General features: G+C 44.5%; 2 protein-coding genes across 4 annotated transcripts; one reads left to right on the plus strand and one right to left on the minus strand.

The window, feature by feature from the left end:
* Nucleotides 1–39,183: 39,183 nt before the first annotated feature.
* Nucleotides 39,184–173,777, minus strand: ECE2 (endothelin converting enzyme 2). 3 transcript variants are annotated; one of them, XM_040426801.1, is made up of 20 exons: nt 173,672–173,777; nt 173,476–173,566; nt 131,186–131,272; nt 119,797–119,941; nt 106,042–106,257; nt 104,649–104,773; nt 101,104–101,250; nt 97,979–98,044; nt 97,555–97,743; nt 96,659–96,801; nt 67,648–67,762; nt 62,851–62,961; nt 62,653–62,751; nt 60,243–60,320; nt 59,034–59,137; nt 58,664–58,774; nt 55,151–55,218; nt 46,643–46,833; nt 39,988–40,083; nt 39,184–39,880 (listed from the first exon to the last, which is right to left on the minus strand). In XM_040426801.1, exons 3-20 carry the CDS (start codon nt 131,270–131,272, stop codon nt 39,704–39,706), a joined length of 2,268 nt encoding a protein of 755 aa, XP_040282735.1. In that variant the 5' UTR covers nt 173,476–173,566; nt 173,672–173,777; the 3' UTR covers nt 39,184–39,703. The 3 variants fall into 3 exon arrangements, with proteins under 3 accessions (XP_040282735.1, XP_040282734.1, XP_040282736.1); XM_040426800.1 differs by lacking the exons at nt 173,476–173,566; nt 173,672–173,777 and adding an exon at nt 149,751–149,871; XM_040426802.1 differs by lacking the exons at nt 119,797–119,941; nt 173,476–173,566; nt 173,672–173,777 and having other exon boundaries at nt 131,186–131,261.
* A 21,318-nt stretch (nt 173,778–195,095) lies between these two features.
* PSMD2 (proteasome 26S subunit ubiquitin receptor, non-ATPase 2) lies at nt 195,096–238,903 on the plus strand. The gene is made up of 21 exons (XM_040428514.1): nt 195,096–195,273; nt 199,400–199,456; nt 200,027–200,191; nt 200,890–201,011; nt 209,062–209,286; nt 210,245–210,403; nt 216,623–216,767; nt 216,865–216,925; nt 217,285–217,431; nt 217,528–217,634; nt 223,526–223,653; nt 226,022–226,109; nt 226,243–226,405; nt 226,513–226,614; nt 227,209–227,345; nt 232,176–232,259; nt 233,717–233,885; nt 233,968–234,062; nt 234,279–234,405; nt 234,490–234,608; nt 238,143–238,903. Exons 1-21 carry the CDS (start codon nt 195,166–195,168, stop codon nt 238,323–238,325), a joined length of 2,691 nt encoding a protein of 896 aa, XP_040284448.1. The 5' UTR covers nt 195,096–195,165; the 3' UTR covers nt 238,326–238,903.
* The last annotated feature ends 49,455 nt before the right edge of the window (nt 238,904–288,358 follow it).

Raw genomic sequence — 288,358 nt, forward strand, 5'->3', positions numbered from 1 at the left:
GGAAGCAGGGCTAGATGTCCTACGCAAGAACCAACAGTTGAACAAGTGCGCACTAGAGAACTCGAGGAAGGATCTGAAGAAACAGGAGAGCAGAGCAACCGAAAGGCGTCTGCTGGTAATGACCCTAGCGCTCTGCATGTAGAAGGATGCTCCAGGAGGAGATCTATAAGAGGACAGACCCAATAAGAAAAATTTGACTATGAGGGAACCTGGCAGGAGAGAAAATGCCTGGGAAAAGGACAGGAGCAGCCCTGAACCAAGGAAAAAACTTCCTGGAGACAAGCTAAAGGAAGACCCCTGTGGACCGACCCTTCAGCAAAAGGAAGGCGACTCCATAAGGCGTGGAAGCAAGGGAACCCGACCAGTAAGAGGACCCGGCAAGGAAAAAGCTCTAAATTGTCTCAGACCAAAAACATGGCCTGTCTGTGGCAAACACCATGTGAAGGCCAGGGAAGAGAGGAAACAAGTAAGCACTGGAGGCTGAACGATTGAGAGAAAGAATAGCAAAGACTCATCATGGGAAGGGAGCAAGGCAGGTGGCAAAAGAGAAACACCCTAGAGAGAAGGGTGGAAACCCCATCCTGCCAGAGAAAGCAGCTAACCTCTAGGGTAGAAGGGGGGCCAAGACAAGGGAACGTAAAGACATGCTTCCCATACAAAGGAGGAGAGAATCGGGCCTTAAAAAAAACTGGAACAAAATATCACTGTGAAATGTAAGACCAGAGAAATCCCCTGGCCACATGAAGTCTCAGGCAAAAAGGAACCACTCGCAGGCCCTGGTAATACAAGTGGAGACACACTCGCCTGAGAGATATTGGAGTAGAAGAGAGAGGACTCAACCAGCCTAAGAAGGAACAGTTCTCAAATTGAAGGAAAGCTCCATGCCAGAAGTGGCCAATACGAATGTAAAATTGCAAACCGGAGCAACAAACTCCCAGGTACCAGGACCTGAACCTGGCGAGATGGAAGAGAGGTTAGAATCTCAAGAAGGGAAACATGGCTGTATAACAATGTATGTTCACCGTAGAACAGCTAATAAGAAGTACGTATATATCCTATTAATACACCCGACAATGGCTGTATAACAATGTAAATTCACTGCAGAATGGCTAATAAGACGTACGTATATTTACTAATAATACACCCAGTAAATGGCTGTATCACCCAGCACTTGCACCCCAATAACAAGCAAGGTTTGCTGGACTTACTGAGCTATCATATAGTGCAAACCAAAAAGCAGCAGTATAACAGCATTTGGATCCCTATTAGTGCAGCAAGCTGTTTATCCCCAATTGCTCTATTACCCAGGCTGTATACTCCCCTATTGGTTCCTGCTCTCTCCCTACAGTGTGGATAACGCCTCCCTATCCTTTCACTACACTATGAATGATCTTTCCCTGAACTTGTAAATCTTTTTTTCAGCAAAATAAAGTCTTTCCAAACACTGTCCCTAGCACCATCACATCTCTCTCTGCACTAAGTACACTGAAAAATGGCAGCAACCAAGATGGCCGAGGCTACTTATAGGGCTGTGACATCACAGGGCTGGCTGGCTGCTGATTGGCTGCATGCATGGCATTGTGGGTGATCCCTCGGTTCCCAGAGTTCTTTGCTCCATCTCCTAACATGTGCAGCAGCCATTTTAGGAACAAATTAGATTTTTCCTGAAATTCAGATCGAATTCCACTTCGTCAACTTCGATTCGCTCATCTCTAATCCTAAGCATACAGCAGCGTCACGTGGGTTTCTGTCGGCCAACGGGTATGCCGTTAGGACATTTTACATTAAAACAAGCTAAAGAAACATCCCCTGTTCAGGACACATGACCACTCTCATCATACGGGTACGCTTTTAACAGTACCCTGAATGGGAATTCAGAGTGTAGATGTACTTTTTACGGCATTGTCAGGTAATGTTCCCACCATGTTTTGAACAGTTTAGTCATACAGTGGCATTCAACAGCCATTGGCCACAATCCAAGAAAAAAAAAATCTAAAGCTGTGTGGTATATATTTTTTTAAAGGTGGCCTGCTGTATAGGAAAGCATAGTCTGCGCTACAGTAAAGTAAAAGGTCAGTCCGATGTAACGGCCTGTGGCTGGGAAACACAATATGCAGTAGTACTTGGTATGTTAATATACTGACTGTTAGAGATATGAAATGCGCTTCTGCATAACAAGAGTCCGATTCAGGCGATGTGATTTTCTTTTAGATCCAAAATCATATTACCAAAAAGGCTTTACTAATTCCACATATTTGTCTGCATGTCCCTGTTCATATGTTGCAGAATCTTTGTTATGTCTATGAGCTTTGATCCATCAGAAAAAATAACAGATGTGAATGAGCCCTAAGGCCTCATGCACACGACTGTATTTTGCATCTGTGTCTGATCCACAGTTTTTGCAAATTGCACATGGACCTATTCATTTCTAGGAGTCCGCAAGAAAAATGGACAAGCAGACAGATGTCAAATATTAGAACATGTCCCATTCTGGTTCCTACTGCGGAGGAGCAAAGTCATGTCTAGTGATGGGAGCGGGAAAACGCGGAGTGCACACAGGTGGTATCTGTACTGTGCGGCTCTGTGGTTTGCATGAGGCCTAAGGAAAATCATTGGGAAGTTAGGGTGACACGGTTATCAGCTATTTAGATATTTGATGTGGTGGCAAAGTGATGTGGACGCTTATCCGTTTTTGTAAGTTAGTCTTTGTAACATACATTTCTATAGAGAGAGCAGTGGAAGGCCAGATTTCCACATTAACAGCTGCGGGACAGTAGTGTGACGCACGGCCATGAACTGCACGGTGCGGTGGTGTTTGTCACCACTGCAGTCAGGAGAACGGAGTGAGGATCTACTAGGTAGGTACTGCTCATTTTTTACTCTAGGTCATTTCCCAGTGTTGTCCAGTTCTCTGCTGACACCAGGTACCTGCACAGGTGAGTATTATGGGGGTCTTTACTATTTCTAAAATACGCCTAATAAGGCATAATTTCAGGCACAGATGTTGGCGCAAACAGTTAGTTGTGGAGCCATCTGTGACTTCGCCCTGCTCACACCAGGTCTAAAATTGTGGGGGAGGTGTGGGCATAGCAGGGGACGGGCCAGGAGGCCCGTCTCAGCCATCATTTTTCTGTTTTAGGCATAGAAAATGGTCTAGATGTAAGACAGCTAGGAAGCGGTCTTACATTTAGAACTGGTGCTGGATGCGCTGAAGGTATGGAGAGGTCGGCGCCTCTTCATAACTTCGGGGGATCCACCGCCAGCGATGCAGCATTATTAAGACCGACGTCTAAAACGCTGGTCTTAATAAATGTGACGCTATGTGTGGATTTATCATGCAGATTTTTTGGTGACAAATCCACGGCATAATACAGTACCAACTAAGAAGATGAGATTTTGAAAATGTCATCTAAACGGGGCTGACATTTTCTGAATGTAAATTGACCTCGGGTGCAGGTTTTGAAATCCCTAGCTTTCCAATTCTTTGCGGATTGCAATGCAAAGGGTGAAATCTGAGGTAAAATCCGCAAACTAGATCAACTCATGCAGATTCTTGTTGTGGATTCGCTGGGGGAAATGCAGTGAAATCGCCATGAAATACATCACCGTATGCACGTGACCTCAATGTCCTATTAGCAAATGGACCATGCTGAAATTCACACCACACAGCGTGGCTTTTGATTGGCTTTTTTTGTAGCTGGAATTACTGCCACCTCCCTTGCAGAGCCAATCTAACCACCTCCAATGGAAAACTGTTTAGACGCCGCCTCATGATACCCATAGGGTTGTCATCTGGTAATTTTTGGGGCCATAAATTGTGCTGTAGTTTGACTTCTAGATATGTAAAGGGACCCCCTTACAATATATGGAATGGCACCCCCCGTTTCAAATGGTCTGTTAGTGCATGCTAAGTTCAAGGAGGGGTCCCCAAAGGCAAGGCCTCTTCTATCAGACAAAATGAAAAGGCTGCTACAAGACAGTGGCCCTTGCTTGTTAGGACCACGCTCTGGGGTGTTGACTGACTACTCCAGACCACTTTTGGTGCAATAGTTTTTGATGTTCCAGTTAGACCATTAGGTCCCGTTCACACGGGCGAGTATTCCGCGCGGTTGCGATGCGTGAGTTCAACGCATTGCACCTGCAACTGAATACCGACCCATTCATTTCTATGGGGCTGTTCACATGAGCGCGTGATTTTTACGCAATCACTTGTGCGTTGCGTGAAAATCGCAGATGCTTTATATTCTGCGTTTTTCACACAACGCAGGCCCCATAGAAGTGAATGGGGTTGTCGTGAAAATCGCAAGCATCCGCAAGCAAGTGCGGATGCGGTGCGATTTTCACGCACGGTTGCTAGGAGACGATCGGGATGGAGACCCGATCATTAATATTTTCCCTTATAACATGGTTATAAGGAAAATAATAGCATTCTGAATACAGAATGCATAGTAAACTAGCGCTGGAGGGGTTAAAAAAAATAAAAAATAATTTAACTCACCTAGTCCACTTGATCGCGTAGCCCGGCATCTCCTTCTGTCTCCTTTGCTGAACAGGACCTGTGGTGAGGCATTAATTATAGGTCAAGGACCTGTGGTGACGTCACTCCGGTCATCACATGATCCTTCACCATGGTAAAAGATCATGTGATGACCGGAGTGACGTCACCAAGGTCCTTTACCTGTAATTAATGCTCACCACAGGTCCTGTTCAGCAAAGGAGACAGAAGAGATTCCGGGCCGCGATCAAGTGGACTAAGGTGAGTTAAATTTTTTTATTTTCTTTTTTTAACCCCTCCAGCGCTAGTTTACTATGCATTCTGTATTCAGAATGCTATTATTTTCCCTTATAACTATGTTATAAGGGGAAATAATACAATCTACAGAACACCGATCCCAAGCCCGAACTGGGTAACAAACATGCGCGATTTTTCTCACGCGAGTGCCAAACGCATTACAATGTTTTGCACTCGCGGGTGTTCCCGCAACGCACCCGCACATTTTCCCCGCCACGCCCGTGTGAAACCCAGCCTTAGGAAAACTTCCAATTGTCAATGACCCCTGGAACTGTATCTCACCAGCTATTTGTCAGGCTGTTCCAGAAAAAGACGATGCTCCACCATCTGGTTCTTTTTGGATTACAGCCAGGAGATGTGGATGGTTCTGGCTGCACAGAGGCGTACCAGCAGCTTCAACCCTTCCTGTGATAGAAGCACAGAGATTAGATACGTGCATACCGTGGTCATGTAGGTTTACTACCATACCCAATAGTTTAAATGAGGATTTCAGCCTCAGGATGTTTCTATTCATTGACAGAGATTAGAGGTAGATACGAGAGATCTTGACAATAGTGAAGAATTCAAAGACAAATACGATAGATTAGAAAGTTGTGGGTCATTATAAAATGATGGTGAAAATTTGAGGCTTTGGACCCGAGTCTATACAGGTGCAGAGTATATCTGGGCTGAGGAAAGGATCTGCTGATGGCACCTGAAGGCCCCCATTCACACCACTGTATTTTTGCTCGGTATCCAATCCGCATTTTTTGTGGATCGGATGCGGACTCATTCATGTAAATGGGTCCGCAAAAAATGCGTTATGTCCATTCCGCAGTCCCGCAAAAAATATAGAACATGTCATATTCTTGTCCGTTTTGCAGTCAAGGCATAGGTACTGTTACAATGGGTCCGCAAAAAAAACAAAACAAAAAAAACGGATGCAAATCACCTGTATTTTTTGCAGATCCACATTTTGCGGGCCACAAAAAACATACGGTCGTGTGAATGCAAAATTACTGGGGGGGGGGGTTACTTGCAAGCATGCGTGTTTTATTTATGCATGCACATTCACCGACCGTAGTTATGGGTCCGCATCCGTTCCACAATTTTGCAGAACGGATGTAGACCCATTTATTTCTATAGGGCTGCAAAAAATGTGGACAGCACACCGCGTGCTGTCCGCATCCGTACTTCCATTCCGTGGCCCTACAAAAAAGATAGAACATGTCCTATTCTTGTCTGCAATTGTGGACAAGAAGAGGTATTTCAATTGCAGGACCGGCCACGTGTGGTCCGCAAAATGCAGAAAGCACACAGATTGGTATCCGTGGTTTGTGGATCCGCAATTTGCGGACCGCAAAACTCATTCGGTCGTGTGAATGCAGTTATTGTTCTCCATTGTGTAGATTTCCTAAAAATACTTAGTATTGCAGTGTGTCAGGTGTCACCCGGTGAGGTGGACCTTCGAAGCCACTTCGAATCACAGGTCTTGAGCCTCACAGGAAGGCAGTGCTGGTGCAGCAGGATAAAGACCTATGCAGTGGAGTGGATGGGTTGTAAGGATTGCATCATTGCAGTCATCTAGATATAGCAGAGCCAGAGTAAAGGAGCAAAACTGATGCAGTAGGGCTGGAGTAGTGGAAGTGAATTGAAGTAACTGCACTGAAGCTTGTATAGCAAGGTTGATGTAGCAGAGTCAATGTAACAGAGCTGGACCTCATATAGCAGAGCTGATGCAACAGAACAGAACTTGGAGTGTGGAGCACAACTTGATATAGCAGGGTGTCACATTGGAAACAGAACTTGATGCAGTATTGTGAACAGACCAGCAGGCAGGAACATGAGAACACTTCATGAATACTCAGGCGGCATTTAAAAAATCCTGGGGGTGTAATGACATCAGAAAGTACTAGGTAGCTGAGCAACCCAAAATGCAGAAGAGAGGGCAGAGCTGGTCAGAGGAGCGTAAAGGTGCAGCCTTCTGCGCTGGTTCCGGGGGAGGTGACTCTTTTCTTCCTTTTTATTTTTGTCCCACTAAGGGACATTTCAGGGTCTGATCCCTGTTTCAATGCAGTACAATACATGCTATATCGTACTGCATTTTAAACTGGCAATATTACACTGACAGTTCACCAATGAGACCCAGCCTGGCCTCTGTAGCTGACGGGCCCCAAGAGTTGCCATGCCAGCCACTGACTCCCCATTATCACAGCACGAAGAGGCCTCATTCCGCTGCAAAACCCTCAGATACCGTGGTCAGCATTGACTGCGGCATTTGAGGGGTTAATCCACGGGCATCGCTGTTTTCAGCAATGCTAGCAGATTTAGCAGGGGCCCGGCTGTAACAGCTGGGCCCTGGTACTGATCGGGTACGCACAGCTTTTGTGCAAACCTTATGTACAACATTCGTCCTCTACGGGTTAAAGGGCATCTGTCAGCAGATTTCTACCTATGACACTGTCTGACCCTGTTACATGTGCACTTGGCAGCTGAAGGCGTCTGTGTTGGTCCCATGTTCATATGTGCCCGCATTGCGGAGAAAAATTAAGCTTTAATATGAAAAATCTTTTTTCTCAGCAATGCGGTGCACATATGAAACATGGGACCCAACACAGATTGTCTTCAGCTGCCCAAGCGCACATGTAACAGGTCAGACAGTTCATAGGAACAAATCCGCGGACAGATGCCCTTTAAGCCTAGGATGTTGGTGTCATAATGTCATTTTCTGACACTTTCCATCTGAATCCATACACTATTTGCTCACAATTCTGTCTTCCACTGTTTTAATGGAAATCCATGCCATAGTCTACACAATGTGTCAACTTGGGTCCTGGCCTAAGAGGCGCATTTTACCATGTGAACATATCCTAAGTTCATACTGCTTCTCCCACAGGCCATCTATCACTGAACAGACCCCCACAGTTTCCATACAGGGGGCCTTTCACAGGTCCCACCCGCCCTGCAGGCACAGATCACCCGTGTGTGTCAATGGCTGGCTCCACTGCTGGTAATCCAGGTGTGTGCACTCACCCTGCAGCACCACATAGCTCAGCTCCTGGCAGGAGTCCAGCAGGGTCTCCAGGTCTGCGCCCCACCTGGAGTTTTAGGAAGCTGTCTGCAGAATAGAAAAGCAGGGTCAGGGACAGAAGAGCGGACACTGCTGACAGACTGTGGTGGCACAGACACACGGGTCACCTGTATCCTCCTCACAGCCGCCTGCTGCTGCCGGTACATGTAGTAGCAGAGGCCCGGCCAGGGCTAAGCTGGAGCCCACACACACAGTCCCCAGAGCGGAGAACTCCATGCCGCCCGGGCTGTGTCTGACAACTTCCACTCAGCAGCACCACCACAGTCAGCTGACATCTGCCGAGGACTACATTACCCGTCAGGCGCCGGGGCGCAGTACTACATTTCCCGGCATGCCTCCGCTACATTTATCACAGCCTCCAAGTAAATGTCGGGGAGTCCCGACTAGTGGTCTGGTCCTGTGCTAGTAGCAGGCACTACATATCCCAGCTTACCCCACGAGGCATGGAGGGGCAAGCTCCTTCCTCCCAGTAGGTCACTTGGTGACAGTTTTCCCCATACCTGACACTCCATGTAGACATAGAGGTAGAGGCGCACTTTGGGGCTTGTTCACACAGTGGATTCTCTGTGGTGGAATCCGCCTGCCGTTTTCATAACAGCTGCAGATTTCTTCCTTGCAGACTAACCAAACTCATTAAGAAATGACATGTCAGGTGCAGTGGGGAAACTAAAAATGACTGGGCCCCCCTCCAACAAACTTCTTCACAACCCTTTCTCCCTGCAGATAGTCAGGTGGCTGTTACGGAGACATGGTTTAATGAAAGAAATGACTGGGACATAACCATACCAGGGTACTCTTTATACAGAAGAGACAGAGAAGGCAAGAAAGGAGGAGGAGTGGCCCTGTATGTGAAAGATAGCATTAAATCTAACCTAATACAAGTTGGTGAGGCCAACATAGAGTCAGTTTGGGTTACGTTGCAGTTTGCTAACCATGCAGTAACTCGTGTAGGTGTGATACTATAGACCACCTGGTCAAGTTAAAGAACTAGATGATCTACTAGTTGAAGAAATAGCTAAAATGACAATGAAAGGAGAAGTTATCATATGGGAGATTTCAATCTTCCAGATATTAAACCTGGAAAACCAAAATAGCAAGTTCTACCAGGAGTACAGATATTCTAAATTCCCTACTGGGGTTATCTCTACAACAAGTGGTTGAGGAGCCAACCCGGAGGGAGGCCATTTTGGATTTGGTATTCACAAATGGGGATTCGGTATATGATGTCATTGTAGGGCGAAACCTTGGGATCTAGTGATCACCAGTCAGTGTGGTTTACTATAAGAACTGTGAAAGAGACCCACCACACAAAAACAAAAGTTTTAGATTTTAGAAAAACAGACTTTTCAAAAATGAAATTAGTCATAAATGAGTCCTTATCAGACTGGAACGGATTACATGGAGTCCAGGAGAAATGGGACTACTTAAAAGGTGCATTATTGAAGGCAACAGAAAATTGCATTAGACTTGTCAGTAAAAGCAAAAAAAAGGAGGAGACCACTGTGGTACTCAGCAGACAGTGGCCCAAATCATTAAAAATAAAAAGCTAGCATTTTGTAATTATAAAAAAAACCAGAGCAATGAAGATAAGGAAATCTACAAGATTAGGCAGAGAGAGGCCAAGCAAGTTATAAGAACTTCTAAAGCGCAGGCAGAAGAAAAACTAGCTCAGTCTATGAAAAAAGGGGATAAGACATTCTTCAGATATATAAATGAAAAAAAGGAAATTTAAAACAAGGAATAACTAAATTAAAAACAAAGGACGGAAGGTATGTAGAAGAGAATAAAGGGCTAGCCGACTGCCTTAAATGAATACTTCTGTTCAGTTTTTACAAAAGAAAAAGGAGAAGGACCTCCACTAGAAAGAATGACTAATAAATCGTTTGATGCATGTATCTTTACAGAGGAAGATGTTCTAAGTTTGCTGTCTAAGGTGAAGACAAATAAGTCACAGGGGCCTGATGAGATACACCCAAAATTATTAAAAGAGCTTAGTGGTGAGCTGGCAAAAACCGTTAACAGATTTATTTAACCAATCATTAGTAAACAGGAGTCGTCCCGGAAAGATTGGAAATTGGCAAATGTCGTGCCCATTCACAAGAAAGGTAGTAGGAGGAATCGAGCAACTATAGACCAGTGAGTCTGACATCAATAGTAGGCAAATTAATGGAACCCTATTAAAGGATAGGATTGTGAAACATCTAAAATCCCATGGATTGCAAGATGAAAAACAACATGGGTTTACTTCAGGGAGATCATGTCAAACAAATCTTATAGATTTTTTTGACTGGGTGAATAAAATAATAGACGGTGGAGGTGCAAGTAGACATCGCATATCTAGATTTTAGTAAGGCTTTTGACACTGTCCCACATAGAAGACTTATCAATAAACTGCAGTCATTGAGCATGGACTCCCATATTGTTGAGTGGATTAGGCAGTGGCTGAGTGACAGACAACAGAGGGTTGTAGTCAATGGAGAACATTCAAAACAAGGTAATGTTACCAGTGGGGTTCCACAGGGATCTGTACTGGGACCGATTTTGTTTAATATCTTCATAAGTGATATTGCAAAAAGGCCCTCGCTGGTAAGGTTTGTCTTTTTGCTGATGACACAAAGATATGTAACAGGGGTTGATGTTCCTGGAGGGAAACGCAAATGGAAAAGGATTTAGGAAAACTAGAAGAATGGTCAGAACACTGGAAACTGACATTTTATGTGGATAAGTGCAAGATAATGCACCTGGGGCGTAAAAACCAAGGGCAGAATATAGAATATTTGACACAGTCCTGACCTCAGTATCTGAGGAAAGGGATTTAGGAGTAATTATTTCAGAAGACTTAAAGGTGGGAAGTAGGGGTGCACCGAAATTCCGGCAGCCGAAAATATCGGCCGAAAATGCACCTAATCCACTTCGGCCGATATTGTTACATATCGGCCGAAAATATGGGGTGTGGGATTTGTCACCCACCATCTGCGGGCGGGCGGTTTATTTTGTCACTGCTTCTTTATTTTACCTTACAATCGTGAGGCTCCAGTAACTAACAACTCTGCAGGCAGAGCGGAGGCCGGCGTAACGTCACTTACTCACGTGACGCGCCTGCTCCGCCTCCTTCATTCATAAAGTGGGCGGAGCAGGTGCGTCACGTGAGTAAGTGACGTTACGCCGCCCTCCGCTCTGCCTGCAGAGTTGTTACTGGAGCGTCACCATTGTAAGGTAAAATAAAGATGCAGTGAGTGATTAGTCTGCTGTGAGCAGCAGGGCCGGGGCTGTTATGGGTAGGGGGATCGGTCTATGGCACTGCTATGGGGAGGGGGGATCTGTGCACTGTTATGGGGAAAGGGATCTGTGCACTGTTATGGGGAAAGGGATCTGTGCACTGTTATGCCCATAACAGTGCACATATCCCCTTTCCATAACAGTGCACAGATCCCCCTCTCCATAACAGCGCCACCCACAGATCCCCCTCTCCACAACAGCGCCACCCACAGATCCCCCTCTCCATAACAGAACCACCCACAGATCCCCCTCTCCATAACAGCGCCACCCACAGATCCCCCTCTCCATAACAGAGCCACCCACAGATCCCCCTCTCCATAACAGCGCCACCCACAGATCCCCCTCTCCATAACAGCGCCACCCACAGATCCCCCTCTCCATAACAGCGCCACCCACAGATCCCCTCTCCATAACAGCGCCACCCACAGATCCCTCTCTCCATAACAGCGCCACCCACAGATCCCCCTCTCCATAACAGCGCCACCCACAGATCCCCCTCTCCATAACAGCACCACCCACAGATCCCCCTCTCCATAACAGCGCCACCCACAGATCCCCCTCTCCATAACAGCGCCACCCACAGATCCCCCTCTCCATAACAGCGCCACCCACAGATGAATTTCATTCATGAAAAAGAATTATTAATAAAATCATTAAAAAAAAAGTATTTTAAAAGTATTTGGGCAAAAAGGCAGTTTCGGTTTCGGTTTTCGGTCAAGGGCATCCTGAATTTTCGGTTTCGGTTTCGGACCAGAATTTTCATTTCGGTGCACCCCTAGTGGGAAGACAATGTAATAGGGCAGCATGAAATTCCAGCAGAATGCTTGGATGTATAGGGAGAGGTATAAGCAGTAGAAAGAGTGAAGTGCTTATGCCGCTGTACAGAACACTGGTGAGACCTCACTTGGAGTATTGTGCGCAGTACTGGAGGCCATATCTCCAGAAGGATATAGATACTCTAGAGAGAGTTCAGAGAAGAGCTACTAAACTAGTACATGGATTGCAGGATAAAAATTACCAGGAAAGATTAAAGGACCTTAATATGTATAGCTTGGAAGAAAGAAGAGACAGAGGGGATATGATAGAAACTTTTAAATACATAAAGGGAATCAACTCGGTAAAGGAGGAGAGCATATTTAAAAGAAGAAAAACTACCACAAGAGGACACAGTTTTAAATTAGAGGGGCAAAGGTTTAAAAGTAATATAAGGAAGTATTACTTTACTGAGAGAGTAGTGGATGCATGGAATAGCCTTCCTGCAGAAGTGGTAGCTGCAAATACAGTGAAGGTGTTTAAGCATGCATGGGATAGGCATAAGGCCATCCTTCATATAAGATAAGGGCCGGGGGCTATCCATAGTATTCAGTATATTGGGCAGACTAGATGGGTCAAATGGTTCTTATCTGCCGACACATTCTATGTTTCTATAGCTCTCTCAGACCAGGCCTGGCAGCCGCTCCATCCGTTTCCTACACGTACATACTGTATGTCATCTCACTGTATATAGTGTCTTTGTATAATACTGTTGGGGGGGCCCTGACAATAAAATCTTATATTCCTCCTCCCAGGTGGGCTCCTTGTGAGTTTGGGTCAGGTGTCAGTACGTAGATTGGCCCCATCGAATACGGTTAAATCCGCAGAGTGATCCATGCGGTGAGGGGTCAGCGACATGTTATCACATGAACGTCTCATCATTACATGTCAGTCAGTCAAGAAAAAAAAATATTTCAGCATATTAGTTTTTATATATATATAAAATCCAGTATACCAGCAGCTCACTTATGTGTTTCTATAGATGCAAAAGTTCCTATAGTTAGCAAAAGTTTTGACTGGTAAAAATTCAATTTTCCAACTTGTGCTCACCCCTCTCCACAAGAAGATGACTGGATCAACTGGGAATAGTCAAATGTCAAATTAGATTATGGCAGGGATGGCCAACCTGAGGCTCTCCAGATGTTACAAAACTACAACTCCCAGCATGCCCAGACTGCCAACTGCTATCAGCCTACAGCAGGGCATGGTGGGAATTGTAGTTTTACAACAGCTGGAGAGCCACAGGTTAGCCATGCCTTGCTGTTCATCAGTCCACGGTAAGACAAATTGTCTATAAATGGAGAAAGTTCAGCACTGCTGCTACTCTCCCTAGGAGTGGCCATCCTGTAAAGATGACTGCAAGAGCACAGCACAGACTGCTCAATGAGGTGAAGAAGAATCCTAGAGTGTCAGCTAAAGACTTACAAAAGTCTCTGGCATATGCTAACATCCCTGTTAGCAAATCTATGATACGTAAGAGATGCTGTGGCATGACCTCAAGAAAGCGATTCACACCAGACATCCCAAAAATATTGCTGAACTGAAACAGTTCTGTAAAGAGGAATGGTCAAGAATTACTCCTGACCGTTGTGCACGTCCGATCTGCAACTACAGGAAACGTTTGGTTGAAGTTATTGCTGCCAAAGAAGGTTCAACCAGTTATTAAATCCAAGGGTTCACATACTTTTTCCACCTGCACTGTGAATGTTTACATGGTGTGTTCAATAAAAACATGGCAACATTTAATATTTGTGTGTTATTAGTTTAAGCAGACTGTGATTGTCTATTGTTGTGACTTAGATGAAGATCAGATCACATTTTATGACCAATTTGTACGGAAATCCATATCATTCCAAAGGGTTCACATACTTCTTCTTGCAACTGTATAATATATACAGTACAGACCAAAAGTTTGGACACACCTTCTCATTCAAAGAGTTTTCTTTATTTTCATGACTATGAAAATTGTAGATTCACACTGAAGGCATCAAAACTATGAATTAACACATGTGGAATTATGTACATAACAAACAAGTGTGAAACAACTGAAAATATGTCATATTCTAGGTTCTTCAAAGTAGCCACCTTTTGCTTTGATTACTGCTTTGCACACTCTTGGCATTCTCTTGATGAGCTTCAAGAGGTAGTCCCCTGAAATGGTTTTCACTTCACAGGTGTGCCCTGTCAGGTTTAATAAGTGGGATTTCTTGCCTTATAAATGGGGTTGGGACCATCAGTTGCGTTGAGAAGAAGTCAGGTGGATACACAGCTGATAGTCATACTAAATAGACTGTTAGAATTTGTATTATGGCAAGAAAAAAGCAGCTAAGTAAAGAAAAACGAGTGGCCATCATTACTTTAAGAAATGAAGGTCAGTCAGTCAGCCGAAAAATTGGGGAAAACTTTGAAAGTAAGGGCTATTTGACCATGTAGGAGAGTGATGGGGTGCTGCGCCAGATGACCTGGCCTCCACAGTCACCGGACCTGAACCCAATCGAGCTGGTTTGGGGTGAGCTGGACCGCAGAGTGAAGGCAAAAGGGGCAACAAGTGCTAAGCATCTCTGGGAACTCCTTCAAGACTGTTGGAAGACCATTTCAGGGGACTACCTCTTGAAGCTCGTCAAGAGAATGCCAAGAGTGTGCAAAGCAGTAATCAAAGCAAAAGGTGGCTACTTTGAAGAACCTAGAATATGACATATTTTCAGTTGTTTCACACTTGTTTGTTATGTATATAATTCCACATGTGTTAATTCATAGTTTTGATGCCTTCATAGTCATGAAAATAAAGAAAACTCTTTGAATGAGAAGGTGTGTCCAATTTTTTGGTCTGTACTGTATATATATATATATATATATATATATATATATATAGTTTTACATGAGTAAAGGTGCTGGGTGGCTGGAGAAGAGGGGGGTGTAGAAGTGGGAGGGAGCTACAGGTGGTAAATAGGTCAAGCTAGGGACTTATTTGTGAACCAGTTCTTTATGTTTACATTATTAAAGTTTACTACTCTACCAGGTGTGTGGATTTTTATTTCTGTGTGTGTTGTGGTGGAGGGCGTGATTGCCTGCTAAGGTGTGGGAAGGCGGGATCCAGGGGGCCCAAGTAAATTCTTGCCCAGGCTTCAATCAATATTAAAGATGGCCCTGGTCCCCATTGAAGTAAATGGTTCCGCATAGGGACAAAGATACGGAACAGACGCGGACAAAAAATACATTTGTTATCTGGAAAAAAACGTAAATAATCTGCAGCTGCATGAACAACAGTATAGACCATTGAAAACAATGAGAGGCGGTTCCATATATAAAAAGATCAACAGAATTGATATTGTCTCATCAGCAACAACACAATGTACCGGTATTAAAATATCACATATTTAACCCGCATGGTGAACACCGTAAAAAGAAAAAAAAAAACATGCCAGGATTGTTGTTTATTTGTCACCTTGCCTCCCCAAAAAACTGAATAAAAATTATCAAAAACTCCCTTGTATGCCCTAATAGTAGGATTAAAAACTATAGCTCTCCCTGCAAAAAAATTAGCTCTCACACAGTTCTGTCAGCAGACCAAAAAAATGATGGGTGTCAAAATATGGTGACACAAAGCAATCTAAAAAAAACATTTTACATTTTTTAAAAGTAGTAAAACATTACAAAAACAATTTAAATTTGGTATCTCCATAATCGTACTGAGATGTCACTGGCCTGGAAAGGGGCTGCAGCACTTCCCAGAGAGCCCTGGCCTCTTCAAACAGCTGAAGACAGGTCATCAATATTCTACTCCCGAAAAATCTCTTTGACCACTTAAATACCGGGCCATTTACCCCTCTCATGACCAGGTGCATTTTTGTGTTTTTATAGCACAAGCAATAACCCTTTTTCCCTTTGGTTATGTAAATAATTTTTGCGCTTTTTTTGGGTGATACATGGGGCTTTAAAATGTAAAAGAAAAAGGGCGAAAACATTTTTTTTCTACTTTTGTTTTGTCAGTAGCACAATATGAAACAATTATTTTAAAATTATGCTCCCTTTTTCTTGTGGTCACTTTCTTATATGGGATGTATTGTTATGGTTGCCGGGGGCAAGGCTAGAAGCTGCGGTGTGGCATACAGTGGCTTTCCTATTATTGTTTTATTTATTTAGTCTATTTTTTTTACATTATTTTTTTTTATATTTATTTATTTTACACTTTGTGCCCTCCCATAAGGTCATACAAGACCTTTGGGGGGAGGGCATTTAATATTATATATATATTTTATTTTTTTCATTTCTGATTTCATCTGTAACTGAGGCTGACGTAGTAGCCCCAGTTAGGGCTCATGCACACGACAGTATTTTGCGTTCAGTATACTGGCCGTTTTTTGAGTTCAGTATGCGGTACATATACTGAACCATTCATTTCAATGGTTCAGCAAAAAAAAACTGGCGTCTCCGTGTGCATTCTGTTTCAGTATTTCCGTATTTCCGTACCGTGAAAAGATAGAACATGTCCTATTCTTGTCCGTAAATCACGGTGCTTGGCTCCATTCAAGTCAATGGGTCCGCAAAAAAAACTGAACACATACAGAAATGCATCCGTATGTCTTCCGTATCCGTTCCGTTTTTGCTGAACCATCTATTGAAAATGTTATGCCCAGCCCACTTTTTTCTATGTAATTACTGTATACTGTACATGGCATACGGAAAAACGGAGCGGAAAAATGGAAAGGAAACGGAAACAAAAAACGGAACAACGGATCCATAAAAAACGGACTGCAAAACACTGAAAAAGGCCTCATGCACACGACCGTTCTTTTATTCCGTGTCCGTTGTTCCGCTTTTCGTGATTTTCTGCGGACCCATTGACTTTCAATGGGTCCGTTGAAAACTCGGCTAATGCACCGTTTGTCATCCGCGTCCGTGATCCGTGGTTCCAGTCCGTCAAAAAAAAAATACCTGTCCTATTATTTTTGCGGAAAACGGTTCGCGGACCCATTCAAGTCAATGGGACCGCTAAAAAACACGGAGGCACACAAGATTGTCATCCGCGTCCGCGCGTCCGTTTTTTTTCCTATCATTTGCATTGCAAACCTGTCTTAGATTATTTTTTGTTTTCCTTTTTGTCTGGTGATCCTCCAAAAATAAAGGAAGAGACATGGAAACAAAAACGGAAACGGATCACGGAACAACGGAACCCCTTTTTGCGGAACGGAACACAACAACGGTCGTGTGCATGAGGCCAAAGCCATACGGTCGTGTGCATGAGCCCTTACAGGGGGTATATGACGCCCAGAGACAGCAGATGCCCCGCTTCCGCCGCTGGACTATTAGCTTGCAGCTGCTGTCTCTGTGAGGACGTTTTAAAATATCCGTGCTTGGCGACCATCCGGATATATATAGTCAACAGGCAGTCATTTATCATATAGAGAAAGTTAATATTGGCCACTTACTAATGTATTGTGATTGTCCATATTGCCTCCTTTGCGGGCCGGATTCAATTTTCCTGCCTGTATCCAGAGGTTATGACCACCCTGCAATCCAGCAGTGGTAGTCATGCTTGCACACTATTAGAAAAGGCGCCAGCATCTCTGGTGGCCGGAATAGTGGGAGTGTGCATATGCCAGCACTTTTTCCTATATTGTGCAAGCACGGCCACTGCTGCTGGATTTCAGGGTGGTTGTAACCCCTGGATACGAGCAGTGTATAATGCAATGTAAAAATGAATCCAGCCAGTAAAGAAGGCAATATGAAACAATCACAATACATTAGTAAGTGCCTGGTATTAACTGTGTCTAGATGATAAATGGCATTTGCTAAAGTGAGACAACCCCTTTAACCCCTTAAGGACCGGGCTCATTTTCACCTTCAGGACCAGGCCATTTTTTGCAAATCTGACCAGGGTCACTTTATGTGGTGATAACTTTAAAACGCTTTGACTTATCCAGGCCATTCTGAGATAGTTTTTTCGTCACATATTGTACTTCATGAAACTGGTAAAATGGAGTAAAAAAAAATTCATTTTTATTTATAAAAAAATACCAAATTTGCAAAAAAATTGGAAAAATTTGCAAATTTCCAAGTTTCAATTTCTCTACTTCTATAATACATATTAATACCTACAAAAATAGCTATTACTTTAATTCTTGTGGAACACCTTTACTTTACATTTCCCATATGTCTACTTCATGTTAGGATCATTTTGGGAATGACATTTTATTTTTGGGGGACGTTACAAGGCTTAGAAGTTTAGAAGTAAATCTTGAAATTTCTCTGAAATTTTCAAAAACCAACTTTTTAAGGACCAGTTCAGGTCTGAAGTCACTTTGTGAAGCTTACATAATAGAAACCACCCAAAAATGACCCCATTCTAGAAACTACACCTCTCAAGGTATTCAAAACTGATTTTACAAACGTCGTAAACCCTTTAGGTGTTCCACAAGAATTAATGGAAAATAGAGATACAATTTGAAAATTACACTTTTTTGGCAGATTTTCTATTTTAATATTTTTTTTCCAGTTGCAAAGCAAGGGTTAACAGCCAAACAAAACTCAATATTTATGACCCTGATTCTGTAGTTTACAGAAACACCCCATATGTGGTCATAAACTGCTGTACGGGCACACGGCAGGGCGCAGAAGAAAAGGAATGCCGTACGGTTATTGGAAGGCAGATCTTGCTGGACTGTTTTTTTTGACACCATGTCCCATTTGAAGCCCCCATGATGCACCCATAGAGTAGAAACTCCAAAAAAGTGACCCCTTCTAAGAAACTACACCCCTCAAGGTATTCAAAACAGATTTTACAAATATCGTTAACCCTTTAGATGTTCCACAAAAATTAATGGAAAATAGAGATACAATTTCAAAATTTCACTTTTTTAGCAGATTTTCCATTTTAATATTTTTTTTCCAGTTACAAAGCAAGGGTTAACAGCCAAACAAAGCTCAATATTTATGGCCCTGATTCTTTAGTTTACAGAAACACCCCATATGTGGTCGTAAACTGCTGTACGGGCACACGGCAGGGCGCAGAAAGAAAGGAATGCCATATGCTTTTTGGAAGGTAGATTTTGCTGGACTGTTTTTTTTTTACACCATGTCCCATTTGAAGCCCCCCTGATGCACCCCTATAGTAGAAACTCCATAAAAGTGAACCCATCTAAGAAACTACACCCCTCAAGGTATTCAAAACTGATTTTACAAATGTCGTTAACCCTTTAGGTGTTCCACAAGAGTTATTGGCAAATGGAGATGAAATTTCCGAATTTTACATTTTTGGCAAATTTTCCATTTTAATCAATTTTTTCCAGTAACAAAGCAAGGGTTAACAGTCAAACAAAACTCAATATTTATGTCCCTGATTCTGTAGTTTACAGAAACACCCCATATGTGCTCGTAAACTGCTGTACGGGCACACGGCAGGGCGCAGAAGGAAAGGTATGCCATATGGTTTTTGGAAGGTAGATTTTGCTGGACTGTTTTTTTTTACACCATGTCCCATTTGAAGCCCCCCTGATGCACCCCTAGAGTAGAAACTCCAAAAAAGTGACCCCATTTTAGAAACTACGGGATAGGGTGGAAGTTTTGTTGGTACTAGTTTAGGGTACATATGATTTTTGGTTGCTCTATATTACACTTTTTGTGAGGCAAGGTAACAAGAAATAGCTGTTTTGGCACAGTTTTTTTTTTGTTATTTACAACATTCATCTGACAGGTTAGATCATGTGGTATTTTTATAGCGCAGGTTGTCACAGATGCGGCGATACCTAATATGTATACTTTTTTTTGTTTATGTAAGTTTTACACAATAATATCATTTTTGAAACAAAAAAAAATCATGTTTTAGTTTCTCCATATTCTGAGAGCCATAGTTTTTTCAGTTTTTGGGCGATTATCTTAGGTAGGGTCTTATTTTTTGCGGGATAAGATGACGGTTTGATTGGCACTATTTTGGGATGCATATGACTTTTTGATCGCTTGCTATTACACCTTTTGTGATGTAAGGTGACAAAAATGGTTTATTTAGCACAGTTTTTATTTTTTATTTTTTACGGTGTTCATCTGATGGGTTAGGTCATGTGATATTTTTATAGAGCCGGTTGATACGGATGCGGAGATACCTAATATGTATACTTTTTTTTATTTATGTAAGTTTTACACAATAATATCATTTTAGAAACAAAAAAAAAACAACATGTTTTAGTGTCTCCATATTCTGAGCCATAGTTTTTTTTTTTTTGGGGCGATTGTCTCAGGTAGGGGCTCATTTTTTGCGGGATGAGGTGACGGTTAGATTAGTACTATTTTGGTGGGCGTATGCCTTTTTGATCGCTTGCTGTTGTACTTTTTGTGATGTAAGGTGACAAATTTTATTTTTATTTAGCACAGTTTTTATTTTTTATTTTTTACGGTGTTCATCTGAGGAGTTAGGTCATGTGATATGTTTATAGAGCTGGTCGATACGAACGCGATGATACCTAATATGTCTATATGTCTTTTCCCTATTTTTTACAATTCTTTTTTACTTTATTTTTGGAAAAGGACGCTTTTTTTTTTTTTACTTGAAACTTAAAAATTTTAACTTTCATTTTATTAACTTTTTTTCCCCCACTTTATTATTTGTCCCACTCTGGGACTTCAACATTACAGGGTCTGATCTCTGTTTCAATGCAGCACGATACATCTGTATTCTGCTGTATTGAACTGTTAGAGTCTTAGGCCTCATGCACACGACCGTTGTGTGCACCCGTGGCCGTTGTGCCGTTTTCCGTTTTTTTTCGCTGACCCATGGGTCCGTGGAAAAATCGGAAAATGCCCCGTTTTGCAGCCGCATCCGTGATCCGTGTTTCCTGGCCGTGAAAAAAATATGACCTGTCCTTTTTTTTTCACGGCCAACGGTTCACGGACCCATTCAAGTCAATGGGTCCGTGAAAGAACACGGATGCACACAAGATTGGCATCCGTGTCCGTGATCCGTGGCCGTAGGTTAGTTTTTATACAGACGGATCCGAAGATCCGTCTGCATAAAAGCTTTTTCATAGCTGAGTTTTCACTTCGTGAAAACTCAGAACCGACAGTATATTCTAACACAGAGGCGTTCCCATGGTGATGGGGACGCTTCAGGTTAGAATATACTAACAGAACTGTGTACATGACTGCCCCCTGCTGCCTGGAAGGTGCTGCCAGGCAGCAGGGGGCAGCCCCCCCTGTAGTTAACACATTGGTGGCCAGTGTGGCCGGCCCCCCCTCCCTCCCCTGTAGTTAACTCATTGGTGGCCAGTGCGGCCGCCCCCCCCTCCCCTGTAGTTAACTCATTGGTGGCCAGTGGGCCCCCCCCTCCCCTGTAGTTAACTCGTTGGTGGCCAGGGGAGGGAGGGGGGCCGGCCGCACTGGCCACCAATGAGTTAACTACAGGGGGGGGGGGGGCGGCCACACTGGCCACCAATGTGTTAACTACAGGGGGGGGGGGGGCTGCCCCCTGCTGCCTGGCAGCACCTGCCAGGCAGCAGGGGGCAGTCATGTACACAGTTCTTTTAGTATATTCTAACCTGAAGCGTCCCCATCACCATGGGAACGCCTCTGTGTTAGAATATACTGTCGGATTTGAGTTTCACGATGTAACTCAAATCCGACGGTATATTCTAACATAGAGGCGTTCCCATGGTGATGGGGACGCTTCAAGTTAAAATATACCATCGGATTGGAGAAAACTCCGATCCGATGGTATAAAAGGGACTCCAGACTTTACATTGAAAGTCAATGGGGACGGATCCGTTTGAAATGGCACCATATTGTGTCAACGTCAAACGGATCCGTCCCCATTGACTTGCATTGTAATTCAGGACGGATCCGTTTGGCTCCGCACGGCCAGGCGGACACCAAAATGACTTTTTTTTCATGTCCGTGGATCCTCCAAAAATCAAGGAAGACCCACGGACGAAAAAACGATCATGGATCACGGCAAAACGGAACCCGTTTTTGCGGACCGCAAAAAAATACGGTTGTGTGCATGAGGCCTTACACTGTAAGACGCTAACAGTTGCCTAGGAGACCCAGCCTGGGGGCTGGGCCTCCTAGGCCTCCATACATGCCAGGCCCCAAGCCTTGGAATGGCTTGGGGCTGCCATGGCAACCATCGAGTCCCCGCCACAGCAGCTCGGGGACCCGATGTATGAGGTGAGGGAGCGCAAACCTCCCATATGCCGCGTTCAGCGCTGACCGCGGCATATGAGGGGTTAATCCACCGGCATCGGCGTTATCGCAGATGCTGGTGGATGCAGCAGGGATCCGGCTGTCAGTAACAGCTGGATCTCTGCCACTGATCGCAGGACCGCACGCAGGGGGAGGAACGATTGCAGGACGAGAACGCTCGTCCTTTAGCGCTAAGTGCCGGCGATTTAGGACGAGGCAAATTCATAAGGTGCAGTTGCCCATGGGCCAGATGTGGATCTGCAGTTGCCCATGGGCCAGATGTGGCCATCATACTGCCATCTGATGTGGAATGCAGATCTATATGGCACAACAGCATTCATGCTACAGTCCTCTGCACTGAATCCTCTCTCTAAGGCCTCATGCACACGACCGTTGTTGTGTTACGTGTTACGTGATTTTCTGCGGACCTATTGACTTTCAATGTGTCCGTTCAAAAACTCGGATAATGCACCGTTTGTCATCCGCGTCTGTGATCCGTGTTTCCAGTCCGTCAAAAAAAATATGACCTGTCCTATTTTTTTCACGGACAACGGTTCGCGGACCCATTCAAGTCAATGGGTCCGTGAAAAAACATGGAGGCACACAAGATTGTCATCCGCGTCCGCGCGTCCGTTTTTTTCCTATCATTTGCAAGGCAAACTTGACTTAGATTTTTTTTCACTTTCCTTCATGTCTGGTGATCCTCCAAAAATCAAGGAAGACACACGGAAACAAAAACAGAAACGGATCACCGTTTTGCGGACTGTGAAAAAATACTGCCGTGTGCATGAGGCCTAACTGTAGAAACAGAAGTGATACCCTTTTTTTCTCCTTTGTTATGAAGCACTATTGTATCTTTGTCAAGAACATTGTGCTGTGAGTATGCACATGTATCTACAGTGCATTCGGAAAGTCTTCAGACCCTTTCACTTTTTTCACATTTTGTTATAATGTGGCCTTGTGCTAAAATTCCCCCCATAATTCTGCTCTTAACACCCCATAATGAGAAAACAGAATGTTTGAAATCTTTGGTAATTTATTGAAAAGGAAAAACTAAAATCTTGCAAGTATTCAGACCTTTTAGGCTAGGTCTACACGACGACATTTGTCGTGCAACATTTTGTTGCACCAATGTCGCGCAACAATTTTTATACTGGTAGTCTATGGTGTCGCACTGCAACATGCAACAGACTGCGACGCAACAGTCGCAGAAAATCCATTCGTGATGGATTTTTCTGCAACTGTCGCGTCGCAGTCGCAGCATGTCGCATGTTGCAGTGTAGTTGTGTCCTATCTGTCGCGCGACTAATGTCATCGTGTAGACCTAGTCTTACTCAGTACTTATTTGATGCACCTTTGGCAGTGGTTACAGCCTCCAGTCTTCTTGGGTATGATGACACAAGGTTTGCACACCTGGATTTGGGGATTTTCTGCCATTCTTCTCTGCCGATCCTCTCAAGCTCTGTCAGGTTGGATGGGGATCGTTGGTAGACAGACATTTCTAGGTCTCTCCAGAAATATACGATTAGATTAAAGTCAGGGCTCTGGCTGAGCCACTCAAGGACATTCACAGAGTTGTCCCTAAGCCACTTCTGCGTTGTCTTGACTGTGTGCTTAGGGTTATTGTCTTGTTAGAAGGTGAACCTTCGGCCCAGTCTAAGGTCCAGAGCACTCTGGATCGTGTTTTCATTAAAGGGGCTCTCCGGGCTTTGAATATTGATGACCTATCCTCGGCCTCCCCTGTCGAACAGCTGTATGAGGAGATGGCATGCGCAGTGTGCACGTGCCATCTCCCTTCTCTCTTCCTGCTCGCTGCTGCTTTGCCATAGACATAGCAGCAGAAAGAGAGACAGGAGATGGCACGTACATACTGCGCGTGCCATCCCTTCATACAGTTGATCGGCGGGGATGCCGGGTGTCAGACTCCCACCGATCTGATATTGATGACCTAACCTTTAAGAATATCTCTGTTCTTTGCTTCATTTAGCCTATGTATCAAATCGTTTTTTTTTACACAATAAAAGCACACAGAGCTATGGGACTGGGTATTGCGGATGTGCTAGTGGCCATCTAGCAACCCATGTCCTCAGCTCTATACACAAAATCCTGTATGTCTTGTTTTCCCCTAATAGGTGTTTGGGGTTCACAAGATCCTTGTGGCCTTATTTCAGCTTTATATTCTCATTTAATTTCTTCGAAGATAACTCATAACCTTCTCCCTGCTTTGAATTGGTGGAAAGTCCTGGTACCTCAGTTAACAGATGACACATTTGAAGAAGTTCTTGACCCCTCTCTGTCTTCTGCTACTAACAAATTGATACAGATCTTTATTATTCATGAATGCCGTTCGTTCACACAGAATGGGGAGAATCTGGCTATCCGCTGACCGTATAAGATGTTAACATTCGGACCCTGATTTTTGGAGCATGATTTGGGAATGTACTATTACTCATACTTTCTGGTCAGATAGTTGGGGCACCTGTTCTGTTACCTCCAGAGGTATGCTTATTTGGACTCCTAGATGAGCTGTATGGCAACATCACCTGTGGATTATTCTTTACAAATCATTATTTTTGGCTTGGAACGCCATTGCTCTCTCAATATATGGCCGAATTTGGTAAATTGTGTAGTCCCATATAACCGTATAGTATAGAGGTAGGGGTTGTCCAGATAAATTTTGTAAATTCTGCTCATCATCCTCTATCTTGTGCACAGCTGACCCTCTTATGGCTTCCATAAAATCGTTTAAAGGGTAACTATCGTACAATTTTGGCTAAGACGCAGAGATTTGTGTCCTCTATAATCTATTTAATACAATTGCAGTAAGACGTTGAGACTACTGTATTTGTGTTATGTAGAGCATGTATTTTAATTTTATGTTGTAGAACAAATGGGAGGTTTTCCCTAAACTTCTGCTTATTTCTTTGTATGTGATCTTTGAACCATGTGATTACTTTATTGCTGATTGTGTATCCGGATTTTTGTTGTTCTTCTTTATGTGTTATTCATTCTGCAATAAACCAACTTAAAAAAAAAAAAAATTGATATATTTTGACCTATTCATTTCTATGAGGCTGCAGAAAATGCAGACAGCACATGCATGTGTCTGCACCCGTGTGGCCATTCCGCAAATTATATCGCATGTCCTATTCATGTTTTAAGGACAAGAATAGCCATTTCTATAATAGGGACTGAGGAAAGTGCGGGATGCACATGGCCGTTATCCATATTTTGCAGATCCATGGTGTGCAGACCACAAACTACATACAGTCGTGTGCATGTGGCCTAACTTTTAGGCTGCTTTCTCACATAGGTTTTTTTCTGGTATTTTTCTGCACTTTAGCATTTTAAGGCCTCTTTCACACTTGCGTTGTCCGGATCCGGCGTGTACTCCACTTGCCGGAATTACACTCCGGATCCGGAAAAACGCAAGTGTACTGAAAGCATTTGAAGACGGAACCGTCTTCCAAATGCTTTCAGTGTTACTATGGCACCCAGGACGCTATTAAAGTCCTGGTTGCCATAGTAGGAGCGGGGAGCGGGGGAGCGGTATACTTACAGTCCGTGCGGCTCCCGGGGCGCTCCAGAATGACGTCAGAGCGCCCCATGCGCATGGATGACGTGATCCATGCGATCACGTGATCCATGCGCTTGGGGCGCCCTGACGTCACTCTGGAGCGCCCGGGGAGCCGCACGGACGGTAAGTACACTGCTCCCCCGCTCCCCGCTACACTTACCATGGCTGTCAGGACTTTAGCGTCCCGGCAGCCATGGTAACCACTCTGAAAAAGCTAAATGTCGGCTCCGGCAATGCGCCGAAACGACGTTTAGCTTAAGGCCGGATCCGGATCAATGCCTTCCAATGGGCATTAATTCCGGATCCGGCCTTGCGGCAAGTGTTCCGGATTTTTGGCCGGAGCAAAAAGCGCAGCATGCTGCAGTATTTTCTCCGGCCAACAAACGTTCCGTACCGGAACTGAAGACATCCTGATGCATCCTGAACGGATTACTCTCCATTCAGAATGCATTAGGATAATCCTGATCAGGATTCTTCCGGCATAGAGCCCCGACGACGGAACTCTATGCCGGAAGACAATAACGCAGGTGTGAAAGAGCCCTTAGCAGGGCTTTGGAGTCAGAGAGCTAAATAATTTAGCCAATAATTTAGTAATAACAAGTTTACTGTAGTAAAATGGTCTTGGTTTTTTTCTTAACTAGCATGTAAGTAATACGGCTACTTAGAACTTGAACCATATTTATTGGAATACAGTTTCTGAAATTCCTGACATTTTCTAAATTGTAAATATGCAATGCACTATGCATTTATTAACTGAAAAACACTGTTAGAAGCGTAATAATTGCAATAAATCTATGAATTTGTCCTCAGAAAAAGATAGAAAAGCTATATGTGTATGTGTCCTGGAAGTGCAGAAATGCATCTGCAAGTCCAAATGGGAATAAAATAAACATGTAAAACGTGTAGCTGCTATATTCAGTACTCGCTACAAAAGTGTTGTCCAGGAATAAATAACTTTTCACAGGTGCCTGCAGCCTGCCTCCACTATGGAAAAATTAATACTTGTTTTTTTTTCTGGTCCGCGGCTTGTTTATTTCCTCTTGCCATGGGTATGAGCATTAGTACCACTGCAGTCAATGACTGGATTCAGCGTTAACGTGTCCAGAAGAGAGATATCACCACTGTAGCCAGTTATTGGTGATTATGCCCATACTGGGGACGAATTAAACAAGCCACAGACTGGAAGATGGACACATAAGAGCAGGATGCAGCACCAAAGCAGCGGATAGTAGGTAAGTATGATTATTTCCATGGCAGAGGCAAACGGCAGGCACCTGTCTTCCTGTTCTGTCTAGTATTTCTGAGATGATTGCAGGCATGCCTGGTGAACTTCCTTCTCTGGTCTTTAGAGGAGGAATTACTACTGTGCATGTGCAACACAGTTTCAGGCATTGTAACTAAGGACCTTGTAGCAGCATGAAGATACCTAGTATAAGGACAGGAGAGGTAAGAACTGATTTTCTATCACCACCAGAACAACCTGCTTATCACTGTTTATAGTCTGACAGGAGAGAACACAGTAAAGGCAATAACTGATTATCTATCACCACTAGAACACTCTGCTTATCACTGTTTGGCTACATTCACATGACCATGGTGTAGCCGTGCCCGTGTTGTGGGTCCACAATACACAAGATACGGCAAAAGATATAACATGCCCTATCTTTTGTAGTGCAGAGGCACGGATTCAACGCCCACGGAAAGACTCAGGGGCTTCCTGGTCTCTACCTCCACACTGCAAAACATAGGACATGTCCTATATTTTGCCGTATCTTGCAGATCGTGGACCCATTCAAGTCACTTGGTCTGCACACAGAATGGAGTTCATGCGGCTAGTGCCAGTGTTTTGTGTACCCGCGGTTTGTGGTCTTCAACACAGGTTCGGCTACACCACGGTTGTGTGTAGCCTTTATAATATAAGTACATGAGAGAACACATGTGAAGTGAGAACTGATTATCATCACTAAAACACCCTGCTTATCACTGTTTATAATATAAATACAGGAGAGGTGAGAACAGATTTTCTATCACCACTAGAACACGCTGCTTATCACTGATTATAGCATAAGGGATAGCAGAGAACACAGGAGAGGTGAGAACTAATTTTCTATCACCACTAAAACACCATGCTTATCACGGATTACAGTATAACGACAGGAAAGAACACAGAGATGAGTACTGATTATCTATCACCACTAGAACAACCTGCTTATTACTGTTTATAGTATGAAGACAGGAGAGAACACAGTAAAGATGAGAACTGATTATCTATCACCACTAGAACACTCTGCTTATCACTGTTTTGCTACATTCACACGACCATGGTGTAGCCGTGCCCGTGTTGGGGGTCCACAATCCACAAGATACGGCAAAAGATAGGACATGCCCTATCTTTTGCAGTGCGGAGGCATAGATCGGAAGCCCACAGAAAGACTCGGGGTGGGGGGGGGGGGGCTTACGAGTCTCTGCCTCCACATTGCAAACATAAGATATGTCCTATCTTTTGCTGTATCTTGTGGATCATGGACCCATTCAAGTCAGTAGGTCCGCACGCACCCTGCTTATCACTGATTATAGAATAAGGGATAGGAGAGAACACAGGAGAGATGAGAACTGATTATATATCACCACTAGGACACCCTGTTTATTACTGTTTATAGTATAAGGGAAAGGGGAGAACACAGATGTGAGAACTGATTTTCTTTCACCACTAGAACACCCTGATTATCACTGTTTTTGATAAATACAGGCCTTAGATTGATAAAACATAAAATATATTTATGAATAACCTTTCTAAACTTTTCTATATTTATACGAGTTAATACATTAATTACATAATGTTAATAACAGAAATTTTTTAAGCTGGATTTGGGGTCTTTAAATTTTTACTGACTTTAACTCCATCCAAAACTAGCTTTGACTCCACAGCCCTGGAATTTAATGTTCTTTTTTGCAGCTGTATGTTTTGTGGTAAAAACACCAGCTTTTGATGTTAGTTGAAGGTCTTTGGTCAATATGAAACACTGGACACACAAGCATTTTTGCAACTGGTATTTTTGTTAATTGGTGGCATTTGTTTTTGTTTGTTTGTCTTTCTGGTGTCTTTTGAAAAATGGAACATACTATAGCTAGTGCCTTTTTTTTTGTCATTTTGACAACACCTTCTCTGTAGGGCAAAAACACTATGAAAAAAAATGCTAGTGGTAAACACACTGGCCCAGTTTTACAAATATGTCTGTGCATAGAATCAATATAAAAAGTGGCGCAGTTTTGGTGCAACTATGGTATCTACACTATTTTTATACTTGATTGAAAAGGGTGGAGCTTATTGGAAAGGGGGTGTGGTTTCATAGTTTGTATAGAGTTAGACAAAAGCGTCTATCTCTGCACCAGATTTATAATCCAGCCTGAGCCTCTGTGATAAATCTGGTGCAGGTCTAGACAGCCGGTCTAATTTTATGCCAACTACAGGATTAGTAAATCTGGGCCACTCGGTGTGACAAACGCTAGAAAAGCCACCACAAACACTTGCACTTATTCTGGAATTTTTTTTACTGCCAGAGCCAAATTCATGTGTGTAAGGACCCCAAAACAAATTTATGCACACCAGTCAACCACTGTATGCTATGTATGCATTCGATATATAACAATTATAAAATAATTTTGCACACAAAGCAAGATTCTGCTGGGTTTAATAGACATGAAAAAATAAAACATTTTCTTCACAAATACACAGTAATGGAGAAGCCACAAGCATACAGTAACATCGTATAATGAGGTGATGTGCAGTTCCTGTCTACCCACTGGGCCAAGAAATAGTAACAGTGACTTCATATGAAAAGTAGCATCTTTGTGCACTATCCTACTGCATGACGTTGAGTAGAATAATGCGAGACCCCATATAGCCGTGGTCTACCTATGCTATATATGAGACCACTAAGAAACAACCCACGTGCTCCACTGAGACCTATATAGGAATCTCATGTCTTACAGAGGAGCTTATGCTATTGGTGCTCAAATAAGAAACACAAGGACTATAATTACCACAATGCATTGCATTATAGGAGGAGTGGTAGTGATGAAGGGTAGACATTTCATTGGGTCCAATGTGAAGCCTTCAGTGGTTTTAACCTGTTTAGCTGAATACTCAAGCTGATCATACTTCCCAGTAAGTCACTTTAGGAAATCTGCCTCCTGAGTAAGTTCCTTTTATCTCTCATATCTGCACACAGTTTGTATATGATGGGAAAGCAGCAGATGTCACAGTGTGAGGTAGGTATAGAGGGAATGGACAAAAGGTTTACCATATAACAGCATATTGCCGCATCCCTCCCATTGATTGGCTTGTACTGGCTACTTTTTTAAGGACATTCTACAAGATCTGTTTTGTACATCCTAAACTACAACTTTGGCAAGTTTCACATATTCATTCTGGGAAACACGCTCCGCCTCCATGTGTGAGCTGAACACTGCTCCTGTGACACAAACTCATGCCATTAAAATGCTGTGTGTTCCTGTCCAATATCGACTGTACTGAATTGGACTCACATAATGCCTTCAGTGCAATTCAGTACAGCGTCGGTCAGACTGGAATTCACAGCATTATAAATCATTATATTGCTATGAGTTCATATCACAGGAGCAGTGTTCAGCCCGGGAAATACTGATCTCAGACCGAGCGTGTTTCTCAGACTGAATACATTAGTGCGAAACTGGCCTTATTTCAAGCCCCTAACGATGGAGCATGCAGGAAGTAGTAATTTAAGAACAGATGGCGAGCCACAGGTAGACTAAGCATGTTCTCGAAACTCCGTCCCCTGTGTTGAGTCTCAGTGAACTGTTAAAGGAGTATTCCCATTTTAGGTTTTTATTAGACGTGCGGATTTTACAGGCCATTGTCGGGAAGGAAATCACCTGCTCGCTAGCGGAGGAGACTGCTGCATTTACATCCAACAATCTCTTCCTCAGTATGAGGATGAGCGTTCGCTAATGCCATCGCTTGTCCCCATACTGAATGATTGTTTGCGGGCAGCAAAGCGCTGATTACACAGCACGTTCTGCTGCCAGCAAACGAGGATTTTTAAACCTGCTGAAAGACTCGAATTACCGGATGAATGAACGTTTGCTCGTTCATCAGGTAATCGGTGGCAGTGTTACACTGCTAGATCATCGCTCACAAGCGTCCACGGGATATGCCATAGATGTCTGCTAGGTGTGTGTCCCACCTCTGGTACTCTGGCATCCATCTCAGCTAGCTCCCATAGGAGTGAATGGAGAGAGTTGCTCACATGATCCTCACCAGACGGAACAAGGAAAGGCAATAGGTTTTGAATCCAGAGGTGGGACCTGCATCTATCCTGTGGATATGCTATAAACCTTAGATGGAAAACCTTTTTAACACCTTGTAAAAGATATCTTTTTCCTCTTGGCTGAAGTGACACTCCTCTGCTTGGAGGAAAAGGAGTAAGCTTTCATGTTGCTACAACTATACAATGCATACTTCAGAAAAAACATTAAAGAGGTTGTCCGGGCTTTTACTATTGATGACCTATAAAGACCATAGACAGCGGCAACAGACAGGAAAAGAGAAGGGAGACGGCACGTGCCATCTCCTCATACAGCTGATTGGCGGGGATGCCGGGTGTCGGAATCCCGCCGATCTCATATTGATGACCTATCCTGAGGATAGGTCATCAATAGAAAAAGCCCAGACAACCCCTTTAAGAATACAACCACATGGAGGAGCCATGCTGCACTTGGGATGTGCCCACATGTGTCCGAGAACCACGTGGCCATACGAGCAGTAGCTGTATAGGCTATTAAAGGGAGTCTGTCACCAGGAAATTCACTATTAAATCAGGCACAATCCATTGCTTCATTCTGGAGGAAAAGGACTTTTAATCCATATGCAAATGAGCAGTTAAGGGTACATTCACACTAGCGGCAAGGAACTCCGGCAGGCTGTTTCGGCGGGTGAACAGCCTGTCGGATCTGTGCTGCCGCCAGTGCACGCGTGCCCCCAGACTACTGCTCCGGCCCCATTGACATGTCGTAGTTTTATTCCGGCCGCCTCTTGGCACGTCTGCCGTGCTGCCGGGGGCATGTGTGCACTAGCGGCAACACAGATCTGACAGGCTGTTTACTCGCCGGAACAGCCTGCCAGAGTTCCTTGCCAGTAGTGTGAAACTAGCCTAAGTTCACCAAGGGTAGGTCCAAGCCATTCGGAGCATCCCTGTTCCTCCAGCTTCCTATGCCAGCCTCTCCCTCTCCTTCTTGATTGACATGGCCAGGCAAGATGAGTATGCAGGAACCAATCAAGGAGAGGGAGGGTCTGGCAGAGGAAGCAAGAGGAATAAGGGTGCACAGAGTGGCTTGGACCCACCCACTTTTTCTGTAGAATGAAGCAACAAATCGCTAAATAAAAGGTATCATTGCATTCAGCTTAGCTAGATCTACAAGGCATTGTGCCTGTTTCAACAATGACTTTCTTGGTGACAGATTCCCGTTAACCATGAAGACAGAAGAAACAATGCGCAATACACTGCCACATCCTAAGGGCTCATTCAGACGGCTGTACGCTGTCTGCAAAAATGCGGATCCGTTTTTTTTTGCGGATTAGATGCTGACTCATTCACTTCTCTGGGGCCCTTTTCTACCATTCCACGGCTCCGCAAAACAAATGAAACATGTCCTATACTTGTCAGTGAAAAATCAGGATGTGGCCCCATTGAAGTCTATGGGTCCGCAAAAATACAGAATTCTATCAGTTTTTTTTGCAGACAGCATACGGCCATCTGAATGAGCCCTAAGGGTCCATTCAGATGAATGTAAGTGCTCCGTGCCCGTGCTGCAGACCGCAAATTGCAGTCTGCAATGCACAGGCACGAGGTGTGTGCACTCTGTTTGCAGATGCGGAGCCACTGACTTGAATGGATCAGCGATCCACAAGATATGGCAAATGATAGGACAGAGACATGGACCCGAAAGCCCATGGAAGCGCTTCAGTGGGCTTCCGGTCCATGCCTCCGTTCCGCAAAAGATGGGACGCATCCTATCTGTTTCCGTATCTTGCAGATCATGGGCCCATTCAAGTCAGCGGGCCACAATACAATCAAGGAGCCCTTACGGTCGTCTGAATGGACCCTAAGAGTAGCACGGCCGTTCCATGTGATCTTTGAGATCAAAGGGGATTCTTGTTCAACATTTATTTATATACAACTCTATATTACTTGTGCTGGCAATTAAGGCATTCTTTTAAATATTTTTTATTATCCTTTAGTGCCCCCTATTTTACTTGTATGGATCTCCTGATGTCTCTTTGGGAGGTTGAGGTCCATCATAGCTGGATCATCTAAAATGTCACAATAAAAGTACTTCATGCATGAACTGTGAAATTCTACATAAACCCTGTTTCTTGTCATACATATAACAGAGTTACAACAGAGAGTGACTTTCATAAAAAGATTGTACTGTGTGTAGGTGTAGCATTTCAGAACGCCATGTGAGGTTAGCACTTCCTAATCTCAGAAGCATGATGCCAGCATGATATGTGTTCCAAACAGTGCAAAGGAGGAGGATTGTTGGGGCAAGTAGACCCCTCCCAATACAGGGACCCCCGCGACAGCAGACGGTCAGGTGTGTTATAAAGTAAAGCTGACACTGTAGTAGACCTACAGCATCAGCAATTTCAGCACACAACATAGTTTATCAGTTTACACATATGCAGCATTGTTTTAAGCTCTAGGCACGCATTCAGCAACTTTCATCAAATTGCAAAAATCAAGAAATGTCGCAATTTTCTAACATTAGGAGCGTTAGAGCTCTTCTTGGTGTCTGCTCACACCCATGATACTAACACTTCTGTAGCAGTTAGACACATACAGCTTGCTCTTTCACACACAGGGTATGCCAACATTCTACATGCATACAATATTATAGGGATTTGGAAACCAATACACTGAGGAGATGAAAGGCACCAGCACGACCAAAGATTTTCTATCCATATAAAGCAATATCATTGATATTTTAAAGACGGTATACGCAAAATGAAAGGAACAAATATATTTCTACAAATATATAGACTGTGTATTCCTGTATGTATTTAAATGACAGGGATGGGGGGGAGTCTTGACACACAACTGTATCCTCCTTCAAATAAATGTCACTAAAGACACCATGGGTGAGGTGTATCAAAACTGGTGTAAAGGCAAATTGGCTTTAATTTTTAAGAGCTCCTTTGAAAAATGAAAGGTGGAATCTTATTGGTTGCTATAAGCCAGTTCAACTTCACACCAGTTTTGATAAATCTCCCCCTATATGTTTACAGCTCAGTTCATCCACGTATCTGAATATATACAAGCGAGGATGGTTCGTTATCGTGTAGCATTAAATGAGTCTCATCTTACTCTGCACCGTTGTCCAGTTCCAATAGACATAAGGATGTTTGTGAACTACATGCCAACAAAGGTGATTGTGAATTGTTACTGTTATGTGTGTAAGAGAAAAAATAGACTCTACAACATGGATAATAGCTGTAACACATACATATTTTTCTTGGATATTAGTTGACATACATATTTTTCTTGGATATTAGTTGTTACACATACATATTTTTCTTGGATATTAGGCCGAGTTCACACGAATAGCGGGCCGCAATGCACGATCGCCGGCCGTAGGTCAGCCGCATCGGATCGCGGACCCGATCACTTTAATGGGTCCGCGATCCGCCTGTTCCGCTAAAAGATAGGACATGTTCTATCTTTTTGCGGAATGGAAGTATGGGACGTAACCCCACAGAAGCACTCCGTAGTGCTTCTGAGGGGTTCCGTCCCGTGCGGCCGTTCCGCAATTCCGGATTTGCGGACCCATTGAAGTGAATGGGTCCGCATCCGTGATTCGGAATGCACACGGAACTGTGGCCGTGTATTGCGGCCCGCGATTTGCGGGCCGCAATACGGCCACGGATCACACACGTTCGTGTGAACTTAGCCTTAGTTGTTACACATACATATTTTTCTTGGTCATTAAAGTGGTTGGCCAGTTTCCTATATTGACAACCTATTCTTAGGATAGGTCATCAATATCAGATCACCGGGGGTCCGACTCCTGGCGCCTCCTGGCCGATCAGCTTTTTGAAGAGAATGTGAGCGCTGTGTTCTCCTCACTGTTTACCTGCCTGCAGTTGACATTGCAGCGACGAGCAGGAATAATTACATCTCCTCTGTCCCTATTCACTTAACGGGGTTATCCTATCTTAGACATTGGGGGCATATCGCTAGGATATGCCCCCATTGTCTGATAGGTGCGGGTCCCACCTCTAGGACCCGCACCGACAAGGAAAACGGAGTCGGGGAGAGTTGTGGCTGGAGGACCCCGGGTTTCCCGTAGTACGTCCACCACCAGGCGCAGCTCTCCGACTCTCCTATCGAAGTGAAGGGCCCTTTCACACGGGCGAGTATTCCGCGCGGATGCGATGCGTGAGGTGAACGCATTGCACCCGCACTGAATACCGACCCATTCATTTCTATGGGGCTGTTCACATGAGCGGTGATTTTCACGCATCACTTGTGCGTTGCGTGAAAATCGCAGCATGCTCTATATTCTGCGTTTTCACGCAACGCAGGCCCCATAGAAGTGAATGGGGTTGCGTGAAAATCGCAAGCATCCGCAAGCAAGTGCGGATGTGGTGCGATTTTCACTCACGGTTGCTAGGAGACGATCGGGATGGAGACCCGATCATTATTATTTTCCCTTATAACATGGTTATAAGGGAAAATAATAGCATTCTGAATACAGAATGCATAGTAAAACAGCGCTGGAGGGGTTAAAAAAATAATAAAAAATAATTTAACTCACCTTAGTCCACTTGATCACGGCCCGGCATCTCCTTCTGTCTCCTTTGCTGAACAGGACCTGTGGTGAGCATTAATTACAGGAACAGGACCTGTGATGATGTCACTCCGGTCATCACATGATCCATCACATGATCTTTTACCATGGTGATGGATCATGTGATGACAGGAGTGACGTCACCAAAGGTCCTGTTCCTGTAATTAATGCTCACCACAGGTCCTGTTCAACAAAGGAGACAGAAGGAGATGCCGGGCCGTCATCAAGTGGACTAAGGTGAGTTAAATTTTTTTTTATTTTCTTTTAACCCCTCCAGCGCTGTTTTACTATGCATTCTGTATTTAGAATGCTATTATTTTCCCTTATAACCATGTCATAAGGGAAAATAATACAATCTACAGAACACAGATTCCAAGCCCGAACTTCTGTGAAGAAGTTCGGGTTTGGGTACCAAACATGCGCGATTTTTCTCACGCGAGTGCAAAACGCATTACAATATTTTGCACTCGCGCTGAAAAATCGCTGGTGTTCCCGTAACGCACCCGCACATTTTCCCGCTACGCCCGTGTGAAAGAGGCCTAAGGCGGGGGCTACACACGGGAGAATTTATCATGAAGAGAATATATGAAGTCAGTTTTGCTTGAGTCTGTGTTAGGCTGGGTTCACACGGGCGTCACGTTTTGGCTCCGGATGCGTTCCGGGTGCATTGCGGCAAACCCACGCGAGTAGGTACGCAATTGCGTGTTCACTTATAGCACTGTTTTATGAAATTTTTTCATGCATTTTGCTATCCCAGTATAGATATGGTTTACATGTGTGTTTTTTTTTTGTTTTGTTTTTCTGACATTCATAGTCATTTTTAGCCAATGAAGTAAAGGGCTGTGTGTGCAATACACATTGGAGGAGATTTATTAAAACCAGTGTAAAGGAAAAGTGGTTTAGGTTCCTATAGCAACCAATCAGATTCCACCTTTCATTTTTCAGAGCTCCTTTGCAAAATGAAAGGTGGAATCTAATTGGTTGAGATGGGCAACTAAGCCAGTTTTCGTTTATACCAGTTTTGATAAATCTCCCCTATTGTTTCTTTCTTCTCTCAGTTCCTTTCCTTTGGTTTATACCATCTTTAGAGTACTAAGTATAATACAGCATTATATGGATCATGAGTATACTTTTAGCAAGGCAGCATGCACTCATCAAGCAAATTCTAACAATTAAATGGCATAACTTCCATACTATAAGCTTTTTCCTGTCGTGTTAAGCAGCTCACAAACTACATGCTACTTTTCACACACTAAGCATTTTGAGGCAATTCGAATTTGACTATTCTGTGAGTAATTAGTGTTCTAGTGGTTTGTATACACATACTCAAACACAATGGCCCAGTTTTACTAATCCTATAGATGGAGTAAGCTTAGCCCGGCTGTCTAGACTTCACCAGATTTATCACTGGGGCTCAGGATGGATGAGATATGTGGTGCAGGGATAGGCACTGTTCTCTTACTTAGCAACTTTTTTACATCAGAATTGTGGCTCAATTTTGGTGCAAAATGGTGCATTTTAGGACCCACCTCCTTTCCAACAAACCTCGCCACATTCTACTAAGACCTTCCCCCTTGCGAGCATGTCAGAAAAGTGTAGAAACCCTAGATGCCACAATTTTTGACACTTTTTAGTGGTACAGACAAATTAGTAAATCTGGGCCAATGAGTGCTATTTAACCCCTTCATGAATGAAAACTGTTTAGTACCACAATTCTAGGAAGTGCACCGTGCCAGGAGGTCATTATGTTCTGAGTTTGATAGCAGACCATAACCCTGCAGGCTCATTTCACACAGGCAATTTACCCATCTGGATGTTATACAAGTTTACAACGTACGGCACCCAGACCGATGACTGAACTATTATGTGGACTGGGTAACTTTACATGAGTGATTTTCCATTTGGACCATCTGTCCATGCTGAGAAGACCACAGCATGTTCTATTCTTGTCCATTTTGCCCCACAAGACTGATTCTTCTATTACAATGAATGGGTCTACAGGAAAAATGGATCGCACACAAACTTATTCTTTGTATGGACCATGTAAAAACTCATCCATGTTTGTCAAGTTTACAACCGTCTGTCTGAAAGAGGCCTTAGAATATAACCCTAGAAGCAAGCTAGTTTAAAACTCAAAAGTGTTTCCTTGCTAGAAAGGACTCTTAAAGGGGTTAATTGCACCCACTAACATTTAGTCACCATAGTCAAGATATTGATTAAGTTATTCATTATTGGGCTATAACACATTCTTTCTATGGGATTTTGATATGTTCTATAATCCACATCAATGGAAATATTCCTTAGACATCATATTCTGATGACTATACAAAGACGATTTGGGAGATACTGCAACTCCTTATGGTGTAAGCCAGTACTCTCTGCTTTGCACTGATGAGGGGAAATCCCCCCAAAACAGCAGTCATGTCAGACAAGTCATGTCTCAAGGCCTAACTTGTCATGTCAGACAAGTCATGTCTCATGCCTCAAGTTTAACAAGTTGAACATTGACTTATAGGATACCTGTCTTAATTCTGGTAGCATTAGAGTCAGAGCTTGCTAAAAGCTCATTTGCCTACCCACAAAACTACACACCTTAGATGCTGCAGACCTTTATGAAAAGGATGAGGGCGTTTCATATCATTCAGTGAATGTATGGTGAACAGAAAGCTCTTTTTTTTTTCTCTTGCAGCAGCCGAGGTTTGTGTTATAGAGAATATTGTAAATCCTATTAGAAATTAGTAGAGTTCTATGACCTGTATAAATGTCTTGCAATTTGTTATGTTCTAGGAAATTTCCCAGTGATGGCTATTATGCTAATCATTTATATTAGGGTACATTATCCAGTGACAAAGTACTAATCCTCTCCTGTTGATTTATCACACATAATAAAATGAAGATTTACTTGTGGCAAGACTGAAGGCAAGGCAAAAGTGGGGTAAACATATAATCCATCTGTCAGACAAATGTACATATTATTATAGTATAGTAGGTAGAGGTTACGACAAACATGGTGCCACTTACTCCCAGAGAAAGAAAAGGATCAGACAGGTGAAATCTCCCCTGTCCACACTGAGTTTTCCCTGACAGCAGTGCTTGAAGGATTGTCTGGTAGCTCTCGTAGACATTAGACTGATGCTAACCTTAACTGTAATTATGTAGGATTAGTATTTTACATACATATATATATATATATATATATATATATTCCAACCAGAGGCAGACATAACATACTGTATGTGCAACCTGTACAGCTGCACACGGGCCCAAAATTGGGTGGCCCATTGTCAGCTCAAAGGGGTTGCCCAGGATTTAGATATTGATGGCCTATCCTCAGGATAGGTCATCAATATCTGACCTCCTGTGAGTGCTGTGGCCTCCTCACAACTTACCAAGCATAATGCTGTACCTTGTATAGCGGTTGTGCTCGGTATTGCAGCTCAAGCCAAATGACTGTGCCTAGGCCAAGTAACCAATTAACTTGATGTCACTGGCCTAGGAAGAGGCAGCAGCACCAGTCACTCCACTCCTGGAAGCACCAGGATTTGGATCCTACTGAGCAGATATTGATGACTTATCCTGAGGTTAGGCCATCAACATAAAAATCCTGGATAGCCCCTTTTAAAGCTGAGTTCTGATGACTTTTAAATTGTATGTAATGGAGTGAATTAAATTTCATTCTCAGGTATTTGTAGATTGCTAGAGAGACATTATGAGGTGCTTTATACTGAGCAGTTTAAGCTGAAGGGGCCATATGCCGGTCTTGCACGGGGGCCCTCTTCTGTCCTTGTCCACCCCTGGTTACAACATGTTCCATGTTACAACAGTTTGGGGTGCAATCTAGTTATCTACGTGTAGTTGAATAGAAGGTAATTTCCATTTATACTGTTGAGAACTAGGACTTTCATCCCTGGCCACCTAGTGCTGCTTCTGTCTTTGGCAGTGCTGTGGTAATATTCTTTGCTACGTTATCACAATGAGGACAAGGTAGGTAATAAGCTAAGTTCTCTTGCACACATTGCCTGCCAGTCTCACCACACATACATATTGTTTACCTGTCAAACACACTCTCATACACACGTCATCATTCCACACAGACTGAGTGCCATACACCCTCTCACCACACATCACAGTATTTTCCTGGGTTCATCAGGGTCCCTTTGGGACAGTTGAAATGTTCGGTAAAGTCCCTTGAATTTGACAGGGTCCCAATAACTCGAAATTTGGCTGGACTATGAGGATCTGTAACTAGCCCTTCATGGCTACTCTCGGGGGTTCGCACAGAACACCACACCTGCAAGAGAGTAAAGTAGCTTAGTTATCGGAAAATATTCTGCTTTAGAGTGGTAGGGTTGATAAGACGTTGTGCTATCAAAACTGCTCAGTTTATGTGGACGTCACCTGTGCAAATCCAACAAAGAAAAGCTGATGGTTGGTCAGTCCCACTGCAGGCAATCGTTTTTCTTCACCATGTTTCTGTAACCAGGATTTGTATGCCTGAAACAATGGAAATAAGAACTAGTTTGCTAATTTGCATACCGTTTTTCCAGAAGATCATTGCATGGCCTATAAGACTCCTTACGACTACTAGATGCTCACCATAAGGAGAAACAGCATCCCCAAATCCTGACCTAGGCCTCTCAAAACAACTCAAAACAGCTGTCTGCAGATGAGGTACTGGCTTAGGCCTGTTTCACACTTCTGGCAGAGGACAGCCTGCCGGAGCTCTCTGGATCTGGCTTTGCTGGATGTTACTGGAATGCCCGCCGACCCCATTATAATTGGGTCCAGTGGAGATCTGGCTGCTATCCAGAAAATATGCCGGGATTCGGCTAGACAAATACTGCTGCACACAGTCTGATGGAACCACTGCTGGTGGTGTGAAACAGACCTCAGCTATAATCCTCAGTTATGTTTCAATGTTTTGGCGTATATCTGCTGCAGAATTTTATGCAAAGTTTAATTGCGCCACTTTTAACTTGCTCACACCAGGTTTAAAAAAGGAGGCGTGGTGTGGGCAGGGAAAAGGGCGGGCTGGCCTGTCTTATTTATCATTTTCTACACCTGTTTTAGACGTAGAAAATGGACTAAATCTACACCAGCAAGGGAGCTGGCGTACATTTAGACAGGCAGTGGATATGCCGAAGTTATGTAAAGGCCAGCGCCTCTACATAACTTAGGCGCAGCCACAGCCAGAGCAAAGAGATATTCTGTTCTTAATAAATGACCCCCAATCTTTCTATGCTCCCTTTAAAGATCAGATAGAGTGCACATAAATTGAAGTAATTATGCTGCTGTTCAATCACAGCCTATCGGTAAGAAACCTTTCTTCATAGTGTATCAGGGGCGGACTGGGAACTTAAAGAGGACCTTTCACCACTCCTGACATGTCTGTTTTAATAGCTTCAGGCATTCCCTGCGTACTAACAATTCTGGAGCATCTATTCTTATGTCTGTATGTTGTGCCATTCCCTCTATTATTTCTACCAGAAGTTATGAATAGCTAGCAGTCTGCAGTAAGGGTACAGAGGGGAGGTAACTAGTTGGGGGGGTGTACCTGCACAGTCTGAAAATGTCAGCACTGATTGGATAGAGTGGGTCTGAGCAGGTACACCCCCCCCCCCCCCAACTTGTTACCTCCCCTCTGTACCCTTACTGAAAGCTAATAGCAATTTATTCATAACTTCTAGCAGGAATAATAAAGGAATGGCACAACATACAGACATAAGAATAGATGTTCCAGAATTGTTATTACATGGGAAATGCATGAAGCTATTAAAACAGACATGTCAGAAGCGCTGAAAGGTCCTCTTTAACCCTTTCATGACCAAGGGTCATTGATGCCCTAATGTCCAGGTCAAAATTTACAAATCTGACATGCGTCACTTTATGTGGTAATAGCTTTGGAACACTTTTACTTATCCAAACCATTCTGAGATTGTTTTCTCGTGACATATTGTACTTCATGATAGTCATATATTTGAGTCAATATATCTCACCTTTATTTATGAAAAAATCCAAAATGTACCCAAAATTTTTAAAAATTCACAATTTTCCAAATTTCTATTTCTCTGCTTTTAAAACAGAAAGTGATACCTCATAAAATATTTATTATTTAACATTCCCCATATGTCTACTTTATGTTGGCATCATTTTGGAAATGTCATTTTATTTTTTTAGGACGTTAGAAGGCTTAGAAGTAGGGGTGCACCGAAATGAAAATTCTGGTCCGAAACCGAAACCGAAAATTCAGGATGCCCTTGACCGAAAACCGAAACCGAAACCGAAACTGCCTTTTTGCCCAAATACTTTTAAAATACTTTTTTTTTAATGATTTTATTAATAATTCTTTTTCATGAATGAAATTCATCTGTGGGTGGCGCTGTTATGGAGAGGGGGATCTGTGGGTGGCGCTGTTATGGAGAAGGGGATCTGTGGGTGGCGCTGTTATGGAGAGGGGGATCTGTGGGTGGCGCTGTTATGGAGAGGGGGATCTGTGGGTGGCGCTGTTATGGAAAGGGGGATCTGTGGGTGGCGCTATGGAGAGGGGGATCTGTGGGTGGCGCTATGGAGAGGGGGATCTGTGGGTGGCGCTGTTATGGAGAGGGGGATCTGTGGGTGGCGCTGTTATGGAGAGGGGGATCTGTGGGTGGCGCTGTTATGGAGAGGGGGATCTGTGGGTGGCGCTGTTATGGAGAGGGGGATCTGTGGGTGGCGCTGTTATGGAGAGGGGGATCTGTGGGTGGCGCTGTTATGGAGAGGGGGATCTGTGGGTGGCGCTGTTATGGAGAGGGGGATCTGTGGGTGGCGCTGTTATGGAGAGGGGGATCTGTGGGTGGCGCTGTTATGGAGAGGGGGATCTGTGGGTGGCGCTGTTATGGAGAGGGGGATCTGTGGGTGGCGCTGTTATGGAAAGGGGGATCTGTGGGTGGCGCTATGGAGAGGGGGATCTGTGGGTGGCGCTATGGAGAGGGGGATCTGTGGGTGGCGCTGTTATGGAGAGGGGGATCTGTGGGTGGCGCTGTTATGGAGAGGGGGATCTGTGGGTGGCGCTGTTATGGAGAGGGGGATCTGTGGGTGGCGCTGTTATGGAGAGGGGGATCTGTGGGTGGCGCTGTTATGGAGAGGGGGATCTGTGGGTGGCGCTGTTATGGAGAGGGGGATCTGTGGGTGGCGCTGTTATGGAGAGGGTAATCTGTGGGTGGCGCTGTTATGGAGAGGGGGATCTGTGGGTGGCGCTGTTATGGAGAGGGGGATCTGTGGGTGGCGCTGTTATGGAGAGGGGGATCTGTGGGTGGCGCTGTTATGGAGAGGGGGATCTGTGGGTGGCGCTGTTATGGAGAGGGGGATCTGTGGGTGGCGCTGTTATGGAAAGGGGGATCTGTGGGTGGCGCTATGGAGAGGGGGATCTGTGGGTGGCGCTATGGAGAGGGGGATCTGTGGGTGGCGCTGTTATGGAGAGGGGGATCTGTGGGTGGCGCTGTTATGGAGAGGGGGATCTGTGGGTGGCGCTGTTATGGAGAGGGGGATCTGTGGGTGGCGCTGTTATGGAGAGGGGGATCTGTGGGTGGCGCTGTTATGGAGAGGGGGATCTGTGGGTGGCGCTGTTATGGAGAGGGGGATCTGTGGGTGGCGCTGTTATGGAGAGGGTAATCTGTGGGTGGCGCTGTTATGGAGAGGGGGATCTGTGGGTGGCGCTGTTATGGAGAGGGGGATCTGTGGGTGGCGCTGTTATGGAGAGGGGGATCTGTGGGTGGCGCTGTTATGGAGAGGGGGATCTGTGGGTGGCGCTGTTATGGAGAGGGGGATCTGTGCACTGTTATGGGCATAACAGTGCACAGATCCCTTTCCCCATAACAGTGCACAGATCCCTTTCCCCATAACAGTGCACAGATCCCCCCTCCCCATAGCAGTGCACAGATCCCCCCTCCCCATAGCAGTGCCATAGACCGATCCCCCTACCCATAACAGCCCCGGCCCTGCTGCTCACAGCATCACTCACTGCATCTTTATTTTACCTTACAATCGTGAGGCTCCAGTAACTAACAACTCTGCAGGCAGAGCGGAGGGCGGCGTAACGTCACTTACTCACGTGACGCACCTGCTCCGCCCACTTTATGAATGAAGGAGGCGGAGCAGGCGCGTCACGTGAGTAAGTGACGTTACGCCGGCCTCCGCTCTGCCTGCAGAGTTGTTAGTTACTGGAGCCTCACGATTGTAAGGTAAAATAAAGATGCAGTGACAAAGTAAACCGCCCGCCTGGCGCCCGCCCGCAGATGGTGGGTGACAAATCCCACACCCCATATTTTCGGCCGATATGTAACAATATCGGCCGAAGTGGATTAGGTGCATTTTCGGCCGATATTTTCGGCTGCCGAAATTTCGGTGCACCCCTACTTAGAAGTTTAGAAGCAATTCTTCAAATTTTTAAGAAAATTTCCAAAACCCACTTTATAAGGACCAGTTCAGGTCTGAAGTCACTTTGTGGGGCCTACATAGTGGATACCCCCATAAATGACCCCATTGCAGAAACTACACCCCTCAAGTTACTCAAAACTGATTTTACAAACTTTTTTTAACCCTTTAGGTGTTCCACAAGAATTAAAGGAAAATGGAGATGAAATTTCTAAATTTCACATTTTTGGCAGATTTTCCATTTTATTGCATTTTTTTATTTAACACATTGAGGGTTAACAGCCAAACAAAACTCTATATTTATTACCCTGATTCCGCGGTTTACAGAAACACCCCACATGTGGTCGTAAACTGCTGTACGGGCACACGGCAGGGTGCAGAAGGAAAAGAGAGCCATACGGTTTTTGGAAGGCAGATTTTGCTGGATTGGTTTTCTGAACGCCATATGTTTTTTATTTTTCTGCCGATCGTCTTGTGCAAGGGCTCGTTTTTTGCAGAAAGTGTTGAGGTTTTAATTGGTACCATTTTTGGGTACATAGGATTTTTTGATCATTCATTATTACACTTTATGTGGCAAGGTGACCAAAAAATTGGCTGTTTTGGAACAGCTTTCATTTATTTATTTTTACAGCGTTCATCTGAGGAGTTAGGTCATGTGATAGTTTTATAGAGAAGATCGTTACGGACGTGGCAATACCTAATATGTATACTTTTTCTTATTTATTTAAGTTTTACACAATAATAGCATTTCTGAAACCAAAAATATTATGTTTTAGTGTCTCCATAGTCTGAGAGCCATAGCTTTTATATTTTTTGGGCGATTGTCTTAAATAGGGTATCATGTTTTGCGGGATGAGGTGACGGTTTAATTGGTACTATTTTGGGGGTCATAAGCCTTTTTTATCGCTTGCTGTTGCACTATTTGTGATGTAAGGTGACAAAAATAACTTTTTTTGGCACAGTTTTTTTTTTATTTTTTTTAATAGTGTTTATCGGACGGGGTCTATCATGTGATATATTTATAGAGACGGTCGTTACGGACGCGGTGACACCTAATATGTGTATTTTATTTTTTCATTTTTTTATAGGAAAAGGCAATTTCTTTTTTTAATTTACATTTTTATTTATTTATTTATTTTTCATTTTTATTATTTTCACTTTCCTTTTTTATCAAGTCCCTCTTGGATCATGAAGATCCAATGGGGCTGATGGCTGTACTATACTTTGCAATGCTCTTGCATTGCAAAGTATAATACTATTAGATGCCCTGTAGGTGGCAGCACCGGATGCCTTTGCCATGGCAACCGGACGCCTTAGCAAAGCGTCCGGTTGCCATGACAACCATCGGGCGCTGCTATCAGCGCTGCAGCCCCGATGGTTCAGAGAGGGAGCTCCCTCCCTCTATTAACCCCATGGATGCTGCAACCGCGGCATCTATGGGGTTACAGCAGAGTGTCAGCATAGAGCTGACAATCGCTGCTGATGGCGGCGGCTCAGGAATGGAGCCGCCGCCATCACACACAGCGGGGGCACAGGATCGGGGGCAGCGCTGGATGGGGGGGGGGTTTGGGGTACGGCGGCTAACCTTGAGGGTGAGGGAGGCTGGGGCAGGAGGGGCGGGGAGACAGCATGGGGCGGACCGCATCAGGGAGGGACTACATGAATATGGATCGGGCGGGGGAACTACTTCATCAGGGGCAGGCGCGCACAGGGGAGTGTTGGAGGAGCACAGATCGGGGGGCACAGGAAGGGGGCACAGATTGGGGGCCACAGAGACACTACCTGATTTCAGGCTGTGATCTGCAGAGCGCAGATCAGAGCCTGAAACCGGCATTTTTTCCACTGCCGCGATCCGATTGGTTAGTCTGCACAGACTAACCAATCGGATCGATTGTCGGCAAGGGGCCACTCTGATTGGCCCCTTGCCGACATTACTGAACTGTATGCTGTCCGTGACAGCAGCAGGACAGGGGCAGAAGCTTTAATCCAAGCGCTTTGCAGCGCTTGGATTAAAGAACTGTCTTGACGTTTATAGACGTGATAGCTGCACGGGGCATGTGCAGCTATCACGTATATATACAGATTGCAGTCTGGAAAAGGTTAAAGTGGCCCTGGAAAAAAAAAAAACTAGAAGTGTCCCCAATGTTGTAGGCAGGTCCAAATTAACAGAAGGTGGGGCAACACAAATAGGCAGAACCAACACAGGCCACAAGTAGGCAGAGACAACAGAAGTAGGCGGTGCAAGCAATACTGTAGTTCAGCACAAAATACCACCGTACAGCAAAACCAAATACCACAATGCAACATAAAATACTGCCCAATCACTATTATGTACCTGGCCAGTGGCAATGAGGAGGGCTTGGGTGGGCCCCTAGCATGGGTCACTCTATGGCAATATTATTCAGTCATTATTTGAAGCCATTATTCATTCCCTGTATGACGGTATTACTTTATGTATGTCTAATGTATGAATTATATATTGAGGTATTATTTGTGCCCTTTACGGGGGTATTTTTGGGGTATTGTATGGCAGTACCACTTGGTAATGGGGGGATAGACAGGGCCTTTTAATTCTTACCTTAAAATAAGTAAAATCTGCAGCACTCAACCTAGCACAAATATTTTACATTCTAGCACTTACATGGTATGCTGCCTTTAAGCCACCGTTGTCAGCGATGTTCTCCCCAAGTGTTTGGCGTCCATTGACCTTTTCTCCGTTCACACTGTAAGCATTATATTGACTAACCATGCACTCAGTACGATTTTTAAATGCCTCCAGAGATGTGTTTTGCCACCAAGGACGTAGATTACCATCCTCATCATATTCCCGGCCTGTAATACACAGCATATTTAAGCACACAGCAAAGGCCTGTGTAACCTTTTGTTCCATATAACTCAGGCATGAACAAGGTTGGGTAAAAAATGTCACCATATAATAATGACCAATACATAATGCACATTTTTATCAGCCAGATGATTTGAGGGTACATCCACAAAGGTCGGACATGCTGCAGATTTGCAGTACCAGCAAAGTGGATGAGAGTCTAAGAAAAAGAATCCCAGATTGACCTGCAGTGCGGATTTTAAATCCACAGCATGTCAATTTTTAGTGCGTATTTCGACCTAGGATTTTACCCTTTGCAACAGATTTGCAGTGGAAATTCTACTGAGGAATTGCAACACCATCTGCCCCGTGTGGCTGTACCCTTAGGCCTTCAATCTGACATTCAGACCAGAATAAGGCCCCTTGCAGATGAGCGTGAGTGGAATAGGTCTGGATGCGTTGCGGATGTGTTCAGTGAAAAATGCGCAATTTCGCAAGCAAGTTCATTGAGTTTTGTCTGCGATCACGTTCAGCTCAGTTTTTATCGCGCAGGTGCAATGCGATTTAATGCGTTTTGCACATGCATGATAAAAAAACCTGAATGTTTACAAACAACATCTCTTAGCAACCATCAGTGAAAAACGCATCACATCTGCACTTGCTTGCGGATGCAATGCAATTTTCACGCAGTCCCATTCACTTCTATGGGGGCAGCGTTGCGTGAAAATCGCAGAATATAGAACATGCTGCGATTTTCACGCAACGCACAAGCGATGAGTAAAAACCAACGCTCATGTACACAGACCCATTTAAACGAATGGGTCCGGATTCCATGCGGGCACAATGCGTTTGCAGACTGGCCCACAGGGTACAGGTGAATCCCCGGTGGGCCTCTGACCAAGGTGGGCCCCTACTCCCCCACCCCCTGCACAAGTGGCACATAAAAAAGCAGACTTACTGCACTACATACATATATTTAATGTACAGCACCTCAACCAGCCTATGTTCATATAAAAAAATGTGATAGATTATTAAAGAAACTCCCCAGTTTATTATTATAGACACAATCAGATAGCTGAGATGACTTCTAGGTATAGAGGAAATCTGCCAGTATCCTTTTTTCCCCAGGACCTACCTTCTCAAAGGTGCTGCAGGGACCCCCATATTCAATCATCTGGAAGCATCTTGCTGCTGTTTGGGCAGGTAATTTTTGAATGTATCTGTACGGTGGACCGCCTAAATACATTTTACTGGTTGGCCCTAGGCACCCCAGTCCGACACTGTTTAGTACACAGCCAATGCTATAAAACTGAAAAATGGCCCTGGTATGCCTTTAAAGTAAATCTCCAGTTATGTTCTCAGCTGCAGGGATGTTTCTCAGGGTGTACATTTAAGTAGCAGATATTACTGTAGTCTGTGTCTATTTTCTGTCTCAATTAGAAGCTAGCCATAGCCATAAGGTTCATGCTGTTGAATAATGTGAATTGATTTAGAATCAAGTGACATTTGCCACTGGGCAAACCAGGATCGGACATGTTGGATTTCAACCTGTCCTAGCATATTGTTTTCTTCAATATGCTTTTAGCCTGGCATGTAGAGAAGTGCCTTCTATGTGAGTGCAAAGAAATTAAGCATACAGACTAAAGTGTGTAACAAAAGACCGTTCTATATTGCTTCCAAAATAGCCAAAGGTAAGTTTCTCTATGCAAGTCTATGGGACTCACATTGAGGCTTTCATAGACTTGCAGAGAGAGATTTACTTCATGCTGACACAACAGATGCTGTAGGACTCCGGTGGTCAGACTGAACGTTATGTGATGCAGCAGCGGCCCGTAGCGGTCTTTGTTGTCTTTCAATAAAGTGGCAGTAATGTGTTTCACTAGAGTACGCCATCCCTCGTCTAGTTTATAAATAAGATTCCTCAGTGGTTGATACCTTTTAATGGCTAACTGAAAAGATGATGACAAAATTGCAAGCTTTCGAGGCTACATTGTCTGTATCTGAGATGCCTGAATAACAGGCCTGAGTCGTCCCGAAAGCTTGCAATTTTGTCATCATCTTTTCAGTTAGCCATTAAAAGGTATCAACCACAGGAATCTACCCCGGTCCAAATATATTTTTTTACTGCTGCCACCAGAGGGATCAATCATCTTACATCAATTAGGGATCCATTAAAACCATATATTATATAAAGACCTGGTCCATAGTAAAAAAAATATGTTTAGAAACTGGTTCATGCATACTGTAGTATACATTAATAATGTGATTCTTGTCAGAGGTGCACTTTAACCACTTCAGCCCCCAGTGCTTAAACACCCTGAAAGACCAGGCCACTTTTTACACTTCTGACCTACACTACTTTCACCGTTTATTGCTCGGTCATGCAACTTACCACCCAAATGAATTTTACCTCCTTTTCTTCTCACTAATAGAGCTTTCATTTGGTGGTATTTCATTGCTGCTGACATTTTTACTTTTTTTGTTATTAATCGAAATTTAACGATTTTTTTGCAAAAAAATGACATTTTTCACTTTCAGTTGTAAAATTTTGCAAAAAAAACGACATCCATATAGAAATTTTGCTCTAAATTTATAGTTCTACATGTCTTTGATAAAAAAAAAATGTTTGGGTAAAAAAAAAATGGTTTGGGTAAAAGTTATAGCGTTTACAAACTATGGTACAAAAATGTGAATTTCCGCTTTTTGAAGCAGCTCTGACTTTCTGAGCACCTGTCATGTTTCCTGAGGTTCTACAATGCCCAGACAGTACAAACACCCCACAAATGACCCCATTTCTGAAAGTACACACCCTAAGGTATTCGCTGATGGGCATAGTGAGTTCATAGAACTTTTTATTTTTTGTCACAAGTTAGCGGAAAATTATGATTTTTTTTTTTTTTTTTTCTTACAAAGTCTCATATTCCACTAACTTGTGACAAAAAATAAAAACTTCCATGAACTCACTATGCCCATCAGCGAATACCTTGGGGTCTCTTCTTTCCAAAATGGGGTCACTTGTGGGGTAGTTATACTGCCCTGGCATTCTAGGGGCCCAAATGTGTGGTAAGGAGTTTGAAATCAAATTCTGTAAAAAATGACCTGTGAAATCCGAAAGGTGCTCTTTGGAATATGGGCCCCTTTGCCCACCTAGGCTGCAAAAAAGTGTCACACATCTGATATCTCCGTACTCAGGAGAAGGTGGGGAATGTGTTTTGGGGTGTCATTTTATATATACCCATGCTGGGTGAGAGAAATATCTTGGCAAAAGACAACTTTTCCCATTTTTTTATACAAAGTTGTCATTTGACCAAGATATTTATCTCACCCAGCATGGGTATATGTAAAAAGACACCCCAAAACACATTCCTCAACTTCTCCTGAGTACGGGGATACCAGATGTGTGACACTTTTTTGCAGCCTAGGTGGGCAAAGGGGCCCATATTCCAAAGAGCACCTTTCGGATTTCACTCCTCATTTTTTCCTGAATTTGATTTCAAACTCCTTACCACACATTTGGGCCCCTAGAATACCAGGGCAGTATAACTACCCCACAAGTGACCCCATTTTGGAAAGAAGACACCCCAAGGTATTCCGTGAGGGGCATGGCGAGTTCCTAGAATTTTTTATTTTTTGTCACAAGTTAGTGGAAAATGATGATTTTTTTTTTTTTTTTTTTCATACAAAGTCTCATATTCCACAAACTTGTGACAAAAAATAAAAACTTCCATGAACTCACTATGCCCATCAGCGAATACCTTGGGGTCTCTTCTTTCCAAAATGGGGTCACTTGTGGGGTAGTTATACTGCCCTGGCATTCTAGGGGCCCAAATGTGTGGTAAGTAGGTAAATGACCTGTGAAATCCGAAAGGTGCTCTTTGGAATGTGGGCCCCTTTGCCCACCTAGGCTGCAAAAAAGTGTCACACATCTGGTATCTCTGTATTCAGGAGAAGTTGAGGAATGTGTTTTGGGGTGTCTTTTTACATATACCCATGCTGGGTAAGATAAATATCTTGGTCAAATGCCAACTTTGTATAAAAAAATGGGAAAAGTTGTCTTTTGCCAAGATATTTCTCTCACCCAGCATGGGTATATGTAAAATGACACCCCAAAACACATTCCCCAACTTCTCCCGATTACGGAGATACCAGATGTGTGACACTTTTTTGCAGCCTAGGTGGGCAAAGGGGCCCATATTCAAAAGAGCACCTTTCGGATTTCACAGGTCATTTTTTACAGAATTTGATTTCAAACTCCTTACCACACATTTGGGCCCCTAGAATGCCAGGGCAGTATAACTACCCCACAAGTGACCCCATTTTGGAAAGAAGAGACCCCAAGGTATTCGCTGATGGGCATAGTGAGTTCATGGAAGTTTTTATTTTTTGTCACAAGTTTGTGGAATATGAGACTTTGTATGAAAAAAAAAAAAAAAAAAATCATCATTTTCCACTAACTTGTGACAAAAAATAAAAAATTCTAGGAACTCGCCATGCCCCTCACGGAATACCTTGGGGTGTCTTCTTTCCAAAATGGGGTCACTTGTGGGGTAGTTATACTGCCCTGGCATTTTCCAGGGGCCCTAATGTGTGGTAAGTAGGTAAATGACTTGTGAAATCCTAAAGGTGCTCTTTGGAATATGGGCCCCTTTGCCCACCTAGGCTGCAAAAAAGTGTCACACATGTGGTATCGCCGTATTCAGGAGAAGTTGGGGAATGTGTTTTGGGGTGTCATTTTACATATACCCATGCTGGGTGAGAGAAATATCTTGGCAAAAGACAACTTTTCCCATTTTTTTTATACAAAGTTGGCATTTGACCAAGATATTTCTCTCACCCAGCATGGGTAAATGTAAAATGACACCCCAAAACACATTCCCCAACTTCTCCTGAGTACGGCGATACCAGATGTGTGACACTTTTTTGCAGCCTAGATGCGCAAAGGTGCCCAAATTCCTTTTAGGAGGGCATTTTTAGACATTTGGATACCAGACTTCTTCTCACGCTTTGGGGCCCCTAGAATGCCAGGGCAGTATAAATACCCCACATGTGACCCCATTTTGGAAAGAAGACACCCCAAGGTATTCAATGAGGGGCATGGCGAGTTCATAGAAATTTTTTTTTTTTGGCACAAGTTAGCGGAAATTGATATTTTTAATTTTTTTCTCACAAAGTCTCCCGTTCCGCTAACTTGGGACAAAAATTTCAATCTTTCATGGACTCAATATGCCCCTCACGGAATACCTGGGGGTGTCTTCTTTCCGAAATGGGGTCACATGTGGGGTATTTATACTGCCCTGGCATTCTAGGGGCCCTAAAGCGTGAGAAGAAGTCTGGAATATAAATGTCTAAAAAATTTTACGCATTTGGATTCCGTGAGGGGTATGGTGAGTTCATGTGAGATTTTATTTTTTGACACAAGTTAGTGGAATATGAGACTTTGTAAGAAAAAAAAAAAAAAATTCCGCTAACTTGGGCCAAAAAAATGTCTGAATGGAGCCTTACAGGGGGGTGATCAATGACAGGGGGGTTGATCAATGACAGGGGGGTTGATCATCGACAGGGGGGTTGATCATCGACAGGGGGGTTGATCAATGACAGGGGGGTGATCAGGGAGTCTATATGGGGTGATCACCACAGTCATTGATCACGCCCCTGTAAGGCTTCATTCAGACATCCGGATGCGTTTTGCGGATCCGATCCATCTATCAGTGGATCCGTAAAAATCATGCGGACGTCTGAATGGAGCTTTACAGGGGGGTAATCAATGACAGGGGGGTAATCAATGACAGGGGGGTGATCAGGGAGTCTATATGGGGTGATCACCACAGTCATTGATCACGCCCCTGTAAGGCTTCATTCAGACGTCCAGATGCGTTTTGCGGATCCGATCCATCTATCAGTGCATCCGTAAAAATCATGCGGACATCTGAATGGAGCTTTACAGGGGGGTAATCAATGACAGGGGGGTGATCAGGGAGTCTATATGGGGTGATCACCACAGTCATTGATCATGCCCCTGTAAGGCTTCATTCAGACGTCCGGATGCGTTTTGCGGATCGGATCCATCTATCAGTGCATCCGTAAAAATCATGCGGACATCTGAATGGAGCTTTACAGGGGGGTGATCAGGGAGTCTATATGGGGTGATCACCACAGTCATTGATCATGCCCCTGTAAGGCTTCATTCAGACGTCCGGATGCGTTTTGCGGATCGGATCCATCTATCAGTGCATCCGTAAAAATCATGCGGACATCTGAATGGAGCTTTACAGGGGGGTGATCAGGGAGTCTATATGGGGTGATCACCACAGTCATTGATCATGCCCCTGTAAGGCTTCATTCAGACGTCCGGATGCGTTTTGCGGATCGGATCCATCTATCAGTGCATCCGTAAAAATCATGCGGACATCTGAATGGAGCTTTACAGGGGGGTGATCAGGGAGTCTATATGGGGTGATCACCACAGTCATTGATCACGCCCCTGTAAGGCTTCATTCAGACGTCCGGATGCGTTTTGCGGATCCGATCCATCTATCAGTGGATCCGTAAAAATCATGCAGACGTCTGAATGGAGCTTTACAGGGGGTTGATCAATGACAGGGGTGTAATCAATGACAGGGGGGGTGATCAGGGAGTCTATATGGGGTGATAACCACAGTCATTGATCACGCCCCTGTAAGGCTTCATTCAGACGTCCGGATGCGTTTTGCGGATCCGATCCATCTATCAGTGGATCCGTAAAAATCATGCGGACATCTGAATGGAGCTTTACAGGGGGGTAATCAATGACAGGGGGGTGATCAATGACAGGGGGGTGATCAGGGAGTCTATATGGGGTGATCAGGGGTGATCAGGGGCTAATAAGGGGTTAATAAGTGACGGGGGGGGGGGGGTGTAGTGTAGTGTAGTGGTGCTTGGTGGGACTTTACTGAGCTACCTGTGTCCTCTGGTGGTCGATCCAAACAAATGGGACCACCAGAGGACCAGGTAGCAGGTATATTAGACGCTGTTATCAAAACAGCGTCTAATATACCTGTTAGGGGTTAAAAAAAACACATCTCCAGCCTGCCAGCGAACGATCGCCGCTGGCAGGCTGGAGATCAACTCTCTTACCTTCCGTTCCTGTGAGCGCGCGCGCCTGTGTGCGCGCGTTCACAGGAAATCTCGGCCATCGCGAGATGACGCATATATGCGTGACTCTGCGCAGGGCTGCCACCTCCGGAACGCGATCCTGCGTTAGGCGGTCCGGAGGTGGTTAAAGGGGTACTCCATTTTATTTATATCAGATCGGTGGGCGTCTGACTCCCGGCACCCCCACTGATCAGCTGTTTAAATAGAAGGCCATTTCACCTACAAACGCTGCCTTCTCTTCAATGTTAACCTGCTCGCCGTCGCAACCGCAGTAGAGAGCGGGTGTAATTACATCTCATCCGTCCCATTCACCTTTATGGGACTGCTCCTTCCTATACACTTGAATAGGAAGGAGCCATCCCAAAGAAGTGAATGGGATAGCTTACTTGTAATTACACCCGCTCACTGCTGAGGTTGGGACAGCGAGAATGTAAACAATGAAAAATTGGTAGCTGATTGGTGGGCGTGTCGGGAGTCAGACCCTGCCGATCTGATATTGATGACGTATCCCGAGAATAGGTCATCAATATTAAAAAAGTGGAGAACCCCTTTAAAGGGAATTTGTCACCGACAACCTCCCTATCCAACGGTTTTTATAAACACATGATTCACATAATTAAAAACGCTGTTTTTCTTTTGTTGATCCAAGGCTCCGTTCCCAAGTTATGACACTTTTTCTTAATATGCAAATTAGGCATTTGGTGCAACGAAGATGCCACCATTGCTCTTGTTGCACCCAAGCTGCATGGAGGTTCTGTGGCCAGCCCCTCACTCACTGCTTTGCCACTGCCTGGTCCTGTCAATTAAAGCAGTGAGGCAGCAAGGGATGGCCACAGAAAAGAGTGGCACTTGGGTGCAACAAGAGTAATAGTGTCGCCCTCATTGCACCAAAGACCTAATTTGCATATTAAGAAAAAGTGTCATAAATTGTGAATGCAGCCTCGGATCAGCTAAAGAAAAACAGCATTTTAATCAGGTGACCCACAGCTATGTGTCTATGCAAACAGCTTGAGACCGCTTGCTGGTGACAGATTCCCTTTAATACTATGCAGAACAGCATTGGCTTTCCCAATCTACGGTCTTGCCTTTTTTATATCTTGAAACATATTAAACAATAAAGAACATTTTCATACAACTTAACTAAACCTCTACTCAGATATATAAAGCTTTTGACCAAGTAACTATGTAACAAACCTTGATCATCAAATGCATGCGTCAGTTCATGTCCCATGACTACCCCAATACCCCCGAAATTTAAAGCCCTGAAGAAAAAAGAGAAGAAAAGTAAGAGTGAGAGAAGACATTGAGGGAAGATGTCATTATTTTTAAAGAATGACTGATGAATGCAGAATTGACACATAATGATTACATAGGTGCTATACCTACTTATATTACTTTATTTTAGGAGGACCTGAAAAAATTTGGTTTCGCAGTATACACTGCGTGCAGAATTATTAGGCAAATGAGTATTTTGACCACATCATCCTCTTTATGCATGTTGTCTTACTCCAAGCTGTATAGGCTCGAAAGCCTACTACCAATTAAGCATATTAGGTGATGTGCATCTCTGTAATGAGAAGGGGTGTGGTCTAATGACATCAACACCCTATATTAGGTGTGCATAATTATTAGGCAACTTCCTTTCCTTTGGCAAAATGGGTCAAAAGAAGGACTTGACAGGCTCAGAAAAGTCAAAAATAGTGAGATATCTTGCAGAGGGATGCAGCACTTTTAAAATTGCAAAGCTTCTGAAGCATGATCATCGAACAATCAAGTGTTTCATTCAAAATAGTCAACAGGGTCGCAAGAAGCGTGTGGAAAAACCAAGGCGCAAAATAACTGCCCATGAACGGAGAAAAGTCAAGCGTGCAGCTGCCAAGATGCCACTTGCCACCAGTTTGGCCATATTTCAGAGTTGCAAAATCACTGGAGTGCCCAAAAGCACAAGGTGTGCAATACTCAGAGACATGGCCAAGGTAAGAAAGGCTGAAAGACGACCACCACTGAACAAGACACACAAGCTGAAACGTCAAGACTGGGCCAAGAAATATCTCAAGACTGATTTTTCTAAGGTTTTATGGACTGATGAAATGACACCTTCTTCAAGCAGTGGTACAGGAAGAAGTCTGCATCCTTCAAGAAAAACATGATTTTCATGCAGGACAATGCTCCATCACACGCGTCCAAGTACTCCACAGCGTGGCTGGCAAGAAAGGGTATAAAATAAGAAAATCTAATGACATGGCCTCCTTGTTCACCTGATCTGAACCCCATTGAGAACCTGTGGTCCATCATCAAATGTGAGATTTACAAGGAGGGAAAACAGTACACCTCTCTGAACAGTGTCTGGGAGGCTGTGGTTGCTGCTGCACGCAATGTTGATGGTGAACAGATCAAAACACTGACAGAATCCATGGATGGCAGGCTTTTGAGTGTCCTTCCAAAGAAAGGTGACTATATTGGTCACTGATTTGTTTTTGTTTTGTTTTTGAATGTCAGAAATGTATATTTGTGAATGTTGAGATGTTATATTGGTTTGACTGGTAAAAATAAATAATTGAAATGGGTATATATTTGTTTTTTGCTAAGTTGCCTAATAATTATGCACAGTAATAGTCACCTGCACACACAGATATCCCCCTAAAATAGCTAAAACTAAAAACAAACTAAAAACTACTTCCAAAAATATTCAGCTTTGATATAAATGAGTTTTTTGGGTTCATTGAGAACATGGTTGTTGTTCAATAATAAAATTAATCCTCAAAAATACAACTTGCCTAATAATTCTGCACTCCCTGTATACTTCATATACTGTGTATTTCATTGATGGTCTGCATGCATGATCCCTGTAAGGCCTCTTTCACACGACCGTATGGCTTTTTCAGTGTTTTGCGGTCCGTTTTAAACGGATCCGTTGTTCCATTCTTTGTTTCCGTTGTGTTTCCGTTTCCATTCCGTTTTTCCGTTCCGTTTTTCTGTATGGCATATACAGTATACAGTAATTTCATAGAAAAAATTGGGCTGGGCATAACATTTTCAATAGATGGTTCCGCAAAAAACGGAACGGATACGGAAGACATACGGATGCATTTCCGTATGCATTTGTTTTTTTTTGCGGACCCATAGACTTTAAGGGTCCATTCACACGTCCGCATTTTTTAACCGCATCCGATCCGTTTTTTTTTGCGGATTGGATGCGGAACCATTCATTTCAATGGATCCGCAAAAAAAGCGGACAGCACACCGTGTGCTGTCCGCTTCCGTATGCCCGTTCCGATGCTCCGCATAAAAATAGATCAGGTCCTATTCTAGTCCGTTAAATGCGCCCCGTTGTCTTATTGATTTCTATGGTTCCGCAAAAAAAACGGATGTCACACGGATGCTATCCGTATGTCACCCGTTTTTGCGGATCCGTTGTTATACTTTTATTATTTTTTTTTTTAAACCATTACAACTTTATTAGCATTTTTAAATGTACATCATGTTATCCGTTTTTGCGGATCCGCAAAAACGGATCACATACGGATGATATACGGAAACATTTTTGTGGAACAACGGATCCGCAAAAAACGGATCGCAATCCCGGATATAAAAATGCGGACGTGTGAATGGACCCTAATGGAGCCACGGAATGTGATTTGCGGCCAAATATAGGACATGTTCTATCTTTCAACGAAACGGAAATACGGAAACGGAATGCATACGGAGTACATTCCGTTTTTTTTGCGGAACCATTGAAATGAATGGTTCCGTATACGGAACGCAAAAAGCGGCCCGCAAAACGGAAAAAAAAAACGGTCGTGTGAAAGAGGCCTAATCCTGTGAAAATGTACACCTGTATGTCAGCTTCTGATTCCATAAACGAGTTGTCCTGAAGCGAATTTTTTTTGGCAAAGGGCTCAGAGTGGGTTAAGCTCACCAATCACCTACCAGGTCTGGACTTTCTCACCCTATCTGGATAGGAAATGCCAGGAGCTGCCCACTCAGACAATCACTAGGGCGGGTGACTGCTACTGCCATTGATAGGCTAAGCAGGTATTTTCTGTGTGTGTAGAGGGGACCAGGATGTAGAGACCAGAGGGGACCTAGTAAACGTCCGAATGGGAGAAATGGAGGATCAGTGGGGTAAGTACTGTTTTTTTTTTTTTTTTATCCACTCTGAGCTCTTTGATAAAAATGTTTCCCTGCTAGACAACCTGTGTCACGTGATGCATTTCACCACTGCGGCCAGTCATTGGCTGCAGCAGCAGCAACATGACCCACGTCAAACAGGTTGTTGACATGCGGAGAGTGGAGCGAGGCAACAGTGGCAGGGGAGCATAGGAGCCAGAACCCAGCGGCAGGGAACGGGTAAGTATGCTTCCCTCTGCACGTCTGGCCAAGTAGGGGGTCTGCTGGAAAGACCCTCGACGTTGAACAACCCTTTAAATTCATTTTGGCATATATTGTACAAAGAAAGGTCTTTTTTAAATATTTTACAATGGAGATCATAAAAACTGGTTCATGCAACCACACTACTCCATTCTGTTGCAGGAGAGCCCAGTCCACACTGAAGAGGGACGGGACTGTCTTCTCTTGGCTCAGGCGCTGCCTCTATGATATCTATGCCTTTGTTTCTTTACACAGATTTGAACCGCTTAAAAGCAAACATTTGGGTAGCATTTCCCTGCTCTGGCTAGGAGAAGCATGAAAGCTGAGCACACATACTTTGGGTGTGTGGGAGCATAGAACGGAGCCTGAAGGATGCCTGCTGGGAAGACAATCTCATTCTTGTTTGGCAAATAATAAGCGTTGACTGTCTGTGGTGTCATACTCCATCTGCAGAGAAAATCAGACACAGGGAAAAATCTCATTAGCTCGTTAGATGATTTCATACAGGTCACTGATCTATTAAATCATGGCTAATGCTTTTTAGATCCAGCAAGGGTTTATATTGTCATATTTCTTCCTTATACAATATAGTTTCAGATGAGCCAAAGCAAGCTGTTAATATTGGCTGACTATATGTCACGGGCACTGCCGCCTGTACTAGCGGCTGCTGATTCTCCTCTACAGAACAATTATACTGTTTACTTACTGCTCTCTGTTTGGAGGTTTCCTTAATTGTTCAGCCATAAGTTTAGCTGAAAAATTGTAGAAATTCAACATGTTCTGAAAGAAGGAATCCTCGGACACCTCAAACTAAAGAAAAGACACCATTTAAAAGTGATGTAGATAATAGAGAAGCAGATACAACATATACTATCTATCTATCCATCTAATATCTATCTATCTATCTATAGATTTAAAAAATGAACAGCACCCCCCAAAATTGTGAAAGTCCTTTTATTCACCCAGAATGGTTGCAGTCTATCCCATACTGCACATACGGACAGATACTATCTGCTGTTTCGTGTTATCTCTGGTTCTCCACTGTAAAAGTAAATTCCATTCTGAGTAAATGAAATGGCAACAGATCTAAGAAATCAGAGGAGTACATTAATATAATCCCCTTTTTGTAGAAATTAGAAAACCAAATTGGCTGACTACACTTAAAACATGCATGTTGTAACAGATAATCAAAACGTAACCCTTCCTCACTGAAATGCCTTTTATTTGATGTACTTTTATTCTTATATTACAATTGAAACTGAGAGATATATAAAGAAATCTTCTCTGTTTGTTCCAGCAGATCAGCCATTTTCCCCTACTTCTTTTCACTATCCTGTGTCTGGCTGTAAGGCTCCATTCACACGTCCGCAAATGGGTCCGCATGGGTGCGGACCCATTCATTTTCTATGGGGACGGAATGGATGCGGACAGCACACAGTGTGCTGTTAGCATCCGCATTTGCGGAGCGCGGCCCCGATCTTCAGGTCCGCAGCTCCGCAAAAGATAGAACATGTCCTATTCTTGTCCGCAGCTTGCGGACAAGAATAGGCATTTCTATAGGGTTGCCGGGCCGGTGTGTTGCGGATCCGCAATTTGCGGGTCCGCAACACACCACGGACGTGTGAATGGAGCCTAAGACAGCTAGCTGCAGAAGGAGCCTCTGCCTCTGTTCTGTCTGCAGTAGAGCACAAGTATTGTGAAAGGGGTTTCCAGGATTTTGATATTGATAGCCTATCCTCAGGAGAGGCCATCAGTATAAAGGAGATTAAACAGCAGTAGTAAGACATTTACTAGAGCCAGCAGCAGTATCTGTGTGTGCATCTCTCTGCTGCTGTGCCTCCAGATCAGTGTCTATTTCACTTTTCATTAACCCTCATCATAGCCATTCTGTGTTTGTTATTTAATTGCCTCTTACCCCATCATACACTTCGTCCAGTTCCTTTGTATCAAGGATAAAGTCAGGAAATCCTATCATGTCATATATAGCATCTGCCTGAAAAGAAAAATAAAGATGCATCCCTGTGCTTATATACATAACAGTCTTCACGGATGCTATGTTCACATCGACCTATATGATCCTCTCCAGAGCAAAATACTGGCATACCCGGACACTGCTGAAGCCTGCTGGATAACCATTCACTATAATAAAATCGTTGGGTTTCCGGCATAAATTCCTTCTTTCTGGCAGAAAAATACCAGTGCGTGTTTCCGGTGAGTTAGGCCTCATGCACACGACCGTTGTGTGCATTCGCTGTTCCGTTTTCCATTTTTTTTCGCGGACCCATTGACTTTCAATGGGTCCGTGAAAAAATCGGAAAATGCACCGTTTGGCTTCCGCGTCCGTGATCCGTTTTTCCAGTCCGTGAAAAAAATATGACCTGTCCTATTTTTTTCACGGACAACGGTTCACGGACCCATTCAAGTCAATGGGTCAGTGAAAAATCACGGATGCACACAAGATAGTCATCCGCGTCCGTGATCCGTGTCCGTGATCCGTGTCCGTTTTTCCTATCATTTTCAATTCAAACTTGACTTTTCACTTTTCATGTCCGTGGATCCTCCAAAATTCAAGGAAGACCCACGGATGAAAAAATGGACACGGATCATGGAACTACGGAACCCGTTTTTGCGGACCGCAAAAAAAAACGGTCGTGTGCATGAGCCCTTAAAGGGAACCTGTCACTGGGATTTTGTGTATAGAGCTGAGGACATAGGCTGCTAGATGGCCGCTAGCACATCTGCAATGTCCAGTCCCCATAGCTCTGTGTGCTTTTATTGTGTAAAAAAGAAAAATTGATTTGATACATATGCAAATTAACCTGAGATGAGTCCTGTCCCTGATTCGTCTCACGTACAGGACTCATCTCAGGTTAATTTGCATATGTATCAAATAGTTCTTTTTACACAATAAAAGCACACAGAGCTATGGGGACTGGGTATTGCGGATGTGGTAGCGGCCATCTAGCAACCCATGGCCTCAGCTCTATACACAAAATCCCGGTGACAGGTTCCATTTAAAGGGAATCTGTCACCAAGATTTCGGATTATCTGCAGTAATACATGAGTACTACTGCAGATAAGAATTCCAGATCACAAGGTTTGATTTTCCTACTGCCCCTGTTCCTCCACTGTCAGCAGATGTCCAGAAATACATTGTCAGGACTGCCATGCGTGGGCACATGTGTCTTCTCTATTATGTTAGCCTGGCACAGCAGTCTGGACTGTGTATTTCAACGCAGCTTTGAGCATTGAGCAATGGGACAAGCAGGAAGTGTCTTGGACGGCCGATGCACAGTGTGCATCAGATAGCCTGGGAAGCGGGGTGGCTCTGCTTGACAGAAGAGGTGTCCAGGAATCGGCAGATCTGCAGGAGGGCACCATTAAAGTCATCTGTTTTTCTCCTATATTATGTGAGGTTCACTTTAAGAGACACACGCCTCTTAGTAATTTGGGTTCCTCTCGTGAGAAACCTATGTCAACTAGGAGCTAGTGTAAATTTCTGTTGTGATTTCTGACAGTTTTCTGGTGTAAGTATTGTTAAATTTGTAGGCCAGCATAAGCCCCCTCTGTCTACACCCCGCCCACTTTATGAATATTTGGTAAGCGTGCTATAAAGGGAAGAAAAGTTGCACATTTGTGCACAAAAGGGGCTTAAAGAGGACCTTTCATCTGGCAAAACATTGTGAACTAAGTGTCATGATCTGTACAGCGGCGCCCAGGGATCTCACTGCACTTACTATTATCCCTGGGCGCCGCTCCGTTCTCCCGTTATGTCCTCCGGTATGTTTGGTCACTGGGTTATAGTAGGCGGAGACTTCGGGGACTTGGTTATAGTAGGCAGAGTCTGCCCTTGTTCTCCTGGGCGTCTCCTTCTCCCAGGCTGTAGCGCTGGCCAATCGCAGGAGGGCATAGCAGGAGAACGGAGCGGCGCCCAGGGATAATAGTAAGTGCAGTGAGATCCCTGGGCGCCGCTGTACAGATCATGACACTTAGTTCACAATGTTTTGCCAGATGAAAGGTCCTCTGTAAGCAAAAATCGTGACTTTTCTACACCAGAAAACTGCAGTAGAAATATTAATAGATTTCCCATGTCACTGCCCAATCAGTGCTGACATAGCCCATTTGACAAGAGGAATGGTAACACCCAATTGTCAGTTTATTCATAAATTTCTAGAAGGAATGACAGAGGAACAGCACAATGCAGAGTTCCAGGAAAAGATGTTCCAGCATTGCTAATTTATGGGGAATGCAAGTGTTTATTAAACCAGACATGTCAGGAAAGGTGACAAGTCATCTTTAATTGGATATCTTTTAAAGTAAAACACCTTCTCTTTTGCTGTTCTCTTTGTCTTTTCATCCATCCATGTTAGACCTCCTAACGTGTACTCAAAAGCTGCTCGAATCTCGGAGATCATCTGTTCTGCCTGAAAAATTGTGAAATTCAAAATACAATCAGTTTTTCACTATTTTTATGACTTGGGAATAGTTTTTTTTTATAGCGGATTATACATTATGGTACTTACAATTGTTTTACTGTTCTTATCAAACATAGATTTAACAAACAGAGATCCCAGGGCAAAACCAAGTGTATCATCTGAATTGGACAGACAGGTCTGCCAGCGAGGAGTGCAAGACTGCAATACAAAGAGAATGAGTGTCCAGGGGTGAAAAGGAGCAAAACTATATTCACAGGTTCATGACAACACATGTATCTTACCCTTAGCGTCTATTCATACCGCTGTTTATCATATGTGCAGGAACGCTCACGATACTTAAAGGGGTAGTCTCACTTCAGCAAGTGGCATTTATCATGTAGAGAAAGTTAATACAAGGGCCTTACTAATGTATTGTGATTGTCCATATTGCTTCCTTCCCTGGCTAGATAAATTTTCCCATCACATTATACACTTTTTGTCTCCGTGGTTACGACCACCCTGCAATCCATCAGTGGTGGTCGTACCTGCACACTATAGGATAAAGCACCGGCCTCTCTGGTGGCCGGGACCACAGAAGTGCACATAGGCTGGTGCTTTTCCTTATAGTGTGCAAGCACGACCACTGTTAATGGATTGCATCAATCTTGCTGGATTGCGGGATGGTCGTAACCATGGAAACGAGCAGTGTATAATGTGATGGAAAAATGAATCCAGCCAGCAAAGGAAACAATATGGACAATCACAATACATTAGTAAGTGCCTTGTATTAACTTTCTCTACATGATGAATGCTATTTGCTGAAAAGACACAACCCCTTTAACTTGCCCATAAGCCTCCATTATATCGATGGAAGCCAGAGGCGTGCTGTTTTGGAGTCCATTCAGTGGTATTTGCCAGGGGTTTTATAGCAAACAATAGCACAGCAGACTGTGGTATTCCATTCAGAGGCATCAAGTAACAAAAAACACACATTATACATTTTGAATACGGATGCTTATTGGTGACGGATAACACTAAACTTCCGGTAGCAGTATCATATAATTACAATCCTGCCCTGTGCTTTTAAGTGGCGTGAAACCAATTCACACTTCACATTGATGTCAGCACCTTGCTGATGAGTCAACTGTTATAAGTGGTGGTCTTGACCACAACGCAATAGTGTGAGGCCCCCGAAGCCTATGAAGTAGTATAATGGAGCAGGCGATCCCGATCATCGCTACCTCCTGTGTCAGGTTTTATGTGGAGCAATGACTTCCGCAGTATTCACACCACCTGTGCCAGGTGGTGACATGGAGCGGGAGTGAAGTACTTCCCCAGCACTACTAGGTGCAGTACAGTGGGGAGGGCATTATAAATAGATGAATAATGAGGACAGTGCTGGGGGGCATTATAATAATACAGGGGGCACCACTGGGGGTATTATAAATAAAGGGGCACTGCTGGGGGACATAATAATACAGGAGCCCTACTGGAGGCAGTACAGAGGGGAAAGCATTATAAATAAAGGGGGCACTGCTGGAGGACATCATAGTAATGCTAGGGAACATAATAAGGGGACACTACTGTGGGACATTATAATAATACAGGGGGCAGTCAGGGGTGCATCTCTAATTAGGCAATGTAAGGCGGTGGCCTCAGGCAGCACGGGGCTGCAATTTAGCCTCCAGCCCTGCATTCCTGCACAGCCTTGCAGACATCTTTGTGACTGAGTATTTGGGGATTAGTGTACATCGCCGTTTTATTGTGGTTTTTACCGCAATGTGCGGCAAAAACCACAACAAAACCACGATTTACATTGACCTCCTAGGCATAGATCAACATACCTTAATATGGATCTTTAGAATACAGTAATGGTAGGCTAAAGGACCTTTGATGATGTCATCATGTCACATGATCGCAGGTCCTTTAGCCACTAAAAGACACCAGAGGAGAAGGAGAAGAACGGAGAACCTGCAGCCTGTAAGTAAATAAATGTGTGTGTATGTGTGTACTTGTGTCAACATCTGCTTATTTTGTATATAGGAGATAGCACCAGTGTCCTAAATATCTGGACATGAATAGTAGTGTGTGTGTGTATATATATATATATATATATATATATATATATATATATAATTATATATATAATGATTATAATAATGAATACTGAGATACTGCTGATTATATATATATACACACACTCACCTAAAAAATTATTAGGAACACCTGTTCTATTTCTCATTAATGTAATTATCTAGTCAACCAATCACATGGCAGTTGCTTCAATGCATTTAGGGGTGTGGTCCTGGTCAAGAAAATCTCCTGAACTCCAAACTGAATGTCAGAATGGGAAAAAAAGGTGATTTAAGCAATTTTGAGCGTGGCATGGTTGTTGGTGCCAGACGGGCCGGTCTGAGTATTTCACAATCTGCTCAGTTACTGGGATTTTCACGCACAATCATTTCTAGGGTTTAAGAATGGTGTGAAAAGGGAAAAACATCCAGTATGCGGCAGTCCTGTGGGCAAAAATGCCTTGTGGATGCTAGAGGTCAGAGGAGAATGGGCCGACTGATTCAAGCTGATAGAAGAGCAACGTTGACTGAAATAACCTCTCGTTACAAGCATTATTATTATTTTACAGGGGCACTGCAGGGTGGAAGGGTGAGAGCATTATACACACTAGCACTATGGGGGGCATTATACATACTAGCACTACAGGGGGCATTGTAATAATGGTACACTACATTATACATACTGGCATTACACAGAGGAAGGGGGCAATATAATACAGGGGGGATCACCACTGGTGGCATTATAATACTGGTGGCACTGCAGCGGGGCTTTATAAATACTGGGGCTACTAAAGGGGGCCTTATTAATATTGTGGGCTCTGTAGGGTGGATAATAAATTGGCTTTAATACTGTGGGCTGTAAAGGGATGCCTTATAGAGGGTCCTTGTTACAGCTAGGGGCACTATAGGTGGACCTTATTTTTTACTGGGGGCACTATGGGGGCATTATTACTACTCGGATTACTGTGGGGGGCATTATTATTATAGAGCACAATATTGAGGGCATTACTACTAAAGGGAGCAGTCCTGGGAAGCAGTCTTACTATTGGGGCACTGCAGGGGCACTATTATTACTGAGGGCACTTCGGGAAAAATAGATACCATTGCTGAGATCTTCTATCTTCATTCAGCAGGACCTGCGATGTCATCGCAGGTCCTGAAGAAAGAAGAGGATACCGGCTGCGCGATCAAGTGGATGAGTTGAGTTTTTTAAATTATTTTTAACCCCTCAATGGCCATTCTATTTAGCATTCTATCTTAAGAATGCTATTATTTTCCGTTATAACCATGTTATAACGGAAAATAATAAAATCACCCGAACACCAAACCCGAACTCGAACTTCAGTGAAAAAGTCCAGGTACCCAAACTCGCAAAGTTCGGTATGAACCCGAACTTTGCAGTTCGGGTTCGCTCAACCCTACTAATGAGGCATTCTTGGAGAGCATTATCACAATTGGGGGCACTGTAGGGGGCACTATTACTAGTGAGTACACTGGGAGAGAATTATTACTATTGGTGGGATTTTGGGAGCACTTCGGAAACTATCGGTATGAGAATCAGGCATGGGGTGGGGGCGCCATTTTAGTTCTCACTTCAGGCAGCAGAAAAGTTAGAATCAGCCCAGGGCACATATTTTAACTGTATCTGCGTCCTAAGGACTCAGATACAGTTATGGACAGACAGGGAACTTATGCTGGGAATAGCGATTCCTTGCTGGCTGTCCTGATTGCAGCCCCCAAATATAACTTTTCTTGGAGTTTTGTTGATATTTTGTGGATGGTAATTGATTACAAATGTTGTGTCCCTGCAAATAAGTTCCTAGACCACAGGGCTGAAAACGTTAATATGTGTATGCTACTGCAGAGTTACTATTAGATTCAGGCCTGTAACTTTAAGCAATTATAAAAAATAATGTATAGATTTAAAGGGGTTTTCGAGGCTCCAGGTACTGAAGATCTTTCCTCAGGCTAGGTCATCAATATCAGATCAATTGGGGCCTGACAGCTGGCACCCCCACCGATCAGATGTTCCTTGCAGCCACCAACACCAGAACTACCACAGCGGACAGAGCTGGAAGCATAGCTCTATTCAAAGTGTAATGGCCATGCTGGGTTACCGCAGCTCCAATTCACTCCATGGGAGTGGGCTACAGAGGGCTGTAATGTCAAATATAGGTGCAACAAAATCACCTGCCCCCTGCCCTGATTGTCAGATGGCACCATGTAGTCATGGCCTTGGCTGCAACCATATCCTTATTTCTGTTTAATGTAAATAAAATGGTGTGCTCTTCATTACCAAATGCTGTGATAACATTAATAATAGCAAAAGTGAGAGCTGAAACATGCGAGTAGTCTGTGTATTACCTATTTAGGACCATGGGTCATTGATGTGTTTTAGAATAATGAATTTTATAAGTGTATATTAATTCTTATTTAATAGTGTAGCAATTTTTGTAGTCTAATATACACATAGTTGGTAAAAGCAAATAAATGTACCAAATCATCTAATTCCACCAAGTATAATGATACCAAATATGTTCCTGTTTTGGTTCTAAGCCTGGGCCCCTGACTTGGCATGTATCTGGCATCTGTACATGTGTGTTTAAAATAGCCGGGTACACTTTTTTTGGTTAAGTGTAAAATAAGTATAGGACAGCAACTGCAAAGATGGACTTGTGGGTTTGGGAGACCGACATTCTGCAAGCAGGCATATTATGTCATGGGCACTGGCATTCTGGATAGGGCATCCTTTTTATGAACTGTGCATGATAAAATATATAGAACACAAAAAACTTTTAGATAAAAGTAAAGAAAGCAGGATTTGTAGAAGCACCTTTTTTGCTCCATAGAGTGACTCAAGTAATTTGTCCTGGGCTTTCTCAAAACGAGAATCTAGACTGGAGGACATCTTCTGGACAAGGTTCCAGATCAGGTAATTGTTCAGTATACTGTAAGAGAAAGAGAATTAGTCTCACTGATAAAAAGCATTTATGAAAAGAAAGTGAACGAGAAAGTAGAACTCAGGAGTGGATTTATAAGAGGTAAGGTACTAATGCGCAGGGCAGTTTTAAACTGGGCATACACATAAAGACAGCAGCTATCTCGCCCAACCTCCATATGGAGTGAAGTAATAAGCCTCAAAAGGATCGGGTATGTTAAAATCTAACATGCCCAATCCTTGTTTTTTTCAGATATTTAGTTTTCAATCTTATCTGAATTAAAGGGAGACGGTCACCAGTTGGAAGAGAAGCGAGATCTCACGACACCACGCTTGGTCAGTTTTGCCACAGAGATTACTTTCCTCTGAATCTTCTTGGGCAGCATTGGATGCCAGGGGCGTAGCGTGGGGGGGGGGCCAGGGGGGCCGTTGCCCCGGGCGCCAAACTGCAGGGGGGCGCTCCGGCGCCGGCTGAAAAGTTTTTATATTGTGCGTTTTTTTCAGGACACGCAACGGCCGGCCAGAGTCTGAGGTAGAGAGATGTTTAGTGATATATATATAGTAATTATACAGAGGGTCCATTATATATCCTAATATTACAGAGGGGTCATTATATATAATAATTATACAGAGGGGCCATTTTATATATAATAATACAGAGGGGGCCATTATATATTATACAGAGGGGGCCATTATATATAATAATAACTAATAATAATAAAACTCTGCAGAGATGAGACGCGACTGAAAGAAGGTGTCATGGCGGTCTTATCTCCGAATGAAGACGCTGAGGAAAGTCTACATCACAGGAGACGTCACTGGATGGATGAGGTATGTGGTGCTGTATTATACTGTATATTTTGTAGTGATGTATGTAATGTCCAAACACATATTTGTTTCACGGTAGGGTTGGGGGGTGGATTGAGAATTTGGCCCACCCTGCCGCATCCTGGCCCCAGAGTTCAGGTCACACTGTGCGTGTTCTGAATTCTGGAGCCTCACACCCATCTACTACATTATCTGTACTTAGAGAGTTACCCCCATGTTATCTGTGGTGTTATATAGGACTGCTATATTATCTGTAAAAGGGGCGTGTCCACAGGTTGGGAGGGGGGGCGCAATAAATGGCTTGCCCCGGGTGCTGGCAACCCACGCTACGCCACTGTTGGATGCAGATGCTTGCTCCATAGCAGTTTCTATGGAAGTCCATACAACTTATTCAGGGGACCCCAAAATGTTTGTTGGAACCATCCCCATCCTCAACATTCTTGGATGAGGAGATGATATTTTGGAAGAAATAGAAGGCAAATACATTTCAACAGTTACATCCTGACTCTGAGGTGAATTCCCCTCAGAAACAACACATCATCTGAGGTATTGTGCAGCACGCCAGACCTGCAGGGTATAGCGAAGTGAGATCACGGTTATGGGCAATCGAGGGTTGCTCACTGTATTTGGAGAACCCTGGGCAGGCATGCAGCAGTGAAAGAGAGGTAGACACAGTTCCTCTGGGGCACACTCGGTATATGGGGACCAGGCCTGATGTTATGTGAGGTGCCCTGGATGTTACAGGTATTTTAAGTGCCTGGGGCAAGGTCCCTTTTGGATTCGTGACGCCAGTGCCGGTAACGGTGGCACACCGATTTTTTTTTAAATTTTTTTTTTAATATCTCTTTATTGAATTAAGAAATCACTTTGTACAGCAATGGATATCAGAACAATACAGTACAGAAAATTGCATCAAAGCATATTTATGCAGACAATTATGCAAAAAAAAATATATTTCTCAATTCACATTTTACCATTTTACTCCCCAACTCCCCTCCCTTCCCTCCACCCATGACCCCATCCCCCCCCACACCCCCCCCCCCCCCCCTTGGACACCAATCTAAGACTTTCGGTCTTGAAGTGACTACGGAACAAAGCCTCACCTCCCACACTCGCCAAAGAGCTGAATTAAAAGGCTAGTCTCCCTAACCTACCTGCAAGCTGAGCCTCTAAATACCACCCAGTAAGTTTGAATGGTGCTATGAGTTCCTGGATTTCAATATCAGAAAGTTGCTTTTCTATGAACCTCCTCCATTTTTTAATAAACTTTTCAACCAGGCGTTCCTTATCCTGTTCTACCTCCAGTCTCTCTAGGTAAAGAACATTTTTCATCATCCCTATGACCTCCTCCCACACTGGGACTTCCTTTTCTAGCCAGTGTCGTAGGAGAGATTTCTTAACTGACATCAATAAGAGATGTATACATGGTTTAGCAACCAACGACCCTATTTCCTCCTCCTGGTTTTTAGGTATGTAGTGGAATATGCATTGCTGTGGTGTGATACCCACCGTGTCCCCCCAAATGTCATCAATAGAATCTATAGCCTGCTTCCATAGCGGTTGCACTTTCGGGCATTCCCAAATGGAATGTAGTAAACCTGCTTTCGGGAGGCTACACTTAGGACATTCACGCAGATAATGGGCAGGAGCATCATGATAGGATAAATTAAAGGCATACGTTGCTCTATGCATGAGTCTTAATTGTGTCTCTCTCCACTGTTCATTATATGTTGCCCGTCTGACCAAATCCATGCCTTCTCTCATCTTTTTGGATATATTCGGGTCGGATAATTCATTCTCCCAAGGTTTAAAGGCCCCCTTTACCAAACCTATTGTCTGAATGCTATGGAGTCTACGTTGTAATTCAGAAAGGGGCATGTGAGAGCTATCATTGCCTAGCAAGGCCGAAAACCACGCTAACCTGTCAGAGTCACCAACAGAATTTGCCTGAGCGTTGCAGTAGCTTCTAATTTGCTGATAGGGAAGATAGTGAGCATCTTGAAAGCCAAATTGTGTTTTGACCTGGTCCCAATCTAGCCAACGGAGACCAGACGTTTGCAGTAGATCCTTGAGTCTCAGTATATTTTTTTCCCTCCACGTCTGGAACATACTATTCTCCCTACCTTGGGGAAACGCCGGCAGCGACCATAATGGTAATCTAGGTGACAAGTAATAAGGAAGACCATAGATTTTCCTAATCGCCTTCCACGCCATTATGGTGTCCTTCAATAAAATACACTGTCTTATTGACATCGGTATGTCTTTTAATCTAGAATGCAATAGGGCCTCTAGGTTTTCTCCCTCAGCTAACTCCCTTTCAAGTATAATCGCCGAATAAAAGCCCGTTCCCCACACCCAGTGACGCACATGTCTAAAAAGGGCCGCCAGGTTATAGTGGCGGATATTAGGTAATTGTAACCCCCCTTCATGTTTCAGCATCGTTAGTTTAGCATAGGCAATGCGAGGTCTCTTAGTTTTCCAGAGGAAACGATTAAAAGCTCTTTGCATCCTAGTTACATCAGTGTGTTTTAACAACAATGGAATAGTCTGGAGCGGATAAAGAAGCTTTGGAAAGCTTACCATTTTGATAAAGTGAGCCCTCCCACACAACGATAATGGAAGGTCCTGCCATTTTTCTAGTTCATTTTCTATTTTAAGGAAGAGGGGGGGATAATTCAGAGTATATAATGACGCAGGGGTGCGACCTATCTTAATACCCAAGTAAGTCAAATAATCCCTCCTAACCTCCAATCTGTTCTGAAAATATTTGGCTGCGGGAGACCGCTGATCTAGGAACAGCAACTGGCTTTTTTCCACGTTGACCTTATATCCCGTGGCCCTTCCATAGAGATTTAACCCCTCTAGAGTCCTCTCTAAATGGAGCTCCGGGGAACCAAAATATAGTAAGATGTCATCTGCAAAGCAACTAACTTTCAACACCTTGACCCCTATCTTAATGCCCTCAAAAGTATCAGATTTGATTAGCCATCTCGCCAAAGGCTCCATTGCTAAGTTGAAAAGTAACGGGGATAAGGGACAACCCTGCCTCGTTCCCTTCTCCAGCGTGATTGGTTTGGAAAGAAAGCCCGGTATATTCACACGCGCCTGGGGGTTATTATAGAGCGCTTTCAAGAAATTCCGGAAGCGTCCTGTAATGTTAACTCTGTCCAGAACCATATCCAACCATTGCCAGTTTACATTATCGAATGCCTTCTCGGCGTCTACTGCCAATAACGCTGGAGAAGGCCCGGTTTTAGGATCTCTATATTTACTCAAAACAGTTAGGACTTTACATACATTAGTTACAGCCGACCTACCTTTCATAAACCCTACCTGGTGTGAGCCAATTAGATTCGGTAAGCAAATGGCCAACCTATTGACCAATAGTTTCGCCATGATTTTAATATCCTGGTTAATCAGGGAGATTGGCCTATATGCACTGGGCTGAGTCAGATCTCTGCCCGGTTTCGGGAGGATTTTAATATAGGCCAATCTGCCCGAGTCAGGTAAATTACCTCCGGCCATAACATTGTTAAACAGTCTAGTCAACGTCGGGGAAAGTTCTGGGATCATGGCCTTGTAAAATTCCGCCGGGAATCCATCAGGACCCTGGGCTTTACAATTTAATAGCGATTTAATTGTCATCCCCAACTCTTCTTCACTAACGTCTTGACATAGCGTTTCCACCGCCTCAGTAGAAAGATGCGGCAAATCCACCCTGTCCAAAAGATCCCTTGCCTCCTGAGAGTGGGGGGGGTCTCCTGAATACAGTGTTTGGAAATAGTCTCCTAGTATCTCCACTATGTCCTTCGGTTGAGAGCATAGTTTTCCCGAACTGTCCTTTAATGGATGCAAGGCCATTTGTTTGACAAATGGGCGTGTTAGGTTAGCTAATAGCCGACCCGCTTTATTACCGACACAAAAAAACTTAGCTTTTTGGTAGTCTCCAAACCACTTTTCTTTTCTTTCCTGACAGTAATCAAAACTGTGCTTAGCCGTGACCCATAAAACTTTATTAGGGGCTGAGGGATTTTGCAGAAATTGAGTGTACATCTCCCGCACCTTTTGGGTAGCTTCCTCAAACTTTTTGCTGGCTTCCCTCTTCTTTCCTATCGAGTAAGACATAATTTGGCCCCTTAGAACTGCTTTAGCCGCGTCCCAGAATAAATTCTGATTCGATGCATGTTCCGCATTATCTTGTGAGTATTCCCACCACCACCCTTTCAGCTTATCTAAGAATTCCCTATCCTTGGTTAAATGTTGCGGCATTTTCCACGTATAATCTTGTCCCCTGGGGACTATGTCCATTATTTCCATAACCACTGGGGCATGGTCCGAGATTAACAAATCTGAAATTTCTACCGACTTGACTTTAGAAAGCATCCTCTGCGATGTCAGGAGATAGTCAATCCGGGACCATGATCCCCGGGCATGAGAAAAATGAGTGTACTCACGATCCACTGGATGATGGTATCTCCAGGTATCACAAAGGCCAGTATTTTGTATCAAAGGGAGCAACGTCTGGGTCTGATTCCGTGGAGTAACCCTGTCTAGGGCACCTCGATTTCTATCCTCCTGTTCGTTATGCACCCTATTAAAATCTCCCGCCACCAGTATCATCTGTGAGTCTTCTTCCAAAATGTCTTTCTCCAACGACTTGTAAAAGACAGTCTGAGAGGTGTTGGGGGCATAGACATTCTGTAGAACTATCTGACCTACTGGGGAATCCAGGTTTATTCGCATCCTTCTCCCCTGATTGTCAGTGGACATGGAGCGAATCTCGTACTGCAGACGTTTATGGAACAAAACCATGGTGCCCGCCTTTTTGTCCACTGATGGTGAACCTACTACCTGTCCCACCCATAATCTACGCATCCTAAAAAAATCAGCTTCTTCTAAATGGGTCTCCTGCAGGAATGCCACATCTACTTTGAGCTTTTTGAGATGGCGCAATACCGCCATACGTTTAGTGGGGGATCGTAGGCCCTTAACGTTCCACGTGACTACACGCATAATAATTTCACTGTACACGCGTTCTCTGCAGGAGAAGCCACCCAGAACAGATCAAGTACATATTGGTACCAAGGTAACTGCACCCCAACCACATTTAGATTAGTGTTCACCCTCCCCCCCCACCCAAAACCCCCCACCCAACCCCACAACATAGATAAAGCAAATAACGACTTCACTTTTTTCGCACATCTAACAGTGTAGCAGTTGTCACTACATTTTTCAAACATCATCAGCAATCTCTTATTATATACCGTTTCCCGGCCCTTACTCTTCGGCATAATCAATAAGTAATAACGCATTAACAAAAGTGAACCAAAAAGTCTAATGATATCTCACGTGACTCTCAAGGACGACCTTATCATATTTTAATGATACTTGGTGTTGTCCATATTCAACTCGGATCCGCTTCCAGATGTCCTGGTTCTGTGGATCTGGGCCCCAATCTCCCCAACTTCTGAGAGGCTCCTCTCCCTCTGGCCGAGGAAGTTGATCGCTGGGAGGATGGAAACATGAAATCCGAAAATAAGGGATCCGAATCCAGCATCCCCAATGCTTCTCCAGGCGAAAGGAACGTGTCAACCGTCCCATCCTGACGAAAAATTCTCAGGGTTGCAGGGTAAAGTAAGGCGAACCTGATCTTGTTGTGAGCAAGAGCGGAGCATACTTGCGAGAATTCCCTCCTGCGCTTGGCCACTTCTGCTGAGTAATCACTAAATAGGAGGATCTTGTTGCCCCTAATCGTTAAGGGCCTCACATTGCGTCGAAATTTCGCTAATATCGCTTCTTTAGCGGCATAGTTCAAGTATTTGGCTATAGCAGCTCTAGGTCTCATATTATTGGAACGCGCACCTGCTGAAATTTGCGGCCCCAAACGATGCGCCCTTTCCACTGTGCCGCGCAGTCCCAGTGCTTGTGGGATCTCCACCTTACAGATATCGACCAGTTGGTTCGGAGGAATCGATTCGGGAAGGCCGATGATCCGTAAGTTACTCCTCCTGGATCGATTCTCTAAATCGTCTAACTTCTCAGCCGTCGGCGCCATTTTGCTCCTGGCTTTCAGGTCGTCACCTGGCGGGAGTGATGTTCGTGGTTCCTTTTGAGAGCCGCCTCTGACAACAAACTTTTCCATAGGTGCTCCCTACAGTGGCAGGGAGATCTGGGGGTACCTATCGGTCCCGGTGTGCGGCGGTTTTCTAGAACTTCGGGCCGGTCGAACGGAGAGCCTTTCACTCACGTCCCTCCATGTGCGCGCCGGAACCGGAAGTCAGCACACCGATTTTATAGGAGGAATAAATGAGTACTCAGTGGATAAACCAAACGTTTCTTTACTTGATGAACACAGTCCAACTTTGTACATACAGTTATAGTTGATAGTGATGATAATGCAGTCCCTTGAACAATACTTCACAAGCAGGTAGACTTTAGATGGTGGCAGGTAGTAATCATGCAAGATACTTGGAGGACACAACGGTTAATGCTTTGCAGTGCAATGCTGCTCTATCCCCTTCAGCTATTCTAGCTGGCTGGATCCCAAGGCCCGGATGCCTAAATACTGGCTTTAATCCTTGGTATATAAATTCTCTCTCCAGTATTGACCCTTGCTCTTTACTTTATAGATCCTCTGCCCATCAGGTTACTTATCTGACTTGTATTATCCTTGCTTGGTTGGGAAGCTGCAGGTTTCTCCCAGGAGGTCCATTCCTACTACTGGGGTAATCTTCTGAGCTAACTGAGGCTCACTTGATCCGCAGGTAGGCTAGGATCCCTCTACTAGCCCCCTGGTAACAACTAGAAGCCTGGGCTGTCTAGCTGCATGTCAGGAGGAGGCCCTCAGCATATCACTGGCTGGTGCCTTCTAACTTGTCTCTGCAGACTCCTGACTCTGAACCCCCTCTCCCTGTCTGGGCCTGGACATTTATACTAGGGGCTCCCTATCTCCCTCTAGTGTCTGGGATGTCTAACTACACCCAACTAGGCCTGCTACTGCATCATACAGGGGAACATTGCATATAAAAACACATTAGAAAATACATTAAATGCACACTTAAATATAACATTACTGTCCCTTGTGAGTAGGAGTAACGCGCACACCAATTGACCCTTGTGTAGTGCCCACGCCAATCTAGTGGGACACTACATACCACCACGCTATAACGTTGCCCGACCTCGGCGCAACATGGAGGGGCCCTGCCCAGCTGGATACTGCACCTGAAAAAAGAGAAAATAATGCAAAGCAGGAAAAATACATCTACATTTGCAGAAAAACATTATATGTATAAATCAGGCAGTTCCACTGGCTTAGGAACAAGTGACGGTGAAAAGGGGCGTCGTTCTCTTCTCTCAGGATAGTGTGAGGGAACAGGGGCGCTGACCTGGCGCAGCGTAGCATTATTACCAGGATAGTTCATAAGTGCAAATTGTCCATAATAGAACAGCAGAAAAATGTAAACAATTTAAAAGTTCTTGGAGGCTCAAGGAACAAATATGAGTCCGTACCCAGGTTCCTTTCTTATTTTGAGTGAGTGTCTTTCACCAGCAAGGCAAGGTAGCAAATCACAGAGGCTCGCTTACAGTGGAGTCCATCTCTGGGCACATTTCTTTAAAAGAGCAATATCTCAGAGGCTCAGGTACTTTTGCGTCTATCACTGGGCACGTGTCCTTGGAATTCAGTTGCACAATAAAATGACAGCACATAAAAGATAGCCCACACTTTTCAAATGGCATAATATAAAAACAAGTGCTGTAATACCCTTAATCAACCTGGAAAGGGGGTTAAAGGGTTAAAGGTGCAACAAAAATAGGCACAACTTGGTGTGAGATCGTAGAAGCAGGCAGGAGGTCCTGTAAACAAGATGTTTTGCTGACATATTTATTTCAGTGGGTGACCACTACCACTGAGCCGTGGGTAACTGGCAGCAGCAACAAAGGACCAAAACAAAGGACTCCTGTCCTGAAAGGGTTAAATTTTCAGAAGTAATCCCTTGGCAAAGCAAACAAATCAAGGGCCTAGCAGGCTAATTCACAGGGACATATCATAATCACCTGGCTCTGCTGGCAAATGAGGCCGGTAATAATCCTCCACAGGCGGATGTGCCCACAACACGGTATTAGGGGGCAGCTGCAGCATGAAGGGACCCCTAATAGGTATTGGCCCCATAGGCCTAGGGGTGATGACAGTTGCTGACCGCACCGGTGCAGGGATAACAATTGCAGGTTGTGCTTGCCTAGGTACCGCCGCCGCAAGCGGTCCGGTGGGCTCTGCGCAGCAAGTCACAGGGTGAGAGGGCCTTCTTGGGGGCCTCAACGCAGCTGTGGTAGCAGAAGGTGGCCGGCCGGTAGGGACAGGTACCCTTACCTCTTCCTTCTTAGGTGGCGTCTGGATCCTGGCGGTGGCAATTCTGCGTAACTCCCGCAACTTTTCCTCCAGACGGACGATCTGGTCGTCTAGGCTCTCGGTCTCAGGATTGCTGTCCTCCGCTGTCGCCGCCGGCACTGGTACAGTAGATGGTGCATCGGACGCGGCCGCTGCAGGTCCGGTGGCGCATCAGGTCTCTTACCCTTCCGGATATTATCCAGGGTAACGCGGAGTCCTTTCAGATTCTCCATTTCTTGGATCGTTTTCTCCCGGCGAGGCAGCTCGGGGGATGGATAGGGACTCACCCATTTCTCCAACACGGTTGGCTGCCAAAATACGTTAAGGCCAATGAAAGAGCCCCGCTCTTGGAATGCGTGATGGGCCGGTTCTGGAGAGCGCGCTGGTTTGCACTCGCAGCCAGAGTAGTCCTCATCTGCCTCTCAGTCCTCCGGTTCTTTCTTGGGACGGGTCACGGCAGTAGCATATGGGCCTCGCAGGCCCTCGGCAGGGGTGAATTCCACTTCCTCTCCCTCGCGGAGGTTATGCATATGCTCGGAGAGGTAACCCCGCTTGACGGATCTCCGGTTTACGTATAAGTCTCTGCCGGTGGTATAGTCTTGTATGAAACCGTAGCCACGGTTCTTGTCGAAGGCCACAACCAACCCCTTTCTCCTTTCCAGGCGGGGTTGGGTGTCAGTGTGACGCTCGTGAACGGTCTTTGCCAGTTCTTCGTAGAATATCTTTGACTTGGTATTTTTCTTTATGGCGGCCTCCCGGATCTCTGCCATTAACGCTGACCACTTGAACGAGGGCTGGAAGAAGTCTCTCCAGGAGCCATAGTAGGTCTCCGGTTGCGTCCTCGGTGGTGGGCAGGCGGGTCTCTCCGGTCCCGGAGAGTAGGCCGGTGGAGCATCCTCTGGCTCTACACCAACATCGTCCATTTTTAACAAATCAGGCGCAGACATCCCAGCAGAGCAGTCTTCACTCTGCAACATGCTCGATCCTTCTCTGGAGAGCGACAGGATGGCGCCAATAAGTTCAGACAGATCCTCCCATTGCACTGGGAGGCCGCCCCCCAGGTACTCCAGTATGGGGGAGGCGGAGTCCATTTCTGCAGACATGCAAATGTCCAGACAGGGCGGTGGCGCCGACATTGAGCCTTTTCCCGCTCTTTTCAGCAAAAAGGCGCCAACTTTTACCGCCAATTCAGGATGAAGATGACGCAGCAGTAAATTCAAGCAAGCTCGGCGGCCATCTTTAGCAAAAACGCTGTCTATTCACTGACAGCAAGCGGTGGCTTAAACAAGCAGCAAATAGTCCAGAAAACACTATCTTCACACCGCTACTTAGGACAGTTCTTTGGGCCCAGCAATTTTCAATAAAACAATTAGGGCTTGTCACTTTAAGGCAGTCTTTAGCACACAGTTTTATATCCGCAATGGCGCAGGAATGTTCCGTAAATCCTGTTCGTGACGCCAATTTATGCAGCACGCCAGACCTGCAGGGTATAGCGAAGTGAGATCACGGTTATGGGCAATCGAGGGTTGCTCACTGTATTTGGAGAACCCTGGGCAGGCATGCAGCAGTGAAAGAGAGGTAGACACAGTTCCTCTGGGGCACACTCGGTATATGGGGACCAGGCCTGATGTTGTGTGAGGTGCCCTGGATGTTACAGGTATTTTAAGTGCCTGGGGCAAGGTCCCTTTTGGATTCGTGACGCCAGTGCCGGTAACGGTGGCACACCGATTTTATAGGAGGAATAACTGAGTACTCAGTGGATAAACCAAACGTTTCTTTACTTGATGAACACAGTCCAACTTTGTACATACAGTTATAGTTGATAGTGATGATAATGCAGTCCCTTGAACAATACTTCACAAGCAGGTAGACTTTAGATGGTGGCAGGTAGTAATCATGCAAGATACTTGGAGGACACAACGGTTAATGCTTTGCAGTGCAATGCTGCTCTATCCCCTTCAGCTATTCTAGCTGGCTGGATCCCAAGGCCCGGATGCCTAAATACTGGCTTTAATCCTTGGTATATCAATTCTCTCTCCAGTATTGACCCTTGCTCTTTACTTTATAGATCCTCTGCCCATCAGGTTACTTATCTGACTTGTATTATCCTTGCTTGGTTGGGAAGCTGCAGGTTTCTCCCAGGAGGTCCATTCCTACTACTGGGGTAATCTTCTGAGCTAACTGAGGCTCACTTGATCCGCAGGTAGGCTAGGATCCCTCTACTAGCCCCCTGGTAACAACTAGAAGCCTGGGCTGTCTAGCTGCATGTCAGGAGGAGGCCCTCAGCATATCACTGGCTGGTGCCTTCTAACTTGTCTCTGCAGACTCCTGACTCTGAACCCCCTCTCCCTGTCTGGGCCTGGACATTTATACTAGGGGCTCCCTATCTCCCTCTAGTGTCTGGGATGTCCAACTACACCCAACTAGGCCTGCTACTGCATCATACAGGGGAACATTGCATATAAAAACACATTAGAAAATACATTAAATGCACACTTAAATATAACATTACTGTCCCTTGTGAGTAGGAGTAACGCGCACACCAATTGACCCTTGTGTAGTGCCCACGCCAATCTAGTGGGACACTACATAGTGATATGGCGCATGAGGGTGTTTCTGAACAAATAAACATAAGACCTGCCCATGACAACAAAACTCATTCGAGTTCCACGTAATTTGCCTCACAGGATTTATTTTAACATAGCAGCTGTGGGTCTCAGTCTGAGGTGGACAGGGACTCAGAAATTGTAACATGCTCCACAGCATTGTATGAAAGGGTAAAATGGAGTGGGAGTGGGTCTGTCAAGTAGAACACTGCCATCAAAATGATTATATCAGTGATGGCCATATCTGAATCTTCTGAAGTACTTGTGCAGCTGGCCTTTCGTTCTTCTTAGGCTACATGCACACGACCGCAACACACGGGCACCAGCCGTGTGCATTCCGCATCACGGATCGCAGACCCATTCACTTGAATGGGTCCGCAATCACGGAGATGCGGAACGGAGGCACGGATCGGAACCTTACTGAAGCACTACGGAGTGCTTCCGTGGTGTTTCTGGCCATGCCATGCAATACTTTTTTGCGGTGCGGACCATCGGATGCGGATCGCGGACCCCATTCAAGTGAATGGGTCCGCGATCCGCATGCGGCTACCCCACGGTCTGTGCCCACGCATTGCCCCTAACGTTCGTGTGCATATAGCCTTAAAGAGGATGATTAAGTCAGTGCTCTGCCATCTATTACTAGAAAGTAATTTCCTAATGACTTTACTGACCAGACACTTAAAAATGTTCAATTCAAAGTAGCAGACACTGTAGGTCCATTACTATTTATCTTCGTAAAGGCAGAGCAGGAAAATGAGGTTCACAAACTGTGAAATCTTTACTTTCAGCAAAATAAGCTCTGCTAAATGTTGAGAATGACCTATTCTTTAAATAACATTTTTAGTCTAAACATATTTTTAAAGAATTTTTCATGATACTACAGTGCCTTGAAAAAGTATTCATATCCCTTAAACTTCCCACATTTTTCCACGTTACACTTACAAACTTAAATGTACTTTATTGGGATTTTATGTAATAGACCAACTCAAAGTAGCAAGTATGTAATGATACATGGTTTTCAAAAATTTTAAGAAAATAAAATCTGGAAAGTGTGGAGTGCATTTGTATTCAGCACCCCTAAGGCAATACTTTGTATTTTGGGGTATACCTCTATCAGCTTTGCACATTTAGAGGCTGAAATTTTTGCCTATTTTTCTTTGCAAAATAGTTCAAACTCAATCAGATTGAATGGACAGCATCTGTGAACAGCAATAACCAAGTCTTGCCACAGATTTGCAATGTGATTTAAGACTGGACTTTTACTGGGCCATTCTAATACATGAATATGCTTTGATCTAAACCATTTCATTGTAGTAGGAGATACCTGGCTGATCCAGTACTGGAGAGGGGGTGGCAGAGCCCTCCAGAACATATCAGCCAATAGTCTATCCAGCATAGCTGTGGGACTCAGCACATCAGGCTGTAGCCACTTTTGCAAAAGGTGGAGTGAGTCATAATACTGGGGTCTCGCGGGCTTAGCCGGCTTAAACTCCCACTGAAGTACCCGCTGGGCCCAGACCAACACATTCACCCCCAGTCTTGCCAAAATCACACACTTTACTTTTTGGTAATCGGCGGCTTGATCGTCCGGCAAGTCAAAATACACCCACTGGGACTCTGATGCCAGGAAAGGTGCGACAACCTCAGCCCACTGGTCTCAGGGCAGCTTTTCCCTGGTGGCCACTTTCTCGTACATTGCCAGGTAGGTTTTCGATGTCGTCTGCGGGTGACATCTAAGGGATTGCTGCACGGATTGCTTTCCGGGCATCGTGGACACTTGGGGTTGCTTCTGCTGTCTGCAAAACCATCACGTGTTGTAGCAGCAACTAGTTGGTCTCTTGCTGCTGCTTATTAGCCTCCCGTTGGTGCAGGTTGGTCTCTTGCTGCTGAAAAATAGCCTCCATGAGGGCCTTCACAACAGCCTCCATTTTGTCGTGGGGCACGGGTTGAAATACAGCTGGTTTAATGTACGACATACAACTGTGCCCAAAAACGCAAACTCAAAAATATATTGGCGTTCACGCCAGCCTCACTGCCATTGCCCGCATTCCTCTACCAATTGTGGGGATTCGCTATGGTAGTTAGGACTAGCGGATGCAGTATAGAGGCAAAATACCCAGTTCTTGAATCAAACAGCGGTGTTTATTCACACATTGGTGTATAGCAAAATGCAGATAAGGTGTATCACAAGACGCAGGTGGCTTGGTGTTTGTTTACACACAAGGAAAGTCCATAAACAATAAAAGTCACCTTTTCTCCTGGGTGTTAATTCACACCCTGTTCGCCTTTAGAGGGGCCTGAGTCCTCCAGCCCGGCTCAAATCCCAGCACAGCCCTTAGTTCACACCACACAGACTCCTGAACTCCACTGTCAAAGGGAGTTAAATACACCACACCTGGCAGTGCTGGCTGGTTTTTATGGCAAAACCCGGCCTGGAACATGGGGAGTAGTCACCCATCCAGTACTTTGACTACTCCCAGTAAGAGCCGTCCCGCATCAGCTATGACAGCCATGCTAAATCTCAAGGTGTCAGCAATAGCTGCTGCTGACACATAAAATACCAGCTCTTACTTCACCAGGGACAGGAACCTTGGTGACACATACCTTCCATCCATGATCATTCCAGGTACCTTGTTACAATAGTAACATGGCAACAGAGAATTAATTTCTGAGGGAAAACTGAATTAAACAAACATACTTCCTACCTTTACCTATGGCAGCTAAACCAGCTGAGCTCACCATGTTACACATTAAAGAGTCTTGGTTCTCTACAATCCCTGGACGGTACCATGTTTTAAAAGGCAGACCAAAAACAGCTCACATAGAACATCTTCCAATTGAGCTAGATTTAGTTAAAGACCCCATTTAATCCTCTCTATGTTTAGTAAGTTTAAGGAGCACATATTTGGAAAAATCTGAACCATACAGAGGGAATCTCTAACCTATTTATAACATTTAGACCACCCTATCGTAAAGCCTCTGCTAATGCTAATAGCTAATGCTTCATCACAAGCTGCTGCAAAAGTTTCCCCTAGAAACAGTTTTAAAGGTAGCAAGATGGTCTTCAGAACACACATTCATTAAGTTCTACTGGCATCCTTCAGAAATTGAAGTCAGGTGTGTGATGTTCTACCTAATAGCTGGTGCTAGGTGGCTGCCTCCCAAAGAACAAAGCACAGTGTGCAGGAATCTGTGATCTTTTTGTTCTAGGGAAGGGACTGCCATCTAGCAACCAACAGCAACCCTCCCATTACCTTACCCACTTAGGTATCCTGTTGGTAGCAGAAAATACTAATTAGGCTTACCGTACGTATTTATATTTCTTGTAGGCCAACAAAAGAATCATTACCAAGTAGAGAATGACAAACTATCAGTGACACAAGATTATTCTGAATAAAGAATTCTTCTTGAATTGTTACTTTAAAAAATCAGCATTTATTTAGTGACTAAAATATTAACATAAAATATATGAACACTACTATTAAACTTTTATCCGAGTCAGTTTATTGCAGTTCTTTTTTGTTTCAGTTATTAGACCTGTCAAAACCCCATAACTCTAGTTGTGTTTTATTGATCTCATAACTTAGATCTGCACTTGATGGGGAGAAGGGGCAAACTATCACACCTCTCTGGGGAAAAAAAATATATATATATATACAGTACAGACCAAAAGTTTGGACACACCTTCTCATTCAAAGAGTTTTCTTTATTTTCATGACTATGAAAATTGTAGATTCACACTGAAGGCATCAAAACTATGAATTAACACATGTGGAATTACAGGGAGTGCAGAATTATTAGGCAAGTTGTATTTTTGAGGATTAATTTTATTATTGAACAACAACCATGTTCTCAATGAACCCAAAAAACTCATTAATATCAAAGCTGAATATTTTTGGAAGTAGTTTTTAGTTTGTTTTTAGTTTTAGCTATTTTAGGGGGATATCTGTGTGTGCAGGTGACTATTACTGTGCATAATTATTAGGCAACTTAACAAAAAACAAATATATACCCATTTCAATTATTTATTTTTACCAGTGAAACCAATATAACATCTCAACATTCACAAATATACATTTCTGACATTCAAAAACAAAACAAAAACAAATCAGTGACTAATATAGCCACCTTTCTTTGCAAGGACACTCAAAAGCCTGCCATCCATGGATTCTGTCAGTGTTTTGATCTGTTCACCATCAACATTGCGTGCAGCAGCAACCACAGCCTCCCAGACACTGTTCAGAGAGGTGTACTGTTTTCCCTCCTTGTAAATCTCACATTTGATGATGGACCACAGGTTCTCAATGGGGTTCAGATCAGGTGAACAAGGAGGCCATGTCACTAGATTTTCTTGTTTTATACCCTTTCTTGCCAGCCACGCTGTGGAGTACTTGGACGCGTGTGATGGAGCATTGTCCTGCATGAAAATCATGTTTTTCTTGAAGGATGAAGACTTCTTCCTGTACCACTGCTTGAAGAAGGTGTATTCCAGAAACTGGCAGTAGGACTGGGAGTTGAGCTTGACTCCATCCTCAACCCGAAAAGGCCCCACAAGCTCATCTTTGATGATACCAGCCCAAACCAGTACTCCACCTCCACCTTGCTGGCGTCTGAGTCGGACTGGAGCTCTCTGCCCTTTACCAATCCAGCCACGGGCCCATCCATCTGGCCCATCAAGACTCACTCTCATTTCATCAGTCCATAAAACCTTAGAAAAATCAGTCTTGAGATATTTCTTGGCCCAGTCTTGACGTTTCAGCTTGAGTGTCTTGTTCAGTGGTGGTCGTCTTTCAGCCTTTCTTACCTTGGCCATGTCTCTGAGTATTGCACACCTTGTGCTTTTGGGCAATCCAGTGATGTTGCAGCTCTGAAATATGGCCAAACTGGTGGCAAGTGGCATCTTGGCAGCTGCACGCTTGACTTTTCTCAGTTCATGGGCAGTTATTTTGTGCCTTGGTTTTCCCACACGCTTCTTGCGACCCTGTTGACTATTTTGAATGAAACGCTTGATTGTTCGATGATCACGCTTCAGAAGCTTTGCAATTTTAAGAGTGCTGCATCCCTCTGCAAGATATCTCACTATTTTTGACTTTTCTGAGCCTGTCAAGTCCTTCTTTTGACCCATTTTGCCAAAGGAAAGGAAGTTGCCTAATAATTATGCACACCTAATATAGGGTGTTGATGTCATTAGACCACACCCCTTCTCATTACAGAGATGCACATCACCTAATATGCTTAATTGGTAGTAGGCTTTCGAGCCTATACAGCTTGGAGTAAGACAACATGCATAAAGAGGATGATGTGGTCAAAATACTCATTTGCCTAATAATTCTGCACGCAGTGTATATACATAACAAACAAGTGTGAAACAACTGAAAATATGTCATATTCTAGGTTCTTCAAAGTAGCCACCTTTTGCTTTGATTACTGCTTTGCACACTCTTGCCATTCTCTTGATGAGCTTCAAGAGGTAGTCCCCTGAAATGGTTTTCACTTCACAGGTGTGCCCTGTCAGGTTTAATAAGTGGGATTTCTTGCCTTATAAATGGGGTTGGGACCATCAGTTGCGTTGAGGAGAAGTCAGGTGGATACACAGCTGATAGTCCTACTGAATAGACTGTTAGAATTTGTATTATGGCAAGAAAAAAGCAGCTAAGTAAAGAAAAACGAGTGGCCATCATTACTTTAAGAAATGAAGGTGTCAGTCAGCCGAAAAATTGGGAAAACTTTGAAAGTAAGGGCTATTTGACCATGAAGGAGAGTGATGGGGTGCTGCGCCAGATGACCTGGCCTCCACAGTCATCGGACCTGAACCCAATTGAGATGGTGTGGGGTGAGCTGGACCGCAGAGTGAAGGCAAAAGGGCCAACAAGTGCTAACCATCTCTGGGAACTCCTTCAAGACTGTTGGAAGACCATTTCAGGGGACTACCTCTTGAAGCTCATCAAGAGAATGCCAAGAGTGTGCAAAGCAGTAATCAAAGCAAAAGGTGGCTACTTTGAAGAACCTAGAATATGACATATTTTCAGTTGTTTCACACTTGTTTGTTATGTATATAATTCAACATGTGTTAATTCATAGTTTTGATGCCTTCATAGTCATAAAAATAAAGAAAACTCTTTGAATGAGAAGGTGTGTCCAAACTTTTGGTAAATATAACGATGTTGTAGTACGCCACTTTTACAGACTGACAATAATACGCACCAAACCGAAGATAAAATAGATTTTAGAGGAAAAATTGTTAGGAGACATTCTTTCCTGTATATTTACTTGTATATAAAGTGCAAGTGCTGTCAAAAATTACAAGGAAGAGGCACTCTGATACAACCTGCATATCACATAAAGGAGGGCCTCATTCACATTGTGGTACAATTGTTCAGGTAGTGGGACTCCTACACACATAAAGCCTGTGCACTAAGGGAAAGGGCTGCATCATACACACCCTGAAAAAATTATGATTGACGGCCTGCTGATGACCCTTAAAAACATTAGGAGCAAGGGCCTGCTGGTGACCCTCTAAAACATTAGGGGCGAGGTCCTGCTGCTGATCTGACCATCTAAAACATTAGGGGTGAGGGTCTGCTGCTGAGCTGGCCATCTAAAACATTAGGAGTGAGGGCCTGCTGCTGATCTGACCATCTAAAACATTAGGGGTGAGAGCCTGCTCGTTTGTGGGCGAGAGCCTGCTGCCGAGCTTACCATCTAAAAGAATTTGTGGGCGAGAGCCTGCTGCCGAGCTGACCATCTAAAATATTTTGTGGGCGAGGGCCTGCTGCCGAGCTGACCATCTAAAACATTATGGGCGAGGGCCTGCTGTCGAGCTGACCATCTAAAAAATGTTGTGGGCGAGGACCTGCTGCCGAGCTAACCATCTAATAAATTTTGTGGGCGAGGGTCTGCTGCCCAGCTGACCATCTAAAACATTTTGTGGGTGAGGGCCTGCTGCCGAGCTGACCATCTAAAAAAATTTGTGGGCGAGGGCCTGCTGCCGAGCTGACCATCTAAAAAAGTTTGTGGGCGAGGGCCTGCTGCCGAGCTGACCATCTAAAAATTTAGGGGTGAGGGTCTGCTGCTGAGCTGACCCTCTAAAACATTATGGGTGAGGGCCTGCTGGTGACCCTCAAAAACATTATGGGTGAGGGCCTGCTGGTGACCTTCTAAAACATTATGGGTGAGGGCCCGCTGCTGAGCTGACCCTCTAAAACATTAGGAGCGAGGGCAGCCTAATGAGCATGTTGATATGATGCAGGAGGAGGAGGAAGACGAGAAAAGGGAGATTGAACCATATACCATTTTTAGTGGTGGAAGGGGTGCATGGGAATACAGTGTATTCAATACACCATAAAAGCCACATTTAGAGTGCCTTTATTTTCGGCCACTTTCCTCTGGTGGAGTATAGAAGTCAGGGGCAATCCAGGCCTTGTTCATTTTTAGAAGAGTCAACCGATCAGCATTTCAGTTGACAGGCGGATGCGCTTATCAGTTAATATGCCCCCAGCAACACTAAATACACGCTCTGACAAAACGCTGGCGGCGGGTCAGGCCAGCACCTCCAAGGCATAGAGCACCAGTTCGTGCCACGTGTCCAGCTTGGACACCCAATAGTTGTAAGGCACACAGGGATCACTGAGGACGCTGACACGGTCTGCTATGTACTCCTTCACCATCTTCCCAAATTTTTCCCTCTTTATGACACTAGGCCGTGCATCAGGTTGAGGGTGCTGGCAAGGTGTCCTAAAACTATCGCAGGCCTTGGAGAGTGTTGCCCTGCCTCTGTTAGAACTGCTGTGTGTTCCCCTTGTTTCCCCTCCTCGATTGGCCAAGGAACTACGTACTCTGCAGCCAGCGTTGTCAGCTGGAAATTTTTGGAGCAATTTTTCCACAAGGACCCTCTGGTATTGCACCATTTTGCTCATCCCCTCCACCACAGGAATGAGAGATGAGAAGTTCTCTTTGTAGCGGGGGTCGAGAAGGGTGAACAACCAGTAATCGGTGTTGGCCAAAATGCGTACAACGCAAGGGTCACGGGAAAGACGGCCGAACATAAAGTCAGCCATGTGTGCCAGAGTCCCAACAGGTAAGACTTCGCTGTCCTCATCAGGAGGATGACTCTCAATCTCCTCATCCTCTTGCTCCTCTTCTACCAATCAACACTGAACAGATGGAATAAAACTTCAATGGGTACTATCCTCTGTAACTGAGGCAACCGTCTCCTGTTCCTCCTCCTCCTTCTCATCATCCAATTTGCACTGAGAAGACAAACTGAGGGTGGTCTGGCTATCACCCTGTGTACTTTTTCCCCCCATTTCCACCTCTTCTACATGCAAAGCTCCCACCTTTGTTGTGAGCAGCGAGCATTTGAGTAGACACAGAAGTGGGATGGTTAAGCTCACCATCTGTGTTGATTCCTCAAAGTTGCATAAAACCTCACAGAGGTCAAACATCAATGCCCACTAGTCGCTTGTGAAGAGCGGAAGCTGACTGGAAAGGCGACAACCATGTTTCAGCTGGTATTCCACTACTGCCCTCTGCTGTTCACAAAGCCTGGCCAGAGCATGCTCAAGTCGCACAACAGTCGGTGAGCTGGCAATTGCAAGCGCTGCTGCAGCGTTGCCAGACCGGCGGAAGCTGTCGATGACTTGCGGAAATGGGCACACAAGCGGGACCACTTTCACCAGTAGCTCAGGCAAATTGGGGTATGTTTTCAGAAACCACTAAGTTGAACACATGGGCTAGGCATGGTATGTGTGTGAGCTTGCTGAGCTCCAAAGCCGCCACCAAGTTACGGCCATTATCAGACACAACCATGCCTGGTTGTAGGTTGAGTGGCGAGAGCCACAACTCAGTCTGTTCCCTTATCCCCTGCCACAACTCTGCGGCGGTGTGCTGTTTGTCAACTAAGCAGATCAGTTTCAGCACGGCCTGTTGCCGCTTCCCCACTGCAGTGCTACACTGCTTCCAGCTACTGACTGATGTCTTACTGGTGCTGCAAGATGATAATTCAGAGGTGAAAGTGGAGGAGGAGGCGGAGGAGGAGAAGGGGGGGGTTGCAGCCACTAACGTAGGTGGCAGCGGAAACCCTGACGGAAGTAGGGCCCGCAATCCTTGGTGTCGGTAGCACCTGTGCCATCCAGGGTACGACTCGCTCCCGGTCTCCACAACATTCACCCAGTGTGCCGTCAGGGAAATGTATCGTTCCTGGCCAAAAGCACTTGTCCATGTGTCAGTCGTTAAGTGGACCTTCCCAATAACTGCGTTGGTCAGGGCATGGGTGATGTTACGGGACACATGCTGGTATAAGGCTGGGACTGCACACCATGAAAAATATTGGCGGCTGGGAACAGAGTACCACGGGACAGCCGCCGCCATCAGACTGCAGAAAGCCTCAGTATCCACAAGCCTAAATGGCAACATTTCCAGGGCCAGCAATTTGGAAAGGTGCACATTTAGTGCTATGGTCTGTGGGTAGGTGGCTGGGTATTTGCGCTTTCGTTCAAAGGCCTGGGGTATAGACAACTGTACGCTGCGCTGGGACACAGAAGTGGATGTGCTAGCTGATGGTGCTTACGAAGGTCCAGGTGCAGGACAGGAAGCATCCGGGCCTGCATCTTGGACAGGGGATTGGCCAGCACATAACATAGGAGAAGAGGAGGCAGTGGTGTGACCCACAGACACTGGTTGAGGACCCAGGTGTTTGGCCCACCTATTAGGGTGCTTTGATGCCATGTGGCGGATCATGCTGGTGGTGGTGAGGTTGCTAGTGTTCACGCCCCTGCTCATTTTGGTATGGCACAGGTTGCCACCCTACTGCCTCTTCCAGCTTGTTGCAGTGCTACAGATCCCTCCCCCTCTGTACTGCTGTCCTCGCTCGGCTTGCCCCCCCTCCAGGTTGGGTCATTGACTTCATCATCCAGCATCTCCTCTTCCACTTCCTAACTCTGGTCATCCTCCTCACTTGTTGACCTAACAACAACCTCAGTCATTGACAACTGTGTCTCATCCTCATCATGAACCTCTTGAGACACTAATTGCGGTTGACTTATTGGCAACTGTGTCTCATCATCATCATCATCCACCTCGTGAAACACTAATTGCCGTTCCCCACCGTTATCTTCTTCTGACTGTGGATGCTCCAGAGTTTGGGAATCAGGGCACAAGATCTCCTCATGTCCCTCTTCAAGCGGGCTTTGCGATGAAAACAGCTCCTCAGAATATACGAGTGTGGGATAACTTGTTTTCCAAGACTCTCCATAGTGGGTGGAAGGAATATCAGGGTGAGGATTCTGTTGACCAGACTCTTGGCTACTGAGACTGGACTTTGTGGAAGACAGGGTGATGCTGAACCGACTGGAAGCATTATCTGCTGCAATCCAACTGACCACCTGGTCGCACTGGTCTGACTTCGAGAGTAGTGTCCTGCGCTGTCCTGCAAACTGGAACATGTAGCTAGGTATCGTGGATGAGTGTGTTTCTTGTGCTCTGGCAGCAGGCACAGTTTAACCGTGCCCATGGCCATGGCCTCTGCGTGCACCATCAGCAGCACGGGCACTTCCCCGTCCCTTACTGCTCGCCTTGCGCATATTAAATGATATATATGCTTGCAAGTATGTCACACGTACAGTAGCGCAAGTTTTGTAAGTGTATGCGCAAATAAATTACACAGAATGTTACAGATATTTTTATGATGCGCACACGTTAAACAGGAGGCATAGCGCAAGTAATGTCGCTGTCACCACTGCCTAATAAAAAATTACACTGAATGAATGTCACTGATATTTAGGATGCGCACTCGTTAAACAGGAGGTATAGTGCAAGTAATGTCGCTGTCACCACCGCTTAATAAAAAATTACTCAGAATTAATGTCTCCGATATTTAAGTAGCACAAATGTTGTACAGGAGGTATAGCGCAAGTAATGTCGCTGTCACCACCGCCTCATAAAAAATTACACTGAATGAATGTCACTGATATTTAGGATGCGCACACGTTAAACAGGAGGTATAGCGCAAGTAATGTCGCTGTCACCACCGCCTAATAAAAAATTACACTGAATAATTAATAATTGTCACTGATATTTAGGATGCGCACACGTTAAACAGGAGGTATAGCGCAAGTAATGTTGCTGTCACCACCGCCTAATAAAAAAATACTCTGAATTAATGTCACCGATATTTAAGTTGCACAAATGTTATACAGGAGGTATACCGCAAGTAATGTCGCTGTCACCACCACCTAATAAAAAATTACACTGAATGAATGTCACTGATATTTAGGATGCGCACACGTTAAACAGGAGGTATAGCACAAGTAATGTCGCTGTCACCACCACCTAATAAAAAATTACACTGAATGAATGTTACTGATATTTAGGATGCGCACATGTTAAACTGCAGGTATAGCGCAAGTAATGTCGCTGTCACCACCGCCTAATAAAAAATTACACTGAATGAATGTCACTGATTTTTAGGATGCGCACACGTTATACAGGAGGTATAGCGCAAGTAATGTCGCTGTCACCATCGCCTAATAAAAAATTACACTAAATGAATGTCACTGATATTTAGGATGCACAAACGTTATACAGGAGGTATAGCGCAAGTAATGTTGCTGTCACCAGCGGCTAATAAAAAATTACACTGATATTTAGGATGGGCAAACGATATACAGGAGATGTAGCGCAGGTAATGTAACTGTCCGCAACGGACACCGTCTACGGAAAAAGTACACTGGATATCACAGATATTTTTAGGCTGCACCCACGTTAGACAGGCGATGTAGCGCAGATAATGTCGCTGTCTGCAGCGGCTAAACAATTGCAAGCTATTTAGCGCAGGCTGCGCTAAAAATATATATTGCTACCAGATACAACTATAGTCCTTAACCCCTTAAGGACCGGGCTCATTTTCACCTTAAGGACCAGGCCATTTTTTGAAAATCTGACCACGTACAGTAGCGCAAGTTTTGTAAGTGTATGCGCAAATAAAGTACACAGAATGTCACAGATATTTTTAGGATGCGCACACGTTAAACAGGAGGTATGGCGCAAGTAATGTCGCTGTAACCACCGCTGTAATGGATCTCCTGGCACCCCAATAGGGTACCTCCGTTGATGGGTGCTCCTAGTGCTTCCCGAAGGCTCCAAGCACTCAACTTGACACCATAACCACCACAGACCCCACGATCCTCCACCCACGCTGGACCCAAGACCGGGCTTCAGCTTCCAGTGGGTGAACCTCTCCTAAATCCAGAGACCAGGAACCATGAACAAGCTCTTACAAGAGCTTATACTCAGGGGAGTATTGTAATATAGCAATCCCAAAGAGTGTAGTTATCCCATCCCCCAAACATGAGCCAAAACATCATGAAGGGGTAAAGCAGGTCTCTTTATTGAACACACAAGCATTGAGTTATATACACTTTTTCCAACAAGGGTACCCCCCCTGTGGACCTGGTTGGAAAATGAGGACATAACATAGCAGCCAATACTTTAACACAAAAACTAAAACTATACATTCAACAAACACAATGGCATTGCCTGTGACGCAATTAACAAACACAATGGCATTGCCTGTGACGCACTCAATTACAGAATAGGCATTGTCTTTGACGCAATCAACAAAATACAATTACCAAAACACAATGGGCTCTGCCTGTGATACAATTACCAAACATAATGGGCTAACCGTATCACTCACAGGCAGAAAACACACATTTTTCCCCAAAACACCGAAAACACCTAAAAACCCCACATATCCCCATAATTTATACATCCATGGATATCTCTGATCTGGGTGAACAACATATCCAAAAATCAACTAGATCCGAGCAGGGGTTCCCAAATTCCATGGAAGTCACCTTTTGGCCGACCGCAAGCATGACTTTCCTGCCCAAAACAGTTCCACAGATTTAGGCTGTGCGGCCGGTCTACCTTCTCTTTCAAAGTTAGTATATGGGCGATAATCCTGAGGCAAGAGGCTGGCAAACAGGCCCCTCCAAAACCCAGTGGCGAGGTTATTTTCGCCACATATCTCCCCCTCCCAGGGAAGACTAACCTGACCTCACGCCAGTCGGTACCTGAGTTAGTCTGGCAGCCCACCCACAACCAAATATTGAACCTGTTGAATTTGGTAGCCTATCTCTGTCTCGTGAGTGCACCAAGGTTGTGTTGGTAACTGGTACTCCCGGTCTCTGTGTTGCTCCCTGGCTTGGAATGCAGGTTGCTTTGTGGGCAGGGATCAGCGGTACTCTGCCCTGGTGCCAGCGCATCAGCTAAGCTAGTCTGTGGGGAGTCAGCCTCTGGACAAGAGGATAGGGGAGGGCAGAGGCCAACTGTGCTCTGCCAAGATGCCAGCTCTTCCGCTGGGGTAACCTGTGGGGAGTTAGCCTCTGGACAAGAGAATAGGGGAGGGCAGAGGCCAACTGCGCTCTGACCAGATGCCAGCTCTTCCACTGGGGTAGCCTGTGGGGGAGTCAGCCTCTGGACAAGAGGATAGGGGAGGGCAGAGGCCAACTGCGCTCTGCCCAGATGCCAGCTCCTCCTCTGGGATGGGGTCAGGCACCTACCCCCAGGACCTTTTTGCGGATCGGCTGTGGAGAGGAGGGATTGCTTAAATCCTCCTCCTGGCATTCGTGTGGGGTTGGTGGGGGATCTGTACCGGCTGTCCAGCATCTTTGTAGGTCTGTTACAGAGACCGCGGTCCCATCTGTACCATCAGAGTTAGGGGTGCTGTCCACCTGTGGTTGGGGAGAGAGAACGGTTGTCTCCTTTCCCTTCAAGGTACACTGCCGCTGGGGAATGGAGACGATGCTCTCCTCTCCCTGCAAAACATACTGCAGCTGGGGAGCAGGACCGACTGTCCCTACTTCCTGAAACTCCGGCTGCCGTTGGGGATCTGGGCCAACCTCCCAGCATCCCTGTGGGGCCGGTGGAGAGATCTCGGTCCCATCTTCACCTGCCATATGGGTTTCCCCCCAGGACCAGTCTATGAGGTCCCCTACCTCCATAGCTGGTACTGAAGCAGGGGATACTTCAGTCGGGTCTTCCTAGCTGTAGGGTTGTAAGTCTGGGACTGCCACCCAGCTCTCTGGCAGTGTATATTGGGGCCAAATTGAGCTGAAGAAGTATTGGTAATCCTGCTCCAGCTCCCACTCCATTGTCACTAGAGATGCCAGGTCTTGTCTTACCTCTCTCACTGTAGCCCAATCATGCACAGCCTCCCTGTAGTCAAAGATATCCCAGAACCGGGACTCTCCAGCATCTCCGAACTCCGGTTCTGCGAAGGACTCAAACAACAGGCCAGGGCCATCATAATCCTCACCCTCGGGTCTGTCGTGCTCAGCCATCCAGGGGGAGTGCCGAATCACAAACCACCAGAGTGCCTGGTAGGCGTCGTCTAGCCAAAGCTTCTTCCATACCAGGCTCTCGAGTTCTGTCACCCACTCATCCAGGGGCTGCTCTCCCAGAAGGGGCATTCGCAGGGCCACTCGCATCCGCAACTGCTGCTCCTCACTAGGGAGATTCTCGCCCCCCCCCCCCTTCCCGACGCTGTACATCTTCCAGGGCCTCATGCCAGACGCCTTTCCGGACTGCATCCCTCCAGTCCGGGTCATCCTCCTCCTCGTAGTGGAACGCTGTCCGATTCCATCCTGCTGTAGCCAGGGGTGCTGAACGGATACTAGCGTTGCCCTCAATATACTCCACGAATGGTGTCTCCGAGCTGCTTCTCATCGCACTAGGATGCCATCCCACTGCTGCCACCACTCTAACGGATCTCCTGGCACCCCGACTAGGAACCCCCATTGATGGATGCTCCTAGTGCTTCCCGAGGGCTCCAAGCACTCAACTTGACACCATAACCACCACAGACCCCACGAACCACCGCAGCTTGGTTGGGGTCTCACCGTCCTCCACCCACGCTGGACCCAAGACCGGGCTTCAGCTTCCAGTGGGTGAACCTCCTAAATCCAGAGAGCAGGAACCATGAACAAGCTCTTACAAGAGCTTATACTCAGGGGAGTATTGTGATATAGCAATCCCCAAGAGTGTAGTTATCCCATCCCCCAAACATGAGCCAAAACTTCATGAAGGGGTAAAGCAGATCTCTTTATTGAACACACAAGCATTGACTTATATACATATTTTCCAACAAGGGTACCACCCCCGTGGACCTGGTTAGAAACTGAGGACATAACATAGCAGCCAATCCTTACAGTTTAAACACAAAAACTATACATTCAACAAGCACAATGGCATTGTCTGTGACGCAATTAACAAACACAATGGCATTGCCTGTGACGCACTCAATAACAGAATAGGCATTGTCTTTGAAGCAATCAACAAAATACAATTACCAAAACACAATGGGCTCTGCCTGTGATACAATTACCAAACATAATGGGCTAACTTAATCACTCACAGGCAGAAAACACAAATTTTTCCCCAAAACACAGAAAACACCTCAAAACCCCACATATCCCCATAATTTATACATCAATGGATAGCTCTGATCTGGGTGAACAACATATCCAAAAATCACCCAGATCCGAGCAGGGGTTCCCGAATTCCATGGAAGTCACATTTGGCCGACCGCAAGCATGGCTTTCCAGCCCAAAACAGTTCCACAGATTTAGGCTGTGCGGCCGGTCTACCTTCTCCTTCAAAGTTAGCATATGGGCCATAATCCTGAGGCAAGAGGCTGGCAAACAGGCCCCTCCAAAACCCAGTGGTGAGGTTATTTTCGCCACAGCCGCCTAATAAAAAATTACACTGAATGAATGTTACTGATATTTAGGATGCGCACACGTTAAACAGGAGGTATAGTGCAGGTAATGTCGCTATCACCACCTCCCCCCTCGGCATTGTCACAGAGTGCCTGCTGAATGATCAGAAATGCTCAGAGTGCGCGGCGGTGATCGGAAATACACAGGGCGTACATGTACGCGCTGTGTCCTTAAGGACTCAGACATCAGGGCGTACCTGTATGCCCTGTGTCCGTAAGAGGTTAAAAGGACTTTTGGGTCTCTAACAAGTTTTAGCAATTTAGTGCAGGTTGCACTAAAAATATATATTGCTGCCACACACAACAATAGTCCTTAAAAGGACTTTTGGGTCTATAACAAGTATAAAAACTAAAATATTGCTATTTCCATCCCTACACTATCTCTCCTTTCTGCTCTCCAGCTCTCCCTGACTAACACTGAGCTGAATACGTGTCATCGGGTGCTATATAGCACCCGATGACGCGTTCCGGCCAGCCAATCACTGTAATGCCAGCAGCCAACATGGCTACGGCATTACAGTGAATGGCAGTACTCACCTACACATTTATTGGCTGCATAGCAGCCAGCAAACATGCGGGGAGGAGACTCGAGCATCACACTCAAGCACACCGTATTTGGCCGAACACCGCGATGTGCCGAGCATTGCAATGCCCCAGTTAGGGGCAGACTGGGAACTTATGGTGGTTCTGGAAAAAAAAAAACTAAAAGTGGCCCAATGTTGTAGGAGAAATTGACAGAAGGCAGGGCAACACAAATAGGCCAGGTCATCAATACCATAGTACAGCACAAAGTACTGCCCCAGCAGAACCAAATACCATAGAGCAGCACAAAATACCGCCCCAGCTATGGGCTACCGTGCCCTACTGCAGTGTTATTGTACCACCATCCTGAATATGTTAATACACATGCGTTTAGGAGGGCACCTGTGGCTCCTGGCCAAGTCCCTAAGTATCTGATACTCCCAGCCTTAACAAACCGAGTCAGCAGCTAGTCCACCCCTGAGTGGAGGTCTGTCTTAGCAACATGACATCGCTTTATGAGATGGGAACACCCACTTACATTAGGGTGCCATCACATGCAGCAGATTTTGAAAATCAGTTCTGTTCATTTGAATGGGATTGTTTGGGTGGGAAGCACATGGATTTCGGCAAGCCCTATTCAGGTGAACGGAACTGATTTTCAGCTGCAGAAAATGTAGCATGTGTGATGGTACCCTTAAACAGTTGACATGTAAGAGTCCATGTATCTCAATTTCAATTTAAATCATTTAAAGCAGTTTTAATATTACATAGTAAACAGCCTCTTACACTGGGTCTGTGTTGTTGACCAGTTCTGACACTTGCTGTAGATATTCCTTGCCATAAACCACCACAGGCTCGGTGTCATTGATCTCCAAAGGTGAGAGCGCAAAGGACAAATAATCCATCCAGTCAAATACAGGTGCCAGGTTCTGTCAAATGAATAGATATTTCTTAAATTTAACATGAATGCATGAATTTTAGAGCCATGAAAACTGTCTTATAAATTGAGATTATTATAATCCTATGACAAAAGTAGAAATGCTGTTTAAGGGCTCGTTCACACGAACGTTTTTTGCGTTCTGTATACGGGCCTTTTTTTAGTTCCGTACACGGTCTGTATATGGAACCATTCATTTCAATGGTTCCGCAAAAAAAACTGAATGTACTCCGCATGCATTTCGTATCCATATTTCCGTTTTTCCGTTCCGTTCAAAGATAGAACATGCCCTATTATTGCCCGCAAATCACGTTCCGTGGCTCCATTCAAGTCAATGGGTGCGCAAAAAAAATGGAACACATACGGAATGTACTCTGTATGTCTTCCGTATCTGTTCCGTTTTTGCGGATCCATCTGTTGAAAATGTTATGCCCCTCCCAATTTTTTGTATGTAATTACTGTATACTGTATATGCCATACGGAAAAACGGAACGGAACTGGAAACACTACTGAAACAAAAAAATGGAAAAACTGATCCGTTAAAAACGGCCCGCAAAACACTGAAAAAGACATATGGTCGTGTGAACGAGCCCTAAAAATGTTGTTTTAGAAAACTATACAGGTGCGCAGTGAGAGAATACATACCATGGGTGAGATATCTGGATATCATTGGTGTGTATACCGTAATATCTTTATGGTGTATTCTACTTAATGACATTCTGAATATGTGCTTTCCAGATCTCACCTGCAGTTCAGCCACCGTCATGCGATTATAAATTTTTTCCTCATCCCGACGCTCATCTTGTGGAACAGTAATATTGGCTAGCAGGGTCTCAAGCTCCAGAATCTGGGTCATCTGTATTTCCACTGAGCCAGAATAGCCACCAAGCAGCATCCCCACATCTATCATGTATTGCTGGAAGGCAGCAAGCACCTGAAAAGAGAGAAATCAAGCACCTGCTGTATCACTGCACAGTGCAAGTCTACGCACTAACAGTTTCTCTATTAGACACCTAGTGAGTACAAAATAATAGAGCCGGTCTAAACTAAAACACCCATACATCAATCAAAACTATTCTGGATCATAAATCATAACTCAGCGTTTTAATATCAGTGAAGAATAGGTTTAGTTTGAAGACACGAAAAGCATATAAGACATGGTCACTGACCTTCCCATTAGATGTCCTATTGAGATAATAATCTCTTGACGGAAGAAAGAGTCCAGATTGATCTACCTGATGAAAAAAGAGGAGTTTCAGGTAAAACAATATACAAAATACTGGTTGTGGTGGCTCTCCCTCCTTATCAGAATTGGTGAAGGTGCTCTGTGTTGTGTGACTCACCTCGTCACAAAATATGTAAAAGATCAAGGAAAAAAGGCAATACAGGCACTTACCATCTGAGACAAATAGTAAAATTAATGGTTTTTAATGGTTAAAATATATGTAATTAAATTAAAACTGAATGAAGTAGTAGGGTAAATTATCAAGTGTCAGTTTGTGAACAAATATCAATATTATGAATAATATCAATATTAAATATCAAAGGTATTAAAAAGGTAATAAAAAAGTAGTAGAAGAGTAGTAGTAGGAGACTCCTCCTACTACTACTTTTCTACTACTATTTTATTACTTTTTTATTACCTTTTTAATATTTTTGATATTTAATATTGATATTATTCATAATATTGATATTTGTTCACAAACTGACACTTGATAATTTACCCTACTACTTCATTCAGTTTTAATTAATTATATATATTTTAACCATTAAAAACATTAATTTTACTATTTGTCTCAGATGGTGAGTGCCTGTATTGCCTTTTTTCCTTGATCAGGTAAAACAATTTCAAGCACATTAATATTTACCACTGACTATTTACCTCCTGCATGTAATGTCATTTTTCCCTCTTCATGACGTTTTCGACTGCACTTATCACTGTACCTGGGAATTTATTTTCCTAGTCCTCTTCTGTTCTTTGACATTCCCCCTTCAACCTCTTTAACACTTAAAGGGGTTGTCTCAATTCAGCAAATGCCATTTATCATGTAGATAAAGTTAATACAAGGCACTTACTAATGTATTGTGATTGTCCATATTGTCTCCTTTGCTGGCTGGCTAGCCCATTGCTATTTACTGTGGTGTGCAAGCATGACCACCACTACTGCTAGATTCCAGGGTGGCCAGAACTCCTGGATATGAGCAGTGTATAATGTGATGAAAAAATTGATGAAGCCAGCAATATGGATAATCCCAATACATTAGTAAGTGGCTTGTATTAACTTTGTCTACATAATAAATGCTATTTGCTGAAGTGAGGCAACCCCTTTAATGTCATAAACTGTACGACCTTATCAGAATCTCTCTTTGCATACCTACTCCTACACCAATTCCTTTCTTCTCTCCTGAAAACCCCTGTTCCCTTCTCTGCAGTTCTCAGAAGATAACCTTAGTAATTATCCCAGCCTGACAATTATACCGTTCTCCATTGATCACAGGCTATCTTGTGGTTCCTCCTCTAAATCATCAGTTCATTCCTTTCTACTTTTTTCTAGATATAATAAACATATTCGCTTATATAGGGGTAATTTATCATCTGTGTTTAAAGGTGAAATCCTATCATAAATGTTATGGCTTATATATGTGGGAGTATGACCTTTAGGACCTCAATTACTCCCCAGAAGGAAATACCACCGCTTCTTTTGTTTTTTACCCTGCACAGTAATGCTCTTATCCATCTGCTGTGAAGGGTTGGAAATGAATGAAGCTGTGCTGTAGTTTACTGCATACTGGGTGAATAGAAGCACTGAAATGCAGCGGAATTTAGTGGTGTGACGAATCCGCAGTTGGAATTTATAAATGTGGGAGAGTACCTTTAAAGGGGTTTTTGCTGTGTCAGGATATTGACGACCTATCCTCTGATCGGCGGGGGTCCGACTTCCAGCACACCAGCCGATCAGCTGGTTAAAGAGGCTGCAGTGCTTTTGTGAATGCTGCATCCTCTTTATTGTTTTCCTGCACACTGTCTCCCTTGTAGTCATAGTGCAGTGTAACTACACCTTCCTCTCCTATTCAAGTGAATTGGACGAACAAGTGGAAGGCTGAAAAGTCAGCCTGAATTTGTGGGAGGGGCATCTTACCTTCTTAAACTCCAGCCCCCAGCTCCTCAGGGCGCTTCTGTTCACACCCACCCACCCCCCCCTGTTCTCAAACACTCCCCTTAGGGTACGCCCACTACTAGGCTTACCCTCGCTCCTGGCTTCCGGCACAACACAGCCAGCTAGGTCAGGGGAAGCGCTTCACCCACTCATCACAGTTAAGCCTCTCCCATAACTATAATTATACTGCACCGCCACTAAAATTTATTCCAGATGAGGTGGTGGCGCACACACGTGCCAGCCTCTTCAACCAGCTGATTGGCGGGGGGGTCGGGAGTCGGACCCCTGGAGATCAGATACTGATGATCAATATCCTGACACTGCACAATTCCTTTTCCATAATGATATGCACAAAAGTGTATTTTATGAGGATTAACACTGCAATTAAATGTTGAATTCACAGCACCAAAATCTGCAGCTATTTGCAGTAAGTGCATGTTGATGGGGCTTTACAAACCCGATCCATGTGTAAATGGAAAAATCCATTAAGAACATAATGAGGCATGCTTTACATTTTCTAATCCACATAGGCCCTGATTTATCATACCTTCACTCCAGAATTCTGGCATCAAAAAGTCGCAAAATAGGGCTTTTGCAACTTTTTTGCACTCACTTGCGCAAAATGTATGCGATTGCACAAAAATTTCACTCTCTTGCAGGAAATGTGTACACCACTCACTCCAGTTTTGTAATATGGGTGGAAAAGTGGTCGTGGCGAGCTATGTTAATGAGTTTCACCCCAGATTTGTCATTGAGACTTTTTTTTAAAGTCGCAAATAAGTCACAATCTCACTCCAGGAGGAGGGTGGAATAGGAAAACTGGAGTGGCTTCTCTAGACAGAAGTGTTAGGTTTAAGGACAAGCCACATTTATCAAACAACATGCAACATTTGATAAATGTGGCACAAAGTACTCCAACACAGACTGAAGCAAAACTGACTTCAAATATTCTCCTAATGATAAATCCCCCCCCTTAGTGTCAGTTCTGCAGTGGATCTGTAGTAACACATGCAGAGTCTTTAGTGGAGTCGCAGCTAAATCAGCAGCAGACAAAATCCGCATTTGCCACGAAGACAAGAATCACTGACGGGAAATACTGACCTTTACATTCTTCTTTTCTCTCACATTATATTTACCTGGATTATGTTGCTGTTTGAGCTCTTGGAGTCTGCGCTGACAAAGACACTGAAGAATGGGGTTGCCCTGTACGTTCCTGAGACAGTCTTCAACACAGTCATAAAATTATCGCCCCGCCAGTTACCTGAGACATTCCATCCACCAACCTTAATGCACAAAAGACATTAACAAACACTGGATATTACAAATACAGGACAACTGGTGCTTGGGGTGAGGAATAAATAAAGAGCCCTTTTAGGCTACTTTCACACTTGTGTTTACATCTTCCCGTATTGAGATCCGGCAGAGGATCTCAATACCGGAGAAAAGCGCTTCCATTTTGTCCTTCATTTTGTCCCCATTCATTGTCAATGGGGACAAAACGGAACTGAACAGAATGGAGTGCTCCAAAATGCATTGCTGCGGTTTTATTTTCGTCATGGAATGCAGAGCAAAATGTATCGGGCATGAGCCACAATGCAAGGCAATGGGGAAGGATCCATTTTCTCTTAGACACAATAGAAAACTGATACGTTCCCCATTGACTTTCAATGGAGTTCATGACAGATCTGTCTTGGCTATGTTAAAGATAATACAACCAAATCCGTTCATAATGGATAGAGATGGTTGTATTATCAGTAACGGAAGCGTTTTTGCTGATCCCTGGCTGACCAGGCAATAACACAAGTGTAAAAGTAGCCTTACACAGGCCAACATAGCGTAAGATGATCGGGGCAGTCACTGCATTTGCACAAATGTTTATTCTTGATAATTGGCCCAATCATTACCGCATACAAAAGGGTCTCAAAGAAATCTAGTCTATGGTAAACAAAAATGATTAATTGATAATGATTACAACCAACATCATAACCAATATAGCAGTGAAAAGGTTTTGGATCTGCTACATTTTATTAGATATGCATAATATTTTTGACTTTGACTCAGTTCACATTTGCATCATGGCTTCTGTTTATAACAGAAAGATGAACACTGTGACGGGATTCATCACACATGGACACCATTGACCCTACTGACTTATAGTGGAATCCATGAGGTCTTGTCATGGTGTCTGTCATTTTATCAAAGATGTGCTATTTTACCTGTCATCTGACAAAATCTGCAACGGAAAGTGTGACACAGGCCTTTCCAAATCAGTTTGATTTATATAGTGTGTCTCATGCGTACACAACCTTGGGTTAAATGGTGATAACTACTATGTGCATCCATTTTGAATTATCACACAGAGCTATAGTGGTGCTTGAAAGTTTGTGAACCACTCACAATGTTCTATATTTCTGCATAAATTTGACCTAAAACTATATATCAGATTTTCACACTTAAAAGTAGGTAATGATAACCAAACCAAAAATATTAGACATGGTCATTTATTTCTTGAGGAAAATGATATAATATCACATGTCTGTGAGTGACAAAAGTATGTGAACCTTTGCCTTCAGTATTTGCTGTGACCACCTTTTGCAGCAATAAATACAATGTAATGTTTCCAGTAATTCTTTAAAAGTTCTGCACATCAGCTTGGAGGAATTTTTGCCTATTCTTCCGTAAAAAAACAGCTTCAACTGTTGTGGGTTGAACTGCTCGCTTCAGGTCCTTTCACAATACTTTTATATGATTAAATCAGGGCTTTGACTTGGCCATTCCAAAACTTTCTTAGGGTTAACTGCTTAGGGTCGTTGTGTTGCTGCATGACTCACATTCTCTTGAGATTCAAGAGATGGACATATTCTTCTTGAGATGGACACATTCTTCTTGAGATGGACAGATGTCCTGACATTTTCCTTTAGGGGATGTTCACACAACAGAAGGGACATGTCTATGCCAAAATTCCACTGAAAAAGCCATCATGTGAACGTCCCCTTAGAATTTTATGATATCATTCAGAATTTATTGTTCCATCAATGATGGCAAGCCGCAAAGGCCCAGATACATCAAAACAGGTCCAAACGATGATACTATCACCACAGTGTTCACAGATGGGATGAGTGTTTTTTTTTTTTGCTAGAATGCAGTCGTTTTCCTTTCTCTGAACATAACACTTCTCGTTTAAACAAAAAAGCTCTATTTTGGTCTCATCCATCAACAAAACATTATTCCAATAGCCTTCTGGCTTGTCCAGGCGATCTTTAGAAAACTGCAGACATGCAACACTGTTCTTTTTGGACAGTATAGGCTTTCTCCTAGCAATCCTGCCATGCACAACATTGTTGTTCAGTATCCTCCTGATAGTGGAGTAGGCCTTTAGTTGCTTAGAAGTTACTTTGGGTTCCTTTATGACCTCACAGACTATTACACACCTTGTTCTTGGTTGGTAGACCAGGCCTAGGGAAGGGTAATAATGGTCTTGAATTTCCTCCATTTGTGCACAGTCTGTCTGACTGTGGATTCGTGGAGTCCAAACTCTTTAGACTTGGTTTTATCACCTTTTCCAGCCTGATGAGCATCAACAACTCTTCTTATGAGGTCCTCAGAAACCTCCTTTGTTCATGCCATGATACTCTTTCACATACATGTGTTGTAAAGATGACACTTTGATAGATCCCTTTTCTTTAAATAAAACAGGTTGCCCACTCACACCTAATGGTCATCAAATTAATTGAAAACACCTGATTCTAATTTCAACTTCAAATTATCTGCTAATCCTAAAGGTCCACATATTTATTTTCCTCAATAAATACATGATTGAGTCTAATATTTTTGACGAATTTTTTTTGATTTGGTTATCTTTATCTACTTTTAGGACTTGTGTGAAAATCGGATATAGTTTTAGGTCAAATTTATGAAGAAATCTAAAACAATTCTGCAGGGTTCACAAACGTTCAATCACCACTGTACAAGAAAACTGCCATAAGGTCACAGGTGAAATGGAGGTAACTTATTTTTGCTATTGCGATTAAACACAGGTGAAGGTTAGGCCTGGGCTAGATGGCTACTTTAGCTGCATTCGTTTTCCCATTCTCTACTTTTGGATTAAAGGGAATTCGTCAGCTCCAAAAATCACCCGCCAAATTAGAATAAGTGGTGTATAGTGTAAGTGGTGTAAGTGGTGATGAGTCCAATTATGTAATTTTTATCTTCATATTCACTTGCATTCCTACACTGTGCTCCAACAAATCAGCAGTAAAATACATCGAGAGGACTCCTGCGCTCACGCATATAATGGAGAGGACTCAAAGAGGAGTCCTCTCAATGCATTTTGCTGCTGGTTTGTTGGAGCACAGTGTAGGAATGCAAGTGAGTATAAAGATAAAAATTACATAATCGGATTCAGCATACGGTAATTTACACTATACTTATTCTAGTTTATCCAGTGTTTCAGAGCTGACTTTAAGGTATGGAAAATTCCATCATCCGATTAGAATCGTGTGATTAGCTTCTAACTAGGATTGCTCATGGTCTTGGGATATCCATTTATACAGGCTTACAGACTTGAGTCTGAAAACAGTAAAAGCAGCAATCATGTCAGAATTTTCCGTTTTGTTAGATTTTATTTGAAGCAGGCAGAAAAAAGTTCCACAAAGTATATGTGTGAAAGCTAGAATGTCACCTTCTTTATGAGGTCAGTGAGAGGTTTTTCTTTAAGCTCCTCAATTTTCTGCTCCTTCAGACAGGAGAGATAAAACCGCTGTGTCTTCATCTCCGCCTCACTGCTAGAGTTAAATGTGGCATTCTCTGAATTAGGAAGAAATATAGTAATTAAGCATTAGGCAATGTCTGTTATTAGCACACTCAGAATAAGGTGGATTGAGCTCTCATTTCTTTCTTCCAAGATACAGAACATACATCTACATGTGCAGTATCCCACTCTGTTCAACCTTTATAGCTCCCCTGTTTTCTGTTCATATATTAAATTCATCTTATTGTTACCAATTCAAAATTTTCCATTTTTTTGTATAAGAAAGTTTTGAAAAATGTTTACATGTTCAGTTACCGATAAAACAGGGAGCCAAATTAAAGCAATAAAGGGGGTTGGTCAAATTTCTATATTGATGACCTATCCTCAAGATAGGTCATCAATATTAAATCGGTAGGGGTCTGACTCCCAACACCCCCAGCTGATGGACTGTTGGAAGAGAATGCAGCGCTTGTAAACAGTGAAGAGAAGGCAGCGCTCGCAGGAACCCCGCCGATCTGATATTGGTGGTCTATTCTGAGGATAGGTCCCTGGCTAATCCCTTTAAAGGGATTGTCTCATCAGACAATTTCTGTCTATACACCCTATTATTTTGGGCATAGGCATCATAGAGGGCAGTCCTCTGCTTACAGCCTGACTTTAAGAGCCAGAGAAGAGGACCAATAACAAGCATGGCTCTCATTCTTGCAGTCTCCTGATCTTCATATATCACATAGCAGAAAATATGGGTGGACAGCACTCCCAAGTAGTTATGCGTCGGGTGCTCGTCTCCAGGAGGGGCGGTAAAAAACCCCCAGTAAAGCAACTTGTAGAAATCCAGAAAAATAAAAAAATGGAGACAGCACGTCCAAAAAGGGTGCAAAAAGTGGAATTTATTCCGGATGCAACGTTTCGGCTATGTTAGCCTTTTTCAAGCATCCGGAAAAAGGCTAACATAGCCGAAACGTTGCATCCGGAATAAATTCCACTTTTTGCACCCTTTTTGGACGTGCTGTCTCCATTTTTTTATTTTTATTTTTATTTTTTTCTGGATTTCTTCATATATCACAGTGATCAGCTTACAGCAACAGGAATCTTGGGAGCCAGATGCATCATGGCAGCTTTCATATTATAGGGATGATCTCTGATGTTACAACCCCTTTAAACTTTACATCACCATTATTTAAAGGTAATGTTCAGAATATACAGTGCTAAGGAACTGCATAAACGGCAGTTCTCCAGCATTAGAATTAAAAAAGTCAGAGGAGAAGAGCGTTTCATATATTACACTCAAATAATGAAATTACAAAATTCGCAGCATTCTCACCAAGTATGTGTTTCAGCACAGCCTGATTCTGATCCCATATACTGTTAAATGTATTCCATCTTGACCGTCCATCTGGTAATGGGTTTCTCTTCATCCAACCCCCACAGGAGTATTGATAGAAGTCTTCACATGGGTCCACATCTCTGTCTAGGGAATCTAGAATTCGTCCAGCTACAGAAATGCAGGCTTCAGAGAGACACAGAGATCGGGACTTGTCTGAAGATTTGACAACACAACAGAAGTTAATATTAATTCAAATATAGTGTAGATGGTAATGCTGCGGAAGTCTAGAGAAAAACAAGTGATAGTGAGTAAAATGTCAGATCTAACTGCACCTAACAATGTCTCAGAATGGATAACGGTAAAAAAGAAGGCGACATCTAAGGATGGGTTTCCACCTTGAGGTTTTTTATGTATTTTTTTTTGTCAAAGCAAAAAGTGGATTCAAAAAGAGAAGACTCAAGGACAGATTTACTAAACCTATAGAAGGTGTAGGCTTAGACAGGATTGTCTAGACCTGCACAAGATTTATCACCAGGGCTGAGACTGGATGATTAATCTGGTGCAGGGATAGATACTTTTCTCTAACTCTGTACCAACTATTGGTTGGTTAACTTTGAGACAGAATTTTACGCCAAAATTGTGGCACAATTGTGGAGAAAAACTTCATATCTTAGACCCATTAAGCCCACCCCCTTCCCAGACCTTTTCAAGCAAGTTGGAAAATGTAGAAACCCAAATTCCACCAATTTGCTCAACTTTTTTTCAACATATTCTAGATACTAGATATGCTAGTAAATCTGGACCTGTCTTTCCTTTATATGTATCCTTCATGTACCATTAGTACTTGGCTTTGGATTAAAAAACTGCATAACAAAAGATGAGTGTGGAAACCCAGCCTAATAAATGCACTGCATCAACATAATTATGACTCCCTGGTTGTCATATAACTCTTTACAGTTGACTGGCCCCTGACTTTTTCTAGCTCTCAGAGCCTTAAGGACCAGTAACCTCCTGTCACGACTGTGACTGATCCAGACAGGTCTGGGAGGAGAAGGTCGCAGCGACTTGCTACTCGCGATAGCTTGTGAGTTTGCTGCGTGGTTCAGGGTATGTCATCTGGGTTTTGCCTTGTGAACCTTTTTGTCCTGACTGGGAGTTTGTAGGCATCCTCCTCAGGTGAGTCCTGTCTGCCACTCCCAGCTACTATATTAGTTTCACTTTCACTTGCAGTCATTGCCAGATATAGTCCTTACTTCCAGTGCTACTCTGACCTTGGAAGGAGATCATTTGATGGTGTTGCTGTGGAGCTCTTGTCCGGCGTGGACTGTCGTGTTTGGGATCGCCTTCTCTGCTCGTGACTGGATAAGTCTATCTTTGCCATAGATTGTTTGTTGCTGTCTTCCCCTGCTGTTCTCCTAGACGTGAGTGATGGTGACTAGCGCTCCCATCGGCCTTTCCCCAGTCCAGTCTTGGTAGGGCGACTGAGGGTTTAGGCATCCAGCTCGCCGCACGGGTTCACACCCCGTCTAGGGTATCAGGGTAGACAGGTGCCAGCTTAGGGTTTGTCAGGGGTGGCCATTCTATTTCCCATCCGTAGATAAGGGTCCCCCTTCCCCTCCGTCTGGTGTGACACGACTGCTGCTGGGATAGCGGTCGTGACAGTATATCTGGCCTTTTAAAAAAAAAAAAAGTGACATTTCTTTTTTTTTTTGCTTGCTGTTTTGCTTTGTATTTTGTCTGTTCCACTATGGATCCGGTTTCGGTTTTGGCGAAACAATTACAGGGGTTATCCCTTGAAGTGGCAGGATTAAAAGCAACAGTGCTGCAGCAGCAATCCTTGGGTTCCACCGTTGCTACCGGAAACCAAGGTACTCCTGAGCCAAAAGTGGCTTTACCTGATAGGTTCTCTGGAAGGAGAGACCAATTTGTAACCTTCAGAGAAGCTTGCAAGTTGTTCTTCAGGTTACGCCCTAGATCCTCCGGCGGTGAGGAACAACGGGTGGGCATTGTAATTTCTCTCCTGCAAGGAGATCCGCAGGCTTGGGCTTTCTCCCTACCATCAGACTCTCCGGCCTTACGATCAGTGGAGGAGTTTTTTGAAGCCCTGGGTCTCGTATATGATGACCCGGACAGGGTCTCACTGGCTGAGTCTAAGCTACGTAGACTTCGGCAAGAGAACCGGTCTGCTGAACTATATTGTTCCGAATTCCGCAGGTGGGCTACTGATACGTTATGGAACGACTCGGCCCTTAGGAGTCAGTTCTGCCAGGGGTTGTCTGAAAAATTAAAAGACGCGCTGGCGGTATACGAGGTCCCTGGGTCTCTTGAGGCTGCTATGTCTCTGTCCATAAGAATCGACAGACGACTCAGGGAGAGACTATTAAATTTTAAGGAGGCCTCTATAGGGCAGGGATCGGTCTGTTATGGTCCAGTCGAACCAATGCAAATAGGGGGCGCCACTAGACAGGTGAATCCTCCTAAGTTCCGCCGTAGGTCAGAGGTTTGTTTTCGTTGTGGGGGGAGGGGTCATTTTGTAAAGGTTTGTCCCTCAGAACCCAAGAGACCACAAACTAAGGAGCCGCCGGAAAACTAGAGTCCCCAGATTGTGCGGAGGAGAACAGTCTGGGCGTATTCGTTTCCTCCATACGCATGTCTCAGTTTTTGTTGTCCGCTACCGTTGAGGCGGGCAATAAGACTGAGATCTGTTCCGTCTTTTTGGACAGTGGGGTGGGGGTCAACTTGGTGGATTCACAGTTTGCTCAGGCTCTGGGTTTAATTTCGGAACCGGTATGCAGAACTATTCCTGTGTTTGCCATCGACTACTCCCCTCTAACTCAGAGAGAGTTAACTCAGATCATCCATAATATCCATCTGCAGGTAGGGGACCTCCATAAAGAGCATATCTCTTGTTATGTCCTGGACGGTCTTCCGGCTCCTTTGGTATTGGGGCTTCCCTGGCTGGTGACTCACAATCCAGTGGTGGATTGGCAGGCCGGGGAGATTGTGGAGTGGAGTGAACATTGTAAGGACAACTGCTTGAGTAGTAGGTGCTCTACACTCTCTGTAACATCTTTACCTGCCTTTCTGTCAGATTTTATGGATGTGTTCTCTGAGAAGGGTTGTCAGGGGTTACCACCTCATCGTCCGTATGATTGCCCGATTAATCTATTACCTGGGGCAAAACTACCTAAAACCCGGTTATACAATCTTTCCGGCCCGGAGAGGAAGGCTATGAAAGATTATATTTCGGAGAGTTTGGCTAAGGGACACATCAGACCCTCTTCTTCACCTGTGGCTGCAGGGTTCTTTTTCGTTAAAAAGAAAGATGGGGGCCTACGTCCTTGCCTGGATTTCCGGGAATTAAACCGGATAACTATCCGAGATCCCTATCCTCTTCCTCTCATTCCCGACCTCTTTAATCAGGTTGCTGGTGCTAAATGGTTCTCCAAAATGGATCTCAGAGGAGCCTATAACCTGGTTCGCATCAAAGAGGGGGATGAGTGGAAGACGGCTTTTAATACTCCGGAAGGGCATTATGAAAATCTGGTCATGCCATTTGGTCTTACTAATGCGCCTGCGGTATTCCAACATTTTGTCAACGATATTTTTAGTCACCTTATCGGGAGATTTGTTGTGATATATCTTGATGACATCCTGGTCTATTCCCCGGATCTGGATACACATAAGATCCATGTGAGACAAGTGCTGCAGATATTAAGGGCCAACAAATTGTTTGCTAAGTTAGAAAAATGTGTGTTCGCCGTAAAAGAACTGCCATTTCTGGGGTATGTGTTGTCAGATTCAGGTTTCCGCATGGATCCAGAGAAAGTCCGGGCGATTATAGACTGGGATCTGCCTGAGAACCTGAAGGCATTGCAACGCTTCCTGGGGTTTGCCAATTTTTATAGAAAGTTTATAAAGAACTATTCCTTGGTGGTCAAACCACTGACGGACATGACCCGAAAGGGATCCGATTTTTCCAAATGGTCGCATGCAGCCAAAACTGCCTTTGCATCTCTGAAGGAGAGATTCACCTCAGCCCCTATTCTCGTACAGCCAGATGTCTCGCTTCCTTTTATTGTAGAGGTTGACGCATCAGAGGTGGGGGTGGGAGCGGTACTATCTCAGGGCCCGTCCCCTGGTGAATGGCGTCCGTGTGCTTTCTTTTCGAAGAAATTGTCTACTACAGAAAGGAACTATGATATTGGCAACAGGGAACTTTTGGCTATTAAGTTGGCTTTTGAGGAGTGGCGTCATTTTTTGGAGGGGGCGGTTCATCCCGTCACGGTGATTACTGATCACAAAAACTTATTATATCTGGAGTCTGCTAAACGTCTCACCCCTAGACAGGCTCGGTGGTCGTTATTTTTTACTAGGTTTAATTTTGTAATAACCTATCGCCCGGGGGTGGTGGTCTCTGCATTACACTCAGGTTTGGAGGGGAGGGTGTTGGAAGCTCAGGGGGACGCCCCGGCCTCCTGCCCCTCGGGTAAACTGTTTGTGCCAGAAAATTTACGACTGGAGATACTAAAAGAACACCATAACTCCACACTGGCAGGACACCCAGGTAGTAGGGCAACCTCTGAGTTAGTGTCTCGTCGGTTCTGGTGGCCTAAATGGCGCCAGGAGGTGTTGAATTTTGTGTCTGCATGTGCTACCTGTGCTCGTTCTAAGGTAGATCATACTCGTCCGGCAGGGCGTCTTTTACCTCTGGCCATCCCCAACAGGCCTTGGACGCACCTGTCAATGGATTTCATTACGGATCTACCAGTATCAGCGGGGAAGACTGTTATTCTTGTAGTTTTTGACAGATTCAGCAAAATGGTGCACTTTATTGCTCTTGCCGCATTGCCTAATGCTAACACACTGGCTCAGGTTTTTATTGACCACATCGTGAAGCTTCACGGGGTCCCTTCCGATATTGTTTCGGATCGTGGTGCCCAATTCGTTTCTAAATTTTGGAAAGCTTTTTGTTCTCGTTTAGGGGTTCATCTGTCGTTTTCTTCATCTTTCCATCCACAGTCCAACGGTCAGACTGAACGTACCAATCAAAACCTAGAGACATATTTGAGATGCTTTGTTTCCGAAAATCAGGAGAAATGGTCATCTTATTTACCGTTAGCCGAGTTTGCCATTAATAATCGTCGTCAAGAATCCACCGATAAGTCACCATTTTTTGGTGTGTATGGTTTCCATCCTCAGTTTTGTACGTTTAGTGAGGGGGGGGCCGTCTGGGATTCCCGAGGAGGAACGATTTGCGTCTTCACTTTCTTCAGTGTGGCAGAGTGTGCAAGAAAGTTTGAAGAGAATTGGTGGTAGATACAAACGTGCGGCTGATAGGAAGCGCTCTGAAGGTCCGGACCTTGGGGTGAATGACTTGGTGTGGTTGTCTACCAGAAATATCAAGTTGAAGGTTCCCTCGTGGAAATTAGGTCCGAGATTTATTGGTCCTTATAGGGTAATTAAGATCATTAACCCGGTGGCTTTTCGTCTGGAGCTACCTCAGACTCTAAGGATCCATAATGTCTTCCACAGATCTCTGCTTAAGAGATATGTAGAACCTCCTGAACCATTGCCACTACCGCCTCCACCGGTGGTTGTTGATGGCAGTCTTGAGTTTCAGGTAGAAAAGATTGTTGATTCACGATATGTTCGCCGCTCTCTTCAGTACCTGGTGCACTGGAAAGGTTATGGTTCCGAAGAGAGAATGTGGGTTCCAGCATCAGAGATAAAAGCGGACAGACTCATTCGGGCTTTTCATAGCTCCCATCCGGAGAGGCCTGGTCTTGAGGGTCCAGGGGCCCCTCGTAGAAAGGGGGGGTACTGTCACGACTGTGACTGATCCAGACAGGTCTGGGAGGAGAAGGTCGCAGCGACTTGCTACTCGCGATAGCTTGTGAGTTTGCTCCGTGGTTCAGGGTATGTCATCTGGGTTTTGCCTTGTGAACCTTTTTGTCCTGACTGGGAGTTTGTAGGCATCCTCCTCAGGTGAGTCCTGTCTGCCACTCCCAGCTACTATATTAGTTTCACTTTCACTTGCAGTCATTGCCAGATATAGTCCTTACTTCCAGTGCTACTCTGACCTTGGAAGGAGATCATTTGATGGTGTTGCTGTGGAGCTCTTGTCCGGCGTGGACTGTCGTGTTTGGGATCGCCTTCTCTGCTCGTGACTGGATAAGTCTATCTTTGCTATAGATTGTTTGTTGCTGTCTTCCCCTGCTGTTCTCCTAGACGTGAGTGATGGTGACTAGCGCTCCCATCGGCCTTTCCCCAGTCCAGTCTTGGTAGGGCGACTCAGGGTTTAGGCATCCAGCTCGCCGCACGGGTTCACACCCCGTCTAGGGTATCAGGGTAGACAGGTGCCAGCTTAGGGTTTGTCAGGGGTGGCCATTCTATTTCCCATCCGTAGATAAGGGTCCCCCTTCCCCTCCGTCTGGTGTGACACGACTGCTGCTGGGATAGCGGTCGTGACACCTCCCCATGCTGAAGCTTGTAAATACATACTTGTGAACCTGGCCTGACAGTGTATATTAAAAGTGGCTGTCTCACTTCTGCAAATGTTGTCATGTACACAAGGCACTTACTAATGTACTAAGATTGTCCGCATTGCCTTCTTTGCTGGCTCAATTTATTTTTATATCATATAATACAGTGCTCATATCCAGGGGTTATGACCACCCTGTGATCCAGCAGTGGTGGTTATGCTTGCACACTATTGGAAAAAGCGCTGGCCTCCCTGGTTGCTGGGACAGAGGGAGCACACATAGGCACACATGCGCAGCAACTCCCATCCTGCAGATCATAACCCCTGGATACATGCAGTGTATAATGTGATGGAAAAATGAATCCAGCCAGCAAAGGAAGCAATATGGAAATTCACAATACATTAGTAAGTGCCTTGTATTAACTTTGTCTACATAATAAATGCTATTTGCTGAAGTGAGATTTTCTGAGATTTCAATCCTCTGGTTAGGTCATCCATATCAGATCAGTGGAGGTCTGACACTCGAGACCCCACCAGCTGTTTGAGAAGGCACCAGCACTCCTGTTAGCACCGCGGCCTTCTCTGTGCTTACCAAACACAGCGCTGTAATGTATAGCGGCTGTGCTTGGTATCGCGCTCAGCCCCATTCACTTCAATGGGGCTGAGCTTCGCCTAGACCATGTGACCAATGAACATGTTGTCACTGGCCTAGGAAAAGCTGAGAGAAGGGCGTGGCACTACTGCGAGCGCTGCTGCTTTCTCGAACAGCTGATTGGTGGGGGTCCCGAGCGTCGGACCCCCACCGTTTAGATACTGATGATCAGTATTAAAATCTTGGAAAACCCCTTTAAGGAAACAGTGCTACTTGCAGATTGAAGCAAAAACAAAAAAGGAATATAAGGTTCATTCATGATGATTAATACTGTCAAGTAATTGCTGCAAAAGCAACTATGGATTGTGAATGAGGGCTAGGAATAAGCACTGAAGGGCAAGGTAGCTGCACAAATTGCTGAATGACTTGCAGAAATATTCCAATTATACTGTATCCCCAGGTTTACTACTAGGATTTTTCTTTCCATGCATGCAGGAAACACACCTTCTGCATATAAGTGCAGACCTTGCATAGTTTGCACCAAAGTATCTGCATTACTGCAGACCCAGCTCTGGGCAGTGAGCCACAAGCAAAGCCAACAATGTAAAGTGGATATTTATATTTTTTTGACCGAGAGACATGGAATAGAAAAATGGATCAGCAATCACAATCCTTTACAGAGAAACTCCACCGTTGGAACCCAATTGTACCTTATGTCTAATGAAATGTTTTGAAAATGGGACTAAGAAAAGTCTATTATAATGGAGAAAAATCTCATGCACACGATCGTGTTTTGTGTCTGCATCCAGCCCGCATTTTTTGAGGGTCGGATGCAGACCCATTCACTTCAATGGGGCTGCAAATGTGGTGGACAGCATCCGTATGTCCGTTCCGTGGCACCCAGAAAAATACAGAGCATGTCCTATTCTTGTCCGCATTAAGGGACAAGGATAGGACTGAGCTATTATGGGCCAGATGTTCTGTGTTCTGTTCTGCAAAATGCAAATGCACATGGCCGGTGTTCTGCCAAATCTCTATACTTTGCGAAAAGTCTATACCGGAAGTGACGCGGCCGCAGCGGAAGTGACGCGGCCGCAGCGGAAGTGACGCAGCCGCACAGGTATCAGGTAAAGGAGGGTGTGCAGCACCGTGATAGAAGTACTTCGTACAACGCGCGTGCACTTATTAGGAGTATAAAGATTTTGCAGCACAAAATGTTTAATCAGATCTCCCTACCCCTGAGTGCGCACGTGCCCACAAATCATCAGTTGCAGTTCAGCTCTACTATTTGGTGAGCTCGGTATCCAGCACTCAGCTCTGCGGTAAGGATGAACTGCAACTGATGATTTGTGGGCGCATGCGCACTCAGAGGTAGGGAGATCTGAGGAAACATTTTGCGCTGCAAAATCTCTATACCCCTGAGTGCGCACACGTGGTGTACGAAGTACTTCTATCGCGCCGCGCACACCCTCCTCCAGCTGATTCCTGTGCCGCGTCACTTCCGGTATAGACTTTTCGCAAGGTATAGAGATTTGGCAAAACACCGGTAACTGTGTTTTGTTGATCTGCAATTTGCGGACCGAAAAACTGTCTACGGTCGTGTGCATGAGCCATAAAGTGGTGAATAAAATATGACAGTAAGACAATAATATAATAATATGCTTCCTGCAATTTTGTTGATAGTTCAACTATCCCTTCAAGCTAGTACAATTAAGGCTACTTTCACACTGGCGTTTCTGGGTCCGCTTGTGAGATTCGTTCAGGGCTCTCACAAGCGGTCCAAAACGGATCAGTTTAGAATGCATCAATTTGACTGCATTTGGTCTCCGTAGCGTTTTTGAGGCGGTCACTAAAACGCAGCTTGCAGCGTTTTGGTGTCCACCTGACGATGCGGAGCCAAACGGATCCGTCCTGACTTACAATGTAAGTCAATGGAGACAGATCCGTTTTCACTGACACAATATGGTGCAATTGAAAACAGATCCGTCCCCCATTGACTTTCAATGTAAGTCAAGACGGATCCGTTTTGACTTAGACTTTTTTTTGAATGAATAACGCAAACAGATCCGTTCTGAACGGATACAAGCGTTTGCATTATTGGTGTGGATCCATCTTTGCAAATACAAGACGGATCCGCACCGAACGCCAGTGTGAAAGTAGCCTAACAAAAGCAAATCTATCTATCTATCTATCTATCTATCTATCTATCTATTTATCCATCCCTGCTTTGTTTGGAAAATGCAGTGGCAAGAACATTCCTGTTCCAATTACCACCCTGCTGGTGCCTCACTTGACACACATACTCAGTTCTGGCTCTGAAACAAAATAGTTTCCACAGAATCACAAGCAAATGGAGATGGTGCGGAGGTTAGATGAAAGTGGAAAGAACAGGTATCTTCTTAGAATCAGGTAACAGTGGGGTGTTGAGCAGCTGCCCCATTAACCTCTTCATTACCAAAGTGTTTACTCCCCTTCCTTGCCAGGCCAATATTTCAGTTTTAGCAATGGGACTAACAGCTACGGTAATAAATATTTAAAGGGGTATTCCCATCTCAGACAATGGGGGCATATTGCTAGCATATGCCACATTGTCTGATAGGTGCGGGTCCCACCACTGGGACCCTCAACTACAACTAGAACGGAGTGGGGAGAGCTGTGGCTGTGTTCCTGGGGTCCGTCCACCACCAAGCGATTCTCCCCGCTCCTCCCATAGAAGTGAATGGGAGAGCACCATGCACGCGCGGCCACTGCTCCCATTCATTTCTATGGGGCAGACGGAAATAGCCGTGCTCAGCTATTTTCGGTGGCCCACAGAAATGAATAGAGGGCATTGCGCCCTCCGTTCATTTCCCCGCTCCGTGCTTATTGTAGGTGCGGAGCCCATCGGTGGGACCCGCACCTATCAGACAATGGGGGCATATCCTAGCGATATGCCTCCATTGTCTGAGATGGGACAACCCCTTTAATTTCTGAGCCAACCAACATAGGACACCTTAGACCTTTCTTTTGTGCCATTAGATGACAGATATATTTAAAAAATATATTGACGGGAAAACTGTGACAATTATGCTATAAATGTATATTTTTACAAGACAAAACATTGCTAAAACTATTACCGTATGTTGCTAAAATGGATGCTACTGCAAGACTTCAAAGGACTGGAGCGCATTTTGGATTTTGGCGGCCTATTTTTCTATTGCTGGTTCTGTGGCATTATACTGCCAGTACAGATGTCGTACAGTGCCAAAACATTAGAAACTCCATCAAAGTGATAATTTTTTTTTATGTTGAAGCCCCTTCTCCAGGTATTCATCTTAGGGAAATTTGGACATTTAAGGCTATTTTTCACACTGCGGATCCGTCATGGATCTGCAAAAACACTTCCGTTACAATATACAACCACATGCATCCGTCATGAACGGATCCGGTTGTATTATGTCTTATATAGCCAAGACGGATCCATCATGAACTCCATTGAATGTCAATAGGGGACCGATCCGTTTTCTATTGTGTCAGAGAAAACGGATCCGTCCCCATTAACTTACATTGTGTGTCAAGACGGATCCGTCTCGCTCAGCCTCCCAGGATGGACAGAAACACGCTGCAGGCAGCATTTTGGTATCCGCTTCTAGAGCGGAATGGAGACTGATCGGAGGATGCATTCTGAGCGGATCCTTTTCCATTCAGAATGCATTAGAGCAAAACTGATCCATTTTGGACCGCTTGTGAGAGCCCATGATGGATCTCACAAACGGAAAGCCAAAACGCTAGTGTGAAAGTAGTCTTAGGCTTTTGGTTTATTTTTTTTAAGAAATGAAAAAATAGGCATGCGTTTCTATATTTTATGCACAAAAAAAAACCCACTATACTAAATCTAACTAAAATGAATACCTATATTTTTGTAATAAACGTACCTGTCCAACGGCGCAATCCTCAGCCTCAGCATTGCCTTGCTAGGAGAGATGCGCTGCTGAGCCACGCCCCTGGTGTCGCAACCACATTCTTAGTAGCAGGATGCAATGATCTGTTTCTCCCTGCAGCGCACGTATGCTGGAGGAGACTAGCAGCGGGCTGATTTCTCAGCTGCTCTATTACTGTATACTAGTGTTTTTGACCAATAGAGCATTGAGTCAATGGACCTATAAGGTTCTGATCCAGGAACTGTGCGCTGTATTTAAATCTTTTCCTGGTTATACACCAGCCAGTGATAGTCTTTGTTGGCTCTAGCTGGTTTCTTTGTTCCTGGTTCCTGTATTGCTATTTGTTCCCAGTGTTCCTGACCCTGGCTTGTCTTCTGACCATTCTCTGTCTCATGTTTTGGTACTGCGTAGCCGGTCTGGTTCTGACCCATTTCATAATACTCTGCTTTTGAGTTGTCTGTGTTGTGTGTCTTGCTCTTATACTAATGTAGGGACCGTCATCCAATTACAGTTCTGCCATTCAGGGCTTACACTGCAAGTAGGTAGGGAAAGCGGGCTGGGTTCTAGTTCAGGGACTCACTGTCCTTGTCTGTCGCTACCTACAGTCATTACAATTTTTATTAAAGAAAAAGGAAAAAATGTGCGTACGTTTGTATATTTTACACACAAAATTCGCTATGCTATTACTAAAACTAATAACTAGATTTTTCATTTAATTTTTTTATGGAATAAAAAGAGGGAAAAAATGTGTGTATGTACCGGTATGTAGTCTGCTATACTGTTACTAAAACGAATTACCATAGCTATATAGCTATAAGATTTTCTTTCTTTTTTTTTTACTTTTTATGTACTTTTTAATTAATTTTTTACTTTTATGAAAAAAGGGAATGAACCCCTTTCTACCACAGTCAGGGCAGGAAGGGATTAAGGCCCCTTTCACAGAAGCGAGTATTCCGCAAGAGTGCAAAGCGTGATGCGAACGCATTGCGCCCGCACAGAATCCAGACCCATTCATTTCAATGGGGATGTGTACATGTGCGTTGGTTTCCATGCATCACTTGTGCATTGCGTGAAAATCGCAGCATGTTCTATATTCTTCAATTTTCACGCAACGCTGGCCCCATAGAAGTGAATGGAGCAAGTGCGGATTCGATGCGTTTTTCACGCATGGTTGCTAAGAGATGTTGTTTGTATACATTCAGTTTTTTATCAGGCGTACAAAACGCATTCAATCGCATTGCACCCGCGCGATAAAAACTGATCAACTGAGCACAATCGCAAACACAACTGAATGGACTTGCTTGCGAAATCACGCAGTTTCCACTGAACGCATTCGGACCTAATCCGGACACGCTCGTCTGCAAGGGGCCTAACTGACAGACAGCATGATCACAGTTTACTTTACAGTCGGCAGGGTTCGCTCTGCCAGCTTTATATACTTTAACTTCACACAGGAACATTGTAACACTTGTCACAATGATCACAAGCCCGAAGACCAATTTTGGTTGGTCTTCGGGATCTTCACTGTGAAGGTTGCTAATGATAGCGCGGTAATAATGATCTGTAGCACCACAGGGCTATTGTTCATTGTTGAAGGATACAAGGTTGTTTTTGCTTCTCCACTGATGCTATGAGAATGTTGAATTATGGACCTCGAACACTTTCTCAGGGAGACAGACATATTAAAATAACTTGAATATCTTACCCAAACAGGCAATTATAAGCTGTAAGGGAGCATTCACACGACCGTATAAATGGATCCGTTCCGCAAATTTGCGGAACGGGTGCGGACCTATTCATTTCAATGGGGCCGCAAAAGATGCGGACAGCACACCGTTCCGTGGCCCCGCAAAAAAGATAGAGCATTTCCTATTCTTCTCCGCAGTTGCAGACAAGAATAGGCATTCTCTATACAGCGCCGGCCATGTGCGGTCCGCAAAATGCGGAATGCACACGGCCGGCTTCCGTGTTTTGCGGATCCGCAATTTGCAGACCGCAAAACACTTACGGTCGTGTACATGCTCCCTAAATCTGTTGAAATAATCTGCTAATTGTAACTAGTTGTGTGTAGTATCAACACTGTTTCAAGCACTAGGTAGGATTGTGCTAACAAAGGTGGAGAGTAATGTGAACTACAGGCTTGTAGAAACAGTGACCATGCCTGGGATGAAGTTGTACTGTATCTCTGTGCAGCACCATCTGATGAGATTTGAAGGTAAAAGCTTAACTAAGTAGTACTGTACTTGAGGGTCTAAGAGCACTGTGAAGTATTTATTTTTTCACTGGAGTTCGGTCTAATACACATTTCCCATTCTAGTCCATTAAGGAAACCACCGTTCCTCTTCCATAATCTTGTATTCGTAATATTTTCTATAATGTTTAATGATCCATTTTTATTAATAATTTATCTTGTTCTATATTTAGAACATAGGAGTTTAGGTTCCTTGGGTCCACCAGAGGAAATTATTTTTAGGGCTCAACCTGCATATAATCAATAAAGTTTAATAGATAATAATTCAAAGAAACAGGCCCAGTGCCCTCAAAGGAAATTCATTTTTTTTAAATTCTTGACATTTAGGGACCACTATGGGATCAGAGCCAGAGCCCATCGGAAGATCCTCTGGTACTCTGGTGGGCCAGTCCAACACCTGTTAGTATCATCACCTAGAGACCAGTATGAATATGCAAAATCACAAGCAAATGGAGATGGTGCTGAGGTTAGATGAAAGTAGGAAGAACAGGTATCTTCTTGGTACCTGAGACTTGCTGAACTCCCAAAGCAATTAGACTTCCAATGAGCAACAATCCTAGAACTGCACTTAGGATGCCCAGAAAAACTTCAGGCTGAGATCTACCTCCAAGGAAACTAAAGATGTGCCCTCTTCCCTTCCGAAAACCAACCTGAAGAAACAAGTAGATAACAGATACAAAGATTGCATGACATTTTAAACTATTTTCCTTTTAAATTAGTGTTTTAGTTGGTAAACCCATAACACATAAGTTAATAAAAAATGTATTTCCAGGGTCAAGCATCCATGCTAAAGGGATTTTGTGGGACTACTAAATTGACCCCAGTCCTGGCACCACCGCTGACTGAAGGGCCTGGTAAACAAGGAACGGGAGCAGCGCTTCACAGCTCCTTACTTTACTTTAAGCTTCAGTCAGCTTATCGTCAGCGATGCCATGAGTCAGACCCCTCACCATTGCAGTTATACAATTTTTTATAAAGAAAGCTGACATCATAAATTCCATAGTAGCCATGATAAATGAAAATAACAAAGCCAATATATATATATATGATATGGTCATCTAATTCTGGAAATGAAAATATGAATTCCCATTTGAGCATTTATGGTATATCCCATGGATATGGGTTGTGGTGGAGGCAGCTGTTTTATATTGGAGAATGAGTCACTGCATCTGTCCAGGCATTTATCACACTGTGTATATCCCATAAATGCTGAAGATGGAAATACCTCTTTTAAGTCCACTCAGTTGCAGTGAATAAGCTGTGTTGATCGCTAACAGAGGTACATAGTTATTAATAATTAATAAGGATCTGAACCTAAAGAACTGACAGGCGATCAAATTGGTCTATACTGAGTTTAGCATAAGATTTAGCACAAATTTTCTGCTAATCCTAGGAACTTTATGAAGGAGATGTAAGTGTAATAAACATGAAATTAAACATAGGATAATCCATTTTGGAAAGATATTACATGACAACTGTAAAAAATAGTCATACTGCTACTTAAAACAAAGACCTGTTCTTATTATTTATTTTTTTATAACAGTTGGATTCATCCCCATCCAGGAAGAAGGTGACAATACAGTCAAGGTCCTGAATGTGATCTGTTATGCTAAATCCAGGGATGCCATCCAGCTGTTGCAAAACTACAACTCCCAGCATGCCTGGACAGCCTACAGGAGGTCATGGTGGGTGGCTAATCCCCAGTAATAGCCCTCCATTTTGTATCTGGAGACCATTGGCTGCCATGTGCTGAATTTATGCTCATACCTGACACAGCGACATTATGTCCTAAACCATTGGTACCATGTTCCCACCAAACTTCACAGAATGTACCCATCATTAAGTTTGTTAAAAATGTGATGATACTGAGGGTAACTTAAAAGACATCTGCCAGCAGATTTGTACCTATGAAACTGGCTGACGTATTGCATGTGCACATGTTGATATGTGTCCACATTGCTGAGAAGAATAATGTTTTATATATGCAAATAAGCCTCTAGGTGTAATGGCAATGCCCCCGTTGCTCCTAGAGGCTCATTTTCATATTTAAAAATATAATTTTTCTCAGCGATGTGGGCATGGGACCAACACAGATTCCTTCAGGTGCCAAGCACACATGTAACAGGTCAGCCAGTTTCATAAGTACAAATCTGCTGACAGATGCCATTTAACCACATTTTTGAGGACTACCCATGCTCATTTGGATTTGGGGAGGGTGCCCAACACACTATTTGCAAGATCATTCTTATCCAGATGGCTAAATATCAGGTGGTTGTCCTGCATCTCTCTGAGATTCCCATGAGGATGAGTCAAAAACTGGTATCAGATCTTGTATCCCTAATCAATGAAAATCTACTTTACCACCTCCCATTACCCACTGGAAACATAGGGTTGATGATATACAGTTGCAAGAAAATGTATGTGACCCCTTTGGAATGATATGGATTTCTGCACAAATTGGTCATAAAATGTGATCTGATCTTCATCTAAATCACAACAATAGACAATCAGTCTGCTTAAACTAATAACACACAAAGAATTAAATGTTACCATGTTTTTTTGAACACACCATGCGAACATTCACAGTGTAGGTGGAAAAAGTATGTGAACCCCTAGACTAATGACATCTCCAAGAGCTAATTGGAGTGAGGTGTCAGCCAACTGGAGTCTAATAAATGAGATGAGATTGGAGGTGTTGGTTACAGCTGCACTGCCCTATAAAAAACACACACCAGTTCTAGGTTTGCTTTTCACAAGAAGCATTGCCTGATGTGAATGTTGCCTCGCACAAAAGAGCTCTCAGAAGACCTACGATTAAGAATTGTTGACTTGCATAAAGCTGGAAAGGGTTATAAAAGTATCTCCAAAAGCCTTGCTGTTTATCAGTCCACGGTAAGACAAATTGTCACTGCTGCTACTCTCCCTAGGAGTGGCCGTCCTGTAAAAATGACTGCAAGAGCACAGCACAGACTGCTCAATAAGGTGAAGAAGAATCCTAGAGTGTCAGCTAAAGACTTACAAAAGTCTCTGGCATATGCTAACATCCCTGTTAGCGAATCTACGATACATAAAACACTAAACAAGAATGGATTTCATGAGAGGATACCACAGAGGAAGCCACTGCTGTCCAAAAAAACATTGCTGCATGTTTACAGTTTGCACAAGAGCACCTGGATGTTCCACAGCAGTACTGGCAAAATACTCTGTGGACAGATGAAACCAAAGTTGAGTTGTTTGGAAGAAACACACAACACTATGTGTGGAGAAAAAGAGGCACAGCACACCAACATCAAAACCTCATCCCAACTGTAAAGTATGGTGGTGGGGGCATCATGGTTTGGGGCTGCTTTGCTGCGTCAGGGCCTGAACGGATTGCTATCATCGAAGGAAAAATAAATTCCCAAATTTATCAAGACATTTTGCAGGAGAACCTAAGGCAATCTGTCTACTAGCTGAAGCTCAACAGAAGATGGGTGTTGCAACAGGACAACGACCCAAAGCATAGAAGTAAATCAAGAACGGAATGGCTTAAACAGAAGAAAATATGCCTTCTGGAGTGGCCCAGTCAGAGTCCTGACCTCAACCCGATTGAGATGCTGTGGCATGACCTCAAGAAAGTGATTCATACCAGACATCCCAAGAATACTGAAACAGTTCTGTAAAGAGGAATGGTCAAGAATTACTCCTGACCGTTGTGCACGTCTGAAACGTTTGGTTGAAGTTATTGCTGCCAAAGGAGGTTCAACCAGTTAGTAAATCCAAGGGTTCACATACTTTTTCCACCTGTGTTCAATAAAAACATGGTAACATTTAATTCTTTGTGTGTTATTAGTTTAAGCAGACTGTGATTGTCTATCGTTGTGACTTAGATTAAGATCAGATCACATTTTATGACCAATTTGTGCAGAAATCCATATAATTCCAAAGGGTTCACATACTTTTTCTTGCAACTGTATATGTAGGATGGAGGAACTAACCACACCAGTTTGAGACAAACTTGAATCCTTTGTGATGGAAATGGTCTGATCTGTGGTGAACTTTGGTCAAGTTGTGTATGCCCTGTAGCTTTAGGGTCCATTCACACGTCTGCAGAATGCGTCCGCATCCGTTCCGCAATTTGCGGAACGGGTGCGGACCCATTCATTCTCTAAGGGCAGGCCGCATCCGCATTTCTGGAGCGCGCCCCCGATCTTCCGCTCCGCGGCTCCGGAAAAAAATAGAACATGTTCTATTCTTGTCCTCAATTGCAGACAAGAATAGGCAATTCTATGGGGGTGCCGGCCGGGTGTATTGCGGATCCGCAATACACTACGGACGTGTGAATGGACCCTTAAGGACGGACAAGTTCTGTTGTTGCTAAAGAATGCTAACTTAGGGATAAGATGCAGCACATGCTTTTTAACTACTATAATGCTGTTGTTAGTATGGCCAGAAAGAATTGCCTTATATGAATAACTAATCAAATTACTAGTTTTGATTTCCACCCCCTTGGTGGTGTGCCTCTATTGTCCTGCTAACCTATAAGACTGTATGTTTTGATAATAAAGTTTGGAAATTGCTTGAGACCATAGTTGGGTCTTGTATATTTTCCTCCAAGCTCATATATTCTTTTATCTAATCAGGAGCTGTGCTGGGAGGGCAGAAAAGCATAAATTGCACTCACACCTTTATATCTTCTTAGGCCCCACTCATCCTCTTTTAGGGATCTCTCAAATACAGGCACTTCAGAATGCTTAACAAGCTGACCAAACTTAGGGCTCTCGTAACAATGGTCTCAAGACAGGGTCTCTGCACCTTTCCTTTTTCCCTTTTCTTAGTCTTGTTCCTTTCTGGGTAATATAGTACAGTGGCATGCAAACGTTTGGGCAGCCCCGGTCAAACTTACTGTAACTGTGAACAGTTAAAGGGAACCTGTCATCAACTTTCTGCTGCCCATACTAACAGCAAAATAAAGTAGAGACAGGTGAGTTGATTTCAGCGGTCTGTCATTTATAAGTTAAAAGTAACTGGTTGCCGAGAACCAACATCACAATCATTGCAGACTGGGCCTGGAAAAGAGTCACGGCCAACTGAGAAGATGCAAGAAGTAGTGTAGAGGCAGCACTATGCGGTATCCAGATAATGCGTCTATGTCAATGCAACAGCCTAGCCGTAGGCCCTTGATCCATCAGGCCATGAAAAATTTTGAATTAATGTTATTAAACATAGACTTTTTACAGAAAGAGGTTGACAACCTGAAGAAAACCACAGCCGAGTTGGATACCCAGATTCGGGACCTTGTGAGTATTGAGGATTATACAGTATACAAAGAAAAGACCACTCAACACATTGCCCGACACAAGTTGGAAGTGGAACACATCAAGAGAGATAAGTGGCATAGGGACTTAGAGGATTACCAATCTGGTAAAATATATAACTGGCAGGCATCTCAACCACAAAGGTTTAATAGGCGTAGACGCGGCAAACGCTTTGATCAAGGTAAATTCGGCTTTAGTACTGGTGAATCCGATTCTGCTGATGAATCAGGTGCGTCCAATTTTTTAGGCCCAAGCAGGAAAAGAGGGGAGGGCGATACAGAAGGGGTGGTAGGAAACACCACCGATCCAACAAGGACCCTTCCCCCAATACCAACAGAGGCCTGCACCCACATTCAGGGGAGAGTAACGAGACGCGGACAGCGGAAATGATGAATCTGGTAGTGAACATCTCCTCTTTTCAGCTTGATAAAGCACAAATTAGTGTACTAAGCCGTGGCTTGACATTCTGCCCTACAACCTCACGGGACTGGTTCGAATTTGAGCTCGACTTACAAAAGTTTTTTAGACGCTTGAGATTAAAAGCTTTCTTTTCAGCTAGAAATACTGATGTATCTGCCAGTCAGTCTGATGTATCCACTGTTGTATCCACTGATACTTTGATGTGTAGGAATTTCGAATTACGCAATAAAAGTCATTTTATTCCACCACAAAACAACCATGTGGTGGAAACATATATCAGTTTCGTCAGAAAACGTATCGATCAATTGAGGGTGGAGGGTACCCACCAGTTCAGACACAACCTATCTCATGATGAGAGACGGGCTGTTCTTGAGCTGGAACATAACAAACAATTGACGATTAAACCAGCTGACAAGGGGGGTGCCGTGGTCGTGATGGACACATGTAAATATACTGATGAGATCACAAGGCAGGTAAGGGATGACAATGTCTATGAGATGTTGAGTAAGGATCCAAGGTGGGACATAGCAGGTGTCATAGGGGTGCTATTGGATGAGGCTCTCAGCCAGGGAATCATTGATGATGAATTAAACAGCTTTTTGCGTGTAAGCCATCCAATCACCCCTGTGATATATGTCTTACCAAAGATCCACAAGAGCCTTGTGGATCCCCCTGGCCGACCCATAGTGTCGGGCAGGGGCTCCATCTTCAATCCTGTATCCATCTTTCTGGACAAGGTATTGCGGATCCACGCGACCACGGCCCCCTCCTATGTCAGGGATACTGGCCATTTCTTGACTAAACTGAATTCACTTGACTTGCCGGCGGAATTTTTACTTGTGAGTTTTGATGTTGTATCCCTGTATACATCCATTGATCACTCCTATGGTTTAAATGTCGTCGATGTGGCCCTGGCCGGCACGGGGCTCTCTCTTGGGGCGCGCCGGCTGATCCTCGCCCTCTTGGAGATTGTCCTGAGGAGGAATTACTTTCTCTTCGGTGACACCTTCTACCAGCAAAAGCGGGGTGTGGCGATGGGGTCCAATGTGGCCCCCACCTACGCAAACATCTTCATGGCGGAGGTCGAGGATCGGCTGGTGTATCGCTCCATATTTTTTGAGAGAGTCCTGTGCTGGTGGCGCTACATCGACGACATTTTCTTGATTTGGACTGGCACCGTGCCTGAACTGGATGAGTTTCATGCGCACCTGAATTCTGGGGTCCGGGACCTGCAGTTCACCGTGATGCATTCTGCCCGTGAGCTGCAGTTCCTTGACGTCCGAATTCAGGTGCACAATGGAAGGATCTGTACTGATCTCTTCCAAAAACCTACAGACAGGAATACCTTGTTAATGTATGACAGTAGTCACCCTCAGAACATGGTGAGCTCCCTCCCGTGGAGTCAGCTACTTAGGGTACGCCGTATCGTATCGGATGACACCCTCTTTGGTATTAGGGTAGATGAGATGTGTAATAAGTTCAGCAGGAGAGGATATCCCATCAAATTGATCAACCGTACTAAGCATAGGATTACATCCATGGAACGTAGTGCCACTCTGGTAAGGAAATCCCAAAAACAGGAGACCCCCCGCATTCCATTTGTATCCATCTATGGGGGTGATAGCGGCAATATAGCCAACATCCTACGACAGGAATGGCGGATCCTACAGAAAGGATTGCCTACAGTCACTGAATTTTCAGTTCCCCCAATGATGGCATACAAACGGAGCCCTAACCTACGCGATAGATTGGTGAAGGCGGATATAGGGGGGAAGGACATCGAAAGACAGAAAAGGCTAGCACCACTGAGGAATGGTAATTTCCCTTGCCTTTCATGTTGCAACTGCGGTGGCATCATGAAAGGTGATGGTTTTACACATCCCTATAGTGGTAAACGGTTTAAGATCAAAGGTCATTTTACATGTAAATCCACGGATGTGGTGTACATGATACAGTGCCCATGCAGTTTGATCTATGTGGGGGAGACCACGATGGAATTGAGGGAAAGAATTAACAAACACAAAAGCACAATTAGAACAGGTGCACTTGACAAACCGGTTGCAAAACACTTCATTGACTGTAAACATTCCATTAATCAATTGAGATTTCGAGTTATTGACAGTGTAGGATACTTGAGAAGGGGTGGGGACAGGAAGGGAATCCTGAGGAAGAAGGAACTTAAATGGATCCATACCCTCAGGTCCCTCCAACCTTTTGGCCTGAATTTAGAGTTTAATGTCGCATCCATCGATTGATGATTGTCACTGTTTTGTCCTCTCAGTATAGTGACATCATGTTTTTAAATATATATGTGGCACATCCCTGGTGCAACAGTCTTTAGTCTATATGTCAAAGGACCATGTTGATGGTCCATATGTGATGTATATATGGGATACACCATCCAGATGATGGTTATGTGTGATTATTGTGCACCACACTTATGAAGTTATGCATTTTTCCATTAGCTGTTATGTGCGTGTATATGTGGGGTCAGGATTAATTTCCCTCTATAGTCATGTGATTATCGCTGTGAGCGGAGGTTCTGTAATATATAGACCCGGCCACTTTAGATACAGATCACACATGTAATAAGTAGTGGTGACCGTGGCGTCATCGTTGCCATGGCGCCGGTGTTCGCGCCGGGTCTTCATTGGCTACGTACCCCACGTGACTAACGCTATTGACGCACTGTTGTGCGCACTTGAGTGTGGGTCATGGGGTGGACGCACAAGCTGTGACGTCAGTGAGTGCGTCCTGCAGCACATTGGCTGGAGACACGTGCGCCGCCGGGAGTCATGGCAACGTATGACACTTCCGATATGCAAATACATTGAGATGCGGCTGCGCATTACAGATATTGGAACGCCGAGGTGAACAACACGAGCGGGGTGGACATATCATTAACTGTGAGTTGTAATATCAACATGTGTATACTATTGTGCAGTGATTTGTACTGATGATGTAACGGGGTGTGTCTTTTATGTGGGGGGTATATATATGCCTACCAGAATGTATGTCATTAGGCTTGACAAAGACTGGTGTACAGTCGAAACGTTGCCAATTGTGTCTGGAGGTACGAATAAAGGATCGTTTTGATATTGCGGAATGCTGCCGAAGCCATCTTCTTTTCTATATGGCCAACTGAGAAGAGTCATGGTTATTCATAAGTTCCTGCTCTCCCTGCCCACCTGCTGATGATTGACAGCCTTCTACCTAGATTTCTCCCTTTCTTTCTAGGAGAGAACTGCCAATCATCAGCAGATGGGCGAGGAGAGCAGGAGATTATGAATAACCATGACTCTTCTCAGGTAGATTTAACTCTTTTCAAGGGCTGGGCTGCAATGATTTTGATGCTGGTTCTTGGCAACCACTTACTTTTAGCTCATGAGTGATACACCGCTGAAATCATCATTTCTGTCACTAATTTATGCGGCCCTCAGTCAGGTCCGCATAAAGTTGATGACAGGTTCCCTTTAAGCAAGTTGAAGAAGAAATGATCTCCAAAAGGCATAAAGTTTAAAATGAAACACACGTTTCAACATTTTAAGCAATGTTAGTGTATTATTTTGGTTTTGTACAATTTTAGAGTAAAAAAAAAAGCAAAGGGGTACCTTGCAAAAGTATGGGAACCCAAGGAGATTTGAGCACTCAGATAACTTTGACCAAGGTCTCAGACCTTAAATAGCCTGTTAGGGTTAAGGCTTGTTCACAATCATTGTTAGGGAAGGCCATTTCAAAGCTTTATAAATACCCAGACTCCTCTAACCTTGTCCCAAAAAACAACAGCTGCCTAACAGCTATAAGAAGATAGCAAAGTGTTTTCAGGTTGCCATTTCCTCAGTTCTCAATGTAATTAAGAAATAGCAGTTACCAGGAACAGAGGAGGTCAACAGAATGTCTGGAAGACCAAGAAAATTTTTAGAGACAGCTGCTCGTAGGATTGCTAGAAAGGCAAACCAGAACCCCCACTTGAGTGCAAAAGACCTTTAGAAAGATTTAACAGACTCTGGAGTTGTGGTACATTGTTCTACTGTTCAGCACCACTTGCACAAATATGGCCTTCATGGAAGAGTCATCCGAAGAAAACCTCTCCTGCATCCTCACCACAAAATTCAGCATCAGAAGTTTGCAAAAGAACATCTAAACAAACCTGATGCATTTTGGAAACAAGTCCTGTGGATCGATGAGGTTAAAATAGAACTCTTTGGCCACAATGAGCATTTTCTCTATGTTGGAGAAAAAAGGGAAAATAATTTCATGAAAAAAAAACACCTCTCCAACCATTAAGCATGGGGGTGGATCACTCATGCTTTGGGGCTGTGTTGCAGCCAATGGCACGAGGAATATTTCATGGGTAGAGGGAAGAGTGAATTCAATGAAATTCCGACAAATTCTAAAAGCAAACATAAGAACAACTGTGAAAAAGCTGAATTTGAAAAGAGGATTGCTTCTACAAATGGATAATGATCCTAAATGTACTTCACAATCCACAATAGACTACTTCAAAAGACACAAGCTGAAGGTTTTACCATGGTCCTCACAGTACCCTGATCTGAACATCATTGAAAATCTGTGGATAGATCTCAAAAGAGCAGTGCATACAAGACAGTCCAAGAATCTCACAGAACTGGAAGACTTTTGCAAGGAAGAATGGATGAAAATCCCTCAGACAAGAGTTGAAAAACTTGGCTGGCTCCAAAAAGCGTTTACAAGCTGTGATACTTGCCAAAGCAGGTGCTACCAGGTACCAACCATGCAGAGTGCCCAAAGTTTTGCTTCAAGCCCTTTTCCTTTTTTGTTATTTTGAAAATGTAGAAGATGAAAAAAAAATGTTTTTGCTTCAAATAGAAAGGGAATGTGTTATCTTTATGCCTTTTGGAGATCATTTCATCTTCAACTTGCTTAACTGTTCAAGCTAACAGTAATTTTGACCAGGGGTGCTCAAACTTTTGCATGCCACTGTATGTGTTGTTAATTTAACATGCTTGGAAACAATTTGTGAATTCTATTTGAACCTGCCCCATCTCTTTCCAGAACATTTAGTTAATTTGCAACACTCCTGGCTTTTGATCATTTGGTCCCTGCTATGGGATGGTGTCTTTGGCAAGATTTGGTTATTCTTCATTAGTTCTAAGGCTAACTTCAAACTTGCGGCAAAGCTATCTGGCATGCGGTTCCAGCATAGAACAGCATTCAGGTCCAGCATAGCCAGATAGTACCACATGCCCACCGGACTCTATTGACTATAATGGGATCCCGCCATATCCTGGCATAAATGATGGGATTCGGCCAGGCAAAAACTGTTGCATACAGCTATTTTTGTCCTGCTGAATCCTGGCATTTATGCCAGGGAGCGTCCGGATCTTCACCAGACCCCATTATAGTCAATGGGGTCCGGCGGGCACGCAGCACTAACCAGCTACGCTGCAAGTGTGAAGTCAGTCTTACTTTGGTTGACCTTGTTTGATTGTACTGTATGCTTTCTGTAATTTTTTTATTTATTTTATTTATTAAAACAAATTTATTTATCTGTCTTGTAATAATCATGCATTACATGGTATCCTCTTGTCTATTCACATTCTAAATTTCATTCAGACCTTTTCTATCTGTCAGCACAGTGCAGACATACACTCCTCTAAGGGTCTATGGGAATGCATGGGAAGTTTTGAATGTAGCTATGGATGTGAATAAAGTATAAACTGATGATTGTGCAGTGTTTTATAGTTAATTCAGTTTTTTCTTTTTTTTTTTTTCTTTTTTCCAGAAAATGTTTCATAAGCTTCAAGTGAGACACAAATCTCCCTCTTTTCAAAAAGAATAATGGTCAGATTCACATTCCCTTTATTATTTACACAGGCATAGCACCATACAAACAGGTGTGGTTGGGCCTGATACCGCAGTTCAGTCCTATTCACTTGAATGAGACTTAATGGCACCCCCATATAAATGAGCCACTGTGCCTGTGTAAACAATTAGAGGAACTTTTATTCTACTAATCATCAGGGGTCCCAGGGATCGGATCCCCACAATCAAATAAAGATGGTCTATACTAGTGGAACTATACTGTAAATTATTATTTGTCTTGTTCATATTTAAACTTATCTGACAGTATAATTAAATAATAATGCAATATATAAACAGGGAAAACGGATATTGTTTAGATTGTCTCTCTCTTACCTCTACAGTATCAGGAGATGAAGCTGTCTCCCCTGTAGGGTCCGGAATATCCTCATCATGAAACGTAGCACGTTTGTAGTCAGACATCTGCAAAAAGAAGGCAAACTTTAGAATATACATTGTAGCAGCTTGTGCAAAAAGCATTTGTTAATTATTTTTTATAAAATATATCAAGATACAAAAGGATTGTGAAAAAATAATACAGTAAAAAAATAATCACAACACTCAGTGTAACAAGTCAATACTGAGATTGCTCTGGCTTACTGAGATGAATCCTTAGTGGATAGGTCATCCGTATCTGAGGGATCCGACACTCGGGACCCCCCGCCGATCAGCTGTTTGAGAAGGGACCAGCACTCGCATTAGCGATGTGACCTTCTCTCTGCTCACCAAGCACATTGGCATCCATTTGATAGCGGCTGTGCTTGGTATCGCAGCTCAGCCCAATGGGGCTAAGCTGCGCCTAGGCCATGTGACCAACGGACCTGATGTAACAAGACCTAGCGAAAGGTGCGAGAAGGCAGCGGTGCTACTGTGAGCACTGATACCTTCTCAAACAGCTGATTGGTGGGGGTTCCGGAGGATAGTTCATGAGTTCAAAAATATCGAAAAACCCCTTCAACACTTTTTCTTTTTTAAATAATCAAACCATGCCTGTGGGTCCTGGTTCATAAAACCTTGCTGATAGTCTGATATCTTGAATATCAGACTATCTGGCCATATGATTTCCCAGCTTCTACCGGGGAAAAGTACAATAATATGCTAATCTTTCAGCCATATCAAATTCTACATTTTTTGGTTTATTTTTTTTATTATAACAGTGATTTTTACTTTTATGTCTATGCAGCTCTTTGCAGTCTTGTTTTTCATGGGTTAAGTTGTAGTTTTAGCATTTAAAGGGTTATTCCCTTAATAGTAAATTATGTCATATTGCTAGGATAAGCCAACACACATTGAACAATGGCAGTCTAAAGGTCCTTTTACATGAGCCAACTGTGTAGGCATTGCCTAACCTTGATCGGAGGTGAGAACTGCATTTACATGCAACTCTTACCTCCGCTGTCTTGGAATGAGTGATTGCTACTATAATTGCTTTTCACTGTACTATTGTTTCTGGTAAGTAACTATTGTTTCTGGTAAGTAAATCACTGTTTACACAGAACAATCTGCTGCCCAGAAATGATGATTTTGGTATCTACATCAAGAATACTTTTACCTGGTGAATGGCAAATCGTGTTAAAAAATTGCTATTTCCTGACTGCAGAGAGCCTGTATAGTGGTGTAGAACACTGTGTCTTGCAGTAACATGCATAGGGAGTCTGCTGTGGTAGTGAAACAATACTGTGAGTTAGTATGACATGCAAATGACAGGCGTCGCTCTTAGAATCAGTGCACACTTCACTTATTTGGGCAGTTACGGGGCCAAAACTGACCAAATAACTCAAGTGTGAACTCAGCCTTACAGGTCAATGTTAGCACCAGGTATGAAGAACCATGCAGAGGTCCAAGATCCTACTATAGCGTGAAAGAGCGCACTCATTTTACACCAATTCACTGATTCCACATAGATTTCTACAGAACCTGTTCTATTAAACGCTTATAGAAGTAGAGCCCCCAGAGTGGAGAGGGTGTCAGCAGTAATTTTGTGTTGACGTCACTGATTATTTTGCCCTTCCTCTGATCCGTCAGAGCAATTACCCACAAAAAACGGATCCTGTCTGTGGAGCATCCGCCTTTACTCTGTCAGCATTTTCTCAGTAATCCATCAGTTTTGCTAAAGCCCAAAAAACAGGAGTGAATCCAAAACAGAGATGACAGATGAATGGAATATTCGCATGTCTTCTGTGTTTTGTACCCACTCCTGCTTTTGGCTACCGAATCATAAGCCAATTCTGATGCAAAATAGGGACCATGTCATGCAGGCCTTACAGCTGTTACATAGACAGGATCCGTTGTGCGTCTCATTTTTCCTTCCTTCTGACAGATCAGAAGAAGGGTCAAATAAATGATGATGTCAGCCAGACCGAAAGGCAAAATAGTGGCCCAGTCATGAAGTGGGGAGGGTGGGAACAGCATGAGAAGTCCACAGAGTGGCCCTATGACATAGTGGTGAGGTGGAAGCAGCATGAGGAGACCACAGAGTGGCCCAATGACAGAGTCTGGAGATGGCAGCAGCATCAGGAGGAGGCCACAGAGTGGCACAATGACAGAGTGTGGAGGTGGCGGCAAAAGCAGCATCAGGAGGAGGCCACAGGGTGGCACGACAGTGTAGAAGTGGCAGCAGCATCAGGGGGCCACAGAGTAGCACAATGACAGAGTGTGGAGGTGGCAGCAGCATCAAGAGGATGCCACAGAGTGGCACAATGACAGTGTGAAGGTGGCAGCAGCATCAGGGGGCCACAGAGTGGCACAATAACAGAGTGTGGAGATGGCGGCAGCAGCATCAGGAGGATGCCACAGAATGGCACAGTGACAGTGAGGAGGTGGCAGCAGCAGCATCAGGAGGCCACAGAGTGGCACAATGACAGAGTGTGAAGGTGGCGGCAGCATCAGGAAGAGGCCACAGGGTGGCACAATGACAGTGTGGAGGTGGCAGCAGCATCAGGAGACCTGAGTGGTGAGGTGGCAGCAGCATCAGGAGACCACAGAGTGACCCGTTGACAGAGTGGGGAGGTGGGTGGCAATACAAGTAACAGCTTGGGATGGTGGGTGAAAGAAGGAGCACTTGGCATCAGATGTGTGGCATCAGGCAGCATCAGAATAGTAGCTGAGGCAGGTAGCCAGAAAAAAACTCTTTTGTGAAAGTGTTAGTGTGGGCACCATAGATGATCTAGTCTGATGCATCAGGCATTGGTGTGTGGAAATCCTGGCTGATCCACGCCTGATTCATCTTGAAAAAGGTCAGTCTCTCCACATTTTGGGTGGACAGGCAACTTCTTGGGGTAACTATGGCCCCCGCCGTACTAAACACCCGCTCTGATACCACACTACTGGCTGGGCAGGACAGCTTTTCCAGGGCAAATTCTGCCAGTTGCGGCCACAAATCCAGTTTGGCTTCCCAGCAGTGGCGTCTCTAGCTTTCAAATTTTGGGGGGGCACACTGGGGGCCAGGACAAAAGTAGGGGGGGCAGCTATAACAATGATACATTTACACAAGTACGCTTAGAAATGCTGCAATACTTTACCCAATACCTAAAACCGCAACAGGGAAGAAAAGTCCAGCTGTCTGTGGATGACACTTTTATAGAGAGGGGGATCTGTGGATGACACTGCTATGGGGGGGATCTGTGGATGCCACATACCGTATATAGCATCTTATGCTATATGTGTCATCCACAGATCCACCCCATGACAGTGTCATCCCCATTTCCCCCTCCATAACAGCGTCATCCACAGATCTCCCTCCCTATAACAGTGTCATCCACAGATCTCCCTCCCCGCCTCTCACAGGAGTGTACATATATAAAATAAACATATTTCACATGAAAACGTACAGTTACTTGGCTTGGCCCTTGGGGATCTCGGACACCACTTCAACACTTGGCCGGGGGCTCGGCGGAGCTGATGTTGTGTTTTATCCTAATGAGTAAGATTTTATAATAAGGATTTGGAGAAGGGGCAGAGGGATAGCAGAGCAGAGAGAGGCTGGTGCTGCTACTAGGGGGTCATACCATGGGGGAGTAATAAAACCCACCATAATGCCCCCCAGTAGAAATAATTCTCCTTATAATGTGCAAAACATACCCCCTTATGCCCCCAGTTGAGCTAATTTCCCCCATAATGTGCCAGTATAAAATACCCCTATATAGTGCACCAGTAAATGCCTCCATAGTGCTCCTCTCCCCCCTTCCTGCTAGTGCCCCCCATAATGTACCAGTATAAAATGTCCCATATATCGTGCCCCAGTAGATGCCCTCAGTGTCCCCCATAATTTGCAAGTATAAAATACCCCTTCTTAGTGCCCCCCGTAGATGACTCCATAGTACTCCTCTCTCCCCTTCTCCATAGTACCCACCATAATGTGTCCCAGTATAAAATGCTACTGTACAGAGCCCCCCATATAAAACACCCCTTCTTTGTGGCCTCAGTAGATGCCCCTATAGTGCCCACCAATAATGTGCCAGTAATAAGTGCCCTCAATAACGTGCCATTAACAAGAGCCCCCCAATGTGCCAGTAATAAGCCCCCATCACGTGCCAGTAACAAGAGCCCCCATCACGTGCCAGTAATAAGCCCCCCATCACGTGCCAGTAATGAGCCCCCATCACGTGCCAGTAATGAGCCCCCCATCACGTGCCAGTAATGAGCCCCCATCACGTGCCAGTAATAAGCCCCCCATCACGTGCCAGTATTAAGCCCCCCCATGTTCCAGTATTAAGTCCCCCCATCATCATGTGCGAGTATTAAGTCCCCCCATCATCATGTGCCAGTATTAAGTCCCCCATCATCATGTGCCAGTATAAAGTCCCCCCCCATCATCATGTGCCAGTATAAAGTTCCCCCCCATCATCATGTGCCAGTATAAAGTCCCCCCCCATCATCATGTGCCAGTTTTGTAATAAGCCTCCCCAATGTGCCAGTAACACTATTGTAAAAAAAAACAAAAAAAAAACACTTATACTTACCTAAGTGTCAGCGATGCGATGCAGCCTCTTCCTGTGTCCCACGCTGTAATGTAAGGCTCAGGCGGCACGATGACATCATTGCGCCGGCCTCTGATAGGCTGCCGGCCTAGTGCCTGCAGCCAGGGGCATACATAAAAATCACTGGGCCCCATAGCAGGAATCTAAATTGGGCCCCCATTCCCCTTTTATAGCCCCTCCCTTTGTTCCATGAACTATTCTTGCTGCTGCGTTTTATAATTTATGCCATCAGGGCCGGAATGGGATTACAAAACAGCCCTGGCACACAAAAGAGGTATAATAGATGCAGATGTATATTATATACAGCAGTGTACAGTTATGTGAGGTACGCGGTATAATAGATGCAGTGTGTACAGGTATATAGTATATTCCCTAGTGTTCTGATATGTGAGGTACAGGGTATAATAGATGCAGTGTGTACAGGTATATAGTATATACAGCAGTGTGCTGATATGTGAGGTACGGGGTATAATATATGCAGTGTATACAGGTATACAGTATATACAGTAGTGTAATATGTGAGGTACGAGGTATAATAGATGCAGTGTGTACAGGTATACAGTATATACAGTAGTGTAATATGTGAGGTACGAGGTATAATAGATGCAGTGTGTACAGGTATATAGTAAATACAGCAGTGTATTGACACCTCGTACCTCACATATCAGTACACTGCTGTATATACTATATATCTGTACACACTGCATCTATTATACCTCGTACCTCACATATATAGTATATACAGAAGTGTACTGATATCTGTACACACAGCATCTATTATACCTCATACCTCACATATCAGTGCACTGCGGTATATACTATATATCTGTACATATTGCATGTATAATACTGTGTAATATATGCAGTGTGTGTGCATGTATGTGTGTGTGTGTATATATATATATATATATATATATATACACAGAGCAGTGTATTGATGTGACACATAGAAGGTATAATACTGTAGATGCAGTGTTTATAGAAATATGTGGTCAGTTTTGCATTATAGTCACTGTGAGGTACATGAGGTAGTGGTAACTGTCTGAAGTAGTATACATGAGTTAGCAATGAGTAAAAACAGGGCATGGGGGGGGGGGGGGGGGTAAATGATGAAAAGTGGAGGACCTCCTCTTACCTCTCCATTCCAGTCTGTATGGATCAATACAGAGCTGCTTGTGAACTTTTAATACTTGCTGTTAGGGGTTGAAGGACCTGTGATGATGTCATCACAGGTCCTGGCAGATGTACCTTTGAAACCTAGGAACTACACCATTTTTGGTGCAGTTCCTTTGCTAGATTCTGCAGGACCTGTGATGTTGAAGATGATGTCATCACAGGTCCTGGCAGATGCACTGTTCTAACCTGGGAACTACACTTTACACTGTGCAGGACCTGGACTGTGATGACATCATCAAAGGTCCTTTAGCTTTAGAAAGGTAAACAGGAGTAATTAGGGGGCGGGGCCTCTCCTCCACATCGGTGCCTGCCTGCAGCCTATCAGAGGAAAGGGAAGGGACACGCCTCTCCCTCCCCTGCACCTCCGCTGGCACAGACAGTTTACAATGGAGATGAGCGCAATGGAAGCGCTCATCTCCCTGTGCCCGGCGGCGGCTGCTCACTTGGGGTCCTGCTCCAGGTCTAGCTGCTGCTGGTGAGTAGTTTCTTCACTAGGCTGCTCATCAGCGACTCTAGACTCAAGTTGCTGCTGATGGAGCTGAAACTGCTCCTACTCCTCCACCCTGCCAAAGCAGCCATGGCAGAGGAACATGAGTGCAGAAGGCCCCCCCCCCCCGGCCAGACCTGCGAGAGGATGGACGATGGCGCAGATAGGCAGGATGTCTCTATAGTAGTTCAGTTTGTCCTCCCTCTCAGCGGGTGTAAAAAAAAGGCCCCTATTTTGGACCGGTAGCGAGGTTTCAAATAGGTTGAGAGCCAGAAGTCATCCCTCTGCTGAATGCTGACAATAAGCAAGCAAGTGAGCATGCATCGGGCCATTTGTGCAAGTGACTCGGAGGGACTTCCTGCCTCCATCTCCACTGCATACTGCCATGGTGTGTCTGGGTCCTCTGCCTTGTCTTCCTCATCACCCTGTGGCTCCTGTGGCTGCTCCTGCTCCTCCTCTCCTGTCACCTGTGTATAAAAACCACCCATTTTGCTACACATTGCTTGTGCTCCAATGTCCTCCTCCTCCTCCAGTTCAGCCCCCACAGGGCTCATGTGCCCGTGAGATCTGGGTACCACGTCTCGTTCCCTGATCAGACAGATTTACCAGAATCTGTTCCAGGACATGATGCAGTGGAATGACGTTGTTCATTCCGGAGTCCTGGCCACTGACAAATAACGTGGCCTCCTCAAAGGGCCTGAGCAAACGGCAGGTGTCATGCATGAGCTGCAACTGGCTGACATCTAAGTTACACAGGGGAGTACTCCTGTTGGCTTGGATCATCAAGAAATCATTTATGGCCTTTCTCTGTTCGTATATGGGGGGTGGAATTCCAACGGGTGGAAACGTTGCATATCAGCCTATGTTGGGGGATGCTGTTCTGCCGCTGCAGCTCAAAGAGGGTGTGCTTTGTGGTGTACGAGTGGCTGAAGTGCATGCAAAGTTTTCTGGCTATTTTTATGATGTCTTGCAGATGGGTGGAAGACTTCAGGAACCGCTTGACAATCAGATTGAACACATGTGCCATGCAGGCTGATTGGCTCAGCCCTCCTTGATGCAGCACTGACACCATGTTCTTCCCGTTGTCGGTCACCATGGTTCAGATTTTGAGTTGTCACGGAGAAAGCCAGGATTCGATTTCATGATGAAGGACACAGAGCAGTTCCTCCCCTGTGTGACTCCGTTTGCCCAGGCAAACGAAGTGCAGAACATCGTGACACCGCTGTGCCCATCACATGTGGTATGCTGGAGGGGCACTGTGAATTGTCCCTGCAGTGGAGGCTGAGGACACGGTGGAGAGTGAGCAGGCAGAGGCGGACATTGTCGCAGGACTAATGGGGTGAGAACATGGAGGCAGAAGCGGCGTCACTTGGCCAAGTTGCTGGTGTGGCTGTGCAGAAACCACAATCAGACAGTGGGCTGTGAAGGACATGTATTGTCCCTGACCATAGTTACAGCTCCACACGTCGGCACCGCCGTGCACTTTGGCAGACACCGACAGGCTCAAGGACTGGCCCACCTTCTGTTCTACATACGTGTGCAGGGCTGGTACTGCCGTTTTGGCAAAGAAATGACGGCTTGGGACACTCCACCTCGGCTCGGCACAAGCCATCAGTTCTCTGAAAGGCAGAGTCTATCACTTGGAAAGGGAGGGACTGCAGCACCAGCAACTTGGCCAGGAGCCCATTCAACTTCTGCGCCATTGAATGAGTGCACGCATACTGTTGTCCCTTGGTAATCTCTTTGGTGATCAATTGCTGACGGAATGACTGACGAGGAGGAAGAGCAGGAGCATCAGGACCAGCAGATGATGGTAAGGACAGACAGCTTCCTTCGGCTAAGGTGGTGGAGCCTCGACTGCCTGAAATCGAGTGCGTGCCACTGGGTGATGCAGCGGTTGCTGCGGCAGGATGGACCACCACATCGGAGCCACGGTCTCCCAGGTCACTTTATGGTGACGCTGCATATGTTGACGCAGGGCTGTGGTGCCAACATTGGCACCCTGGCCACGCTTCACTTTCTGCCCACAGATTCTACAAATGGCCATGTTCACCTCCTCCGGCAGCTTAACAAAAAACTGCCACACCGCCGAGTAGGTGATTTTACCCCCAACACTTCGCACTGACTGACTGCTACCGCTGCTGCTTCCGTGAACCCCTGCACAACTACTTTCCGGGTAGGTAGGCTCCTGCGAATCGGGTGGTCTACCCCGGGCATGTTTGGCTCCCATCCTCCCACTGCTGCCACCCTGCTGACTCCCGGCCACGCTAGCGACTTGCTGGCTCTGCCGCTGCCTCACAGGCAAGCTGCCACCCTCTTCTGTCGATGATGATGAAGCCCCTAATTCACCCGGCTCCCAAGTGCCATCAGCTGCATCATCATCATCAAGTACTGTCTGCACGTCACTAATGTCCTCCTCAATGGTCTCTGGGTCAGGAGCCTGATCGCTCCCAACACCAGCTCCCACGCCACTCTCCTCATCACTACTACTTGCCCGCCTACCGGAGGAAGCGGCGGATGTCTCTTCCACATCTTGGCTGGCCAGTAGCTGCTGACTGTCCTCTAGTAGCTTGTCCTCGCTGTATAGTGGAGCTGAGCCCACAGCATATAATACTTGTCTGGCTGAGGGAATAAAAAAGGACAGATGCAGGTTGAGGACAGGTGAGGGCACAGGGCCTGCTCCCGGGCCATGCCAACTAAGGCTTGTGTCTGATGAACCCACCGACTCTTGGCTGGGGTGTCTGATGTCACTTGGGATGAAGTGGATGACCGAGTCAACCATTCAAGAACCGCTGGGTTGCTGGTCAAGACACGACCGCTAGATGACACTGGGAATTCAGGACTCTCGCTGCAACTTCTGCTGCCACGCCCCCTTACTCTGCTTCGACCTGTGCCTGCGCCAGAAACATTTAGGCCTCTGCCACTGCCCTGTGCAGGGCCTGGCACTTCTCTGTCTGACATACTGTTAGATCAAATAAATAAATAAAAAGAGAATTTAAACACCCAAAAAAGTCAGTAATTTTCTCACTTTACCACACAACGGCTAATAAGCCCTTTTTTTCCCCACTAATATACGGCAAAAAAGGCTTTAGAACATATAACTGCACCGCTGAACGGCAAATAGGCCCTTACTTTTTTCCACTTATACATGCCACAAAAGGCTTTAGAACATATAATTGCACCGCTGATCGTCAAATAGGGCCTTAATTTTTATCACTAATACATGCCACAAAAGGCTTTAGAACATATAACTGCACCGCTGAACGGCAAAAAGGGCTGTCATTTTCTCACTTCACCACAAAATGGCAAATACTTTTTTTTGTGCCACTAATACACGCCAAAAAAGGCTTTAGAACATATAACTACATTGAATAATATATATTTTTTTGCCACTAATGCACGCCAAAAAGGGCTTTAGAACATATAACTGCACCGCTGAATGGCAAATAATATATATTTTTTGCCACTAATACACAACAAAAAGTGCTTTAGAACATATAACTGCACAGCTGAACAGCAAATATATATTTTTTCCCCACTAATACATGCCAAAAAGGGCTGTCATTTTCTCACTTCACCACACAACGACAAATACTTTTTTTTGTGCCACTAATACATGCCAAAAACGGCTTTAGAACATATAACTGCACCGCTGAACGGCAAATAATATATTTTTTTGTGCCACTAATACACCCCAAAAAGGGTTTTAGAACATATAACTGCACCGCTGAACGGCAAATAATATATATTTTTGTTCCACAAATACATGCCAAAAAGGGCTTTACAAAATATAACTGCACCACTGAACGGCAAATAATATATACTTTTTTGCCACTAATACATGCCAAAAGGGGCTATAATTTTCCCACTTCGCCACACAACAGCTAATAAGCCCTTTTTCCCAATAATACAAGCCAAAAAATGCTTTAGAACATATAACTGCACAGCGCAAGGGCAAATAAGACGTGGAAATATTTCCTTGTAATAAACTCTGTTAATGGCTGTATCAAACAGCACTTGCACCCCAATAACAAGAACGGTTTGCTGGAATTACAGAGCTGTATAATGGCAATTTGAATCCCCAGTCAGTGCAGCAAGGTGTAATAGGAGTGTTCCTATTACCCAGGCTGTAACCTCCCCTACTGAACCCTGTTCTGCTTCAATACTGTGGAATGATTCCTCCCTATCCTTTCCCTGAACTTCAATTCAAAGTTTTTAAGTCTTTTCTACCACTGACCCTAGCGCCTGCTGACGTCTCTCCCTGCACTGAGTACACTGGAAAATGGCTGAATCCAAGATGGCTGAGGCTATTTATAGGGCTGTGATATCACAGGGCTGGCTGGCTGCATGCATGGCATTGTGGGTAATCCCTCGTTCCTAGAGTTCCTTGCTCCATGTCCTAACAAGTGCAGCAGCCATTTTAGGAAAAATGCGATTCGTTACCACGAAGCTTGAGGAAATTCGGATTCGGTGCAAATCGAATTTTTCCTGAAATTCGTATCGAATTCCACTTCATCAACTTCGATTCGCTCATCTCTAGATCCAATGCATTCTCTGTACAGTATTACAATGTGGTTTTATGAGAATCGACGTGGTATGCCACTGCTAACAATCTGCTGTAACCCCTACTATTTGGAACATTTTGTGGCGTATATCTGATTCACTAGTTCTATGAATTTAGGGTAACAAGCCAAACAGTTAGCCAACAGCATGAACTTAAATTACTTACATATTAGAGTAGCTTGTATTACTGTAGCTTGTATGTAGAACTGTGCTACACTACCTGCATTAAAATTTAAGAATGTTGAAGGCACATTTATCACAAGTAGTGTAAGAATGACACTTTACATAGCAAAAGAATTACAACATACACACCCTACATATTTGCCACAACACATGAACATGCCAAACTCACTCAGCCATCTCTATTCTGTTGCACAATTATGTCTATAGCTCGTGCTAGTGAATTATAGATCAGGCACAATCGTCTTTACTCGTTCACTCATGCCATTTTTTGAGGCATATTTTTTGCACTTTAAACTTGCACTATTAAATTTTAGACAATTCAAAATGACAAAGCAATGACGGAGAACAGAAAATGCACAGGTGTCTATACGTTGTACATAGACACCGGTGAAATGATCCAAATAGACAATAGTCAATGAATGCACCAGTGTGGCACAGAAGATACAATATAGGTACTAGTCTCTAGGACTGCACAGTGTAGTGAGATATAAAACAGAACAAAAACAGCACAAACAACAATTCTCCTGTATAATGTTATACTTAAAGGGGTTATCCCTTGTAATAAAGTTTAAATTATTGTGTTGTTTATCCCACCATATGCAATTTACTAAATACATGTTTTAATCGATTCCTCCTCCTTTCCTCTCTATTTGCATTTCTTCCTCTGAGTTGTGTACATGTGGTTGCCAATGGTTACGGCCATCACCGCGACACTGCCACGGTAGCCGCGTTTGCGTGGTGTCCTCCTCTGTCTTCTTGTAGGCTGGATGGCCAGCTTCATGGGATCCTGCATATCCGCGCATGCGTGGTCAATCTCTTGCCTCCCTTCGTAAGTTTATTCCTCTCGCATGACCGCGCATGCACAGTCAAACCCGTTCATCCTGTCATTTCTTCAGCTGTAAAGTCAGCACATGCGCAGTCTCTCTGTATCGTGCACCTCTGCCACTCCCGGCTCAGATGTGAGCACGCACACACACACACACATGCGGCAGGGGGATTATGTCAGCAGAGCACTGATTCGGCTGCCACGCAATAGGAAGGTCAACGCCCCCTGACTGAGCAGTCTGCCAAGAGAAGAGAGCAGCCACGGCACGCAAAACAGAAGGTGGGATAACCCCTTTAAGCTCACATACAGTATGTCCAAGGTGTATTACTGTACAGATACAGAAATTGGTTTATCGGAAATACACGTAATAGACTGATCGTAAGGTTACTAGAGAGAAGGACAAAAAAGGAAAACATAGAAGATAAAGCATGTCAAAGTGGTACTGCAGGAAGAGTGTCAGCATAGGGGTTTTTAGCATAAATTAGCTAATGTTGCATATATTGATTTATAAGGGTAATTTCATCAGAAATGGCTGGAGTACAGGCTTGTTTCCAACTCTTAACTATAGTTTTGCACATGGTGGCCAGGCATGCATCCAGATCCACCTAAAACATCCTTGCCCAAATTACCCAAAGCAGGGAAAAGAAACAGAGGGGCATGCATCAATTGGAATAGCAGATCAGAGAGATGTGACTATAGAAGGGCAACTAAAGGACAGAACCACCATCAGGAGTTTAAGGGGTTGTCCGGCTTTTACTATTGATGACCTATCCTCAGGATAGGTCATCAATATGAGATCGGCGGGGGTCCGTCCTCCGGCACCCTGCCAATCAGCAGTATGAGAAGACGGTGCGCGCAGTGTGCATGTGCCATCTCCCTTCTCTCTTCCTGCTCTCCGCTGTATGTCTATGGCAAAAACCATAGACAGCAGCGGTGAACAGTAGGAGTTGTACACTGACTACTTTACATTGTATCAAAGTGTCATATCTTCAATGTTGTCCCATGAAAAGATATAATAAAATATATACAAAAATGTGAGGTGTGTACTCACTTTTGTGAGATACTGTAAAGGAGAGAATAAAGCTTTCTTGGCAATTCTAGGACTGGTACCCCCCAACTCAAATAAACCCTAACAGGTCAGACTGAAGTTGCTGAATTGTTCCCTTGGGTATAATAAGGTGGAGACATTGAAGTTTATACAAGACTTTAGGTAGAATAAGCATTTTCACTGTGTTAATTCTCACAATCCATAACAATAACTAGCATAGTCCTCCATCAGTTCTGTTCATAAGGACTGCATATTAGCCTTGATAAGGTTACGGATGGGGGATGTCAAGGCAAGACCCAAATATTGGATTAGGTTTGGTGCCCAGTTAAATTTATAATCCAGAAGGAAATTTTGTTGAATAGCATTGACAGGAAGAATATTTTATAATAAGAGATCATACCAAGGTCTGTAAGAATTGTCGTGATAGCTCTCAAGGAACCCCAGGCACTGTGCGAATTATCTCACTGACTAGTGCCTTTTGATATATGGAAAGACTTGGAGAAGAAGCCCCATGCCAACACCCTCGCCCAGGAGAAGTGTATAATCCCATTACTGCAGTAACAAAGTTCTCCTCAAACCTAGATTTATCAAATGCTTTTTCAGCGTAAAGAAACAGGAAAACCATGAGGATTCCTGAGATCTCAGCAATCTGTATGAGGTCAATATGGGCTGGAAGAAATTTATGCAGCCTAGTAGCTAGAATTTTAACATATAAGTTCAAGTCATTGTTAAGCAGTGAAACAGGTCGATAATTACCTAAAACATCAGCTGCTTTACTGGGATTCAGAAGAGTAACTATAGTAGCAAAGAGCATTTCTTCTGGAATATTACCAGAGGTAATGAAACAAACCGTCTCTCAAGGTAGAGTAAGGGTCCATTCACACGTCCGTTTTTTCTTTCCTGATCTGTTCCGTTTTTTGCTGAACAGATCTGGACCAGATCTGGACCCATTCATTTTCAATGGGTCCTGGAAAAAAACGGACAGCTCAATGTCTGATTTTTTTCAGGACCCATTGAAAATGAATGGGTCCAGATCTGGTCCAGATCTGTTCAGCAAAAAACGGAACAGATCAGGAAAGAAACAACGGACGTGTGAATGGACCCTAAAAGTGAAGAAGTGAACAATTTATAGTATTCTTCGATGTAACAATCAGGACCAGGAGCTTTATGAGGCTTAGCCAACTTGATGGCAGCAAGAATTTCTGCAGTGGATATGCAGATATCCACTAAAGAATCTTTTTTGTTAACCTGTTATACCATACAAGTAGTAGGACAAAATTCAAAATAGCACCAGACTGTCATAAATATATCACGTGCACTATTTTTCTAATGCACACTGTGCATATCTTGAGCATATTTTATTTGATAAATGTGCCCCATTTTATGACACCATAAATTGTATGCACATGACATGCATATACAGTACGTTCAGAAAGTTTTCAGATGCTTTAACTTTTTTCACGTTTAGTTTTGTTGTGGCCTTGTTCTAAAATAAGCAAAAATTTTAGTTTTTACTCATCAATCTGCACTCAGTACACGATAAGAAACTCATTCATCTTGTTTTAATTGTTGACTTGTTTGTTGCAATATTATTTATGACTCTGTACATGAAACCCCTGAGTAGAGATGGCTTTGCGGTTCGCCCGGCGGTCGTTTCGCGGCGAACTTTGCTTGTTCGCGATTCGCCGAACATGCGAACATATGGAGAAATTCACGCCCGCTATATTCTTTTACATTATGAAGAACTTTGACCCATGGCCCATCCTACAGGTGGTACAGGACAGCCAATTGAGACATTTCAGCACATGGACATACCCCCTACCTTATAAATAAACCTGATCTGGCCGCCATTTTACATTCAGTGTTTTGCCAGTGTAGGGAGAGGTTGCTGTGTGGAGCAGGGACAGACTGTTAGGGACACCAAACGCTAGCTAATAGGGCCACAAAAGTCATTTTAAAGACTAGTATAGGTGTGCTATCTATATGTGTGATACACAGAGGGGTGCGATATACTTATACTTTTATAATGAGTCAAAAACACATAGCTCTATATAGTGATCACCTGGAAGTCAGGGGCCTAGGGGCTAGGGGCTTACTAGGGCCATTTTTATATAGGGTAAGGTTCCGGACAGGGTCGCTCTTATCAGGGCGGGTGGTCTGTGGTTAGGCTATCAGGGCCAGAATAGCACCCCCTGTAGGGCAATATCAGGAACAGTTATTTGCCCACCCTGTCCTTCAATACCACATCATAATCTAGCCCAGGGATAGATGTTTTTTGCTTTCCCTCCGGGATTCATGGATGTGCACTGGGACCCCTCGGATTGTGGTAGGACATATGGTTTCTGATTTGGTGCCGCCGAGCACTTGTTATTGCCTACCACATCTATGTTTTTTGCTTAAAGGGGTTCTGCACTTTGTTTTAACTGATGATCTATCCTCTGGATAGATCATCAGCATCTGATCGGCGGGGGTCCGACACCCGGGACCCCCGCCGATCAGCTGTTTGAGAAGGCAGCGGCACTTCAGCAGCTTCGGCCTTCTCGCTGTTTAGCGCTGGCCCAGTGACGTCACAACTAGTATCAACTAGCGTGGGCGGGGCTAAGCTCTATTCACTTGAATGGAGCTTAGCCCTGCCCACGCTAGTTGATACTAGTTGTGACTTCACTGGGCCAGCGGTAAACAGTGAGAAGGCCGCGCCGCTGCTGGAGCGCCGCTGCCTTCTCAAACAGCAGATCGGCGGGGGTCCTGGGTGTCGGACCCCGCCGATCAGATCCTGATGATCTATCCAGAGGATACTCCAGAGGATAGATCATCAGTTAAAACAAAGTGCAGAATCCCTGTAACTTTAATAATTTAATTTATTTTCATTTTGAGGGATATCTTTTCCATTCACACGTCTGCAAAATGGGTCCGCATCCGTTCCGCAGACCCATTCATGTTCAATGGGGCCGGAATGTGCTGTCCACATCCGCATTTGCGGATCCGCACTTCCGCATCTGTGCTTCCGTTTCCGCAAAAAAATAGAACATGTCCTATTCTTGTCCGCAATTACAGACAAGATTAGGCATTTTCTATTATAGTGCCGGCGATGTGCGGTCCACAAATTGCGGAATGCACATTGCCGGTGTCCGTGTTTTGCGGATCCGCAAAACACCTACGGACGTGTGAATGAACCCTCATAGTAAAATTATTAAAGGTTACGTTTTATCTTTATGTATATTCTAATGGATTGCCTTCCTTGTACAATGTTATAATATACTTTCTATTTTAGAAAGTATATTATAGTGCATTTGTATTGTGCGGCAATTGTGTGCGGTTCTGCTGCGATACTGCAGGTATATAGAGGGACATTTGTTATTGGAACAAATAATTTCTACTGGTGTGATATACTACTCGCCCCCCAAAAAAACTGATTGAAGCAGGGGTGTTATATACCAATATACTTTCTTTATAGTGCATTTGGGTACTGTATAGTGCATTTGCGCATGCGCGTACGCGAAAATTATATTGCCGATATTTTGCATTGAAAAAAATAATGAATGGAGATCGCAAATTCGAATAATACATCTGGTATGTCACTGTCCATGTTGTGGGACTATTTGTGCACTTCTAGTAATTATTTCTTGGCTGCAAATATGAGCTGAAGGTTTTTCAGGTTCGCCTGCCATTAAAATGAATGGGACTCACCGCGAACTTGCAGTTCGCGAACATTTGATCGCATTCGCAGATTGCGTTCGCGAATCGTCCCGGCAGATGTTCGTCCATCACTACCCCTGAGTATAAAGTGCTGTGGAATATGTTTGCGCTATATAAACTAAGATTATTATTATTATACTGTTTATTATTATTATTATTATGACCTATTAGTATGATGCTGATGTGAATGGGCATTTAGAAAGGGTATTGCATAACAGTTAATGAAGACATTTATGAAGCAAATAGAAAGTTGTAAAATAATTGCTTTATGGTTTTAAAACCTTTAGCACCTAAATAGAGCTAGCAATATCGAGAACATTAGGTTTTACTGATTCCCAGTGTAACATAGTAGCACAAACACTACCCCGTCATTTTTCATGACCAACTAAATACTTCCCAACTGTCCCAGATCCGTCAGGACAATTACGGACTTCAGTGCCTATCCCACAATCCCGGAACGGCTGAGGTATGTCCCACTCTTGTCAATAGGATGCAGAGACAGTTGCCTGTAATGGTAAAGCAGGGAGCCCTCCGCTCCGCTCCCCACTTCACCATTCCTCTCAGCTGCCGATGCCCCACTCTTTTGGACTGCTACTTTGAAGGGGGAGAATCATTACTGTGTGGGGGCATTAAGAGTTCTGAGTGGGATTGGGCGTGTCTAGCTATGTTGTGAGCGGAGTTGAAGGCGAGGCTTAGTATAAAAGTTGCAGCAGCTCACGCAGCATATAGTCCCTGTGCTTTTCAAAAGTTGGGAGATATGCAACTATAGACAATAATATAAAATCCATTAGCCAATTACATCTAAATGTGACACGCTTGCATTTTTACACCACTCACTACAATTTTGAAAATTGGGTGGCAAAGTGGACATGATCAGCCCAACGAATGGATTTAAGCCAGATTTATCAACTGCAACTTTTTAAGAAGTTGCAAAAATTGTCACAACCGTACTCCAGTGAAGAGGTGATATAGAAGTGGAGTAACATCAGACATAAGTGTTAAGGCCCCTTACACGAGTAGATAATTGATTCGATCAAGTGACAAACGAGTCGTTAACGGTTGAACGTCAACCCTTTAGATTCGCAGAGTATCGTGTAAATGCGATCGTATATTAGATCGTTTATCAAGCAAACAGTTGCATTTCCACCCATTGTGGAATCATTTGTGCTGTAAATGATACCTTGTGGAATTCTGAACGTTGAGTGATGATTTAGGTGTGTACATCAGCGATTGCAAGAATGACAAACCCTTTCAATGTTTTTACACTACTCGTTCATTGATCACCTACGCTCAATTTCACAATTTTTCAAACGATTATCTACTCGTATAAAGGGGCCTTTACACTTAAAGATTCACCAAATCTATCAAACATCACGTGACATTTGATATATTTGGCAGACAATGCATCGGCGCAGAAGCCTGCAAAACTGGATTAAAAAATTCCACTTATGATAAATCTCCCCCAGTGCATCCAAAATGTAACTACGTAAGGCAGGATGAGATATGATAAAAGAATTGGTGAAATGTCTGAAACTTTCCAAACTGTCATGAGAATGCTTATAGTTTAGGCAGAAGAAAAAGGTACAGGGCCTGTGGCTACATGGAGGAAGACGCTCATATCACAGAAAAAGACTTTACAAAGAGGAGGTGAGGTAAATGTAACACACAGTTTTTAAGAGATGATTATTATATATTATTGAGGAATAAAGGCTGAACATAGATGAAAAAGACAGATAGATGATGGTATTGATCTATGTGTGTTGCATATATGTATATTTTATCAGGATAGCTGTTATTACATACATTATGCATACATCCACGCCTACATCACTGCATGTTACATATAGGCTTGCATAACACCTCCTTTTGTACATCAGTGTATATGGATGATCAGAGATAAATTAGTGTGCATCCAGTGTATACAGATCTCCCTTGGCACTTACGCTGTTGCTGAGATTCTGAAGCGCAACGTTCATCCTGGTGATGATAGAGCAGCATCTACATGAGCCAAGCCAAGAAATCCAGAGCCATGCGCAGGAGCCAAGGGATACAGTGCCCACTGCCCATCCCCGGATCACCCTACGGATCCTAGCTAGCCTTGGCAAACTGCAGGGAGATAAGGCCTGAGAGAGAGGGAGGGAGAGGCAGGGCGAAGGAGGGAGGGAGTGAAGCAGGGGCTGCTAACTGGGAACGCTCTGGTTACCATGACAAAACCCTATTGTATCCTTCAACAGGAAGGACAGGAGAGCATCAGATGTTACAAGGAGGGGGGAGAAGAAAAACTGACTACAGATAATTTGTAAAGAAGAAAAGAGAGAGCATCTAGATGGAGAGGATGGAGAAAGGCAGATGATACACAAAACAATGATACACAAAAACTACGATAAAAAGGTTGACGCAATAAAATAAAAATGTAATAATAATTATAATAATAAACACTTACCATTGTGAGTGGAAGCTCTAGTGATTTACTAACCAGGGCTTTCATGTAATTTACTATTGACCCTGTAGCTGGTACAGAGCTTTACAATGGAATTATATGTAGATATAATAATTGCTCACTCTAATAACGCCCTAGTATGTTTATGTTCTTCGTGTCATGCTTCTTAACAAATTAAATTTTTTAAGTTATATTTGTTATACGTCTGCTATTGGTTGGTAAATTATAGATGTTGTTTTGGTTAACCAGTAAGTAATAAACTTTACAGAGGTTCTATGATTTTATAACATTTCTTCGGATGATGCGTAACCTGCAGAAAAGCTGCTCTTGGGGGTCTTGGCTACTGGGAGCATTGACACCAATGGACACCATTGCTGCCGCCTCAAATCAGAATGCCATATTTGTTGTAGGATCGCATCATTTTTTATAACCAGATTTATTCTTTATTGAGAATTATATAATATATATAATAATACCAGTATATATTCTAATATATATAATAGAAACATAGGGGCCCATTTATTAAGACCGGCGTTTTAGATGCCGGTCTTAATAAACCCTTAAAGTGGTGGTGGATCCGCCGGAGTTATGAAGAGGCGCCGGCCTTTTCATAACTTTGGCGGATCCTCCGCCAGTTCTATCTGTAAGGCAGCTTCAGAGCTGTCTTACATTTAGACCTTTGGTAAATGAGGCGGGTATACTGGCCTGTCCCCTTCCCCGTCCACAATTTTAGATGTGGCATGAGCGGGGAGAAGTTGCAGAGTCCGGTGCAATGGTTATCTGTGCCTGATATAAATTTGTAATTTAGGCGTATTTCAAATTCATAAATGACCCCCATAGACATTCAAACATTGCATTTCGGTACAAACGATATATCCACAGAAAAATTGCGTATTTAGAACAAAGGCTCAAGGGTGCCATCCAAAAGACATAACTATTAAATCATCTAGCTCAGAAACATAACCAGTACTATAACTAGCATTACAACGTTCATTAGTAGCAATAAAACATTAAAGAGACTACAGAAAAGACATACAGTACAGACCAAAAGTTTGGACACACCTTCTCATTCAAAGAGTTTTCTTTATTTTCATGACTATGAAAATTGTAGATTCACACTCAAGGCATCAAAACTATGAATTAACACATGTGGAATTCTATACATAACAAACAAGTGTGAAACAACTGAAAATATGTAATATTCTAGGTTCTTCAAAGTAGCCACCTTTTGCTTTGATTACTGCTTTGCACACTCTTGGCATTCTCTTGAAGAGCTTCAAGAGGTAGTCCCCTGAAATGGTTTTCACTTCACAGGTGTGCCCTGTCAGGTTTAATAAGTGGGATTTCTTGCCTTATAAATGGGGTTGGGACCATCAGTTGCGTTGAGGAGAAGTCAGGTGGATACACAGCTGATAGTCCTACTGAATAGACTGTTAGAATTTGTATTATGGCAAGAAAAAAGCAGCTAAGTAAAGAAAAACGAGTGGCAATCATTACTTTAAAGGGCTTCTGTCACCCCACTAAACAGTTTTTTGGTTACTTATAATCCCTATACTGCGATTTATGCATACATACTGTAATTAATCATTTTGGTTCAGCAGATTCTGTTAAAAACGTACTTTTAAAATATGCAAATTACCTTGCTGGTAGCAGCCGCATGCTCCTATCATAATGACGCCCCCTCTGCATGTTGATTGACAGGGCCAGCGGACGGGATCTTTCTCTGCTGGCCCTGTTTGCATTCAAAATCTGGTGCCTGCGCCGTACCTGTCTTCAATCGGCGCAGGCGCACTGAGAGGAGGACGCTCGCTCGGCCGCTCCTTCCTCAATGCGCCTGCACGGGTGTAGATGTGACGTCATCGGCACAGGCGCATTGAGGATAGAGCGGCCGAAGGATCGTCCACCTCTCAGTGCGCCTGCGCCGACTCAATATCGTTACGGCGCAGGCGCGAGATCTTGATAGCAGACAGGACCAGCCAGAGGACGATCCCGTCCGCTGGCCCTGTCAATCAACATGCGGAGGGGGCATCTTTAGGATAGGAGGATGTGGCTGCTACCAGCAAGTAGCCGCCCTACTTGCTGGTAGCAAGGTAATTTGCATATTTTAAAAGTAAGTTTTTAACAGAATCTGTTGAACCAAAATGATTAATTACAGTATGTATGGATAAATCGCAGTATAGGGATTATAAGTAACCAAAAAAAAAACAAAAAACAGTTTAGTGGGGTGACAGAAGCCCTTTAAGAAATGAAGGTCAGTCAGTCAGCCGAAAAATTGGGAAAACTTTGAAAGTAAGGGCTATTTGACCATGAAGGAGAGTGATGGGGTGCTGCGCCAGATGACCTGGCCTCCACAGTCACCGGACCTGAACCCAATCGAGATGGTTTGGGGTGAGCTGGACCGCAGAGTGAAGGCAAAAGGGCCAACAAGTGCTAAGCATCTCTGGGAACTCCTTCAAGACTGTTGGAAGACCATTTCAGGGGACTACCTCTTGAAGCTCATCAAGAGAATGCCAAGAGTGTGCAAAGCAGTAATCAAAGCAAAAGGTGGCTACTTTGAAGAACCTAGAATATGACATATTTTCAGTTGTTTCACACTTGTTTGTTATGTATAGAATTCCACATGTGTTAATTCATAGTTTTGATGCCTTCATAGTCATGAAAATAAAGAAAACTCTTTGAATGAGAAGGTGTGTCCAAACTTTTGGTCTGTACTGTATGACAGACAACAGGAAAAACAGGAAAAGTGGAATATAAGGGGTATAAGAAGATGTTACATAGGAGTGTGTACTATCAAGTAAATGCACTTTGGGCAATTCAAATCAGCAATTTTGTAATATTCAGTAGGTTTCCCATATGGACCAAATGCTTTCAAATACATCCACCCTATTAAAGAGAAGGGCGGTAAGGAATTCCATACCATGTATATCCCTGCCTTCAACTCTGAGTATAAGGCATCTGGCAGCTCTGAGGATATGCTAAATTAGACTGGTTGATCATTTGTCCGTTCAATAAGGAGGAAAATTAACCCCTTCTACCCCAGGCCAGTTTTCACCTTCCTGCCTATTTTTGCTAATTGGACATGTGTCACTTTATGTAGTAATAACTTTGGAATGGTCTTACTTATCTAACCAATTCTGAGGATGTTTTCTGGTGACACATTGTACTTCATGTTGGTAGTAAATTTGGGTCAATATTTTTTCATTTATACAGAAAATTTTGACAAATTCACAATTTTCTAAATTTTAATTTCTCTACTTTCAAGACAGATAGTAACACCTCATAAAATATCATCATCAACATTCCCCATATGTCTACTTTATATTGGTATCATTTTGTAAATGTCAATTTCTTTTTTCGGACGTTAGAAGGATTAGAAGCCTTTTTCAAGAAAATTTCTAAAACCGTTTTTTTTTAAGCACCAATTCAGTTATAAAGTGATTTTGAAGGACTTACATTATAGAAACCACCCATAAATTACCCCATTTTAGAAACTACATCCTTCAAATTATTAAACACTGATGTTACAAACTTTGTTAACCCTTTAGGTGTTCCACAAGAGATAAAGGAAAATGGAGGTGAAATTTCAAAATTCCTTTTTTTTGTTTGCAGATTTTTTTATGTTAATCCATTTTTTCCTGCAAAACAGCAAGGGTTAACGTCAAAATAAACTTCAATATTTATTACCCTGATTCTGTAGTTTACAGAAATACCCCATATGTGGTCATAAACTGCTGTTTGGGCACATGGCAGTGGTCAGAAGGGAAGGAGCACCATATGGCATTTGAAATGGCTTTTGGCGCCATGTTGTATTTGAAGAAACCCTGCGGTACCCCTACAGTTCCAAACCCCAAAAAAGTGACCCATTTTTAAAACTACACCCCTCAAGGAATTTAGTAAGGGGTGTACTGAGCACTTTGGCTGTGAAAATTAAACATTTCATTTCTTCCAATAAAATGTTGCTTTAACCCCAAATTTTTCATTTTCACAAGAGGTAACAGGATAAAAAAGGACCCCATTATTTGTTATCCATTTCCTCCTGAATACAGCAACACCCCAGATGTGGTGGTAAACTGCTGTAGGGTCACACCGCAGGACTCAGAAGGGAAGGAGCGCCATATGGCTTTTGCAGTGCAGACTTTGATGGATTAGCTTATGGACAGCATGTTGGTATTGAACAGTCTCTGGGGTACCAGTAGGGATCGACCGATTGTCGGTTTGGCCGATATTATCGGCCGATATTGAGGATTTTGAACATTATCGGTATCGGCATCTATTTTGCCGATATACCGATAACGTATGGGGAACACAGAACGCGCTTTTCTCAGCGCTCTCTGTGTTCCCTCAGCAGCACAGGAGAGAAGGAAGCAGTGTCTCCTCCCCCTGTGCTGCTGCTGCCGCTGCCGCCAATGAGAGGAAGAAGTACAAGAGAAGGGGCGGGGCTGTGGCCGCTGCGGCACCAATGAAGATAAGTCTTTCATTCATTCATATACAGGAGGCGGGAGCTGGGAGCTAGCTGCAGAATCACATAGCCGGCTCCCGACCTCTATGAGCAATAGCTGCGATCTGCGGTAGTTAACCCTTTAGGTGCCGCGGATTGCAGCTACCGCTCATAGAGGTCGGGAGCCGGCTATGTGATTCTGCAGCCAGCTCCCGCCTCCTGTATATGAATGAGAGACTTATCTTCATTGGTGGCGCAGTGCGCCCCCCCCAAGCCCCCCAGTATTAATCATTGGTGGCGCAGTGCGCCCCCCACCCCATCCCAATAGTAAAAACATTGGTGGCGCAGTGCCCCCCCCCCCCCCCCAGCCAGTATTAATCATTGGTGGCAGTGGCCACTGGATCCCCTCTCCCCTCCTCCTCCGATCGGAGCCCCAGCTGTGTAATCCTGGGGCTCCGATCGGTTACCATGGCAGCCAGGACGCTATTGAAGCCCTGGCTGCCATGTTCAGCTCCCTGCTGCTGTGTGCACAGAGCACAGAGCAGCAGGGACAGTGTGAGGTCCTATTCACCCTGATAGAGATCTATCAGGGTGAATAGGACAAGGGTTCCAGTCCCTAAGGGGGCTAAAAGTTAGTAAAAAAAAAACACACACAAAAATATTAAGTATAAATGAAAAAGATTTACAAAAATAAATAAATAAATACACGTTAACAATAAACATATTCATTTTCAGCAGATTTGTGTAGGAAATATTTTTTTCTCAAAAATGAAAATTCCCAGAATATCGGTATAAATTATCGGCTATCGGCCTGAAAGTTCACAAATTATCGGTATCGGCCCTAAAAAATCAAAATCGGTCGATCCCTAGGTACCAGTACAGTTATTTTCTGACAACCATACGTTTTTCTCTGTGTAAGGACTTGTTTTTCGTCGTATGAGTTGCCATCATCATTGGTTCTATTTTGGGGAACATAAAACTTTTTGATCACTTTTTATTTCACTTTTTGGGAAGCCGAATAAAAAAATCCAACAATTCTGCCATTACTTTTAGTTTTTTGCTATTGCGGAGTACACAGTGACAAAAATGACATCATATCTTTATTCTTCAGAACGATTACGGAGATACCAAGAAAAATCATGTTTTTGCATTGCCATTTTTTGAAAGCCATATTTATTTAAATTTTTTGGGCGATTGTCTTGGGGGAGACAATATGGGAGCTAAATTTTTGTGGGATGAGGTGACATTTTCATTGGTACCATTTTGGGGTACATATGACTTTTTGATTGCTCAATATTATGCATTTTGTAAGGTGAGGAGACAAAATGACTGTTCTGGCACTGTTTTTATTTATTTATTTTTACCGCTTTCATCTGACGCGGTAGTTCATATGATATTTTTATAGAACAGGTTGTTACGGACACAGAGAAACTTAATATGTCTATTTCTTTTTATTTTTGTTAAGTTTTACAAAGTAAAAGCATTTTTGAAAAGAATACATTTTTTTGCGTTGCCATTTTATGAAAGCCATATTTTTTCTATTTTTTTTGTCTTATGTAGGGGTTCATTTTTTGCATGATGAAATTACAGTTTGAGGCAAGGTGACCAAAAAATGGCACCTTTTTTAAAAAAAATTACGCCATTTATGTGAAATTTTATAGAGCCGGTCATTACGGATGCGACAATACCTAATGTCAATATTTTTTATTTTTTTTTTAAGATTTTTTTTTTATACAATTTTATGACTTAAAGGGAACCTGTCACCTCCAAAAACCATTCCAAGCCGCCAGCAGTAACTGACAGTAGCCAGCAGTGTGTTTCCGACGATAATTTTCTTCCTGAAGGCCGATGCGGCTAAAGCTCAGAAAACGTTCTTTTATCCCCTGCCGGCGCGCTTCTCTAGTCATGCTTGAAGTCAAGGGGGCAGCGGCCTCCTTGCTTTAAGTCAAGGGAATCCTTGCTTTAAGTTTATGAGAAAGGGAATCTTTTTTTTTACTTCAAACTTTTATTATTTTATTATGTACTATGGACTTCAACTCTTGTATCGTAATGCATTGACTGTCAGTGTAACACACTGACAGCCTTCCTATGAGACCCAGCCTGGGGGCTGGATACCATAGGCTTCCGTAGGAGGCAAGCCCTGATGCCTGTGTAAGTCATTGGGCAGCCATTACAGCCATTGAGTCCCATTCACCGCAGTGAAGGATTGGAGAGGGAGCTCCCTCTCTCTTTACACCCTGGTACAGATGGGGTTTGTGTGGCCACAGTTTTGGAGGGGGCTGTTTGCCAGCCTCTTGCCCCAGGATTATGGCCCATACTAACTTTGAAGGAGAAGACAGACCGGTGTTTTCTGTGTGTTGGGAAAAATTTGTGTTTTCTGTCTGGTAGTGATTAAGTTAGCCCATTACGTTTGGTAATTGTATTTTGTGGATTGCGTCTCGGACAATGCCAGTGTGTGAGTTAATTGCGTCTCAGACAATGCTCATTGTATTTTGTTTATTGCGTTACAGACAGAGGGAAGGGGATTTTGTGTACAATTGCTGGGAAGGTTTGAATACTGTAAATGCATGTGATTGGCTGTTTTTACAAAACCCTGTAGGTGGTAACCTTGTTGGAAGATGTGTATAAATCAATGCTTGTGAGTTCAAATAAAGAGAGTTCCTGCTTTGCCCCTTTATGAAGTCTTGGGGGATGGGATAACTACACTCTTGGGGATTGCTATATCATAATACTCCCCTGAGTATAAGCTCTTGTAAGAGCTTGTTCCTGGTTCCTGTCTCTGCATTTAGGAGAGGTTCACCCACTGGAGCCTGGAGCCTTGGCGTAGGTCCGGGGTGGGTAGGAGACGGCGAGACCTCCACCAAGCTTCGCTGGTTTGTGGGGTCTGCAGTGCTGATGGTGTCAAGTGGAGTGCTTGGAGTCCTCTGGAAGCACTAGGAGCACTATCAACGGAGGTATCCGATAGGGGTGCTAGGCGTTCCGTTACATTGGTGGCAAGCAGTGGGATGGCGTCCTAGTGTGAGGAGAAGCAGCTCGGAGACACCATTCGTGGAGTATATTGAGGGCAACGCTAGTATCCGTACAGCGCCCCTGGCTACAGCAATATGGATGCCATTGGTTCCTGCACAGCATTCCATGAGGAAGATCACCCGGATTACAGGGATGCCGAGCGGAAAGGCGTATGGCACCAGGCCCTGGAGGACGTGCAGCATCGGAGGGGTGAGAGTCTTCCCAGTGAGGAGCAGAGATTGCGAATGCGATTGGCGCTGCGACTACCTCTACTGGGAGAGCAACCATTGACGGAGTGGGTGTCAGAGCTTGAGACACTGGTATGGCAGGAAACCTGGCTGGTTGACGCTTACCAAGCCCTATGGTGGGACACAGTACGACAGTCTCCATGGATGGAGGAGTACGCCAGAAGGTGAGGAATATAATTGCCCTGGGTTATTATGGGAGTCTTTTGAAGACATTGACTTTGGGAGAACGGAAGAATCTAGATTTTGGGACATTAATGACTACAGGGGGGACTTGCACAATTGGCCTACAACTAGTGGGGTGAGGGCAAATCTGACCTTTCTGGTCCAAAGGGAGTGGGAGCTGGAGCAAGATTATCAACAGTTGTTTCGCTCCATTCAAGCCCAGCGCAAGATACAAGACAGTTGGATACCAGGCCCAGACCTGCAGCCCTACCCCTGGCAAGTCACAGCTGAGGTATCCCCTACTTCCTCACCAACTGTGGAGGTAGGGGACTTCATAGACTGGTACTGGGAGGAACCCTAGTCGGCAGGTGGAGATGGGACCGTAGTCACTCCACCGGCCCAACAGGGTGGCTGGGGAGGCGGCCCAGATCCCCAACTGCCACTGGGAGTCCAGGGGGAGGAGATGGTCGGTCCCTCACCCCTGCAACAACCAGCATCACGAGTAGTGGAGACAGTCGGTCTCACTCCCCAGCGGCAGTGTACTTTGAAGGGAGAGGAGACAACCGGTCTCTCTCCCCAACCACAGGGGGACAGCACCCCTAACTCCGATGGTGCAGATGGGACCGCAGTCTCTGCACCAGACCTACCGGGATGCTGGACGGCCGGTACGGATCCCCCACCAACCCTGCAGGAATGCCAGGAGGAGGAGGTAAACGATCCCTCCTCTTTACAGCTGATCCGCAACAAGGTCCTGGGGGCAGGATTCCCTGACCCCATCCCAGCGGAACAGCTGGCATCTGGGCAGAGCTTAGTTGGCCTCTGCCCTCCCCTATCCTCTTCTCCAGAGCCGGACTTCCCACAGGCTACCCCAGCGGAAGAGCTGGCATCTGGGCAGAGCGCAGTCAGCCTCTGCCCTCTCCTATCCTCTTCTCCAGAGCCGGACTTCCCACAGGCTACCCCAGTGGAAGAGCTGGCATCTGGGCAGAGCGCAGTCGGCCTCTGCCCACCAAGTACCTACAGCTCCAAGCTAGCGAACCACAAGGAAGCAAGGAGTAGCAGATGCCCACTCAACAGCTGGGGACATACAGAACAGAGTCAGGCCCCAAAATTCAACAGGTCCAGTATTGGGTTGTGGGTGGACTGCCAGACTAACTCAGGTACTGACCGGCGTGAGGTCAGGTATCTGGTTAGTCTTCCCTGGGAGGGGGAGATGTGTGGCAAAACCAACCTCGCCACAGTGTTTTGGAGGGGGCTGTTTGCCAGCCTCCTGCCTCAGGATTATGGCCCATACTAACTTTGAAGGAGAAGACAGACCGGCCGCACAGCTTAAATCTGTGGAACTGTTTTGGGCAGGAAAGCCATGCTTGCGGCTGGCCAAATGTGACTTCCATGGAATTTGGGAACCCCTGCTCGGATCTGGGTGATTTTTGGATATGTTGTTCATCCAGATCAGAGCTATCCATGGATGTATACATTATGGGGATGTGTGGGGTTTTGAGGTGTTTTCTGTGTGTTGGGAAAAATTTGTGTTTTCTGTCTGGTAGTGATTAAGTTAGCCCATTACGTTTGGTAATTGTATTTTGTGGATTGCGTCTCAGACAATGCCAGTGTGTTAGTTAATTGCGTCTCAGACAATGCTCATTGTATTTTGTTTATTGCGTTACAGACAGAGGGAAGGGGATTTTGTGTACAATTGCTGGGAAGGTTTGAATACTGTAAATGCATGTGATTGGCTGTTTTTACAAAACCCTGTGGGTGGTAACCTTGTTGGAAGATGTGTATAAATCAATGCTTGTGTGTTCAAATAAAGAGAGTTCCTGCTTTGCCCCTTTATGAAGTCTTGGCTCATGTTTGGGGGATGGGATAACTACACTCTTGGGGATTGCTATATCATAATACTCCCCTGAGTATAAGCTCTTGTAAGAGCTGGTTCTTGGTTCCTGTCTCTGCATTTAGGAGAGGTTCACCCACTGGAGCCTGGAGCCTTGGCCTAGGTCCAGGGTGGGTAGGAGACGGCGAGACCTCCACCAAGCTTCGGCGGTTTGTGGGGTCTGCAGTGCTGACGGTGTCAAGTGGAGTGCTTGGAGTCCTCTGGAAGCACTAGGAGCATCTATCAACAGAGGTACCCGGTCGGGGTGCTAGGCGTTCCGTTACAGGGTTTATGCGCCAGCATTAGTGCATTCACCAATGCCAGCGTATATAGTCAGGAACAGCTGGGCCCCTGCTGATCAAGCGGGTGCAGCTCCTGCACCTGTCCGATCAGAGCAGCTAGTTGGGAGCGGGTTAAATAAATTACATAACGGGTCAAGAGGTAAATCAATATTAATTTCCATTTCACTAATGAGGACCTTCAACGTTCTCCAAAATTGTCATAGCAGTGGACAACTTAACATCATATAGAATTACTTTATAAAATCTTTACAAATTAAATGAATAAGGAACACTGTTGGAATTGTAGTTTGGGAACACAAGAGCCTAGATTTATTAATGTGTCTGCACCAAAAATCTGTCAAAAAAAATGGTGCAAATTGTCGCAATTTGGCAGTGCTAGGGTTTCTACAATATCTTTCCAACATGCTACACAAAGAGGCAGGCTTAGTGGAAAGGGGAAAAGTTTAGCGGGAAAGGAGGTGGGCCTAAGGTGAGGCAAAATTGTGCCACAATTGTGGTATAGACTCAGAAACCATGGTAATCTTGATAAATCAGGGGTCCAGGTTGCTAACAACTTGTGATATCCAGTACTTGTGTGTTATATTCAACTCAAACCACATGTGATCTGCTTCAGCCAGTGACTGGCCAATTCCTTTGTTGGTGCGACTAGTAAGATGACTTTGATTTTATTTTATTTTGTAAAAAAAAAAATTAACAGCATTCTGAGCCTTTGTAAAAATATTGGCTAGACAATCTCATCAAGCATAAAAGCATGAAAATCTTAAAAAAAAGAAAAGTTATAACAGCAGTACATTTTGAATGTATTTAAAGGGTGTATCCCACAAAATTAAAACTGTTGTACTCACCAATCAGGAGGTCTTCTTTCTTCCTTTTTGTGGGTGGGCAGCAGCTCATCAAGCACCTGCATTTCACAGGATACATTGCAATTAGCCCTTGTTAATCCATTCCTCCCCTGCATAGAAAACAGTCCCTTACATATAACCCCAGATATACACTCACCTAATGAATTATTAGGAACACCTGTTCTATTTCTCATTAATGCAATTATCTAGTCAACCAATCACATGGCAGTTGCTTCAATGCATTTAGGGGTGTGCTCCTGGTCAAGACAATCTCCTGAACTCCAAACTGAATGTCAGAATGGGAAAGAAAGGTGATTTAAGCAATTTTGAGCATAGCATGGTTGTTGGTGCCAGACGGGCCGGTCTGAGTATTTCACAATCTGCTCAGTTACTGGGATTTTCACACGCAACCATTTCTAGGGTTTACAAAGAATGGTGTGAAAAGGGAAACACATCCAGTATGCGGCAGTCCTGTGGGCAAAAATGCCTTGTGGATGCTAGAGGTCAGAGGAGAATGGGCCGACTGATTCAAGCTGATAGAAGAGCAACGTTGACTGAAATAACCACTCGTTACAACCGAGGTATGCAGCAAAGCATTTGTGAAGCCACAACACGCACAACCTTGAGGCGGATGGGCTACAACAGCAGAAGGACCCCACCGGGTACCACTCATCTCCACTACAAATAGGAAAAAGAGCTACAATTTGCACGAGCTCACCAAAATTGGACTGTTGAAGACCTGGAAAAATGTTGCCTGGTCTGATGAGTCTCGATTTCTGTTGAGACATTCAAATGGTAGAGTCCGAATTTGACGTAAACAGAATGAGAACATGTATCCATCCTCTGATGGCTACTTCCAGCAGGATAATGCACCATGTCACAAAGCTCGAATCATTTCAAATTGGTTTCTTGAACATGACAATGAGTTCACTGTACTAAAATGCCCCCCACAGTCACCAGATCTCAACCCAATAGAGCATCTTTGGGATGTGGTGGAACGGGAGCTTCGTGCCCTGGATGTGCATCCCTCAAATCTCCATCAACTGCAAGATGCTATCCTATCAGTATGGGCCAACATTTCTAAAGAATGCTATCAGCACCTTGTTGAATCAATGCCATGTAGAATTAAGGCAGTTCTGAAGGCAAAAGGGGGTCCAACACCGTATTAGTATGGTGTTCCTAATAATTCTTTAGGTGAGTGTATATATGGTACGTAATGCCCCAACAATTTTCTTTTCCTCTGTCTAGAGAAACATATAGCTATATAATTTTATGAAATTAAAAAGTAGGGATAAATGTATGAAAAGTGTCTGGGCCACTTCGTATGAGACCACTACACTGGCAGGGGGAGGGAGCAGGGAAGCTACTGAACATAGTTACATAGTTGATACGGTTGAAAAAAGACATAAGTCCATCAAGTTCAACCAAGGGATAGGTGGGGACACGAATCCCAGAAGGAAGTGAGACTCAAATTTCTACACATTTTCATAAGCATTAATGTTGTTTACTTTTAAGAAATCATCTAAACCATGGGTGTCAAACATGCGGCCCGCGGGCCGCAATGAATATCTTTGCGGCCCGGCAAAGATGCAGCATCGCAGACTGCTATGTATGAGCCGGGAGAGAGGAGGGGCTGGAGTCCGTAACTAGGGGCGGGGCCCGGTGCAGTCACTGTACTCTTACACCGGGCCCCGCCGCTCACCAAAGTATTTATAAACGTGAATCCTTATCCTGTTATTAAGTTGAACTAACGCTGCCCTCTCCCATGTTCCCCTGTATCCCCATAGCACTTACTTAAGCTTCAATAGCAGGCAGAGCGGACGGCAGCAGTAACATCTCTCACTGACGTCGAGCGCCTGCTCCGCCCACTTTATGAATTAAGCAGGCGGAGCAGACGCGCGACGTCAGTGAGTGACGTTACTGGTGCCGTCCGCTCTGCCTGCTATGGAAGCGTGTTCGTAAGTGCTGTGGGGATACAGGGGAACATGGGAGAGCGCAGCGTTAGTTCAACTTAATAACAGGATAAGGATTCACGTTTTTAAATACTTCGGTGAGCAGAGGGCTGGTGTATTGGGGGACACTGTTATGAGGGGGATCTGTGGATGACATATAGCAGTGTCATCCACAGATCCCCCCATAACAGTTCCATCCACAGATCCCCCCACCTCATAACAATGCCATCCACAGATATCCCATCCCATAGCAGTACCATCCACAGATCCCCCACCCCATAACAGTTCCATCCACAGATCCCCCACCTCATAACAATGCCATCCACAGATCCCCCATAGCAGCACCATCCACAGATCCCCCACCCCATAACAATGCCATCCACAGATCCCCCCACCCCATAACAATGCCATCCACAGATATCCCACCCCATAGCAGTACCATCCACAGATCCCCATAACAGTGCCATCCACAGATCCCCCATACAGTGCCATCCACAGATCCCCCATAACAGTGCCATCCACAGATCCCCATAACAGTGCCATCCACAGATCCCCCATAACAGCACCATCCATAGATCCCCCATAACAGCGCCATCCACAGATCCCCCATAACAGTGCCATCCACAGATCCCCCATAACAGCGCCATCCACAGATCCCCCATAACAGTGCCATCCACAGATCCCCCATAACAGCACCATCCACAGATCCCCCATAACAGCGCCATCCACAGATCCCCCATAACAGTGCCATCCACAGATCCCCCATAACAGTGCCATCCACAGATCCCCATAACAGTGCCATCCACAGATCCCCCATAACAGTGCCATCCACAGATCCCCCATAACAGTGCCATCCACAGGTCCCCCATAACAGTGCCATCCACAGATCCCCCACATGACAGTGCGTCATCCACAGATCCCCCATAATAGTGTCATGCACAGACCACCATTAATTCAAAGCCCACCAAAAGTACAACTTTTGGTTAAAAATATTTTTTTCTTATTTTCCTCCTCAAAAACCTAGGTGCGTCTTATAGTGAAGTTTAATATTTGTATATATATATAGGTCTCACTTGTGTTATTGGGCAACGGGATGTTGGGGGTCAGCAGTCATGAAACAACAATGTTGTTCTATGAAAATGTACGATTTTTTTTTGATGCGGCCCACATAAACTTAAATTTTGTTTTTTTGGCCCATGTTAGCCTTTGAGTTTGACATGCTTGATCTAAACCCTTTTTAAAACTGTCCACTGTTCCTGCTGTGACCACGTCCTGAGGAAGTCTATTCCACAGATTCAGTTTTTACAGTAAAGAAGCTTTGATGCTTCTGGAGACTAAACTTTTTCTTCTCCAGTCGGAGGCAGTGCCCCCTTGTCTTTTGAGGGCATTATACATGGAGCAGTTTTTCACCGTATTTTTTGTAAGGCCCAATTATATATTTGTATAGGTTAATCATGTCCCTACTTAGAATCTCTTCTCAAGACTAAATAAATTCAATTCTTTTTCATCTTTCTTCATAACTAAGACCCTCCATGCCCTTTATCAGTTTAGTCCCTCTCCTCTGTACTTTTTCCAGCTGCAGTGCATCCTTTCTATGGACTGGTTCCCAGAACTGAACTGCATATTCCAGATGAGGCCGCACCAACGCTTTGTAAAGTGGTAATATTACATCCCTGCCCCGTGAGTCCATGCCTCGTTTAATGTATGACAATATCCTGGTGGCAAACCAACAGAAAAAATGGCGTGGTGTTAAACAGGCAGGAAGTGCTCAAACCCATATGCAGTTGTGCATTTGTATACAGGGGAGCAAATCCTGCACTTGTAGCCCGTTGCTAATGGTGATTCCCAGCAAAAATGCATACAGTGGAGGATGCCCGCAGCAGACCACAAGTACCACAATAGACATCTTACACAAGATAGCAATTATGTGGATGTGATAACCAATATAACAATATAATAACATTTGCAAAGACAGATGCACTCTGCGATCTTACTAAACCCTCATACTGATGTTAAAATTTAGAGATTAGCCAACATATCCTACTGTGGAGGACTTGTCTGAGCCCGAGCACCGACCTGCCTGTTTAACACCACGCCATTTTTTCTGTTGGTTTGTATATAGAAATGTTTGGAGGTGTATAAACTCCAATTTAAATGTGCCTGTTTTCCATCCCCAGGCTACATTTAGGTGCACCTGCGAGGCCTGGGCCATATCAGCAAGTCTTGAGTGGAACTCGCAGACTCCTCCCATTGCAAGCATGGCTACATGCTTAAAGGGTTTCTGTCACCCCGCAAAACTAATTATTTTTTTTTGGATAGTTAGATTCTTCATAGTGCGATATAGGAGAATATAATGCTCTTACTTACGTTCATGCGGCCGATTCTTTATAAAACGAACTTTTATAATATGTAAATGAGGGCTCTACCAGCAAGTAGGGCGTCTACTTGCTGGTAGCTGCTGCAGAAATCTGCCCCCTCGCCGTGTTGATTGACAGGGCCAGCCGTGATCTCCTCCTCCGGCTGGCCCTGTCAGTAATTCAAAAATCGCGCGCCTCGCGTCATTCGGCGCAGGCGCTCTGAGATGAGGAGGCTCGTATCCTCAGCACTCCCTCAGTGCGCCTGTGCCGATGACATCACCGAAAGAGAAGACGTCATCGGCGCAGGTGCACTGAGGGAGTGCTGAGGAGACGAGCCTCCTCATCTCAGAGCGCCTGCGCCGAATGACCAGAGGCGCGCGATTTTTGAATTACTGACAGGGCCGGCCGGAGGAGGAGATCACGGCTGGCCCTGTCAATCAACACGGCGAGGGGGCGGATTTCTGCAGCAGCTACCAGCAAGTAGACGCCCTACTTGCTGGTAGAGCCCTCATTTACATATTATAAAAGTTTGTTTTATAAAGAATCGGCCGCATGAAAGTAAGTAAGAGCATTATATTCTCCTATATCGCACTATGAGGAATCTAACTATCCAAAAAAAAAAAAATGAGTTTTGCGGGGTGACAGAAACCCTTTAAGGTAACTGGTGAGTTGGCTATGAGTCGGACCTTACGCTCCTGTAATTCGCCGACTGGCTCCTGGTATTGCCCATATGGCACAGGTAGGTGAGTGTTAGGTCCCGAGCTACTTGAGAAACCTTGGCGCGGTACTCGGGCTCAGACATGTCCTAAACAGTAGGATATGTTGGCTAATCTCTCAATTTTAACATCAGTATGAGGGTTTAGTAAGACAGCAGAGTGCACCTGTCTTTGCAAATGTTATTATAATATCCTGGTGGCCTTAGAAGCAGCTGATTGACATTGTATGCTGTTATTTAATCTATCATTTACAAGGACATCCAAATCCTTCTCTATAAGTGACTCGCCCAGTGTTACATCACCTAGGACATATGAAGCACGGAGATTATTACTACCAAGATTCATAACTTTACATTTATCCACATTGAACCTCATTTGCCAATTTGATGCCCAATCACTCAGAGTGTTCAAGTCAGCTTGTATTTTATGGACATCTTCCATAGACTGTACAGTACTACATAGCTTAGTGTCATCTGCAAAAATAGAAATGGTGCAATTAATCCATCCTCGATATCATTAATAAATAGATTAAATAGAGGGACCATTCTGAATAGGAATCATTGACCACAACTCTCTGGACACGGTCCTTCAACCAGTTTTCAATCCAATTACAAACTATACTTTCCAAGCCTATAGACCTTAATTTACCTATTAAAAGTCTATGAGGGACAGTATCAAAAGTCTTTGCAAAATCCAGAAACACTACTTCCACAGCCACCCCTCTGTCCAGGCTTCTACTCACCACCTCATAAAAACAAATCAGGTTAGTCTGACAACTTCTGTCCTTGGTAAACCCATGTTGGTTATCACTTATATTATTATTTACAGTCACATTGTCACGTGCTGGAGACCCTGGGTAAGCCTCCGGGACGTCTGGAAAACAGATACAGGCGAAACAGACCAAGGTACAATAGGACTTTATTACACAAGTAATAAAAGCAAATGACAGAACCAGGAAACCAAAATGTACTGCAAGGATCAGCGGGTGCGAACCCACTGTGCCACTGACTGGCAATACTCTGGAGGGGCGTAACTAAGCAACACCAGGTCTTCACTAGCGCCTCTGATGGTGAGGATAGACTTGAGCCACGGTAGTTGCCAGGGGCTACTCCAGAGCATAAACAGAGTCAGTGGCAGCAGGAACAGGCGGGCACAGAGATACCTATGAAGGTAACTATCAGGAATACACTGGTAACCAGGAACAACAGACGCTGGAACCTAGGACAGAACAGAACCAGAAGCAGATGCCTGCACCCCAAGCACAGTAGAAGCTAGAGGGCCCCAGGCAGAGCTGCACACTGATGGCGATTCCCCCTCCAGGGATCACAGGACCCTCTTCCGAAGGCAGACATAAAACAAGACATGGACAGAAACTGACATGGACAGAAACAGACGCAGATAAGCTCTGCTAAGCTAATGGACACAGGGCAACATCAAGGCATATCATAATCACAGAACAAGTACAGATCAGACAGGAAACATAAATGCAGAACTGGACAACACCACACCGAAGTGTAGCCAGAATGGCCCTTGAGTTAGCGACAAGGGACTACACCCAGCAAGCAGGACCAGGACTAACATACTTACAGCCTGAACGGAACAGAGTAAACCGAATAGACTGACAGAACAACTAAACCAGATCTGACCACAGGAACAGGACACACTGGGAGAAATAGGTGCTAAACGAGTGCACCTGCAGGAACAGGCCCACCCACAATACAAGAGGATTAACCCTATCAGGCCAGGACCAGAACACAAGCAGTAGCGCTGCTGCCAGAACGCGAAGGCATACAACAATCCGGGCACCGGAACCACGGAACACAATCAGTGAGGGAAAACATACACAGGCGGTTCAACACTGATACCGCAGCCAGCACGCAGCCCCAAGTAACCAGCCTACACAGGAAGGGCAGCCTGCAGCCAGTACACAAGAGGACAAGCGGCCAGCATACGTGGCAACTCAGGCACAGAGAAGTGCACTGTGACACACATATCCCTGTATATAGTCCCTTAAGAGTCCTTCAAACATTTTGCCCACAACAGAAGTTAAATTAACTGGTCTATAATTACCTGTGAAGGACCTAGATCCTTTTTTGAATATAGACACCACATTTGCCTTGCAACAATCACTTGGCACTGTACCAGTACCTAGAGAATCTTTAAAAATTGTAATTTATTTATTTTTATAAACGGGCACAGCAATCACTGAACTGAGCTCTTTAAGCACTCTTGGGTGTAATCCATCTGGACCCGGAGCCTTGTTCACATTTACCTTATTTAACTTATCTTGGACCATATCTACAGTTAGCCAATTGAGTATATTACTGGATGTACTAACAGCCCCAGCACCACAAATATCAGCTCCTTTCTCTTCTTTTGTATATACAGAGCTAAAAAAAAACATTTAGTAACTCTGCCTTTTCCTTATCTTCAGTGGCTACCCCCCTTGTACCATTATTTAGGGGACCTACCTGCTCGGACATTGTTTTTTTTAGCATTTATATATTTAAAGAATATTTTTGGATTTTTTTTCCTCTCTTCTGCCACCTGCTGTTGGTTTTGTAATTTTGCTAATTTTATCTCCTTTTTACAGATTTTATTAAGGCCTTTGTAATCTTCAAACGCTATAGCTGACCCCTCAGATTTGTATTTTTTAAATGCCCTTTTTTTGCCTTTTATTGCCCTTTTTACAGTAGCTGTAAGCCATGGGTGGGGGTGGGGGTGGGGGGGGTAATTTTAGCTGTCTATACTTGTTACCTAAAGGAATACATTTTTTAGTGCAATAACTCAATGTGGATTTAAAGCTCTCCCATTTATCCTCAGTATTATGTGACAGTAGCTGCTCCCAGTCTATGCCCTGAAATGCTGCCCTCAACCCAGGGAAATTAGCCTTTTTAAAATTCAGTGTCTGACAGAGTTTGCTTCTTATAGTTTAGGGGGAATCTAATTATATTGTGGTCACTATTACCTAGTGTTTCTCGAACAGATATATTTCCAATAAGTTCTGCATCATTAGAAATTACCAGATCCAACAGATCATTGCCCCTACTGGGAGCTTCTACAAACTGGCCATTAAAGTGGTCCTGCCACAAGTTGAGGAATTTTCTCCCCTTTGCTGTTGAAGAGAATCATAACCCCAGTCAATGTCTGGGAAGTTAAAATCTCCTATTATGACCACGGTAGACAAGAAAAAGACAAAAAAACACAGCGCCTCATGTGTAGTATCGCCTTATAAGTAATATAGTGTTATGGTGCGTAATTCGCTTACCGGATGCTGTTGTGAGGAGTCACAACAGCTGTATATGCCTTAGGCTACTTTCACACTAGCGTTCGGAGCGGATCCGTCTGATGTTTCATCAGACGGATCCGCTCCGATAATGCAGACGTTTGCATCCGTTCAGAACGGATCCGTCTGCATTATTACTTAGAAAATTTTCTAAGTCTGAAAGTAGCCTGAGCGGATCCGTTCAGACTTTACATTGAAAGTCAATGGGGAACGGATCCGCTTGAAGATTGAGCCATATAGTGTCATCTTCAAGCGGATCCGTCCCCATTGACTTCCATTATAAGTCTGGACGGATCCGCTCGCCTCCGCACGGCCAGGCGGACACCCGAACGCTGAAAGCAGCGTTCAGGTGTCCGCTCACTGAGCGGAGCGGAGGCTGAGCGCTGGCAGGCGGATGCATTCTCAGTGGATCCGCCTCCACTGAGAATGCATTAGGGCCAGACGGATGCGTTCGGGGCCGCTCGTGAGCCCCTTCAAACGGAGCGCACGAGCGGACACCCGAACGCTAGTGTGAAAGTAGCCTTAGCTGGTATCTATCCCCAAGGCCGGTGCTACTGCGGCTGCCTTAGGGCGCACCCTGGGGGAGGGCAGAAAAATTAACCTTCATTTTTTATATATATATTTTTTTAAATCACTTACTTGTGAGTAGCGCCGCCGGCCGGCCGTCCCAGCCTGCGTGCGCCGTGCGACCCCGGTCCTCACTCACAGAGCGGCACAGGCCCGGCAGCACGGCAACACAGTCACGGGGTCAGGCCAGGGGGTGTGACTGGCGAGTGGCGCAGCGGCGGCGGGCGGCAGCAGGGACTGGAGCTGACTGTGTCTGTGAGTCTGACTCACACACAGCCAGATTGCCGTAGCAGCAGGACAGGTGGGTAGGTGATCACTGATGAGTGCACGGCATAAATGTGTTTTAAAAAAATTATTACACAAACAACAGTCATAAATGGAGGGGTGGGGAGATGGTGACCGTGACATGATGGGAGGGGGGATAATGTCTGTAGTCTGTGACATGGGGATGGAGCCAGGGCCGGCCGGGGGGGATGATGTGCCATGGGGGGGAACGGAATGTGACACAATAGGGGGTAATGATGTTATCATGATGTGACACGAAGGGGGTGATGTGACATGGTTTGGAGTGGGAGAAATGTGACATTGAGGGGGTGAAATGTGACAAGGAGGGGGAGAAATATAACATGGAGGGCTGATGTGACATAGGCGATTTGACATGGAGGAGGAAAAATGTGACATTGAGGCCTTGAGGGGGAGAAATGTGACATGGAGGGGGAGAAATGTGACATGGGGTGATGTGACAGAGGGGATTATGTAAAAAGGAGGGGGGAAATGTGACAAGGAGGGGGGGAAATGTGACATGAAGGGCTGATGTGACATAGGTGATTTGACATGGAGGGGGAAAAATGTGACATTGAGAACTTGAGGGGGAGAAATGTGACATGGAGGGGGAGAAAGTTGACATGGAGGGGGAGAAATGTGACATGGGGGTGATGTGACAGAGGGGATTATGTAAAAAGGAGGGGGGAAATGTGACAAGGAGGGGGGGAAATGTGACATGGAGGGCTGATGTGACATAGGTGATTTGACATGGAGGGGGGAAAAATATGACATTGAGACCTTGAGGGGGAGAAATCTGACATGGGGGTTATGTGACAGAGGGCTGCAACAAACGGACAACAATGGGTCAACTGAACCATAGAGTTGAACTTCTGGGGCGGGGGGCGCCAAAATGTAGCTTCGCTTGTGCTGGCAAAACTTCTTGCACCGGCCCTGTCTATCCCCACCAGCATCAGGGAATGCCGTGCTGCTGCCTGGGTCTCTTCCTGTCTCGATAGTTCCAGGAAAGTTTGTATACAGAAAATCATAAAAGTATGAGACCACTTTCCGGCGCTGCTGGCATATAGATCAATCCTCAAGATTAGTAATATTATTTTATTGAGTTCAAGTCAACGCGTTTCAAGGGTGAAGCGCCCCCTTCGTCAGGACAATTACAAATTCACTTGCTATAGGAGTATTTAAAACACTATTTTGGCGGGTTAATCTGGGGGAGGTTCAGAGGTAGGAGCAGGCGTGTTTAGTATAATGAAGCTCCTAGCTTTTAGAACTTAATACATGGATTAAAATGATAAATTTAATAATACTAATAATAATGAGAGCTTCTTCACAGCGCTGGCTTCTCCTTATTAGTAGTATTATTAAATTTATCATTTTAATCCATGTATTAAGTTATAATATGGAGCGCTCGATCTAGCGCTACTGAAGCTTGCACACTATTCAATGTATCCCCCTATGTGTCATACTGGATACTAATGTGTCTCTCTCTTAACTTTTAATTAATTCAATTGAATGCGATTGAAGGACTCTGGTAATGAGGTCAACAAGCTAGGAGCTTCATTATACTAAACACGCCCGCTCCTAACTAAACACGCCCGCTCCTACCTCTGAACCTCCCCCAGATTAACCCGCCAAAATAGTGTTTTAAATACTCCTATAGCAAGTGAATTTGTATTCTGTAAATTGTTCTGACGAAGGGGGCGCTTCGCCCTTGAAACGCGTTGACTTGAACTCAATAAAATAATATTACTAATCTTGAGGATTGATCTATATGCCAGCAGCGCCGGAAAGTGGTCTCACACTTTTATGATTTTCTGTATTATGACCACTGTGCCAGCCTGTGCTGCCCGCTCTATTTGGTTATACAGTTGCGTTTCTATCTCCTTTGTGATGTTAGGGGGTCTATAGATTACACCAAGTATTATTTTTTCAGTGTTTATATACCTTTGAACTTCCACCCATAAGGTTTCCACATCCTCACCATCCTCACCCACAATTGCCTCTTTCACACTTGTCTTCAGATCACTCCTCACATACAGACACACGCCACCACCATTTCTATTGACCCTGTCTTTTCTAAATAGTGTAAAAGCCTCAATATTTACAGCCCAGTCATGCGAGTCCAACCATGTCTCAGACACACCAACTACATCTATATGTTCTTCTAGTACCATAGCCTCCAGCTCCCCCATTTTGCTAGCTAGACTTCTGGCATTTGTGAAAATACATTTTAAATTACCATTACCTGTAAAGTGAATATCTGGGATTTTTGGGTTAGTCCACCACTGATTGTTGGAGAGGTGAACCAGAAGGACAAGACAAGAGGAAGTGCTACAGAGAGTAAAATATAAATAAATAAATAAAAAGAATAATTGGGGTCATTTATTAAGACCAGCATTTTAGACGCCAGTGTTAACAACCCTGCGCTGGCGTCAGCCTCTACATAACTTAGGTGCATCCACTGCTGGCTTAAATCTATGCCAGCTCCCTTACTTAATTTTGATCATTTTCTATACCTAAAACAGCCATAGAAAATGATAAATGAGAGGGGCTGGCCCCCTTCCCCGTCCATGCTACGTCCCCTTTTTTAGAACTGGCATATGTGGCGCGGATGGGGAAGAAGTCGCAGATTTGGCTGCAAATCCACTTTGCAACCTAATCTGCGACAGATATACGCCCCAAATTTTTTTTGCATGTGTACTGCAATAATACCTCATTAAAATAAAATACCGGTATTCTAATCTTTGCTTAGCGTTCTCTGTTCATGGGATAACCCCTCTATTTTCTGTTAGACTACTTTCACACTAGTGTTTCTCTTTTCCGGTATTGAGATCCGTCATAGGGTCTCAATATTGGAGAAAAATGCTACTGTTTTGTCCTTATTTATTGTCAATGGGAATAAACCGTAACTGAACAGAATGGAGTTCCCCAAAATGCATTCCGTTCCATTTGGTTGCTTTACCATACCGGACAGCAAACCATAGCAAGCAGCGGTTTTCTTTCCGTCATGGGATGTGGAGCAAAACAGATCCGGCATGACCCACAATGCATGTCAATGGGGACGGATCCGTTTTCTCTGACACAGCAGATCTGTCCCCCACTGACTTTCAATGGTGTTCATGACTGATCCGTCCTTGCTATGTTAAAGATAATACAACCGGATCCATTCATATTCGTATTATCAGTAACGGAAGCCTTACCTACAAGAACTTTGAAGTAAAAACTGCACTGTTCTCACTTCTTCTGGCCCTTCATGTTGTCACTACAATGTGAGTATGCTTGTTCTTTATTCTGCACAAGAGAAAAATGCCATTAGTTTTTTATTTCAACGGCAAGCACTGGATTACAAGAAGTCCTTAACACAGATTCCCTTTTATACATACCTCTGTCACTTACCTTGCGAGCCCCAGTCCTTTGTGCCATGCACACATGTGAATGTTCTGCAATGTGCTTGTACATTGCTATTTCACTTGCATAGCTTGGAGTTATCGCTGTATTATTTCTTCACTTTCAAGCGCAGCAGGAAGGGTGTGAAGTTAACTTTTTCCTTCCACCGTAATTAATGCTGGTTAAATCAAAATACTGAACAATAGTCCTTGGAGTGAAATAATCTGCAAAATCATAACTGCAGCAACTATGGGTGGTGGCACATGGGGACTCTTCTGTTGGAGCTTCTTTGCTCTATTAGAAAAAGTATTCCACTAGCATACCAAGCATATGACAATGCAAACTGCATTATTTGTTAACCTTTCTGTATTTCTATATGTCACCACCAGGGCTATATAAATCTGCATCACTTCTAAGGTGCACTGCTTACCATGTTTGACAAATGAAGGATATTGAGCCCTTTATAAACATGTGCGTCAGATATTCAATGTCATTTGCTCTGAGAGTGGTGACTAGATAACCACTTTAGGTTTTTCGGGAACAGCTGCTATATCACTGCACTCCTGTTCCTGAGGATAAGGCAGACTTAATATCTTCAGCAGCACTGTATCCATGGGGATGTCACGGATGGTGTTGTAGAAAACAAGAAGTAAATAAAGATCCGACTGACTTGATCCCAAATTAAGGAACAAAAGGGTGAGCCCTGTTAAAGCCCTAGAGCTCTCCCTGGCTGCTCAGCCCATGCAAAGATCTCAATGATAGAAAGTTGCATGTCCACGTATCTCGACTGTGTGACACCTGAACACCCTATAATAGTGAGGGGACACGACCACCGGCTCCCTACACTTAATACGGAGGGAGTCAGGGTCACCTAGGTTCAAGCCAACAGGAAAACACAAATAAAGAAATAGACTTATCTGAGGAACCAGCAATAGCAACTTCAAGCAGTGAACAGAATCCAGGAAGTAGTATAAACCGCAAAGTGAAGCAGTATGGGAGGAGATATATAGGGAGGCAATCACTGCTAATAGAAGACAGCTGGGAGAAGAGATGTCAAAGTGAAACCAAAACAAAAGAATATCATGCAGGAGTTACTGAAGAACGTCTATCAGAACTTCTCAGAGATCTGGCGGTGACAGTACCCCTCCCTCTACGAGTGGACTCCGGACACTCAGAGCCCACCTTCTCAGGATGGGACCTATGGAATGCCCTGAGAAGACGAGTGGCCTTAATGTCCGCCACTGGAACCCACATCCTCTCCTCAGTACCATAACCCTCCCAATGAACGAGGTACTGAAGAGAACCGCGGACAATACGAGAGTCCAAAATCCTAGAGACCTGAAATTCAAGATTACCATCAACCACAATCGGAGGAGGAGCCAAAGAGGAGGGTACAGTGGGTTGAACATAAGGTTTTAATAGGGACTTGTTAAACAATATATGGATCTTCCAAGTCTGAGGAAGATCAAGACGGTAGGCAACGGGATTGATGACGGACAAGATTTTGTAAGGCCCGATAAACTTAGGACCCAACTTCCAGGAGGGAACCTTCAATTTGATATTCCTAGTAGACAACCACACCAGATCACCAACATTCAGGTCTGGACCAGGCACATGTCTCTTATCCGCCACACGCTTATATCTCTCACTTATGCTCTTTAGATTATCCTGAATTTTTTGCCAAATAGATGACAAAGACGAGGAGAATCTCTCCTCATCAGGTAAACCAGAAGCCCCCTCTCCAGAGAATGTCCCAAACTGCGGATGAAACCCATATGCACCAAAAAATGGTGACTTATCAGAGGACTCCTGACGACGGTTATTTAAAGCAAACTCAGCAAGGGAGAGAAAAGAACACCAATCCTCCTGATTCTCCGCCACAAAACAGTGCAGATATGTCTCCAGATTCTGATTGACGCGCTCTATCTAGCCATTCGACTGCGGGTGGAAAGCAGAAGAGAATGACAACCAAACCCCCAAGCGAGAACAGAAAGCCTTCCAGAATCTGGAAACAAACTGCGTGCCCCTATGAGAGACTATGTCTGAAGGAATACCATGCAATTTGACAATGTGATCAATAAATGCCTGCGCCAGCGTTTTAGCATTGGGCAACCCAGGAAAAGGAATAAAATGCGCCATTTTGCTAAAATGGTCCACCACCACCAGAATCACAGTCTTCCCTGAGGAACGAGGCAGGTCCGTAATGAAATCCATGGACAGATGTGTCCAAGGACGGGAAGGAATGAGTAACGGAAGGAGAGAACCTGATGGCCGTGAATGAGGTACTTTGGCACAAGCGCAGGTCTCGCAGGCTGCCACAAAACCCTCAACTGACTTACGAAGAGCCGGCCACCAGAATCTCCGAGCAATGAGATCCACTGTGGCTCTACCCCCCGGGTGCCCAGCAAGGACAGTATCGTGGTGCTCCTTAAAAACCTTGTGTCGTAAAGCAAGAGGCACAAACAACCTCCCAGGAGGACAAAGATCAGGAGCCTCTGCCTGGGCTGCATGAACCTCTACCTCCAATTCAGGATAAAGAGCAGAGACAACCACCCCTTCAGCCAAAATGGGACCCGGGTCTTCAAAGTTCCCCCCTCCCGGAAAACAACGTGACAGGGCATCCGCCTTCACATTCTTAACCCCAGGGCGGAACGTGACAACAAAATTAAATCTTGAAAAGAACAAAGACCATCTGGCCTGTCTCGGGTTCAGACGCTTGGCTGACTCCAAGTAGGCCAGATTGTTATGGTCGGTAAACACGGTAATAGGGTGCCTGGCTCCCTCTAGCCAATGGCGCCATTCCTCAAAAGCTAACTTGATGGCCAACAACTCCCTATCTCCGACATCGTAATTTCTCTCTGCGGAGGAGAGTTTCTTCGAGAAAAAGGCACACGGTCGCCATTTGGCAGGAGAGGGACCCTGAGACAAGACCGCACCCACACCCACCTCAGAAGCGTCCACCTCAACAATGAAGGGCAAAGAGATATCAGGTTGTACCAAGATGGGAGCGGAAGCAAAACTCTCTTTGATACTAGAAAAGGCCTTACGCGCCTCTACCGACCAGGAGGAAAAATCTACCCCCTTTCTAGTCATATCAGTCAGTGGCTTAACAACAGAGGAACAATTCAAAATGAACTTCCTGTAATAATTGGCAAAACCTAAAAAGCGCATCAGCGCCTTCTGATTCTCAGGAAGCTCCCAATCAAGCACAGCGCGGACCTTCTCGGGGTCCATGCGAAAACCAGAAGCGGAGAGAAGAAAACCCAGAAATTGAACTTCTGGAACCGCAAACACACATTTCTCCAGTTTAGCGTACAATTTATTCTCCCACAGAATGAGCAAGACCTGACGTAGGTGGTCCTTATGAGTTTTGAAATCAGGAGAAGAAAATCAAAATGTCATCTAGATACACTAGTACAAATCTCCCCATTAAATGATAAAAAATGCTGTTCACAAAATGTTGGAAGACGGCTGGAGCATTCATCAAACCAAAAGGCATAACCAAATTCTCAAAATGACCCTCAGGGGTATTGAAGGCCGTCTTCCATTCGTCCCCTTGCCTGACCCTGACTAGATTGTATGCCCCTCTTAAATCCAACTTGGAAAAAACTTTTGCCCCAACAATCTGGTTAAACAGGTCCGAGATCAGAGGAAGCGGATAAGGGTCACGAATTGTGATACTGTTCAGCTCCCTGAAATCCAGACATGGTCTTAAAGAACCATCCTTTTTCTTAACAAAAAAGAAACCAGCGGCCACAGGTGACTTCAAGGGTCGTATGTGTCCCTTTCTCAGGCTCTCAGAGATATAAGAACGCATAGCGACCCTTTCAGGTTGGGAGAGATTGTATAAAAGAGATTTAGGCAGCTTGGCGCCTGGGATGAGATTAATAGGGCAATCGTACCCAGGGACGTGCACACATAGGGATGAAAGGGGGCTTGAGCCCCTGCCCTTTTCATCACCGGCCCCTTAAATGCCCTCCGCTCTTACAGAAATTTTATTTTATTGGAACTTTTTTTTTTTTTCATAATGCGCAGATGCTGGCACTCACTGTCACGTGCGCTGCGCATTAATCTTTGTTAATTATCAAGACCAGACCCGCCGGCAAGTCACGTGGTACGGGCGGCGCGCACAGGCAGTCTTCTGAGCAGAGAAGAAGAGCTGCCTGGCTGTGTGTGCTCCCGCCCGTCCTGCCCCTGCTGACAAGCCGCCTCAGAGCCTCACCGCCCGCCCCTCCCGTCAGGAATCCGGATTCAAGTGTGGGTGAGTGAAGAAAAAGAAAATGATTGATGACATACCACTGCCCTGCGGCCCTGCCCTGCTCACTCAGTTTAATTCCTCCTGTGTGTGCTTGCTTGTGCTGAGTGACTGGGTTGTTGTCTTGTGTTTGTCTTGTCTGTCGGTCTGAGTCACTGTCTGTGTGAGTGTGTGGGTGTGATGTGTCTGTCTGTGATCGCCCCTCTGTGCTCTGGCTACTGTGCTGCTGCCTGGCCTGCTGACTGAGCCTGCCACACTCACTGTCATGGAGGTAGGCCATTAGTGGCGGCTGGCGGGAAAAAACAGGGAGGAGGGAGGGTGTATAGGAGAGGAGATGCTCTACCTGCCTGCAAAACCCACCCACTGCCCAGCACACCCATGCTTCAGTTTACAATCATGCCTTTATGGCCCAGCAGGCCAGCACCCTGCTTTTTGGCTACTTGTGCTGCCTGCCACTGCCATCATGGAGGCTGGTAGTGGCGGGAAAAATGTACCGGGGGGGGGGGAGTATGATATGTGCTGCCAGGCTGCCTGCAGTGCAAACCCAGGTCCCAGGCCCATGAATCACCCTGCAGTCTGTGGGGCCACTTCTTGCTGGTACAGTGGCACATTATTGGTGGGCAGTGGCCAGTGGGCACTATATAGGGGCATCTACTGAGGCCACAAAATAGGGGTATATGTTATATGGGGGGTTCTGTACAATGGCATTTTATACTGGGACACGCTATGCTTGCATTGCTTGGTACTATGGGAAAGGGGGAGAGCAGTAATGGGGGTCATCTACCGGGGGCACTAAGAATGTGTATTTGATGTTTGCAATAGGGATCGACCGCTATTGATTTTTTTTATTGCCGATACCGATATTCTGTGAACTTTCAGGCTGTTCTTTTCTGCCGATATTCTGTGCATTTTAATTTATTTTAAAAAAAAATTTCAACACAAATCTAGTTTATATACCAATACACATTACTTGCATTATACCGCTAAGGGGCTCATACTTACTCTTATACATATATAGTGTGTTATATACCCTCATACTACAACACAACTACATCATACACACATTTAAATTACATATTAATGTGTGTATGTCTGATGTAGTAGGTAGGTACATGGCAGATGGCACAGCTGTATATGTATGATTATACAATAGGATGTGCACTTGTGGAATATGAGTTTATGACGCACTTTCCCTCCACCAGCCGGAGCAGTAACAGCGTAGCCTATGTACGTAGTCCCGTTTAGGGGTGTTTCAGGCAGGCCCACACACATACCCTCTCTACTGTACTCCCGCAATACTTGGCACTGGCAGCGCAAAGGCACAGCGGTGACTCTGACATTTCGGACAGGTGCGCGGGTGTGGTGGACGCAATATCGGTGGTATCGGCAGTTTATATGCCGATACCCATACTTTACAAAATCAGGAATATCGGCCGATAATCGGTCTATCCCTAGTTTGAAACTTACAGTATAGGGGACATTGAGGGCATCTTCTGGGGCACTATGTAGGGGCATTTTTATACCGGTACATTATGGGGGCACTAGGAGGAAGGGGGAAGAGGAGCACTGTGGGGCATTTACTGGGGTTGCCGTATAGGGGTATTTTATACTGGTACATTATGGGGGCACTATAAGGACATTAGCTCAACTGGGGGCATTACAAAGGGGTATTGTTTTTATTGTCCAATAATATAATGTGAATTTTTACTACGGGGGTGAGGTGGGCGGATTAGGGTGGGCTCCTGGGCTTCATGCCTGCTCCATCATGGTCTGATCCCTTTAGAAGCAGCACCAGTCTCTCCCTGCTCTGCTATCCCTCTGCCCCTCCTGCAAATGATCATTATGAAATCTCTCTCTTATTAGGACAAAACACATCAGCTTGCTTCTCCAGTCCATTGAGCACGTCACCCCGCCGGAAAAGTGTCTGCCGACCGCCTGAGATCTCCCCAACAGCCCAGCCAAGGAATTGTAAGTTTTCATCTGAAATATGTTTGTGACTGTGTAATGCAGAAGGTTCTCAGGTAGGTTTTGATACAACCATTAATTTTAATCATGCCTGCAGCACAATGCCGAAAACAGAGAGAATACGGAAAATGAAGGAGAGAGAACGCCAGAAAGCAGCCCATATTAGTAGATCATTGAATGCATGGTTTAAAAAACCAGGTACCAAACCACAAGATACAACACATCTACAAGATGTTGAGAGTGTCCCAACAGAGAGCACGTTAGAGATCCTTCAAGCTACAAATGAATTACAGGAGAGGTCTTTGGAGGCTACACCTGACAAAGATGATAATGAAGTCGATGTTAGTGTTGAAAAGGCTACAATAGGGCAAACAGTGGCTAATAGTGGGCCAGATGAATTAATGGAAGAGGATGTAGCAGAGGAAGATGTGAGTAGTGTAGAAGCTGCCTTGTCAAAAATTTCATCCTTAAAATATCCAACCGATCCAACCCATAATCAAGATTTTCATCTGACATGTAATGCCAGTTATGTAAAAATGTGTGTTGGTAGAGGACCATGTCAACCTGTACTCAGATTTCCCAAAAATGATGAAGGAAGGTCATTTCAGAAAGTGTGGTATGAAAATAACCTGTGGTTATAGTATTCACCTAACAAAGACAGTATGTACTGCTTCAGCTGTCGGCTTTTTCTAAATGAGCAGAAGTATAGCAAGAGTTCATGGAGAGTGGCTGGGGTAAGCAATTGGAAAAAGGCACATGAGAAAATAAAAGAACATGCAGAGTCAGAGGCCCACTTAACAAGCATGGTGCGATGGAACACATACAAAAAGAGTGCTTTACAATCAGCTTTTGACGTATCTGATGCTTTAGGCAAGGCAAAAAGGGAGAGAGAGAAGCAACAAAACAGAGAACTCTTGACCCGATTAATTGATATAACCCTATATCTTGCACGGCAGGGGAAGGCTTTTAGGGGTGATGACGAGTCTGACACAAGTAGAAACCAGGGCAACTTCCTTGAACTTGTAAAAATGTTTAGCCAGTACGATAGCGTACTTAAGCTCCATTTGGAAAATTTAAAATGCCAGAAAATAGGTAAAAATAGGTGTCAGGTTTCACTCCTCTCAAATAGGACACAAAATGATCTTATCAAAGCACTGGCCACATTCACAAAACGAGAGATTAGGAAAGAAATAGAGGAGGCCACTATATATTCAGTTCTTATAGATGAAACTACTGACGTATCTCACTGTGAGCAGGTGTCTATTGTGGTGCGTTATGTGTACCAAATGGAAATCAAAGAGCGCTTCCTCCAGGTCTGTAATGTGGCAAAAACTACAGGTGAGGAGATGGAGAAAACTGTTCTTGACTTGCTAAAGAACAACAATCTACAGATAGAAAACATGCATGGTCAAGGCTATGACGGTGCTGCCAATATGAGTGGTCAATACAAAGGTCTGCAGTCTAGAATATTGCAACACAACAACAAGGCTCTATATGTTCACTGCCAAGCCCACTGCCTAAATTTGGTCCTAGTTGAAGCTGCCAAATCAAGCATCCACTTCATTACCTTTTTCAACCTGGTACAGAAGCTTTATGTGTTTCTCACCAGCTCTACAAAACGGCACACTGCATTTGTGAAATGTCAAGAAGCCTTGCACCCTGGAGAGCGTGTATTTCAACTACAAAAGCTCTCAGACACGCGTTGGGCATGTAGAGAAAAAGCCCTAAAGGCCCTCCTTAAAGTTATAAGTTCAGTGGTCAAAGTCCTGACTGATATTACACAGCAGGAGCCTCCTGATACTGCTGCTGGAGATGCCAGAATGTACCTTAAAGCCATAGACTTTGAGTTTTTGCTTTGCCTTGAAAAAGCCAGTCCAGTCTTTGAAGTCACTGCACTTGCCTCTGATGCTCTACAGAATTCTGATATAGATCTGTCCACAGCATATGCTGTTGTCAATGGAGTCAAGGACACCTTGTCCAACCTCAGGACAGAACAGCAGTTTGGAAAATTGTTTAAGAGTGCCTGTGAAAAGGCAGAAGCCGCTGGGATCAGTATTCCCATTGCCCCCCCAGGACAGCAAAGACAGAGGAGGGTGCCTGCAAAATATTCCCATAGTACCCACACAGCCATAGAGAGCCACTCCTTCCAGTCCCTAGAAGACTACTATAGAGTGAAGGTATACTATACATTCATTCTTTCTCAGGAGCTAGAGAGAAGATTTAGGGGAGATGGCGAGACACAGTCTAATAAAATATTAAGTGCACTTCACAGTTTGACTAAGCCCAACAAATGGATAGGCAAAGAGATAATAGGGCCTGACTCTCTTGAGGCCATTCACACACTATGTGAATTCTATGGAGGTGAAGAGCAAAAGTTAAAAACAGAGCTCAGGGTCTTTTATGCCTCTTTCCAGGACACATCCACTGTGAAGGATATCTTAAAAACTCTTAGAGACAACAATGGTCAGGATATCTTTCCAACACTGGTGAAAATGATAACAACCTATGCAACAATTCCTGTGTCAACAGCAACAGTGGAGAGGTCCTTCTCCAAGCTCAAGCTGGTAAAAGATACACTGAGAAACCTTTGTTCAGAGGAGAGGCTTTCTGACCTCCTACTCCTGGCTATTGAGAAAGACATTCCCATAAACCACAGTGAAGTTGTCAACATATACAGGGATATGGCCCCACCTTGGTCAGGGGGTTATCCGACACCCAGAGAACCTGGCCAAGATTTGGGACACAAGATTCTCTTGGCGTGATAAGTTAGATCAGCAGATCCTGATAATATTGTTACTTTGCTTGGACCGTGATATTTGCATACTCTGAGTCGCCTCAATTGTATTGGACTGCACATTGTGATTTCATATCTGTATGTACCTTTTTCTTTTTGCATATACAAAAAAATAAATAAAAAGAATTGACAAAAAATAAAGGAATATGCATTATTACTGTATCTATACATTTATGGAGAACAAGGAAAGACTTTTAGAAAGCAACTAAGCTTTGTGGTACAAACACTTTTTCGATTTTTGTCAAGTGCCCTTTTTTTTTTTTTTTAAGCCCCTGCCCTTCAAAATGTCTGTGCACGTCCCTGATCGTACCACTCTCAGAAAACACATCCGAAAATTCAGACAGAGAAGATGGTACAGTCTTAGTGGAAACCTCTGAAAGAGACGTCGAGAGGCAATTCTCTCTGCAAAAGTCACTCCAACTATTTATTTGCCTCGCTTGCCAATCAATGGTGGGGTTATGTTTAGTGAGCCAGGGTAAACCCAACACTAGAGGAGTAGGTAACCCGCCTAGGACGAAACATGACACATCCTCAACATGAGCATCACCCATAGTCAAACGGATATTGTGAACTATGCCCTTTAAGGATTTTTGAGAAAGTGGAGCGGAATCAATAGCAAAAACAGGTATGTCCTTTCCCAAAGTGCATACCTGGAAGCCATGTGTTATAGCAAATTGATTATCAATGAGATTGACAGCTGCTCCACTATCTACAAAAATCTCACAAACAATGTTCTTGCTCTCTAGCGCCACCCTGGCAGGTAGGACAAAACGGGAACTACAAGCAAACGGAAAAGCTTCAATTTCCGCATCAACCTTGCCAATAGTAACAGATGGAACGTTTTTAGAGGACTTTTTTCTTTTTGTTTATTTATTATTCTCTAAAAACTCCCTGAATCTCCTAGAGGGACAAACATTTGCTAAATGATTTATACCTCCACAACAGAAACAAACCCTCCTCTGAGAGCTGAATCCTCTATTGTTAGAGGCAAGCAAACCCAGCTGCATGGGCTCCGGCTCAGAGAGGATTGAGAGAGACTGAGGCTCCTGCGCACTGAATGAGACCACCCCACTGTCCATGGACTGAGTATGACAGGAAGGAGTGATCTCTCCTCTCTCTCTAAGACACCTGTCAATACGAACAGCCCGAGACATGGCAGACTTCAAAGAGGTAGGTCTCTCATGAAAGGCAAATGCATCTTTCAATCCCTCTGAAAGACCATGGCAAAATTGACTTTGGAGTGCAGCATCATTCCAACCAGTATCAGCTGCCCATCTCTGAAATTCTGAACAGTATATCTCTGTGGACTGTTTACCCTGGCACAAAAGACGCAGTTTAGACTCAGCCAGAGCAATACGATCCGGATCATCATATATCTGACCCAGGGCTACAAAAAATTCATCCACTGAACAGAGGGGCCATGCCCCCACCGGCTGCGAAAAGGCCCAGGACTGAGCGTTATCCCTGAGCAGCGAGATGATGATCCCCACCCTCCGCTCCTCATCACCAGAGGAATGGGGAAGTAGGCGAAAATGGAGTTTGCAAGCCTCTCTAAAACAAACAAAATTCTCACTACCCCCGGAGAACGTATCCGGAAGCAAGATTTTAGGCTCAGAACAAATTCCATGAACGCAAGCAGAAACGGTCACCTGAAACTGAGAGACAGTTTTACGGAGATCTGCTACCTCCAGTGAAAGACCCTGCATGTGGTCAATCAAGGCTGAAACCGGATTCATGCTTAAGACGGTTAAGGCTACTTTCACACCTGCGTTCCGGTGTCCGCTCGTGAGCTCCGTTTGAAGGGGCTCACAAGCGGCCCCGAACGCAGCCGTCCGGCCCTAATGCATTCTCAGTGGAGGCGGATCCGCTCAGAATGCATCCGTCTGCCAGCGTTCAGCCTCCGCTCCGCTCAGTGAGCGGACACCTGAACGCTGCTTGCAGCGTTCGGGTGTCAGCCTGGCCGTGCGGAGGCAAGCGGATCCGTCCAGACTTACAATGTAAGTCAATGGGGACGGATCCGTTTGAAGATGACACTATATGGCTCAATCTTCAAACGGATCCGCCCCCATTGACTTTCAATGTAAAGTCTGGACGGATCCGCTCAGGCTACTTTCACACTTAGAAATTTTTCTATGTTATAATGCAGACGGATCCGTTCTGAACAGATGCAAACGTCTGCATTATAGGAGCGGATCCGTCTGATGAAACATCAGACGGACCCGCTCCGAACGCTAGTGTGAAAGTAGCCTTAGGCGGTTTATAATGTCACGGATGGTGTTGTAGAAAACAAGAAGTAACAAATAAAGATCCGACTGACTTGATCCCAAACTAAGGAACAAAAGGGTGAGCCCTGTTAAAGCCCTAGAGCTCTCCCTGGCTGCTCAGCCCATGCAAAGATCTCAATGATAGAAAGTTGCATGTCCACGTACCTCGACTGTGTGACACCTGAACACCCTATAATAGTGAGGGGACACGACCACCGGCTCCCTACACTTAATACGGAGGGAGTCAGGGTCACCTAGGATCAAGCCAACAGGAAAACACAAATAAAGAAATAGACTTATCTGAGGAACCAGCAATAGCAACTTCAAGCAGTGAACAGAATCCAGGAAGTAGTATAAACCGCAAAGTGAAGCAGTATGGGAGGAGATATATAGGGAGGCAATCACTGCTAATAGATGACAGCTGGGAGAGGGAGAAGAGATGTCAAAGCGAAACCAAAACAAAAGAACATCATGCAGGAGTTACTGAAGAACGTCTATCAGAACTTCTCAGAGATCTGGCGGTGACAGGGGACATATGAAGGAACAAAGTGAGTGGGTCTTGGTGAGGAGGGGTCTGAGAACCACCAGAAAGTATCTAATGGATGATGAAGTAATCCTGTTTTTCACAGGAAGTCAGCCACACAGGAGAGACTGAATTCTGTCTACACAGGAAAGCAAGTACTGGACTGGTGTCACATGGACCAGGTACCTATAATGAAACGGTTCAAACTGTATGGAATTGACAATAAAGGATTAGGCTATAATCAGACAGGCATTCCAATAATTTATTGCCAGGTCTGATCATTTACACAAGGAAGGCCTTTTATCAGCCAAAGGAGGTGATAGGGAGCCACAAAAAGGCAAAGATAAAAATTTCAAAGACATCTGAAAACCAACTCAGATTAACAGAGTGAGAATGCCCTTTCATCAAATTGGACTGCACTATATCATCTGCCTTAACGTCTAAGTGATACTGCCAAGCGTCTGTAACATTTACGTATATATGTTTGGAAATGTTACATAATGTTCTTTGGACCAAGTACAAGTTATAATTTAATAAATTCTGCACTAATGAGATTTATGAAAAGGTTGTGCGTTCTTAATCCCACGGTGCCATCTAGTGGGCTTACTTTTTGTGCAGCTTAAAATTACCTTTCTTTTTTTCATTAACATCATAATATATTTTAGAGAAGAAAATCTGTGGATCACTCCAATTAGACAATGCGGAACAGGTGCTCTTGGTCTAAGTGGCCCACCCAGCCACAAGGGGGTTGTGGAAAATTTGTAAAGATAGACCAGGCACTCTATATATGTAGCCAACAAGTGAGATATTTATTAAATATAGTACAATCAATTACTAAAATGACAGCATAAAATAATAGCATAAAATAGCAGTGGCACAATAGATAATAATAAATAGCAATAATATAGCAGCAACAGACAACAATATAGCAGCAATTGGCAGCAACAAGTGTCAGCAACTATCTGCAACAAAGGTATCGTTCAATGGCAGCAATTTGAAGCAAGGGCCATAATGAGTTAAAGTCCATGCAGATGAACCGCAAATATAAATCGGAAGCTCCTTTAAACTGCAGTAATGCCAAAGTCTTTCTTTCAAATATATTACCCGAGTAGTGAGTCCGAATAATGTCTTATATTAGGATTCCACTCCTGGTTGGTTCATGGTATAGCGGAAGAGACTAGAGGGTACAATGTAAACCGCAATGTGGCGTCCCACACAGTTGTATTTGCTTATTCACTGTTACCTTGCTCTTGTCTCGTTCCCGTCTCTCAATACCGACTCGTTGATCTCAGCTGACTCTGTATCCAGTGTCGTCAGCGAATTCAGCGCTCGTTGGACTAATATATATAATATATTTTGTTAATTGTTCTGATGTTTATATAACACCAACACATTCTGCAGCGCTGTAGAGAAACTGTCAACCATAATATTCCTTGGTGGACACTGTGTGGTTGGCTGTTATGAGAACCACTGTTTGGCTTTCACTATTAAGGCTCCATTCACATGTCCGTGGTGTGTTGCGGACCCGCAAATTGCGGATCCGCAACACACCCGCCCGGCACCCCTATAGAAATGCCTATTCTTGTCTGCAAGCTGCGGACAAGAATAGGACATGTTCTATCTTTTGCGGAGCTGCGGACCTGAAGATCGGGGCCGCGCTCCGCAAATGTGGATGCTGACAGCACACTGTGTGCTGTCCTCATCCATTCCGTCCCCATAGAAAATGAATGGGTCCGCACCCGTTCCGCAAAATTGCGGAACGGATGCGGACCCATTTGCGGACGTGTGAATGGAGCCTTAAGGGACACTTGAGTACCTGAAAAATGCTGTATATGTACAGTGAGGAACAGGAGTATTTGAACACCCTGCGATTTTGCAAGTTCTCCCACTTAGAAATCATGGAGGGGTCTGAAATTCACATTGTAGGTGCGTTCCCACTCTGAGAGACAGAATAAAATAAAAAATCAGGAAATCACAGTGTATGATTTTTAAAGAATGTATTTGTCTTGCACTGCTGAACATAAGTATTTGAATACCTGAGAAAATCAGTGTTAAAGAGGACCTTTCACTAGATTAAAAAATCTAAACTAAGTATACAGACATGTAGAGCGGGCCAATCGCACCGCTCAGCTCATAGCCTGAGAGAAAAAAAAACCTCTCAGGCTATGAGCTGAGCGCTGCGATTGGCCAGCGCTACAGCATGGGAGAAAGAGACGCCGGCAGGTTCCCCTGGGTGGAGCCTAACATGTGAAGATACCGGAGGCTATACCGGGAGAACGGAGTGGCGCCCATGTATAACAGTAAGTGCAGGGGGATCCCTGGGCGCCGCTCTACATGTCTGTATGCTTAGTTTAGATTTTTTAATCTAGTGAAAGGTCCTCTTTAATATTTGGTACAGAAGCCTTTGTTTGCAATTATAGAGGTCAAACGTTTCCTGTAGTTCTTGACCAGGTTTTCACACACTACAACAGGGATTTTGGCCCACTCCTCCACACAGATCTCCTCTAGATCTGTCATGTTCTATTGGATTTAGGTCTGGAGACTGGCTAGGCCACTCCAGAACCTTGATATGCTTCTTACGGAGCCACTCCTTGGTTATCCTGGCTGTGTGCTTTGGGTGTTTGTCATGTTTGAAGACCCAGCCACGACCCATCTTCAATGCTCTGACTGAGGGAAGGAGGTTGTTGCTCAAAATCTCACAATAAATGGCCCCATTCATCCTTTCCTTAATACAGTGCAGTCGTCCTGTCTCCTTCGCAGAAAAGCACCCCCAAAAGCATGATGTTACCACCCCCATGCTTCACAGTAGGGATGGTGTTCTTGGGATGCAACTCATCCTTCTTTTTCCTCCAAACACGACGAGTGAAGTTTAGACCAAAAAGTTCTACATTGGTCTCATCTGACCACATGGCTTTCTCCAATTCCTCCTCTGGATCATCCAGATGGTCATTGGCAAACTTCAGACGGGCCTGGACATGTGATGACTTGAGCAGGGGAGCCTTCCGTGCAATGCATGATTTGAAACCATGACAGTGTAGTTTTCTACCGACAGTGACCTTTGAAACTGTGGTCCCAGCTCTCTTTATGTCATTGACCAGCTCCTCCCTTGTAGTTCTGGGCTGATTCCTCACCTTTCTTATTATTAGTGATATCCCACGAGGTGAGATCTTGCATGGAGGCAGGGGTGTAGCTATAGGGGGTGCAGAGGTAGCAGTCGCTACCGGGCCCAGGAGCCTGAGGGGACCCAAAGACTCTTGTTCCACATAAGAAGACACTGGTATTTTGGAAAGTGCATGCTGGTCACGTTACACCTCTGGCTAGAGGGAAGGGGTTAGGTCAAGAATTTGGCATGGAGGGGGTTGGGGGGGTGCCGTTTAAATTTCTGCCTCCCTGGCCGCAAAGCAGGGAAGCGGGGCCCAAGCGGAAATCTTGTACCAGAGCACATGAGCCTTTAGCTACACCCCTGCATGGAGCCCCAGTCCGAGGGAGACTGACAGTCGTCTTTAGCCTCTTCCATTTTCTAACAATTGCTCCAACAGTTGATCTATTTTCACCAAGCTGCTTGGCAATTGCCTCTTAACCCTTTCCAGCCTTGTGGAGGTCCACAATTTTGTCTCTGCTGTCTTTTGACAGCTCTTTGGTCTTGCCCATGGTAGTAGTTGGCGTCTGACTGACTGTGGGGTGGACAGGGATCTTTAAAGAACTCAGACAGGTGCTACTAAGTTAGATTAATGAGTGGAGTAGAGGTGGACTTTTTAAAGGCACAGTAACAGGTCTTTGAGAGCCAGAATTCTTGCTGTTTCTCAGGTATTCAAATACTTAAGTTCAGCAGTGCAAGACAAATACATTCTTTAAAAATCATACAATGTGATTTCCTTAATTTTATTTTATTTTATTCTGTCTCTCAGAGCGGAAATGCACCTACAATGTGAATTTCAGACCACTACATGATTTCTAAGTGGGAGAACTTGCAAAATCGCAGGGTGTTAAAATACTTCTGTTCCTCACTGTATGTCAAGATGATCGGATGGGCACAGGAGCCATCTAAGTGGTTTACAGAGGGACGCGCTCCTTCTTCATTGGGCTGCGCAAGATTGGACGGCGAGGGGGTCAATGGCTGCTATGGCAGGCGGAGACCTTATAATGGCCTTTGAGTCTACTACGTACAGAAGTCTATTAGGCCTAGGCAGAGTCAGAGTTTACAGGTAGGGTGGGGAGTTCTTACCTATTGGACATTGTGGCCTGTCATAAGCATTTGATTATTTAGCCTCTTCAGAGGCATGAAAAAATGCCACAGAAAAAAAGGATGCAACAGGTAGGTATCTAAATATAACTAAATACAAGTCACTGCCTGATTGGATACTAAAAACAAAATAATAACGTTTTATTTAATATCTCATTTAAAACAAAGGAGGGGCAAGTGCCCTGCGTATCCCAGGCTAAACCTTAAAGGGCTTCTGTCACCCCACTAAACTGATATTTTTTTTTTTGTGTACTTCTAATCCCTATCATGCGATATTGCAATAACTTATGTTATTAATAATTTTCGTTCAGTAGATTTTGCAAAAAATGTACTTTTATAATATGCTAATTACCTTTCTACCAGCAAGTAGGGCGTCTACTTGCTGGTAGCAGCCGCAGAAAACCGCCCCCTCCTTCTGTTGATTGACAGGGCCAGCCGCGATCTCCTCCTCCGGCCAGCCCTGTCAGCATTTCAAATATCGCGCGCCAGTGTTGATTCGGCGCAGGCGCTCTGAGATAAGGAGGCTCGTCTCCACAGCACTCCCTCAGTGCGCCTGCGCCGATGACGTCTTCTCTTTCGGTGACGTCATCGGCGCAGGCGCACTGAGGGAGTGCTGTACAAGCGCGGTCCCGGCGACTGAGCCGGGTGTCAATTAGACTGCATAGAGGCGGGATTAGGGCAGGGGAGTTACAGCCTGGAGTGAGGGAAGGGCTACCCCCTTGACTTCTATCGTGACTTGTGGAGCTGGAGAAGAGTACTTTATAAGGCGATTTTTTCATGCATATACATGGCAGAAAAGCGGGACAAGACTGTATGATAACACAATGAGGATGATCTATAAGGTACTTTTGATAGTTTATTAAGTGAAATGCAGGTGAAAGGTTCGCTTTAAGTGAGTGGCAACTTCATCAAGTCTAGGCAGCACACCCGCTGTCTTGGTGTTATGTTTGACACTGCACTTCAAAAATATCTCTAGAATCCACCCCTTTATCTCTATGGAAACAACAAAAACTCTCATTGTTGCCCTGATCGATTCCCACCTTGAGTATTGTTACTCACTATTAATTGGCCTCCCCCTCACCAGACTCCCATCTCCAATCTATCCTTAATGCATCAGCCAGGGTCACCTATCTGTCCAACTGCTACTCAGATGCCTCCATCCTATGCCAGTCATTGCACTGGTTGCCCAAACAGTATAGAATCCAATTTAAACTGCTTGTTCGCACCCACAAAGCTCTCCACAGTGCTAAACCCCTTACATCTCCTCCCTCATCTCTGTCTACCACCCTACCCGTGCTCTATGCTCTGCAAATGATTCATAACGGACATCCACCATAATCCAGACTTTTAACTCCCGGGTACTCCCGAGCTGCACCAGTTGTCTGGAATGCCCTACACCAAGAAACAAGGTTAAATCACAATATACAAAGTTTTAGGCGCTCCCTAAAAACACATTTTTAGGATGGCCTATCACATCCCCTGATCTAACTCATCTCCATATATAGACCATCTATCATCAGTTCCTGAACCTGATCCTCCACCAAACTCTCCACCGCACCAATGCACCCAGAAGCACTTCATATATCGGCTGCTGACTGTCTCAAGCAAGTTTATATCTACTCCCCTATTTTCCCAAGAAAATCTCCTCATAGATTGTAAGTTCTTGTGACCAGGACCCTCATTCCTCTTGTTGTAATTATTGACATGTTTGTTGCTATGTTTGTACATGAACCCCTGAGCTGTAAAGCGCTGCAGAATATGTTGGCGCTATATAAATAAAGATTATTATTATTAATCAACATTCAACATATGTCTACTCTATGGTCGCATCATTTCATAAATGTAATTTTATTTTGTTAGAACATTAGAAGGTTTTTTTGAGGACCAGTTCAGTTCTGAAGTGAATTTGAGGGGGATACATTATAGAGAACAGTTATAGATGACCCCATTTTAGAAACCACACCCCTCACATTATTAAATATTGACTTTTAGGAACTTTGTTTAATACCTTAGGAGATGTTTCACAGGAATTAAAGCAAAATGGTGGTGAAAATTAAAAGTAATTTGTTTGTGCAGATTTTCCATTTTAATCCATTCTTCCTGTAGCACAGTAAGGGTTAATAGCAAAATAAACCTCAATAGTCATTACCCTGATTCTGCAGTTTATAGCAACATCCCATATGTGGTCGAAAACTACTGTATAGGCACGTGGCATATGGGGAAGAAGTGCCATATGGCTTTTGGAGGGCAGATTTTGCTGGAATGGTTTTTGGGGCCCTAAAATGTGAACCCATTTTGGAAACTACCCATTTTGGAAGCCATTTTTTACTTTACTGTAGACTGTAGTGAGTGCTTTGACCCTACAGGCGTTTCACAGAATTTAGAAACACTTAACTATGAAAATTTAATTTTTTTTCGAATAAAATGTTGCTTTAGCCCAGATTTTTCATTTTTACAATTCTCAACAGGAGAAAAAGCACCACACAATTTCTTTTTACCCATATTCTCCTGCAAAATCGCATATGTGGTTGTAAACTGCTGTATGTGCTTTTGGAGGGCAGATTTCACAGGAATGGTTCTCAGGTGCCATGTCACTTGCAGAGCCCCTGAGGTACCAGTACAGTGTAAAACCTCAACAAATTGCCCCAGTTAGGAAACAAAACTCTTTAAGGAATTCATCTAGATATAGTAACTGACTTGACCCCACAGAATTTTTAAAATAGGGACATGAAATGAAAAATTAGATTTTATTTAAATTATATGTAGTTTGAGCTTCAATGTTTCATTTTCACAAGTGGTAATAGGAGAAAAAGCACATAAACTTTTCTGGCTACAATAATACTCCATATGTGGTCATAAACTGTTGTTTCGGCACACTACAGAGCTCAGAAGGGAAGAAGCGCCATGTGCATTCAAAGACAAATTTGGTGATTTATACAGCACTGGCCAACAACTGCTGAGGTTCTGAGGTGAAATAAAAAAGGAAACCCCCAAGAAATGACCCCATTTTAGAAACCACACCCCTCAAATAATTTACCAAGGGGTGTAGTGGCCATTTTTACCCCAGATCTGAAAAAAATGAATGCACAGCAGATGGTGCAAAGTACAAATTTAAATGTTTACACAGATATGCCATTTCAGCGCCCAATATGTTTTGCCCATTGTGGGCCACCTCAGGGTGTCTTCATATGCGACATAGCTCCCAATTACCATTCCAGCTAAATCCGCTCTCCTAAAGCCATATGGGGCTTCTTCCACTGTGAAGCCTGCTGTGCGCCCATACATCAGTTTTTGAGACACATGGGGTGTTTCTGTAAACTCCAGATTCAGGGTAATAGATTTTGGGTTTTGTTTTGCTGTTAACTCTTGATGTGTTGCAAAAAAAAAAATTGATTAAAATTTTAAATCTGCTAAAAAAAGTTACATTTTCAAATTTCATTCCCATTTTCGTTTAATTCTCGTGGGGCACCTAAAGGGTTAGCAAAGTTTGTAAAATCAGTTTTGAATAGCTTGAGGGGTGTACTTTCTAAAATGGGGTGATCTACGGGTAGTTTCTAATATGTAAGCCCCAGAAAGTGACTTCATAACTGAACTGGTCCTGAAAAAAAAATGGGGTTTGTAAATGTTCTTAAAGATTTTAAGATTTGCTTCTAAACTTCTAAGGCCTCTTTCACACGAGCGTGTCCGGATTAGGTCCGGATGCGTCCCGGTGCATTGCGTCAAACCCGCAGTTTTGACTGCGATTGTGTTCTGTTGTTCAGTTTTTATAGCGCGGGTGCAATATGTTTTGCACGCGCGTGATAAAAAACTGAATGTGGTACCCAGACCCGAACTTCTTCACAGAAGTTCAGGTTTGGGTTCAAGGTTGTGTAGATTGTATTATTTTCCCTTATAAAATGGTTATAAGGGAAAATAATAGCATTCTGAATAGAGAATGCTAAGTAAAAAAAAAATTTAACCCCCCTTAATCCACTTGTTCGCGCAGCCGGCATCTCTTCTGTCTTCATCTGTAAGGAAAAGGACCTTTGATGACGTCACTATGCTCATCACATGGTCATTCACATGATCCATCACCATGGTGATGGATCATGTGATGAGCGTAGTGACGTCATCAAAGGTCCTTTTCCTTACAGATGAAGACAGAAGAGATGCCGGCTGCGCGGTGATGGATCATGTGATGAGCGTAGTGACATCATCAAAGGTCCTATTCCTCACAGATGAAGACAGAAGAGATGCCGGCTGCGTGAACAAGTGGATTAAGGTGAGTTAAATTATTTTTTTTAACCCCTCCAGCCCTATTTTACTATGCATTCTGTATTCAGAATGCTATTATATTCCCTTATAACCATGTTATAAGGGAAAATAATAATGATCGTGTCCTCATCCCGATCGTCTCCTAGCATCCGTGCGTGAAAATCACACCGCATCCGCACTTGCTTGCGACTTTCACGCAGCCCTATTCACTTCTATGGGGCCTGCGTTGCATGAAAAACGTACAAAATAGAGCTTGCTGCGATTTTCACGCAACGCACAAGTGATGCGTGAAAATCACTGCTCATGTGCACAGCCCCATAGAAATGAATGGGTCCGGATTCAGTGCGGGTGCAATGCGTTCAACTCACGTATTGCACCCGCGCGGAAAACTCGCCCGTGTGAAAGGGGCCATAGACTGTCTAGGTTTACGCTAAGGCCCCTTTCACACAAGCGATTTTTCCACATGAGTGCAATGCGTGACGTGAACGCATTGCACCCGCACTGAATGCTGACCCATTCATTTCAATTTGTCTGTGCACATGAGCGTTTTTTTTCACTCATTAATTTTGCGTTGCGTAAAAAATGCAGCATGTTCTATATTTTGCGTTTTTCACGCAGCCCTGGCTGCATAGAAGTGAATGGGGCTTCAGTGAAAAACGCATTGCATCTGCAAGCAAGTGCGGATGCAATGCATTTATCACTGATGGTTGCTAGGAGATGTTGTTTGTAAACCTTCAGTTTTTTATCACGCGCGTGAAAAACGCATCAAAACGCATTGCACCCGGGCGGAAAAAACTGAACGCAATCGCAGACAAATCTGACTGAACGTGCCTGCAAAATGGCGCGAGTTTTACTGAACGCATCCAGACCTAATCCGTCACGCTCGTGTGAAAGAGGTCTAAGGATTAATAATACATTACAACCACTGGCCTATCAGACAGGAAAAGATAAGTACGCATATTATAGTCGTACATTTGTGGCATACTGCGTTGAAGGGCACCAATAGGGCAGTAACCTACTACACAGTGGAGCGCAAAAATGACCAATCACGTGACACCGACCGCGCATGCTCAGCACTAGGACAATGGAACGCCCAATGTGCGGCGCTTCTTTCTGCGTGAGCGTTTGACGTCTAGTTACGTGCTATCTGCGCATGCGTACATCCGCCGGTCTGTATGCTTCTGTACTGAGACTCATCGGCAGACATGGAAGAACAGAGCCGGAGTCAACAGACAACCCCGAGCGGGAAAGGCAAGGAGGCCGGCGGCGAGAAGCGCGATCCGGCGAAGGATAAGAAGGAGGAGCAGGAACTGGTGAGATACGGAAGGGAAGAAGCTGGCTGAGTGCAGCAGAGAGGCAGCGGCCTAGATCGGAGAGAGCTGAGTCACCCCGGCTCGTCCATAACAGGTTCACATGGGGGTGCAGCCGGCTCATGCACATGCTGTGTCACCGTACTGGTGTGCAGAGCTGACTGGTACTGGAAGTGGCACCGTGATTGGAGGTGAAGCAGGGGCAGGATCTGCCCGCACATGTGATACCTTCTATCCCCTGCCCTGCTGACAGCGCTATTGTCATCCATAATGGGTTAATGCAGAAGTTGAACTGTTGTCACAGGACTAGGAGGTCCAGACATGACATCCACACCAGGGCCCCTCAATCTGTATGATCAGTAGTGGTTCCCTGTGTTTGAATACCAGCTCCCCCTATGAGCCTCTACGGGTCAGCTAACCGGGGCGTGCGACAGCAAGGAAATCAGATTCCTGTAGCTGTCCTAAACTGTGCCTGACCGAGAGTGTAGGAGGGGTTAAAGGGAACCTGTCACCCGGATTTTGTGCATAGAGCTGAGGACATAGGTTGCTAGATGGCCGCTAGCACATCCGCAATACCCAGTCCCCATAGCTCTAAGATTTGATAGATATGCAGATTAGGCCTCATGCACACGGCCGTGTTCCGCGGCCGAGAGCGGTCCGTGGTAACCCGTCCGGGATTCCTGCTGACAGCAGGAGCGCACGGCGTCATTGGTTGCTATGACCCCGTGCGCTTCATTCCACCGCTGCTGTACAGTGATACACTCGTATAGATCATACGAGTGTATTACTATAGTGCAGCAGCGGCATGAAGCGCACGGCGTCATAGCAACCAATAAAGCCGTGCGCTCCTGCTGTCAGCAGGAATCCCGGACGGGTTACCACGGACCGCTCTCGGCCGCTGAACACGGCCGTGTGTATGAGGCCTTAACCTGTGAAGGAGCCCAGCACCGCCCCGCATCCTCAGAATCTCCTCCTTGCTCCCCGACGTCAGAAAGCTAGAGCGCCGTAATCTCGCGATGCACGAGCTAGCGCATGCGCAGTTCAATCCCTGAGACTGATGCCAGTACAGGGAAGGAACACTATGACGACACTGCGCATTCGCTAGCTCACACATCGCAAGATTGCGGCGCTCTAGCTTTCTGACGGGGAGCAAGGAGGAGATTCTGAGGATGCTGGGCTCCTTCATGCTGGACTCATCTCAGGGACAGGACTCATCTCAGGTTAATTTGCATATGTATCAAATCGTTTTTTTTTACACAATAAAAGCACACAGAGCTATGGGGACTGGGTATTGCGGATGTGCTACCGGCCATCTAGCAACCCATGTCCTCAGCTCTATTGCCAAATTCCAGGTGACAGGTTCCCTTTAAAGGGCATCATGACAGTAGCTACCGGCTCTCTGTTCATAACAGGCAGGCAGCCAAGGGGACGTGATGGTACCGCAGCAGCACCACTGCCCATACACCTCACACAATTCAGGAATCGCTGTATCAGCAGTCCCTCACTTACATACAAGTGTTTATTAAATGTGAGCTGTTTCTATGGATCAGTTAGTGTTAGGGTACTTTCACACTTGCGGCCGAGGAATCCGGCAGGCAGTTCTGTCACCGGAACTGCCTGCCGGATCCGTGAAAACGTATGCAAACTGATGGCATTTGTCAGACGGATCAGGATCCTGATCTGTATGACAAATGCATTGAGCATGCGCAGACCGCAAAAACGGATCCGTTTTGCCGGAACACTCGGGCCGGATCCGGCATTAATACATTTCAATGCGAAAAAATGCCGAATCCGGCAAGTGTTTTGGAAAAATGGACAGAGATAAAACCGCAGCATGCGGTGGTATTATCTCTGTCCTGAAAAGTCAAAAAGACTGAACTGAAGACATCCTGAACGGATTGCTCTCCATTCAGAACGCATTAGGCTAAAACTGATCAGTTCTTTTCCGGTATTAAGCCCCTAGGACGTAACTCGGTGCCGGAAAAGAAAAATGCTAGTGTGAAAGTACCCTAAGTACTGGATGTAAAACCAGTACTTAGATATAGTCCTAGTGCTCTTTTACACGAGCGTGTCCCTTGCGGGAATCGTGCTCCGTGTGAGAGAGGGATCGTGCAGTCTGGACTACAGAAGAGCATGATTGAAGCAGTGTGCCTCTGCCTCACCTTTCTGTACCGGAATCATACCGACAGCTTTAGGTCAGTATGATTCTGTTACAGGAAGGTTAGGCAGAGGCAACCATGCTCTTCTGTAGTCCAGACCGCACAATCCCTCTCACATGGAGCATGATTCCCACAAGGGACACGCTCGTGTGAAAGAGCCCTTAATGACTTGCACATTTTTGGAAGCTCCAGATACGGATACACGGCAACAAAAAAGGGTATAACTACATTGCGACATGTGTTGCTGAAGAGTTGCGCAACATTTTTTGTCATGATGGTCAATGGTGTTGTACAGCAATATGCTGTGACCAACGCGTAAGTTGCACTAAAATCCAACTTTTGCGTCGCAGCATGTCGCACCATTGACTACGATGGAATAAATGTTGGGCGACAAGAAGTTGCACGACAGACACATGTAGCCTAAAGAGGTTGTTATATATTGGACATTGGGGGCTTATCACTAGGATAGGTGCAGGTCCCATCTCCAGAATGGGACCCCCTGAACTGTGCAGAGAGAGCAGTCATGCCTTCACGGCCACCCTCCATTCATTTCTATGGTACTGCTGAAAGTAGCCGAGCCGGTGCACGCTCCGGTCATTTCTATAGGACTTCAGAAAATAGCTGAGCTCCCTTAGGCCTCTTTCACACTTGCGTTGTCCGGATCCGGCGTGTACTCCACTTGCCGGAATTACACTCCGGATCCGGAAAAACGCAAGTGTACTGAAAGCATTTGAAGACGGAACCGTCTTCCAAATGCTTTCAGTGTTACTATGGCACCCAGGACGCTATTAAAGTCCTGGTTGCCATAGTAGGAGCGGGGAGCGGGGGAGCGGTATACTTACAGTCCGTGCGGCTCCCCGGGCGCTCCAGAATGACGTCAGAGCGCCCCATGCGCATGGATGACGTGATCCATGCGATCACGTGATCCATGCGCTTGGGGCGCCCTGACGTCACTCTGGAGCGCCCGGGGAGCCGCACGGACGGTAAGTACACTGCTCCCCCGCTCCCCGCTACACTTACCATGGCTGTCAGGACTTTAGCGTCCCAGCAGCCATGGTAACCACTCTGAAAAAGCTAAATGTCGGCTCCGGCAATGCGCCGAAACGACGTTTAGCTTAAGGCCGGATCCGGATCAATGCCTTCCAATGGGCATTAATTCCGGATCCGGCCTTGCGGCAAGTGTTCCGGATTTTTGGCCGGAGCAAAAAGCGCAGCATGCTGCGGTATTTTCTCCGGCCAACAAACGTTCCGTACCGGAACTGAAGACATCCTGATGCATCCTGAACGGATTACTCTCCATTCAGAATGCATTAGGATAATCCTGATCAGGATTCTTCCGGCATAGAGCCCCGACGACGGAACTCTATGCCGGAAGACAATAACGCAGGTGTGAAAGAGCCCTTACTCAGCAATTTTCAGAAATGAATAGAGAGTATGCTGCACATGTATAGTGTGTGTTCTTGAGATAAGTGCCATCCCAGAGGTGACACTGGTAGCTTGTCCTAACGATTATGCCACCAGTGCCTACAATGAGACCACCTCTTTAAGCTGTCATCTGCCTTGACAGGTCTGTATGTAGAAGTCATGATGATGCCAGCCTGTTGTAAGGCTACGTACATGGGCTCGCTCTTAATAAGTCCTCCTACAGTCTGGTCCTGTTAGTTGATTTTCTGAGCTGCAGTTGTATTGGGACCTGTTTATTTGTAAGCCAGTGTACCACCTACATCAGTGCTGGGTACATGGCGTATCCTTCCAGTAATCTGCACTGGGGTCATGTACACCAGCCTCGTTTCTCCCACTACCCATCATATTGTCATGCAGAGTCTTGATTTAGAGGAACGGCATGCGACATTTTTTCCACTTTTATTGTGCTGATTACTACTTTGCGGCACGGACTGTGAGGGAGAACTGCTCATGAGTACCATACAACATTGCGATAAACCTGTCCCTTCATATTCTTGTTTTCACAGTCGGAAGAAGACAAGCAATTGCAGGATGAACTTGAAATGCTTGTGGAGAGACTGGGGGTCAGTATCCTGCTGTTCTATATTCACCATGTGCTTACTGGGGAGCATCCCCATCATTTTATCACTTTGTCAGTTTGATATATATGGTCCCTGCTCTGAGAAGTTCCTGTTGCCTCCTTCCTTCCTATTGCCATGAGGAATTATAGAGGACCTGCTACGTCCTCCAAGGCTGTGGCCTTTACCTCCCAGTAGCCATTGCTTCACAGATTCTGGTTCGCTTTTTTTTGCCCTAGGCACCCCATGTTCCAAGGCAATCGGTGCAAATAGTTTCCGATCCTGGTATCCTATTGAGTCCATGTATTGTGAAGAGGGGGAGATCAGTGGTAATCGGAGCGCAGGTTTACTCATAGCTGAGAATCATGTCCCCTAGATAGTGCATTGCCTCAAAGTGCCTGCCAAAACTACCGACACCGATGGTGATTGCTTGGGAAGGGTAGGGGGGCGACTAGGGGGAAAAAACGTGCTGGAATCTGTTGAACAGTGGACACCGATGTTGGAGGACATGACAGGTCCTCTACAAACAAAAGGTCCGGTTTTGCATTTACAACGAATGGGTTTTTCCCCCTCTAGGAGAAGGATAGCTCACTTTACAAACCGGCTCTGGAGGAACTCCGTAGACAGATTCGCTCTTCCACCACTTCTATGACTTCTGTTCCCAAACCTCTGAAGTTCTTGAGACCACATTATGGGAAACTGAAGGAAATATATGAGAGTATGGAACCTGGAGAAAATAAGGTGAGTGTTGGGTTGGTACTTTTGTTTTAAAACCAGTCTAATGTGTTATGGGGATGTCTAGAGCCCAAATACCTTTCATTAGTTATAATGGCTCGTTTTGTCTAGAGAGCAGTGATTAGCAGGAATAAAATGGCCGCCGTCCTATTAGTACACACACAACCTGTCCTAATCACACAGGAGGACAAGTTACTTCAGACCGACCACTGTACTTCATGTCGCCTCATGAACTCCATTCCTACAGAACGTCAGCTGAAGATCATATTATACTGTATTCAAGATCATTATCCCTGACAAGCAGAGCAGAGAGGAGGATGCGGCAGCTCTTTACCTCAGTGTTGTGAAGTAACTTCTCTTCCTGTATGATTAGGACAGGGTTTGTGTGCACTAATAGAACGGCGGCCATTTTATTTCTCCTAATGATTGCTACCTAGACAAAACGAGACATTATAGCTAATGAAAGGTATTTGGGAATATAAAGTAATATTTAAGTATTTTCTTAATTCCTGGATAACCCCTTCAAATTACAGATCCTCCAGATGAAGGTGGAAAACCCCCCCTTTTTTTTTTTTTTTTTTTTTGTGCTTGTTTGGAGCTCTGCATAATTTGGGTTTAATAGGATTGATGCAGTAAATGCTATTTATATTCTTAGTTAGAATTGGGATTACACTTGATAATGATTGCTTATTCTCTTTCCTTAGCGTTTTGCTGCTGATATCATTTCCGTTCTTGCTATGACTATGAGTGGTGATAGAGAATGTCTTAAGTACCGACTCTTTGGGTCACAGGAAGAACTGGCATCATGGGGACATGAATACGTAAGGTAAGGCAGGAAACCATGTCTGGGTGTTTTCCTCATGTCTTTACTGACTGATATAAGTGGAGGTTCTACATGTTGGTTACTCCAGCTAACTAAATACAGAGGCCTAAAGGGCTTTGAGAATTCAATGTTTCTCGTGCATGGCATTGGGGGACACAGCACCATGGGTATATGTCCAACTACCACTAGGAGGCGACACTAGACATAAAAAAAAGTGTTTGCTCTTCCCCGTTGGGCTATACCCTCTCCACAGACACTAGGCAGACCAGTCTTGTTCTAGTGTCCATAGGAGGCAGACCTGACCTACTTTTTGTGCAGGTCATCCTGCTACTTTTTTATTTTATTTTTGGCTCCATCGTGTTCCACTTTAGTTGCCCCCCTGCGGGCGTGTACTCAGGTACCTGGCAGCCACCCAGTACCCAAATCTGCTTCCGCAGTGGAATTCCGGCAGTCCCACTGTTCACGTGTTGAGTCCGCTGAGGGGGTGGTTACTGCTGCGCCTGAAGATGTCTGAGGGTGAGTATGTTAGATTAGGGTCTCCCACTCTCCTTCCCGGGCCTGCGCGCGTTCCCCTCCCTCTCCTCCCTTCCCGCATACCTAATACAGCTCTCCTTGCTGTGTGGGTAAATGCCTTGCCTCTGATACAGTAGGTTGTGGATTCAGGCCCCATTAGAAACTTTTATCTCCCAGCTGTATCCTGGCCCCAGAAGCCCCCTGGCCTTCCGTTTTTCACTCTCTGGGGGTCGCTTCTTAAGTTCTCTCCCCCACCTGGCCCCCGTTCGTCGCAGCAGCTCTGGGGCACTTCCGCGATCGCGGCCGTTCGTCCTCGGCCACGCTCCACTAATTTAGCCCCCGGCTTTTCGGGCCTACTAGGCCACAACTCCCCGCCCACTTTCTGTCCTTCCCAGGCTTACTCCGTCACCTCCCCTCCGTGGGGGGAGCCTGGGAGGGGCCTCTCCTGCCTGCCAATCCAGCTCCAGGTTCCCTGCTCTCTCTCAGAGGGGCGGTTCTTCCTCCGGCTGTCGGCTCGTGCTCTCTCCGGGTCGCCATCTTCTGCTCTCCTGCTTGGGGTGCGCTGCACAGCTCCTGGGGTCTGGTAGGCAGCCTCTGGCTGAATTACTCCGCAGGCTCTTTTCCCTCCCTCCCCTCTCGTTTGCTGCATTCTCCTGCAGCCCTGCCACCTGCTCTATAGCTGCTGCAGCACCTCTTGGGGAACGTGACATCCGGGGACAGATAGGACAGCCCTGCTGCTCTATGAGGGCCTCCTCTCCCAGCCTCTGTCATGCCCCACTCTGACGATGTGCGGAGGTCGGCCAGGATTGCAGCATGAGTTTAGTATTTGTTTTGGTGCCGTGCTGGATCCGCCTCTCATCAGGTGCACTGGGTGGAGTCATTAGTTTTAATGGCCTCCAGCTAAGTGCTCTGAGCGGATTATACTGATCATTTTGGTCTGGGAAGTTTGGAGGGAAGGTTGGCTGTCAGTTCCTGCTCTCAGAAGATAAGTGTCATTTCTAGTTTGGTTGTTTGTGTCATCTATCCCATCCAGGTTCTGTGCGAGCAGCCTGCTCGCAATCTCCCTACTTCACCATCTCAGGGAGTTCAGGGTTTTGTCAGTCCAGGCTGGAGGACACAGCACACCTACCTTCAAGGTCTGTCTGTGGGCTGAGCAGTGCAGGGAAAGAGGTCAGGGATAAACTAGGAGGTGACCCTTCCCCTGTCTCTCGTCCAGAGCCTGGTTGGTGTGTTATCTTTTATACTGAGTGCACGTCCGTCGTGACAGCCTCCCTATCGGATCGCCACGTATCATGTGCATCCGTTGTCTACGGAGGTTTCCATGTGATCGCCTTGTCCCCCTCCCAACCTTTTGTGTGTGGGTCCCCCCTGAATGGGCTCCCTCCATGTCAAGCCATGGGATCCTTGCCTGACTCGCCCAATCCCTGGCGGAGTTGCTGGAGCGCTGCCTACAAATTGCGGTCTCCTCTCCATCCCCCCAGGGTCCTCCCTACAGATGGGTCACGCTCAGGTACAGGGTCACGCAAGGAGTAGCCCACGGACCCTCCTCGGGTGGTCTCAACTAGCTTCCACCCCTCCTCGGAATCCTCGGGTCCCCCAGGACAGGCCTGAGGCTGGTGACGAAGCCTTCTGTCAGTTGCATCTGGGGACACCTCTGCACCGATTCCCTCGGAACAGAGCATCAGGCGGTCTTCCACCATGCAGAATCCCTCTGTGAGGTCAAGACAAACGTGCACGGTGGAACCTACCCTACCCAGGTTTGGTGCCCCTCTAGTGGACTTTTGGATGGCGCTCTCCTGCCTGCACAGGTAATTACCGCACAGGTAAGGCAGTCGTCTCCGTGCTTAACAGCTGGCACACCTACGCGGTGTCTCTGGTACGTACGTCCTCGTAGGCTGTACACGACAGACCTTCCTGGTTCCCCTATCCAGGGGCTATATTCTGGGCAAGCTGATGATTCAGGCAGATGCCACTTGTAGGGTTGGCAACCCTTCTCGGCCTCTAAAGGTTCTTTTGTAGTGCCTGTACCAGAGAATACAGGCCGGCTTCTATACCGTGGCGATTACATCTGTCTGTTTCCAGCCGCCTTGTTACTTTCATAGGTTAGAGTACCTACACCTACTCCAGATGCTGTAGCCATTACTCCTGACTGGCTCTATGGTGTTCCATGCGGCACTATTTCCCCCTACCGGGCGAGATATACAGGCCACCCACAGGGTCCCCCTCCTCCCCCCATCATTGGTGGCAGTGGGAAGTTCCGATCGGAGTCCCAGCAGTGTAATGCTGGGGCTCCGTTCGGTTACCATGGCAGCAAGGAGTCACGCTACTGAAGTCCTGGCTGCGATGGTATGTTAGTGCGCAGCATTATACTCACGTGCGTCGTGGCCGCTGGGCGCTCCTTCTTCTGTGTGTGCGGCAGATTGCTAATGTTTATAGCATTAGCAATGCGCCGCACAGACCTATGAGAAGAAGGAGCGACCGGCGGCCACGGCGCACGTGAGTATAATGCTGCTCACTAACATACCATCGCAGCCAGGACTTCAGTAGCGTCCTGGCTGCCATGGTAACCGATTGGAGCCCCAGCATTACACTGCTGGGACTCCGATTGGAACTGCCCACTGCCACCAATGATGGGGGTGGGGGGGGGGGGGAGAGAGAGGACCCTGTGGCCACTGCCACCAATGATTAATACTGGGGAGGGAGGGAGGGGGGGGTGGGTTGGGAGCAGATCAGAGGCTGGGGGGAGCAGATCAGAGGCTGGCTGTCATGGTCAGCTCCCTGCTGTTGTTTGCACAAAGCACAGGGCAGCAGGGAGAGTGTAAAGTCCTATTCACCCTAATAGAGCTCTATTAGGGTGAATATGACAAGGGTTCTAGCCCTTAAGGAGGCTAATAGTTATTAAATAAAAAGTAAAAAAAAAAAAAGTTTAAACACCCCCCCCCCCCCCCCCAATATAGAAAACAATATATCGCATATCGCACATGCTTAGAATTATATTGCAATATAGATTTTAGGCCATATCGCCCACCCCTACCTTCACTATCTCCAGAGGCTGTTGCCCTTGCTCCTGTCTGGCCTTATGGTGTACCTTGCGGCACTATTTCTCCCTTAACGGACGAGATATTGAGGCCACCTTGTATTGCCGTGGCCACTGCACCTACCTCATCATAGTGTGCACCAAACAGCCATCCTACTCCCTTCTTAGAGTTCCTGCACCGTCTCTGATGCTGCAGCCGTTACACCTGTCTGGCTCTATGGTGTACTATGTGGCCCTGTTTCCCTCTTTTCTGGTGGAATAGAGGGCCTCCTTCAGTTGCCATTGTACTTACTTAATTGTGGTGTGCACCTGTCGTTCTTTGTGGTACCGTGCGGCCCTATTTTCCCCTTCCCGAGCGGAATATAGGTACCATTGCTACGGGGCAGCCGTTGCACTTCTCTGGTCCTAGGGTGCTCCATGAGGCCACATCGCTCTAATCTTAAATCTAGTACCTCTACTATCTCCAGATGCTGTACCATTGCACCTCTCTGGTCGTATCTCTGCACTACACAGCTGTATTTCTACCTTACAGGTTGAGGACCTGCTCTCTCCAAATGCGGTCGCATTCCCGGATGCTGTGGCATTGTTTCCACCCTCCTTAGAGCGCAACATGCAGCCACTTTACCTCGGTTTTAGGCGTGTATTTTTAGTACCCATGTGCTGGGCCCTATGGTGCAATCTGTGGCCCATACAGTTGCTGTATTACTGGGTGCTTCCTTCCCCGGGCTCTAATCTGTGCTGCGGATGTTGGTTACTTCCCTTTTTGGTTCTTCCATACATCTGCCACTCCGTTACTGTCGTGCTCCTTGTACTTCTCAAGGCACTGTCCACAACGGCCATCTTGGTTCAGCATGTACATGGTAACCATATCTGGCAGGAGTGGGCCAGCCCAACCTCCTCCTCCACCTTGTCGGTCTATTGCCCAGTATAGGGCTGATCTGATGGGTGGTCCACATACAACCACGCTCCCTACACCATGGCCAGGTGGTTGTTGGCTTTTGTGCTAGGGTTGCTTTTGCCATCCCTATCAAATACTACTGTCTGCTGCACTCCGCGTTCCCCATATTATAAAGGAGTACCCGCATTGTTTTCTATTACAGGGCGGACCATTCCTGGTGGAGTACAGTGATCTCCACTGGATCTTCTCCGTGTTGGGGTACATAGCTTGGTGTGCACCGGCCGCTGCAGCAGTTTTCGGCCATCACCGGATGTCCTCCGCCACATGGAATCCTTCTGGGGTCAGCGACATTATCCTCGCTGGACGTCCTCCCTAATGAGTTAGGGACAGAGCCACTGAGCGCCACACACCTGCCTAGTAGCAGAATTTTCTGCTGATTCCTCTGGCATCGGACAGGGTTCCGTAGTTCCTTCTGGGTCCGGGTGTTCCCTTATATTCTCTGCTTAGTTGTACTATCTAACAGAGGGCAGTCCCCTGGGACCTTGCTATTGTCTGCGCCCGTCTGGTACTCTCTCCCCCTGGGAGTCTTCTGTATGTCGGTCGCAGCTGGTTTCTACATTTCGTGTAGTCACTCGTTTTTTTTTATGGCGACTTCGCCATTCCTTATGCATATGGGTGTCTGTTGTTTATGTGGTACAACCCAAGCCGCTGTACTTGCCCTCCCCGGGACAATGTATGCAGATTGCTAGACACTATTCTTGAATGGCTAGTTGTCCATGACCAGTTCCTTCCCATATAATGGTTCCTTTAATTTTTTTTCTTGGATATTCTGGTTTTTGTTGTCCTCTGGTGATTCAGTTCCTGGTTCCTTGTGAGCCCATAGCGGGTACTCCTTTTTAGATTCCTTGTCCCCGTTCTATTGACCACACTGATTCTGTATGATGATCGTTGTTTGGGAGGGGCCTGGGTTGATTGTTCCCCTTGCGGGTTCCAATAGCCTTGTGGACCTCTTGGGATTCGTGTTTATCTTCCCATCCTCCCACGTCAAGTACCTGGTGTTGAGTGGTTTAGTGCTACCGTTTGCATTTCCACCTTATGGTCTCCTTCGGGAGGGACTTCCTCCTGTTTGTAGAACCTTCCTCCTTAGTCTGGTGGGAGTGCTCTCCTTCTCCTCCCATGTCCCTGATACTTCATTTGGCCGGAGTTTCTCCGGCCTTGCGCTTCTCAGCGATATTTTGTTTTCAGAGGCTCGTTCCTCGTCTCCTGTTTTTGAGATGCAGGGCTTATCTTATCCTTTCTTTTTTCTGGCCTTTACTTACAACCCCCTCCCTTTCCAAGGGGTGGCGGTTTCCCTTAGCGCCTTTGGGGTTTTCACCTTTCAATAGGATGCTTCACTTCATCACCTGCTTTGCGGTGGCGGTAGTCCTGCTCCCTTCATATGTGAGCCTTGCTATGGCTTCCCTCACTCCAGTGTCCCCCTGCTGAGATTTCCTAGGCCTGCATCTGGTCCCCTTTTTTCCCTGATACTTAATTTGGCCGGAGTTTCTCCGGTCTTGCGCTTCTCAGCAGTATTTTGTTTTCAGAGGCTCGTTCCTCGTCCCCTAGTTTGGGGATGCAGGTCTTATCTTTTCTCTTTTTCTGGTTTTTACTTACAACCCCCTCCCCTTCCAAGGGTTGGCGGTTTCCCTTAGCGCCTTTTTGGGATTTTTTCCTTTCAATAGGGCGCTTAACTTCTTCACCTGCTTTGCGGTGAGGGGAGACCCGCTCCACTCACACATGTGAGCCTTGCTATGGCTTCCCTCACTCGTTTGGCCTTCAGTGATTCCATGTTCCCTTGCTCCCCTGGCCCGTCAGGGGTTGGCCTCAGGGTCTTTGTTCTTTCACCTGAGACTATTAGAATGTTAGGTAGCTCCGATACGTGGTGCTGTCCTACTTTTCTCTCCAGCCTTCGGCTGAGCTCGGGTTTTCCCTTTTGCCTCCTTCTTGCATTTGGGTCGTTCTCCCAGGCATTTGTCCTGGGGTGCTGGCAGTCGTCACTGTGGCTTCCTTGGGGTTTCTCCCTTGTTATGCGGCTTCCTGCCTATTCCATGCTTTTCTCCTGTTGGGTCACATGGTTCTTTCACACCTGTATGCCCAACAGGTGGCTTGGCTGTTCTTTTCCCACCCTCGGGGACTGCTTTGGGACGTCCCATGGTGCTGTGTCCCCCAATGCCATGCACGAGAAAATTCGATTTTTTTGTACTCACCGTAAAATCCTTTTCTCGTAGTAGGCATTGGGGGACACAGATCCCACCCTATGTTTTTTACTTCCGCTTCTCCGGGCTGGTCTCTTGATCTTTCCCGGTATGGGAGTTGTTGGTTCCTTGCCTTTCTTCTCTCTCCTACTGCTTTTGGTACAAACTGATTAGCCTAGTGCCTGTGGAGAGGGTATAGCCCAACGGGGAGGAGCCAACACTTTTTAGGTCTAGTGTCTCCTCCTAGTGGTAGTTGGACATATACCCAAGGTGCTGTGTACCCAATGCCTACTACGAGAAAAGGATTTTACGGTGAGTACAAAAAAATCCAATTTTTTCTGCCACCCTTAGGGCTCTTTCACACGAGCGGATCCCGTGTGTGGAATCCACTGCGTGAAAGACAGCCAAGCCCCGTTCCGGACAGCAGAGACACTGAGCATTAACATGATTGATAATGCTCCGTGCCTCTCTGTGATCTTTTTACTACAAAATCAGTGAGATTAAGTGGTCACTGTAATTTTGTAGTAAAAAGAATCAGAGAGGCACTGAGCATTATCAATCATGTTAATGCTCCGTGTCTCTGCTGTCCGGAACGGGGCTTGGCTGTCTTTCACACAGCGGATGTCACGCACGGCATCCGCTCCTGTGAAAGAGCCCTTAGGCATTCTTCTTTCTTAAAGCTACGCATACTCCTGTGAATTCATTTTAATCAGTTTGTAGCCATTATTTAAAATATACCTAAACACTGTTTTAAATACACTTTATTAAAATCTATTCTAAACGTGAGGAAAATTATTTTTGTAATATATATAATATTTATTTATTGTTTTACTTTTCCCATTGAAATAGGCCCGGTCACACTTTGCAATCCGTACTGCTGTGTACTAGAGAACGGATTCCCCTGCTATCGCACTGATCGCTGTACAGGCCAGAACATCTCTGCTCTGCCTGTACCAGCGCTGCTCTTCTCAGGCCTGGCATAACACATCGATACAGGATACTAGCAAAACGCAGGGCAGGTGCTGACATAGCACATGCTGCTCTGCCTGTGCTCACTCGAGCCTCAAATGGGATCGATTTCACCAGGGAGTCAACCAGACACATTTATGCCAGGCTTGAGAAAAGCGCTGGTACAGGCAGAGCGGCATTGCTTCGGCCAGCGGTTTAACCGAATACGGATTGCAAAGTGTGATAGGCATTTGATCTTCAGTTGCCTATTTCACTAGAAGTAAAAAAAAAATTTAAGTAAATTGTAAAAATAATTTGTAATTATGAAGGTTTAGGTACACTCTCTAAAATGTTGATTAATATGTAACAACCCCCCTCCAAGACTTCCTGAAATGTATCAGGTTCTCACTTTGCTCCCGTTAGGCACTTGGCAGGGGAGGTTGCCAAAGAGTGGCAAGAAGTGGAAGAATCCGATAAATCCCAGCGGGATACACTGCTGACGTTGGTGAAGGAGATTGTCCCATACAATATGGCCCACAATACTGAACATGAAGCCTGCGACCTGCTCATGGAAATTGAGCAAATGGATATGCTGGAAAAGTACATTGATGACAATGCATATGCTAAAGTTTGCCTCTACCTCACCAGGTGAGTATGTCAAATCTGAAAAAAGAGTGACCTAAAGACGCACCAGTTCACAAATGAGTTATCTGTCAAGATTTTTTTTCACTCGTTACTTGGCTCCTGATACTTTAGATAATTGCTGCTAACAGCACAACCATCAGTGGTTGGACCTGCTCAGTCTTCATGGTTTATGACATGTGGATGTTCATACTTCGTGCATTTTGCAGGAGAAGAGGGCCATGGGTCCTTAGTATCCATGCTCCATGTTGTAAGGTAAGGTCAGCCGGGAGGACATTGACAGGTTTCTGACAACGCCAAATCTGTCGTCTGTAGCAACTAATATGAATTCTGCTATCATTCTGTAAGCTGCAAAAGAGATCTGGACACCTTTATCAGAGTGATATCACACCAAAATAATTTCATGCCGTTGTGTCGGAGGTGTGAGGAAAGTTTGGTCCTTCTGAAGGTTTTAGGGCTGTTTCACACGAGCGGATGCCGTGCGTGGCATCCGCTCCGTGAAAGTGCCAAGACCCGATGCAGACTGCAGAGGCACGGAGCATTAACATGATTGATAATGTCCGTGCCTCTCTGTGATCTCTTTACTACGAAATCACAGTGACAACTTTATCTCACTGTGATTTCGTAGTAAAGAGATCACAGAGAGGCACGGAGCATTATCAATCATGTTAATGCTCCGTGCCTCTGCAGTCTGCATCGGGTCTTGGCTGTCATTCACGGAGCGGATGTCACGCACGGCATCCGCTCGTGTGAAACAGCCCTTAGATTCACAAAATCGGTAGCAAACGCAGTCTAGGAAAGTCATGTGTAGCGCAAAGGCTGAGTTGAATAGTAGAGTAGTAGTGAGGCCCCTCTTCCAGGCCCGTGCTGCAACTTATTATTTTTTTATTTTTTTTATAAATCTCTTCAGAAGTTACCTAATGTGCAGTCCATGTGGTTAACCATTTCTTTACCTTCCATTCAGTTGTGTGAGTTATGTCCCTGAACCCGAGAACTCGTCCCTCCTGCGTTGTGCTCTGTCTATTTTCCGAAAGTTCAATCGTTATCCAGAGGCATTGCGCTTGGCGCTCATCCTAAATGACATGGAACTTGTGGAAGACATCTTCACTTCTTGCAAGGATGTGTAAGTAGCAGTTATTTGTTCATTTTGTGTGTCTAGGAAACTTTTCTTATTGGACTTAAATCCATTATTTTTACTGAATAGTGTATCCTGCTTTTCACCTATACAAAATTAACCCTTTTGGCACTGGCATGGTCTTTAACCACCTCCGGACCGCCTAACGCAGGATCGCGTTCCGGAGGTGGCAGCGCTGCGCACAGTCACGCATATATGCGTCATCGCGCGAGACTTCCTGTGAACGCGCGCGCGCTCACAGGAACGGAACGGAACGGAAGGTAAGAGAGTTGATCTCCAGCCTGCCAGCGGCGATCGTTCGCTGGCAGGCTGGAGATGTGTTTTTTTTTAACCCCTAACAGGTATATTAGACGCTGTTTTGATAACAGCGTCTAACATACCTGCTACCTGGTCCTCTGGTGGTCCCCTTTGTTTGGATCGACCACCAGAGGACACAGGTAGCTCAGTAAAGTAGCACCAAGCACCACTACACGACACTACACCCCCCTTCCCCGTCACTTATTAACCCCTTATTAGCCCCTGATCACCCCATATAGACTCCCTGATCACCCCCCTGTCATTAATTACCCCCTGTCATTGATCAACCCCCTGTAAAGCTCCATTCAGACGTCCGCATGATTTTTACGGATCCACTGATAGATTGATCGGATCCGCAAAACGCATCCGGACGTCTGAATGAAGCCTTACAGGGGCGTGATCAATTACTGTGGTGATCACCCCATATAGACTCCCTGATCACTCCCCCTGTCATTGATCACCCCCCTGTCATTGATCACCCCCCCTGTAAGGCTCCATTCAGACATTTTTTTGGCCCAAGTTAGCGGAATTATTATTTTTTTTTCTTACAAAGTCTCATATTCCACTAACTTGTGTCAAAAAATAAAATCTCACATGAACTCACCATACCCCTCACGGAATCCAAATGCGTAAAATTTTTTAGACATTTATATTCCAGACTTCTTCTCACGCTTTAGGGCCCCTAGAATGCCAGGGCAGTATAAATACCCCACATGTGACCCCATTTCGGAAAGAAGACACCCCCAGGTATTCCGTGAGGGGCATATTGAGTCCATGAAAGATTGAAATTTTTGTCCCAAGTTAGCGGAAAGGGAGACTTTGTGAGAAAAAAATTAAAAATATCAATTTCCGCTAACTTGTGCCAAAAAAAAAAAAATTTCTATGAACTCGCCATGCCCCTCATTGAATACCTTGGGGTGTCTTCTTTCCAAAATGGGGTCACATGTGGGGTATTTATACTGCCCTGGCATTCTAGGGGCCCCAAAGCGTGAGAAGAAGTCTGGTATCCAAATGTCTAAAAATGCCCTCCTAAAAGGAATTTGGGCCCCTTTGCGCATCTAGGCTGCAAAAAAGTGTCACACATCTGGTATCGCCGTACTCAGGAGAAGTTGGGGAATGTGTTTTGGGGTGTCATTTTACATATACCCATGCTGGGTGAGATAAATATCTTGGTCAAATGCCAACTTTGTATAAAAAAATGGGAAAAGTTGTCTTTTGCCAAGATATTTCTCTCACCCAGCAAGGGTATATGTAAAATGACACCCCAAAACACATTCCCCACCTTCTCCTGAATACGGCGATACCACATGTGTGACACTTTTTTGCAGCCTAGGTGGGCAAAGGGGCCCATATTCCAAAGAGCACCTTTAGGATTTCACAGGTCATTTACCTACTTACCACACATTAGGGCCCCTGGAAAATGCCAGGGCAGTATAACTACCCCACAAGTGACCCCATTTTGGAAAGAAGACACCCCAAGGTATTCCGTGAGGGGCATGGCGAGTTCCTAGAATTTTTTATTTTTTGTCACAAGTTAGTGGAAAATGCTGATTGTATGAAAAAAAAAAAAAAAAAAAAATCATCATTTTCCACTAACTTGTGACAAAAAATAAAAACTTCCATGAACTCACTATGCCCATCACGAAATACCTTGGGGTCTCTTCTTTCCAAAATGGGGTCACTTGTGGGGTAGTTATACTGCCCTGGCATTCTAGGGGCCCAAATGTGTGGTAAGGAGTTTGAAATCAAATTCTGTAAAAAATGACCTGTGAAATCCGAAAGGTGCTCTTTGGAATATGGGCCCCTTTGCCCACCTAGGCTGCAAAAAAGTGTCACACATCTGGTATCTGCGTACTCGGGAGAAGTTGGGGAATGTGTTTTGGGGTGTCATTTTACATATACCCATGCTGGGTGAGAGAAATATCTTGGCAAAAGACAACTTTTCCCATTTTTTTATACAAAGTTGGCATTTGACCAAGATATTTATCTCGCCCAGCATGGGTATATGTAAAAAGACACCCCAAAACACATTCCTCAACTTCTCCTGAATACAGAGATACCAGATGTGTGACACTTTTTTGCAGCCTAGATGCGCAAAGGTGCCCAAATTCCAAAGAGCACCTTTCGGATTTCACAGGTCATTTTTTTTACAGAATTTGATTTCAAACTCCTTACCACACATTTGGGCCCCTAGAATGCCAGGGCAGTATAACTACCCCACAAGTGACCCCATTTTGGAAAGAAGAGACCCCAAGGTATTTCGTGATGGGCATAGTGAGTTCATGGAAGTTTTTATTTTTTGTCACAAGTTAGTGGAATATGAGACTTTGTATGAAAAAAAATAAAAATAATCTGCATTTTCCGCTAACTTGTGACAAAAAATAAAAAGTTCTATGAACTCACTATGCCCATCAGCGAATACCTTAGGGTGTGTACTTTCAGAAATGGGGTCATTTGTGGGGTGTTTGTACTGTCTGGGCATTGTAGAACCTCAGGAAACATGACAGGTGCTCAGAAAGTCAGAGCTGCTTCAAAAAGCGGAAATTCACATTTTTGTACCATAGATTGTAAACGCTATAACTTTTACCCAAACCATTTTTTTTTTACCCAAACATTTTTTTTTATCAAAGACATGTAGAACAATAAATTTAGAGCAAAATTTCTATATGGATCTCGTTTTTTTTTGCAAAATTTTACAACTGAAAGTGAAAAATGTCATTTCTTTGCAAAAAAATCGTTAAATTTCGATTAATAACAAAAAAAGTAAAAATGTCAGCAGCAATGAAATACCACCAAATGAAAGCTCTATTAGTGAGAAGAAAAGGAGGTAAAATTCATTTGGGTGGTAAGTTGCATGACCGAGCAATAAACGGTGAAAGTAGTGTAGGTCAGAAGTGTAAAAAGTGGCCTGGTCTTTCAGGGTGTTTAAGCACTGGGGGCTGAGGTGGTTAAACATGGCGCATGCTACAGGCGCCATTGCTGGCGGGCAATGTCTGCGACCGGCAATAATGCAGATTGCAGGCAATTTAACCTTTTTAGATACCATGGTCAAGTGCGACCATGGCATCTAAATGAGGAAAAACGCAGAAGCGCGTGTTTCTGGGTGAGGACTGGCTCCCCCATGTGATGTTCGGGGAAGCCGGTTCTTCATTCTAATACGCTGAGTCTCTCGGAAGAGACCCAGCATATTAGAGCTGCAGTTCCTATCGGCCTGCATGTGGACAAATGGAATTTATACTGTAGTTGTATGGAACTACAGTATAAGCTATAAAAAGGCCATCTACTGAATAGTGTAGCCTCCTAGAGGGACTAAAAATAATAAGAAAAAAAATGGCAGTAAACAAACAGCTCTTGTCCTGCGCCATGCAGTGCAGTGTAAGGAGGAGCATCAGGGCTAGAAATGCTCAGATGCTCCACTCAGACATGGTAAATGAGTGAAGGCAAACATCCCAACCTGCAAAAACTCATTTCAGGGAGGTGCACTTCTCATTTCAGGGAGGTTTTCTTTTTTGTTTTCTTTCACAAACTTTTTATTACATTTTCCAAACATATGCAGTATCTGCACACTTTTCTCTATGGTGTGGAGGACTGGGCTCATTACCCTGCCCCAAATTATCATATTTATGTATATGATTAAAGCATCCAGGGGGGGTGAATTTAACACTGGGGTAAATAATATAATTAAAATGGAGGGTTAAATGTGTAAATGTATTTAAAAAAAATACATCTCTCTCAATAGTTCTATAGCTACTGAATGAGACAGAAGGGATGCATTTAACATATATATCTCTTTGAGAAGCCAATTTGACCCTAAAGGGTTAATTCAACCTGTAATCTAAACTCTGTCCTGTCACTTCTCTTATCTCTCTGCTCTGCTATCAGTAAACCTTTCCGGGATAAAGGGATATATTGTCTCACGGGTGTCAGGGAGCCGCTATCTAATAGAGGGAGACTCCCTGAACCTCCAGGAGACTTGAGATCCCTGTGAAGGGGAACTTAGAACAACCCCTTGAAATGCTTATAAAAGATATGCCAGTATCATTCTTTGGGTATGTTCAGACAACAGATTTTTGGTGTGGATTTGCCAAAAATCCACACCAAAAACACATGCAGATCTTTATTGATTGTATTAGGTTATCTAACTGTCTTTTGTTTCTGCTTGTGTTTTTTGTTTGTTTTTGTTTTTTTTAAAGCGAATCAGTCAGCTCCAAAACACTCTCCGACAATGAGTCCGGTTATGTAATTTTTATCTTCATACTCGCTTGCATTGTGATGCTGTACTCTGACAAACCAGCAGTAAAATGCATTGAGAGGACTCCTGAGCTCACACACATAATGGAGAGGACTCCTTGAGTCCACTTAATGCATTTTACTGCTGGTTTATGGGAGCACGGCATCAGAACGCAAGTGAATATGAAGCTAAAAATTACATAACCAGACTCGCCATCACTTACACTATACACCGTTTACTCTAGTTTGGGGGGTGTTTTGGAGCTGACTGATCCCCTTTTAAAAAATAATTGACCATTCTTGAAATGGAATCTGCATCCATAAGTCACATTGAAAATGGGTAAAAATGAAAATCCACACCAAAACAGAGTAAAACAATGCGACAGAGAAAAAAACGCTTAAAAAATAAAATAAAAATGCGGATTGTGCTTCAGTTTTTTTTCAGCACAGAAAATACTCCGTGTGAACATACCCTGATCTGAGGCGCCTCCTAATGAGTTATTTCTGCATGTCATTTTCCTTTAGTCATTTTCCAGGGCTGGATATCAAAATTTCTGTATTATTGCATGAAGGAAGGAATGAATCTCACAGCCTTCAGTTTTCATTATGTTTTACATACTAAAAACAACTGAACAGAGATTGAATGAAAGTGAAATAGGTCACTGTCACCATTAGGGTTGTTGTGGGTATCGAAATATCGATACTTTTGTCCCAGTATCGATACGATACCGGGATTTGACATTTATCGATACTAAGCTGTGCTACTGCGCAGCCTAGCATCAGAGAACATGAGCGGCGCACAGAATTAATAAGTTCAGTGAGATTCCTGGGCGCCGCTCTACATAGCCAGATAGTTAGTTTACAATGTTTGGACCCATGAAAAGTCCTCTTTGACCTACAGGAGGCAGGTGCCGGCAGCAGAATTACATAGCCGGCACCCTGCCTCTAACAGGGAGCTGCGATCAGCGGCAGTTAACCCCTCAGGTGCCCCCCTCAACCCCCACCCCCCAGTATTAAAATCATTGCTGGCAGTGGCCACAGGGTCCCCTCCCCTTCTCATTGGTGGCAGTTCTGATCAGAGCCCCAGCAGTGTAATCCTGGGGCTCCAATCGGTTAGCTACTGAAGCCCTGGCTGCCATGGTAATCTCCCTGCTGCTGTATGTACTATGCTGGGCAGCAGGGAGAGTGTGAAGTCCTCTTCACCCTAATAGATCTTTATCAGGGTGCATAGGACAAGGGATTAAAAGATCCCAGTTTCTAGCCCCTAAGGGGGGAAATAGTTATTAAATAAAAAGTAAAAAAAAAACACCAAATATTAAGTATAAATCGCCCCCTTTCCCAATTTTACATATATAAATGCATAAACAATAAATAAACATATCGCCACGTACGAAAAGTCCAAACTATTATAATATTTAAAAAAATCTCCTATGCGGTGAACGCCAGAACAGGAGAAAAAATAAATAAATAAAAACTGCGCGATTCGCAATTTTTTTTAATGCGGAATGCACTCTGCTTTTTTGGTGTTTTTCTTTTTTTCACGTGGTATCTAGTATCGCAATACTTTGGTATCGAAATCGAATCAAAATTTTGGTATCGCAACAACCCTAGTCACCATGTTTGATCCTGAATCTTTAAGTCCTGTTCCCACTGTCATAAATGTAAATGTGTCCTTTTCAGGGTTGTTCAGAAGCAGATGGCATTTATGCTTGGCCGACATGGAGTCTACCTCAGTCTGAATGAAGATGTCGAAGAGTATGAGGATTTAACGGAAATCATGTCCAACGTCCAACTTAATAGTAACTTCCTTGCTCTGGCTCGTGAGGTGAGTAATGTGATTTACCCAAAGCTTTTTCAATGCACTTCCTTTTCTACTGTAACCTAGCTATATACCCACCTCTTCTTTTATTTTTCTTCTCTAGCTTGATATCATGGAGCCCAAAGTGCCAGACGACATCTACAAAACCCACCTGGAGAATAACCGTAAGTTGTGTTAAGTGATTTGAAGGGACATTCCCATCTTAGACAGTTATGGCATATCCCCAGGATATGGGCCAACCTCCTGGACTCACACTTATCTGAAGAACAGGGGTCCCCTGACTGCTGTATCCAGACTGTGATTGAATGTAGAGGTGGTCGGAGTTATGGACATAGCAGACCTCGTTGTCCTACGTTGGATCTGTAATTCCCATAGATGTGAACAGGAGGAATAGAAATGGCATAGCTTGGGACCCATATCCTTTGGATACACCATAAATATCGAAGATGGCAACGCCCCTTTAATCTGTAGAAAGTGAGCATAAGTCATTTATGCATTGCTTCATATTGTATGTATTCATCAGGATTTGGAGGTAGTGGCTCTCAAGTGGATTCCGCAAGGATGAATTTGGCTTCCTCCTTTGTAAATGGGTTTGTTAATGCAGCCTTTGGTCAGGACAAGCTTCTTACTGATGATGGAAACAAGTGGCTGTATAAGAACAAGGATCATGGTGAGTGTTTAACTCTTTCATTGTGTTTTTTTTCCAGTCACCGCATTATTAGTAGGTTTCTCACTTGTCGCCATTTATGTAACTCTGCGTTAATAGGAATGCTGAGTGCAGCTGCTTCTTTGGGAATGATCCTTCTTTGGGATGTGGATGGAGGTCTCACTCAGATAGACAAGTACTTATATTCTTCGGAGGACTACATTAAGGTAAGACTTCCTTTATAGTTAAAGAATATGTTTCACGTTGTTGATATAAGGTTCTAAATACTTTTAGAACGATCGTACGCCATACAGATCATTTAATGTTACGGCAACAGTAAGATCTTGGTGAGATTATGGGGTGCTCCGGCACCCACCAGACAACCTTAAAGGGACACTGACAGGCCCGATAAACATATTTATCGGGCCTGTCAGTGTCCCTTTAAAGGGGTTCTCCCGAAATAACGATTTTTTTGCAAGTTCCCCCAGCATGCCTCTGTAAACTGAAGATTGTTACTTACCTGCTCCCTGCTGCCTCCTGTATGTCCATGTTCTGGTCCCCATGCAGTGTTTATATCTGTTGTAGCATGGGCATGATCACATCCTTCTCTGAAGCCAGTCATTGGTTGCAATGGAGCATGTGACCATGCTCATGCTACAGCAGATGTAAACGCCGCTCGGGAACCAGAACATGGACATACACGAGGCAGCAGGGAGCAGGTAAGTATGAGTCTTCTGTTTACAGAGGTATACTGGAGGCACCTGCAAAAATATTGTTCCTGGAGAACCCCTTTAAGGTTGTCTGGTGGGTGCAGGAGAACTTGTGCGCTGCAGTGGCATCCCACCTATCCATCCTGTGACCTTAACCACTTAAGGACCACAGGTTTATACCCCCCTAAAGACCAGGCCCTTTTTTACAAATCGGCACTACACTACTTTCACCGTTTATTGCTCGGTCATGCAACTTACCACCCAAATGAATTTTACCTCCTTTTCTTCTCACTAATAGAGCTTTCATTTGGTGGTATTTCATTGCTGCTGACATTTTTACTTTTTTTTGTTATTAATCGAAATTTAACGATTTTTTTTGCAAAAAAATGACATTTTTCACTTTCAGTTGTAAAATTTTGCAAAAAAAACGAGATCCATATAGAAATTTTGCTCTAAATTTATAGTTCTACATGTCTTTGATAAAAAAAAAATGTTTGGGTAAAAAAAAAATGGTTTGGGTAAAAGTTATAGCGTTTACAAACTATGGTACAAAAATGTGAATTTCCGCTTTTTGAAGCAGCTCTGACTTTCTGAGCACCTGTCATGTTTCCTGAGGTTCTACAATGCCCAGACAGTACAAACACCCCACAAATGACCCCATTTCGGAAAGTACACACCCTAAGGTATTCGCTGATGGGCATAGTGAGTTCATAGAACTTTTTATTTTTTGTCACAAGTTAGCGGAAAATGATGATTTTTTTTTATTTTATTTTTTTTCCTACAAAGTCTCATATTCCACTAACTTGTGACAAAAAATAAAAACTTCCATGAACTCATTATGCCCATCACGAAATACCTTGGGGTCTCTTCTTTCCAAAATGGGGTCACTTGTGGGGTAGTTATACTGCCCTGGCATTCTAGGGGCCCAAATGTGTGGTAAGGAGTTTGAAATCAAATTCTGTAAAAAATGACCAGTGAAATCCGAAAGGTGCTCTTTGGAATATGGGCCCCTTTGCCCACCTAGGCTGCAAAAAAGTGTCACACATCTGGTATCTACGTACTCAGGAGAAGTTGAGGAATGTGTTTTGGGGTGTCATTTTACATATACCCATGCTGGGTGAGATAAATATCTTGGTCAAATGCCAACTTTGTATAAAAAAATGGGAAAAGTTGTCTTTTGCCAAGATATTTCTCTCACCCAGCATGGGTATATGTAAAATGACACCCCAAAACACATTCCCCACCTTCTCCTGAGTACGGAGATACCAGATGTGTGACACTTTTTTGCAGCCTAGGTGGGCAAAGGGGCCCATATTCCAAAGAGCACCTTTCGGATTTCACTCGTCATTTTTTACAGAATTTGATTTCAAACTCCTTACCACACATTTGGGCCCCTAGAATGCCAGGGCAGTATAACTACCCCACAAGTGACCCCATTTTGGAAAGAAGAGACCCCAAGGTATTCGCTGATGGGCATAGTGAGTTCATGGAAGTTTTTATTTTTTGTCACAAGTTAGTGGAATATGAGACTTTGTATGAAAAAAAAAAAAAAAAAAAAATCTGCATTTTCCACTAACTTGTGACAAAAAATAAAAAATTCTAGGAACTTGCCATGCCCCTCACGGAATACCTTGGGGTGTCTTCTTTCCAAAATGGGGTCACTTGTGGGGTAGTTATACTGCCCTGGCATTTTCCAGGGGCCCTAATGTGTGGTAAGTAGGTAAATGACCTGTGAAATCCTAAAGGTGCTCTTTGGAATATGGGCCCCTTTGCCCACCTAGGCTGCAAAAAAGTGTCACACATGTGGTATCGCCGTATTCAGGAGAAGTTGGGGAATGTGTTTTGGGGTGTCATTTTACATATACCCTTGCTGGGTGAGAGAAATATCTTGGCAAAAGACAACTTTTCCCATTTTTTTATACAAAGTTGGCATTTGACCAAGATATTTCTCTCACCCAGCATGGGTATATGTAAAATGACACCCCAAAACACATTCCCCAACTTCTCCTGAGTACGGCGATACCAGATGTGTGACACTTTATTGCAGCCTAGATGCGCAAAGGTGCCCAAATTCCTTTTAGGAGGGCATTTTTAGACATTTGGATACCAGACTTCTTCTCACGCTTTGGGGCCCCTAGAATGCCAGGGCAGTATAAATACCCCACATGTGACCCCATTTTGGAAAGAAGACACCCCAAGGTATTCAATGAGGGGCATGGCGAGTTCATAGAAATTTTTTTTTTTTGGCACAAGTTAGCGGAAATTGATATTTTTAATTTTTTTCTCACAAAGTCTCCCTTTCCGCTAACTTGGGACAAAAATTTCAATCTTTCATGGACTCAATATGCCCCTCACGGAATACCTGGGGGTGTCTTCTTTCCGAAATGGGGTCACATGTGGGGTATTTATACTGCCCTGGCATTCTAGGGGCCCTAAAGCGTGAGAAGTCTGGAATATAAATGTCTAAAAAATTTTACGCATTTGGTTTCCGTGAGGGGTATGGTGAGTTCATGTGAGATTTCATTTTTTGACACAAGTTAGTGGAATATGAGACTTTGTAAGAAAAAAAAAATAATAATTCCGCTAACTTGGGCCAAAAAAATGTCTGAATGGAGCCTTACAGAGGGGTGATCAATGACAGGGGGGTGATCAATGACAGGGGGGGTGATCAATGACAGGGGGGGTAATCAATGACAGGGGGGGTAATCAATGACAGGGGGGGTGATCAATGACAGGGGGGGTGATCAATGACAGGGGGGGTGATCAATGACAGGGGGGGTGATCAATGACAGGGGGGGTGATCAATGACAGGGGGGGTGATCAATGACAGGGGGGGTGATCAATGACAGGGGGGGTGATCAATGACAGGGGGGGTGATCAATGACAGGGGGGGTGATCAATGACAGGGGGGTGATCAATGACAGGGGGGTGATCAGGGAGTCTATATGGGGTGATAACCACAGTCATTGATCACGCCCGTGTAAGGCTTCATTCAGACGTCCGTATGCGTTTTGCGGATCCGATCCATCTATCAGTGCATCCGTAAAAATCATGCGGACATCTGAATGGAGCTTTACAGGGGGGTAATCAATGACAGGGGGGTGATCACCACAGTCATTGATCATGCCCCTGTAAGGCTTCATTCAGACGTCTGTATGCGTTTTGCGGATCCGATCCATCTATCAGTGCATCCGTAAAAATCATGCGGACATCTGAATGGAGCTTTACAGGGGGGTGATCAATGACAGGGGTGTAATCAATGACAGGGGGGTGATCAGGGAGTCTATATGGGGTGATCACCACAATCATTGATCATGCCCCTGTAAGGCTTCATTCAGACGTCCGGATGCGTTTTGCGGATCCGATCCATCTATCAGTGCATCCGTAAAAATCATGCGGACATCTGAATGGAGCTTTACAGGGGGGTGATCAGGGAGTCTATATGGGGTGATCACCACAGTCATTGATCATGCCCCTGTAAGGCTTCATTCAGACGTCCGGATGCGTTTTGCGGATCCGATCCATCTATCAGTGGATCCGTAAAAATCATGCGGACGTCTGAATGGAGCTTTACAGGGGGGTAATCAATGACAGGGGGGTAATCAATGACAGGGGGGTGATCAGGGAGTCTATATGGGGTGATCACCACAGTCATTGATCACGCCCCTGTAAGGCTTCATTCAGACGTCCGGATGCGTTTTGCGGATCCGATCCATCTATCAGTGGATCCGTAAAAATCATGCGGACGTCTGAATGGAGCTTTACAGGGGGGTGATCAATGACAGGGGGGTAATCAATGACAGGGGGTGATCAGGGAGTCTATATGGGGTGATCAGGGGTGATCAGGGGCTAATAAGGGGTTAATAAGTGACGGGGGGGGGGTGTAGTGTAGTGTAGTGGTGCTTGGTGCTACTTTACTGAGCTACCTGTGTCCTCTGGTGGTCGATCCAAACAAATGGGACCACCAGAGGACCAGGTAGCAGGTATATTAGACGCTGTTATCAAAACAGCGTCTAATATACCTGTTAGGGGTTAAAAAAAACACATCTCCAGCCTGCCAGCGAACGATCGCCGCTGGCAGGCTGGAGATCAACTCTCTTACCTTCCGTTCCTGTGAGCGCGCGCGCCTGTGTGCGCGCGTTCACAGGAAATCTCGGCTCACGCGAGATGACGCCTATTGGCGTTAGCGTAGCCTGGGGGAGCCGCCGCAATGACGCCTTTCGGCGTTACAGTTGCGGGAAGTGGTTAAAGCCAAATTCCAGAGTAAACAGGAGGTGATTGAGACTGGGAACAGGTGGCATGTCAGGAATTTTAAAAGGTGAATATAATATATTTTCTGGTTTTAAATTGCCAGTCTCCTGCCCATTGTATAATAATGGTGAACAAACAGTAACATTCCAATCAAGGAGGTGGTTTGAGCTAAGGCAGGGCCTAAATCCCCTTATCCTTTTGGAAGCACTGCTAGAGCTTGTATGTTAGCTCCTAGTGACTTGTTCTTGATGCCCTGATGTTTGATATGAAGATTCCCCTTGATGTTTCATTGTTATTTTATATGTTGTGGTAATCGTGGATCAGTGGGGTAGATCTACTAAATCTGTGTAAAATGTAGACAGCGTAAACTTAGGCAGTCTAAAGATGCACCAGATTTATTACAGTGGCATACACTGGAAGTAATGGTTGCTTTACTTTCTGCCAAAATTTACTTTGTGCAGATCGTCATATAAGTTGCGCCCCACTTCCAGTAAGCCTTTGAGCAAGAAGCAGGGGATTATTATTTTTGGAGCATTTGCTTTTTACATGTATCTAAAATTTGATGCAACATAATGCGCCAGAAATGTGCCAAATTTTGACACGTTTTAGACATTTGTAAGTTCAGTAATAATGTTAAAGGGGTTGTCCGGGTTCAGAGCTGAACCCGGACATACCTCCATTTTGCCCCCGGCAGCCCCCCTGACTTGAGCATCGGAGCAGTTCATGCTCCGATGCTCTCCTTTGCCCTGCGCTAAATCGCGCAGGGCAAAGGCATTTTCAGGAGTTCCGGTGACGAACCGGGCTCTCTATGGGGCTGCCAGGAATCCCGGTGATGTCACCGACACTGTCACCAGTAAAACGGCTAGGGCAGCGCTAAAGCCCGCCCATCAGAGCAGGTGACATCTCCGAACACACTGCCGGGGCGGAAGCTTCCGCTCAGCAGTGTCTTGTAAACAAGAGCCTGTGCCTTGCGCGATCTAGCGCATGGCAAGGGAGCGCATCGGAGCACGAGATGCTCCGGTGCTAGCATCAGGGGTGCTGCCTGGGTGAAAATATGGGTATGTCCGGCTTCAGCTCTGAACCTGGACAACCCCTTTAATTGTGGTCCAATATGTTTTGGTTACTATCTGACGTGAAGCATTTTTCCATCTCTATAGTCTGGAGCTCTCTTGGCCTGCGGCATTGTGAACTCTGGGGTGAGGAATGAATGCGACCCAGCTCTGGCTCTTCTCTCGGACTACGTCCTCCATAATAGCAACACCATGCGCCTTGGTGCCATTTTTGGGTGAGTGTCACACGGCACGTTAATAAGGACCAATCACCTCTCTAGACATGTTTGTTGTAGTAACTACCTCCATGTAACAACAATTCTGGAGCTTCTATTCTTATCACTCTATGTTGTGCCATTCCTCTGTTATTTCTACTAGAATTATGAATGAATGGCCAGCATCTTGCAGTAAAGGTACAAATGGCTGTTACCAGTTGGGGGGGGTGTCCCTACCAGTCTGACATCAGCAGCAATGATTGGACAGACACACCAGCTACTGGTAACACAACATAGAGCCATAAGAACAGATGCTCCAGAATTGTTACAAGTGGTTAGTACAACAGACATGTCAGGAGAACGGACAGGTCCTCTTTAGGTACATCATACACAGTGGCGTAGCGTGGGTTGCCAGCACCCGGGGCAAGCCATGTATTGCGCCCCCCCCCCCCCCAGCCTGTGGACATGCCCCTTTTTACAGATAATGTAGCAGTTCTATGTAACACCACAGATAACACAGTGATAACTGAGTACAGATAATGTAGTAGATGGGTGTGAGGCTCCAGAATTCAGAACACGCACAGTGTGACCTGAAGTCTGGGGCCGGGATGCGGGCCATATTCTCAATCCACCCCCTAACCCTACCGTGAAACAAATATGTGGATGTACATAACATACATTGCTACGAAATATACAGTATAATACAGCACCACATACCTTATCTATCCAGTGACATCTCCTGTGACGTGGACTTTCCTCAACGTCTTCATTCGGAGATGAGACCACCATGACACCTTCTTTCAGCTGTGTCTCTACAGAGTTTCACAGAAAACATTTTTAGATTCCTCACTTTACGATCATCCTCCCCTCCTTGTACCTCAACACTGTTATCCTGCTGCCCCCCAATACTGTGGTAGAGCCAGTCAGATAGGAGGACCAGAGTTGAGGCACACCAATATATACTAATATTACAGAGGGGCCATTATATATTATAATAATACAGAGGCGGCCATTATACATTCTAATCCATGTGGAGGGGGCACAGAGGAGTCAAAACCACTGTGTAGGGATGAGCGAATTTCAGATTTTGAAATTCGTTTGCACTTCGTTTGGTGGTAGAAGCAGAATTGCGTTATGGATTCCGTTACCACGGACCATAACGCAATTCTATGACGTAGAATGCATAACGGAATGCCTTTAGAGGCATTCCGTTATTCCTTCCGTCATAATATAAGTCTATGGGCTGCAAAACGGGACGGATCCGTTATGCAGCCCATAGACTTATATTATGACGGAAGGAATAACGGAATACCTCTAAAGGCATTCCGTCATAGAATTGCGTTATGGTCCGTGGTAACGGAATCCATAACGCAATTCTGCTTCTACCACCAAACGAAGTGCAAACGAATTTCAAAATCTGAAATTCGCTCATCTCTACCACTGTGTGGAGGGGGCACAGAGGAGACAAAACCCACAGTCTGGAGAGCGCACAGACGAGGCAAAACCACCTTATGGAGTTAAAATACCTTGTTAGGGGATGTACTGTATGGTGAGCAATGTAACTGTGGGTGACTTTATAAAAGCTTCTAGCAGCTCTCACACCCCTCATATACTCCACTACAAACTACATAAAAATACAGCTCCCAGACCCCTCACCAGAAATCACTGACCACAGCATACTGTAAGTGCCTGCACTCTGCCTGCTCTGGACGCTGCTCGCCTTCTCCTTACAGCCCTTTTCCTGGATATGGCAGTCTGTAAGGGGCGGGAGGAAGCGGTCACATGATCTCATGATGTCATGCCCTCAAAGAAGCCAATACATTCTAGGCCTGTCCTGAAGCCTATGAGGCAGAATGGAAATGCCTGCTGCCCTCCTTTAAAAAAATGCCTGCTGCCGGGCGCCCCCTGCAATTTGGCGCCCGGGGCAACGGCCCCCCCCACGCTACGCCCCTGATCATACAATCTGTGCTTGTAGTGTTAGGTTTCATGGTTATAAAGTGAGCAGCACGCTACATTGGCCAGGTCATGATATTGGTGAATAAAATACAAGCCCAGGTTGAACATCTGGTTATAAACTGGTATTATACCTCCAGGGCTCTGAAAATATACCAATTCTAGAACTGGTTCTTTGCTGGTGCAAGAGTCTCCAAACCATAAAAGGGGGCTGTGTATTCAAGACTACCCCCTGCCCAAATACCTGATTAAGGAATGTGGGTGTCATAGGTTCACCGGGACTGTAAGCCAGGACAGCAAACTATTAAGTAAAGGTTGGTCTGTAGGACTCAGCCCTTCCACTTGTAACATAATTACTGTTTTAAAATCTCAAAAGGAAGCATATACTGTAGGTAATGTTTTCTTCCTCTAAAATCTCCTTGTCTCCTATTTGCAGACTGGGACTTGCATATGCTGGTTCTAATCGTGAGGATGTTCTGACACTTCTGCTTCCAGTAATGGGGGATTCAAAGTCCAGCATGGAGGTAAGATATTATATATTGTGACGTGAACCCCTGTCCTCCAGTTGTGTGGGGTCTGAGTTGATTACAACAGTCTACTTCTTAAGGTCTGGTGTTGGCCATTCTCTTTAAATTGTCCTTTTCCTTTTTGTTTTAGGTGGTTGGAGTCACAGCCCTTGCTTGTGGGATGATTGCTGTGGGATCGTGCAATGGGGATGTGACCTCTACTATCCTTCAGACAATTATGGAGAAATCCGAGCAGGAACTAAAAGACACTTTTGCTCGCTGGCTTCCGCTTGGGTTGGGACTGAACCATCTAGGTGAGTAATAGTTTGGGTTGATGGTCAAAGTAATTTGTAAAAGCAGAAAAGTTTTGTCGGAGTGCTTCCTGTTTCTGAGCGACATTCCTCTCTTATTTCTCATTCAGGAAAGGGTGAAGCTATTGAGGCAATCCTTGCTGCTTTGGAGGTTGTTTCTGAACCTTTCCGCAGCTTTGCCAATGCTCTTGTTGACATCTGTGCATATGCAGGTAGGTTCAAAAAGTGTTTAGGATAAAGTACAGTGACATGTAACCCTGTGTGATACCCCGTAGAAAAGTTGTAACAGGGCTCCTTTCTGGCATGAGCATCCTCAGTGGGAAAACCGTTCATTGTGAAGCCAAGGACAGTACAAGGTGCCTCTCTGCACATGCGCATTAAAGTAAGGTGTGCTGTCTTCTGCTTCATCTGCCAAATGAGCATGCAGCCAGTATTGCTGGAGGTTAGTCCGAAACTCATCTCTGACAAGTTCTAAGCTTTTACCACACAAGGCGACTGGTTTTGATGTGGACTGGTTTAGTGGCCCCAAAACAGCAGCGGCATAACAACATGTCGGTGGTTTAGTGGCCTCAAAACCTACTGAAAAATTTCTTTCCTGTGTCTGTGCAGGGAATTTGGGGCTCTGTTTCGAAACACAGAGGTCCAACTATTCTGAAAATAAAACACAGATAGCACTGAATTACAAACCTATAAATTAACTAACCCATTGTTAGACCTCCATTATAGGAACAGTGTAATCTCCTAACAAATTATGTCTTCAGTTGTCTTACTAGGCATAATTATCCATCGCCACATTTCTTTACTAGGTTCTGGAAATGTTCTCAAGGTCCAGCAGCTTCTTCATATTTGCAGTGAACACTATGACTCCTCCAAAGAGAAGGAAGAGGAGAAGAAAGACAAAAAAGAGAAAAAAGAGAGTTCTGCCGACATGGGATCGCACCAGGTGCCACTTTACTCTTGCCTTACTACTCTTAGGGTCCGGCCACACAGTCAGGTTTTCTGATACAGTTTTGGAAGCCAACACCAGGAGTGAATTTAACCGCCTCCGGACCGCCTAATGCAGGATCGCATTCCGGAGGCGGCAGCCCTGCGAGATTTCCTGTGAACGCGCGCACACAGGCGCGCACATTCACAGGATCGGAAGGTAAGCGAGTGGATCTCCAGCCTGCCAGCGACGATCGTTTGCTGGCAGGCTGGAGATGTGATTTTTTTAACCCCTAACAGGTATATTAGACGCTGTTTTGATAACAGCGTCTAATATACCTGCTACCTGGTCCTCTGGTGGTCCCTTTTTTGTTTGGATCGACCACCAGAGGACACAGGTAGCTCAGTAATAAGTAGCACCAAGCACCACACTACACTACACCCCTTATTCACCCCTGATCACCCCATATAGACTCCCTGATCACCCCCCTGTCATTGATCACCCCCTTGTAAGGCTCCATTCAGACGTCCGTATGATTTTTACGGACGTCTGACTGGAGCCTTACAGGGGGGTGATCAATGACAGGGGGGTGATCACCCCATATAGACTCCCTGATCACCCCCCTGTCATTGATCACCCCCCTGTCATTGATCACCCCCCTGTAAGGCTCCATTCAGACATTTTTTTTTTGGCCCAAGTTAGCGGAATTTTTTTTTTTTTTCTTACAAAGTCTCATATTCCACTAACTTGTGTCAAAAAATAAAATCTCACATGAACTCGCCATACCCCTCACGGAATCCAAATGCGTAAAAATTTTTAGACATTTATATTCCAGACTTCTTTCTCACGCTTTAGGGCCCCTAGAATGCCATGGCAGTATAAATACCCCACATGTGACCCCATTTCGGAAAGAAGACACCCCAAGGTATTCCGTGAGGGGCATATTGAGTCCATGAAAGATTGAAATTTTTGTCCCAAGTTAGCGGAAAGGGAGACTTTGTGAGAAAAAAATAAAATAAAATCAATTTCCGCTAACTTGTGCCAAAAAAAAATAATTTCTATGAACTCGCCATGCCCCTCATTGAATACTTTGGGGTGTCTTCTTTCCAAAATGGGGTCACATGTGGGGTATTTTATACTGCCCTGGCATTTTAGGGGCCCTAAAGCGTGAGAAGTCGTCTGGGATCCAAATGTCTAAAAATGCCCTCATAAAAGGAATGTGAGCCCCTTTGCGCATCTAGGCTGCAAAAAAGTGTCACACATCTGGTATCGCCGTACTCAGGAGAAGTTGGGCAATGTGTTTTGGGGTGTCATTTTACATATACCCATGCTGGGTGAGATAAATATCTTGGTCAAATGCCAACTTTGTATAAAAAAAATGGGAAAAGTTGTCTTTTGCCGAGATATTTCTCTCACCCAGCATGGGTATATGTAAAAAGACACCCCAAAACACATTGCCCAACTTCTCCTGAATACGGCGATACCACGTGTGTGACACACTTTTTTGTAGCCTAGGTGGGCAAAGGGGCCCACATTCCAAAGAGCACCTTTCGGATTTCAAAGGTCATTTACCTACTTACCACACATTAGGGCCCCTAGAATGCCAGGGCAGTATAACTACCCCACAAGTGACCCCATTTTGGAAAGAAGACACCCCAAGGTATTCCGTGAGGGGCATGGCGAGTTCCTAGAATTTTTTATTTTTTGTCACAAGTTAGCGGAAAATGTTTTTTTTTTTTTTTTTTTTTTTTTTTCTTCTTCTTACAAAGTCTCATATTCCACTAACTTGTGACAAAAAATAAAAAGTTCTATGAACTCACTATGCCCATCACGAAATACCTGGGGGTGTCTTCTTTCCAAAATGGGGTCACTTGTGGGGTAGTTATACTGCCCTGGCATTTTAGGGGCCGAATGCGTGAGAAGTGGTTTGAAATCAAAATCTGTAAAAAATGGCCGGTGAAATCTGAAAGGTGCTCTTTGGAATGTGGGCCCATTTTGCCCACCTAGGCTGCAAAAAAGTGTCGCACATCTGGTATCCCCGTACTCAGGAGAAGTTGGGCAATGTGTTTTGGGGTGTCTTTTTACATATACCCATGCTGGGTGAGAGAAATATCTTGGCAAAAGAAAACTTTTCACATTTTTTTTATACAAAGTTGGCATTTGACCGAGATATTTATCTCACCCAGCATGGGTATATGTAAAATGACACCCCAAAACACATTGCCCAACTTCTCCTGAGTACGGAAATACCAGATGTGTGACACTTTTTTGCAGCCTAGGTGGGCAAAGGGGCCCACATTCCAAAGAGCGCCTTTTGGATTTCACCGGCCATTTTTTACAGATTTTGATTTCAAACTACTTTGCACACATTAGGGCCCCTAGAATGCCAGGGCAGTATAACTACCCCACAAGTGACCCCATTTTGGAAAGAAGACACCCCAAGGTATTCGCTGATGGGCATAGTGAGTTCATGGAAGTTTTTATTTTTTGTCACAAGTTAGTGGAATATGAGACTCCCTATGCCCATCAGCGAATACCTTAGGGTGTCTACTTTCCGAAATGGGGTCATTTGTGGGGTGTTTGTACTGTCTGGGCATTGTAGAACCTCAGGAAACATGACAGGTGCTCAGAGTCAGAGCTGCTTCAAAAAGCGGAAATTCACATTTTTGTACCATAGTTTGTAAACGCTATAACTTTTACCCAAACATTTTTTTTTTTATCAAAGACATGTAGAACAATAAATTTAGAGAAAAATTTATATATGGATGTCGTTTTTTTTGCAAAATTTTACAACTGAAAGTGAAAAATGTCTTTTTTTTTGCAAAAAAATCGTTAAATTTCGATTAATAACTAAAAAAGTAAAAATGTCAGCAGCAATGAAATACCACCAAATGAAAGCTCTATTAGTGAGAAGAAAAGGAGGTAAAATTCATTTGGGTGGTAAGTTGCATGACCGAGCAATAAACGGTGAAAGTAGGGTAGTGCAGAAGTGTAAAAAGGGTGTTTAAGCTAGGGGGGCTGAGGTGGTTAAAAAAAAAAAGTTGTATCTTTCATTTATACTTTCTCTACCTTCTTGATTCTCTTCTGATTTGGGCCTCTAAAATGGAATGCAGAAACCTGACCATGCGGTCGTACCGTTATTGTCATTTAATTTGGTGACCCTAGATACAGTACCTTATATGCAAAGGATACCTCCCCCATGCAAAAGATTGATATACAAGGGTGTGAAGAGTATTGCTTCAGAAATTGAGATCTAATATGATGCTTTGGCAAAAAGGCACATTTAGGGTACAGAGGACAGATTCTCCACTGTGGATTGTGCCGAAACATTTGCAAGTAATCATGGCAAGATGTGCATATTGCATGCAGAGTTGTTGTAGAGTTTTGCTACCTATTTGTTGTTGAATTCACTCAGGGCGAAATCCCCAGTGTGAATTGACATGTGGATTTAAATTCTGCACCACAGGTCAATTCTGCCGTGGATTTAACAATTCTTTTTACGCAGCATATGGATTTGGTAAACTGCTGCTGTAAATGCTTCAGATTTTCTTGATGTTTGCTGTAAGTCAATAGGGAATTATGAAACTGGTTACACACGGTGATATATATTTTTTTTGCCCTTTTTCCTATAGGAAAATAAATCTGCCTAGAATACAGATATCATATTGTATGAACAAAAAAAAGCCACTGAAAGCTTTTAAAAACCTTGACATTCACATTGACATTCAAAAGTGTGTGAAGCAGGTCTAAATGTGTTTTTTCATGCAGCTATTTTTATTTTTTGGAAAAAGCACCACATGCACTTTTTGAGGCATGGTTTGGCCAAAGCCAGAAGTGTATCCAACAAGAAAAAATATATATATGTCTTTCCTTTTATATTTCCCGTTCTCTCTGACTCCTGGCTTTGCCTCAAGAAAATAAAAATATGTAGCTTTCCCTGGTACCCCCCCCCCCCCCCCCCCCCCCCCCAAAAACCAAAAAAGCACCTTTTCAATCAGTTACTTGCCAAAGAAGACAGAACAATGTCTATGCCAAAGAAGAACAATGTCTATGCAAATTAGCAAGCGATGGGATGTGCTTTAACCCCTTCAGGACCTCCGCCGTACATGTACGGCCGAAGTCCAGTCTTTAAAGGGTTTCGGTCACCTGAAAAATGGGTATTAAGCTGGCTGACATTAGCAATGTGCTAATGTCAGCTTAACATAACTATGTGCCGCCGTTATTTAGAAAAACTAACTTTTTTAATATGCAAATGAGCCTCTAGGAGCAGGGGGGGGCGTTGCACTTGCTCCTAGAGGCTCAGTTTGCCCACCTATTTTCACGCCCTTCTTTTCTTGATTGACAGGGCCAAGACACAGCTGCTCTCCGGCCGTGTCTGCAGTGTAAATCTCGCTCAGTTCATTATTCGGCGCAGCAGCCGAGTGTCCTTCCCTCACTGCAACTGCGCGCGATATTTACACTGCAGAAATGGCCCGCGGGAGGAGAGAAGCGCTGCCCTGGCCCTGTCAATCAAGAGAAGAAGGGCGGGAAAAGAGGTGGGCAAAAGGGGCCTCTAGGAGAAATTATTATAAAGCGGCACAGTAAACAGTGTAAAAGAAGAAAAAATCCTTTGTTAGAATTGTGTTTTTTCCCATTTCCAACCCATTTGGAATTTTTGGAAGGTGGGGAATGAAAAATGAAAATGGAAAATCGCAGGGTCCTCTAAGGGTTAAAAACATAACTGTTGCAGACAAATGGCCATGATAATGCAGCATGAGGGACCAGCTTCTCAGATATACCTGGAGCTGGCCACTGTTTGTGCAGTATTTCTGTATAGTGATTATCAGTCCTGCTTATCTCTTCTTATAGGGTGTGGCAGTCCTTGGCATTGCTCTCATTGCAATGGGTGAAGAAATTGGATCAGAGATGGCACTTCGCACCTTTGGGCATTTGGTAATATATGATTTGCATCTATTCCCCTTCTATTGGGAAACAATTGTAACACGTTCTTTCTTGATATTGAAGTTACTTGTCTGAATACTGTTCCTATGTCTCAGTGTGTTCACCATTTTTGACATGTATGTATTTGGGCATTTTTAACACTCTCCTTCCCAATACAAGAATGTCCCTGCTTCCACTCCACTTAGGCCTTGTGTGATCTATACTAGCAAAATGATGATTGCACTTGATTACCAGTTGAGGTACATACCCCTGAAAAAAGTAAAATGACCTCCCCACTGATCTCTACTTCCTGGTCCCGCTCATGTTTTAGGAAATGGCTTGTCAGCCAATCACTGGCCTCAGGGGTCACCCGCCACAGCCAGTGACTGACCTAATTATCATTTCCTGTATGTTGAGAGTGGCTAGGAAGTAGAGACTGGTATGGGAAGTATGATTTATTATTTTGCACTATTTTGAGCCCTTTTTAAAAACTTTTTTTTTTTTAAATGAAAGGGTTGTCCCACTTACTGGTACCCTCGCCAATCATGACAGTTTCGGCCAGTGCTCCCCGCTTGAATGGAGCAGCGGACAGGAATGCATGCCCCCTGCTCCATTCAGAGGTATGGGACTTCCAGAGATGGCACACATGCACTTGACTATCCCCAGCAGCCGCCTAGAGCTGAATGGAGTGGCAATGCACATGCATGACTGCCGCTCCATTCAAACGGGAAGCACTGGCCACCATTCATGATTGACAGGGCCCCAGTGGTCAAACCCCCACCGATCATACACTTATCCCCTATCCTGTGGGTAGTGGATAAGTTGTCTTAATGGGACCACCCCTTTCACATATAGCCAAAGCATTTCCATGCAGTAGTTAGAATATGTATGGTGCTTCCAGTTCAACGTAGCATATTAGATCAATGCTAGATTCTGGAAGTATCTGAAAGCATCAGTGGAATTGAGTTTGTATTTTTTTTGCCCTGTTCATTACTGATGTCTTCTCGGTTGACCCTGTGACAGTAACTCTGGCTACAATTGTGATGTGGATTGTGACTTGTAGATTTATGGTTAGTTTTGATCAAATACAGCTGGGAACACAATATTTGTGTAAGATGGCATGTTTGGCCATTTTTATAGACCTACCTTAATATAAACTAGATCAACATTGACAAAGGGTGTTGGTAAAAACCAGAGTGAGATGCACAGTTGATTCAGTGCGTCACTTATTTGCGACGTCTCGGCATGGAAAACCGAAGGATTAACCCCACTGATGGGACATGGGCAGATCCACAGAAGTATCAACACCGGGGATCCTTCTCTGATTTCCGCCACAGAAATACATGCCTGGTTTGTTACCCGGCATGGCTTTAAGAGAATAGCATTTGTGTTTGGAGCAATTTATAGAAAACTTTTCTCATTAGTTTTCTTTGAATTATAATTCGTTTTTTTATGCTTTTCTACTGCAGCTAAGATATGGAGAGCCTACGCTCCGAAGAGCAGTTCCTTTGGCTCTGGCCCTCATCTCTGTCTCCAATCCAAGGTTGAACATCTTGGACACATTGAGCAAGTTCTCCCACGATGCAGACCCTGAAGTGTCCTATAATTCCATCTTTGCCATGGGCATGGTGGGCAGTGGTAAGCAATGGTATAGTGGGCTTGTTCATCTACTTGTTCAGTTTCTTGAAAAGTTGATTTATTTCTTTGTACATTCTCATAGGAACCAACAATGCCCGTCTTGCTGCTATGCTGAGACAGTTAGCCCAGTATCATGCAAAGGATCCCAACAATCTGTTTATGGTGCGACTGGCACAGGTAGATAAAACTTTTACAATGCCTAAAGCATATTCCTTCCAGATAAGATGATCAGATGTGTGTGGTATTGTATAAAAAACCTCAGCTTACGCTTCCACTTCTAGGGACTGGTTAGTCTCGAATAGAAGAACATGGCAGAAACAAACTTCGTCAAACTATGTGATGAATTGAGATGCTGTTTATGAATTATGTCTTTAAATGTGCTTTATTTCTCAGGGACTCACTCATTTGGGGAAAGGGACACTCACACTGTGCCCATATCATAGCGATCGTCAGCTCATGAGTCAAGTGGCGGTGGCTGGCTTATTAACTGTCCTTGTGTCCTTCTTGGATGTTAGGAACAGTAAGTAGGGTTTTATTGAATTCTGATATTTTTGGCTTGCTATATGTTCCTTTACCTTGTACTTTCTATTTTCTTTTTCTATAGTTGTGTTGGGCAAGTCACATTATATACTGTACGGTTTAGTAGCTGCAATGCAGCCACGAATGTTGGTCACATTTGATGAGGAGCTACGGCCTCTGCCAGTCTCTGTCAGAGTTGGACAAGTAAGTTTTCTGTTCTGCATATCTCCGGCCATGCTTGCTGATACAAAAATACTGGTTTCGGGGTGGACGCAAGCCCTCAGTTTTGTACAGCAGAGGTAACATAGGTGTAAAACATAGATGAACAGCCATTGACTAGTCTACCATTCAGGAGGGTCAGCCCGTTGTTCATGTCCATGCTGTTAGATGGTGCTATAAAAATACAAAAGGAAAGTTGTAGCAGCACTTACGGAAAGAATTGTAAAATATATGGTGGCACAAGCGGTGATAGGTGCTAGCCTGTAGTACCCCCAGTTGCATACTGAAGACTTGAGAGTGCTGCGGTCCTCTTCTACTTGTTAGAAGGTGCTAGCCAGCTCTCCTGATAAAAGTACATTACACACTAATGAGATATCATTATTGTGCATCATCACAAGGCCTCTTTGCACCCTGCACAAATAATAAAAATGAGGTTCCAAATCAGGATTGTTTAGTTTAGAAAAGACAGCTGAGAGGTGACCCTATATATAATGATATCCAATGTCAATACAGCGATTTCCCTCATGAGCTATTTATATTCAGAAAGGAGACAAGGGGACACCCTCTAGGTCTAGAGAAAAACGGTTTCTACACCAATGGTTCTTTACTGTAAGAGCATTGAGAATATGAAAGTCTCTGCCAGTTGGTGACCTCACTAAAGAAATTTTCCCATCTGCTTAGGAGGCTCCATTTTGGGTCTGTCGCAGATTGTGTCTATAAGACCGGAAGGAAGAAAAAAAAAGTCCTGTACGCAGGAATTGTTTTGTCTAGTAAAGAAGCTGCATCTAGTAAGCCGAATTGGGCACTTGTGTTATTTTAGTTCTTCTGCTCCTTTAACAGAGCAGAACAATGGCAATTGCTAACGCTGGTTTGAACCTAGCCTGAAAGAGTTCGAGAGGCCTGGATGTGTTTCAGAAGTATAATAATATTACATGTTATAGTTACTGGAGAAGCGTTGTTGAGCCAGGGAGTTATTCAGATTTGCAGACTTGGAGTCAGGCAGGATTTTTTTCCCCCAAAGATGAGGAAAATTGATGTCTGCCTCTCAGCCTTACAAATTATGTTACTGTGAGTTGCCTGCTTTTTGCTCTTAAAGCACTGACACAATTTATTTTATTCTCTGACCTGTTAGGAAGGTACATAATGTAAACTTGTAGTGCATCATGTAGTGTAATCTTCTTACCAGTGACTGTATTTAAGTGTTCTTGCATAGCAACACCACTTACTGTTATCTCACAAATATATTATTCTTATTATAGCCAAATTTACCACCCTAACTCCTCCCACAGTTTTTACACTACATAGACAGTAATATACCAAAACGTGCGGATTGTTCCCGATTGGTGTGCTATTACTTTGTGGAACGTTTCGCCGAAATGGTTCACGAAATATCGGCATTTTTGTGGCGAAATTCAAAACTAGAGTGTGAGCTGACAAAAGCTAGAGTGTGAGCTGAAAAATCAGGACATGATTTCTAAACTGCCACCACTCCCTCATTTTCAAGCCCCCTACACAAATCTGCTGCTTTATAAATAGTAACATAGTAACGTAGTACATAAGGCCGAAAAAAGACATTTGTCCATCCAGTTCGGCCTGTTATCCTGCAAGTTGATCCAGAGGAAGGCAAAAAAAAACTGTGAGGTAGAAGCCAATTTTCCCCACTTTAGGGGAATAAAAATTCCTTCCTGACTCCAATCAGGCAATCAGAATAACTCCCTGGATCAACAACCCCTCTCTAGTAGCTATATCCTGTAATATTATTACACTCCAGAAATATATCCCAGGCCCCTCTTGAATTCCTTTATTGTTCTCACCATCACCACCTCCTCGGGCAGAGAGTTCCAGTCTCACTGCTCTTACCGTAAAGAATCCTCTTCTATTTTTGTGTACAAACCTTCTTTCCTCCAGACGCAGAGGATGTCCCCTCGTCACAGTCACAGTCCTGGGGATAAATAGATGATGGGATAGATCTCTGTACTGACCCCTGATATATTTATACATATTAATTAGATCTCCCCTCAGTCTTTTTTTCTAAAGTGAATAACCCTAATTTTGATAATCTTTCAGGGTACTGTAGTTGCCCCATTCCAGTTATTACTTTAGTTGCCCTCCTCTGGACCCTCTCCAGCTCTGCTATGTCTGCCTTGTTCACAGGAGCCCAGAACTGTACACAGTACTCCATGTGTGGTCTGACTAGCGATTTGAAAAGTGGTAGGACTATGTTCCCATCACGGGCATCTATGCCCCTTTTGATGCAACCCATTATCTTATTGGCCTTGGCAGCAGCTGCCTGACACTGGTTTTTGCAGCTTAGTTTGCTGTTTATTAAAATTCCTAGATCCTTTTCCATGTCAGTGTTACCGAGTGTTTTACCATTTAGTATGTACGGGTGACTTGCATTATTCCTTCCCATGTGCATAACCTTACATTTGTCAGTGTTAAACCTCATCTGCCACTTCTCTGCCCAAGCCTGCAATCTATCCAGATCGCTCTGTAGTAGTATACTGTCCTCTTCAGTGTAAATTACTTTACACAGTTTAGTGTCATCTGCGAAAATTGATACTTTACTATGCAAGCCTTCTACAAGATCATTAATAAATATATTGAAGAGAATAGGGCCCAAGACTGACCCCTGAGGTACCCAACTAGTGACAGTGACCCAATCTGAGTGTGTACCGTTAATAACCACCCTCTGTTTTCTATCATTGAGCCAGTTACTTACCCACTTACAGACGTTTTCTCCCAGTCCGAGCATTCTCATTTTATATACTAACCTTTGATGTGGTACAGTGTCAAATGCTTTGGAGAAGTCCAGATACACGACATCCATTGATTCGCCACTGTCAAATCTAGAACTTACCTCCTCATAGAAACTGATTAAAATAGTTTGGCAAGAAACTGATTGGCATAAATGTATGTTTTAATGTAACTGTGAAGCACTTTGGGCAACAACATTGCAATTAAATGTGCTATATAAATAAATAAATGTTTAAATGCATTTCTCACTCTATCAAGCTTGCCATGTGCACTTTTTACATTTGACCAATCAATTGGTTAGTGTAATGTTTACTATCTTTACTCACTCCAAACACTCCACACAGTTACTCTGCCCAGTCCAGCCTTTCCACAGTTACTCCAGCCACTCCACCCAGTTATTCCCCCCACTCCAGTTGTAGACTACTGGTGAAGGCAAGAACACATCACACAATTTCCCCAGAGTTATAACCTAATTTCTGATCCTCAGCAGTGTCATGTGACCAATACTCTGATCTCCAACTGACACAGGACAGGAAGTCAGTTACTTCTCTATTCATTCCTATGAGACTGACATTGAAACTTCCATAGGAATACATAACCTTTTAACAGGTCAGAGAATACAAATTGTTGTTGGAGTGCTTCTTTAACCCTTCACTCATTTAGGTTCATTCCAGTTATATAATGTGCACTACAATACACTTGAAAATGAAGCCTACAAATTAGTCTTTGTAAGAGTCTATTCAAATGTCCTCTCTTTTGCAGGCTGTGGATGTTGTCGGCCAGGCTGGCAAGCCCAAGACAATCACAGGATTCCAGACACACACAACGCCTGTATTGCTGGCACATGGTGAACGGGCAGAGCTGGCCACAGAAGAGTATCTGCCTGTAACCCCCATTCTTGAGGGATTTGTCATCCTTCGAAAGAACCCTAATTATGATGTGTAGTGCTTGAAAAAAGTGGTGGGAGGGAGAGACGTGGGATCGTGGGACTAGTTGTGTTTTCTTTTTGTTACTAAATCTTATTAAATAATTTGCCAACCATCATTCTGGATTAATAATGCCTCCCGTCAGCAAACAAAAATCTTTCATTCCAGGCTTTGTCTACATGTGTTATTGGGTTGGGTCGAACAGAAGGAAATCCAGTTGGTTGCTGGTATTTATGTGCTCATTGAAGATTGCTTATATCATAGGAGTGCCTGTCTCTGTGGATCCACTTAGACACTGAACATCACTGGATCAGTTTGGTCTAAATTTTATCATTTTGTATATATATCGTATTTTACATGGGTTGTATTGGATTCTCAACTCCACACCATTAGATGCCCATACAAATACAATGTATTTCTTTGCTATATTTTACCCTTTCTATATCCCGGTCAAGAGAAATAAAGTAAAAGTAAAATATTCAGTAAAACCCAAGGGATTTTTCTGCTTATAAAAGAAAAAATTGTGTTTTGGTCCCTTTAAATCAACTGTTGCTCGTTTACAGTTTCAGGAAATAAACTGAATTCCATTTCTATGAGTCTACAGACAAAGTTCATGACTTATTTCAATGTTATTTTTTATAATTGCATAATGTGGGAATAGTGACATTTTCTATAGTTTTATACCCTCAGAGGACCTGGGTTTTCCTGGATTTTAATATTGATGACCCTTCTTCAGGATAGGTCATCAATATCAGATCGGCAGGGATCTGATACCCAGCATCCACGCAGATAAGCTGTTTGAGGCGTACGAGCACTGCCTTCCCTTCATTGTTTACCTGCTCACCACTGCAATGTCAATGGCGAGCAGGTAAATGAGTGCGAGCGCCGCGTTCTCTTCAAACTGGTGATCAGCAAGGAGCCGTTCTGATATTGATGACCTATCCGGAGGATGGGTCATCAATATTAAAATCCTGGAAAAATCCTTTTTAAAGGGATTCTGTCACCTGGATTTTAGTGACAAGCTTTTAACATCATCACATCAGTCTGCTCGTTTTGTATTAAAATATACTAGTATTACTACCCTAAGTGTTGTCCTTTGTCTAGAAAATCGTTTATTAATACGGTAATTACCTGAATAAGGAGCCCAAGGGGCTGTCCCTCCGACCGTTGGAGCCCAGCACCGCCCTACTGCTAATTTATTCACTCCCGATTGCCGGCTGGTGCATGTGCAGTGTGTCCTGTGAGGCCGATTCCAGGCGCTGACATGTTTATCCACGGAATGCGTTCGCTGCGCCGTGCATAAACATGTCAGCCGGCAATGAGGAATGAATAAATTAGCAGTGGGGCGGTGCTGGGCTCCAGGAGAAGGGGCGCGTCTGGGCTCCAACAGCCGGAGGGAGAGCCCCTTGGGCTCCTTATTCAGGTAATTACCATATTAATAAAAGCGATTTTCTAGACAAAGGACAACACTTAGGGTAGTAATACTAGTTTTGTTACATGTAGATTTGATGCGGATTAACCCCTACCCGACCTCCACCATATATGTACAGCAGAAGTCAGGTTTTTAAAGATGGTGCTTGCTCACGAGTGCCGTGGGTGCCATAACCGCCAGGTTTCTGCTGTTTAAAATAGCATAGGTCTGGGACTAATGTCTGCGATCGGCATTATTGCAGATTTCAGACATTTAACCCTCAGATGCTGTGGTCAAATGTGACCACAGCATCGGACAGCGCTAAAACCAGAAGCCACGTGCTGCCCGGTGCGGGCCTATATATATATATATATATATATATATATATATATATATATATATATATATATAGAGAAAATAAATCAGCAGCACTCTGTTGGATTCCGGGTGCAATTCCACAGTTGCTCTTGGATAGGAGCCGTTCAATAGAAATAGAAAAAATATGGCAGCACTCCGGTCTTGTAAAGAAATTCAGTGACGTTTATTCACACTTATTTGCAATGCAGCATTTCAGCCCTCTCAATGGAGCCTTTGTCAAGCTAGTGAACACAGTGTTCTCAAACATATTTATGTGGGTGAGTCCAATTAAGGTAACATGATTAATCATTAAATACAATTTACACATATCCATATAAAACATGATAATACAATTCATTACAGTGTATACATATACATGTGCCATTATAGTTCAAACGTAGCGTATATGTCAATGTGAACACAACTTTAAAAACTCATGTTAGATCAGCATAACAACATAAGTATCGCTGATTATTATATAAAGTACAGCTGTGCCAAAGTCTGTATATATCAAAACAATAAGAAAGAAATTAAAAGAGGGACAAACCCACGTCATGAAAACCGTTAGCGATTCAATGTTGGCGTCCCCTGGCGTCTGGTGCGCAGGCGTCAGTGTATGCCGGTAAAGCGCGAGATCCTGTCAGGTCCCGCGCATGCGCACAAAACGCTCAAACTGGCGTTCGTACGCAACGCGTCGGGGCCCAGCAGGGCTCGCGAGATCTCTCCATTTCTCGCGCATGTGCCCCGCGCGGTCACAATCAGCACACTGGCAACATGCCAATGCGCATGTCTACGGGAACGGAACCAATATTGTTACCATGTCACCATAGCAACCATGTTTGTATGCGATCTTAAGGGTACAGCAACCACCAGGCAGCGGGCAATGTCTATGGAGCAATGCGCACATGGGGGTTAATCCAGTGCGCAAAATTCCATCGTGGCAAGAGTCCCAAGGCTAGTCTTAACCAGGGATCCAGTCACTACACCCCCGTCACTCGTGGCTGTATATGGAATCAAAGTGGAGGTAGACATATATCACTGGCCCATATGTCCATCACTGGGCACATGAACCTGCGTGGGACGAAGGACCAGACACTCTCGTGTCCCATGTCCCCCGCTCCTATATCCACCCCCACCGACATCCTTCTGCCCCAATGGGAGACTTATCGCAGATAAATAAATAATATTGATAACATTGGCTTCGAATCCCCAACCTGTATAGTGAATGGAGAGATCTACAAAAAAGAGATACACACAAAATTATATTGGTAACAATCGCTTGAAGTTTTCATGTCGGGCGATGTCCTCTCAATTAAGACAAACGTTTCCATCAAGATAATCTATAGGAGACAAGAGAGAAAAAGGAGAATGAATAGAGAATACAGTCTCATCCTATACACTGTCAGACTATTGTCACGCATTCCACTGGTACCTAGTTATATCACCCTAAATTCAACGTTAAGTCCATGTGGTTTTAAGGTACGTAATTGGAAAATCCAATATAGTTCTCTCTGTTTCAGTGTGACCGACCTGTCGCCCCCACGACGTGGCATGGCGATCTGGTCGATTACCCTGAACCGCAAATCCTTTTCAGTGTGTCCTGCTTCCGTAAAGTGCTTAGACACTGGAAGATCTAACCTCTTTTTCCTAATAGTGTACCTGTGATGATTCAGTCTGGTCTTAACATCCCATGTAGTCTTCTATATATATATATATATATATATATATATATATATATATATTTTTTTTTTTTTTTTAAATCACCTCCCTTTCCAAAAAAAAAAATACGTACAATTAAAATATTAAAATATTATTCCCATACAGCGAAAGGCATAAAAGAAAAAAAATGGCTGATTCGCTTTTTTTTTTTTTTTTTGTCACTTCAACTCCCACAAAAAATTGAATAAAAAGTTATCAAAACGTCATACACACTCCAAAATGATATCAATAAAAACTACAGACTGCAAAAAATGAGCCATCATACACCTCCGTAGGCATAACTATAAAAAATGTATTGGGGTTAAAATATGGAAATGAAAAGAAAAAATCCATTTTTCAAAAGTTTTTATTTCCTTTCAGTATTAAAGCACAAGAAAGACTATATAAATGTGGTATCGTTGTAATCGTACTGACCCACAGAATTAAGAGAACAGGTCTGTTTTACCACATGGGGAACAACGTAAAAACAAAAGTAAAAAACTGTGGCATTTTGTTTTCCAATTCCACTCCATTTGGATTTTTTTTTCCACCTTCCCACTACATTGCATGCAATAGTAAATGGTGTAATTAAAAACTACAGCCTGTCCCGCAAAAAGCAAACCCTCACACAGTTATGTGAATGGAAAAATAAAAAAGATATGGCTCTGGGAAGGCAGGGAGTAAAAAAAAAGGAAAATCACAAGCTGAAAGGGTTAATATAGGGGTTCTACTAATAAAGCTAGGGCTATACTGCGAAATGTGTTGCGTGACAAAAAAAAGGTACAAACGCATTGCGACATGCTGCTACTGCAACACGACTGTTGCATAAAAATCCAACTTGGATGGATTTTTTGCGACTTGTGTCACATGTCACAGTGCGCCACTATTGACTATCATTATAAAAATGGTTGCGCAGCAAATGTCACCGTGTAGCCCCAGCCTAAGGGTACAGCCACATGGAGCAAAGCTTTCACTGCAAATTTTGCCTTGATTTTGTAGCAAACCCTGCACGTGTTAAGCCGAATGCACACGGCTGTGGTAACCCGGCCTGGATTCATGCCACCGCTGCACTACAGTAATACACTGGTATGAGCTATACGAGTGTATTACTGTAGTGCAGCGGCAGCATGAAGCGCACAGCGCCATAGCAACCAATGATGCTGTGCGCTCCTGCTGTCAGCAGGAATCCAGGCCGGGTTACCACGGACCGCGCACGGCCGTGTGCATTCGGCTTTGGGCCTCCTGCAAGGGAGAACATCTATTTTTCAGTCTACGGCTCCGCAAAATACGGATGCGGTCCATGTACATACTGCAATTTTCACTGGACTTGCTGTTAAAAGCCTATTCTTGTCCACAACACGGACAACGATGGGGCAGGTTCTGTAATTTGCGGCCCGGCCTCACGGATGCAGACAGCACACAGATGACATCTATGAGCTGTCTGTTTTTTTTTTTTTTGTGAACCCATAGAAATGAACGTCATGGACAAAAATACATTTGTGTGCATGGAGCCTTATAATATGGATTTGTTTCAGATTTTGCTGTGGAATTCACCCTATGCATTGCTAAGGGTGATCATCCGCATTGCACGACAATTTATGCCATAGATTTTTATTTTCATGCAATGTGTGTGGATGAGATTTGCTAAACTTTCATCCACTGTGTTGGAGCTGCCAACTTTCTGCACTCATTTGCAAAGTGAAAAACCACAGCGTCTCTACCACGTGTGAACATGTCCTAATTAGAATTTTACCTTGAAGTTGTCCACCTTTTAACACACTGAACCTCAACTGTGTGACTGCCAGAAAACGTAATCTTGTTGCCCATGGCAATCAAAGTTCGCCTGGGGTTGCCTGTCACTTCGGGTAATTTTTCAGAAGTGTGTGTCGTGTGTACATGAGGAATAGCATTATATCTGACCGTTATATGACTTGTATCTGGCAGTTTTTTTTTTGTTTTTTTTTGCAGTCTTGTCTCTAAGGGCTCATTTACATAGCAGATTTTGTGCACAAATCCTCATGAAATCCACCTTCTATTGTTTTCACTAGGAATCCGTGCTACCGTTGGTATAGTGGGTTATTTATGTGCAGTTTTCCAAACCTCATAAAGAAGGGGCCCGTCCAATCAGCAGAAAGTTCAGCACCATTCAGATTACAGAAATGTGAGGGTCTGCCACGGATTCTGTGGAAAATATGTCTTGATTTTTCTGAAGCATACTGTACTGTGTGAACATATCCTGATTTTCAGTTCTTCGTGGGCTAGTGCTTTGAGGCTATCTGTTATGATTTTCCCATAGACTGCACATAGAAAGGAGATTCTGCTTCCTAAGGGCTCTTTCACACAAGTGGATCCCGTGCGGGTAATCTGCTGCGTGAAAGAGAACCAAGCCCCGTTCCGGACAGCAGAGACACGGAGCATTAACATGATTGATAATGCACTTTGCCTCTCTGTGACCTTTTTGCTACAAAATGACAGTGACAACTTTATCACTGTGATTTTGTAGTAAAAAGATCACAGAGAGGCAAAGAGCATTATCAATCATGTTAATGCTCCGTGTCTCTGCTGTCCGGAACGGGGCTTGGCATCCTTTCACGCAGCGGATTACCAGCACGGGATCCGCATGTGCGAAAGAGCCCTAAGGGGGTGTTTACACGGTTTATGGTGCTGGAAATTTGGTGCGGACTCTGGCAGCCATGCAGTGTCTGCCTCCCAACGTTTGTGGACGCTTTTTTCATACAGGGAGTGCAGAATTATTAGGCAAGTTGTATTTTTGAGGATTAATTTTATTATTGAACAACAACCATGTTCTCAATGAACCCAAAAAACTCATTAATATCAAAGCTGAATATTTTTGGAAGTAGTTTTTAGTTTGTTTTTAGTTTTAGCTATTTTAGGGGGATATCTGTGTGTGCAGGTGACTATTACTGTGCATAATTATTAGGCAACTTAACAAAAAACAAATATATACCCATTTCAATTATTTATTTTTACCAGTGAAACCAATATAACATCTCAACATTCACAAATATACATTTCTGACATTCAAAAACAAATCAGTGACCAATATAGCCACCTTTCTTTGCAAGGACACTCAAAAGCCTGCCATCCATGGATTCTGTCAGTGTTTTGATCTGTTCACCATCAACATTGCGTGCAGCAGCAACCACAGCCTCCCAGACACTGTTCAGAGAGGTGTACTGTTTTCCCTCCTTGTAAATCTCACATTTGATGATGGACCACAGGTTCTCAATGGGGTTCAGATCAGGTGAACAAGGAGGCCATGTCATTAGATTTTCTTATTTTATACCCTTTCTTGCCAGCCACGCTGTGGAGTACTTGGACGCGTGTGATGGAGCATTGTCCTGCATGAAAATCATGTTTTTCTTGAAGGATGCAGACTTCTTCCTGTACCACTGCTTGAAGAAGGTGTCTTCCAGAAACTGGCAGTAGGACTGGGAGTTGAGCTTGACTCCATCCTCAACCCGAAAAGGCCCCACAAGCTCATCTTTGATGATACCAGCCCAAACCAGTACTCCACCTCCACCTTGCTGGCGTCTGAGTCGGACTGGAGCTCTCTGCCCTTTACCAATCCAGCCACGGGCCCATCCATCTGGCCCATCAAGACTCACTCTCATTTCATCAGTCCATAAAACCTTAGAAAAATCAGTCTTGAGATATTTCTTGGCCCAGTCTTGACGTTTTAGCTTGTGTGTCTTGTTCAGTGGTGGCCGTCTTTCAGCCTTTCTTACCTTGGCCATGTCTCTGAGTATTGCACACCTTGTGCTTTTGGGCACTCCAGTGATGTTGCAGCTCTGAAATATGGCCAAACTGGTGGCAAGTGGCATCTTGGCAGCTGCACGCTTGACTTTTCTCAGTTCATGGGCAGTTATTTTGCGCCTTGGTTTTTCCACAAGCTTCTTGCGACCCTGTTGACTATTTTGAATGAAACGCTTGATTGTTCGATGATCACGCTTCAGAAGCTTTGCAATTTTAAGAGTGCTGCATCCCTCTGCAAGATATCTCACTATTTTTGACTTTTCTGAGCCTGTCAAGTCCTTCTTTTGACCCATTTTGCCAAAGGAAAGGAAGTTGCCTAATAATTATGCACACCTAATATAGGGTGTTGATGTCATTAGACCACACCCCTTCTCATTACAGAGATGCACATCACCTAATATGCTTAATTGGTAGTAGGCTTTCGAGCCTATACAGCTTGGAGTAAGACAACATGCATAAAGAGGATGATGTGGTCAAAATACTCATTTGCCTAATAATTCTGCACTCCCTGTATGATATATGACTCGTATAAAATAGGAACATTTCCAAGCCAAGATTTACAGAACATTTTGGGAAGGAAACATCATTAACAGATACAAATACTATGGGAAAGGAATACCAATGTTCAATGTTTCCTTCTTATTTAAAAAGGGTAGCAACACCAAGAACGTCAAGCCGTAAAGTTGTGCAAATCAAGGAAGTAGCAGGTGTCACTAAGATCTTCAGATGATGACATTTTCAAGCACCTAGCTCCAATCTATGGCATGTGGGAGGGGCATCAAGGTTTTGACAGCAAAGTTTTTAGCCACATGAAATCTCAAGTCATATGGAATGATTGTGCGATGCTGCCTGTTCATTGATCGCCACTTGTCACAAGAATCCTTGAACTGAGAGTCCTTTGTTTATCATTCCAGCAGATTACTATGCACTTAGGCCGAGATGTCAGCACTGGTCAACATTGTGTGGCGGTGGTTGGGAGAACAAAGACGAACTGGAATGACAGCAAAGAGGTTCAGCATAATAATACTAAAAAGAAATCCACGTATATCGCTGGTATAGGCAGTAGCGTAGCACAGGAAGTTCCTTTGTATACTTCCCACACAGTCCAAGCAGCAAAAGAACCCGCTGTGTTATATTAACATCAACACACATACCAAAGTCCACGTACTTTGGTATGCGTTCATGACACTTTTTGAATAATGATGAAATAAAGAAGATGTTAATATAACAGTGGGCTCTTTTGCTGCTATGACAGACGGATCGTCTAATTAGAAGAATGGCGCATAGTGATTCATTCTGTACAAAAAGGGAAATTGGACATTACATCCCAAGCCTAGGGTGGCAAACCATGTCTACAAAAACCATCAGAAGGTGTTTGCACGACACACCGGCCAGCTACAAGTGTTCCATTGACCTCATGCCACCACTATCAAAGGCTAACATGGTGCACAGAAAAGCGGCAATGGAGGCTGGAATGAAAGTTTGTCCTCTTCACCAATGAATTCCGCTTTTGTCTTAGACGCAATGACAGCCAAAGATTGGTCTGGACACTACGTGGGAAATGTCGGACACCTCCTGCTTCCGGGATTCTGGTGTGGGTTAGCAAAATATATGGTAGCTGGACCACTCTAATCTTCATTTCAGATATACTAACAGTTCGGCTTTACATAGATTTAGTCATGGAACCAGTGGTACGGCCCTTTTTCAACAGGATAACGCCAAGCCGCATGTTGCTCCTGCTACTATGAGCGGCCTACATGACTTATGCATGGTACAATGGCCTGCAGAATTGCTGGGCTTGTCTTACCAGTGACTGTATTTGTGAGTTATTACCTCTCTTCTGGTCCTCAGCTGTGTCATGTGACCAACACTCTGACTCTCCAAATTTGTATGTCTGGACAGAAAGCCAGTTTCTCTATGTATTCCAAAGGGAGCCTCAATATCCGTTTGATAGGAATGAATAGAGAAGTAATTGACTTTCTGTCCTGTGTCAGTTGGAAAATCAGTGTTGGTCACATGACGCAGCTAAGAATCAGAAAGGCGGTAATAACTCACAAATAGTCACTGGGAAGATGATTACCTTCACTACAGTTTACATCATGTACCTTTCTAACAGGTCAGAGAATAAAAAAATTCAGTGGGAGTACTTCTTTAACCCCTTAGTGACTACCCATATGTGTTTTTACAGCGGGGACCCAGCTCTCATATGAGAGCCACGGCCCTGCTCTAACAGCCCGGACCGGCAGGAGTGCCGATCCAGGGTGTTTAACACTTTACATGCCGTGGGCAATGGCGCCCGCCGCATGTAATGTGCTGACAGAGGGAGAGGACCCTCTGTCTCCCATCGTCACCCCGCAAATGCGATCGAGGGGTGCCGATGTGTGTGAAGGCTGCCTGGGGTCTGATGTAGGCCCCAGACCAGCCTTCAGTAATCTCCAGCAAGCTACGCCTCTCTAGCGCAGCCTGCTGGTCAATGTTAGAATAGCATTGCCATTAAAATGCAATGCACTATAGGGATAGTGCATTGCATTTTAAAAGCAATCAAAAAGCTGTCTGTTATAGTCCCCTTGTGGGACTATTAAGTGGTAAAAAAAAAAAAAAAGTCCAAAAAACCTCATTTATTCAATAACAAAAAATCCCATTAAAAAAATTACGCTTTTTTTGTTCATTGAAAATACGCTTTTCAATGAAAAAAATTGCAAAAAAAAATCTTCCCCATATGTTTGGTATTGCCACTTCCGTAACGACCCGGACTACATAAATATCATGTAAATTATCCCCTAAGGTGAACACCGTAAAAAATAAATTAATTTTAAAATACAGAATTGCTAATTTATTCTCAGTTGTCACCGAAAAAAAAGGAATAACAAGCGATCAAAAGGCGCCAATGAAAAATACGTCGTCCCGCAAAAATCAAGCCCTCACACAATGCCATAAAAAGAAAAAGAAAAAAGTTATGGGTCTTGGGAAGCGGCAATGCAAAAACATTTTTTTCTATAATAAAAAAAAGGGGTTTTATTGCAAAAAAGTTGTAAAATGTAAAAAAAAAGTATATGTATTTGGTATCACTGTAATCGTACTTACCCAGAGAATAAAGATATTATGACATTTATACCGAAAAATGAACGCTGTAAAATTTATAACGTAAAAACGCTGTGGCAGTATTGCTGTTTTTTTTTTTTCTTCCATCTCCCTCCCAGAAAGAATTAATAAAAGTTCATCAGAAAGCTATGTGTACCCCAAAATGTCGCCATTAAAAACTACAACTTGCTCCCGTTTATCATCCTGATCAATCCTGAGTACTGACACGATCAATCTGATAACAAGCAGGGCGTACAACACCACGAGAGCCCACGGAACCTAACGATGGGACCCAGCAAGGCCCAAGCAGCGGCAGAACGCCTGAAAGAATTTGTGCGCCAAGATAACCAACATGGCGCCGCGACAACCAGTACACCTCGTACTCAGCATACCCGCGGTCAAGCGGCACAGCAAGCAGCCACTGACGAACCGGAGGCGCCTGATCTTTCACCGAAGGAGGCGCATGAGCAACTCCTGTCAGCGATCCTGGCCTGTCAAACTTCCCTCACTACCAAGATTGACGAGGTACGTGTGGATGTAGGCCTCCTTAGACAAGACGTCCAGCAACTCAGAGAGCGGGTGAGGGGAGCGGAAGAGAGGATCTTGGAGCTAGAGGACCTCACTCGTCCCATACCTGCCAAGATCTATGCCCTGGAAGACTCGGTCTCCTTATGGAGGCAGAAGTGTGACGACCTGGAAAACAGGGCCAGGAGGAATAATGTGCGCATACTAGGCCTACCCGAACCTGGAGACTTGGTTCAAGTCTACTTTTCCTGAGGCAGCCTTTTCTATGGCGTATGCGGTGGAACGAGCCCACAGGGTTCCAGCTCGCCCACCACCACCTGGGGCTCCACCTAGCCCTCTGTTAGCACGCATGTTGAATTGGAAAGATCGAGACCTCATCCTTACCCATGCGAGGAGGAAGCAGACCATCATGCACGAAAACGCCAAGATATCCTTGTTTCCCGATTTTTCCGCCGAGCTTCAGAAGTAAAGTGCGACTTTTGTTTCTGTTAAAAGAAGGCTCCGTGACATGAATTTACCATATTCCATGGCTTACCCCGCCAGGCTGCGGGTGGTAGAAGGGGAAAAATCGCATTTCTTCATCGATCCCAAAGAGGCGGATGATTGGGTCGCCAGGAAATCGCACAGATTGGCGCCATCTTGAGAAGCGGTATGACATCCATACCTCACCCTTTGCCTGAGGACTCTACCGTCAGGGCACAACATCAGTGCTGGCGGTGGAGATTCGTCATTTGAATCAGGCAAAGTTATACAGTTATGGACTGCAATAATTGCGCACAGCTAATTCAGAGTGAGTTTCACTGTTTGATGTGTACGCCACTGGTTAAATGTCAGCATGATGTGTATTATGTAGAGGGAGCTGGTCAGACACATGCATAAACCTTCACCACCTTGTAATATGCAGGTCCCTGACTACTCAGCCACAGGGAAGTTACTTTCCCGCGCTTGGCATTATTCATTTTATTTCAGCATTAATATATGGCATGCTTTGTTTTACTTTATGTTTATATACTCTGTTTGGGCACAATGTGGTAGATCATTAACTGTAGACAGATCTGTGTATGCGATGGGCGATTTGATGCGGAAGGGCTATCTGAAGCTGCAGCAGAAGAGCAGATTCGTATTTAGATATAAGATGCGCACAATATGGCCGCCCTAGTGCTAATGTCTTGGAATGTGAGGGTGTTGGGTAATCCGGGTAAAAGAATGTCTGTTTTTTCACATGTCCGCAGATATGCCCCTCATATACTCAGTTTACAAGAGACCCATTTGATGGCCAAAACAGCCGGCAGGCTTCAGAAATCATGGCCCCAGTGGTCATATCACTCATACGGTACCTCACATTCCAGGGGAGTGTCTCTTTTAATTAACCGCTCTGTTAGAAGGGAATCGCATACGGTTGAAACTGACCCGGATGGAAGGTACATTTTTGTTTATGCACATGTGAATGGTACCATTTGTGATTCTGAACATTTATTGTCCCCCTCCTGCTGATTTGGCACTTTTGCAGACTGTGGCCATATTTGCGGCTCAGTACCCGCAAGCTAAACTACTATGTGCAGGGGACCTTAACATGGTCATGAATCCACAGGTGGATCGATTTCATGCTCAGCCGACTTCCTCGGTCCACAGCTCACCCACTTTATTGTCAGCCTGGACCGAGGAAATGGGGTGGCTAGATTTATGGAGAGAGAAACATCCAGGGACTGTGGAATATTCTTGCTTCACTCCTTCCTGTGGAGCCTTGTCCAGGATTGACTACATATTTGGATCCCCCGATGTCTACTTAGAGTTATCCACTATCTCTCATGGCTCCCAAAGTGTGTCTGATCATGCACCCTTGATAGCACAGTTTAATGTTTCGCAGGAGTTAAGCCCCCGTCTGAAAACGAGAATACACCCATTTTGGCTCACCCTCCTAAAAGAACAAGATAGGATCCCAGACCAATTGCAAATATTCTTAGAAGTGCATGACGCAGATACGAATGCCCTGCTTCTATGGGAAACGATGAAGGTATATTTAAGGGGATGGACACACACACTTAATCCAGCTCACCTCCCTGGTCTGTAAATGCAATCCCGGTTCCAGAAGCCTGGGGTGTGTCCCTGCCGCAATCAGCAAAAAATACAAAAGAAAGGCTCCGGATTCGTATAGAGGTCCTCTAAAAACCTCTTCTTTATTCACGAATAATGTTAACAGCAGACATATCCACCCAGTATACAAAGACAATTGACGCGTTTCAGAACAAAGTCCTTAGTCGTAACAACGTAACAAAATGAAGCCCATCAATTTATATGTATCTCAAACCCACCTCTCCAAATTTCCAGGGAGGGGAAGCTGACATCATTGGTTGCTTCATTAGGTTAACACCTTTTACCTAATCAAATAGAACCTGTGTTTCGCATTGTGCAATGGCCTATAGCCTCTTAACCCCTGATGGACCATAGTAGTATTTTGCTGACATCCGTACAAAGGGGAGAAAACGCTAAAAGACCGCACAATGTGAACGACATAACATAATAAATAGTACAAAATAGCAAAAATTTATAATGAAAAGACCTTCTTTTACTGTTATACCAATTCTATCTTCAATATATATTAAAAAGGACCCATATGGGGGGCGTGGCCTGAGCGCACATGGAGTAGGACGCACCGCTCACAGCTCCTGCCGGCATCCTGATTATATGTGTGGTAGAAACGTCTATTTCGACTAATCTTTCTTACCTGGTGGGTGAGTGAAGACCGGAGAGTGCGGGGGTGATCTTGAGAGCTCCGATATGCCGCGAAAATCCAGCAAGGGGCCGCGATATGATAGGCCGGAGGTGAGCCAGCATGGCGCCGAGGAGGAAGAAGGGCCGGCCTCCCAGTCTAAACTGAGTTAGAGTGCGGCCGCAAAGTTAAGCAAGTTTGCCCGCGCTGATAGCGGTGTGGGAGACTGGGCAGAGGAGAAGGAGGCAGAAGTGCATAATTCCTCTGAACAAGAGGACGGATCCCTGGAAGGGGAGACCCTGGATGCGGCGGAGTGGCCGCCATTGACCCCTGCACGTCCAGCCAAAAGCACGGTAGGCCCCAAAGATGCGGCTAATGAAGAGCCCACGTTAAAAGATATTATGGCTGCTGTGGCTAGCTGTAACAGTACCCTGAAGGTTCATCTTTGTACAAGTTGGTAGCCTGAGGTCAGATGTGTCTATAATTAGGCACGACCTTCACAAGATATCTGAACGCACCTCTGAATTGGAGAAGAGGGTGTCTACTATAGAAGATGATGTTCGGCCTCTGCAAATGGCGGCAAAAACAACTGCTAAGGACATAGCTGCTTTATATGCTAAAACTGACGATCTGGAGAACAGGTCCAGAAGGAACAACCTGCGGATTGTGGGAATGCCAGAAAAGACGGAGGGGGATAACGCTACAGAGTTTGTGGAGAAATGGTTGCATCAGCTTTTTAATGAGAAAGGCCTATCTTCCCTGTATGCGGTGGAGCGGGCGCACAGAGTCCCTATGCGGCCGCTTCCGCCAGGCAGACCACCTCGTCCTATACTGGCGAAGATCCTGCACTTTAAAGACCGGGACACTATCCTGCGGCAATCAAGGGACAATGAGGAGATGGTCCTGAACGGGGTGAAAGTGTCCATATTCCCGGACTATTCCAATGAAGTGCAGCGGAGGAGAAGCAGATTTATGGACATAAAGAAAAGGCTGAGAGCTCTACAAGTCCAGTACGCTATGCTGTTTCCTGCTAAACTGCGTGTGGTGGCATTGGGGTCCACCAGATTTTTTGAAGATCCGGAGGAGGCGACGCAGTGGCTGGACGTCCTCGAGCGACAATTGAGAAGTGGGGCCCTGAACACTTGAAGGAGGCTAAGATATAGTTTCTTATGTTCAATTTTTATTTGCATTTGCACTCTAGGGTTACTATAAAGGTTGCACCAGTTAAGAAGTGTATTATGTAATGCTACCACAAGGTAGATCCTGTGGAGGGAGTAGGTTGCTGAGAGTAAAATGGATTTCTCAGATGTGGGGAGGATTCTCTACCTGAGAGATGTTGTTATATTCTGTCATGATTGTTATATGTTGAGGGGTAAGTTGCTCTCAGATGGCCCAGTTTTAATGTGTGAGATTGATATCATAGGGAAAACGTTCCCCAGTTATAGGAATCTGATTGGGAAAGGGGGGGAGGGGGGCGGGAGGTTGGGTAGAGAGTTGGGGGGAAGAGATATGGTCTTGAAATATAAGCTGAGGAAGTTGGAGTGGGATGTGAGATCCAAGTATGGTCTGAAGTTCTATCATGTCACAGGTGATTAGAGTTTTAAGCTGGAATGTGAGAGGGATGGCAGATGCACGGAAGAGACAGTGTGTTTTTCAATACTTGGGGCGGTTTCAGCCGGCTATATGTTGTCTTCAGGAAACGCATCTGATTGGTGAAAATCTACACTGGATGAGTAAAAATTGGGTGACATATGCGTTACATTCAACTCATTCTTCTCACTCTAGAGGGGTTAGTATGATTGTGCATAGTAGCATTAGGTATGAACATATGCAGGAATGTGTGGATGCGGATGGTAGATATGTGTGTGTGGTGTGTAAGGTAGACGGAATACAGGTGGTGCTGGTGTCTGTGTACGTGCCCCCACCATTTGCATCCCCATTGATAAGAGAGATTATGGACTTTGTGGCGGACTTCCCTGGGCTGCCGTGGCTACTGGTTGGGGACTTTAATTGCACGCTGAATGACTCCTTGGATAGATGTCGGGTGGAAGGAGCAGGGGGTTTACCGGGGAGTGTGGCTCTTAAAAATATTATGGGTGAAATAGGTGTGCATGATGTATGGAGATTGCGTAACCCTGATAAGCGTGAATTCTCGTGCAGATCTGCCGCGCATCATTCGTTATCGCGTATTGATTTGGCCCTTGTTAATGATATAATGCTGCCACTGGTTAGGGAGGTTGTCTATCATCCTCGGTCGCTGTCTGACCACTCTCTGGTGCAGATTGACTTGTGCCTGGGGGTGCTCAGACAGGGACCGAGGCTGTGGAAGTGTAACTCACATTGGCTAAATATGCTGGGTGATCTGTCTGGGATCTCTCTTGAAATTAAGGAGTTTTTTGCTATCAATACAGGGACGGCCTCGGTACCGGGTGTTTGGGACGCCATGAAAGCATTTCTGAGGGCAGTCTTGATGAAAGAAATTAATAAGCATAAATCTAGGTCTAGGGAGGCAGATGTTAAGGCGCATGTACTGGTGGCTGAGGCGGAGAGAGAGTTTGGTAGTTCCCCCACCCTGATTAATAGCGAGGCGCTGGCGGTTGCTCAGGAGCAGCTGAGGTGTCATTTAGTGCAGGCTGCGGAGAGAAAGAGAAGTTTTTACCGTCAGAGATCCTTTGAAGAAGGTGAGAAGGTGGGTCATCTGTTGTCGGTGGTATCACAGGCTCAGAGAGGCTCCTCTTGTATCCAGGTACTGAGAGATGGCAGAGGGAATAGTAGCCAGGATACGAAAGGAATATTAGATATTCTAAAAAGCTTTTATGTATTTTTGTATGCTTCCACTGGCTCTAGTTCTGAGGAGGCTCTTAATGAATTCCTAGGGGAGGCACAGCTATCGAGGCTGTCAGAGGAGGATAGAGTAAGTCTGGAAGAGCCGATTTCACTGGAGGAACTGGAAGCTGCGCTTGGGGGTATGGCGAATGGTAAGGCGCCTGGAGCTGATGGCCTCCCAGTGGAGGTGTATAAAAAGCTGCAAGGGATATTACTCCCGGAATTACTTAAGGTGCTTGAGCACTCATTGGAGGCAGGTTCGTTACCACATTCAATGCAGGAAGCTATAAGTGTGGTTATACCTAAACCTGGGAAGGATCCTAAAATACCGGATTCCTACAGACCAATTTCGCTTCTCACAGCTGATGTTAAGCTCCTGGCGAAGGTGTTGGCGAACAGGCTGTCCAAAGTAATTCTGACTATAGTGCACCCGGACCAGACGGGTTTTATGCCTGGGAAATCGACGGCTATTAATCTCCGTAGGCTGTATGCTAGCTTAAATATTCCGGCGGATAACTGTGGAGACAGGGCCTTTCTTGCTCTTGATGCCGCCAAGGCGTTCGATAGTGTGGAGTGGAGTTACTTGTGGGGGGTCTTGAAAATTATGGGTTTTGGAGCACGGTTTATTCAGTGGGTAAAGGCCCTATACTCTAGTCCTAAGGCGAGAATCAGAGCTAATGGAGGGTTGTCAGATTGTTTCGCTCTGGCCAGGGGCACTAGACAGGGATGCCCATTGTCGCCCTTATTGTTTGCTCTCGCAATAGAACCGCTTGCGGCGCATATTCGCTTATCAACAAATATAGTGGGGTTTAGGTACGGTGGGCTGCACAATAAAGTGGTTATGTACGCTGATGATACTCTGCTTTTTATGGGCGATACTGGTGCGTCCCTGGATGCGGCCATGGCATTGATTGACAGATTTGGTGGCTTCTCTGGACTTCAGATAAATTGGCAAAAATCCTCTTTGATGCCAATAGATGGGCAGGCCTTGTCAGGCAGACAAGTAGATAGCCTGGTGCCATGGGTGGATAAATTTAAATATCTGGGACTATATATAACACCGAGACTATCGGATTTTGAAGACCTTAATCTATCCCCATTGCTGGCTACTTTCAGGCTTAAAGTAAGGTCATGGTGTAGACTCTTTCTTTCGGTGGTAGGTAGAGTTAATCTTTTAAAAATGGTTATGATTCCCCAGTTGCTGTATGTACTGAATAATGCTCCCGTATGGATTCCCCAGGATAGATTCAAGAAAATTCATTCTATATTTAGGGATCTCACTTGGAAATATGGGCAGGCTAGGATTAAACTGGAGACATTGCAATATCCTAAGTCGGAAGGGGGCCTGGCTGTCCCTAATGCATGGATTTACTTTCTGGCTTCCCAATGTCAACACTTTAAGGGATGGATTGATCTACAAGCTCCAGATATGACAGGGCAGATATTGCAACACTGGTTGGGCAGTCGTGACTTCATGGGCATTCTGGAAGGCTCAGGAATGCATGCTGGGAGAGAAAAACTCCCTCTTATTGAACTTATGAAAAAAGTTTGGGCAAAGGTGAAGCAGCTAAGAGGTGTAGGTGGAATTAGTGAACTTTCCCCTATTGGAAAGAATCATCTGTTGCCCGAATTTTTTGCCATACCAGGACTTAGAAATTGGGAAACTTATGGAGTGACGAGAATTGGCCATTTAATCAAGGACAAGATATGTAAGTCATTTCAAAACCTGCAGCAGGAATTTAGTATTCCTAGGGGGTGGTTTTATAAATATCTCCAGGTGAGGCATGCCCTTGAGGTCACACTGCAGAAAGGATGTGTGATAGCTCAAATGGAGACGGTTCATAAGCTTGTTCTCCCGTCAGGAGGAGGAAAAAGAGGGCTGATATCGCAGTTGTATGCTCTTTTATTGGAAAAATTCCTGGAGGGGTTTCCGCTCCCAAGAATGAAAAAATGGGAGGCTGACGTGGGGGTTATGTCTAAAGACAAGTGGGAAGATATATTGGAAGGGGTCCCCAAGGTGTCCTTGAGCGAACAGGGCAAACTATCCCAGCTATTTATTATACATAGAGTGTACAAAACACTGGTGTTTCTAAAAAAGGTTGGAGTAAGAATTGATGACAGGTGTCCAAAATGTATGGAAGAGGGGGCGGATTTGCTACGTATGCTGTGGTCTTGCCCAGTAATTGGTAATTATTGGGAGGAGGTAAGAAATATGATTAATAGCAGAATGACATTGAGAATCCAAAAGGACCCAAAGGTGTGTGTACTGGGATACGTGTCTGAGATTGGAGGGAATGAATCGGTTAAGGTAGCTGTTGGGAGGTTGCTATATGTGGCCAGGAAACTGATTGCTATGAGGTGGATCCAGGGAAGTCCGCCTACACTGAGTGAGTTTGAACGGAAGGTGAATGACATGATGATACTTGAGAAAGGGGTGTATGTGAAGAGAGGATGTCCGCAAAAGTTTGATAAATTGTGGAGTGATTGGTTATCTCACACTCATGTGGTTATATAAGCTCGTCAAAATCAAGACTAGTTATAAGGGAGGGGGGCGTTAGGCAAGGTGGGGGGGGGGGGAAGGGATTTAGGGGGAATTAAGATATGTATAATCCTTGGTTTCAAATATTTGTTTTAACATGTATGCACATTATGTACTGTTATTGGATAAACTATGTGTCGTTATTGGTACGGTTACTGTTGTACTCTGACTCCACATGGTGGATAAAGTAAGAAAGAAAAAACAACGAATTGTTTGTTGTAACACTCTGTATTTATTTTTCAATAAAAACGACTTGATTTAAAAAAAAAAAAAGGACCCATATGACCATAAGCAGAAAATGCATGAAGATGAAAACATGAAACAATACATTTTAATATAATGTGTGACTATGTTGTCAAATGAAACTGGTTATTGATAGATGTACATTAACTCCTTTTTTAAATTTAAACCAGTAGGGACCCTGCTGTTCAATCTGAAGATCCAAAATGCATCTCGCAAGAGGAGGCCTTGCCCAAGATACATAAGGAGGTCCACCCGCCCCCTTTGCGTCCTATAGTTGCCGGCATTGGATCCTTGACTGAGCGCCTGGGCAATTGGCTGGACAATATCTTGCAGCCATTGGTCAGGCGCACACCAGGTTTCCTTAAAGATACAGCTGATGTCTTGAGGGCTACAGTCATGTGAAAAAATTAGGACACCCTTTGAAAGCATGTGGTTTTTTGTAACATTTTTAATAAATGGTTATTTCATCTCCGTTTCAACAATACAGAGAGATTAAAGTAATCCAACTAAACAAAGAAAACTGAAGAAAAGTCTTTTCAAGATCTTCTGTAAATGTCATTCTACAAAAATGCCTATTCTAACTGAGGAAAAAGATAGGACACCCTCACATGTATTCCCTCTTAAATTGGCTCAGATCTCACACAGGTATATCACACCAGGTGCACATAATTAGTAGATCGTTACTCTGCATGTTGAATGAGGCTTGCCCTATTTAAACCTCAGACATTTAGTTTGGTGGGCTCCTGACTGTTGAAGTGAGAGTGAGCACCATGGTGAGAGCAAAAGAGCTGTCAGAGGACTTCAGAAAAAAGATTGTAGCAGCCTATGAGTCTGGGAAGGGATTTAAAAAGATCTCAAAAGATTTTGAAATCAGCCATTCCACTGTCCGGAAGATAGTCTACAAGTGGAGGGCTTTCAAAACAACTGCCAACATGCCCAGGACTGGTCGCCCCAGCAAGTTCACCCCAAGAGCAGACCGCAAGATGCTAAAAGAGGTATCCAAAAACCCTAAAGTGTCATCTCGAGAACTACAGCAGGCTCTGGCTACTGTTGATGTAGAAGTACATGCCTCTACAATCAGAAAGAGACTGTACAAGTTTAACTTGCATGGGAGGTGTGCAAGGAGGAAACCTTTGCTTTCCAAGAGAAACATCGAGGCCAGACTGACATTTGCCAGCGATAAAGTTGACAAAGACCAGGACTTCTGGAATAATGTTCTTTGGACAGATGAGTCCAAAATTGAATTATTTGGACACAACAGCAGAGGACATGTTTGGCGTAAACCAAACACAGCATTCCAAGAAAAGAACCTCATACCAACTGTGAAGCATGGAGGTGGAAGTGTCATGGTTTGGGGCTGCTTTGCTGCAGCAGGACCTGGTCAGCTCACCATCATAGAATCCACGATGAATTCTACTGTGTATCAGAAGGTGCTTGAAGAACATGTGAGACCATCAGTTAGAAAATTAAAGCTGAAGCGGAACTGGACCATGCAACATGACAATGACCCAAAACATACTAGTAAATCAACCAAAGATTGGCTGAAAAAGAAGAAATGGAGAGTCCTGGAATGGCCAAGTCAAAGTCCAGATTTGAATCCCATTGAGATGCTGTGGGGTGACTTGAAAAGGGCTGTACGTGCAAGAAACCCCTCAAACATCTCACAGCTGAAAAAGTTCTGCATTGAGGAGTGGGGTAAAATTTCCTCAGACCGATGTCGAAGACTGGTAGATGGCTACAAGAACCGTCTCACTGCAGTTATTTCAGCCAAAGGAGGTAACACTCGCTATTAGGGGCAAGGGTGTCCTATCTTTTTCCTCAGTTAGAATAGGCATTTTTGTAGAATGACATTTACAGAAGATCTTGAAAAGACTTTTCTTCAGTTTTCTTTGTTTAGTCGGATTACTTTAATCTCTCTGTATTGTTGAAAAACGGAGATGAAATAACCATTTATTAAAAATGTTACAAAAAACCACATGCTTTCAAAGGGTGTCCTAATTTTTTCACATGACTGTATGTACAACCTTAAATGGGAAGCTAATTTTAAATGGATCACCGCGGATGTAGTTGCATTGTATCCTTCTATCCCCCACAGGGTCGCCCTATTAGCTATGGAATATCACCTCCATAGGCATACAGGGTATAATGACGATTTCATTGATTATGCGTGTGAGGTTGCTGCCTTTTTAATCACACATAATTATTTTAGGTTCGTTGGTGACACGTGGAGTGTCAATGGGGGCCAAATTTTCACCCTCACTAGCAAATTTGACCATGGCATATTGGGAGGAAAAATATATTTATAGTTTGGATAATCCGTTTGGTCCTGGGTTGGTCTGGTACGGCAGATACATCGATGACCTGCTCATGATATGGGCGGGCGATGTGTCTGCCGTCCCAGACCTCCAGGCCTATTTAAATAACAATGATTATAATTTATGTTTTACATGCATGGTCAATGAATCTAGGATCAACTTTTTGGATTTGACACTCCACGGATGTCCTGGTGAGATTGTGCACACACGAACTTATAGGAAAAACATAGCAGGCAACTCAATACTCAATGCTAGAAGTCACCACCCTTTCCCTCTTCGTCCTCCGGCAGCACACCATGGGGTTAACCCGACCTCATTAGCTCCTTGGACCGCCCACCTAGTTAAACAATCAGAGATTAGTTAGTCGGTACCTATATAGCAGGTCATCTAGCTGCACCTCCTTGTGTTTTTTCTTTGTCCTCAGCAAATCGGCCGGCATTCTTGCGGCCAGTTGGACTTTGCCCACCCGGTTGAAGTTTTTACTGTGCGCCATGTATGTTCCCTGGCGCTTTTTCTCTCCATTTCAGCGGCGCCCCGGCAGTAACGAGGGACCGGAAGTCTTGTCCCTAACTTCCGGTGCGATGGAACGCACCATGTGGAACGCAGGCGCTGGGCGTCTGACGTCACAGGAAGTTCCGGTTTTAGGCGCCAAATTTGAATTATTTAAACTAGGTAAGCCTCTAGCTCACTGCCCTTGTGCCTGGCAGCCGAGCTTTTTGTGTTCCAAGGTAAATTGCCTGTCCTGTGTCAGGCAGCCTTCTCCCCCATGCAAAATTTAAGACTGTATTTTATTTCTTTTTTTGCAGATGTCCAGCTCCAGCAGTAAGAGGTCCAGGAAGACCAGACACAGGCTCTGCCGTGCTTGTGAACAACCCCTTCCTGATAAGTGCTTGGAGGATGTGTGTGTTGACTGCTTGGAGAGCTCCCCTTTAAGGTCCGCAAAAAAACCTAAGAAGCAGGTTTTATGCATTTCTTGTGTCCAGCCGCTCCCTTAGGATGCGGTGTCTAACATTTGCAAGAACTGTTCTCATTCTGATGAAGTATCGGATTCGGATACCAAGAAACTGATGTCCTTACTGAAGGCCTTTTTAGAAAAGTCCAGTAAGAAGACGCAGAAGACAAAGCGTTATGTCTCTCCTGCTTCATCTGATCAATCTTCCCGGTCTGAAGGAGAAGTATCTTCAGAATCGGATACAGAGTTGCCGGTTTTGGAAGACAACTTCTTATTTAATAAAAATGACGCTAACCTCCTAATTAAAGAGGTCAAAAACATTATGGAGTCCAAGAAAGAGAAACCCTCTGAGCAGAATGAAGAGAACCTGTTCTACTTCCCTAAAAAGAAGGTTACGTTTTTTCCCAGCCATCATGTGCTGAACTCTATCATGCACAAGGAATGGGAACATCCTATCGGGAAGATCAATCTGGGATCCAGATTCAGGGCTGCATATAAGACTGATCCGGCTGAATCCACAAGCTGGGAGGCCCCTGCTAGAGTAGATCCTTCCGTTACAAGGCTTGCGAAGAAGTCCTTCTTTCCCAGCGATGACTCGTCTTTACTAAAAGACCCTATGGATAAGAAGGCGGATGGCCTCCTGAAGAGGCTTCATACATATATGGCCTCCCTGAACAAAGCAGCTATGGCCACTGTCCCTGTGGCACGTGCGCTGCGTGTTTGGCTGAGTCATCTAGGACGGGACATTGAGGATGGAGTTTCCAGAGACGAATTGCTCCAACAATTACGGACTCTAAAGTTGGCGGCGGAATTCTTATGTGATTTCCCTGTTGACTCTTTGAGATTGACGGCAAAGAATATGGCCCTGGCCAACTCTGTAAGAAGAGCCACATGGCTGAAGTTGTGGTCGGGTGATCCTGCATCTAAGAGCAACTTGTGTTCCTTGCCTTTCTAGCCCGGCAAGCTATTTGGCTCCCATTTAGACAAACTATTGGAGTCCAATACTGAAGATAAGGTCCTCAACTTCCCTCAAGTTAAAAGGAGAGAAAAAACGAAGTTTTTTCGTCCCTACAAGGGCCAGGATTATAGAAGATCCAGCTTTAGAGGATGTCCCCACAGGGGAAGATCAAGCAATAGGCCTAGTACAGAGGGTTATAAGAAAAAATCTGAAAACTCCAAACAGTCCAAAACCGAATTCTGACGCCAAAAGTCAAGTAGGAGGCCGATTGTCCCATTTCTATTCAGAATGGAAAGTAAAATCCCAGGTACGTATTTTTCCTTTCCCTCTTCGTCCTCCGGCAGCACACCATGGGATTTTTATAGATCACAAAGGGGGGGGGATCAATCTGCAAGGCTGCATTTAACACTCCAGTGCCGAAGGCTGAGCTTTTAGCGTTGATGTCCAGCCGATAGTGCTTGACAAAGGTGAGAGATTTGGACCAGGACGCAGCGTTACAGATGTCTTGGATAGAGACTTGCGCTTGTTCCGCCCAGGAGACCGCGGTAGCTCTTGTTGAATGTGCTCTTAGAGGGAATGGAGAAGAGAGACCTTCTAATTCGTATGATTCTATAATCGTAGACTTTATCCATCTAGCCAGGGTGTCTTTAGATGGTTGATGACCCTTCCTTAATCCTGAAAATGACACAAATAGGCTTTCTGCATTTCTGAAATCTGCCGTTCTTTCCAAATAGATTTCAATTGCTCTTTTTACGTCTAGAGTATGCAAGAGTATGCTCTTCCTGTTCGTTAGCAGGGTCAGGAATAAACGCAGGTCGGAAAGCTTCTCTATTCACATTGTCCGAGGAAGCAATTTTTGGTATAAAGGAGGGCATGGTACGCAACAATACACCATCAGGCAGGAATCTTAGATAGGGATGTTTTGAGGATAAGGCTTGTAGCTCTCCTAGGCGCTTTGCTGAGGTGATAGCCACCAGAAACAGTACCTTGTATGACAACCATTTAAGATCAGTATCTTGAAGGGGTTCAAAAGGCGGAGTCAACAACTTCCTAAGGACCAGGGAGAGATCCCAGACGGGAACAGGTTCTCTTAAGGTTGGCTTCAGTTTCTTTATGGCTTTGAAGAACCTGGATATGAGAGGGTGATTAAGAAATTTATTCTCTGTCATCACATTGATCGCCGTCATGTGAGCCTTCAAAGTGTTGGGCTTGAATCCCTTCTGGAAACCTTCTTGGAGGAATTGTAAAACGGACTTGAATTTTTTGTCTGAATCTATTTTTTTAAAACACAAGGAGGTGCAGCTAGATGACCTGCTATATAGGTACCGACTAACTAATCTCTGATTGTTTAACTAGGTGGGCGGTCCAAGGAGCTAATGAGGTCGGGTTAACCCCATGGTGTGCTGCCTCCGGACTCAAGGAAAGTAAAATCGCAGGTACGTATTTTTCCTTTACATGTGATTAGGGCGATCCCTGTGGGGGAATACATACGAGCTGCTAGGAATTGCAGCTTACGGGTGTATTTGGAGGAGGAATTCAATGCGGTAGACAAGAGGTTAAAAGCAAGGAATTACCCTGATTGGATGTTACTAAGGGGTAGAAACATAGCGTCCCAAAAAAGCAGACACAGTATGCTTTTTGGGTCCAAAGAAAAAAAGCTTGGTAACATGAATTATGGGCTGAATGTGAATGGACACGGTGACGGGAGGCGGAGCAACACCCCGATTCTATCTATAACTTACAGTAAGGAATTTAATAGAATCTGTTCTATCATTAAGGGATGTTTTCCGATCCTGTATGATGACGAGATTCTATATAATGCATTAAAATCGGGCTGTAAAATAGTGTCCAGGAGAGCTCCTACCTTGTCCAATTCACTGTCCCCGTCTCTATTCACATCCGACACCTCATCTAAATGTAATGGCAAGGGATCCAGTTGGCTTAGATACAAAGGGTTCACAAGATGTGGGAGCAACCCATGTAAATGTTGTAATTATGTGACCCCCACACAATCCTTCGATTCTTCAGACCACTCCTGCAGTTTTCCAATTAAGAATTACATCAACTGTAACTCTGCGGGAGTTGTGTATATCGTCCGCTGCACTGAATGCGATCTGATCTACATAGGCAGTACCAAGCACAAATTTAAAAGTAGACTCTTGGAACATCTGAATTACATTAGTAATCCTAATGCATTGGGTGTCTCAAATGTAGCAAGACATTTTGTACAGGTACATGCCCGCAAGGTCAGTAGTTTCACTGCTTTTGGGATAGAGAGGGTCTCTGCCCCCCCAAGAGGAGGGGATCATCGCAAAAAACTCCTCTTGCGAGAGGCATTTTGGATCTTCAGATTGAACAGCAGGGTCCCTAGTGGTTTAAATTTAAAAAAGGAGTTAATGTACATCTATCAATAACCAGTTTAATTTGACAACATAGTCACACATTATATTGAAATGTATTGTTTCATGTTTTCATCTTCATGCATTTTCTGCTTATGGTCATATGGGTCCTTTTTAATATATATTGAATATAGAATTTAACAGTAAAAGAAGGTCTTTTCATTATAAATTTTTGCTATTTTGTATATTTTGTATTATTTATTATGTTATGTCGTTCACATTGTGCGGTCTTTTAGCGTTTTCTCCCTTTTGTACGGATGTCAGCAAATTACTACTATGGTCCATCAGGGGTTAAGAGGCTATAGGCCATTGCACAATGCGAAACACAGGTTCTATTTGATTAGGTAAAAGGTGTTAACCTAATGAAGCAACCAATGATGTCAGCTTCCCCTCCCTGGAAATTTGGAGAGGTGGGTTTGAGATACATATAAATTCATGGGCTTCATTTTGTTACGTTGTTACGACTAAGGACTTTGTTCCGAAACGCGTCAATTGTCTTTGTATACTGTCTTTCCCCTAAAGTGAGGAAAATTGGCTTCTACCTCACAGGGTTTTTTTGCCTTCCTCTGGATCAACTTGCAGGATGACAGGCCGAACTGGATGGACAAATGTCTTTTTTCGGCCTTATGTACTATGTTACTATGTTACTGGGTGGATATGTCTGCTGTTAACATTATTCGTGAATAAAGAAGAAGTTTTTAGAGGACCTCTATACAAATCCGGAGCCTTTCTTTTGTATTTTATGCTGATATTTAAGGGGATGCCTCAAATCATCCATCTCTTATATTAAAAAAGACGCCCGGAAAAAAGAGGACTCCCTTAATGTCTTTGTCAAGGAAGCTGAGACTAGGTTTGTCCTGGATCCGTCTGAGGCAAATAGACAGAACTGGTTACAGAAGGGAAGGATGTACCGTATTTTTCGCCCTATAAGACGCACCGGCACATAAGACGCACCTAGGTTTTTGAGGAGTAAAATAAGAAAAAAAATATTTTGAACCAAAAGGTGTGCTTTTGGTGGGTTTTGAACTAATTGTGGTCTGTGGATGGCACTGTTATGGGGGATCTGTGGGTGACACTTATGGGGGATCTGTGGGGGACACTTATGGGGGATCTGTGGGTGACACTTATGGGGGATCTATGTATGACAGTTATGGGGGGGATCTGTGGATGACACATATATAGCATCTTATGCTATGTGTCATCCACAGATCCCCTCCATAAGTGTCCCTGTAGTGAATGACCCTCAATACACGGGCTGGGGGCTGGCATCTGCTTTTATAATGACAGCGGGGCCCGTGCAGTGACTGTATTCTACTACACGGGCCCCGCTCACTGTATATTATTGTATCTCTAATAGTAAATTGTTATGCATATAATCGCATAATGAGCGCTGTGTATTACTTACAACTACAGTACAAGCGCTCGCCGCTCGGTAGGTAGGTAGCAGAGAGGAGGGAAGAGGCAGGCCGGGAGGACGGGCGCTGGCAGCGTGAGTCATACGTCACGCGCCTGCTTCATTCATAAACGCTGCCAGCGCCCATCCTCCCGGCCTGCCTCCTCCCTCCTCTCTGCTACCTACAGAGCGGCGAGCGCTTGTACTGTAGTTGTAAGTAATACACAGCGCTCATTATGCGATTATATGCATAACAATTTACTATTAGAGATACAATAATATACAGTGAGCGGGGCCCGTGTAGTAGAATACAGTCACTGCACGGGCCCCGCTGTCATTATAAAAGCAGATGCCAGCCCCCAGCCCCTCCTCCGTCACAGCTGATACACCCGCCGCACGGCATCGCGGCGGGTGTATCATTGAAAACTCGGCAAAATCAGCAGCATTCGCCGTATAAGACGCACTGCTATTTCCCCCCCACTTTTGGGGGGGAAAAGTGCGTCTTATACGGCGAAAAATACGGTATCTGGTTCACCTACATGAAAAAAGTAATCGTAAGTTATTTTTTTACAAACAGCAGGCCTTTGAGATAGGAGATAAGGCAGGAAGAGTACTAGCTCACATAGTCCATAGAAATACATCCTCTCCACCAGTTTTACGTATACAGATCCCAGGTGGTGAGGTCAGGGATTCCGTCCCAGACATTGTAGCGAGCTTTGCTGACTTCTATCGCGAGCTATACCAAACAAGAGTGGCATACTCGGAGATGGAACTTGGGCACTATTTAGATGAGATAACCTGCCCAACACTATCGATAGAGGACAGCAACTTACTAGAAGAAGATATAAACCTAGAGGAGATACAGGAGGCAATTAATGGACTCACGAACGGGAAGTCTCCTGGTCCTGATGGGCTACCCCTGGAGGTATACTCCAAGTATGTAGATATCCTTGGACCTCAATTGAAAGAGAAGTTTAAGGAGGCATGGCGGCTGGGCAAACTACCGGATTCCTTATACGAAGCGTCCATAGTAGTAATTCTTAAGCCGGACAAAGATCCGTTGGATTGTGCCTCATACCAGCCAATATCTTACTAAACTTAGATTACAAAATCCTAACAAAAATCTTGGCCAACAGGTTGAACAAAATTATAACTAGCTTAATACATAGTGATCAAACTGGGTTTATACCAGGAAGGTCGACCTCCAATAACATCCGTAGAGCACAAGTCATAGCCCAAATTGGAACCCATCATGATAGACAATGGGCGACTCCCTGGAATGGCCATACCTAATGAAAGCACTAGAGAAGTTTGGCTTTGGACCTAGATTTTTACAATGGGTCTGGATAATATACAGGGATCCAAAGGCCAGTATCCTGGTCAATGGCACGGCCTCTTCCTCCTTTACTCTGCAGAGGGGTACGAGGCAGGGTTGCCCTCTCTCCCCCCTATTGTTTGCAATTGCCATTGAACACCTGGCTTTACGAATCCGGCAAGACTTGACATTTAGAGGGGTGGTGCTAGGGGGGAGAGAGGACAGAGTAGGCCTGTATGCAGACGACCTCATACTGTATATAAGTGAGATGGACGTTTCTCTGCCACAAGCGATCACCATCATAGAACAATTTGGGCACTTCTCGGGGTTACATATTAATTGGGCTAAGTCGGCCTTGATGCCGCTGTGGCGTTCCTATTGGCCCGAGGCCTATCACAACCTCAGAGTAGTGGACCACTTTAAATATCTGGGGATTTTCATCACCAGAGAGCCAAAAGACTCATATTCTAAAAATATCGCCCCTCTAGAATCCATCTTCACTGACAAATTTACAGTGTGGAAAACCCTTCCTCTGTCCATTATGGGCAGGATCAATCTAATAAAAATTATCCTATTACCCAAGGGGCTGTATATACTGGAACACGCTTGCACCCCAATATCCCGGAGTTTCTTTGACCGCCTCCACTCTCTAATGGTTCAATTTATCTGGGGAAAGGCCAGGCACAAGCTCGCTTTGAACACGCTGCAGAGATCCAAGGTGCAGGGTGGAGCGTCGTTGCCAAACTTTCATTTGTATTTTCTTGCAGGACAACTGATGTTCCTAGCTAATTGGGTTAATGGGGAACCCCTACAGAATATGGAGTATTATTTACAGCAGTACCTGGGTCTATCCAACCTATGGCCAGTACTAGAAAAAGCTGGATCCCTATCGGGACAATTGTTGCAAATACACAGGTTAGCGCAGCAGGTCTGGAGAGATGCCAACCTACGACAATATCAGGATTGGGCCGACACCATACCTCTGTGGGATAACCCGTTATTCGTCCACCTACAGGGAATAGAGGGAATACATACCTGGGAGGCATCTGGGATTGCTGTACTGCGAGATCTATATAATGATGGAATTTTACGCTCCTTCTCACAAATTCAAGAGCAATTTGGGATAGTACGCACCCAGTTTTTTATATACCTACAGATCAGGCACGCCCTTCAGGAACAATTTAGGGATGGAAACAGGGCCATTTTCTCTTACCCTTTAATTGGGGTCATCAAGTCACAAGGGCCTAGAGGTATAATATCTGTACTCTACACTTACCTTCTAGAGAATCATATGTTAGCACAACCCATACTAGCCGAAACCAGGTGGAAAGGGAACATTCCACATCTTTCAACAGAGGATTGGACAGAGGCGATGGAGGCTGTCACTAACGTGTCTCCCTCGATTAATAATAGATGAATCCAGTTATTTATGCTGCATCACAGTTACCTAACTCCCACTAGATTACAGAAGATGGGGATAATGCCCCAACCCAGTTGCCTAAGATGCACTCATAATAGTGCTGATTTCTGGCATATGATGTGGGAATGTACACACATTAAATCATACTGGCAGGAAGTGCTTGGGGTACTTTCATCATTGGGTATAGGTCCAATACCGTTATGCCCCATATATGTTTATTGGGTATTCTGGATAATGACGGTTGGTCCCACTACAATAAGATATTTCTGAGCGAAACTCTGTTCTTAGCCCGCAAGAAAATTGCTCTTAAGTGGATGGCGGAAGATCTGCCTACATTGGGGATCTGGAAGAGGCTAGTGAACCAGGTAATACCCTTTGAAAATGTGATATCTATGAATAGAAAGTGTCCTGATAAATTCCAGAAAGTATGGGGTCTCTGGTGCGAATCACATTTAACAACTTCAGCTGGATCCACGGTCTCCGCTGGTCCTTAAAAGGGTCAGAACACTCAAAATCTCACACGATTTCTCTGTTTGACTCAATTTATTGTATTTTCACTGTATATGCAAAGAAACTGTTATGCCCTTCTTGTATCTAATTGCCTAAGCACAGATGATACTCTTGTACTGTACGATTTGGTATGATGTATAATACTGTATCATATTTATATGAATGTACCACAAACATGCCTTGTTACCCTTTTTCAATAAAACGAGTAAAAAAATAAATAAAAAAATACAACTTGTCCCGCAAAAAACAAGCCCTCATAAAGTTATATCAATGGAAAAATAAAAAAGTTATAGCTCTTGGAACGCGACGATGAAAAAAAGGAAGAAAAACGCTTGGTCACTAAGGGGTTAAGGACATCTGGTCATGAATTGCAAAAGGAGCTGCCAGCTGCAGATCCTGGTTATTTCCGTGCCCAAGTGCATTCAGCATGGCAGAACATTCCTCAGAAAAATATTAATAATCTCACTGATAGCATGCCAAGTAGCATGTAAGTGCGTGTATTTCTGCACGTGGCCTCATACTTGATACTGAATAAATCAAGATTCTGTATGTATTCCAATAATGACAGCACTCTTCTAGGTCAGCGGCTTTTAGTGGGTGCCCTTCCACCAAGGTATGTGAAATCTAATACTGTTAAATACAGGACAGCACACCACAGATGCAATTTAATGTGCCAATTTATTGATTCAGTCGAAAAAGGGGAATAATGTAACATTACAGCAATGTTTCAGGCCTTGTAGCAATATGGCCCTATAGAATATATATACTGGTTATACATACTGTATATCCATTTCATTATTCGTACAAAATTACCTTTTATCAAAGAAATTTCTAAGGATTGTCCACAAGATATAATAAAAAGTACATAGACACTAGGCACTGTAGGGTGTCTACAGCCATAATACAATACATAAGATGTAAGATAACATATATGGTCTGATTTAATATACAAGAATGATGAATTGACTTAGTGGCTGGATGCAAATCTGACGTGGAAAATTCCCTGTGGACCCAGGTGTTCCTCAGTGCAAGTGATAGAAAAGTAATATAAAACCTGATGGTTTATGTTGAGACCTTGTAAATGCACTGTAAAGTATGATAGGTATTGTAGCCATATTTATACATGGTTACTAGATCTCCCCTCAGTGGTCTTTTTTCTAAACTGAATAACCCTAATTTTGATAATCTTTCTGGGTACTGTAGTACACCATAGACTTTTTCCAGGGTGTGGGTGCCCACAGAGAGGGCTCTGAGTATCGCCTCTGGCACCCGTGCCATAGGTTCACCAGCACTGCAATACTCCATGTATGGTCTGACTAGCGATTTGTAAAGTGGGAGGACTATGTTCTCATCCAAGCCATTATCTTACTGGCTTTGGCAGCAGCTGCCTGACACTGGTTTCTACAGTTTAGTTTGCTGTCCACTAAAATTCCTAAGTTCTTTTCCATGTCAATGTTACCCAGTGTTTTACCATAGTATGTACAGGTGACTTGCATTATTCCTTCCCACGAGCATAACCTTACATTTGTCAGTCTTAAATCTCATCTGCCACTTCTCTGCCTAAGCCTCCAACATAGCCAGATCCATCTGTAGCAGTATATAGTCTTCTTCCATGTTAATTACTTTACACAGTTTAGTGTCAAATGCAAAATTTATATTTTACTGTGCAAGCCTTCAAGATCACTAATAAATATATTGAAGAGAATAGGGCCCAATACTGACCCCTGAGGTACCCCACTAGTGACAGTGACCCAATCTGAGTGTGTACCATTAATAACCACCCTCTGTTTTCTATCACTGAGTCAGTTACTTACCCACATACATATATTTTCTCCCAGTCAAAGCATTCTCATTTTATATACTAACCTTTTATGTGGTACAGTATCAAATGCTTTGGAAAAGTCCATATATACGACATCCATTGACTGATCACGGTCAAGTCTAAAACTTGCCTCCTCATAGAAACTGATTAAATTAGTTTGACATGACCGATCCCTTATAAAGCCAAGCTGATACGGCATTATTCAATTATTTTCATTAAGGTACTCCAAGATAGCATCTCTTAGAAAACCTTCAAACTGTTTACCCATGACAGATGTTAAACTTGCTGGCCTATAGTTTTCAAGGTCTGTTTTTGAGTCCTTTTTGAATATTGACACCACATTTGCTAAGCATGAAACCTGTAGAACGCTTCCTGTCAATATAGAGTCCTTAACTTAAATTTGTTCTTACCTGTAATTTTGCTGTCCTCGAGTCTGTAGGCAGCACAGAATGGGATATTCTGTCCCCAGTCTCCATACTAGGACCAGCCCACCTAGAATACTAAACAACAAGAATTAGAATATTAAATTAGCATAATTAATTCACCTCTATGAAATCTCCTCCTCCCTGACAACACGTGTGTAATAACTAGAGACAAATTGCTGCAAAACACACATTTATTGGGAGGGATATAGTTTTGCTGCCTACGGACTCGAGGAAAGCAAAATTACAGATAAGAACAAATTTAAGCTTTCCTCATTGTCCTACGGCAGCCCAGAATGGGATTTAAATAGCTCAAATTAAAAAAGGGAAAAAAAGGGGGTAGTTACCACTGCAAAAGAGCACTTATGACTCTGGAGCCAAAAGCCGCCTCCCTTGAAGCCTCGATGTCCAACCTATATTGGTTTATGAAGGTAGAAGGTGTTGACCATGAAGCGGCTGTGCAAATATCCTGCAAAGACCGAGAGGTGGAGGCTGCACACGTGGAATAGGCCCGTACTGGAAAAGGAGGTGATAATCCATCAGCTGAATAGGCATCAGTAATAGTTTCCTTTACCCACTTGGCCAGGTTTCCTTTACTCACTTTGAGGCCTCTTCTAGGGCCAGCAAAAAGAATGAATACGTTTTCTGATTGACTAAAGTCCTTGGTTCTATTTAAGTAAATTTCAATGGCCCTCTTGACATCTAAAGAATGCAACTCATTTTGTTGTTATTTCTGAGGGTTAGGAAAGAAGGTCGGTAGAAATGACTCCTTGTTCATATTCTGCATGGAGGGAACCTTAGAGCGAAAAGTAGGTATTGTACGCAAGACGATACCATCAGGCAAAACTCTAAAATAAAGATACAGTCCTGATTAAAAGTTTAAAGAGGACCTTTCATTACGATAAAAAATCTAAACTAAGTATACAGACATGGAGAGTGGCGCCCAGGGATCTCCCTGCACTTACTATTATCCCTGGGCGCCGCTCCGTTCTCCTGGTATAGGCTCCGGTATCTTCAGATTTTCGACTCAACTGGGAGGAGCCTCCTCTTATTCTCCTGGGCGTCTCCTTCTCCCAGGCTGTAGCGCTGGCCAATCGCAGCGCTCAGCTTATAGCCTGAGAGTTTTTTTTTCCCCAGGCTATGAGCTGAGTGCTGCGATTGCCTGGGAGAAGGAGACGCCCAAGAGAACAAGAGCAGGCTCCTCCCAGTTGAGCCGAAAATCTGAAGATACTTGAGCCTATACCAGGAGAACGGAGCGGCGCCCAGGGATAATAGTAAGTGCAGGGAGATCCCTGGGCGCCGCTCTCCATGTCTGTATACTTAGTTTAGATTTTTTATTGTAATGAAAGGTCCTCTTTAAGACCACTTAAAAATGGCAAAAAATCTTATTTTACATTGTTGGATCTTAACAAGGTTCCAAGTAGAGCTTCAACATGCAACAAGAAGAAATGAGAGTGAGACAAAACATTTTTTGAGCATTCAATTTATTGAAAATAACGATTAAACTGAAACAGGCTGTTTTTCAGCTGATCCAAATTTTAGGACCACATGCCTTTAAAAGGCCAAATCTGTGCAAAGATGTGGATTCATTGTAATTTTCTTTCAGGTAGTCACAGGTTGTGATGGCAAAGGCAAAAAACTCTCCCTTTTTGAACCTGGTCGGGTTGTTGAACTGCATAAGCAGGGTCTCTCACAGCGCGCCATCGCTGCACGCAGTAAGACAGTCATTTGGAATTTCTTAAATGATCCTGAGGGTTATGGAACAAAAAAGTAAAGTGGAAGACCCCAAAAAATTTCATCAGCACTGAGCCGGAGGATCCAATTGGCTGTCCGTCAAGACACTGGACGATCCTCGACCCAAATTAAGGCCCTTACTGGTGCTGACTGCAGCCCCATAACCATCAGACGGCATCTGAGACTGAAGGGCTTCAAAAACAAAAAACGTCTTCAAAGACCTCGTCTCCTTGAACGCCACAGAACTGCTCGTTTGGACTTTGCAAGATAGCACCAAACATGGGACATTCAAAGGTGGAAGAAAGTTTTTTTCTCTGATGAGAAAAATTTAACCTTGATGGTCCTGATGGTTTCCAACATTACTGGCATGACAAGCAGATCCCACCTGAGATGTTTTCTACGCGCCACAGTGGAGGGGGTGCCATAATGGTCTGGGGTGCTTTTTCCTTCAGTGGAACAATGGAGCTTCAGGAAGTGCAGGGGCATCAAACGGCCACTGGCTATGTCCAGATGTTGCAGAGAGCATTCCTCATGACTGAGGGCCCTCGTCTGTGTGGTAACGACTGGGTTGTTCAACAGGACAACGCTACAGTACACAATGCCCGCAGGACAAGGGACTTCTTCCAGGAGAATAACATCACTCTTTTGGCCCATCCTGCGTGTTCCCCTGATCTAAATCCAATTGAGAACCTTTGGGGATGAATGGCAAGGGAAGTTTACAAAAATGGACAACAGTTCCAGACAGTAGATGGCCTTCGTGCGGCCGTCTTCACCACTTGGAGAAATGTTCCCACTCACCTCATGGAAACGCTTGCATCAAGCATGCCGAAACGAATTTTAGAAGTGATAAACAATAACGGCGGAGCTACTCATTACTGAGTTCATGTTTGGAAGTTGGATTTCTGTTTTGAGGGGTTTAGTTTTTTTTTGGAGGTGTGGTCCTAAACTTTTGATAAGCTGAAAAACTGCCTGTTTCAGTTTATTTGTTGTTTTCATTAAACAACATTCAATTGAATGCTCAAAAAATGTTTTGTCTCACTCCCATTTCTTCTTGTTGCATGTTGAAGCTCTACTTGGAACCTTGTTAAGATCCAGGCATGCTAAATATAATTTTTTTGCCATTTTTCAAGTGGTCTTAAACTTTTAATCAGGACTGTATCTTGAGGATAACGCTTGAACTTCTCCTAGTCGCCTTGCTGACGTCAACGAATTTTAGAAGTGATAAACAATAACGGCGGAGCTACTCATTACTGAGTTCATGTTTGGAAGTTGGATTTCTGTTTTGGGGGGGGTTTAGTTTTTTTTGGAGGTGTGGTCCTAAACTAAGAATCATCACTAAGAAGAGAACTTTCCAAGATAACCATTATAAATCCACCTCCTCTAGAGGCTCAAAAGGAAAATGAACCAAACTGTTCAAGACTAACCCTAAGTCCCAAGCAGGTAAGGGTTGCTTAATTTCAGGTTTTATTTTCTTGATGGCTTTAAAAAACCTCATTATCAAGAGATGATTGAAAAATTTACCATCCGTCATTGCATTGATAGCAGACACATGCACTTTAAGGTAACAATAGTGTTGCCAGGCAATAACCCAGAGATCCCCTCTTGAACAAGGAAGACATTTATCCCCTCTGGCAGAAAAAACTAGAGAATCCCTCTAGTATGTAATAAAAATCCTGAAGGTTTACATGAAAAAAAAGAAAAAAGAAAGAAATTAGCGTGGGTGGGGCAGATGCACACACATCTTCCATGAGGACAAAATAATACACGTGTGCTGTCAGGGAGGAGATTGTATAGAGGTGAATTAATTATGCTAATTTAATATGCTAATTCTTGTTGTTTAGTATTCTAGGCAGGCTGGTCCTAGTATGGAGACTGGGGACAGAATATCCCATTCTGTGCTGCAGTAGGACAATGAGGAAATCAGAAATAAGGACCTGTCTATGACATTGCTTAATTCTCTTAGGTTACGGGGATGTACGTCACCTGGTTCCGGCAATTTGTCTATTTTAATCTTTTTAAGATGCCGCTGTACTTCTTCCTGAGTCAGACAGGGCACTTTTAATGGGAAATTTACTTTTACATTCTACATTTCATCTGACAGTGGAGAAAAAATATTTAATAGCTTTGATTTCTCCTCATCGCTGTCTGCAACTCTCTCCTCATCACTGTAAAGGGCCAACAGCTTCAGATTTATAATTTTTATCATTTATATAATTGAAGAACATTTTAGGGTTAGTTTTACTCTATTTGGCAATTAATCTCTCTGTCTCTAGTTTGGCTGCTTTTATTTGTCTTTTACATGTTCTATTTTTTTTCCTTATAGTTTTCAACGCTTCCTCTCTACCGTCCTGTTTTAGTGATTTAAATTATTTATTTTTTGTCTTTTCTTGCGTCCTTTACATTTCTAATTATCTACATTGTTTTCTTCTTGTTCCTCACCCTTTTATTCCCATAAGGGTATGTACCTCTTAGAATTAGAGTTTAGGTTTTAAAAAAATCCCATTTTGTGGCTGCATTTTTTATTTCTGAGGACATCGTCCCAGTTAATGAGGTCTCTTAGTCAAATTTTGTATTTTTTTGCCTCCCTGATGAAACGCTCTTTAGAATGACAATTGGAAGGTTATTATTTTATGGTCGCTATTTCCCAGATGTCCCCCAACCTGCACATCTGTTGTTCTGTCAGGTCTATTGGTTAGTACTAAGTCCAGTATGGCTGTCCCTCTAGTCAGGTCCTGTGATCTATAATAAAAAGGATTTGCCATATATAGGTATTGTGGGGATTCGTTCTGGTAGGCAGGGTAAGCGGACGCAGTACCAAGGCAAAAACCAGTTTATAAAGCAAAACCTAAGTGTTTATTCACACATAAGGTATAGCACAAAACGCAAGTCACTTTGCAGTCTTGGTGTTTGTTTACACACACAAAAAGTTCATAAAGCAAGAAAGTCACCTTATCTCCTGGGTGTTAGTTCACATCCTGCTGGCAGTTCTGCCTCCTCAAGTCCATAAGCAGGCTTTAGGAGGCCTGTTTCCCCTACACCCGGGTCTCAGCCCTCCAACTCAGCTTCAGATCCCAACACAGAGATCCCCTGTGCTGATCCCATGTGTCTTTTAAAGGCAGCTAGGTGTTGCCAAAACCCCGGATCGGCACCTGAGATCCAGTCCGGTGTTTGACCCCACCTGGCGGGCAATCAGTCCAGCAGCACACAGTGGGAGGAAAATACCTGTTTTCCCAGACAATACCCTTCACTATGTCACAGTATATATTAAATCAAATATTTACAATATTGGGCCATGTATAGTGTGAGACAGTGACTGGAAAAGTGGTAGAAAATTGTTATATTTCCACTAGGTTTCTTTTATATACAATATACTAGGCTACAGGAAGTGGATATATCAATTAGGAAAGCTGGATCAGATATCAGAAATCCAGGAAAGATGGGTTGCCTTAGCAAAGCATTGTATGCTAAGGACTTTGGTTTATGGCGTTATCAGGCCTGGATTTTTATGAAATGATGGGCAGATTGGTAGTGGGGATCATCATTCCCTTCCTGTCTAGTACAGGTTTTCTATACAGCTCTCAGCCAGGTGATGGAACTCAGGTTATTTCTGGGCTATAAAGGCCTGCACTATTGTGCATGTGTGGGTGAAGGACTTGTTGAACAGACTGTCTTTCACCATTACTGAAATCTGTTAAAATTTCAAAAGGACATTGTAAGTTTACTTTGTGTTGTCTCATGTGGTTGGTAGTAAGCCACCCATATAGAAAGGGTGATCTCATGTTCAGTTAGTGCTCAGCCTAGCAGGAATTTATTTTTGTACTTTGCCTGAATATAAAGGCCTTATATTTTTGTTTGTTTGTTTGTGCATGAAAAAACAGGCAAAGCCTTGTATGGAGGGGGGCGTGGCTTGCTCATTTCGGCGTAGGATGCATGGAGGATTAGCTCTCCAGCCATCCCTGTGAAGATCGCTATTATAGTGCTCCAATCCACTCACCTCCTCTCCAGATGGGTCACAAAACGATCAGAGGTCCCCCTGAGAGTGACCAGCAGCCCGAAAATGCCGGCATCCAGAAGTTTTTCGGCTCCCAGCCGTCCACAACGGGCCCGCCGGCTACACCTAAGATGGCCGCCGGAGCGCCTCTCCCTGCAGCGGACTGTGGAACACGCTCCTCTCCCTCGGATAGGGAATCGGGAAGCCCGAATTCAGGTACCTCCACAGGGATTGGGATCTCCGCTCCCAATTACTAGCCCTCCCCACTAAGGAAGACCTAGAAAGGTCTGTTTTCCTGCTAGAACAGACTTACCGCTCCGAAATGGAGACACTCAATGGAGAGATCAAACACTAATACCGCTGACCTGGAGGCCACGTTACAATCATTGTTTGGCTCCATCTTAGGGGATTCGACCCCCATGCCCATCGAGTTGGACCGAGTTCACAGAACACTAGGTCCCAGATCTAATGATGCGGCCAGGCCAAGAGATATCGTCTGCCACATACATTTTTTCAAGATTAAGGACATTCTGAGCGCTGCTAGGAGAGCAGACAAGCTGGAGGTAGGGGGCTCTCCCATACAAATCCTCCCTGACCTCTCAAGACGGACCCTACAATTACACAGAGCGTTGAGACCTCTGCTTTTGCTTCTAAAAGATGGGGGTACCCATTCCAGCTTCATGCCAGGAAAGATGGCCGGTCTGCGACATTCAGAGATCCGGAGGACTTACCTAAGTTTCTAGAGACTTTCTCGCTGCCAAGGGTCTCATTGCCCGAGGGGCCGACCATCCCCCTCCCGACTCCTCTTCCGGCCAGGGAGCAGTGGTCTCAGGTGTCGCCCAGGGCCGCCAAGCAGAAGAAGACACCGTGATTTATGTCCCTCTACTCTGTTGGCCTGAGTTAGTAAGCCCCGGTTCGCAATGTTTGGAGAGCCGAACTGGAGTGTCAATGTTTGAGGGCTGTTCTTTACAGTTTAACATGTTTGGGTTCCCCTGTTATCCTAAGAGGTCTTGGTTACCTTGATGAAACCTTTATTTTAATGAGCCCTCATGGATCGGGCCTCTGTAGTGTAATGAGGGGGGGGTCAGGTTCTCATCATATGAGGTTTTAGATAGCGAAGTTATTATGCTGTACTATGCTTATTTTTCCAAGCACAGGGACGGGGGACGGGGGACGGGAGGGGGAAACCTTCGCTCGCATTGGGCTTCCTTTCTCCCACAGTTACATTAGGTAGCGGGTGGGGGGGTCATTTTCTCCTCCTTCACTGGTTGCTAGATTGTGCGCAATTACATCACAGTACCATAGGTACACTATGGTGTTTTTCCTGTTTATCTGTTCATCTTACCTCCCTTGGTCTGTTGTGTCTTCCCCTATGTGTCCTCCTCCCTTCCATACTCCTGGGTATACATTCCTCATGCCTGCTTACTCGCTTACAGTGCTATGACCTCTATCAAGACATGTTCGTATAATACGAATGGCCTAAACGAACCGACCAAAAGGAACCAAATTTTTTACAACCTCCATAAGCAGAAGGTGGGTATTGCCCTCCTTCAGGAGACACATTTTAAGACAGGACACGTTCCTGCGTATAAAAACAAGTACTTCCCAATATGGGCTCATAGCACTTACGATGTTTCAAAATCCAGAGGGGTGTCTATTGCAATACATAAAAATGTTCCTTGCACCATTCTGAATACTATGTCTGACTGTCTAGGTAGATATCTATTCTTGAAAGTATCCATATACTCCAGAACCCTTGTGATTGCTAATGTCTACTTCCCTAATACAGGTCAGCTGACTTTTGCCTCTGGGGCTTTTGCAGCTCTGGAGGACTTTGCGGAGGGTCTACCAATCATTATGGGCGGAGATATTAATCTTCCGCTAGATGCCAGACTGGATACTTCCACAGGTAGATCTTCTATCTCTACTGGGGTGGCCCGGGGACTCTAGAGACACTTACACTCCTTATGTTTGGTCGACGTAAGGCGTATTCTCCACCCTACCGATAAGGACTTCACGTTCTTCTCCCTATCACATAACTCATATCACCGCCTTGACTATATCTTTATCTTCCACGGTTTGCTAGATTTCCAACCGGGGGCAGGCATTGAACCCATTCTGTTTTCAGATCACTCTATAATTTGGGTCACTTTGAACATAGGAGACCCTACTTACGGGAGGGGGACTTGGAAACTTAATGATAATGTGATTAGAGACCCTGTATGCGTGGCGGATATCAAGACTGTCGTCTCGGACTTCGTGGAGGTACATAAACTAGATATTTCTAGTCCTACCATTAAATGGGTTGCTTTAAAATGCGTACTCAGAGGTAGACTGATATCCCATGCCTCCAGGCTGAAGAAGATGCGTTCTGCGGAGATTACTGAACTCCTGCGGAAATTAGCCGATCTGGAGCGACAACATAAAAGAGACCCTTCGCTGCTGGTGTTTCACGAGCTCAGTAATACTAGATCTGCTCTACGGAAAATTATAGATCAAAAATACTTGGGGGCCAGGGATAAACTTAGAAAGCTTTTCTACGGTCATGGGGACAAATGTGGTAGACTTTTAGCCAGAATGCTACGGGCAAGACAGCCAGTCACCTACATCCCTTCAATTAATTGCAGGAGTGGGGGTAAGGTCCATTCTACTAGGGATATTCTGCAAGAGTTTCAATCTTATTATGAAAGCCTTTATAATTTGAAAGGGAAGTACGCTGATTTGGCTCCGGAACAGAAAGTTCAGAAAATTAAGCATTATATGTCACAATTACTGGGCCCTAAGCTATCGGCGGAAGAGAGGGACGATTTAGAGAGGGATTTCTCCCTTCATGAGATTCAGGGGGTTAGTAAATGCCCGGGTCCGGATGGCTTTACCCCTTGCTTTTATAAGACATTCCTAGACGATATATCTCACCCCCTTACCGATTTGTGCAATTCTATAACAAATGGCTCTTGCTTCCCAGCCCAGGCTTTGACGGCTCATATTTGCATGCTTCCCAAACAGGGGAGGGACCCTTTGGTGTGTAGTAACTACCGTCCAATTTCACTGATCAATATCGACGTGAAGATATATGCCAAAATCCTCGCCGATATGTTGAAAGTTCATATGCCGTCTTTGATTCATGCAGATCAGGTGGGCTTTATCCCTGGGCGGGAAGCAAGAGACAACACTATTAGATCTTTAGCCCATATCGCGCGGGCCACCTCTTCCGGATCTCCCCTATGCCTCCTCTCGGTTGACGCCGAAAAAGCCTTTGACCGGGTAGATTGGGTATTTTTACAGGAGGAGTTGGGGGCTTTTGGTCTGGGTCCCAATATGACACATTGGATCCTTGCCTTATATCACAATCCTAGAGCGCAAGTACGGGTGAACGGGGCTCTTTCTGACACATTTCTGATTCTTAACGGTACAAGGCAGGGGTGTCCCCTATCCCCGCTACTGTATATTATGGTCATGGAATTCTTGGCCAGGGCCCTAAGAGCCAATCCTTCCATTAAGGGACTTAACATCGGAGCCTTAGAATCTAAAATAGCCATTTACGCTGATGACCTTTTAATATACTGTTCCAATCCGGTAGTTGGTCTCCCCAACATCCTGAGAAAGTTCTCACTCTTCGGGGACTTAAGCAATTTCAAAGTAAACCTCCACAAGTCCGAGATATTGAATGTTAACATACCGCCCGCTACAGTCTCGTCCTTAAGAACGCGGTTCTTGGATTTCATCTGGGCTGGCTCATCTCCTAGATTGGGGATGCGTTTTCTAACTAGATCCAAATTAAGAGGGGGGTAGGAGTCCCAGATATGCAGCTGTACCATAGAGCGTTGATCCTCTCCTATGTGTTGGACTGGTTCCACAGTATCTCCTCTAAGAGGTGGGTCCAGTTTGAGAGGCAAGAGATGGGTTTCCCGGTTCAGGATCTATTGTGGACTTCCAAATCACATAGACCTAATTGCCTCCCATTTCTCTCTGATGGGGTGCTGCAGGTCTGGGACAAATACACCGTACCCTTGGGATGCACTACCTTTCCGGGTCCCATGACTCCCATATTCAACAACCCCAGCTTTCCAATGGGAATGAGCCAACAGTCGCTGTTGGGCCTGCGTAGGGAGGAGAATATAAAAGTACACGACTTAGTACTAAAAACAGTAATACGTCCCCTAGACTCCTTCCCTGGGCAGAACGACAGGGGGGCCTGGTTCCAATATATTTGCATTAAGAAGTTCATATCCTCTCTAGGGCCCATTTCCAACCTATCTAGGGACCTTACGGCCTTTGAATCTCTGTGTCTCCAGAAGTCTCCACCTACCCATTTGGTGTCTCTGGTCTATGGTTTGCTGCAGGAGAGTGGGGGACCTCCATCCTCTCTACCATATGTTAAGGCTTGGGAGACGTAACTGGGGAAAAATTTCTCTAAAGAACAGTGGATAAAAGCATTCACCCTGTCCCATAAGTCCTCTGTTAGTTGTGGTTTGCAAGAAAAAAACTTCAAGATCATATCCAGATGGTACAGGACGCCAGCTGTCTTGCATTCCTTCTACCCGACTAGCTCACACTTATGTTGGAGATGTGGAATGGAGAGGGGTACCATGTCCCACATTTGGTGGCACTGTCCTAAAGTGTCCCCATTTTGGAAGGCATTGAATGACCTATATAACCAGGTCACAGGCACTTCATCAAAGTGGTCCCTGGAGGGGAGTCTGCTATTTATGCTCCCTGGTCCCATTCAAACTTTAAAGAGGGGTCTTCTGAGATTTTTTGTGCAGGCCGCGCGTTTGATTGTACCTAGACACTGGAAGTCTCGGGACGCTCCAAACATAAAAGAATGGTTAGACACTTTTGAAAACATACGTAGGATGGAGGAATTAATAGCTGAAGATGAAGGTTCCGATAGGAAGTATCTTAAGACATGGACCCCCTGGATTTTGTTCAGGGATACTCCTGAGTTTCTTAGTTGGTTAGCTCAGGCAGATAGTAGCGGGTAAATTTGACAGTTACACACCTTAACACAGTGTCACCTCTTCTCTTGTGTTTCCCTTCCCTTGGTGTCGTCGTCGTCTTCAGTGTTCTTGTTATATGGAATAGGTGTAATTTCATTATCTACTCCATAAGAAGTTATTGCAGAGTCTTGATGTACAATTTCAACGTCACATACAGTAGTCTATATGTATTATGATATTAATTTGTCAGAATTATTGTATGTCAGATGTGCTGCTGCTTTATATATGACTTCCGTAATAAAAATAATTGAACAACAAAGCCTTGTATGAACTGTACTTTGATGTCACTGTCTCTGCTGTGCCTACCGATATTGAGTTTAACACTACAATAGTGATTACAATGTAAAATCCAAGAAATGTGGGAGTACGCATGTGTGGTTATAAATACACTCAGGTAGAAAGGCATACATAGAAAAAATGCATACAAAAAGAGGCACACGTGGAAAAAAACATGATGTGTGGCTGACCGAATCTGTGGGCCATTTTTGCGCTGCACAGGTGTCCCCATCCATTACAAGACAGGTAATGCATTAACATCTTTCTCGGTTGCCTCCCCTCTAGGGGGTATACAATCTATCACCGGAAAGCATAGCTGACTCACAGTGTGGTCCAAGAAATATTCTACAAGGGGTGCTTCTTTTATTGCCACTTTTGATGTTAGACTTACAGTATGTTGGGAGGTTCTTTTATTTTTTGTTTAGTTTCTCTTACATAATCCAAGCCAGATTGGCATTTTAGCAAATAAACTATAGTTGGGGGGCGTGGCCTGTGAGCGCATGGAGTAAGACGCACCGTTCACTGCTCCTGCTAGTATCCTGCTCTATTATATTGGTAGCACGCTTCGATTACTTGAGAAACCTTACCTGGTGAGATGAAAGTGTCCGGTGGCCGCTGTGTCACGATCGGGAGCCTGGAAATGCAGAGAAAATCAAGTAAAGTCGCGATACAAGACCGGCTGGAGGTGGGCCAAAATGGCGCCAAAGGGGGAGAGGTGACGGCGCTGCAGGAGATGGTGAGCCAGAGTGCGGCAGCTAAACTTAGCAAGTTTGCCCGGCTAGACAGCGGAGTAGGAGACTGGGCTATTGAAAAGGGGACAGACATACTTACCTCCTCGGATCAGGAGGACGGTTCCATTGATGGTGACGGCCCGGACGTGGTTGATCAGCCTTTTCCTACCCCTGCAAGCCCTGCATATGTCACAGAGGGCCCTCGGGCTGAATCTGCAAAGGAGCCCACTCTGAAGGACATACTGGCTGCTGTAGCAAATTGCAATAGCACCCTTGAAGTGCTCACGGTTTAAGTCGGCAGTTTGAGGTCAGATGTGTCTATAATTAGACATGATTTACACAAGATTTCTGAGCGCACCTCTAAATTGGAGAAGAGGGTGTCCTCACTGGAAGATGTGGTCCAGCCTTTGAAAATGGCGTCTAAGACGATTATGAAGGACATTGCTGCCCTATATGCTAAAGCGGATGACCTAGAGAACAGGTCACGGAGGAACAACCGGCGGATTGTAGGAATGCCGGAGAAGACGGAAGGGGCCAATGCTACTGAATTTGTGGAGAAGTGGTTGTACCAGTTATTTCATGAGAAAGGCCTATCTTCTTTGTATGCGGTGGAGCAGGCGCACAGAGTGCCCACGCGGCCGCTCCCGCCAGGCAGACCTCCTTGTCCTATCCTGGCGAAGATTTAGCATTTTAAGGATCAGGACACTATTTTGCGGCAGTCCAGGGACAATGATGAGATGGTCCTGAACGGGGTCAAAGTGTCCATCTTTCCAGATTATTCGAATGAGGTGCAGCGGAGGAGAAGCCGATTTATTGATATCAAGAAAAGGCTCAGAGGGCTACAGGTTCCATATGCCATGCTGTTACCTGCTAAATTGCGAGTAGTGGCTTTGGGATCTACCAGATTTTTTGAGGATCCAGATGAAGCCCTGGACACTTGAAGGAGGCAGATATGCATTTTGGGTTTACTTTACATATGTGTTTGCACTTTAATGTCACTTTAATGTTACACCAGTTAAGAAGTGTATTATGTAATGCTACCGCATGGTAGATTCTGAGGTGGGAGTAGGCGGTTGGGGGAATGTAATGTGTTTCCCAGTTGTGGAGTGGATTCTCTACCTGAGGGAGTGTGTTGGAATTAGTGATGATTATTGTTCACTAGTGGGAAAGTTGCTTATAGATTGCCCTGTTTTAGGGTTTGAAGTTGGAGAGGGGGGGACTGATGTTCTCATTTACAGTAACCTGATTAATGGGGGCGGGATGGGGGGGTGGTAGAGAGACAGTTAGGGGATGGGATAAGGGCGTGAACTCTGAGTGGATGAAGATTGAGTGGGGTGTGAGATCCAGATATGTCGTAATATTTTACCATGACACAGGTGATTAAAGTTTTGAGTTGGAATGTGAGGGGTATGGCAGATGCACGGAAGAGACAGTGTATTTTTCATTACTTGGGGCGTTTTCAGCCAGCCATATGTTGCATCCAGGAAACGCATTTGACTAGTGATAATGTACAGTGGCTGAACAAAAGCTGGGTGGGACATGTGGCGCATGCTATCCATTCCTCTCATTCCAGGGGTGTAAGTGTGATTGTGCATAAGAGTATTAGATATGAACATGTGCAGCAGTGTGTGAATGCTGAGGGCAGGTATGTATGTGTTGTGTGTAAGATTGATGGGATCCAGGTGGTGTTGGTGTCAGTGTATGTGCCTCCATTTGCTTCTCCCTTGATACGGGATATTATGACCTTTGTGGCGGACTTCCCTGGGTTACCATGGCTACTAGTAGGGGACTTCAATTGCACGCCGAATGACTCCTTAGATAGATGTCGGGTGGAAGGGTTAGGTGGATCACCGGGGAGTGTTGCTCTGAGGAATATTATGAATTAAACCGTTTTTGACGTATGGAGATTGCGTAACCCTGATAGGCGAGAATATTTGTGCAGATCTGCACCGCATCATTCGCTATCGCGCATAGACCTGGCTCTGGTTAATGATGTTATGCTACCAATGATTAGGGATGTTATTTATCACCCTCGGTCGTTGTCTGACCATTCTCTGGTGCAGATTGACTTGTGCCTGGGGGTGCTCAGACAGGGACCAAGGTTGTGGAAATGTAATCCGCATTGGCTAAATGTACTGGATGACCTATCAGGGATTTCTCTGGCGGTCAGGGAATACTTTGTTATTAATGGAGGGACGGCTTCAATGCACGGAGTCTGGGATGCCATGAAGGCGTTCTTAAGGGGAGTACTGATAAAAGAGATTAGTAAGCATAAATCTAAGTCCAGAGAGGCTGATGTTAAAGCACATGTACAAGTGGCCGAGGCCGAACGGGTGTTTGGTAGATCCCATACCCTGGCTAATAGTGAGGCATTGGCGGTAGCTCAGGAGCAGTTGAGGTGTCATTTAATGCAGGCCGCAGAGCGGAAACGTACTTTTTACCGCCAAAGATCTTTTGAGGAGGGGGAGAAGGTAGGTCATCTGCTGTCGGTTGTTTCTCAGGCCCAACGGGGCTCCTCTTGTATACAGGAACTGAGGGACGGTACTGGGAATAGTAGTCAGGACACGAAAGGAATATTAGACATTCTAAAAGGTTTTTATGTGTCTCTATACGCTTCCACTGTCTCTAGCTCTGAGAAGGCTTTGACCGCCTTCTTGGCAGAGGCACAGTTATCGGTGTTGTCAGACGAGGATAGGGAGAGATTAGAAGAGCCGATCTCACTTGAGGAGTTGGAGGCCGTACTTGGGGATATGGCGAATGGTAAGGCTCCGGGGGCAGATGGCCTACCAGTGGAGGTATATAAAAAGTTACAGGGGGTACTCCTCCCCGAGTTGCTCAAGGTTCTTGAACATTCGCTGGAGGTGGGTTCGCTACCACATTCTATGCAGGAAGCTATCATTGTAGTTATTCCTAAGCCTGGGAAGGATCCCAAATTCCCTGATTCTTATAGACCAATTTCGCTTTTAACAGCGGATGTAAAGCTCCTAGCAAAGGTGTTGGCGAACAGGCTGTCCAGAGTGATTCTGACCATTGTGCACCCGGATCAGACGGGCTTTATGCCTGGGAAATCGACTGCTATAAATATCCGTCGATTATATGCTAGTTTGAATATTCCGGCAGATAATTGTGGTGACAGGGCCTTACTTGCTCTTGACGCCGCCAAGGCGTTTGATAGTGTTGAGTGGAACTACCTGTGGGGGATCTTAAGAGCCATGGGTTTTGGTGCACGGTTCATTCAGTGGGTAAAGGTGCTGTATTCGAGTCCCAGGGCAAGAATTAGAGCTAATGGGGGAATGTCAGATAGCTTTGCTTTGGCCAGAGGCACCAGACAGGGGTGCCCATTGTCGCCCTTGTTGTTTGCTCTAGCAATAGAGCCACTAGCGGCCCTTATTCACCTGTCACCTCATATTGCAGGGTTTAGGTATGGTGCGGTGCAAAATAAAGTGGCAATGTACGCCGATGATACTTTGTTATTCTTGGGCGATACTGGGACATCTCTGGATGCGGCCATGGCTCTAATAGATAGATTTGGAAGCTTCTCTGGGCTTCAGATAAATTGGCAGAAGTCTGCTTTGATGCCGATAGATGGACAGGCCCTGTCAGGGGGGCGAGTTAATAGCATGGTACCATGGGTAGATAAATTTAAGTATCTAGGGTTGTGTATAACACCTAGACTGTTGGATTTTGAGGAATTTAATTTGACCCCGTTGCTAGCTACTTTTAGACTAAAGGTGAGGACATGGTGTAGGCTCTTTTTATCGGTAGTAGGTAGATGGTAAAGATGGTAATGATGCCCCAGCTGCTTTATGTATTGAATAATGCCCCCGTGTGGATTCCTTTGGATAGGTTTAGGAAAATTCATTCTATGTTCAGAGATCTTATTTGGAAGTATGGTCAAGCTAGGATTAAGCTGGAGATGTTGCAATACCCTAAGACAGAAGGAGGTTTGGCTGTTCCTAATGCCTGGATCTATTTCTTGGCCTCCCAGTGTCAGCACTTTAAGGGCTGGATTGACTTCCAGTCGGCAGATGTGACGGGAAGGATACTGAAACACTGGTTGGGCAGTCGTGACCTTATGTGTATACTGGAGGGGGCGGGAATGCATGTGGGGAGAGAGAAGGTCTTGCTTATTGAACTTATGAAGAAAGTTTGGGCGAAGGTGAAACAGCTTAGAGGTGTGGGTGGAGTCAGTGAGCTTTCCCCAATATGGAACAACAACTTGCTGCCAGAATTCTCGTCTCTGTCAAGATTCCGGAACTGGGAAGCTCATGAGGTAATGAGGATAGGTCAATTGATGGAGAGTAATGTGTTCAAATCATTTCAGGGCTTGCAGCAGGAATTTTATATTCCCAAGGTTTGGTTTTATCAGTATCTTCAATTGAGGCATGCCTTTGAGGTCACGATGAGGAAAGGGTGTATTATAGCTAAAATGGATGTGGTTCATAAACTTGTTCTCCCGATAGGGGGGAAGAGAGGATTGATATCGCAGGTATATACTCTGTTATTGGACAAATTTCTGGAAGGGTTTCCGCTTACAAGGATGAAGAAATGGGAGGATGATCTGGGGGACATTACTAAGGATCAGAGGGATGATATACTGGAGGTAGTTCCCAGAGTGTCCCTAAGTGAACAGGGCAAGTTGTCACAATTATTCATCATTCACAGAGTATATAAAACTCCATTTTTTTTAAAGGAAAGTTGGTGTTAGAACAGATGACAAATGTCCGAAGTGTATGGAGGAAGGAGCGGATCTGTTGCATATGCTTTGGTCTTGTCCAGTGATAGGTAGTTACTGGGATGGAGTGTTGACTTTGATTAATCGCAACCTGGAGCTGAGGTTGCAAAAAGACCCTAAGGTATGTGTGTTGGGTTGTATGACGGATATTGGAGGGAGTGAGCTGGTAAAGGTGGCAGTGGGGAGGCTGTTGTATGTGGCTAGGAAGCTGGTGGCGCAGCGGTGGATCCAGGGGAGTCCGCCAACATTGGATGAGTTAGTGCTGAGGGTGCATGACATGTTGACGATGGAAAGGGGAGTGTTTGCAAGGAGAGGTTGTCCTCAGAAGTTTGAGAAATTGTGGAATGAATGGTTGTCTCACACTCATGTCGTAATATAGGATATTTTGGAAGTATTCGCACTCTGGATTATAGGGGGGGGGGGGGGGGGAAGGTGGGCGGCATGGGAGGGGGGAGGTGGGTTTATGCTATGTTCCGGGTGTGTATTGTACAATAACTGCCTTTGTTTACATACATTGTATACAGCTGTATGGTGATTATCTCCTGGTATTGTTATATGCTACTGCTTTATTTTGACTCTCTGCTTTTGTAAATGAAGAGACAAGGTATTGTCATAAAATAAGTTAACTTTATTTGATCAATAAAAACGATTTGATTCCAAAAAAATAAACTATAGTTGGTTAGGCAAGAAAAATGGCCGCGAATAGGAAAACTCTGTTGGACTATTTGTAACATTACCATACTGTGCACATCCCAAACAAGGGAATGTGCCTAAAGGCCCTATTACACCTAAAGAAAATCGCTAAGATCATTGCTAACAAGCGTTCGCAGGAACGCTCGTTAGTGATGATCTGGCAGTGTAATACTGCCGCCGATTACCCGATGAACAATCAAATTGGTTACCGTAATTTCA

The sequence above is a fragment of the Bufo bufo genome, chromosome 4 (genome assembly GCF_905171765.1).
Source record: "Bufo bufo chromosome 4, aBufBuf1.1, whole genome shotgun sequence".
NCBI lineage: Eukaryota > Metazoa > Chordata > Amphibia > Anura > Bufonidae > Bufo > Bufo bufo.

Excerpts from the sequence above, each read along its gene's own strand:
- PSMD2 (XM_040428514.1), top strand. The coding sequence starts at position 195,166 with ATGGAAGAACAGAGCCGGAGTCAACAGACAACCCCGAGCGGGAAAGGC. Across the intron at positions 200,192-200,889 it reads TGGAACCTGGAGAAAATAAG|CGTTTTGCTGCTGATATCAT; the intron begins GTGAGTGTTGGG and ends CTCTTTCCTTAG. Across the intron at positions 232,260-233,716 it reads TTCGCACCTTTGGGCATTTG|CTAAGATATGGAGAGCCTAC; the intron begins GTAATATATGAT and ends TTTCTACTGCAG.
- ECE2 (XM_040426800.1), bottom strand. The coding sequence starts at position 149,783 with ATGAACGTTGCGCTTCAGAATCTCAGCAACAGC. Across the intron at positions 101,251-104,648 it reads TCACTGACCTCATAAAGAAG|GTTGGTGGATGGAATGTCTC; the intron begins GTGACATTCTAG and ends TTGTGCATTAAG. Across the intron at positions 46,834-55,150 it reads GCATGCATTTGATGATCAAG|GCCGGGAATATGATGAGGAT; the intron begins GTTTGTTACATA and ends TGTGTATTACAG.